The 224,373-nt window shown below is 42.7% G+C and overlaps 2 protein-coding genes and 2 long non-coding RNA genes across 8 annotated transcripts; 2 read left to right on the plus strand and 2 right to left on the minus strand.

Annotated features, from left to right (window-relative positions):
- Positions 1-24,544: 24,544 nt before the first annotated feature.
- On the minus strand, positions 24,545-27,958 carry LOC147262360 (uncharacterized). The gene is made up of 3 exons (XR_015112537.1): positions 27,908-27,958; positions 25,503-25,574; positions 24,545-24,580 (listed from the first exon to the last, which is right to left on the minus strand). It is a non-coding gene; the product is annotated as an uncharacterized LOC147262360 (long non-coding RNA).
- Positions 27,959-31,569: 3,611 nt separating this feature from the next.
- cerk (ceramide kinase) lies at positions 31,570-81,457 on the minus strand. Of its 2 annotated transcripts, XM_086201145.1 has the most exons (13): positions 81,184-81,457; positions 64,036-64,173; positions 59,156-59,278; positions 57,225-57,350; positions 56,529-56,595; positions 54,407-54,552; positions 49,419-49,493; positions 49,141-49,293; positions 46,112-46,217; positions 45,604-45,668; positions 41,284-41,486; positions 35,320-35,534; positions 31,570-34,001 (listed from the first exon to the last, which is right to left on the minus strand). In XM_086201145.1, the coding sequence occupies exons 1-13, from the start codon at positions 81,365-81,367 to the stop codon at positions 33,899-33,901; spliced, it is 1,704 nt and encodes a 567-aa protein (XP_086057271.1). In that variant the 5' UTR covers positions 81,368-81,457; the 3' UTR covers positions 31,570-33,898. The 2 variants fall into 2 exon arrangements, with proteins under 2 accessions (XP_086057271.1, XP_086057272.1); XM_086201146.1 differs by lacking the exon at positions 59,156-59,278.
- On the plus strand, positions 52,731-56,090 carry LOC147262362 (uncharacterized). Its single transcript, XR_015112361.1, has 3 exons — positions 52,731-53,194; positions 55,103-55,218; positions 55,778-56,090. It is a non-coding gene; the product is annotated as an uncharacterized LOC147262362 (long non-coding RNA).
- Positions 81,458-83,846: 2,389 nt separating the features above from the next.
- On the plus strand, positions 83,847-219,870 carry tbc1d22a (TBC1 domain family, member 22a). Of its 4 annotated transcripts, XM_086201147.1 has the most exons (15): positions 83,847-84,055; positions 84,519-84,575; positions 87,146-87,329; positions 88,852-89,110; positions 95,091-95,273; positions 112,829-112,899; positions 121,464-121,592; positions 124,122-124,184; positions 124,574-124,639; positions 129,280-129,394; positions 154,733-154,839; positions 171,383-171,458; positions 184,016-184,143; positions 194,160-194,255; positions 214,992-219,870. In XM_086201147.1, the coding sequence occupies exons 1-15, from the start codon at positions 83,994-83,996 to the stop codon at positions 215,118-215,120; spliced, it is 1,725 nt and encodes a 574-aa protein (XP_086057273.1). In that variant the 5' UTR covers positions 83,847-83,993; the 3' UTR covers positions 215,121-219,870. The 4 variants fall into 4 exon arrangements, with proteins under 4 accessions (XP_086057273.1, XP_086057276.1, XP_086057275.1 ...); XM_086201150.1 differs by lacking the exon at positions 124,574-124,639; XM_086201149.1 differs by lacking the exon at positions 124,122-124,184.
- The last annotated feature ends 4,503 nt before the right edge of the window (positions 219,871-224,373 follow it).

The following is a 224,373-nucleotide window of genomic DNA, read 5'->3' on the forward strand; positions in this document are numbered from 1 at the left end:
TTAATGTCTTTTTGAGTCACTTTCACTGAAAATGAACCCAATAATCATTAATATACACAATGATCAACCTGCAGTTGTTCACTACGACCCGGTCCCATGTCCAGCACTGTAGGGGACCCCGTGAACCTGGACGCACACGTCCCTCTTGCCTCTGATACGGTAGGAAAACAGATGTAACCGGCCGCCGCTATTTGCTCCTGCGTTGCTTTTCAAGAACTTCCAAAACTCAGGAACTTGTGGGATTTTTTTTAAAAAATATTTTATTTTTGATGGATGTATCTTATCATCATCATCTGCACAGTGTGGCGTGTTTATGTGTGTGTGATGTGCCTGTCACATCCAACAATGGGTTGAGGTGACCTCTGTCATAGTGTGTGTGTGTGTAAGAGAGAGAGAGAGAGCAGGAGAGATGAAGTGGAGAGAGCAGACATTTGGCTGCTGGGGCGTCAGTCATTAGTTAAATGTTGAAATGATGCTTCCCCTAAAGGATAGTAGGCCATTCTGGCCCTCGCTCTCCCCTCTGGCAGCTGGCAGCGTAATGACTCACACACACAGGCAAGCATGATGCATCTGCTTCCTAAAGAAGCACTCGCCATGGACATTTGGTCTTCCTGTGTGTGGGTCAGCAGTGTGTAACATAATGCAGCAACCTAAATATAGACGGTTAAATGTGATCAGGACCAGAACACCTGACCAGCCCGGCTTCGCTAACCTTCCTCTGATTAGATTCTCACCCAAAACAGCTGGAAGGAGCAGCAGCCACCTCAGCAGCTCTTTGTCTTCATGGGTGCCTTTCTGTCGGCGTTACCCTCCCGCTGACCCGCTCGTTTGTTCCGTGAAGAAGACTACAAAGCGGTGTCGAGAGCTACGCCCACGCTGCGAGTGAGCACGCAGCTATTTCTGTCTGCAGGCCCGAATTATGAGCGAATTCAAAACACAAACCACATACTGTGTTTTCAGCAGCCAGACGAGGTTTGCCAAACTGGACACAGGGGAGTCCAGAGGGACATACGCAGCGGCAGCTATGGAAAACTTGTAAAAGGCTCTGGCTGGTGACGATTGATGGAAGCCTCGTCCTCGCCAGGCCTCGGCAGGGAAATACCGAGATCATCAGTTTAAAGCTAAAGTCTACAGCATTTTCTTTAAAAACCAAGAAATTGGTTCATACAAAATTAATCTGGCTCCATCATCACTTACGAGCCTCTAGACGTGTGCTGGTGACTGTGTCACAGAGCCACTGTCACCAGCGTGTAGGGGGCACGTATAAAAAAATAAATAAATAACAGTGACTTGACAAATTTGATTTCTGGGAAAATGGCAGTCGTGCACAGAGCAGCAAAGAAAAGCAGATGCAGCAGTGTTGAGCTGAACCGACAAGTGGATAAAGCTCAGTTTGGCTTTCACCCACTTTGAAGGTGGGTGGTTTGCTTTGGCTAGAGCTCGCTCTGGTTTTTAGCTGGTTCTAGCTGGTGTTTAGCTTGAATAAACTGGCAGTTAGCTGGTTCTAGCTGGTGTTAAGATTAAGTTAGCCAGCAGTTAGCTTGCGCTTGCTGATGGTAAGCTTAAGTTAGCCAGCAGTTAGCTTGTGCTTCCTGGCATTTAGCTTGTGTTAACTGGCAGTTAGCTACTTTGAAGTGGCAGGTAGCTACTTTGAAGTGGCTGGTAGCTACTTCTACCTGGTGTTTAGCTTAAGTTAGCCAGCAGTTAGCTTGTGCTTCCTGGCGTTTAGCTTGTGTTAACTGGCAGTTAGCTACTTTGAAGTGGCAGGTAGCTACTTCTACCTGGTGTTTAGCTTAAGTCAGCCTGCAGTTAGCTTGTCTTTGCCTGCATTTCACTTGTGTCAGCCAGCATTAGTTTGAGTTTGCTAGCATTTGGCCGATGTGAGGTGACAGCTTGTCCTGTTAGTGTTTAGCTGATGCTAGCCAGCAGTTCGTTTACAGATGACTTCAGCGAAGGTGGGGTGTACTCTTCCGGTGACATTGAGAGTAGGAGGAAGTGCAAATTTGAAAGAATTTTGTATTTCCAAGTCACAACGAACTAGGCTACTGACTTTACCTGTGAAGCTCCCCTAAAATTCCTTGAATAAACAACCTCCGTACAGCTCGACTAGAAATCTCTAAAATAACTTCTCATCATTAATGACTAGAGGTTTTTTTGCATGGATAATTCATGGCATTCTACCATCATTATAACATTAAAGCAATAATATATACAATAATAATTTCCAAATTTTCCTTAAAAAGTTTGAACCTTTTTACGCAACCCTTCCTTTATCTCCCCCAACCTTCCACTGGAATAATTAGCATATGGGCCATAATAATAGAAACACTAACATTAGCCAGGGAAGATTAACCACGAATGTATAAAACATCCCAAAATAAGTAAAATAAATAAATAAGATATGACAGCAGAGCATATCATGAGGTACTGAAATATGCAATATAAATTCGATGTAATAAATGTGGGCCACTTGAGCTGCTTAATGTGCCACACATCTCTATGATATATTGAACAGAAGTAGTTATGTTAATGAGGTCATTCGTTTAGCTAATTTGCATTCATTAGCAAATAATTCCATGTCAGCTTACTCGTCTTCACATAATGGCCACCATGAATGAGTGTTATACCTCATGAAGGACTTATAAGAAAATCATTTTCTCCTCATTACTGTCTAAATTTATCCATCGAGGTGTGGAACACATAAGGATTTATGTAAAATCTCCTCAGGAAATGATTACTTTTCAAAGTTTTCAATAGCTGCAGTTATTTTTCATGTTTTGTCCCAGTTTTAATAAAGGTGGCGCATGTCCCTCCAGGCTTCCTTTGTGGTTGCCTGCAGCGCTACGAGGCTAAAAGTCACTGTGGGGTCTGCAGGCTTATTCACATTCATGTGCTGCTCCATTCACACTTCATTCCAGTGAGGGGGGGGGGGGGGGGGTGACGTAGAGGGGTGCCAGCTTGGTTCACGGGAACATTTGACATGCTGATGCCAATTAGGTCCAAAGACCTTCCCTCAGGACACACACACACACACACACATACACACACAAACACTCCCGACCTTCCCCGAGGCCTCCAGCTGTTTCCTGTATAATGAAGACAGGGAGGAGGAGGGAACCGCGTGCCGGTGCTACCTGGAGTCCCGCTGTGACGAGGAGCATTTGATCCAGCAGTGGAACGACGGTACTGCAACTTGCATTCTAAATGCGGCGAGGCGGAACCGAGTCCAGCCGATGCCAGTTACCAGAGAACTAAACCAGAGGTGGGAGTGAGTCCTGTTCTTTTCATTCAGCCATGAGCAGAGGTCTGGGAGCTTGACCGTCACCCACCAGGAGACAGCATCCTGTAGCGGGTCAGACTGGCATCGCAGGTCCGACTCTCTCAATGGTTCGCCTGTGGAGACCAAGAACTCTCCTCCAGGGTTTCTTTACTGGGTGGAAACAAAGACAGAGTTTTTAAAAAAAACAAACATCTGGAGTTAGAAAGTTTGTGAGGTATTCATCGACGAAAGGGGCGTGGCTTTATTAGTTCACGCTGTGTGACTCTTTAAAATAAGAGTAAAGTAATAACAGACAGTTAGTGAAGCATTAACTTCCTTTTTTTTTTTTTTGGTAGTTTCTGTTTTACTTGGTTGCACTTCCTCCCAGTGTCTTCATCCGCTTTACACTTCCTGTCTTTGTCTCTTTCCCGCCCTTCTTTTCTTCAGGGATTCACCTGCGCCAGGTCAGTTAATCAGCCCTCATCAGCCCCAGCCCTGCTCCCAGTGCTTCTCCTTTCATCGGCTCCTTCCTGCCCTCCTCTTGTCCCACCTCTTCCTTCTTGTTTCATTTGTATGTTTTTCTTCCAAGCTCAGTTTCTCATTACTTTCATTTGTTGTTGGTTCTCTATGTCACTCAGATCCATCTGGTAAATTAGGCAGTTCCTGGTTGATCTGGCTTATCCGGTCGGTTTCTGGTTCTGGATTCAGTTTTACGCTGTTCCCCAAAACTGTTCTGTTGGGGGAAACGAGCGTAAATACGGATTACAGCTCACACTGAATGGGATATTACCAACCAAACCAGTGAAAGAAGATCCGGCGAGGTGCAAAGGTACGTGGGGGAGGAATAACGCTGCTGCGCATGATTGCTGCGGGCCCGATCAGAACCGAGTGCACCGGACCCAAGAGAGGTTCCAACCAGAAAACGAACAGACCAAGAAAATGAACTCCAAGCTGACCCGATACCAATGTACCGAAATACTCACCGACATCTGCCAGTACTGATGACGTGCCGGCAGATGATGCAGATAAAAGTGATGATGATGGCGGCAGCATGAAGAGGAGTCAGTGAGGGCCAGAGGAGGAAGAGGAGTGCTTGCATTGAGGGGAAATGATGCGGAATCTTTGACTATTTAAAGAAGATTGTGGGTTGTTGTTTTTTTTCAGAGAAGCTGGATCTTGTTTCTCTGAATGAGCTGGAGGCCTGACAAACCCTCACGTCGCCAAGGCAGCGGTTTCACACCAGTGACCTGAAGTCACCGCGCGCCTCCAGAGCTCCTGCTCCCATTGCAGTTCACTCTGCTGCTGAAATGAGCTCGACCTGACTCAACCTGCTGCGTCCCACCCAGGAGGCCCCCCATGAATATTTGAACACAGGTTTGCTTCATGCACAATGAAGTGCTCGCGTCTGCTGCCAGCCACATGCACACAGGCGCTCATGCATTACACACACACACACACACACACACAAACGTGTGTGCAGACATGCACATGCAAAACTTTTACTGTACATCTGCAATGTAGGTACAGGTGCAAATAAGTTGTCATTTATGAGCTCTCCTACACTTATACAACAAGCACACACACACACACACACACACACTGATTTGATGAGTTTGGATGCTAATGAGTTGCTGTGGTGTTTACCCGACACGCTTGGTGGGTGTCGCATGGGGGCAACCGCTGCTTGTTTTTAATGATGTTTATCTGGCACACCATACGTCTGAGGAGTGAACTGTGTGAGGGTGTGGGTGTGTGTCGGGCAGATGTTTAAGACGAGGGAGGGAAACATCAAGAAAAACTGATAACTGAGCGCTGTCACGACCCGGTGCGTGAAGGAACGCGGCCGTCGCTTTGTCTGGGCGCTGTACCCGCGTGTCAACGGCGTGTTCTAATTGTGATCCCCGTTCTTCTCGCTGATTGTTGAAGCATGTTAGGCTTTTTGAAGAGAGACAGATTTGTTAGGTCATCGGAGGGCGAGCTTCAACTCGCATTAATGTTTTGGAAAGCAGAGCGCTGGGAAAAAAAGAAAAAAAAAACAACCCTGAAGATAATTAGCAGTGCAGCCTAGATTTTTGGACATGAATAAATCTGTTCAATGAATAAGAAGGAGGTGTGCTGGTGGGAGAATTGACTGCTCTGGCCACTAATAACCTCCCACAACTTTGGACTAAATTAATTCCTGCTGTCCTTTAGAGCAGGGCTTCCCTAAGTGGGGATTCAGACCCCTGGGGAGGTTTTGAGACACAGATGGAGGGTCACAAGATGATTCTCAGAAATGAAAAACACTTACTGAATTATTCAAAAAGGCTGTAATTGTTTTTAAAGTTAAAAATAATTCTAAAAGAAGAACTGGGTATGTTTTTTCTGAGAGAATGCGATACTATGAAGCAGTCCAGGTCCACGATTCAAATGTGCAGGAGGGAATCGTAGATCACAACAATCATGATGAAGGAAAAAATCCTGGTGGTGCCCAATAAAAGGCCCTGGAAGTGATTGTCATGAATCTGTAGTGTGTACTGAGTGTGTACAAAGCATGTACTGAGTGTGTACTGCAATTGGTGCTTCCAACTAAGGTTCCAGCCATCTGTTGGTGTCATATTTCTTCATCATTCTGATGGTAATAGATAGCTTACTGTTACGTAGCTGCCATACAAATCATGGCAAAATGCAGAACAGAAAGCGGTTGAAAGTGTGGCTTCATTCACCAGGGAGGCTGACTCCAACACAGTGACGTGCATTTAAAGCAGGGAACACGTTAAACTTGATGAAACACGTGACGAGACACGGAAGGATTTAAAATCAGGAGTGAGCACCGTGTTCAACACCTCTCGTTAGCTAGACATGTCAGCTAGCGGAGTCCTGTGAGACGGTTATACTGATAACAACAGCAGCGTCTCCTCGCGGTCGAAAGATAATGAGCTCTCATCAAAATCAACCAATAAAGAGAAGAGATGCTGCGTATCAGATTTAAATACCAGCTAATGACCTAAATTAAATTTAATTAAACTGACATATACACTCACAAACACACAATAAAATAATTTATCCAAATTCAAGTTAGCCAAGGGTTAACTGGAGTTAGCTCCTACTCTGCTGTTACTGTTTCAGCTGTTAAATGGTATATAAATCATTACGAGCACACACGCAGCCCCATAAAATAACTTGTTTCATTTTTAGAGTTTGATGACTTGGATTTGATTACACGTGGAAAGTCGAAAAGAGCCACATAGTTCAATCATTTATCCACCTTCATGATAGCAGGGAGCTAACCAGAGGTAGCCATTTCTGCTAATAAAGCATGCCCAGTACGTGTCCTCATCGCAGCTGCAGGAATGTGGCCACGAAGAACTTAACAATCCTTGTGTGAGCTCATTGAGATGACATTATAATTATATGTAATTTTTAAGATGTTTAGAAAACTTAATTCAAGGAGCTTTTTGAAATGACATTGACTGCTGGACAGTGTTTTTGTGTCAGTACCATTCAAAGTTGGTTAAACGCACCAAACAGCATCTGCCCAGCACCACCAGACAGGCAAAGCTGAGTAAACAATTAGCATGTAGCTACATCTGAGCCAGCTGTTCCCTGCAGGAGCTGGTGGAGATACTAACAGCTCATCTAAGGAAACATCTAAGTTTCCATCCAGCGTTGTCAGTCTACCTTCATCTTCTCCCACCTTTCACATCATCCGCACATTACTTCCCAAGCTTTTTGCCGTCTTGATTCTAGTTACACAAAGTGTGTGAGTGGGAGGACTCTGATGTGTGATGGAGCGGAAGGTAATCATAATGTGATTATTCACATAGCAAAGGAAGGACGATGGGAGGAATTGATAAGCTCTCTGAGGGGGTCGAAGGGGAACTGGCACAGTGTTTCAAACTGTGTAGCCTTATTTGTATCGGTATGAGGAGATGCTGGTTTGAAGCTTTTGTGAAGAAAACAGTTTTAAACCAGAACATCACCTGCAACTAGCTTGAGCTTTTTTTGTTTGTGTTTGTTTTTTTGGAAGGCTAATTAAAGTCCTTGCTGCTCGACGGCCATCTTGACACTGTGCAGTAATGAATCTTCCAGGCATCATTTCCTCGTCTCAAAGTCACGCCTAAACAATGTCAGTGCTTCACATTAGCTTAAAATATTCTTTAAGTTTGTTTTTTTTATGTTGTGGTTACTAACAAGTTGCTTAATGAGACAGAAGCACAAAGCTCAGTTGAGGCAGCACTGAAGTCATGCACAGCCACAGAGTAGTTCACTGATAGCATAACGTTAGCTACTAATAGTACGTTAGCATTGCACTCTTAGTGATAGCATTTTCACTTCAAAAATCAAACAAGTGGCGTTCATTTGTGGAGATTATCTGACTGGAATAAACCTGGAATCTGATGAATTTTTGTTATCCAAAATAATTGAAATTCCGATGTAAAAATCTCATTTGTTTTTGGTTGAGGTGACCCAGACGGAAACAAACCAGGTTACCTTACAAAAATCCATCCTAGTGACACTGCTGAGTTGGTGACCCGGTGGGCTTTGAGCTTGTCCTCTACGGGAAGGTATATCTGTCTTGCTCCTACTCCTAATAACTTTTAGTCTTTCTTCCAAGAGCCTGATGCTAATGAGGAGCGGCTAAATTCTAGGAGCTATCAACCCTCAGCACAGCATTAACTTCAACACTGAATCGTATTTGAAGAAGTGAGGTTGAAGCTGAACGTCTGATTTAACCACTCCATCCATCCTGCTACTCCTCTGCCTGAGAGCAGGAGAAAATTTTAATAACTTGTCTTCTGTTGGAATGAAACAGTCCCATCAGGGATTCCTTACTCCTCCGTTAACAAACAGACATGAAATAATATGAATTTCACAAAAAACAAAAATCCTAAATGTAGTTGAATTGAACCCCGCTGGTGTGTCAGTCACTGCGTATGAATGCCGTGCAGCCAAACCTGCAGGTTTGTAGAAATGTCAGACTAAAATGAAATGCTAGACATGTAGGGTATTACACCAGAAGATACTGTCAGACAATTCTGGTAAAGCTTTTTTTTATGGGGGATGAAATGGGAAATCAGGATGTTAACGGATTAGCGCAGCTTATTCTGGCCTTTCAGCAATGGAAATATACGCTATTGATTCTTTTAATCTTTAAACGACATGCCCTCTCTGTAATCAACTTAATCTTTTGTCCTGTGGTTTGTTTTCAACTTGCTCCTAGGCATTTGTACCATGTTGTGTCATCAATCTCACATTTGTCAGTCTTTCATCCAACTTTCATTTAAGGTGAATATGATTTATTAAAACTGCTAAACCCAGGAGCTTTTTAAGGCTTTTTTTTTTTGTCGTGTGCGTCCCTTAAAGCCTCAGTCAGGCGAGGTCTGCTCACTGCGGTCAGCTGTTTTCACGTCTCTCGGCAGCACCGTAATACATAGTGATGATGGTGATAGATGATCTCATCCAGAGTAAAACAACATTTCACGACTCCCTCTGAGATGAGACAATAAACTGCTCATATTTATAACCGTGTGATGATTTGGGGGAGAAAACAGGCGGCTCACTTGCTCGCTTCCATCATTACTGGTGTTTTTAGGAAGTCAGCATTTCAGCTGAGAACTGTTTTATCGCACATTTCCTGCTCCTCTCTGTCCAGGTTAATCCCTCCCTCCCTCGCATCACCTCTGATTGTGAACCACATGACGGAAAAGTAAAAATTAACACAAACTTTCTTCTAATCTAATCATCAGTGCAGCGTCGAGGGGGGTTGCATTACCTCAGTGTGCCTCTTGATGGCAGTGTAAGTACATGGAGGAGCAGCTCGTGCATGTGTTCACGTTGACATGAGGATGAGCTCAACTTGCTCCCATTAGTAATCTAGGACACATGATGATGGTTCCAAGTGGTTGAAAATGATTGTAGATCCAGAAATGTTTTACAGAACCGTGCAGCTCAAACTGGTCCACTGGATCAAAATCTGTTTCCAGCTTTTACTGTCCTCTTTTTTTTCTTTTTTTTTTTGTGATTGAAGAAATCAAGCTATTTTAAAACTCTGGGGAAAATACCATGGGCCTCTCTCTCGCTCTCTCTCTCTCTCTCTCTCTCTTTTTAAAGAGAAAGAAAATTGTTTATTGATTTTGAAGTGTTTTCACCAGTGTTTCAGAATTTATGTATTCATGCTCATAAAGCAAATAGTGTGTACATTTTTTTTTTTTTAATGAAGCTTTGGTTTGAACTTCACCAACTTGAGGGAACTTCTTTTTTTTTTTAACATACGCGTACAAGAACATCCATGCTCTTCTCTCCTTTGTGCATCAGGGTGCTCAGACCCACAGAGGCCAGCTGCTTGTTAGCTTAGCACAATTAATGCTGGCGAATGAGAAGCATTAGCACACCTCTGTCGAACCTCGTCTGGTAGATAATGTTCAGAAGTCATTCCGGCTGTCTGGTCCCAAAATTAGAATTTCTTGTATTTTACATAGCAAATATTACACCCAAAGCCTGATATATTAATACTGGCAAAGACTGTTTTGGAGAAAAGTGTAGTTGATTATGTTTGACAGAGCTATGCTAACACTTCCCATTACTTCACATCAGTTGTGCTAAGCTAACTAGAAGCAGGGTAATGCAGCACAAAGGAGAGAGGGGTCTCAGTCTACTTCTCTGGCTCTGGGGAGGATGGACAACATCAAAAATGGAGTGTTACTTTGAGTTTGAAATCCAAGGTAAAATCACAAAACACACACACACATGAATCCATGCAAGAGCTTAAACAAGGAGCACTAAAGAAACTAAAGTTAAAAGCACACAACGGCTTGTCTTAATTTCTTCCACAAATGAGTCGTGAAGGTGAGCAGTGGAGACTGGCGTTCCATAGCCGCACACCTCTACATTTACTTGAGCGCTGCCCTTGTTGGTACAACAGAAGGATCTGGCTTCTTGCTTTGTTTGCATTCTGCAAGTTTCTAAGTGAAGAGTAAACTCCTCAGCCGCTCTCAGGGTGTTGAATCCAAGTTTAAGTGTGTCAGGCAGCTTGTAAAGTGTCTGATTACTGCCTCGTCTTTGGGAATTGTGTGTACAGATTAGATGATTGACTTCCTGCCATCGTGATCCGACTGTAAATCAATCTAGACATCTTTCTGTCTCCGTCTTCTTTTATGTGGATCCATCCGTCTATAGAGCAACTCAGAGGCTGAACAGCAGCAGCACCAGTGCAAGTGGTGATTACTGGTAAATGATCAATGCTGAGACACATCGCAGCAGGGAAACGTAGAGAGTTGAAGTCCCTGACGTTTTAAGATTAGCTCAAATTAGCAGCCTCGGCGTGTAGATGCTGCATCGCCTGAAAGAGGACGCCGGTTCTTCTTTTCTATGTGACATCACCTGGCTTGAAGGTGGAGAGGATTTTGCATGCACCTTTTTAACATATGTCCATCTCTATAGTGACCATCAGGTCGCCGTTGCGGGCATTTGGCTTCCTCCCAGGTTACCATAGCAACACGACGTGCTGGAAGCAGAGAGTGAAGCAGGGAGTGTTGAAGATGAAGATGAAAGGAGGTATAAGGCTGTAATCAGATTGTCTCCTTCGGTCACTCTTTGGATCCATCTTCTGCCCTCCGCTGGCCCACGTCCCGCTCACCCAAACCCACCACCACATAAATCACAATCGGCCACAAGTCACCTCTCATTGCTGCACCGACCCACAGATCCAGAGACCCGGGGAGAGAGAGGTTGCCTCCAACCGTGGCTGGATTCAGGCTCGCGGGTTGGTGGATGCTTAGTGGTCCTAGCCCTCGCTCCACCCCATTCCAGCAGTCGACTCGGAGGACCTCCATGCCTTCTTTTCTTACACCGGCCTCAAATGAAGATGGATTGGGGTTAACGGTGTAATGATTTTGTTTTACAGGCGGCTCACTGGCCCCTTTCTCACTGGAAAATCCTGCTGAGAGGCCTGCAGCAGAGGGACGATTGGTTCTCTCTCACTGTCTCTGCTTAACTTTCTTTACTTTCTCAACCGATTTTTTTCTTCCCCCGAATCACTGACTACATTTAATTGGTCTGCTGTCATCACCTGGTTCTGACTAAACTCTGTATTAAACTGGGCGGCATTTTCTGACCGTGTGGAAGCAGGATTTTGTTTTGGCTGAGCAGTAGCGCCCCCTGCTGATAAAGGTGGTCGATACATATCTGCTCATTCGAGAACTGGTGGAGTACCGCACTGGTGTACTGTGATTTGAAGAACATCAAGACACCCTTGGTTCTCCTGGACGGGATCATCAGTCTGGACGTGCATCAGTTGTTAAATGCAGGTGCTAGCAGCTAGCATCGCTCTGGCTACGTCAGTCTGGAGCTTCTTTTTCTTTCTTCTCGGCGTCCGGAGTTTGAATTTCATCGACAAAAATTCTGATGAGAACGTTTTTGTCATTGGCCGTTCTTCTATAACTAAGATGTTAAAAATACATCCCTGATCATGTTATTAATAAGAAAGATTTACCATATTGTGTCTTTTTTTGTTTTCACAGCACGAAATGTTAGATGTTGGGGAATTTTTATTTTTTTTTAATACAGGGATGTAACGTGGGCCGGCATCTCGGCGTCTCCAAAGGAATATGAACGGAGTCTCGTGTAAACACCTTAATTAAGATATTTTCTCATTCAGCACAAGGTCAACAGTCAGATTACTGCGCTCCCACCCTTTCCCCTTCATCGCTACTGCTGCAGGCTATAAAAGAAAATTTAAAGAAATAAATAAAAGTTTTTGGCGGTCGAAGCAGAACCACCAAAGAGCTTCATAATTAGAAAATGGCTCATAATTACAGTGTGGTCACAGGCTGTTAGCTCGCTCAGTCAGCTGCCCTGCGTGGGATGGCAGCCTCCTGCGATGGGTGTGTGCGTGTGTGAGTGTGTTTGTGAGTGTTTTATGTGGATACTCTCCTCAGAGAGGTCAGGCCACAGTTGAGAAGGATAGCAGATGCGCTATCCCATCCTGCCGATGCACCAGCTGGGTGCTCTGTCAAAATACTAGTAGTCACGAGAACAATTCAAAGCGGGAAACAATGAGGAAAATTCAAGTTCTTGTGTTTGTGGTTCCTTTTATCTTGGCTGGAAGCATGGAGGGTCTTTCACCCAGGTACTTCATGTCCTAGATTCTCTTTAGAATAACTCACTGGCATTATTCACATTGTTTTGTATTTTCACAGCCCTCTGGGAATTACGGCGTTATCATAATTTCTTTGAATAATTCAAGGCAACAAGTAACCGACCACCTATGGAGGAGGAACCTATCCATGTTTTTGGCATGTAATAATAATGAACATAAGTTATTGAGTTTGCTGCTGTTTACCTGGGTCACCTGCCAGGGGTGAGCGGCCAGGCACCCCTCGGCCTTTTCTGTGTCAGCCTGCTGGCCTCCACCCCCCTTTCCACAAATAATACTTGAGCATGTCAGTGACCACAGGGGTGGAACGTGGACACCTGGTGGTCTCGTCCACTCCACAACACTCTACTACTGTGTGTGTGTGTGTGTGTGTGTGTGTGTGTGTGTGTGTGTGTGTGTGTGTGTGTGTGTGTGTGTGTAATGATTTCACGTGAGTGGAGAGTCGGTAACATGAAGACAACGATTACTGATCTCATCTGCCTGATTCAAGCAGGGTCACCCAGAGGAGCAGAAGAGGTTCCTGATCGGCCTTCATCTCTCTGCCTCTCCTCATCCTCTTTGTGCCCATCCTTCCTACACAGGGATGGTCGTTTGAGGAGTCCATCCATACCGACTGACATAAAAAAAAAAAAGACTCAAAAAACAACAAACTTCTAATCAGAGATGGAATCAGGTGTTTATATTATTTATGAGACATAAAAAAATCAAAGAATTGTGTGACCCTTTGTGACTTGTCTTCATGTGGTTTGTGGTTTTTTGTTTTTTTTTTGTGTAGTTTTGTCAGCTCCACAGTGCATCTGAAACATTTGTGGTGCAGTCGGCAGCTTATCAATACTTCACTACGATACTTCAATCACATGCCAGTGAAAGCCGGTCCTCCGCTCCCTCCCCAGTCCCACAGCGAACACATCGCTTGGCTCTGCACATCCAGCACCTTCTACCTTTTGACTTTTGTTTGAAGGCCCTGAGCCTTTTTTAAAGATACATTTAGGCTGTAAATAATGGAAGCACTCTCAGCATTGCCAGAACCCTCCTATATACCAGATGGCCACCCCGGCCTTGGATGGAAACTACAGCCGCTCCGTCCCCTTCGCGCTCCTTCAGCTCTCCTCTCCACCCCCTCTCACCTGCCCAAATATCCCTCCTCGCCGGAGCACTCCTGCTGACTTGCTCGTTCTTTTTAATGACTCAATGGGTTCAACTGCACCGGAGTGGAAATTCCACCCTCGTCATCCCCTGTGCGTCACGCTGGGTTTTATCTCCAGCTCTTGGTGGAGATTCAGGGGGACAGGCGGGCACATGATGCATGGAAATTATAAGATGAGATGAGATTTTAATCATCCCCCTGCCAAAATGGGGTTATTGCATGAAGAAACGGCAATAAAAGGAGTTTAAAACATTTTTGAAAACTGTCAGATACCATGAAATATTCTATATAGAGAGGCCAAGTCCTACTTTCATCTGCTCGCTAGCTGCTGTTCCGTTAGCATCTCTAACGCGACGCAGTCTGGCACCGTGGACCGCCACTCTCATTCCCAGCACTGGATATGAGACACTCAAACTACTTTTTTCTTCTGGCATTAAAAGTTATTAAAAAAAAAAAAAAAGCACTTTTGATGCTGTTGACCAAAAACCAAAAGAATATATGATCAGGACTTGACCAAACTCATCAACTGCGCTGTTGCTGTGTAAAGTAATGTTGCGTTTTAATTATAAATCTGTGTTAATGATGCGTCTGAAAAATAATGCTGATATAATTTTCTCATGCTTTAGTAACTTGGACCAATCGCAAGAAAATTTAAACATTAAATTATTTAGTCATTTTCATACATTTAAGATCCATACACTGTCGCAGCCCAGCGACTGTTTGGCTCACGTTAGCAAACAGTTAGCCCGCTTTTTTGGGCTACACGTTTCAGCAGAGAGATTAGCATTCATCTGCTTTACAGTAAAGGATAAATGTCAAATATTCAGGTTCATGTTAGGTGTTCAAAATTTTGACAGCTAATGTTCAGACTCATTAAAGCAGGAGAAACACAGTTGGTCATAATGAAGGGGATTAATGATGCCATCATTTAGTTCAGGTGAGCCAGAGCCAGGACCCTGCTTCTGAGCATGCTCAGTCATTACTGGGCCAATTAAAGAACTTACACTGATTCTTAGCTTCTCCACTCATTTATTTACTCATTGCTTATTTTCCATTATCCAGATATTGAAGCCTTTGGAGGATTTCTTTTCATTTCTTGGTTCATCCATGGTTCTATACATTTCTGTTGAGTTTTTAGACATGGCTCTATAAATGACTGTTGCTATTTCTGACGAGTGAAGATGCATATTTTGGTTCGCTCTCACCGTAGCATTGCCCCGCATCTAAACGTGTCTCAGTTCGACACTTTCTTGATGAAAGAGTTTTCTACAAATGAATCCTTCATTTTGATGCTGCTCATTGGAGAATTTATGGCTCAAAACTGTGCTGCCGTGGCTGTGATGGAATTTTCCACTGTTTTATTTTTTGCATCCTGATGATTTTACTGCCCGTTATCGTGTGGAACTCCTTAATTGTCTGAAGACACACAGCTTGTGTCACCACCCACCTGACGCCGCTCTGATTGGTCTTAGTTGTGGCTCAGCTCACTTCATCTGCGTGTGGATGCCGTTGCTCAGTTTTGCACGTTGAGGCTCCGAGGACTAAAGAAATGCTGCATTGATCCAACACAGTTTTATTAAAATTCTAAGGAAAATATGTGAGGATTTTTCCTCTTTTTGCTGGGAAAAACTGACATTTACAGGAAGTGAAAGAGAGCAGAGTCTCTGCCACTCTGAGCTGAAAAACTTGATTGTCAAGGAATTCAGTGGTATTGTTGTCTGTCGTTCTGTAGACGTTACTCTGTGCCCAAATGATGGCAATGTAAAAAAAAAAGAAGCATTCTCTTCCTTTTGTGTGGCTCCTTGCCTGCTCAGTGCGACCATAGCTTGTTGTGGTGAGTTTTTTTGTCACAAAGAGCAAACAAAAACCTGTCATCCTACTCATTTTTTTTTCCACGATGAAAACTGCAGTTATGTAGCAATTTGCAGCGCAGCAAATATCAAAATGACATCATTTTAGGCATCTCAACATGAAAAATGCAGCCTCCGACGTCGGCTTCCAGGCCCTGGTTTGGTTTCTATCCAGCAGTGAGAAACACAAACCAGCTTCACGCATAAAGAGAAGTTTCTAATTAAACCAAATGAGAACCAACTCTGCATGATATCACACATGTCTTTTCCTGCTCCTCAAATCCCTGAACATTGCACCTGTATCTCCTCAGCACCTCTCCTAATGATTTCTCTGCCCTCTTTGCGGCAAAAGTAGCAATTAGTGTGTCCTGTCGGCGAGCCGGCTTCATACTTTACTAATCACCTCGCCCCGGGCCTATTCCCTGGCAACACACCGCCGGCTTTGGCACAATACTATTACCCAGGCTGGCCCATAGGAAATAGACTGAGAGGAGAGATTATTGATTGTCTGTGTGTGCAGGCTGGTTGATTTTCTCGCTGACCTGTATCACACACACACACACACACACACACACACACACCCTCACCCTCACCCACTGTCTTCTCATTGCATTGAAGTGAAGCCAAGACAGGGAGGGGAAAAAAAAAAAATCACAAACTACTCAATAAAACAAATGCACATGACCATACTTGTGTCCATCTGTTCCTTTTTTTTTTACCGCCGCCAAAGAGGTTATGTTCTCACAGGCATCTGTTGGTTTGTTCACTCTGGTCCACCCGTCTGTCAGCAGGGTTATGTAAAAAAAAAAAAAAAACTTGATGGGGGGGGGGGGGGTAAAGAAGAGCCCATTAAATCTTAGGTCAGGTCCGGTCGTCATTGTCCTTAGCAGAGGTCTGCGTCCTCACTGCCCATCTGCAGTTACTGTCAGAGCATGAAGACCAACACACACGCGCATTTGTACAGTTATCCAACCATGAATGACCTCTCTTTCTCAAAAATATCCTCTCTGTAATGGTTTCAATTCAATTTCCTTCCAGGGAGCCTATAAACTCTCACACGCACAAATTCATGTGCAAGTCGAGTCGCACGCTTGACTCTCGCTGGAGTGTAAATGTTTGAGAGAGACGGAACTTGAGCGCATGATGAAACTAGAACAGTAAATTTCATCAAACCCTTATTAAAAGTCTTTTTTTTTATACTCTTTTTGTAAGACCAGATATGAAGGTAGAACATCCCGACAGTTTGAGTTAAAAGCTGGTTTAAATTTGAAAGTTCTCATGAAAGCAAACGAGGAGTTTCAGCGTCTCTCACTGATTGTCACCTGTTTGACGGTGTGTTTTGTAGATTCCCTTCTCAATGCTGCAGAATTTAAACATGTTGCCGTTGAGTCTACAGATGCTGCGTCACATTAAAGGAGGTGCTGAGTTTGGATGTCTCTCACCAGTGGCTATATACTCCAGCCACCAAGCTTTGACGTGCCAACTCCTCCATTGTGACCCATGTTTTCTCACAACTTTTGGCCAAAAAGATGAAAAACAGGAGTTCTTTGGTTGAACTTGTTAAAGGTAATAATTATCCCAGACTGCTTTCTACAACACTGCTCTTGTGTAAAACTGTATTTTACGCTGCACCCTGGTGCTCACACTGCCTCTGGCTGTCCATGTATATGTATGCTAGGGCAGCCAGGTCCCAGACTAGAGTCAAGTCAAGCTAAACTTACTGCGATTAAGTTTTGATTTTGGTTAAATGGGATGAATCTGCGTCGACAGAGACGAGTGCTTGCTCTCCGTTCCGTATCTCTTCTTTTCAATTCAGCTGAACTCAGGATATTCAGCCGTATTTCTCTGTCATCAAGTAACAGAGTGAGTAAAAAAAAAAAGAAAGAAAAAAGAGAGTATTATGAATTGTCTGACCGCTAGGCGTTCATTTCAAATATTGCATTGATCGTTTGATGATTCTGAAATCGCTGACTAAATGAATTCAGATGAACAACAATTACTGTTATGTGTTCCATCCAACGCTATCCCTCACTGAGCAACTTAGGGCGAGTTTTCACCAGAGTCGCGACAAACTCAGACGTGCAGCTGCTGGCAACGAGCAGATCTGGGACCTGCTACTTTACCAGATGAGGCAGTGCGCTGCTTATCACCAGCGACATCATCAGCTGAGTTGCAGGCAGCTTGAGTTCAGCCACGACGGCTCGGTTTACACCACTGCAACTTTCCCTGAGGTTGCGAGTCTCCGGTATTAGCTGGTCATTACATCATCCTTTTGAGCTACTGGCTTTTGTAAACACGGCTCACTATCTGTCGTACTTCCTGATTTTCTTTTTGTTCAGGAAGCTCATCACCGTACAGAATAAAAATGGGGCTCACCCAGCTCTTTAATGCGGACCTCAAAGCCCAGGAGGCGAGTTCACACTTGCAACTACCTGCAACTGCTTGAAACTACTGACACTCGCGCGTTCCCACTGCTGCAGCGACATACGAGCGGCTTGTTAGAGTTCGAGTTACAGGCGGCTTGAGTGGAGCTAAGACGGGTGCAGCTTTCCTTGCAGCTGTTTAGCATCATCGTGAATCTTTGGGCGCAAACTAGCCTTAAGGCTGGACCTGGGTTCAAGACTAGTTTAGGCCAGTTGAAACAATACAGTAACTCGGCAACCTGAACACCTTGACCCGGACCGTTGCAGGTTTGAACTGTTTTTGTATTGCTGGTCTAAACTGGCTTTTAGGGTGTCGTCTCTGTGTGTGTGTGTGTGTGACTGTGGGGAAGCAATGGAGACGGAGGACACATACTGTGCATTACTTTTGCTGTATCTTTACACAGCAGGGCATTTTTTGGCATCTGCCACAAAAGTCAGTTTATTATCTGCCCTTTCTCGCCTGGCTCTATTCCAGTGCTCACTAACACACTACGATGTGAGGCCATTTAATATTCATCTGAGCCTCAGAGACATCAGCCTACCTCTCTGGAGACAGCTGCAGATTTATTGGCTTTGTGCGCCTTCCTGCTTTGTGTTTGCAGTCAAACAGTGAAAAGCAGAAACTTGCTTCATCTCATTCTGAAACAGTTTTTTTTTTCCCCCAACCCAATCATCTCACTTCTTCTAATTTCCAGAATCATCCTTTTATTCTGAGTCATATTTTGCTAGAAGTGTCACGCACGTGCACACACACACACACACACACACACACACACACACACACACACACACACACACACCCCTCCTGCTGGCGTCGGGCCATACGCCCTGACTTTTAATGACCCCCCCCATGGAGTGTACAACAGAATTAGCAAGCAAATAACATTCAACATTTCTGAATGTCATTTGCACTAAATAGCTAAAAGTCACGGCTGTCAACTTCAACACAAGCTGCAGTGCGTGTGTGTGTGTGTGTGTGTGTGTGTGTGTTATGCAAGAAGATGAGAGATGATGTCTCTCCAGTCATGTGTGTTTTTTATAACCATGTTGCTCAGTGTGTTGACACATATCTATTCGTCTGCCAGACGGTGTTTGCGTATTTGGGCCGCATGTGTGTATTTCTCCTTCATATCCATAAGTCTCAAAGGTGAAGTGTAGTCTAGATTGGCTGGTGGTTTGCGCTCGGATTCTGCACCTCATGTTTTCACTGGCACCAGACGTAACCTTTTCCATGACGAATCCACACACACACACACACACACACACACCCACGAACACACACACACACAAACACGGGGGACTAAGAAGAGAGCCAACTGTCAGCAACAAGAAATCAGCAGCAGTATCATCTGCACTCTCGCCTTTATGCGTGTGTGTATATGTGAATTTATCTACATGTACGTGTTGACATTTGTCTTTCTGTGTGCGTGTGTGTGTGTGCGAGTGCTGTCTGCTGGTGCATAGGGGCCGAGGTGAGTGATTGCCTAGTTTCTGTGGGCGGCAAGCCGTGGTGGTTTGCTCACTGTAAATTTAGAGGAATTCTTAATGGAACTCTAGAGCTGTCAGAACTTTAAGTGTTGCGCCTTTTTATTTTATTTTATTTTATTTTTTGTGATAAGAGCATTGCCCTGATCCTCAGTATGCAACTTTACCTTCAGTGTCATGAGAGTTAAAAGTGTAATAAGGTGCAAACATGTCACATAAACGACACATTCATGAGACACATGAACGTTTGGCAGTGCTTTGCCTGCCACTCCCATCAACTTCCGCTGGTCTGTCATATTCTGCAGGATCCGCTCTGATGTAAACCTGTGTTGAGGGCGTCCTTGCTGCTACACCCCTGATAATTTTCGAGATTCAAGAAGCACTGCCTTTGGCATTAGTATTGTTGTTGCACTGTAGAAAAGGTGTCAGTTGTCTGTTTCTGTCAGGGGCCCCTCAAACCGTTGCTGTCAGAATATTTCTACTCTCCATGTCGTACGTTCTCTTTTCAAAACGTTGTCCACCCTGACTGTTCTGGGCAGCCTGTGGAGGTTCCCCGAGAACAACCAAGATCCAGTGCTGCCGCTTATGTTCCTGTTTGCATTCACCCATCCAGGAGTACTGACGACCCAGGGGTTAGCATAGCAACATCTCTGCATCGTGGCATAAGCAAGGGGTTTCTGCTCAGCTACTTTCTAACGTGATTCCGACTTTATTTCTGCATGGTTAACGTACCAACTCGATTCAGGCAAGGTTAGCATACCAGAGTCTTTCCCGCTCATTCAGCATCGTAACACAAGAGCTTCACAGTTAACATACTTTCAATGTGCATAATTAGCATAACAGTATAATTTCTGCTTGTATTGTAATACCACCACGAGATGAAGGACGCCGAGATCTGAGTCGTGTGTTTTTAATGTTTGGGTTCCATAACAATGGATTGGTTTCTCTACGATTGTCTGAGGCCAATGCTAATTGCATGCTGCTATTGTCTGACGTGGTGGTAAACACCGTAGTGCATCGTTTCTTGTTTTCCATTCATCATTGCACACTTACCTGATTGGGGAGTACCTTCCATGAAGCTCCTCAGTCTTCCTAAAAACTATGACCGCTCACAGTCACTTGTCCAAGTAAGAGGATATTTTGAGATCTGAGGGTTGGATTTCCCACGGTGACGGTGTGTAGCAACTCTACTCTTTGAATCCATTTCCTGGCAAAATTCTATTTTGCGTCGTCTCTGAACTGCTGTTCAGTGCAGCATGTTTACGCTCATGTATTCAGGGAGAAGAGGGGCTGTAGTGTATGCCGGGTTCGTAGTGGCTTTGCTTGGTGTGCTATGGAACGACCTCGTCCCTGATTCCCTGGCAGTCCTCACTATCAATCTCATTTCTGGGGAGCCTGCAGCGTAGCTTCAGCGGCGATTCACAGGCTCCATAGGTACTCTATAATTCCTGAACATACATCTATAAATCAGGCTTGCCTGGAATGTGTGTTACTGTAGAAGAAATTGAAGAAGTTCATGGGTTCTCCTCTCGGCGTCCATGAAGGCACCCGAGGCCCATCAAGTCCTGTGGTCTCCTTTTGGGTATGTAGGCTTCTTCATGGAATGTTCTTGAGCGAATGCATTGAATATAAATACTAGCGTCAGGAAATACTCTATAAAAAAAAAAAAGAGACTTGCAGTCAAAATGGTTGGAAATGTGTGCTGCACAAGGTATTTCTGCTCTAAATTTGAAATAAAAATTCAGGTAATTCTAGACCCAATCCCCTGTTTACTGATGTTTGGGTTTTAATCGGGACCAAAGTTTCTGGAATCTTTTCCGTCTTTAACATGAAGACTAACTGAAAACTGTCAAATGGCTACAGTGGTGCGACTGATCGCCTCAAGTTAAGAAGAGCTAGTTTTGGCGAGGGCCAGAACAAGCCTGCAGACCACCTCGAACCGGCCTGCAACTTCCTCGAAAAGAAAAACCTCAAAAACCAACAAAAGGCAGAATCATGTGAATGAATCTCCATGCGAAATTAATTAAATGAGCCTTTTCTGCGACTAAAGTGGATTCCAAAAGAGGGCGCTGTCTACATTTAGACTGCACTTGCGACCTTAATGCGCTCGCTCATTTGACAGGCTTGCAAGATTAGCTGCAGTCGTGGCAGACAGAGTTATGATGCAGACCTTTAAAAAGACAAGTTGACCTTGAACGACACATTTTTAAAGAAGAATGGACATGAAATATTTTGGCCCAAATGCTGGTTCAAAGGCAAGACGTTTGACATCCAAAGAAAGATTTGCGCATTCAAGGAATACATTTTCGACCATGCATGCTACCTACGCCACAAACTTTCAATTTAGTCGCCGGGCAGAATAATTTTTGGGAGGCAGTCTGCTTACGAAAATGAGCAACAGAAGTTACCCACATACAACTCGTCAATTAACGCTAATAAACTGTCCATCACACTGTTTGCTTTCTGTCATTTTAGGGATCTTTTCCATTGCATCCTCAGACTTTGGTGCACGAGAGTGCAACTGATAAATGGTGCCACTCTCCAGTGACTCAGACCCAAAGCAGAGAGAACAGGTTCCAGGTCTGAGGACTGAGTTGGCTCCGATTCTCCAGGTTTTTAAAACTGGAGGGACGTGAAACATTCTATCAGATTCCCTGTCTACAGTTCTAGGAATCTACAATTTCGTTTGGCAAACACTTTTTTCCGAAGCGACGTACAGCACAAGCAAGAATATAGACTGCAGGGAAAGGGTTAGTAAGTACGTGTAAGTACCAGAAACTTTCCTCTCTCCTTTGGAGTGTAATGATGGTGGAGGAGAGCCTAAAACCTCCCACTGATGTTCACTTGAAGTCTTGTTGAATGACTTCCCTCATCAAACCATTCACGCACATCCTCCCTTTAACTTACCACCAATTTAACCAACACCTGAGGGATTCATGAAACTTTTGCCCGATTTCTAAATCTCCCACAGATCTGAAAGTTGTGAGTCAACCATGATACTTTTGAGAGAGAAGCAAGACAAATGGAGGCAGGAACACAGACATGACAGGCAATAAAAGCGGGGCAGCAGATTATTTCTTGATAGTCTGCATGGAGCAGGCGGGCGACAGCCAAGATGGATATTTGATTGGCTAATGCGATGAGGCGCGTAGCAACAGAGGGCATCCCGCTCTGGCCCTCCTCCCTTTGGTCCCCCCCCCCCCTCTCTCTTTTCCTCTCTCCCTCCGGTCGTCCTCTCTCAGCCTTGACGGAACAAGACCGCCCATTGGGGACGTCTCTGATCAATGCAGTCATTATCCCAGCTGCACACAGGCAAACGTAGGGGACAAATGAGGGAGATGTGTGCTATGACGAGGTCAGACCCAATGTAAATGTGTCCGGTGGAATATGCTGGTGAACATCGCACCATTAGCCAGACTGCAGCCGTGTTCCCCAGTCTGGCCTCAGGTGCAATCACAAGAGGAGATTTGTCTTTCTGCGTCCTGTCTTTGCATTCCGCTGCTCTTCCTGAACCGTTCCTTTAATTTTTCACGGGTTCCTCTCTTACTGTCCCCTTCTGCCCTCTCTTCTGGAACCACAGCTGAGACAAAGCAATTACAATCCCCACAGACACGCGCTCACTTCATGCGTGCAAGTTTACCTGTACACCATATGGGATTTATTTGTGCGACATTGAGTGTATGACAAGTGGTTCCGTCCCAGTGGAACAGCGTTAATGATTCCTGCCCGTTGGCTCGACGCCACCTGTGCGCACACCAGTGTTTGCAGACCCGGTATGTCCGTCTGCAATTTTGTGGCGGTCCCTCCCCACGGCGATACCCAAAGATGTCCTGAGATACAAAGACTCAAAAGTTGTTAGAGGAGAGGAAGAGGTTTGGGCTACGAGTGCAGGGAGGCTCCTGATGGGGGCACTGGAGGACCTGCTATCATTGAGACTTGTTGATTTAGCCAGATCCTCCTTTGCTCCTGCCAGTTTTAGGATCATGTGGATTGATGTGTTCAAAAGCAACATTTTGGAAATGTCAGAAATAATAATACAGAATAACAAGAGACTGGATACAAGTCTATCATGCAGCTCTGTACAATGACTGCATCTTGTTGTGTGTCCATGAGTTCGTCACTGGCTCTTTTCGAGGTGCGACTCATCCCACGTGTCATTTAACTTCCTGTAAGACGATGAAACCGTCGTGAGCTTGTAGCGTTGTTTTGGCACAGTTGAGGCACAAATCTCAACTGGTGTTTTAGAGAATCATCTTTGATGGAACGGTGGCCGGAGGATTTCTCTAAACTTTCCTTCGGTTCTGCTTCATGCGGAATTTGATTTGCTGGAATAATCTAAGATGTGGGAAATGATTTGTTCAAACAGGTTGACTCAGCATTGCGTTGCATCTCCTGTGGCCATTTTTTTTAACACTTAAACTACAGATGTTTAGGTTTACTACGCCAGTAGAACATCGAGTATCTGGCTCGATACACGGCCAGAGGGCCACAACGTGGGCTAACTGGCACAGACCAGGTTTTAGTTGGGTCTACGGTGTGTGTTCCTGGATATTACACGTTCTTCGGTCGTCGTTGGTGGTTCTGTGCTATCAGTGCTACTGAAGAGTACTGAAGCAGCAAACCACGCAACACCTCAGCTAGAGATGTTTTGGATGCAGTTATAAGAGCAAAACTTAAATATTTATTTTCAGAGGTTTAATGAAATTCGGTTTAAAGAATCTAATTAGCCTTTAAAAGTCCTGGGTACTGCGGGAAGCTTAAAGATGACAAACGCACCACAGGGTACCAAAATATCAATTCATCTTTAATTAATAAATTACGGTATCAATGTAAAAGAATCTTAGGATACGGTGAGTGAGAACAGAAGTGTGGGCTTCCAAATGCCGTTAAACTGGCAGAGACCACGAAACGTAGCCTCACCGGATAAAAACAACAGAAAATATCACTGGAAAATAAACAGCAGGCGTCTTTTCTTTTAACGTGCTGGCGAACCGTCGCTCAGACGTCCGTGGTCACGTGTGGTCGCACCCCTTCACAGTATTTTCTCCCTCATGCCAATGAACAAAAACTGATTAGGTCACATGACACATCAGCAGACTTTTTTTTTTATTGTATTCCAAAAGCAACTTGTGAAGAGAGAAGACTGTGTCATTTACATAATGATGGACAGGAATTGAACACGTGTCCATGACTGTGCTGTAATTGCTGTAGAACGCCATGTTTCCTAACTCCAGCAGCTGTAACCTCTCAACACAGGTCCACGATTGGTCGCGTTGCAATCTGGACGATACGCAAATGCTTTGCTTTAGTGGGATTTATTTGAAAACAAAATGATTTCAGCCCTTAAATGGGCCATTTTATAAAACTTGTTCATCTTACAGCTTCTTTTACAAACTTAACTGCCTGACTTTTCCCTGACATTTTATCGGAAAGCTGACTTCAAATCCTGAGCCAAGGTGAAGGAAAAACACGCTGTCGTGTCATTTCTATTAAGTTACCGTCGCTTCAGTTTTGTTGCAATTTAAGGATGAAATTTGAATTTATATTGTACACAACGTGATACAATAACCAACATTGTTCTTCCAACATGACTCATAATCAAACATAAATGCATTAAACTAAGTGCTAAAGGTCGCTTGGTCCCATGATCAAAAACAGGGGCGCAGAAATCTGTGCGCGCACTTAAAAAATTAGAGTATGGATCCAAGAACACAGTCTATGAGGAATCAGCCAGATTTGTAGTTGTCCTCATTAACATAAAGCAAATTCTTTCTCCTGTCTTAACTCCCTTCACTGTGTGCGCCACTTCATCATCCACACTGTCGAAATATCAAAAAAATCCCGTGGATTTCAGGCGTAACTGTTGAGCATCAATCATGACGTTATCTTCTACCATTCATTCATCACCTCATTTCTATGTGATGGTGGGCCTCCTCCTGACAGCCCCCCCCCCCCTTTACACGATTTATAGTGGTACTTCTGGATGCCTTTACACTGTGTCATGATGTTATTTTGTACCAAAGTCAACATCTGACCCAAACTAGACTAATATTGTTGTTTTTAAACCAATTCAGAGCAGAAAAGGTGCATGGAAACAGTCTGTCCTGAGTCATTTGTTAGCTTCTGACACTTGGAAAGTGGGGAGATTCACAGGAAATCACATCTGTGCACGATAAATATCTTTAACCCCTCAGTGTTTTACCTTTTTAATGTTCCTTGACCTTCATCATATCCATGGACTGGCAGGTCCCCACGTTGTGGACAGGGGCCTGTCCTTCAAAGGATCACAATTCACAATATTATTCTCATTTTATGACACTGATACAATGATGATCAATCATAGTGCTTAGCATGAAAGGCCCAGATTACATTACTTTTGGTCATCATGTAATAACCCTGGACAAGAATCATGTTTTAATCTGTAACCGCCTCAAATTTTTCGGGTAGAATTAAACTTCTGTCATTTGTCCTGATGACCACATCTGGATTACTGAGCTCACAACTTTCCCCGTTTTCTCATCAACCCATTGCAGCCTTCACTCTGTCACGGGTAACCATACCATCTTTACCTGTAACATGCTGGACTAAAATAATCTGGATTATATTTTCCTGCAGCGATGGCTGGTTGCACAGTAAAGCAGGGTGCACCGTGGTCCTGTCACCGAGGGTAAATTAGGACATCTCAGCATCCCTTCTCACCCACGGCACCGTCTTTGCACCAACATATTGGTCTGTTTTCTCCTCAACACCACTGAGATAAGATGTCTACCCCCAGGGGGAAGCCAGTGAGCACACACCCAAACAAAAAAGAAAAAACAAAGTCCTGAGACATTCACACTCATCCTCCAATGTCAGTTGAACCCCGCTTAGAGGGTGACAGTTTTTGTTTGTCCTGCTGCGTTCTTGCCTGGAGCGGAGCTGACACCGGAGCACCACTCCTCAATCATCCACGGTCATAAACAGAAAACAAGCCTGTGACATCAAATGGATGAGGAAGAGGAAGACGAGATGAAGGGGAAGAGGCATAGACATGGGAGAAAATGACAAACAAAATATCCCTGAGGGGCTGTAGAGTCTCGGGTTGCACGGAGGATTGGAGACGGGAGAGAGGTATCAGTTAGGATTTTCTGGAGGACAAACTGCCTCACAGCGACAGTCATTTCCGTCACACTGACTGCGGTGCATTTATATTGGATTGTGGGGCGTCTCGCCTCAACACAGTCCTAGAGACCGAGGACGGAGTGGACATCAGTGCATAGTGTTAAAGGCCAATGAAGGCTTGGGACAACAAAAGTTTTCTTATTCAAGGGAAAGTGGTTTGATACCACTCATATACAGTACCTGCCAGTCAAATAAGAAAAATCCACCAGGACACCGTTAGCTTAGCTTAGCATCCACGCAAGACATTGACGAAAAAGGTTTTAGTTTTAACAAACTTAACGTTGTATCTTGTTTCTTTAATCCATCCAGAAACTGAAATATAAAACAGACCAACAGGTTACTGACTGTCTCTTCATATTCGTATGACAAATATATAAACAAGATGAATTTTCTTAATGTGCACTTTGTCAGAGAAACTGGACCCCCACAATCCTTCTCATCATCTTAAATTGACGCCAATAAACAGGAAATATTCTCACGTTGAAAAATGTCTGTAAATATATCCTTTTATTGTGGCTTAAACATGTCAGCTGATATTCCCTTGATGTGTATAAGAATTTTTTTTTCCACCACACACGAACACACAACCATCCTCCAAGGGTCATAGCCAATAATTTGTTTTAACTCCCAATGACCAACTTCCCTGTTTGCAGTCAGTTAGGTCGTTGCTGAAGCGTTCCTCATATTCTTGCACAGGAAACGATAGCAGATTCCTTCTGGCTAATGGCGTCATTTCATGGAGAATGGCGGTGTGTGTGTGTGTGTGTGTGTGTGTGTGTGAAGTACTTCTGAGCTACCATGCGGCGGCTTGCTGGAGACGACTAGACGGCGAGTAACATTACAAGGGTGTAATTACTTCAAGCACCATTAGGAACACAATAACGTCTGTGCTTTGTAGAAAACAAAGTCCAGCACGCTTGCTGAGAGTGTTTGTGTGACTCGATTTGTGTGCGCAAACAGGTCCCTCCTATTCAAACGATTAACAAATAATGAGTAGATTGCTTCAGCAACAGATTCCCTGTGTGCTAACAAAGCAGCAGCCGAGGTAATGACTTGTCACTACTAAACACTCCGTAGTCGCAGGCAGAGGCCAGAGCGGCTGTGAGGGAGTCGCTCCGGTTCACAGCAGCCCGGCGTCATAGCGAGGGAAATCAAGAGATAATTTGGTAACAATGCATTATTTTGACAGAATGATAGCAAGTGACTAAAGGAACAACAAGCACAACTTTTGGGAAATACGCTTAATATCCATCATTGATTTTTGGTGCTCCAGACCCCCACTGGGCGGCTGACTGCTAAATAGCGTGGCTAAAATGAAAGCTAGCGGTCGGGTGCTTTATTTTTTTTTCCTGCGTTGACAAAACTAGAGTTCATATTTGCTGTGAAAATAACAGTTGAAAACTCTTGCTTTTATTGAGAGTCAGATGCATGTCTGGAACTACTTACCTGACTGATAAAATTTTTCCACCTCAACTTTGTAAGAGAGGATAAAGAGGAATGGCTTCCGGACATACCAAGACCCAGACGCCTCGTTACCACATAGCGCTGCCCGCATATGTGATTGGACCTGGCATCCATTCATCCCAATGAGAATCAAAACTCTTATCAAACTTGTGTGTTTTGGATTTACAGTATTTTTGAAAATACTCCGTGGATTTTGGAGAGAATGCAGTTCCCTCAGTGAAACAGCAGAGGGCACCATCCGAATGTCATACGAATGCAGGCAAAGGCTGTTTTGCAGCACTTGACTTTTAATACAGTTCTCATCCTCGATCCAGGGCTAGCATTCATTGCTGCTAAGCTAACTAGCCTACTCCGCTGGGCTGGAGCTTAATGAAACATGTGGGGAGAAAAGAGAGGGAATCTATCTTCTTGTTTCCAGAAAATGATGGACATGTCCCAAAAAGTAAAAAAAACCCAAAAAACAAAACATACTCAGTATATTACAGGCTTAATGTTTGCAGTGTGACCTTAGGCATGTGCAAGTTCATTCCACAGTCGAGTGAGTAGAGGCGAGTGTGTGTGTGAGAGGAGGAGAGTGAGAGATAAGAAGTGACTCCTGACTGAGAAGATGGACTGTTATGGCCTCATTGATCTAAATCACTCACAGGGAGCTCGTCCCAATCAATATGGGGAGAAGTGGGTGCTTTCGCTGCCTCGCTGTGTCCCTCCATCGCTTTTATATCGCTCACCTAATTGTCTCTCACACAAGCAAATATTTCTGCTTTTGTTTGCCTCTTGTTTGACAAGCTGCTGCGGTAGATTTGGTTGCGGTAATTACTCGTGTCATACATCCTTGACTGCTGCAATGCTCGCTCACCTTACATTTCCTGCGTGCGACAACTGCAAAACAAGGCAGCAGCCCTGGGCAAAACGTATCATGAATTTTTTAACCTGTTTCAAATCTTTTTCATGTAAAATTTCCGTTAATATGTTGCATCGCCACCGTTCAACTGATAAACTGAATGGCGAAGTGTTACCAGAGGTGGCCATATGTGGGGGAGCACACCGGTTAGTGGACTCACATCTGGGCCTCATTCATGAAATGTTTTCATTCATAAATGTATTCTTACACACGTTACAAACTTTGTTACACTGAGGTTTTTGCGAGTTTGGGCGATTGCCAGTTGTGGGAATACACACAATATATACATCTATATCTATATATCTACGTGTGTGTATATATATATATATATATATATATATATATACAGTATATATCTACACGTATATATGATATCGGGGGAGGGAGATACAAATATCAGGATTTGCTTCCTGTCTGTAAGACTAAATTGAGGGCTAAAAAAGAACAGATTTGTGCAGAAGAACGTTTGATGAGCGAGGCTCATTAAGATGCGTCTTTCCTTTTTATTAACTTGTTGGTGCACACGGACTTTCTGAGTGACGCATATCAACGGGAAGCATGTCAGCGTCTCTGGTTCAACAGCAGGCGGTGGTCGCTGTCAATAAATCATGAGAAACTGCATCAAAGGGCAGAGTTGAGACCACATACCCCCAACCCTCGAAAACCGATGGTCCCACATCCAAGTTCCAGAGCCTACATGGAGCATACAGCTGCCTCACATTGAGCTAAACTCCGCTGCATTTTAAGCAGGTTATGAGAATTTTCTTAGGTTTTTTTATCAAAGCATCCACAGGGGGATTTATAACAATATCTCCCCCTAAAAAAACAACACCAAACCCAACAACTGTCATTTGAAAAATAAAACTGCACACGGTAATGAAGAAACCGCAGAGGGGGGAAAAAAATGAGAAATAAAGGCTGCTTTGGAGAAAAGTAAGGTACAAAAACTGGTCTCACTAATCCACTGAGTGGAGAAACTGCAGGCCAAAAATAGTGGAAGTCCGTAACACATCTTACAAAGAGTGTGTGAGTGTGGCGTGATAAAAATGTGTGTTTTCAGGTGTTGTTTAAACAAGAATTTTTATGTGGAACAGGAGGAATATTTTGCTGAGAGTGTCTGAGTGTGGGTTTACAGGAGGGACGAAGAGTGACTGAGCACCAGGGGGACGTGGTGGCACTGTCGTCTCCTGTTAGCAACCTTTCAGCAGGAGACACGCCAGTGAATCGAGGACAGCCGCCACTTTTTTTTTGGGGGGGGGGGGTTGCTGCTGTTGTTTCATCTCACCTGGTGTCTCAGGTGGGATGTGGGAATGAGATTGCTGCTCTCCGTGGGCTGCAAACAAGCAGATGGAGAATAAATCAATATGGAAGCAGCAACGCAAGAAAGTGAGGGGAAAGAGAGGTGGGAAAACACTCGGAACGCCGAGGCCAGCAGGAGAAGCTGGGAGATCCCTCTTTGTCGTCATATTGGCTTGGTATAAAACCAAAATGGAGGACAGTTACATGTTATTGCTCACTCACACTTTGATGGAGACAACTCGAAGAACTTTAAATCGTCATAAATGGAAGCAACACAAGTGTCATGGGTGTTTATTTGAGGGGAAACTGATGCAGAAACAGTCACAAACAGCCAGTAGCTCCTCCGCTTCCTGCTGGTTTTAGATATCAGTCTTTCACTGACCGAGAAAAGATAAATTTGCTCGAAAATGAAGAACTAGATGAGTTTATGAAAAACCCTTGGCTGGCACGGACGAACATTAGCGTCAAACTTGGGAGTCTTGGTTTCACTCTTCAGCGAGCTTTTTTTGTAGCGGTTGAAAAAAAGGGTTTTGAGAGCTGTGAGACGAATCCAGAACACCGAAGCACAGTCTGAAGAACCAAAACGAGAATTGAAAAATGCTGAAAAATCTGGACCTGCGGAGTCTGATCCTCAACTGAAGACTCATCACCACACGGTTTACGTGAAAATGAATCTATATGAAGATTAGAAGTTTAAATTTTGTCTGCTTTCTGGGACCCAAGATTATCATCCTTTTCTTCTGTTTTTAAATTCTGTATCTCTAATATCTTAGAAATGTAGCTCAGATAATAATGTTTGTGCATTCTCACTTTGTTGACGTTCCCTTTAGCGCAGCTCCATCTAGTGGATGCATAACGCAACCCCAGCCACTACAGTAGTTTCTATTCTATGCGCCTTATAATGCGATGCGCCCTGTATATGAAAACAGTGTTAAAATAGGCCATTCATTGAAGGTGCGCCTTATAATCCGATCCACCTTACAGTGCGGAAAATACGGTAATCATCTTCCTGCTTAAGTTTCCTTATCATCCAAAACCTGTCAAATCCAGATTTGTGGTCATATTTTTCATGCGTGAGGTCAGAAATTTGAAGGATTTAAAACGGCCAAATTGGGATTATCAAACACTTTGCTCTTCAACACGTCGGGGTAGCCTCAGAGTATCAAAAGGAAACAAGACCCAAACTGTGTGAAGAATGAGCACAGCTTGAAATACCACTCCATCTCAACAGAGACCTTTTGATGTCTGACGTTCTTTAATGAAACATCTCGCTCACATCAGAGAACCCTATTAAATTCCACTCAAAAAGGGAGACAGAGAACGAGGGAAAAAAGAGAGCGAATGAGGAAGCCGGAGCAAAGGAACGCTGACCTTTTGAGTGTGGTATTGAAGTCCGGATGTGCACACCGTCGAGATGAAGCAAAAGACAGAAACAGGATTGAAATTCAGAAGCACTTTATTAAGTTTTTTTTTTTAAATAAATAAAATAAATCAAATCGACTCACATGACAACTTACATTTACTCAAAAATGGCCAGAACAGCAGGACAGAATAAAAACATTAAGAACAATTGCAAAGTTCTTTTATCTTTTCAGACCAGTTAGCTCACTCCTTGAAGCAACCTTCAACTGTAGTTCACTTCAGTTTCTGTGTGTGTGTGTGTGTGTGTGTGTGTGTGTGTGTGTGTGTGTGTCTGAGTCTGTAAGTAAACAGAGATGAGTGCTGAAGGTAAAACACTGCAATCAGAGGAGGCTTTCGTCCACTCAGAGCTTTTATCCTGTTAAAAGTTGGAGAGAGACTGATTTTTGGAACATTACAGGGAGACAGGAAGTACGAGCCGTGGCGCTCATCCACGTGGCGCCGCTTGTGTCAGCGGTGCGTCGGCCGTGATGCTAACTTGTCACTCTTCACATACACATTAGCACACACGCATTGTACTGATTGCGCGTCCCTTCAGCTTTTGAAACCCACACATTTACCAAACCACTGGAAATGCGGTTTAAAGGAGCAAAGTATCACCTTGAAAAGTGTATTTTGCCGTTCAAGTAAAAAACTCTGGCCTGAACTCGCAAAGATGTTTCCCCCTCCCGCATCACACCAGAATACACTGTCAGCCAGGTATATTTAGCTCGAAGCTAACGGTGACTATTGGCTACCAGCGCATAATCTGTTATAATCCATGTCGTCTCATATGCTCGCTAATCTGAAACACTTTGATTTGAGCTAAAACAGTTGACGTACAAGTAAGCATGGCGAGCAGCTGGAACTTTCGGTTAAACCAGCTCACTTGCACCCCTCTAGTGTAATAAGGTTTTCCTATGAAAAAGAAAAAAGGTCATCGAAGTGCATTTGGCTTTTTGTGGAGACAGCACGATGTGCAAAAACTGCCTTAAATATGTTACAACCGCCACCGATACTTGCCTTAAGTGGAGGTTGCATTTTTCCAAAAAAAAAAAAGAGTAAATGAGCAAAACGGCAAATGGAACCGACTGATATGAGCTTTCACGCAGGTGGCTGACCAGCTGTTTGTGGAAACGCAGCGATGGCAATTTGGTCTTTAGCTGAAATGACAGAGTTTTGGATTCCCGATGAATACGGAGATTTTCCCTGAACATTTGCTTGAGAGCTTGAAAATGAACATTTTTGGTGGTTTTGCTTCTGACTGCCATCGGGCGCTATTAGCTTCATGCTAAATATGGGTGGCTTTCTCCTCTGCAGTCTGCCGTCACAAAGAAGTAGGACAGGAGGGGGAAAAAAAACAACAACTGGGAAAACAAATCTGAAAGTCAAAATGCTCTTTTCGGGGTGAAGTCTAGCCTCTTAGAGCAAAAACAATTTTCATTATCGATGACCCGTCTCCAGGAACATCAAGACCAGCTTGACCTCTCACAAAAAGGAGATAAATGAAGCTAATTGCAGAGCTGTACAATGGATTATCTCTAATAATGTTAACAGTGTATAATTCCAGCTAATCCCCTGTGATGCAGCCGTTGTTAGTTTTTAGCTAGCAGGGGAGCTGCCGCGCTCAGAGCCACAGGTGTGCTGCAGCTTTGCTGAGACACACCAAACCACTTTGCAATCACTTTGCCTTATTACCCAGAAGCCACTGGGGTCCTGTTAGTGTATTAGCAGGGTATTCAGCTCTTTTCATTAGTGCCCCTGACTCATATCTCCTGTCACCTGGGTCACAGATGAAATGTGTTGTCTTCTCATTTCTTCTCTAAAAGGAAATATCTGATTATGTGCGAGGTTTCTTTTCTGTGTGTGGCAGAGTATTTTTCAGTTTATCATCTTCCTTCGAACAAAACTTTCATCTACTCGCACATTCCTCTTTTTTTTGTGTGGAAGAAATCCTATTTGCATTCTTGGCCAACTGGTGAGTCCAGCTCTGTTTCATCTAGCTGTGTGAAATTCCAAGCTTGGAGTTTAAACATCTCCAACCTTCCAGATTAAAAAAAAAAAAAAAAAAAAAAAAGAAGCCCAGATAGAAAAAGAGAAGATGGGTTTGCATGCGACAGGACGAGCACCGGCAGCTCAGCTGAGGCAGCATGAGGCTATCTGGCACGTTAGCAGCCTCAAATGGCAGCCAGGCGATAACTGAACTTCGAAGTCTTCAATTATCAAAAATCACATGATAGAAAGTCGAGTTGGACCCCCTCCTTTATCCTTTTTTTTTTTTTTTTTACTGCCAGCAGCATTTAAAGTTTCAGTTCCTTTCCAGCATTTAGGTGCAATAAAGAGAGCCGGGATGCCAGTATGCCCCGTCCAGCCCCTCAGGCCACTGACTCAGGGGCCCACGTTGAACAAGGGTCTTCAAACACACACTGCTGTTCCTCGATACCACGGGCAAACAGCCTGATCAACTGGCACTGGACACTGCAGAGAGGAAGACACGCGCACACACACACACACACACACACACACACACACACACACACACACACACAGAGGAGAGGACACACACACGATGCATCATTTAGCCTGAATAACAAACCATCAACTTAATGACTAGACTCATTTCGATGAGACGTTACTGTCCATGTGGCAGATGTAAAAGTAATGGAACGGCACCCCAGAGTTAGCATGCAAACTTGATAGAGATCCCCCCCACCCCCACCCTCACCCCCAAACCCCCTTCAAAGCAAAGAAGCATGTTGGAATAATACAGATGGGGATGACACAGTTTAATGGCACACAACCCACAGGGAAATACTTATTTTATAGAATCACATGCTGGGAGAACCTAGTGTGATGGTTTATTTCTCCTACCCAAAACTTCTACAGAGCATGTTTGGATTGTAATTACACAAGACACCCCCGGCTTGTTTTATTTGTTTGCTTCGATTGTGTGTACATCTTCTTTTTCTTTTTTTTTTTTCGAAACGTCTGCGTCTCACTTCTAAAGCAAAACTCTTTCTTTCCGTTTCGCCCCAGCTATTACCATTAATTATCTGAGCGGCGCTCTGGCCGGCTCACTCCAAGAACGATTAGCCGAGAGGAAGAGGCAATAAAAGGATGGACTTCTGCTTTAATTAAAGGGGAGTAGCCTTTTAACACGGGGAGGGCCGTTAAATTAGCAACATTAGAGCACCATGCATCATTGGCAAAGTACAATGGAGCATGAAATAAATGATGCGTCAAGCGGTGCCACACAGGCTGTATAGAGATCTGATAGTGGCGAAAGCTTAAGTGTGGACATGGCCAGAATAATGAGGGGTTGGGGGGGAGGGCAAATTGCGCCAAGTTGCCAGGATTGTCCAGCAGGGAGCAGTGAAGCGGTTTCCCTCTTGGACATTTTCAGCACTGATAGCACCACCGGGGTCATTTGTGTCCAGCAAGCTGGAGTTCCTCTATTACAGCTAATGATGAGCATCAAGAACACCTATTTTATCTTGACGATGACTGTTTACACTTTCAACTTCTATTTTCTGATTCACTTCTACCATATGTAGCCGATTTCAGCTATAGGTTAAAGAACAGTCTCTCCTGTGAATACCGGGGCCTTTTTCCATTATAAGTCTTCAACAAAATCTCTGAGTCACCTTCAATTTCTGCCACAAGTGGGCAAGCAATTAAACTCCCTCTGTCTTCAGCAGCGTTCCAGTTTGACAGAATTAACATTTCAGAAACCTCTGCCCCTCTCAGAAAACACAGCTTTGCTTGAAGGAGCAATGTTCATCTGTCTCTCACGTACCTGACTTGGATGGCAGCGTGTGACAGAATCTCCCCGTCACAGTTCCAGCTGCTGCAGGCGCAATTGTAGTCACATGTTGCGGTGGCGGAGCATATAGCGCCGAAGCTCGTCTTCCTCCGAGGCTCGCTCAGATCTTCTAGTGAGAGCAGCTCCAGATGGCGCGGCTGGAAACGAAACTTCTGCACCCGGTGCACCTCCACGAAGGAGTGGTCAAACTGGAGATTGAAGAGAGGAATTCACCATTACAACCACACGTTACGGTCACCTGTGCCAACACGTATGTGTGTGTGTGTGTGTGTGTGTGGGGGGGGGGACCTCTGATCAAGCCTCCAGGAACATTAGCAGGTCTATGGGGCTGAACATTGGCACACTGGTGCTAGCATTAGGCTAACATGTTGATATTAGGCAGACCATTGGTTCTGAATGTATTTGATGCTGCTGCCAGATGAAAAGCTGAGTGATCTACAAGGTTGTTACTACTCACACTGAGAGGGACATGGACATTGGTAGTTTTATGGTCATCCACCCGATAGTGGAGGAGTTCCATTTAAAGCCGTGCGCTTATCTTAGACTTTTCACTCATATTAAAGCAGCCCCCCCCCAAAAAAAGCCTTTTGTCCCGACTCCTTCAGGGCTGTTCTCATACTGTTGTAATCCTCTTTCTTGATTCTGCATCTCCATTTTGGATCCAACTTCAACATGTCTTTCAATTTCTTTGGTGAATTGATTGAGACTTCAAGGGTGCTTTTCCACCTCACTGTGTTTTACGTTTTAATCAAACTGAGGTGGGGTTTGTTTGGATGCTCATGAAAGCACTTATCTCTCTTATGCGGAACAAAACAACCCGCCCTCTCCCAAGCGGTCTTGGTTCGTGTCCTAGGGAACCCTGGTGCAGTTTGACCTCAGTGAGGGCACAATCTGACCCATTTGCAGGAATCCAACCAAAACACCAAGAATTACGGACTGCGGTATTTGCTCGGATGTCAGAAAATGACAGGTAACACAACAGCTACTTTTCTACTGCTAAATTCATGACCCACGGAGCAACAAAGTGAATGAGTCCTTACAACCTGGAAATAAGGTCCACAGTCCCCCGAGTGTTGACTTGAGTTGATTGTCTCGTGAAACAAAATGTGTCAGTCTCATAAATGTATTGGCGGCAATAATCCAAAACCCCCCTGGCTTTTGCCAACGCGTGACTTTGCTTTTTCCCACATTGCCCTTAAAATATCACATCAAGAAGGGTACTTCTGTTTTTTTACACGCCCCTCAGCAAATACATTTCCTTTTGTCAGACCCTATTGATTTTGAGAAACCCAGTTTAGTCTGGACCAGGATGTCAGGTGTAAAGGTACCCTGGACCACAGTACCAGACCAGCAGACCAAAACAGGGCACCATCAACCTCGGTGCAGTTTATTAGCGTTGTGAAAATACTTCTTCTGTTGGTGTCAGACCGACTACAGGAAGCCGAGGCAGGTTTGTAGTCACCCTGTTAAATTTTTGTGATTCAACCAAACCTACTTTAGGGAAATGCAGCCCATGTAGTTGGTGACAGCTGGTGGGTTTATCATGAAAGGTTCTTTAACAAAATTGTGACATTGAAGCAAAACTATCTGCATCATGGAAAAACACCCCAAAACAAAACGCTTGTGTCAAACATTCTTGTGTCGAACGCCACTAGAAACAACTTTAGTTTTGGGCTTTTGGCTGTCGTGACATCAATATAAACACTATAGAGTACAAATTGTTTTTATTGTATATTACAACATGTGCTGTGTTACTGCACAAAAACTGGATTGCATATTTATCTGTTTCTTGTCTGAACACTCTGGTGGGCGGCTTCTACGATATTACTTTTTTTTTTTTTAATTTCCACTGAAGGTTCAAAAATTTTGTTTGTCTTTCGGCTTTTTATCATGATTACTATTCATATCTATTCAACCCCATTATTTGTCTCCTTGCTTGCTCTGTTGTTGATATTGTTTGCTGAGTAGACATATTGAGCACAATCTTGTTCACAGCATTATTCCTTTTTGCTGTTAAAATGTATTTTTTTAAATTGACAAGCTACTTGACTTTATATATTGAAGAAGCTAACGATACAGATTGCGCCACGTCTGTTTTTGTTTTTTAAATTCTGATCACATCGGCTTGTTCCTCTGCCTTGTGGTATCATTTTTAGTTTACAAGCTCCTGTGGGGTGTGAGGTAAAAAGTTAATTTCTCCTCCATTGTCTTTTTATGGACTCCTGTTGATTTTATAATGAAAAGGTAAACTACATGTTGGGTGTTCTTTCTCGCTGCGCACTCACAAAAACGGAACCAGCAGGGAACCCAATGCAAAATGGAGGCAAGGCGAGAAGAGGTGCATAAAAACTATGTAAACACTGGAGGAGTAAAGAGAAGAAAGAGAGAGATGAGAAGAAATTATTTTGTCACAATCCCCTTTCATCTCTCTCGGCGCTGCAGAAAGGTTCTGCTTTGTCCGGCACGCCATTTTCCTCAACTTCACGGGGTGCCACATTCTCTCTATTCTCTTCTTTTTTTCTGACGCACTCACTCCATTTCTCCTCTGTCTCTCCTTTTCTTGGCGTCTCTAAACCCAAAAGCAGAGTGACAGCCATTTATTCCACATCAGACCCACTTTATGACTGCAGCCATTTTGCATTCATGCTGGACGGTCTGCCTAAAAGGATTTCTGACAAGGCCATGAATACGCTTAGTGGCTTCTCACTCCTTGTTTCTCTCCGCTTGGCTGGACAGTGATACTGATATTAAGTGAACTCTGATGCAAAGTGCCACTCACCCTACTCATACAACTGCTTGCCTAGTGTACAAGAGCAGAGCGGAGAGAGCCTGGAGGAGATGCACCATAGAGCCTTTTGACTGCTGGAACTGGTCCTGTAGTCATTGAGTAAGACTTGATATGTGAGTGCGCATTCATGCTAGCAGCTCAGAATGACAGTAAATGCTAATACCAACATGTGAACGCACTCCAATCATCAATGATTGCATGCTAGCAGGGCTAATCAAACAAATCTTGACCCAAGTGTCTATTAGTGCTGAAGCAGGACTGCTCCACCACCCCAACCCCCCAGGTCTTTGCTCACATTGCTTCAGGGCTGAGTACATGCACCTCATCACTTAGTCATATATTTCTTTGGAAATCCGGCAGATTGCATTTTATGATTCAACACAGGAGAGGGGCGGGACAGGAGGGAACCGTGGAAATCTTGTAGGAGCTGAATGGGATGGGAGGGAAAATCCACTAGCACACACTGTTCTGCAGACATTTGTGCTGCTTGGGAGAAAAAGATAAGCAGGAAAATCAGACATGGAAGATCTGCACAGCTTTTACAAACTGCCGGACTTCACTTGCTTCCCATGTGTACGGCCGAAACACAACCCTCTGCGTCACACGCTCGTGCATGTGGTGTCATATCAGACGGATGCCCTCCTCTTCTAACTGTGCCAGGACCTCGGTGCGGTAGGGAGTAAGACTAGGCATCAGTGGGCACGGTACAGATTGGCCGGTGTATGTGGACCCTTAGTTGACCAAGTTTTGATTGGGTGGTTGGTTATAGACAAAAACTGGGGCCCTCTCCTCAAAAGCTGACTGTTACGAATTAAATTGACCAACAGACAGCCACATTTACCTCCATAAAATAGTCCAAAACCAACATTGATCAGCTATAAACTTGGCTAGAGTTTATAGCTGATCAATAGACGACCCCCTACTGGTGATTTTAATACTCTTTTTTCATCAGAGGTGAATGCACAGGGCGTTAACAAGACATTCAACCAACGTTAATCGGTGCTGCTGGAAAAAAAATTCTCCCGTCTTGACAGAGACTGGGCCTCCTGTCGAAGCATGAGCTTCCTCTTGTTTTGTCTTTTTCTTCCTCTTGCTCGCTCCTGACTCATGATGTCCTCTGGACGTGCTGACAGGCTACCGCTCTTGCCAGCAAATTCTCAACACAAAAACCAAACCTCACTGTATCCGAATCCTAAAAAAACGCCATGACATCTATAGCCTTTTGTAATGGAAGTATTTATTTTTATTTATTTTGAGTATTGTGTTTGAAAATTTACTTATGGATATTTTATTTTGCATAAGTTGTACCTCTCCTGGAGCAGTTGTTGCTTATCTGGCAGTGTGACTGTAAACCTGCTTTTCAAATAATTTGTGTGAATAAAGTTTCTTATTTAAAAAAAACAAAACAGAGGCTACCGCTCTTCATCTAGAAGCACCTACTGACGCACCCCTCTGATTGGTCAGATTGCGAGCGCTGTCAATTGTTGCAGCGACGATTGCGCGGTCAAATTACAGGTCTCTTCTCTCCCTCCTCGAGTTGATTTGGAAACATGTGCGCCTCACGGTGGCGCACTTGCACATCACACAGACGTGGCCCCCCATGGAAGAAGATGCCCTATGCACAGCGTGTGTTCTGCATTGAGGGAGGGGCGGCCCTGGTTGTAGGAACAACAGCTGACTCTTGATAAGTCGAGGACAGACACTCACTCTCCCTGGTCATGCATCCATAAGTATGGAACAGAAATGCTCCATCGTGGAGATGTCGTGGGAGTTCTGTGTGCTCGCCACAACCCAGAAGAGTCAGTAGTTCCAGGCCAATTGTGGTGGTGACAGCTTGCCAGATAATCAGTGTATGAGCCAGAACCGGCCCAGATGAGGAAGTACTGTAGAAACCATCTCATTAATTGGGCAAGATCAGCCTCATTTAAGATGAATCCAACTTCTTGGCTCTGTATATGTACCTGGTTCCACAGCCAAAAACATTGCTGTATAAAATTTGGTGAACCCACTCAGTGCATCTTCTAAAAATGTGTTGTATTTTAAATGAATGATATATTATCTGTAGTTACTTTCGTGTAAAATCTTCAAAGTAAATCGTAAGTACCACATGTCCCTCTGTCGTGGTGTGGAAGTACAGCGAAGCAGAAAATGGAAACATTAACATCGACGTAATTTAAAATATCTAAAAGGTGAATTTATTTTGTTTTACTATGAGAGGATAGGCCTAAAAAATGCCTCTTTTCACTGGGTTATACAGTATATTCACAGTATTTGTACAAGTTACTAATTAGATTTCATTATGGTTGAGAAATCCTCACGAAATCAGATTGTACCGTAAAGCTTCTGCTGAGGGAGGTCAGTGCTGTGATTTGATTTTTCTTCAGTTTGTAATTTCCTTTAGTCTTTGGTAATCTGTGAACGTGAGGGATGCCAGGCAGAAATCGGAAAACTGCTCAGTAAAGAAAAGTCAAAATGTTGATCATGCAGGGTTAAAACGCACCTCGGGGGTTCCGGTGTTGGTCAAAACACAGTTCTACACTTCTACCAATGCAGCTGCTGTTGATGAAACTACTTATAAGATCCTCCTAAATGTGGATAAACTTCCTGAGGTCCTTCCTGAGGTAATAATTACTAATCAGCAGACTTCCACTGCTAATACTTCTGCCGTCCTGAGAGGGCATTAGTCTGGTATCAGCCTGTTCTCCCGTACAGCATATCCCTGATGCAGCGATTACCACTGCCTCTCTGGACCCGGCTGGCGGTTATTTATGATACGTAGGAAGGCACAGGGGCTAGGGCATTTGAACTAAAGTGAACCATGGTTGAGAAAAAGAGCCGAGTCAGCAAACGGAGGTGCTAGCGCAGCAAGTGGGCTGCCTTCTGCTCTCAACACACTCAGTTGATCGGTGCCAAGGCAGAGCAGCTCCTGATGTCCAGCGCCAAAACCCGCAGCAAAGTGATGGACGGTTTCTGTGAAAGTTTTGCTGTTTATTACATCTCGTTGAAGAAGAGGCATTTTTATCCCTGCTGGCTCTAACTCATGTCGGTTATCCCAGCTCTGATCAATTCTGAAAAACAGCCTGATTAATTTCATTACAACTACTTCAGAGGTATTCCCATTAGGTGTGGGCTCAGAGAGGCTCTCCTACCTGGTCGTTTTTGTTGGTGTGTCGAAGTAGATGTCTGAGAAAGTCCAGACGGGAACACTTCCTGACCAGGATGAGGTCCGTGGTGCCGTCGGCGAGGTGGGCGGAAGGTGACAGGCCTTTTGGACTTCGGGGACATGCACAGCTCATACTGGCGGCATTGATGGCGATGAACTTTCCCCGCATCTCAACCCAACCGCTGCCGCCTTCAGACACACAAGAGCCAAGAATTGACGTCGAAATACAGCAAAAGTCGCACTTGTATGTTTTATTTAAACTCAACCAAATCTGACAAGTCAAACTTTAACACTGTCTTTTAACTCCTGGACCTAAAGGAGAAATTCCATTGAACGTCATCTATCCTGAGCTCTTCTTATTCGCTTGCAAAGTAGATGGATTCTCTCGAGATTTTCAAAAAGAGACCACAGTGGTTTGGACCAATCCTGTGCAACCTGATCGCATAAAAAGAAAAAAAAAATTGTAATTACCACAACATTTTACCATGACATCACATGCCAACACCACAGAGACAATCCTGATGGGAGCTCGGTTCAGGTGCTTTCATGGGGAGATGTTGTGCTGTGGTTAAGGTTTTTGTATGAGACAATGTTCTGAGTTGACCTTGTTTCAGCGGGTTTTTCTAGGTCACTTATAAATGTCACCCCCTGCAGAGTCTGGTATGATTTGGTTCCAGCACAGTTGAAGCTCAGTTTTATAGGGAAACTATTTTTGTGTCAAGAATATTAACGTAAATAATAGGATGAAAAGTTTGCTCAAACCTTGATAAAGTTAAGGGAAATATCCCTCAACGAACATCAACTTGAGATGCTGAGTTTGGCAAGCTAACGGCTAACGTAAGGCTGCGCTAGGGCGAATATGCAAAAGTGCTTGGCATGCACGCCTGTACATTTCTATTTATTTGAATAAAGGGTTCTTCCTGTGTTGATGGATTTATACATTAAAAATGGATTGTGAGATTAGAGGAGTCTTATAGAATAAAAGCGTCTATTAGTGAAATAAGCCGGTGACGGCGGCTCCTAGAGAAGTTGGTGTAGATGCTGCTGTGACATCAGAAGTGGAGAATATATTCTAGGTGAGAAAAGAACAGCACTGAATGCTTCTCTCAACAGATTAAAAAAAAAAAAAGATACTTATTCTCTTTGACCAGATTGAAAGCTTGTGACGGACAGATGGTTTCATCCAATCCCCTGCCAAGTGTACTCTGAATGTGCCTCCCCTTTTCCAGTTCCACTTACCAAGGACATTCCCACATGATTCTGTAACAAAACATCTGGTGCAGAGTCAGGTTACGATTTTTAATGCCTCAAATTATTTCATATTATATTTCAGGTGCCTGTCTTTATTGCTCACCCTCAGCTTTTGATGAGCACATAAACTCACACCAAATTATCAGGTCCACGTAGATCGAACTCATGCACTGTAGTTTACCCTGATTTTGAGGTTTTCCTGTTAATTTCCACTCAGTAATCATTTGCGTAATTGAGATGGACAAAGTGAAAGCTTTGATGCTGAGCACGCGTGTGTGTGCGTGGGTGTGTGTGGGTTACCTTTGCAGCAGGGCTGAATTTGTTTTATCGTGATTAAATATGCACATGGCCTCCAAATCTCAAATGACAGACTTGATGGTTATACTTCACAAATTACCATTCTGCTCCGCTGAGATTAGCGGCTGTTTACATGCGACGGTGAATCAAAGATCTATTTTTTTTAATTTTTTTTTTTGTTCGTTGTTGTTGCTGTTTTTTACCCGTGAGACTGCCGGTGCCTTCCACCAGGGTGACGGAAAAAGCTGCAAACATTGATCAGAGGCGTCCAAATTAGCATTTGACTGTTTCATGAGCGGCGCAGAGGGAAAATTATGTGATCTCAGAAAGCAAAACGATCCATTACATTTACCCCTCATTTCACAAGAAAGAACTTAGGGAGGTGATAATGCACACACCAGTGATGACAAGCCTGCTGAGGCTTCATAAAACAGCAATATTCTAATGAAGAAGTGGTAATTAAAGCTACATTAGAATAAAAACAAACACAAGTGTGGAGTCGAGGCTCTGCATTTAGACAATGTTTCCAAATGACTATTTGCTTTCGGAAAAGAGGCTGGATGACATGCAGAGGGAGAGAGAGAGAGAGAGAGAGAGAGAGAGAGAGAGAGTGTGGCTCTTCATTGATTTAGCAGTTGTTTGAGAATTCTCTTGCTGAGAAGGTAAAAAAAAAAAAATCACAAAACAAACTGCAGTACTGGTGTGAGGCAAACACCCTCCCTGTCAGACCTGGCAGAGCCAAATTCTCTTCCTGATTAGTGGGAGTCTGTCACCCAACACACACACACACACACACACACACACACGCACACACACACACACACACACACACACACTTTCATATTTACACTCACAAATTTAAATACGGATGCATCCAATGGACCACGCATTCCCAGATAGCTGGGCCAAGAGAGGAAATCATAAATGGAACATCACGATGCTAATTAGAGAGGAAGAATAAAATGCTCAAAGCAAACACACACACACACACACACACATACACACACACACATACACACACACACACACACACGCCACTATATCATCTGCCTCCAGAGTTTTGTACTGCTGTGCTGGTGGGCTGAGAGAACTCATTAGATAATGAATTGTGTTTGTGTGTGTGTGTGTGTGTGTGTTTGCCGTGGTGGCGACGCCTTCAGGGCTGGTCAAAGTAACAGAGGAGGGAACAGGAGGTAACAGCGCTCCACGAGAACCTGAGCAGACCAACAGCAGCAGCCCCATCAGGGAAAATCTCTAATCCTGTCAAGCAGGTGCAGCATTGGATGCTGGAGATTTGGAGATCGATCAGCAAAAAAAAAAAAAAAAAAAAAGCTCTAGTGGGGGCACACGGGAGAGTTGTGAAGCGTCACTAAAAATCGGTTTATATTTTGTCATCAATAACTCATCAAGAATCTCATCATGAATTTTGCCATGCTGCGGGAGAGACGCAGAGGTAGAGCCAAATGTGAGGAGAGGGTGATGATGTTTACGCTCCCTCACACCACAGGTCTTCAAGCAACATTTCACCCCAAAAATGTATTTTGCCTTTCACCACCTGATCTCTTGCATTCACAAACACGTTTTTTTCCCCTCCTCCATTACGTCTTTGTGAATCCACGATGCAGAAAGAGCCAGCCACGTCTGTTTAGATTGATGCTAACGGCGACTGAAGGATAACACCAGCTATGTCTTTCTTTCAGTGTGATGATTGTCCTGATCTGGGCATGTACTTGGTAATCCACAAACCCTTCAATCTGAGCAATATTCCAGCTATACCTCTCCCTGTGCAGGACAGCTACGTATATTTAGCTTGAGGCTAATGTGACAAACAACTACCGCTGCTCACAGCTTAAAAAAAAAAACCCAGCAGAACTGTCATGAAACAGCTTACAAACTCTTCAGTGCATTTGTCACACGTGAGCGACATCTTAGAAGCCACAAAATCTTTGTTTTGAGCAAAAGTCAAACTTTAGTTCTTCCCCTACACAAGCAGCTGGTGCATTCAGAGAACCACCTCGCTCATCGACTGCACGCTTGTCCGTGAACGCCCAGAACCAGAGGAGTTAACGGTTAGTTTGAGCTCAAACGACTCGTTTGTGAACCACTGAGCATACGGCCAGACAAAGACAAGGAATATTTCAGATGATGCGTTTGAGAGATCAGAAACACGTAATTTGGGGGAAATTGCTGTTCTTAGCAATAGGGGATCGGTAGCTGAAAGCTAGCTGTCCCATACAGGGAGGCTCATTGTTTAATTTAAGCTCCGATTGAAGGGTTGTGGATTACCGAGTGCATACCAGGATGCAGAAAATGTTGATTATACTGTAAATGTGCCTCAGACTTTTTAAAAAATTGAAATTTTGGGGCATTTTTACTGTTGTTTTGTTGCTGTAGCTAATGTTAGTCATCAGTTTCCATTAGCATCAAGCCAAACGTATATGGCTGGTTCTTTCTGCATTCTGGAGTCACAAAGAAGTACTGCAGGATGGAAAAAAAAATGACTTTGTGAGCTCAAGACACTCAATTTCTGAGAATCTGAAAGGTGAAAGCAGCGCAAGTATTTCATTGCAGAAACTCTGAAAAACATTCAAATGATTTGTGACTTCTAGACAAACTAAGCTCCTTCAGATCCTTTAGAAAAACACAAATCTAGAAATGGTTTCAAAATAAACAAGCTGATAACGAGGCGAAGACATGAGACACACAATTTTTGTTTTTATTAGTCTGACAGCTTCAAGTTACAAACCCAAACTTTTACCTTTGTCAGACTTTTCCTCCGACATCCTGCAGTCCTTTGAGGGCTTGTGCTGACAGACGCGGCACCTAAAATACACAAGCATAACCTTGTTTCACAATCATCAAACCGCCAGTGTTGCGGTGACACTAAGAAGCCATTCATTATTTGAGGATGAAATCAGTCCGCACGTTTGTTAGCAATGCTCAAACACTGAGAAGAGGCCTTTTGTTGGGTAGTGATAAGTAATTTATCAGGAAACATGGCAGTTCCACGGATTCTCAGCCAGTGTTCTGCATGTGCTCGGCATCTTAAAAACCAGAGTCACGAGCTTTGAGGAAAGACTCAACGGGCCACAATGAATCAGATCTGCTTCCTGACAGCATAAACTATCCCACTTACACTCTGCCAGGTGCACTGCAACTCCTGAACTACACCAGATAAGTTAGCACATTGTGAAACACAGCAGAGAAGCAGCAGAAATGGATATCTCTGATCCCTCTCCCTCCTTGTGTGGCTGCTCTCCATTTACCCGGATCGACACTGCAGCTTGTCCCTGGGGTTCCCCGTGTTGTCCTCGGCAGGGAGGAATGAGACGGTGCCTTCATAATAGTTGTGACTCAGAAAGGTTTTCACTCCTGAAACAAAAACACAGTGTGTGTCTGAGGTTTGAAGCTTGTACGGTTTCGCCTTTTTTGTGTGTTTTTTTTTGTTGTTTTCCCAACTGAATGGGGACAATTTAGGGTACAATTGTAAAATGGACAAATCTGCATAACTAAAAGTGCTGCTGTGCTTTTCCTCCCAAAATTGCAATGATATTTGTTCCACATCTTTAAAACTGTTAACCCAAAAGCCTCCTTGATCATACGATCCAAATCTTTGTCAGAACTTTGCCATTTTTTTCACGTGTAAGCTCGCGAGCTAACACTGCGATAGATGTTGGTTCCTGTGGCGAGGGGGTGTGTGTGTGTGTGTGTGTGTGTGTGTGTGTGTGTGCTTAAAAACAGCGGCACGCTCAAATAGCGTCACTGCCATAGTCATACTGAAGACCCTCAACTCTCTGTTTTCTCAACGGAGCGCTCGGATCGCAGCACCCTCTAGCACCCAAGAGGGGAACTGTGTGAAAAATGAATGGGAGTGAAAGAGGCCACGTAGGTAAAAGTTCATATTCTGCAATCTACCGTGGATTTTTTGTTTTTGTTTTTGCAGTTACTAATAGGTTCAGTGCACGTCTCTCAAAATACTTGCATCCTCTTATTTCATTTAAAAGTATGTCCTTCTGGCAGGCAAATCCCCCTCGTTATGTTGATTCTGATTCTTTCCATGCTACCTCACAAGAGAATATGATTCATTTCAAATGCAAACTTTCCATCAATGAAAGGACGTCCCTCCAAAACTGGCCACTGTAAATCAGAAATGGCTATTTTGTCAAATTCTCCAATTGAACGTAATTCATTCTCCACTCCTTTTGCTACCCTGCATGCTGGCAACAGCCGGAGGAAATTGGAACCTCAGTTCTCCTGTCATCCATTTACACTTCGTTAATAGATTCCTAAATCTGTGCATTTCCCCAGCTTGTCATTTCAGCCACACGTGCCTTTAATGTCTCTCACTGTACGTCTGGATGACACTTGTGGCGAAGAGCGCGTCTTGTCAAGTTTGGGAGCTGCGGTTCTTTAATTAACTGTCAGATAAAGCAATATTACTTGAGCCTGTCCTAATGTATCTTTAATCATTTTCTGCACACGCTACTCCAGGAAGTGTCAAATAAAACTCAGATGAATTTATTTAATGATGAGGCGGGGTCCCGAGCTGCCAAAACAATCAATAAAAGGTTTGACATTATCTCTCTGTAACAAGAGGAATCCATCTCTGCTGGTGCGTGCGTGCGTGCGTGCGTGCGTGCGTGCGTGTTTTTCATCTTTCCTGACAACCGTTCATCTGATTGCCATCAAACTTGACGGGTGTGTGTCCTACATGCCCCCTCTAAAAAAAAACAAAAAACCCTCCAAATAATCGTTAAAAAGGGGGATTTATTTTGTCCTTTTAAGATGCTGCTTTTTGTCCAGTTCCAAAGAAAGGGAAAAAAAATTAAAATAACAGAAATTTTATGGATAGAATCCAGAAAATACAATAAAGGGGGAAAAGTGGTTTTCAAAAAATTGAAAGTTATTCCAAAAAAAAGATATGATGAATCCAAAGAATTCAATAAATGTAGGTGGTATCGAGAATAACTGCTGCTTCACACCTCACCAGTCTGAATTCTAAGATATTAAACATTTTACCGGCGCACATTTTGCCTGTGATCAAGAGAATCGACATGAGATTGACAACAGGTTCAAACGTCATGGAGGTGAGAATTCAAATGAGGCGTAATGAGTGCTGACTGTCCCGGTGCTGAGGGAGCAGAGGAACACACTGGAGGAGAAATAAGAACAGGAGGACAAACGTTGATTGAAGTTTCTTTCGGCTCTGGTGGGTGTGATTGACCGGTTTCGTCTGATGAGAGGCCACGGCGAGGGTGCGTTTGCAGAAACAGATAAGGGCCATTCTCCAAACGAAGGAGTGAATGGAAATCACATTAAAATTTAAAATAAACATGAATTACGACGACAAAAATACACACGATAACATAACTGGAGTTTTATCAATTTGTGTTGTCTTATCCAGAGCGTCGTGACACGAGCAGTTTCTCATGAAGAGTATCTCAGGAGCAGCTCTGCACTCCCATCATCCAGAGGGATGTTTTGTTACAATAAAAGTAATAACACCCACAACGTCTCAGACTCTTAATGCAACAACATTCTGGCGAGTTCCTCTGCAGCAGATGACATTTTGGTGAAGCATATTACCTCCCTTTTGTCCTCCTTCATCTATTGTTGTTGCCATTTCCACTCACTTACATTTTGCTTTTGAATTAAAGCGAATGTGTTTCTGTAACTGCGGGACCACCACATCGCTTCCATTCCAATCTCATTAACTTTAAACAAGAAAACGACAAAATGTCAGGTTTTAATTTATCTAAGTCGCTTCTCATGTCAACGAGTATTAAAAGTTTTAATCAGTTTGCGTTTGACCATAAACGGCATTCTGAGGGTGTGTTTGGTTTGTTAATGAGCCTTTATGTGCACGAGCAGATGGCTATAGAATAGGTGATTCATCATTGTTTGTTGCTGGAAAGTGTGACTGTGCATATTTGCAAAATATAATTTTTGTATATGAGACCAGCTCCTACGTTTGAAAGTTCTATATGTGCTTTCATAATTATTCTAGTTTGTGTTGAGCTTCATTTTGCCCAGACTTGACTCACACTCACTACTGAGCTGCACACTGAATCCACAAGCCTTAAGCTGCGTGTTAGAATTCAATCTTTAATCCTCCGAAGTCTGGACCCAGAGCAAGACCAGCCAGCTCAGGGATAAACTCCAGGTAACGTTAAATTGAGCTGGAGTGAGGTCAGTGCACTGGATCCGGAGAGTCAAGGGTTAAAACAAAACCAAAGTGTGAAAGCAGGCTTTTTCGGAAAGGTCACTCATGTTTAAGAAATGATTCCCATCATACCTGACAAGTCATATCTAGCAGGACCAAGCCATCTTTTCCTCTCACTATCTGTCAGAACGTCTCCATAGAAACCGTAGCCAAGCAACGAGACGGAGTATCTGAGGAAGACGTTGTTGTGGTGAACTGAGCACACATCCATTGATTGGGAATCACCTGAAAAGACACACCCATCGTGTAATAAAGCTGTTTCCTCCTCCGCGCCGCAAACATCTGATGAAGGTGAAACAGAATTCTCACCATGACAGCACAGACAAAGGCCTTTAAAGGTCTTTACTCACCCACAATGATGTGTAAGGCAGAAGTGACAGGATCGTTGGTTCCCACCGTCGCAAAGCAGACGCAGTCAGTGGAGCCTGAAGGACGAGACACTCAGGTCAAACACGGTCACCTCGTTAAAGAGATTCTCGCTGCGTAGGAGACGTCTGGCACCTCAAAGTGGATTGATGTGAAATACATGCATGACAAGGAGCAAGACACCAGGAAACAGATAAACAGCCGTTTGTAGCGTGTGCCACCGTGCTGTAATCATGCTAATTATGTGAAGCATGGCTTTAACACTTCCTTGAACATATTTTGTGTTTAAACTGCAATAAGTGCAGTAATCACATACAACCTATGAGCTAAATGCTGTCAAAGAGCTCCTGTAATGTTAACATGCTAACACTAGCTTGAAAAATCTGTACTTTTAATGGGCAATGAAGGCGTTTTTAGAAGTTGTTGTTTTCTTTTCACATCAATCACGTACGTATACGCCTCTTATGGAACACACAATAATGAATTTAATGAATATATCAGACAACATGATGTTTAGTGGAAAGAAAAGGTATTGTATCTGTGGGAAATTGAATACGTTTGCGAGATTATCACATTAAAAGTGTCAGATTTGTTTTGCGTCCGTGGGGCTAGCAAAGCTGTTTAACTCTCTCCTCTAATCAAGCAAAAGCTCCCTTTGGTTCACACAGCAAGTCGAGTGCACTCCCTCCCCAGTGTCACCGCCATTTCCTCCGTCGACAGGTAGCTTTAGGAGATCAAATCTTTGTTTATTTCTGCTCAGCAGCAGCGCCTGTTGTTGAAGGATTAACTCTACTCCTGTTTTTGCGTCCTCCTCCATGGCGACCAACAGCTCTTTGATTTAATCTCACATCCTTGAAAAAAAGATCAGCAAAGAAATTAATTTGTGTGGAGACTAATTTAATCAACTTTGGGGATACCAATCACGACACGTGTCCTGATAGGATATAACGTGGATTAGTTGGGATTGTTTTTGTGATACCTGGTTACTTTTTGAATTCACGTATCCAACAGGCAGTTACTGTGTCTTTGTTCGTCTCTCTCCTCTGCCTTTCCATCATCGACTCTGGTTTGGTTCAAATAACAGCTTTTCACTGCAACCAAGGTAGAAGAATTCAAGCGGACTGATTTTATTAGGTGGAAGTAAAGAAATGTTTCAATCATAAAGTTAACTAATCGGATGGCCCTGGGCCCGGGGCTCCCATCAGCTCTCTTCAGCCAACAAAGGAAGGATAAGAGGCCTCTGCTGCCTTGAGAGAAATGTTAAGTTTGACATTAAATCTTTCAACTTGAAAGGTAATAAGGCTCTATCTCTCTTTTTGCACCACACGTTGGAATTTCAGACCCATCTTCGCCACTTTGATCATCCTCAAGTGGTGAAATGGACCTACTGCCACTGATAAAAGGCAGAGTGAGTGAGAGAGAGAGAGGGAGAGACGAGAGGCAAATATAACAAGCGATGTTAGGGGAGATCAGGCCTGTCATTCCACCACGGACACACAGATGAGTATGAGGATGAACTCCCGTCTCTCTCTTTCTCTGACTTGCTCGTGCACTTTCTATGAATATCACTTATCTGGCCTTTGCTTCTTGCTCACTGAGCTTCATTATCACAACCCAACACATTCCAGTCGCTCCCGACAGCAATGCACGGCCTCCTTTTTTGTCGGGTGTAAAAACATTGCGTGTGCCATTTGACTCTTTTAAAGCTTCCCAGTAAAAGCTAAGTGACTCTGAATGGATTTAAGTGGTACGCACAGATGCTCAGCAATGTTCCGTCCTCAGATCTTCAACACTTTATTCCCTTTTAAAGGACCAGAGTGTAGGATGTCGTGGTAGCTAGCTGTAGTTGAGGATATCGTTCCTCGTGGAATTTACGGATTTGGGGATATGCCATGAGGGAAAATACTCTATCATGACATCTACTCTGATTGGCGACCTGTCCAGGGTGTAACCCTGCTTCTCGCCAAATGTCAGCTGGGATAGGCTCCAGCCCTCATTTTTGATTGTGCAGGCAAACCTACGGTAGCCTTCAAAAACTCAGGAAACATCAGCACTGTCACGCTGTCCATTCAGGACTTTCGTTTGCTCTTGTTATCCGGCAACGTCATGTCTTCCTTCTTCATATTTTCACTTCTTGGATGACAAAGATAACTAATCGATTGATATGACCCCGGAGGCTGCACATATTTAGGATCTAACTAGTTCACTGCAGTGCCCCCTAGTGGCTGCAGAGAGTAAAAAACAAATTAGTATTCAATTCCTGTTGAAGTCAATGCAGTTTTAGTCATTTATTTCCCAAACACTAAAGATGAATTCCACTCTAAGGCTTTCTGTCCCAGTGTGTGTAGTTCGAAAGGTCTATTCCAATTTTAAAGTTTCATTCCTTCCCAGTGACTTCCTGTCATAGCACCTGCTTGCAATAAGACTTTAAAAATTGAAGTACTGTGACAGAAAGTTGTATTCTGGTTTAATATTTCCTTGTCTGAAAAGAACTCATTTTCAAAAACACCGAACAAGAAAAGTTCAAATGGTATGTTTCAGTATTCATCCAACTATCATCATCATCATCATCATCATCATCATCATCAATGCCTTGTTTGTACTGTTGGAGTGATCGGATTCTCCAGGCGACACTTGTGGAAAAAAATAAATGTAAGCCTTGGGCTGCAAGCCTGAAACTGCAGCTTCCTGGTCTGCAGAGATCCAATATTCTCCTTTTCTCAAGTAAGGGTTCTCAAATGTATCATGATTAAAACAAAAAAGGAAAAAAAAACAAAACCTGTTCACCATGTTCAGAAACTGGTGTTCTTCCTTTTCTTTCTGTCTGGGGGACATTTGTTCTACTAAACTGCAGCTACCACTTGAACATGTAGAACATATAGAACAGACCTGTGTGAACCTTTGAGCTGCTCACCAGTTTCTGCCTGTAGCCAGATTCAGAGGCGAGAGCAGAAACTTCCACAAAGAGTTATCCTCCGAAGAGAAGTTCTAGTTTTTATCTGCATTTCCTCAAAACTGTCTAGCCAGTAAGATCATCTTGGCAGAGAGATCAGGGACAGGAACAGAGACTAGATGCTGAATCCGCACCACATTAATGTATTTATAGCTGAACGATAGCGGTGAACTTCTTTAAACCACACAAGCTGACTTTTGACTCAATGCCATGTATCTTCAGTTAACTGTCATAACTATTATGATTAGCAAGGTGTGAGAAAACAACTGGATCTGTCAAAAAATTTGAAACAAATTTACATAAATTGTCTTTGCATCAAAATGATTACTATTTTTTTTTTTTTTCGAAATCCAATTTTAATGTGTCGAATCACTTTTCCTGCCCAGGTAGCTACCGTATGTATTGTAATAACTGCAGCACTGCAAAATTAATTTTTTCGACAACAAGGCTCACAGACAAGCAGCAAAGACACACTCCTTCATGACGGTAAAAGCATGAATCTCAGCACTGACGTTTATGGGAGCAAAGCAGGCCAGTTAGACCAAGTAGAGAGACATTAGTGCCATCAGTGCGACTCCGCCGCTGCGCTGAAGCAAATGTGCACGCGCCAAGATGTCAGAGAACCATCATCACTATTACTTGAAATATAAAAGACACTTTTAAAAGGGAGGTTACCAAGTGTGTCAAAATTAAGTGAGAAGAATGAGTGGAAGGTACAGATTAATTAAGCATAATACTCAATACAGCCAACCTGATGACCATTACAGGACATTCAGCTGCAGAGGAAGGAGGTGTGGGCTTTAGTGGGTACGTTCAGTCACACACATTCTGAAGTAAAAGCTCATTTGTTCTCTATATTTCTCGGTGATATTAAATATTCATGACTACATTAGTTAAAAATCTGAATTTGTGCAGCGAGATATGTGACATCACTTTCTCCAACAGATTACAGCTATAACTATTCAATGGACTGTCATTAAGCTACATTTTCCACAAAGTAGATGAGTCCATCTTATAAGGACGCATAATAACTTAATTAATTTCTCTTCTCCCTTTGTCCAGTTGAAATGTTCGTCTTTGTCCAAGATTTTACTTTGTTATAAAAAAAAAAACCTATTCTAATCAGCCTTAGCTGCACTTCCAGCCCTTAATAAGCATGCTAACTAAGAAGCTAAGGATTACCAATTAATACGTCAACCTTGTCACGCCTGGGTCCATATAACTCTTTGTTGTATTTATGTGAGTCAACCAGACATCCATTCGTCCCTAAAAGAACCTCCATAACCTGCCAAAGTTTTTTTTACGTTCCCGTATATCCATAAAGTGCATTTGAAAAAATAGATTTTTGCCACAGAGTTCAAGTAGGCTGCGGAAACATTGCTAGCTAAAACAAGCCAACAGGCTAAGGGCGAGCTAAACAGCAGGCTTTTGCGTTCTCTTCAGCTGTATGTGAGGCACACGTCTCCAAAAACAGAAAATACAATATTCATTTATAAAAAAAACACACACACAATAAGAAATATAAAATTAGACAGGAACCAGACATCTGCATGTGGAAACGAGTACGTTAGCATGCTGTGGCTAGCATGCTGTGGCTAGCATGTAATTTAAAGCACCGCCATTCCTAAATGCATCCACACAGGCGCTAAGGTAACTATAAACTTTTATTTTGGTTTTCATTCAACTCGCTGACAGTAGCCTCTTGCTCTAGATGCAATGATTTTCAACAACTACTACAAGTAATTTTAGGCTAAAAATTTCCTTTAAAGCATTTTGTATTTATTCTGTGGTTTCTTTTTGTCGACTTGTTGTGGAAATGTGAATTAGCTGACAAGAAACTCTGCTTCTATTGCTTTCAATTGTGTGCTGTCCCTGTAAATAAAATCTAAATAGATAAGTTTGTCACCATTCTCAACATCTTATTTTTATTCAACTCAAAGTCTTGGAGTTCTTGAGACATACTTGAAAGCAGCTTTAGCAGTTTCTGAATCCTTCAGTGGTTTGATACAAAAAGCTCACCTGCAGGGATGATCCCTATGCGAAGAGGACATGGCATCAACTTAGCGTCTGCCTGGTTCAGGTCTACACCGTGGTCTGTTTGGGTCTTGGTGACCAACCCATGTAGGATCTCACTGAACATCCCATCTCCACCTACACACACCACCCTGGACACACACATGATACAGCATACACGAGTTTCACTGGATGAATATGTTTTTAGGTTGCCTGGCTAATTGCTACAGAATAAATGTAAACCCATGTGATATCGCCTACGTATCGTATTAAAAAAAGAAGTCTAGCTTAAAAAAAAAAAGAGGACAGCCAGTAGAACAATGAACTCCTTCAGTATTCAATAACATCATGCTGTGCCACGCAGCATTACGTTGTTTCAAGTCTGTCTCAAAACTTACAGAAATTGACCTTTAAATTGTGAGCACTGCGGACTAAAGGGATAATGAACTCTGCTCTACCGGACTCCATATCTGATGAACAGCAGCTCGGCTGAGTGCTCAGCAGGAAAAAAAACAACAACAACCTTTCACATATTTGAAGCCCACGATGTCAAAATCATGTTACCCTCATGTGCTACTTTTACCTAGCAACGTCAGCAGCGGTAGCATGTACAGTTTGGGTAGAAAACAAGTTTCTAGAGTAGAATCAGCCATGTTCTAAAATGATGACGACAGCTTCTGACATCATTTGTTTAACTTCTAGATTTTACAGGGGCGACTGATACAGTTCACCACTAACATAACCTGATGTATGAAGCCAGAATCCCAGGTACACTCTTACTGACCAGAGAATGACCCTCTATGTGGCCACAGGTGAACGTAAGTCCCCACTACCTGTTTCACTCATGGAGCACATGAGTTATGGTCTCAAATTACAAGCTACTTCTAACTTATCAAAAACTAATTATCGCGCCTTCATAATACTCAGATAAATTAGAAGTCATTGTTCAAGGTCATTCATCTTCAGATAGCAGACTATTAATTACTCGACTATTTGAATAGTAAGCCTCGTGGTGCACCACAGGGATTCGCCCTTGGTCCTGTATTATTTTCTGTAAACGTGCTACCTTCAGGTAAAATACTTTAACATGCATCATTTCAGTGGGGACCTCCACATGCCCATGAGATATGTTTTTGGCTGGCTGTCGACAATACTTTGGATTAGTTTTCCATTTGTGGATAGTTTTTGGAGTTTGCTCGTGAAAGCCTCATCATTGTTACGTGTTATTAAATTTGACGGCTTTTGCACAATTTAGTTAGGAGGGGTTTAAAACTGTTGAGGTCCTGTAATCAGGGCCACCAAACTCTGGCAAAAAAAAAACTTATGGCAGCAGATGAAGCAGGTATTTTTTTTTATGTCTTTGTTTTTAATGCACAGGAAGAGACTCAACAGGCTGGTTGTCAGCGCCGTGATGGGATTCCTCCTCCAACCAGCGGTGATGGTGGATGATGTGAGAATGACGGTTAAGGTGTCATCCCTGGTGGTGTGCAAGTCGCACAACATGCAGGACACTCATGACAGCACTGGACAGCTCTTTCGGTTACAGGATATGTCACCCTATGTGTGTGTGTGTGTGGGGGGGGGTGTGTATACTAAACTGTACAGCAATGTGAACATAATCATTAGCCTGGTACTTATTTATTATGCCTCATATTTTAATATTCTCCTTGCGATCCGCTTTGCTGCTTTAACCTGTTAATTTCCAACCGTGATCTTATTTTGACACTTGAATTATTGATTTAGCTAATTTGTTCTTTTAATTTCATCTTTAATATTGCTCTTTATTTCAATCATATTTTCCTGCATCATATGCCTTTAATACCTGCACCAGTGATTATTCAGGCTGTCAGCAGGACTACGCAAAAACATTCACATTAACAGAAGTCTGCTCTCTGTAGAGTTTACCTCCACCAGTGAATGCACAAAAATATTTGGAGATGCCAATTCAACAAAGACGATCAAAAACCTCTTGCCGGGGTACAGAAATCCAAATTGAAGCAAGGAAATTAACAAACACAGATTCCAGCCTCTTACTAGACGAACGGCTCATGTCCTCAGCTCACTAGTATTACTGCAGTACGAACAAACCAGGTTGAACCCCTCACAGCACTCTAGCTGGAGTACTCACCCATCATACTTATCTAGATTGGCCTCCAGTATCAAGTGATCTCTGGCATGATTGGCGTGTTCTGTAACTGGAAACAAAAGGGTCAGAGTTACTGCTAATAAATGGGAATACAAACAAACTCTTTCTGCCTTGAGTAGTATAGCAGGCATGTTTTACTGGCATTTGAAATACAGGACAAGGAAAAATACTGCGCTTTTGAGGCATTCACTGTAACCTGTCATACAGATTGATGATCACGGAAAGCTCAAGCACAGAGGCACAAAACAACCTAATTCTGGTATTATATATCAAGCCCACGAAATGAACCCCGGGCCCGCCAAAACAAAAATAATATATCAAGAGTAAATCTGTTTACCAGACATATAATATGAGCACAAATACAATCCTGCACTTCACAGCAGCTGTAGGAACTCCAGAGTGAATAGCATTCACTCTGATGGACCATCAATACCGCCGACTATGTGTAGCTGTAGCAAACACTTATTGAATAATAGATGTGTTTGGATACCCAAGCTTATCAACTATCACAGCTTCCATTAAGGTAGTGGCATGATTAATGGCACTATAAGCTAGATCATATTCTAGCAAGCCTCTTCAGGCCCTGCGAGAGGCCACATGGCGTTGGAGATCTATATGGCGGCCATCAGGACTCATTTTTTATTCAAATGTTGAGGCACACCTCTGATAGGGACCTACCAATCACGTCAGCAGAGATGCAGGCACGGCAAAAGAGCGGAGCCACATTCTGCTCATAAATGCACTTCCCGCGTCGCTTCCCCCCGTAGGGATTGATGTACACCAGAAGGCTCTTGGGCCGGTTGGCTGCAAAGAGATGGAGAGGTGACACACTCATTAAATGGGGGTCTGTGTTTACCTTTTTTTTTCTTCTTTTTTTGCATAACTGACAGCAACTTAATGAAGTTTTCATTAACCAGAAACCTTTCAAAAAATACTCAGTCAAACTGACTGCTCCCCAAAATGTGCCGCTTAAGAAATAAATGGCGTGTCTACTCACTATGGGAGGAATGTGAAGCAATTCAGAGGTACTGCATCATTTGCTGATAAACCCACAAAGTGCTTCAGTGGAGAATAGTAAATGACTTGTTTATGACTGCAGTGGAAGATTGTGCTCAGGACAACAAAGTGAGATACGGCGACCGCTTAAATTGAAAATGAACCAACTGGGATCAAAAGTTAAGTGAGCTCAAAGAAATGTGATATTGTTTGACAATCAGACAGACGTTCTATTCAATTTGGCCCTGATTGTTGTTCATTGTCTTGAATTGATTCATCTCGCCGCTTCAAACTCATCATAAACTCTTATTTCCACATGCTAAATACGCACCAGATCCACTGGGGCATCATAATGTGTATGACTTTGCAATTACATTTTAACTTCATGTGAATCTAACAAGAGGCCGCAGTTTTCTAATTCATGGTCTATCGTCACGTAAGTCTGCTACAACAACATTATTGGAAAACATGATGTCAAACGCCATATAACTCCAGATTAAGCAGCATTTCCCAGTACTTTTCATTGGTACTTTCTTTTTCACCGTTGTAGAACGGTGTACAAACGTAGACAATGTTTTCTTTTTTTTCTGTGCTATTCCTCTACACCGGCTCACCAAAGGGGAAAAAAAAATAGTTTGACTGTATAAAATCTACATGATAATGACCTTCACTAAATTTATTAACTTTGTATGCATTTTCCTGATGAGTTTATGTTCTCAATCGCTAGATTCACATTTTCTACAGTGCAGTGCAGAGCATTTTCTTATTATAAACACTGCATTTGCTGATGTATTTGTACGTTTTGTGCCGTTCCATTACGGTTCCGTTAAGAGTCAGATACAGAGTGGAGTAGTGAATGCTTTCGGGCGTGTCTAGCCCGTGGTTGACAAGTTTGCCACCGCGGCAGGATGTCTGCATCTCCTTCAGATCCACCTTCATGTCCATATACGATTGCTGTTGAGGATCCCAGGATGTTGTGTCACAATAGTTTTGTCATGTTTAAAAAGTACGTTCTCACAAAAAAAACTAAAGTTGAAGAAAAACTGCTCCACACATCCAAGCTACTCCTTCAGGTACCTCTTCAATATTTGAGATACCACCATTTGTATGTCTGTGCCTGAGAGGGACTGTCTAGAAGAGAAATGCAGGAGGGGCCTCCTATATTGTGGGGTAGCCTCTAGGCTCCCCTGAGGGTAGCACACACTCCTGAAAAGAGTGTGTGTTTTCTAAAGATAATAAAAGCCTCTTCCTTTAAAAAGCCTGGGATTTTTAAAAAAAAATCCACACTGTGAATGTGACAGAGCTAAAATGGATTAACAATCCCGTGATTTCAATACAGAAGACGGCGTTTGTGTTACATTTGCTCAAGATGTGCCCATGACGAGAAGCCGCTTGACAGGGTTCCCTTCTGACTCCAGGACACATAAGTATGAGAGAATGTTGCCACTCTTTTCACTGGCACGCTACATCTGAGATACTTGCACCGTGCAACCGTATGTGCCCTGCATGTTTCATATAGAACACATCTTAAAGCCTAGATACACTCCATCAGTAGCTTCTCCAAGTACGCGGCACTTTTATAGCCTCCAGTCAATAAACGGATACTGACGTACTGAGAAATGATAGCTGCTCATTGATAACTTTGATCCACTGCTCACAAAGTCCCGGGGTGGCACAGTGGAAGGTGACGTCACTGCAGCGCCACTGGTGCTGCCTCGTCCTTCTCACGTAAGAAACTGTAAACAACACAGGGTGAGAGAGGGTTAATTAATATCATACACATTTAATCTCCTGTGAAACGAGTTAACAAAGGTCACTGGGGACCCCAAAACATATCTTTGATTTGACTTTTTGGGCTAAAAAAACCCCAAAATATTTCAAATCATGTATTCCTTAAAGCCTTGTGTGTCGTTTCAGTGCTGCGTCTGTAGCTTTAAATGCAAATGAGCTGCAGCTGGCCACGCCCCTCTCCGTGCTAGCTGCCTGGGTCATACCCAAAAGATGCTTCATATGATGATTTGTATTTGTGCAGAGGGCTAATATGTAGCTAAGGCTAATTGTTACGTAATTACAAGTTCGACCAACAACATTGTGATGGGATGAAATTAAACCTTCTTCTGCTAAAACCGCTGACGGACATTTAGTTTGATTCGATCATATTTTTAAATGTCTAACAAAACAACGTCTTTTACGTAAGTGATGAACATGCTAGCTGGTGGCCATGTTTGATTCATTGGTATTAGGGCCATGAAAAATGATAAAAATGAATTAAACGTAGATTAGAATTTCCAAGAATCCTGTGTGATTGTATACGCTGACAGATAAAGTCAGTGTGATTATGTCATGTAAGAAAAGCTGATTTTCAGTTTCATACATGGCAACGCAAACCAAAAAAGTAGTTCTGATCAAAACGCAATTTCCATGTTTGAAAAGAAAAAGAAAAATCTTTATTTCACCTGCTCCTTGCTCACAGCGACAATGATGCTCCATTACAGACGGTAACAAAAAAAGTGTGAAATAACTGTAAATATGTTTTATATTCTAGGTTCCTCAAAGCAGCCTCCCTTTGCTTTGTTGCCAGTGCTGCAAACCTTTGGCCTTCTCTCAATGAGCTTCACGACGCCGTCACCTGAAGTGGTTTTCACTTCCCAGGTTTGCCGTGTCGGGGTTTATTTGTGGAATTTCATGCCTTCTTAGTGGGGTCGGGACCATCAGCTGTGCTGAGCGGGAGTCAGGTTGGTACACAGCTGACAGCTCCATTTGACAACTGTTAGAACTGATGTGATGGCAAGAACCGATCCGCTCGGTAAAGTGAAACGACAGTCCATCATTACTTGAAGAACTGAAGGTCAGTCAGTCTGGAAAATTGCAAAAACTTTGAATGTGTCCCTGAGTGCAGTCGCAAAAACCATCAAGCACTACGACCAACACAGATCACATGAGGACCTCCCCAGGAAAGGCAGACCAAGAGTCTCCTCTGCTGCTGCATTCTATGAGTTCATCCCAGTCACCAGCCTCAGAAATCACAAGTAACAGCACCTCAGACTGGAGCCCAGATAAACGCCTCAGAGTTCTAGTCGCAGACACGTCTCTCCGTCAACTGTTCAGGGGAGACGGCGCCATTCAGGCCTTTATGGTCGCATAGCTGCTAAGAGACCACTACTTGGGAAAAGCAACAAGCAGAAGAGATTTGTTTGGGCCAAGAAACACAAGGAATGGACATCAGACCAGAGGACATCTGTGCTTTGGCCTGATGAGTCCACATTTGAGATCTTTGGTGGACGGATGGTCTCTAAATGCATGGCTCCCACCATGAAGCATGGAGGAGGAGGTGTGATGGTGTGTGTGTGTGTGTGTGTGTGTGTGTGTGTGTGTGTAAGGGGGGTGGGGGGCTTTGCTGGTGAAACTGTTGGGGATTTCTTCAAAACTGAAGGCTCACTGAACCAGCATGGCTACCACAGCGTCCTGCAGCGACACGCCATCCCATCTGGTTAGGGTTTAGTTGGACCATCATTTATTTTCAACAGGTCAACGACCCCAAGCACACCTCCAGGCTGTGTGAGGGCTATCTGACCAAGACGGAGAGTGATGGAGGGCTGCGTCAGGTGACCTGGCCACCACAGTCACCTGACCTTAACCCAGTCCAGATGGTTTGGGATGAGAGGGACCACAGAGTGAAGGCCAGAGAAGGCCAACAAGTGCTCAGCATCTCTGGGAATTCCTTCAAGACCGTTGGAAAACTGTTTCAGGTGACAACCTGAAGCATGAAGCTTATTCACAATTTTTGTTTACTACATAATTCTGTATGGGTTCAGTCATAGATTTGATGCCTTCAGTGAGAATCTACAATGGAGATAGTCACGAAAATGAAGAAGAACCATTGAATGAGAAGGTGTGTCCAAACTTTCAACTGGGAGTGTTTATATGTACTTAATGCTTCATTATCCTAAACTATTACTGTGACACTGTCATTGTTGTTTTGCTTTTATGTCTGATTGCTGATTTTACTGCTACTTATCTGTAAGTACTCTGTTTTTTCAACCAGTTTACAACTTAGAATGTCTGTAAACCAGCTGAATCTTTAGGTTTCATTAGTCTGGATTTACTTAGTAACCTGCTGTGATGCGCACTTGGTTCTGAATAATTCCTACTGCATTTTACTGTGCTAAAAACAAAGGCTTGATTGTGTTAGTCCACCTAAAACTGCACTTTTAAACACTTTTGGCTGAAATCCTACTTTCCAAAGCCAGACTGGATTAATTTGGAATCAATCAGCCCCAAACTGGCCTCGGTGCTGTGCATGTTCCATAGGTCTCACTGCAGTTTTTAGTCCGCCATTCGACAGGGACACTGCTTGCCAACTTGTTTGGTATGTGACCCGAAAGGTGAGCTGACAGAATGTAGGTCCAATTCAATTCTTCCCCGGGTTTTTCTATCCGGGCAGCAGTCCAATTAGATGTCCTGGCTGGACTGTTGTGCATGTAAACACACTCACGGTGTTGCAGGTATTGAACCACTGACCTCACTCTTACACCGTGATGTCTCTAACCGCACAACTGAGGGTGGGAAAAACACTGACGGGAAGAGAATTCCTGATGAGATTTCGGGATAACGACTGTGCTAAACAAAGCCTGTGATATATATATATATTTTTTCCATTGCCGTCATAATCAAAGCACCTCGGCAGCTATGAGTCCCAGCGAAACACCCACTACTCATTCCTGACCTATTATTGCAGGTATTTTTAGGGCAGATCCTCTCATGTGAGCAGGGTGGCGGCCATTCATTCCTCTGCAAAATTTCGTGGAAATTATGTAACATGTGTCTCTGCTGATACCGGCAGACAAAAAAGAAAGTAAGAGACGGACCGACATAATATCACGCTAGGAACTTTACTGAAATATTTACATTAAGAAGAGGAAATTCACTCGCTAAGCAATTTGACAGTGGATTCACTCACTAAGCATTCATTTCATCTGATAGAAAAGTTAACTTTTCAGGCGAGTTGTTCAGCTCCAGCCGCTTACAGTACCAGTGAGATGATCGCAGTGTGCGAGAAATCATCCCTTAACAAGTTACATACTCAGGTTCGGAAGTGAAAGGATGTGTCTTTGAAGCCGCAGGACGTGGCGGTGCACTTGTCTCAGACACTCTAATGCCAGTAGAAGCTCACATTAGTGTGGTAATTTTAAACATTTGGCTGTGATAAATAATGTAAATCTAATCTTGTTTGGATATAATCTAATGGCTAAAAATCAAGCGTTAGCCCGTAAGTAGCGGCACGCTGTCATCTCAGACCCTGTCGGCTAAGCTGTGAGGGACTCTCTTGTTAATGCATTACTTCTAAACTGTGAAGCTGCTCTTGGCACACTTAGCTAAAGTGAAAACTGAAAGTGATGAAAAGTGACTCCAGGCTACACTGCTGGAAGGAGCCAAAGATGTTGCATTGATTTCTTAAAAGGTACACTTTAGCGATGTTTTAATATTGCACTTGAGTAAAGCTGCAGGACTTGTGTGTGAGGCAGATGTGGAATAATGATGACAATTAAAGCAGCATGAGCTGATAAATCTAGACTTGAAGTCCCTGGTTTAGAGACAGATTCATGTGTCCTACACTTCCCATAATGCAACATCTGCACGATCTTACAAATCTTTCTTTCAGAGGGTGACTCGTGCTCATGATGATCCTTAAATAAACTTTATTTTCGTTAGTGCACACTCCCCATCCCAGCTATGTAATTACCTCCATCACAATTCTAAATGGCTGATCAACACTCAAAGTAGAAACATTTTTGTACTTTTACAGTACTGTGTGTCTTCATTGTGTCACTTTAAATCAGTTGTACTACTCACTTTCTATTGGTAGGCGTGTTTTTACTCTGTTTGCATGCACAAAATTTTGTGGTTTATTATCAGTTGGTACTGCAATCAACTGAGGTATCAATGATGTAACGTGTGTACTTTTCCCCGCTCCTCCTGGAACGTAGTCCTCTCAGGTGTGACCTCACTCCCGTTTCTGACCTCAAACGCAGCATTCGTCCAAATCGGTATGATGATGTTGTTGCTTGGGTGCTACCTCGAAAGCAGTTTAACCACAGCTAAATCAGAGCTGGAAGCAGCAGTCTCCTGCTGGGTCGCCCTGATGGGGTTTCTGATTTTACGATCACGGCTGCATACTTACAGGTTTGGTTGATGAAGGGAAAAAAAATGGCACGCCTGCATGGAGATTAGCTCCTTTTTTATCTCGACGAATGGGATGGATGACTGCAAGTTGATTACTTCATCCTTGGGCAATTATTCCTTCTTCACCAGCTGAGTCTGAGCAATTGTGGGCTAAAACTGCTTTACTTTTTTTGTACCTTTTGAGGTAATTCTAAATCCCATTTTGCCCCGAGGATAAGTTGAGATCTTGCAATTTCCAACTTCACCGCTAGATGTCACTAGATCCTCCATGCTGGTGCTTGATAGGCTACATATGGAGTGTGTGTATTACCTGTGAATGCACAGGGATACAGCTGTGAGTGCTCCTCAGCTCTTTGCTGTCTCCTCCTGGCTTGGGTGAGGCCTTGGTTGTTTTCTTCCACCTTCTGGACAGCCACTATTTCACACACCTGAACAGCCTGGCTATGACCTGCAGAGACATTAGCATATTCATGTTTTACTCAACCACTTTACACAAAGCAGAATGCTCTTTTGCTGACAGTTAGTCTGTATAATGAGTTTTTCCTTGCTCTTGTTCATGGACCCACACTGACAGACCAAAGCAACTGCAAATGAATATTATACATATTCTCAGATTCGGCACAAATCTCAACATCAGGAAGAATATTGAATAATATTCAAATATTCATCACAAAAATGCATAATTTTTTATTACATCTGCCAAGGTTTTCATTCCAGTTTGTTTGTAAGGCTGGCTGGTGGGATTCTGCGGCAGGCTGATTTTCATGAAACCTGATGAAGGGGTGGAGCATGATCCGAGGAGGAACTCATTACATTATGGGACATGTTCATTAATTTTTTCAGGAAATATTACACGGACCTTGGCGAAGGTCAGCGAGTGCATTTCTTGTTAAAACTGCAATGAACAATAGTTTCGCATGAAAGCCGCATGATGTAGTTTAGCTGAGCAGCAACATTCAAAACTGCCATGTTGAGAATCAGCAGAGCACCGCGCTATGGCAACGTGGGTTGAGGCAAAACAAGACGAGAACATGTGTTTTACCATGAGACCTCTGGTGCAACTGTGATATCCTCATAATTCATTAATGACAAATAAGTGCATGCTAAAATGTGGTTGCTAACAGCTAGCGTTACACTGATTGAGTCACTTGCTCTATGGGAGGGTCTTTTTTTTTTCCCTCCTCTTAACTTTGTGTATAAAAATCCCCTTCTGTCTTTTTTTCGCCTCTATCATGATCTCTGCAGAGAAGTACAAGCAAAATGTGAAGTCACTGACGGAAACACTTCAAACTGCAGTTTCGTCACTGTTCAGTTCAAATTCCTGTGCGGGAGCTCAGAGGAGGAATGAAAGATGCCTAATTGCAAGTTTCCTTGCACCCAAATTTGTTCTCATACTAGGGGACTTTTTTTTTTTTTTTGCCTGTGGTTTAATCTTACACGCAGGAAGCAGAGCCTCATTGTCTGCTGCATGCCTGGCAGTGTGGGTGTGTCCTTACGTGGCCTGGTTATGTGATGTATGTTCTGAACCCCCACCGGGGGGTAGCGGAACAATTCCATGTGATTGCATCCCGATAAACATCTTTGTATTCCCTCGGGACAGGGTAGTACAGCTCAGGAAAGGGTGTCAGTTTCTCTTTCGTGTTCTTTGTTGCTCTGGAAATAGCAGGATGATATAATCCTACCAGATAAATTGAGCTTCTCCACATGGACGTTTCCCAGTCTGAATGAATCCACGGCTAACGCGATGGGCCGGTTGTGTCTTTCCAGAAGTCAAACCAAATCAAACCCTAGCAGCTAAAAGGTTCTATCCATGCAGCGCCTGATTTGGTTCAAATTGAGCCAGTCAGGAACGAATCTGTGCATATTGACTGAGGCCAATTTTACAATCAAAATGATATTGAAACAGAAAATTTTAGCTAAAACAATGCAACCACATGTCACCCACGTTAGCGAAGCGTTTTAGCGTGTCTGGCATCACTGTTTTTGTTTGCTGGTCTTTATTATTTTCAACATTGTTCCCAGGCATAGCAGAAAGCTGTTTCAGTAAAAAGAAGAAAGAAAAAAAAAAAGACATAGAAAATTAGCTTGTGGCTGACTAGCGAGTGAAGCATTTAGCTACTCGAGAGCTGAAAATGTTCCCCAGGAAATAGTGCACTCCACGATTTTAACGCTGCTGTGACACAGCTGAATATGCACATAAACAAGTGTTTGTTAACAAGGTAATATGTCACTGAAAGTTTAAGTAGGTGTAGATATCTCCATAAAACTAAATTAGCTTCAACCATCCATTATAAAGGTATCTGGTGCTGAAGGGGACTTTACAATGGCAGCACAGTGGTGATTTCACAGACAGTAAAATGAATGGGAGGAAAACATAGCCATGTCCCGAGGGAGGCAGAGAATGTTTGGTGAGAAAACCGCATCCTCTTGTTCCTCTTGTTCCACATTCCCATGAGAACGGGATTAAGGCTGCTGCTAGTTCAGAATGACTTTGTCGTGTAAGACTCGGGCAGCATTTAAAGGGCTTGTTCATTAACAGAATTTTTCAAGTGCGGTGTGATCTGGTTCCTCTTGTCAGTCCTGAGAGGTCAGTTACATAAAGAAGGTGCTGACAGTGACATCAAAAGACTTTAATGGGAATTAATTCACTTTACTTCAAAGGCGGACACTGGGAAAAATAAGGGAGGGGTTAGGGGAGAGGGGCTTCTCTGCAGATCCTTTGTGGTTAAGCGATGACAAGTTGTTCAATAAATCATTACACTCCAAATAAAGACAAACGAACCAGATACATGAAACACCCAAGACAATGACTTAAGAAGGTGTAACTCAACGCTCGGCAGGTGCGCTTAAAGCTTTTCTTCATCCAGAATATTTAATTTGCCTTTCACCGATTCACAGAAAAGTGTCTTCTACTCACAGATACTTTTATCCACCCCTCTGCATGGATTGCTGGTGACTACAGAACACATGAAACAGAAGCCATACATGGAGACCAATTGTCCAAAATGTCCTTCATTAATGCTGAAGTACATTTTGGGGTGAGGTAAATCTTGAAATACTTGGTTGTATATAATACCGTTCGGGACTCTTTTCTCCCATTTCGATCCAGATAGTCTCGCAGATGCGTAGACCGCTCGTGAAACAAATTCAAAAGGCCATTTTTGCACAGGCAATGGCTGACATTACTAGCAATGAGTTTAAGTGACCGCTTCAACCGCATCACATACATGAATTCCAGGCTCTCCAACAAATTTATTCTGTTGATATGGTGAAGAGGAGGGGTGGGAGGATAACATATTATTTCTCTCCTGGGACTCAGAGAATGGGATTTCATTTCTTTCCCCAAATAAAGATGATGCACCATGCAGGCATGAATAACTTTATGGCCATCGATATTCACACTTTTGACAAATAGGATGAAGAGTTATGGCCACGAGGGTGATGGTTTTATTTCATGGGGGAAAAATGAGGAGTTGCACTCAAAACTATTTTAAAAACCCGCGTCTGGTGCTCTGAAAAACGGATAGTTGCTTCATTAAAATACACAATAGATCAGCATAAACTGACAGACGAAATCTGTTTTGTAAATTACAAATCCAATTTATTATATCACCAATGATTATATCTTCAATGTATTTCAGTGTGCAGTAATTTCATAATCAAATGAGCTTTTCATCTAATTTTATTTTGGGTGCTTTTTCAAAATTCAAAGATTTTTTCACATGCATGTAAAAACATTTTATTATCTACTTATGTAAATACATTGATATCTATGCAGATTTAAATCCTTGGAATTAGACCAAAAAAAAAAAAAAAATTCTGAATATCTAAACCAATTATGAAGCCTTTATTCAAATACTCTTACTTATACCTGGTGTCATTATATTTCACAATTATGTAAATAAATTAAATAGGATTTTAAGAAATACTTTCTTATACTGTATGTTTGGATGTACAGGTTAACTTCCAGATTGGTTTCCTGGCTGATGAATGAGAAGGGAGGAAAATCTTAACTGATCTACCTTCAAAAATCTTGTTTTTGTTTTTTTGTTGTTTGCGCTATGCTGGGGATATTAACAAATAAAAACCATAAGTGCATCAGTGGTCCTCACTTGTGCAGCTTTTAAATAGCAGGAATTTCAAGCTCATGTCAGTTATTATGCTAACATTACTCATGGGACACCCTGTCACGATATTCTCACAAAAAAAACAAAAAAAACAAAAAAACAGTCCACATTTGTGGGAGAAGGTCCGCCATCTTGGACAAATACTGAATTTCCCCAAAATTTCACAATGATAAAACTACATGTTGAAGATTAAAAAGCAGAATCTACAAGGTTTAATATGAACAAATGGATGTCTGAAAGACCTAATGTGCCATTTCTGATGTCAGCCGGCAGCACTGAAGAAGCAGCTGCTTCAAGGTTGCCCTGGATGTAGCATTAGCGCTGAAACACTAGAATGATTTTAAACACAAACGCACGGACCAGCACCTTGAGACCACTGGAACATAAATGGAATTCAACCTCAGTTTCAGTATGTTCTTCTCCTTCTAAAAGGCTAATTTCATCGAATGCCACATCACTTTCACAGACATGGTGGCCCAGGGATGAAGGATTATGGTTAGCCAAGTTAGCATTGCCATGAGTTCTCTCACCCAGAATGGGATATTTATACCGGATTTTGGACCATCACTGGAAAAAATGACACAGTTCATGAAACCTACATGTTTTGCTTAAGGACTTCTTTACAGAAGATATTTTTACTTTATAGATATTTAGATATAGATATTTTATTTTACAGATTTACAAGTTTTTCTGGGGGTAAATTCAAGCTAACGTATGCTACGAAGAAACCACACCACAGATACTTGACTTCAATGTCCCAACAACTTGCTTCCCACATCTTCTTTTTGATGATAGCTGACGTCCACACTAACTTTTGTACTCATTTTGATAAGAACCACTGTTTTTAAGACCCGTGAAATGCATCAGACCCCACAAGTGCAGTATTTGTGCCCATGACCCATACCTTAAAATATCTAAAGATTGTGTAAATCACAGAAAACCGACTGAGTTTGAGACCCAGGCTTTCAACGGTTACAATTCATTTCCAAGTTTTAGGAAGAGTTCTTACGGAACTCCACAGATATTCTCATACCGTACATGTGCATGAGATTATGGAAGGTAAAGCCCACAAGGAGTGCAATTTTTGGACTTGCACTGTTTTAAGAGGGCATGATCATACTTTTACTTATCACTGACACATGCTGACAAAAAAAGACTTCATGTCAAAAATCATTTCACGCAAAAACAGAGAAGCAAAAGCAGATTATCAGGAGCAAAATGTGTGCTGATGGAGGTAATCATGATGAATGAACAACAAAGAGAAACAGATCTGAGATACAATTCAGCATTTTCTTGAATTTCAGCCCCAACGTTGTACTCAAGGATATCTAATCTTTCTTTCCACACGTTATCGTGCGTGTGGTCGTCACATGGTGGCTATCTTAGGATCCCTAGGTAACAGTGGAAGCCTGCGATATGCAAAGCCACCGTTCATCGCTGAAGCAGTACAAGTGCATTTGCTTTGTAGCAACTCAAGCCACTTCCATTGAACTGTGATAGGGAAGGAGTTGGAAACAATAGCTGACATTCCTACATTCCAATGCTGCTCCAATAACCCTGCCACACACACTCAGATATGCACACACACACACACACACACACACAAGTACACAATAATCCCATCACCACACACACATCGAGAGCACATACCCACACATCAGCTCCCTACTTTTTAGCTCGGTGCAGTCCCTAAGCTACATGCTAAGCCCTCGGCCATACAAGGCTGAGATCCTCTCTGCTCTGCTCTGACATACTTTTCTTTGTGCTAGAAAAGGATCTTAGCAATGGCAGTCAGCCAGTGTGCACTGCCTATTCATACCACAGGGCTCAGTGTGTTAGTTTGAGCCGAAAGGGTCCGCTATCTGCAAAAAGTCAGCTTTTCAGGAACTGAGGCGGGTGGGGAGGAAAGGATTTATTTTTTAATGTCTGGAACTTGTTCTGCACTTAAAGCATTCAGAGGTTTTCATCGAGGAAAAGCCAAGTGATACCTGACCGTAATGTGGCTTACACCCCCACACCACCCCCAGACATTTCAGAGTGATGCTCGTAGTCTTGTGATTTTGTAGTCACTTGTTTGTTTTTTTTCCCTCTCTCTTGAATTACTGTATTTGTAATTCTAATGCTTGCAGTTAGCTCAAACATAGGTGGCACAAGTTCAATTTCTAGCCTACTAACTTTGATGCTGAGTCACTTTCTCCTTCTCTGACCGGAACTGCAAGTCACTGAAAACCCGCAGCACAACACTCACTTCAACTAGGCTGAACTTTGACTGCTGCGACTCCTCTGAGCAGCAACAGCACAAATCTGATTGCAAAGTTCAGCCGATGGCTCTGTTTTCAGATACCAGTGGGAGAGACAAGGACAAGAGGAGGGGGGGGGGGGGGGGGGGAAATGATGAAAGAAACAAAAACAAGAGTGAGAAGTAAAAGTAAAATCTCACCCAAGAAGTGTAATTTACATTTCAAGTGTTCACAAATAGATATCTTGCACTCACAGACATTTCCTTCCTCCTGCATTATTTTAATTTAGGACCCCAGAATGCAGAAAGAGCCAGCCATGTACGTATTTAGCTCAAAGTCACGGCTGATGACAGCTGACAGTATTAATCCACAAACACTTTGATTTGCGCGAAGAGCAAAACAGTAACCTTTCGCCCCGTCAGATGAGCACATTCAGTTGAACCAACTTGCTTGTGCTCATTTGCGTTCATCGTATTCGCGCCAAACATTTGTTTGGCTTGTTTTTAGCTCAAAATCAAAGGGTTGTGGATTAATGAACCCACAGCTGCGTAGAGAAGATATGGATTACGCCGGTGCTTGAGGGTTCGTCAGCTGACGTTTCTGGGCAGTTTTGAGGTCATTATTTTGCTGTAAGTCGCCGTTAGCTTCAAGTTAGATCCACGCATGGCTGGCCCTTTCTGCATTCTGGACTCACGAAGAAGAAATGCAGCAGGGAGAAATGAGTGCTCAGGACACCTATTTTAGACTGCTTGAAAGGCCACATCCATTTTTTTTGGCGAAGTGACGCTTTAAGAGAATGCTCGATGAGGAGAAGAAGTCATGGTAAAATGACAGATGTAGCACAAGAAGCCAGGATTTGACGAGTGAGAGGGAGTGAGGAAACGAAGGCAGGACAGAGAAAATGAGGAAAAGGAAGACATTTTTAAAAAAAAGCAGGTGATGAGGAACAAGAGATGACCGTGTGTTGAGAGGGAAGGAGTAACTGGCTTCATTTTGAACAGACGATAATGAGAACAATATGGCTCTTAACCAACTCCGCAAGACGGCAAATCAGGACATTTCTCAAAACATTCCCATTAAAAAGGGAGGAACAGCTGAATGGAACTCTGGGTTGAGATTGTCCCCGTGTTTAGAAATGTACAGAATGATACATAATTTGTACGTTTCGACTCAGGCTTACTTTTCTCGCATAGCTTTAAATTGCCTCCCATGCAGAGTATTGCCAAAACCTGAAGAGACAATACCAGGGGCAATATAGAAAATGATTCCCTAACCCTGGCATCTGTAAGTCTGATTCTGCAAGACAGACAGACGGACATCAGATGTGATGGGCTCTGCCTTGAGTGAATATAATACCCATCTCTTGTAATTCCCCCGCTAGTAAACTTGCTCCATCCGAGTCTCATGAGATGGATTAATACCTGCAACCCAGTGTTAGTACTTTGAGAGGGTTAGGAAGTGTCCACACTTATGCAAAGTTGTTCTTCCCTGTTTTGTTTTTTTTTTAATACTCCTAATTGGTTTGTATCCAATGAAAACGACATTTTCTGTTTGCCACCCCGTCAGTGGTTCCATATGGGTGTTTGAAGCCTTGTTTCTGAGACGGAGACCAACATATCCACTTATTTATTACCAAAATACCTGATTGGTCAGCTAGGCTTTTAAAATCCTTTTGTTCAACAAAATCACAATTCGTTTAAATACTACGACACCACTGATTGGTGGCAGGGATGTGCAAAGAAATTGTAGGGGCCTAAAAAAAGGGGTGTGTGTGTGTGTGTGTGTGGTGGGGGCATTGACCTATTTATCATTTCTACAACTTTAAAAACTTTCAGTCTTCAAAGATTTTAGATTGGACACCAACATGAACGTCAGATGTTCCTGTCGCACAGCAGAGCTCAATTAATAGAAAATAACTTTACTTCTCAATTTCATGCCGTCTTAAACATCAATCTGTGGTCGGTTACACTTTCTTCTGGCATCAATACCAGTCATTTTAGTTCTGATTCAGTATGCACAAATGTTTTAAGCTACTTCCGGCACAAATAAGCTGTCAAACCAGCTCGATAGCACCTCCTCACACATCCAACTGTGAAAGAGCAGTCCTGGTATTCACAGGGTTGATTAATGTCAATCCAACATCTCACGCCTTTGGCCTGAGTTGACTCATGTCTGGATCTTCGCCTGCTTGGTCTGGAAACAACAATAAAAGGCTGTACAATCTGCAAGAGTGACGGGGACCTTAAAGCCACGGACACACATAGATTCCTCAGTGACACTCGGCAAAGCAAGGCAAGCCAAGGCAATTTTATTTGTAGAGCCCGTTTTCACCACCAGTTTGTCTCAAAGGGCTTCACATGGCATCATAACAACATCCTCTGCCCTTAGACCCTCACATTGACTGAGGAGAAACTCCATAGAAAACCCTTTTAACAGGGAAAAATCTGAGAAACCTCAGGGTGAGCAACAGAGGAGGGAACACTAGCAACAGGACGCCGCGATGGCACTGCTTTGGTTGTCTATACAGAGCGATACAGAGTTGGTGTGACAGCCAATCAGAGGCCTGATGTGTAATCAGTTCGAGAAGCTGTTCCACCGTTCTGGCTGTTTCTGTTCAAACCATCTTTATTGACAGACATACAAAAGTGGAGGAGGTCTTTGAATTCAGACAGTACAGCGCAGAAGCCTTTAATAAGCTGCTGTATCTGTGGGTCCATCACCTCGAAACTCTTCACGTCATGTGATGTCATCTATGTACCAACAGTACACAGCAAAAGCCTCCTGCATCTGTGAATACACCTGCACGGTCTGGCTCATCCTGATTTCCAAGTGGCATCCCACCTGACGGCATTCCGGTGCTTCCTCCGCACCTTAACGTTTGAGGTCCAACCCCAGAGATGATCCAATCAGATTTGAAGTTTGATTGTCCTTCATGTGAGCCTCACAAAATATCCTATATGTGTGCGTGTGTGATTTCAGTGACAGCGCCTGGCCTCACCCTCCTCTCGTCCTCTGACAACAACAAGCTGTCATCATATTCATATTCTGCCGTTGTTCTCTGCACCCCTCCCTATACACAGTGGATCTGTGTGTAATCCCTTTATTGTTGCTGAGGTTTGGCACGAACAATGTGTTGGAGAACAAGCCAGCACGAGCTTTAAGAAATACTTAGGTGTAGCCGCATTATTTGTTTGTTTTTTTTGTCATTCCTGTTTTGCTTTTACATATTTCATTCCAAGTGACATTCCACACAGATGCAAGAGAGGAGATAAGATTTGACTGAGGGTGTAAAACTGATAAAACTCTCCACGCTGTTGCATCCCTGATGTGTGTGTGTGTGTGTGTGTGTGTGTGTGTGTGTGTGTGTGTGTGTGTTTGTGTGTGTGTGTGTGTGTGTGTGTCAGAGGGGGGATATCTTGGCCTTGTGCAGGAGATAAGTAGCAGAGAAATCTATATGTCAAAAACGGTGATTTATCATCCAGCAAGGATGATGGCCTTTCACGGAGAGAGGGTGGTTATAACTCACTAGCAAGCTCTGCAGGTTCTACTCTTTTGACCCCAGCAGCAGGTAAGTAACGCAATTAATGTAATGAAAGGGCCTGCGCTGCTGCCCATAACACAACATAGACGCGTGCAGTTTAACCAACCTGCAGCTGTCATTTCCTGGCAGCGTGTATTTCTCTCTATCTCCCTTCCTCCCTCTGCAGCCGTCTCTCAACATACAGACAGGCCTGTGAATTGAGCGCCAGCTTTAGATTACAAAACACAGATCTGCCTGAGTACACATGGCGGTGAACTGTCAAACAAGACATGTGGATTTCTCCCAGGCACAACGGGTTTGTTAAGCCAACGCTTAGGCAAACAGATGGAGGAGAAAGGACAAGCAAGGTGGAAGGTATAACAGGAGAACTGTCACTGGGAGTGCGGTGATACTGTTTGTGCACTGTGCCTTGAAGTACTGTGGTTTGGGCTGAGAGTCGAAGTCCAGTGCAGAACCAGATCCAAACAGTCGACTGCACCGCAACCGCACGTCCCAGCTTATCAGCTGGTTTTTGTTTTTTTTTTGCTCGTGTGTTTTACTGGCAATTGCACAGTGTAAAAATATAATGGTGTCAAGAGGAAACTGTGCTACAGTCGTTATCATGTCTGTAAAATGATCATTTCATTTCTGATGGAGATTACGCCTCATCCAAAGAGGTCATGTGATCACAAACTTTATTCCGTTCGTCTGTCTCATTCTTGTTAACGTCTCAAGAACGTCTTTGTGTCAAATTAAAAAAAAAAAATTTCCCCAAACACGGAAGGGTGAAGAGAAAAGAATCTGCTGGTCAAAAGTCAAAGGTCAAGTCATTGTCCAACATCTGTCCCATTCTGCTTAACATGAGACCTCAGGGGAAGCTGCATGGGAATTTTGTCAAGTTTAGCATCAACATCCACTGGGACTTGAGAATGAACTGAAAATAATGCAGTGGTGAAAATTCAAAGGTCAAAGTCACTGTCACCTCACATAAACGTGACATCCCAAGAACGTCTTTCAAATGTCTCCAAATTTGGCATAAATGTCAAGCGAGGATGGCCTGAAAAGGCTTTGGCGGTCAAAGGTCAAATTTGCTTCAACATGACATCCGAGGAACAACTGGAGTGAAATTCTTTAAATATCAAACAAAGTGAAAGTATCACGATGGTGTCAGATCAGGAGATAACCGGCCCTGCCTCAACGCTCGTGTTTCACGAGTGATTGACACATAAACTCATCCAGCTTACAGCTTTCATTCTTCACTCGTTTCATGTGGATTTTTGCAACAGGATTTGAGTCACCCTCCGAGGGAAATGCAGTGATGGCGATACGTTATTATGACCAGATTTACAACATTTCCTGTATGACTTTAAGTGATTCTGTGACTGTAATGCATGTGAGGTTGTGTATCCAGCTCTGCCATATGGGAAAGCAAATATCTAAAGTCTCCCTGGCAGAGGGAGATATCCAGGCTTAGGGGGTCTGAGGAAGTACTACTCACTAAGCATAGTGATTTGGAGGGAAAGGGAAGATGTTCTCTAAAGCATATGCCATGATTTATTCAAGATTTTTCAAGATGGGTGCTCGCTTTGTATCTGGGGAGTGACTCAGGCTTTATGTGGACATAGGATTTACCCAAGACTCAGAGGCCATGCCATCCCAGTGATTGGATTTTGTTTGTGTGTGTGTCGGAGCAAGTGTGTGTATATATACAAATACAGGACTGGCTAGGAGATCCTGTCTTGTGTACTCAGCACATCTGACTGACAGACGCTATGATTCAGCCAAATCCACTTCAATGTCAAGCAGTAACGTATCTACAGCAAAGCACCGAGGCCACAGTGATGCTTACCGCTCATAACAACTCCTCGTGGCATTAATGTCGCTTGTGTGTCAGTTCAAACTAAGGGAAAATACATCGAAGACCTGTCATATTTGTGCCATGCAGCAGGATTTTCAGCCAAAACAAACATTTTCTGTCGGAACTGTGAGAAATTGACTGATTTTCTTTCCTTATACGTATAAAATTTGTTAAAACGTAAATGTTTTCTACTGATATACAAGCTGTTTTTTTTCGTGTGTCACATTTAAAGAATTAATAATCCATTCTTCTCCACTTTCGTATTCAACTGGATTATTTCTGCTGCTACAGGCAATGGACCAATAACTATTCTGTTAAAAATATCCCAATGATATTTGACCAATCATTCTCAGACAGGTCAACATAAAGCAGAATAGTGTGTGGAATGTTTACACAGCTCATGATGCAAGAAGTCCTTTTCAGTTTGTGGACTACAGAAATGGACCGACTGGCTCGCTTGCCTCCTTAGTCGCTGGTTAACCAGAGAGTAATGTCTGCTAACGACAGTCAGCTGAAGACGACATGTGCAATCATGATCCAAAATACATGCATAGATTTTTCTTTCACGCATGTGCATGTGGTGGAACCCACTCAAGATGTTTGATTCCTACCTCCTGGGTAACCCGCACGTGCTTGTGTCACAATAATCACTCGCGGGGATTTTGATGTAGCTGCGCTGAACATTGACTCAATAAAACAAAGTCTTTATGGCAGGTTATTACAGGGCACTTGATACCACTTTGAAGAAGGTCAATGGCCAGGTTTCAACTGAAGTGTGTGCCAGCTGTAATCACTCCACTCGATATGGTACTGTAATTGCAGACCAGGGAACTCATTTGATGAACAAACATTAGCCACCAGAGGTTATATGGACATCTGGATTCAGAGAGTGTTCTCTAATTCAAGGAACAGAAGGACCACTGCTGAGCCACAGCTAACTTCAGGTGCAGCCAGTTTCCTGACATTTGGAAATGTAGTAACACAAGGAGGAAAGAAGGGAAGCTAAAGCGCCCCCTGCTGGCGGATTATTGTGGCAGAAGCCTGACCGCAAGCTAAAAAAAGAAAAAGAAAAAAAAGAAAAGTTCAACAAATCAGCAAAGAAGGGCGGTATTTTAGCATCGGCAGTCTTAGAAAAATGGCTGTTTACTAAATGGCATCAGAGACTAGTTAACATAAAAATGGCATTTCAACAACATAAAAAGTGATTGCTTTTAGACTGTGGCCCACTGTTTAGTTCGACCTTTGACCCACCAAGGTAAAAAGCTCGCCCTGGACCCTCAAACTCAGCACTACACTTCCTAGAGGCACCAGTGGTGCCAAGTTAGATGTCAATCAGATGAACTTTTGACTTTGGGGGCCCAAAAACACCACCCTACCCCTGGGAAAAACGAGCAGGGGGGTGCATAAAGGACCAGCCTGAGATGAATTAATAGCAACTGATACCAGAGAAGTGCTGCAAACGGCTCTGAGAAAGAAAAAACTGGGGGGGAAAGGAGGAGGTGTACCAGTTGCTGAAGAATGTCGTCAGTATGAATCAACATTGTGTGGATGCATTGATGGAGTAGGGGGAACGGTAGAGGAGGAAGAGGATGCTGTTCAGGCAGACAACCTCGACACCAAACCCATGGCCATTGCTCCAGGGAATGAAACGGCCATGACAAGCTGACAACGCACACTTCCCTTGGCGAAGGAGCTTGTTCGGCATTGCCTTGTCATCATCGGCAGTAAAGTGTCTGCGCTTCAGTTCATTCCTGGAGACAATGCTGCACTTCATCACATGATGAGGCAGAAACACATTGACTACATCCACCACACATTAGCCATCAAAGGCAAGACTCTCAATGAGTTGGAAATTCAGTACGGCATCGATACGAGCTTCTCTGTCTCAAACAAGAGCCTGCAACAGCAGTGCGAGCTCGTCGTAATGGCTGCAGCTACGGGCTTCCTCAGCAAACGCACAAGAGGACCCATCACTGCCAGTGACATCCGAGAGCTTCACTGCCACATCCCCAGGGACGCTGCACACCTACGGAGTGAAGGTGGGTTAATTCATTCCACCATCACCCCAGGACCCGCAAGAAGACACGCAGAAGCTGGTTCAGGGCTCAACTCCGTCAAGGCCCTGCAGCTACGTCCCGTCGTGTACGCAGCTATCGCCCACCACAAAATGGCATCCCTGCACCCACTTACAGAGGGCAGGGGACGCACAGCAATGCTGCTGCTGAAGCCTTTTTTTTTTTTTTTTTTTTACAGCAAACTGCGCAGGGACAATAGTTGAATCTTTATTGAGTTCTATTCACAAGCTCAACATGGTGCACCTACAAACAATCCAGGCAGAACCAGGTTCCCCCAGAACAAGTCTGCGTTGAGGCTTTGTTGTCTCAAAGGCGGCAAAGATCACTAAAATAACTTCAAGTGCACGAAACCCGGCGCGTTACAGCGCCTCACCTCCATCTTTGTTCCCGGCGCATCGAAACAAAATGCAGAAGATGTTTGTCACCTTCATTTCAAGGCCCGTCAACTGATGTTGATTCACCACAGGTGAGAGACCACACCAGCACAGTCACGTCCCATCACTGCAGAGTTCACTAGTTGAACTCAATGTTCATTTAAAAATAACTCTCTTTTCAATTATTGAGTGGGATCCAGGATGGATCACTGGCAAATTGAATGAAGAAGTTGTTTTTTTTTCTAAAGTTCTAAATAAACTGGGTTGCTCTTTACAAGTAGAGGGAAATAAATAAAGCCCCCATAATGTCAGAAGTCACATCCAGACTTTTCTCACAGACCATCGGGGGCTGCTGTTTTCCCGCGTACAGCATCGCCACCTTTTACATGTTTCCGAATCAGAAGAACCTATTATTATTATTATAAACCAATTATTAAAAATTCAACCTGTTTTGAGGTTTCACGTCCAAAATCTCACAGTTCTGACTCACGCACAGGTGCGCCTGCACGTCTCACACATATTTACATTATGCAATCTCTGTGTATTTTAGTGTTAGGGTCGCATTAAAAAGGTGTTGAGAGCAAGGTTGTAATGTTATGGGGGAAAAAAATAACAATTTTATAAGCCCGAAGTCTTAAATTTAATCTTTTATTTTGTAAGAGAGACATCAGAAGAGTGGTCCTGCATTGAAGTGAAGGAGCACTTTGTGGAACTGTACTTCAGTGTTAGTTTCACAAATCAGGAAATACTTCATGCTCTGGTACATCCTCACTACATTCTCCTCATTTCCTGGACTTCAATGAGCAAGAAACTGCCTCTGTTCCACAGAAAGAACCACTTGAGTGTGTGGCACCACACCGGAGAGGCTGCCTGAACTCTAACCTGTACGGTTTTATGCCATTGTAGGTACTATGATATTACCCTTTTTCAGGTTGAATAATGGCTGTATTATTGAAGTCTCAGAAAATATATTGTTGTCATTGTGGCCCAAATGCTCCGTTGTAGTCTTTTGAGCACAAAGGTGTTTTACAGCACCATTTGTTTCTCTTTAAGATGAACTATTTGCTTACATTGTTTTCGAAAAATGGAATGCGGCGGTGCACCAGGGAAAAGATGAGACTAGACTTAACTAGATCAAAATCATCTTCAACTTGACGCTTCTGTTTACTGACAAAAGTAAATAACCACAACAAATAATCTGCAGTGGTCGGCGCTGTCACCTCACAGCTAGAAGGTTCCGGGTTGGAGCCCCGGCTGGAGCACGGGGTCTTTCTGTGTGAGTCTGCATGTTCTCCCTGTTCCTGCTGGGTTCTCTCTGGTACTCCAGCTTCCTCTACAGTCCAAAGACATCAAGAGGGGACGAGGTTGATCCAGACTCTAAATTGACCGTAGGTGTGACTGGGAGAGCCAATGGTTGTCTGTCTCTCTGTGTTGGCCCTGCCATGGACTGGTGACCCGTCCAGGGTGAACCCCGCCTCTCACCTGAAGGCTGCTGGGATAGGCTCCACCCCCCAGACCCTTAACAGGATAAGTGGTTAAAAAAAAGGATGGATGAGACAAGCAGGTGTTTGTAAGATGACTCTGATCCTGTATGTCAACAGTTAATGTCACAACATTTGGAGGCACATACGCTCCATGTGCTTCAGAAGACTTACTTTTAAATCAGTTTAACTCATACATTCGTTACTTATGAAGAAGCTCTGATTAAAATATAGGAAACTAACATGGCTGCAAATGTACGTAAGTATTTTCATGCCGTACGTGCAAATGTTATGGTCAAAGCTGCCGTTGTTAGTCGCGATAATGGTCACACGTGTCCCTGATTCGCAGCAAGCTGATTCATCAGTGTCGTAATATTCACGCTGAAAGTCAACTTTTTACTTTTACCTGCTGCATTTTCGCACAAATGATTGTCATTTCTATTCCTAACGTTTTAAAATCAGGCTCGCGACTCTGGTTTTGATGCACGGCAGACAAAAATGACGTAACCAGAGAAAGCGACAAGCAGATAACTTGTTGACGGTCCCACACAAACAAAAGGAAGGAGGCATCCGCCAAATGTTCAGAAGTCTGAAAAGATAAACGTCCACTTGTTAAAAAGAGCAGTGACGAGTTTGGGACACTTAACCGGGTGTCACTCGGCGAAGACTGCGATTTCGGTGTCGATGACAGTGAACAAGTTAACGCTTCAAATGGAAAAGATTCAAGCCGCTACCCAATCTAAAAGATGTTGTTTTTGTTGTCTCAGATGCGACGCACGTTGTTTTTGAAAATCAGTCAAGTTTTCTGAAAAAGACAATAGTTTTTACTTTAGATTTCTGAATACATTAAGGAGCCTTTACTTCTCTTTTACTTTAGCAAATAGGTTTCATCACTACGTCTGTTGGAACCACAGTCTTTTCTACACTGCGACTCGATGTGTATTTGCACTTCTTTTTGAGTAATGAATTTGTCCTCTGTTTCCAACTCTGGCATCTCTGTATATTGAGATCAAAGCATTGAGATCAGAATCAGAACCTTGGGATCAGAGTCAGATATCAAAGTGTTTTAAAGTCAGATCCTTGAGATCACAGAGAAGAAACAAGAGATGAAAGCCAGACATTCAAGTAGATCACAGTCAGAGATCAAACAAAGTTCTAAATCAGAGAGCGAGGTTATAGCCCGAGATGAAAGTCAAAACTTGAGAACAAAGTCGGAGATCAAACATTAAAGTCAGACAAAAGCCAATAAACTGAAACAAACGTGCAGCAAACTTTAAGCAAAGTGCTGGTAATGTAAAATATCTTGGGGGGGGGGGGTGCAAGGCATAAATAGATATGGTATGGAGTTGCTAAGTTTGATTTTAATTTGAGTTATGCAATTTCATCCACGCGTCTTCTTAAACAGCTTTGAGACTCAGTTGGATTCAAGGCAGCAAAACCCCTGAAGGACCAAATGAATGTTTAAAGTCAGAAGTCGATAAACTGCTACTAGTTTCTGCTTGTATGAACAAGTCCCCTAGTGTGTGTGTGTGTGTGTGTGTGTGTGTGTGTGTGTGTGTGTGAGAGAGAGAGAGAGAGAGAGAGAGAGAGAGAGAGAGAGAGAGAGAGAGTTTCTCCCTCAACATGTGCACGATCCTTTTAAGAAGTAAAAAGAAAAAAGAACTCCTGAGGAGAAATGCAGGTTTAAACTCAACCGCTTCATTGACGATCCTGGCCCTGAGTTGATTAGCAGCAGCAGCAGCAGCAGCAGGGCTGTTGGGCCGTCACCACGTCATTGACCTACCTGTTTTAGATGAGCTGCTGACTCCACAGCTTCGTTTTACGCTCCTCTCAGCGTCCCTCCACGCCAAAACACCGCGATGCAGGGTAACTTCTACCTGCCTTCGCTTTAGGATCATCTGTGACGACAGTAATCTGGGTTGTTTATCCATAATGTCTCCGTGAGGTGTCATGAGTAACAATGTCATCCGGAGATCCCCATCTCAATTTACGCATAACAAACCGCGTTTGACGTGTAGTGAGCTGTCTTTGAGGCAGTGTGTGTGTGTGTGTGTGTGTGTGTGTGTCAGAAGAGCACTTATGACAAAGATCCTGTATGAGGAAGAGGTATTACTTAGCAACCAAATAAAAACTGGTCGACTTTCAACACATGACACAGGTTTGGTCCTCCAATCAGCTGTCCAGCAACTAAAAAGCACGTTGACTGGATTTGTACAACACGGCAGGTAAATCATTTTGATGCATGAGAGGCATCATAATTTTAACAAAACTAACACGAACATATACAGCCGAGACAGGGCGCACATCTATGTTCTTCATTCATTATCTCATAAAAATGGATTAAACCTCATTGTCATTTTGTTCTAATTCGTTAGAAGGAGATAATAAGTCAGCGTAATGATGTAATTATCTCTTTATCTCGAGAAAACATCCGTTATCTTGTGAGTAGTTGTGTCTTACCGGCAGACAAAGAGTTAATCATCTTGTTTTCTCATGATTATGTCTTAATACCATAATCATGAGTACAGGCCTTTCTTAGCTCTCGTACATTTCCAATGAATCTACCGCTTATAGTGGAAATAAATTGTTGTTGTTTTTTTGATCAGTGAAATACATGATGTGTTTGTGCATTTCGTTTTTGACGCATAATAGCAATAACACCAAATGTTAAATGAACTTCTATCTATAGCAGCAACCCATGAAGACGTTTGAGGAAGTGGGACCAGAGACAGAGTGGGCGCTCTGTTCTTTTGTCTTCTTTGCTTCAGTTCTGTGGAACAAACTCTGCATCAGCACATTGTGTAAACACATAATCTCCCCATGACCCACAGCACTTAGGAGCTTCCATCGTATTCAGGTTGATTAGCCGACTAACAACCTTCACACGCTGATAATCAGGAGGCGAACACACACATTAACCTCTCAAAACTCAAGCTAAGTGTGAGTGGGTTTATTAGCATGAGAGCAGTTGAAACTGAGATGATTTCATCAGACGAAAATAGCATCAAAACAGAGACAGGCCGACTGTCTTTTCCACTTGTGTTTTGTTCTTCTTTTCACATGCATGGGTGTGCGATGTGTGTGTGTGTGTGTGTGTGTGCACCTAAAAGATTACATGAAAAAAGTAGGGTTTTTTCCACTCGAAAGGATTTTGTGAAAAAAGAAGGTAAAACTTTCTCTGAAACAAATTGATTAATTTTCAAAAAAACGATTGCATTGGACTGACATACATTTTAAACTACAACGATGAAAAGGTAACTCAAGATTGCCACATCAAACTCAAATCAGACAGTCCATGAGTTACTTGCTTTTGAAAGATCCTGTTTAGTTTTCTGACTGCAACCATTCTTTAAATTGTATATGCATTCTTTCTTTGCATTGGTGTTAATGTTTTAGCTTACGTTTAAAACATGCTGTCCCAAATCGACTATCCCAGCCGCTTTCAGGTGAGAGGCGGGGTTCACCCTGGACGGGTCACCAGTCCATCACAGGTCCAACACATATAGACAGACAACCATCGGCTCTCACAGTCACGCCTACGGTCAATTTAGAGTCTGGATTAACCTGGTCCCCTCTTGATGTCTTTGGACTGTGGGAGGAAGCTGGAGTACCAGAGAGAACCCACGCAGGAACAGGGAGAACATGCAGACTCACACAGAAAGACCCCGTGCTCCAGCTGGGGCTCAAAACCAGAACCTTCTTGCAGGGGGGTGACAGTGCAGACCACTGCACCACCGTGCCGCCGTCCTCAATCATAATTCTTTTAATCAATTAATGTTTTCCCCTGCTGAAATCAATCAATCAATCAATCAATCAATCAATCAATCAATCAATCAATTAAACAGATACATGCAAAAATAGGAGTAAGTAATTATATTAATCAACTTGTACAACTTGGTAACTCACAAACAAAATATATCAACAATACCAAACATGTAGTACTCATGTTGAGACATGTTCATCTCATTTTCACTTCTTATCTTCAGTGTTTATATCAGACTGAGTTGAAACCACTATTTAATATGATATAATATCATAGTAATGCAATAGAATATAATGGATAGAAATAGTGGGTCACAAAAAGATCACCTCTTTTATGGTCTCCGCATGTCACACCCTTTACAACCTGTGCCTGAATAATATTACATGACACTTCTGTCAACAAAAGTAACCAGGTGACACTTTATTCACAATCTCTGAACTCCAGCCATTGGTCATAAACCTATGTCCTCCTCTGGAAAAGGTAAGTGTGTCTATATCGAGTCCTGCTTCTGGTCTGCCGCTGGCGGTCTCTCTTTTGATTGACACACGGTTTGTAGATTTCTGTCAACAAAGCATTGACGGCGGATCATGACGTCACCAATATGTCCCCCCGCCTAACAGCCGATCTCACTTGTGATTGGCTCACGATGAGGAATTGTCGCTCCAGCCAATTAGAGACCCGTTTGCTCGCTGATCAGGCAGTATCAACATGGCAGCTTTCTGAGTTTTGGAGGGGGGGAACTGGTGTAAATAAACACGGATTTCACATCTAATAAGTGACGACAGCGCTCGGTTGTTTGTATTTAGGACTCGTCGGACCGGAGGGCGATAATGTCGAGTGACGGAAATAAAAAGCAGTTCTGGAAACGAAACACAGCGAAGGTTCCTGGCAGGTGAGTGACGTGTTCTCTCCTGTCGGCTAGATTAGCATAGCTAGCCTTCCTCACTGACACTGCACTGTTGGGCTTCAAACGCAAGTTTCGCTCTCACTGCCTGCCCAGCGTTTTGACTCAAAGTCTGCGAGTTCCGTCCACTGTAATTCACCAGCTTGCGTGCTACATTAGCCTCACGGATACAGGTTTCATTGCTCCTGTTAGCTGGCTATTACATACGTTGCTAACAGCGGCTAACACAGCAATTGCCTCACATCGCTGTCACAGAGTTTTAATGATCCACCAACTATCTTTTATCGCTTAGCAGTTGTGTTTAAATGCTAATTTCTGTTACATCCCTGCCACTCAAGTGCGGTATTATAGTGTAAACTAATTTTGGTTTGAACACAGAGAAGCTAACATGGCTAGCTTGACAACCAGTTCTAGCTCATTCATTTACATTCTCTCTTCTTCACTTCCTCAGCATTCAGCATGTGTATGGCGCACAACACCCACCTTTCGATCCACTCCTTCATGCTAAGTAAGTTAAACCTAATATGTCATTGTTAGTTAACGACGCTGTGATTTGACAAACTTAGTTTGTAGCAGTTTAATATCCTAATTTTGGTGTTTCGTTTTCCCATTTATTCACCAGCTTAGCCTGGAGACAGTCTTAGCCCTCCATATCCATTGCTGATGATCACTTGTACCAATCCTCTAGAACTGTGTAGAACAGTTTGTGCTTTTAATAACAAATGTATTCATTGATTTGATTGCAGTTTGTGTCTCACATCAGGCTAGTAATTCAAAATGTAGTCAAAGTCGCAGTGTGTCTCAATCCACTCTTTAAATCACATGAAGGCGCGATATTTGCTAAAAGCTAATTCTGTGTCAAAGTCCCACCTTCAGTTAAATATCGTGGTGCTGCACAGATGTCTTACCTTCAGTGACTTTTGCAGACTTAAGAAAATATGTTTGATACAGGTCCCCATGAATAGACACACCAAAAACAATTTGATTTGAATTTTCAATGAAAATTAGATCAATTTTGTTGTTCGTGGAAGTCATTTACCAATGTCAGTGTCACACAGAAATAATTGCAATTAGGAGATTAATTTAAAATGCACAGCCTTATAACCACAACTGATAATGTAGGATAAAAAAAATAAAATCAAAACAACAATCCACAACCATCAAGCGAGGAACTCAGCACTTGACATCCTGAAATATCAAAACAAGAGTGCCCTGGAGGTAGTACTATATAATTACACGAGTACGTCATACTTGTCTGTTGGAAAACACTCATCAATGAACTCATCACTCAGTGCAGTTCTCTGTGACATACGTCCTGCAAAGTCTGGTGGCTTGAGAAAGATTGGAGGCTAATGTTCCCTACATCCCAACCTGCTCAGAAAAGCCCCTCATTTTGAATTTATAACTCAGCTGAACTCTCGGAAAAGTTTGTGGCTAAATCTTGCACAGCTGTGACACATTTGGGTGGCAAAATCCATCCACAGATTGACAAAATTGCTTTTAAAATTTACGCTTTTGAGCACATGTGAAGTAGGAGGCTGCTGACACCTTCTCTGATGTCGTGGATGAGGATGTGCGCTTAGTTGCAAAAGGTTTCTGTGTCAAACCGCTATGTTATATTTAGTTTTGCAGCACAACTCTCCCGAAACTAAATTATCACACCAAATGTGGTTGGATTTTTCCATGAATGTCTTGAAAGTCTGCAACACTGGCAGGTAAATGTTTATACCAAAATAATGCATCAACTGGTAAAAGACTCTGGGAAAATCTTTTTTTGGATTAGCGCACATCACGTGACAAATTCCAGAGTTTGTGGTTTGGCTACAAGGCAAAATGGGTTGTCAGGTGCACTTCCTGCATCTCGTAAATGCACCTTGTAAACGGAGAAATCTAGACTCAAGCGGCCAGGAATGTTGCTCAAATTTGTTCTATTTTCATCTTGTTTTCCTCTTTAACATTACAAACATCACTTTCTTATTCTTTTACCGCAGAATTTAATAAGAGTTTCCAGTCCTCAAAATTCCATAAAGATAATCAAATCAAATTAGGAAGCATCAGATGATTACCACCTTCATAATTATACTATTACAAAATGAATGGCAATAACCCAGTTTCATATTCAACTCTGGCCTCCTCCTATCCAACAGAGATCCTGATATGTATGTGTGATACAAGAGGGCAGTAAAAACATGCTTGGCTAGTGTTTTACAGTCATTTCTCCTCAGCCATGAGGAAGTGAACCTACCAGAAAGTCTAGTTTTTAGACTGGACAGAAACGACTTTGGGGAAATAAAGCATAGCTTTTAGTTGTTGTTGTTGTTTTTTTCATTTTAACTTGAAAATTGAGTAAGACTCCTGGACTTCACAATGAATGTAGAAGTTTAGAATCTTGCAATGTTTTTTTTAATGCACCTTTTCACTTCTGTGCTGGAAATCTGCGTGAACTCACTGTTTTTTTGCACCTGTCCTAATTCCCTTTTGCACGCACAGATTAAAAAACCAGCCTATTATTCTGAACTAATCATTTTCTTTCTTCTGACTGATATTTAATCATGTGGCTGTCTGCAGAGGGTTGAATTTAATTTGCTTGTTTTATTTTGTTGGTCTCTTTTCCTCTAAGTTATGATGGAAGTAAGTTTGTACAGACAATCCTTTTGGTTTATTACGGTAATCCCTGTCTCTGTATGAAATCCCCCCTTCCCTTCCTCTCTTCCTCTCACCTCCTCTTTTCTGCAGTGTGTGATAGAATAGTTGAATTAAATTACACTTGCATTTACTTTTTCCCGCTGACCTTGTTGCACAGAGAAAGAAATTCAGCAATATGTTATCTTTTCAACATGGCTTTATTCAAGCTTTATTAGGTTTTGGTGACCTGCTGTTGATATGTGTGTGTGTTTAAGACTGTATCAAGGAGCTGACTCACACACATTCTTATTCCAAGTAATTCTTTCATGTCAAATAAGTGAATAATTTACAGACATTTTTGTTTCTGAGAGGGCTCCAATATGTCTTTTTGTTTGCAAACTCCACACCTCCACAAAACACCTCTGTGTCTGGTTTTGTCTCTCTGTCATCCAGCTTGATAAAGGCGGGCAACAGGCCACCTCCAGCCACGCCGGGCAAGCCCAAGAAGGCTACCACCTTCCAGGAGTTTGAGAGCATCACAAGTGACGCCTGGGATGTTGGGGATGACGATGACGAGTTGCTTGCCATGGCGGCACAGAACCTTAACATCAAGGTTGTCATGGAGACTGCCAATAAGGTGACGGGGGAGATCCCAGTATCTCAAAGACATGCCAGTGAAGGGAGGATTGATATGTAGAGTCGGTGACAGTGTTGGGTGTTCGAGATCTGCTTCTAATAATAAAGTTACTGAGTTTTTTCTTGACAAATGATGGAAGCTTTGTACTTCCGTATAAAATCACGTTTTATCTTTTAGGATCTAAATTAATTTAGATTCTTTATTGATTCCTGATCAATTTTCTGTGTGTGGGGAAAAAATAGGCCCTCACTGATTTTCAGCACCAACATCAAATGGTTTATCTGAGTTCGAACGTGGTGAAGAAACAGAAGAGAAAGACAGCGAACTCGAGGAACTGTTGGCATCCAAATGAAAACATAAAGTTTTTTTTTTTGCCCTATTTGTTTTCATTTCAGTATTCTTAGTGTAAGAAAAAAATCTGTTCAGCCCACTCATGTGCTGGTGATGTTACTGCTAAGCCAGACATGTACTTACCTTGGTAAAGGATGTGATGCTTGGTTGGGAAGGAGCAGCACTTCAGGAGTTTAAGTGCATGTTGCACAGAAAGATGGATCAGCATATTGCAAGTTTCTTTCCACTTCTACTTGAAAGGATCATTTTACAGATATCACAACTAAGATGGAAGTCATGTTCCTTTGTGAAGTGAAGCTGCTCTTGGAATCTAGACTGCAGGATGGATACATCATTGTTTTTATGTGTGTCTGTCAGAGATGCATGCAGCTAAGAGGAAATGATGAGTGATTCCTCCAGATTGACCTGGTTCTCAGTTCCTATCCCTGGTGAGAAACAGCAAAACTAAATGGGGTGTTTTCCAACCTTGGTCTTCTTCCATGTGTTTGGGTTAAAACGACTGCAAAAGGATGAGAATTGTTCCACAACTGAGCCAGACCACACAAAACGGCTGCGATGTAATGATACAGGGCAGCAGTTCCTAAACATCGTAGAGTTCTATATCCCCAAAATGTTCAACCTCCTAGTGCGGATTCCCACTGCCTCAACAGATGGTATCAGTGCCACCAGTGGCTAGGCTAGCACAGCTAACATTAATGCTAGCTCTGTCAGACACGGGAGTGCAAACCCCAGAACAGATGTTTTCCACAGACGGGACTTTCTTCATTTGTTGCTCTGGTGTCCACCGACAATTTCTGCTGATCCCATGGGTGTGGGGCCATGTTGTCTTAATCATTTATCCATAACTGTGTAAGTTAAACAACACACTGGTTGCTAAAGGGCCTGATTATTTGGACCCATGAGAGAGTGGACGTAGTAGTACTGAGTGTGCATGCCAAGAGAAACCAGCCTGCCGGCCTACTCTGATTTGTTAGTACGTGGTGTCTTAGGCCGAGTCAGTGCCCCAGTCTTCACAGAACGTGGATGGGACAAAAATAAAACACTGGTTTGGTTTTGATGGAGGATTTTGTGAGGATAGTACAGATTTGTTGGTGTACCCCCCAAAGGGCAGTTTTCTGTGTCAAATCTGTCCAGTATAAGTGAAATTTCTTGTTTTCTGTCAACTGTCCAGGTGATCGAGAATCACAGCAAGCAGCAGGAAAGACAGAGACAGGACGACACAACAGAGCTGCCACAAAGAGAAGAGGACACGCAAGAAGAGGTGGTAGAGGAGGAGGAAGAGGAGGAGGAGGAGGAGGAAGATGAGGAAGACAGAGTGGAGGAGGGAGATTTGACCAGCCCAGAGGTGTCATTTGCCTCCCAGAGCAGCCCTCACACTGATGGCCGCCTCGTGAAATCCCACAGCGAAGCTCCAATTGGGTCACCGAAAGGTTAGTGAGCACCATTGCTCAGTGTCCTAAAAGTTTCTTTGCACACCTGCAAAGGAAAACATTCAACTACTTTTCCTTTTAGTCCTGCAGTCTCACACAGTCATGGCTGTAGCTGTTCTTCTAGTCATTTGAGCAGGCATTAACTATACGGTATCGCTGGCTAAAGGTTTCATACTTCAAAGCGTGTTTTGTGTTCTGTGTATTTTTCATTTTAATTGATGTACACCTGCTTCCCATCCACGCTGTGTACAGACACCTTTGCTTGTTATTCTATTTGCCCTGAGCGGGGCCTTTTCACCCACTTCAGCTGCCGTGATGCTGATTTGTCCGAGTTTTAGCAGCAGTGCTCTGATCTTTCTATCGGGAATATAATTGGTATAGGGTTGGATCAGGCTATATTCCAAAGGCTAAATAAATCAAACCAAGATTCTGTTGACATTGTAATCCTAAGTGTTTTGTCCTGAGAGTTGAGACCCCGCCTCTTCAACCCCCCAACACACATTCTGCAGCATATCTGAGTGTGTGATGAAGACAAATTATTGTGAGGGAATCTGAGTTTAGAAATTGATGTTGGCCAAATGTACAAAGTTTAGGCCCAAATTTTCACACGCAACAAGCAGCACAGGAAACCTTCAGGTAGCCTCACAGTTGTTGGAGCCTTTCAGCTACGTATAATGCAGGTGAGGCATAAATTGGTTGTGTGCAACAAGCTGACACCTCAAAGATGACGTGGGTGTTGGAATGTTGTGATAATATGGTGTTGGAAAAGGTGTGAAAACATTCATCATGTATACATCTGTAGTTGGCTTTCCATCAAGATATTTAGATGTGGATTTTCGAAGGATTGCATCAGAAAAGTTTGACAGAAATGGCAAAATGTTTTTCAGCTTGCTTTAGTTTAGTTTAGTTTGTTTGTTTGTTTGTTTTGCCATTTTGACGGAGAGCAAATGCGCAGAACAGGAGTTGGAAATCCTTTTTACGAAGAAGGTCTGATGGGAATCTTAACACGGGACTGGCCAGCTGTTGTTCTCACGGATACTTTGTCTCCAGACAGCTTGCATATCCATTTCTAGTGAAAACAATTCCACTGTGTCCTTCTGAAAGTATTTCCTTCAAGACCTAGCTCCATTTTGAAGATGGCTCCTCTGCGTCTTCTCTGAATGTTAGAGCCATTATGTCTCTACTGCCATCTGCAGGCAGCATTTTGTAGCCTATTTCAATCACTCCAGACCCGTTGATGAAAACATGCTTAATTCGCATTGTTGTTTTTTTTCAGCATTTATTTATTTATGCCTCATTTTTATCATTTATGTGATATTTTGTGACACATTTTGTATTACAATTAGTCATATCACAATTTCCACAAAATTGATTATGTCTTGCTGCTGTCGATGAATCTGTTTGTACGCGTCTATTTTTGACTATAAAAAGGTATTATACATTTTTAGAGCCTAAAGTGATGCCTTCAGCTCAAATTGCATTCTTAGTTTGACCAGCAGCCAAAAAGCATCTTGATTCTCAAAGAACATAATCAGAGAACAAGAAATTATTAGCTTTTCTGAAGCTGTCGCCAAGAAACGACTAAAATGAGCTTTGTTGAATGTGAATAGTGTAATTTCAGCCCTATTATGAAATATTAAGGGATTATGACAATCATCCCACACATTTTATAGCGATATCATTCGTATGATCTCAGAAAGAGAGGCTCCGACTGTTGCGGTGGAGACGGCAGCTTCAGCAGTGTTGGCAGCAGACCCTGCAACCTGGATGTCTGGTGAACAGTCTGCTTGTGTGGTCGGTTGTCTGCCATTCGGCTTGTTGCTGTGTTTTGATGTAGATTACGTAAACAACCCGTTGACTTCAGGCAGTTGCTCTTATCTCCTCGGAGAAGACGCCGCACAGGCCCGCATGCCCTGTCGCGTCATGCGGATACGTAAGACGGCATGTTTTTACAGCTTTGGCGAGCATGCCGCAAAAACACAGAAGATTGTAGATAAAAGAGCCGAGTAAATGCACTGTGAATGTACTTGGCAGGTGGCTAAATAAATAGACATGCACTCGGCTTTGTTGGTGTGTGCTGCAAGTGTGTGTGATGACAGCTATTTTATGCTGTCGTCTAATTCGATAATGGCACACAACATGGCTTTCACAAGCGAGGCCAGCACTGGTCTCCCCATATTTGCATGATATTCTCCTACTTGACACTCACCATGTCACCACACTGCAAGAGAACACACTCCCACAGAGAAACTGGACATTAGGTTCTCTGCTGCCTCTGGCACTCTTGACGTGATACACAATTGTCTGTAATGGGTGTTTGCTAGAGTGCTTTCTGTTTGTGTTTGTGCACTTGGAACGTCACTGACTTGATTTAAGTGGGCCTTTTCTCTTATGGCGCTGTAAAAGAAAAAAAAAAAGTTAACAAATAGACTATAAAGTCAGTCACACAAGAGGCTTCACGACCCAGTAGCTGGCTGGAAGAATCTTTTTTTAATTTTTCTAAGTGCGAATAAAGCAGTAGAGAACAGATTTGTGGGTTTTTTATATCCGCGTTTGTAAAATTCATATAGACAGCGTTGGACTTTTCTTTATTGCAGCCGAGTGTTTATGTGAGTGGATGTGCTGTTGTTTGCAGAGAGAAATGTTGGCGGCGCTGTTCACTTAACGCAGGTCAAATGCAAACATTTGTTGTAAAAAGCCTTTTGACTGAGAACCAGCATCTCGGCCTCTAATTCTTTTTCTTACTTCTGCCAAATTGGCATCCCGTGTGTGTGTGTTGTCTCCTCTACCTGATAAAGTTCGGAAAAAAACCCCCAACAATTTTGTAGGGTCCTTTTTCTAACCTCACAAATGATATCGTGTGAAAATACATTTGAGATCATTTACGAATAACCTATGAATAGGCCTGTTATCTGTTGTCTGCTAATCCATGATGATTACTGAATTTAACTACTTTCCCCATCAATTAATACAAGCAGAATTTATAAAGTGGTTCAAACTATAAGAATGTCAAGGTGTGACTGATGGAATGAATCTCGTTTATCAGCACAAGCGATACAAATCTGCCAGCCATCGCTATTATAACGTGCTGTGATCATTAGATACTAATCAGTTGTGACAGAAGTCCAGGAATCAAACTGAACAACTAGTTTTTACTTAATTCTTGCTTTGGATGGGGTTGCCTATGACCTTTATGGTTGCTGACTGAGGCCCGATGAATGCTATGACTTATAACTGGCTGATACTAACCATTAATCAGATATTATTACGGATTGATCGGCTGTTAAACTAGCTTGGTTAGTTTGGAGATAATATATATATCGTTTATCCAGTGGAGTGCGCTGTGCTCCTGTGCTGCGCTGACCTTTTGGACTGTTCTACATACTTAAGAATATCAGAATTTTGTATTCCTTAATATCACCCCCCCCCCCCCCCCCTTAGTAACCTTCCAACTTTACTTTCTAATGGTGGCTGGAAAATCAACAGTAAACTGCTATCAACGGCAATTGTTCACCGAAGTTTAACGTTCACGGTGAGCGAAGGAGCATCTCTTCCCCCTCCACACTGACGTCTCGACATCGCCACCAGCTTGTTCTTTGTGTCACGAGTTGTATTTGAGCACATCTGGGGGGACGTGGGCCTCAAGTGACAGAATGAATGTGTTGTTATTCCACCCATTGCAGGGGCTTCACAGTTGAATCACAGACTTCTCTATAACTGCAGCCATCCTGGAGCCACTGAAACTAACTGTATCCCAGCGTTTCTCAAAGTGTGTGTGTGTGTGTGTGGGGGGGGGGGGGGGCGGAGGCGTCCCAGGGGGGGCGCGAGTCACCCGACGTCCAAACATTATTTCCCCCCTCACCTTTCGCTTTATTTATGGTTTCACCGCGAAAAAAAATCCGACGTCCAAACATCAGTTTCCCCTCACCTTTTTGCTTAGGTTCCGCCGCGAAAAAAATTCCGACGTCCAAACATAAGTTTCCCCTCACCTTTTTGTTTAGGGTTCCGCCGCGAAAAAAATTCCGACGTCCAAACATAAGTTTCCCATCACCTTTCGCTTTGTTTATGGTTCCGCCGCGAAAAAATTTCCGACGTCCAAACATTAGTTCCCCCCCTCCCCTTTTCCTCCCGGTGAGGGGGGGAACTAATGTTTGGACGTCGGAATTTTTTTTCGCGGCGGAACCAAAGCGCGCTTTAAACCTCTTTCATAGCAACTGTTGTCAGGTCTGTTTTTAAAATGGAGAGATATTTGACAGGGATGAAACACATTTTATTTCATTTTTTCTAGTTCTGAAAAACTAAAGGAATGTTTGTAATTTTTAATCGGTCAATAAAGTTAAACATGGCCTATTTTGTCAAAAAAATTTGGCGTGGGGGGGATGAAAATTTTACTTCCTCCAAAGGGGGAATGACAGAAAAAGTTTGAGAACCACTGGTGTATTCATTTCAAGAGAAGAGCTAAAAGCCCCCCCCCCCCAAAAAAAAACAAAATTCGAAAATTAATGAGGCATCTTTGTCTCAAGTGTAAAACAGATCACACTTTTACTCATAAAAAGTGAACTAACTACTCAACCTGCCAGCATGACAAGCTGCAATTCATTATTGGAGCAAAATTACAAAAAATTCCTCAACATCTGCACCCGTTCATGTTGAGCAACTCCACAGTTTTGAAATGAAACAGTATTTTTTTGCAGGTAGAATGTGTCCTACAGTTCGCAGATTGAAGTTTTTAAAGTTTTTCATCTCCATGGGAGCAGCGTCTGCTCAACGACATGACCCGTACTTTGACGGATATTCATGTTTCCCTCACAATTAACTTGGAGATCCTTGGATTTGTTCTGGTGCTGGTCAAAATGTCAATTAAAAAGCTAATGATATTCCTGATCTGTTTAGCATATAATAGTGTTTGCAATCATGGACACGGTAAATGTGGCAGCACTTGCTAATGTAATCATTTTTAATGAAGCAACTGTTTTACACATTGATAAGAAGTTAATTGTGTTTTTTTTAATCAGCAATTTGAAAAAAAAAGATATCACATCAGTATTGCAGTAATTAAGTGAAGGCTTGTATGCAGCATAAGCAGATTGTCTTGACGTCTGCAGAGGGTTCAGTTGAAGCGCACTGGGGACTGATGAATTTCAGGTTGGGAGAGTTCTCTGGACTCAGCTATAGATGAACTAGCTTCCATATACATTGTTGAATTATGATGTGGATGGCAATGTGTGCAACCTTTTCTAAAAGAATCAAGTCAACACGGCAGATTGAACAAGAAAAGTCTCTTTGTTTACACACAGAATGTCTGATGATTTCAGAATGCGAGTGGCAAAATTCCTGAAATATTCAAAGGTGGAAACTTTTCTTGGGAATTTATGGGATATAAACTGGCCTAATTTATTCATCCCGTATTTACCTTGACATATAGAGACAAATATAAAAACCTTGTATTCCTATAAGAAGATATGCATGCAAGCAGTTCTAACACACAATAAACAAAATTCTTGACTCTGAGTTGAACTTGAGTGGATTCTTTTATTGTACAGCAAAACTTATAGGATTTCACTTCATTGTCATCAACGAAATGTGTTTAGTTTAGGAATATTCGCAAAATTTACCTGCAGTGGCGTGCAAAATGCTAATAATCATCACATTGTTAAATATAATTAGTGTAATTTTACCCAAAAATGTCCTGTTTAATCCCACATTTCCCCGTTGTTTCCGACTCTTTTGCAAAAAAATGTGAAAAAATTCTCAAAATTTCCAACTTTTTACTTAAACAAGAACTTCCCACCCCTTTGGAACTCTCGTCCAAACACAAAATCCAGAGTACATTTCCAGTGTTTACATGAATGGACAGGTGTTGGTCCAAAGGCTGCAGGCCTTTACAAGACCCCCATCATCTGAATACCCTCTGTATGTAGTCTACTGTATGCTTTCGTGTTACCTTTTGCACTCTCTCATCTCTTTATTCTTCCACCAGATGCAGCAGGTGAACGAGCAGCTCTCCACAGACAGCGGTCTCTGCCTCACCGGCCGCCCGTCATCCCTCTTGTGGCTCGCATGGCTGACCAAAACACATCTGGCACTCCGGCAATGACCGAGAGGGAAGCATCCCGTCTAGATAAGTTCAAGCAGTTGTTGGCAGGCCCCAACACAGATCTGGGTAAGAGATGTCTCCCCCATCACGCTGTCTCTCGCCTTTTCCTTTTCTTCTCAAGCTCTGTCACTTTTTTACATGCCTTTACACTCTTTTGCCGCTCACGCTTAGTTTGCCTGCTCTGAGTCTGCCAGCTGTGCTGCACTTTTAACGATGCTGTGAGGGGGGAAAGTCATCCAGCCATCTGGACATGCAGATTACGAGCCGAAAAATACCCTCAACAACAAAAGCAAATGACAGGCCTTTGTTCTTAGCAAACGACAGGCCTTTATTGTTTATCCAACCCCAGGGACTTTGTTTCCCACCACCGTTACCCTAGTGACCATGAAATCCTTGCAGACCTGCCGCTCAACTGTGGACTTTTTGTCCTCCAGGACTAACTTCTGCACCTACTTGTTGCATTCATTTGGTGATATCAGGTAGAAAGTTCTTATAAAGTTGGGGAATGCTAAGAAATCTGTGGTTTTATAGAAACACCATGTGATTTATTGCTTATGTTTAGTGATACAGAGCAAGAACTGACATGAGTAATTTAAGCCTGACTGAGAGGTCGCCAGCCTGTTGATCACGAGACACATTTCAAGTCGGTCTGTCACACTAGAGGTGAATTTGATCTACTGCTTCTCCAATAACCTTATCACTCTGAAAAACGTGTGTCAACGCGGGTTTGCTCAGCATTAGGGCACATTCAAGCTTCCAGAAGACCCGGGTCTGAACTCCCGCTGTGAGGGCTGCTTGCCTGTGTTTTTCTCTCTTGTACGTCATCACGCTGACATCATCATTTCGCATAAATGTGTGCCGGAACACTAAGAGGTAATCAAACGACATTGTGGATGTCGTCGAGTCGAACGTAAGTGCTGTCATGGCGTGCATTGCAATGTTGTCTCTTTTGCAAAGTATACAAACTCGCCGCAGATTGGAAAATGTCTGAGCGCCAATGCAGTGAAGGAGGATGGAGTTTTTTTGCGAGGCTGGAAGGGAGCTGAAGAAGCTACAGGCGAAGCCTGACAGGCGGCACAGTGACAAAATCAGGATACGACAGGAAGGTCGCGTGAAACCTGAGATGACGCGGGTTGCCTTTTTCACACTACAGCAGAGCCGAGCCGCTAAACACCCGGGTTGCTTGGTGAGTCGGTCGACGTGGGTCGGAATGCCGAGTCGACCCTTTCAGAGTGCCGAAAAACCCGCGTTGACCCGCGTTTTTGGTGCAGTGTGAAAGGGGCTCAAGATACAGTTTCCATGCGCCCTACTTTATTTAACTGTGATTTAATTGCAATGCTCTGATCAGCATAAGGTGTGAATGCATCATGATTCTGATTTTTACAACGCACCAAGACGATGAGCGTACACCTTTTTAAAAAGTTTTTTTTTGGGGGGAGGGGGGTGGAGTTTTGTCTACAATGATATGTGTATGTACCATGTATAGTCTCTGGAAACATAGATTCAACTTTTTCCTACAGTCGAGTGAAAACGTAAAAGGAAATTGGTACAACGCTGACTCAAGTATTGTGCTGGTATGGAATCAGGAGACGCACATGTCACTCCAGCTCTAACCTAAAGGCTAGAGGTAATTATTACATTTGATGGCTTTCAGACCTCGCAGATCTAAACGTTCCATACTAGTCGGCTCCACATCATACCTTGTTCTCGTGAAGCTGTTACCAAACTTTAAGTCCTTCATATCCTGGAACTCTCATTTGATGCAGTTGGTCCTTTAACTCAGAATCCATAAAGTGGCAGTCTGGAAACAGAATCAAATAGACCTTTAGTGTCCGCCGCGGTGGAGATTTGTCCCGACAAGTCCTGTGGTTGTCCCACCTTTGAGGGGGGGTGGGGACTTCAAACAGCCATCGAGAGCATTAGTGACCACTATGTTAACCTCCATCTACAGATCAAATGGCAGTTGCAGGTATGGTTGGTTGGATTGCAATTGGAATGCCATCGAGAGTATGAACACTTTAGCACGCTGAGGTTAGTTTGAGGGACACAATGCAGAGAATTGGCAATGTTACTCAAATATAAATGCCAGATTTCATTAAGCTGGAATGGCCTTAGGGCAGTGTGATCCCCTTGAAAACTTTAAAAACAAAACAAACTGGTTCGTCAGCATTAGTCAACAGCGGCCATGGTCTGCCGGGGCACAGTGTATCCTGTACATCAGCTCAAGTGTCTGGAGATGTCAGGCCCAATTAAGGCCTGCCAGGCATCACAAGCCAGCTGTCTAAATTTAGTTTAGTCTCTGTACCATGATTAGATAGCCCAGAATGGGCGAGCCACTCTGCTGGCTGCTGGCAGCATGAAAGATGAACTTCATTCACGGGACATAATTAAGTGAAGGATTGGGGGTGGGGGCTGATAGGGAAATGGAGAGGGATAGGGGCAGATAAGATAAGATGAAACTTTAATGATCCCCAGGGGGAAATTGGGTCATTGCAGCAGCAAAGAATGGGCCATAGATGAGAATACAAAACAGCAAAAAATGGAATCGCCTGAATGAGTTCTAGCCCAATGTAACAAAACATTTCTTGGACAAGAGTAAATAATATCATAATATAATAACATCTTTGCTTGCCAATAGGTATTAGTCATTTGAAAACCTTATGTTGTAGTGTAAAACACTGATATTGTTTATTTGTTGAGAAAAAAAGCCTTATAGCATTCAAGAGTTTCAGCGTGGGGGCGGATACTGTCCTTTAGCTGAAGGCAGGGCTGCAGGAATGATCTATCGGGTGGTGGTTCTTTTGAATTGTGTAATTAATTGCAGGGGCAGCAACGTTTTAGGGAAAAGCCCCCGACATGTCTGGGCTGCCAGTCTCTGGAGTCCAGACGTGTGTTTGTGAGTTGGACAGTGGGAATGTTTGTGATACTGTAACCCATCGTTAAATTTCATTTTTGTTTTGTGTTAATCACTGGCTGATCCACACAGGGGTTGCACCGGGTCTCGCTGAGCAGCGTAAAGTTGTATTTGCTGCCTCAAGTGGTTTTATATAACTTACAGAACCTTTAGTCTGAAGAGTCATGTTGAATTGAGAGGGACATTGGTGGTAAAAGACTACCAGATGTGCCCTCACACATCCTTTTAACTCTACCAACGCAGTTATGTTGTCAGTCTGGGTCTTTTTCTTGTATGTGTTTGTCCATCTGACTGTCACTGGGATTACACTCAAACTAAAGCACCAATTTTTTTGACTCTTGAAGGAGAAGTGGAGCGTGAGGATGAGGAAAACCTGTTTGAGACGGATCCAAGATTTTTCTTAGCATTTGGAGATCTTGTATGTCTTTGTGCCAGCAACAGCCGTGGCCCTGAGGTATTATGTTTTTGGGTTGTCCATCTGTACGCCCCGTTCTTGTTAACGCCATGACTCAGGAACACCTTGAGGGAATTTCTTCAAATAGTACAAACGTCCACTGAGACTGAAGGAAAAAACATTTAGTGGTCGAAGGCAGAGATGCTCTCAAGTCTTTGAGTTCAAGTCAAGTCTCAAGTCTCTTATGAGGGTAATGAGTGACCGCGTTCTGTCGGTCTGCTACAAACAGAGCATAGCTACTGTATACGTTAAGAATGTACAATATTATTCTCCTTCATCATCAGTTATCAACACCCATGCAGAATGAAAAAAACCCATAATAACTTAATAAGTCCAAGTCTGCGACTGTTTTTTTTTTTTTTTTTTTTTTTTTAACCATCTTGCAACAGTAGCAGCACAGTAGAGGTTGTGTCTCAAGTCAATTCTGAAGTCACTGTGTTTGAGACTAAAGTACGACTTGAGTCCAGGTTTGTCCCCATCTCTGGTCAGAGGTCAAGGTCACTGTCACCTCACGTGAAAGTGATGTCTGAGAAATGTCTTTTGGGAATCTCTACAAACTCGGCACACACATCCACTGGGACTTGAGGATGGATTTAAAAGAAACTGAGGGTCAGAGGTCACTTTGACAGGCACGCATCATTGAGGCATACAACCACAATGCATTATTTCTAGTTTTTTTTTTGACATTTCTATACATTTACTTAAAAAAAACACTTCCGAAATTGATCTAAATGTATCTGATTGTTTCATTTGTGGATGTGCATGTCAACCTTTTGCTAGCTTTTGTTGATATTGTTTTGCGCAATAAGTAACAGTGCTTAACTAAACAATGGAACTGTTGAGATCCATGACTGCTATTGATGTTTCACACACAGAGCGTCAGCTGAAGCAGTTCTACATGGTGTAATAAATGGTAAGCTACGATAAAGAAGATTCACTGAGGTACATGCATATTCTGACATGTCTGTAGCTTTGGAAATATTTCAGAGTTGGGGTAATGGCCTTGGCAGAGGTCTGCATTCTTGCAGTGTCCTTCTCCCTGTTTTTCATCATCTGTCGCTTTTTTTCCTGTCCGTTCTTGATCTTGTTAAATCTTCCCAACTTGCCTTCGTGATCTCTTCTGCTCTCTGATCCTTCTCTTTAACACTCTCTCCCCACTGAGCCTTGCGACAGGTTGTGACAGCAGTCTGATTAGCATGTAAGGTCGTGTAGCGGTTGATGACCTATGCACGTGTGAGAGGGGGCTGATTGATGTCAGGTTGGTCTTGGCTAATTATTCCTGATGTCCTGAGGCGACTCTGTCTGTTTTGTGAAGCAGAACGCTGTACTCACTGTATGCGCCGCGAGGAGGGACCCACGTCAGTCCCAACCCCCTTCATGAGTGTCGCGTCTTGCTGCAACTGAACACTAAAGTCAGATTGGAATATTCTTGATTATTTAGCCAATTAATGCATTTAACGTCACATCTTGTCCAGATCCAAAACCACTGTTATGCGTGCATTTTCGTAAGGGTTAACATAACTAAATGGGGAAAAAAAAACAACAACACATCCTCATCCTCTCTGTCAAAAAGTTAGTTTCTCAGCCGCTTGAACCGTTTTTCTTCCACCTCGGTTTAAAATCATTCAGAATTTGAGGCTTTATGTGTGCTCAAGTGTGTGTGGCTGTAAGTCACAAGGCCAGATTCAAATTCTTTTGTTTTTAATAGATTTTAAGACCAAGACCTGGCATATGACACGAAATAGCTATGCAGGATGGCAGAAATGCTGCTGTTGCTATGGCAATGGTTCTTTCTTCTCTTCTGTGTTCTGGCAATTTATCTGTACTCTACCTTTTTTTTCCTCCTCATTTCATCAATTTCTTTTGTTGATTCCGCTTCTTTTTCTGGATCTTCACATGGTCATTACATGAGGGAGGGTCCAACTTGTATTTTAACGCCCACACGTGCATCGACTACTGCTGAACATCCATACATAAACATACAAACACACAATCAATGGGAAACAACTGCCCACATGAATACAGTCTCTCTCACACACACGCACACACACACACACACGCGCACACACGCACGCACACACACTCATAGCAGCACTTCCTCTCATTGCATAGCTGCCTGTCTGTGTGTCTCTGTCCTCTGTTGGGGGTGCTGCAGCTCTTTGTTTTACTTTCTCCACTATAGCATGCAGTTTCTTCCCCAGCCAGCTTCCCCTTCACTGCAGCGACTGAGGTTTGGAGGCCGCGGTTGCTCAATCCACACTCTGTGGTGCCACAATCCTGTTACACAGCAGCCACCATGTGATAGGCTTACTGTCAGCACTCTTTCCAAAGTTAATAGTCACCATCAGAGTGCAAAGTGGTGATGTAATTCAATTTAACGTAGTCCTAATGCTTTGTTTGAGAGCAGCACTGTCTTTGTGGCAGATTCCGAGGTGTCTGAAACGGGCTCGGTAAGTGCAAAAGATAACACAGCATTCCACTCTTTCTCTTGAGAAATACGGGTTTTCCACATGAAGTTTCTTTTAAGGGTTTTTTTTTTTGAGGCATCAATAGCTCATATTTGACAAAAAGTGAAGAGACTTAACAAAGGAACTGCACTGTAGGGAGTTTGTCTGTGTTATTCTTATTGTCAGGAAGTGGAGACTGTGAGAAGTGCTAAATCTTGATGGCACAGCGGTTTGTTATTTACCTTTTTCTACTTGCTCCACCGTGTGTTCGTCCTTGTCCTCAGTTACCATGCAAGGAACACAGATTCGCACATTCCAGGCAAATGTGTGCCTTGAAAGTTTGTGTGTGTGCGCTGCCTCCAAGCGTGTCCTCAGGCAAAACACCTGATTTAATAAGGTTGGTCCAACCACCAGCTATCTCCTGGGTCAATAGTGAACCAGATTTTAGGGTGTAGTTTATTCATATGTTCCACCATGTGCTCTTCCGTGTGAATTATTCGTCCATCTTTTTTCCAAGAGAAGGTTGACTGAACATACTTCTTCCTTTACAATTCAAACCTGGCCACAGGGCAGCAGAATGCTACCTCATGTCCACACGAGACACATTTCTCCCACAACATCAGTTTCATTTTAATTCTCCAACCTTTTTTTTTTTTTTTGTGAGGGAGTAACTTTGGAATGAGATCTCCGTGAGACACTACATCACATGTTTTTACAAAATCTCTTCAATTTGTTTCAATTAAAATCAAAGTCTTCTTCCCACAGTGTGATTCATGCTACATTTTTAGGAAGCCTGTCAGTCTGTAACGACTGTGTGTGACGCAAGCACATTAAAGAGCTCCACGCCAACAGAAATCAGGAAGAAGAATAGGTACAGGAAATTGTAGGGAAAACCGTGCATTGGTGCTAGTGATGAGAAGCACTAACAAGGAGAATCATCACCAGTGTGTCAGAAAGTTACAGGTTGGGTTGTGACACTAGGTCACAGGTTATTTGTGAGGTGTGGCGTCGACTGAGGCTTGCATCAATGCATCATACAACTTTCCTCTTGGGCTTTGATTGATGGCAGGCATATGCAGATCAATGCATCTACAATGACAGGCTGTGGCCGCAAATACAAAAGGACATACCCAGGTGTCCTCATTAGGAATATTTTTGACCAATTATGCATATGTGCATACACACTCTGTTGACCTCTTCACTAGCTAGTCGCCAGAGCGATGCTGTATGACATTTATAACAAGCACATGATTGCCTTCCTGGATGGCTGTCAGCCAAAAAAAAAAAAAAAAAAAAAAAAAAAGCTGCCAGACTGATATGCTGCCCATGAGCGTGGTAGAGGGAGACTGATTGAAAGAGCCAGTTTGGTACCTGGAGCCCCTGTTTTGCCATTAAGAGATTGTGTGACTGAAAAATCCAAAGAGAATAAGGATGAGTTGAAGGTAAGCAAGCTCTGACCACTGACTGCTGGGCAGTACTTAAAAACAGAAGCTATACTTGCCCCACCTGTCACTTCCTGGTGCTGACTGAGAGATGCAGTCCGTATCTGAATGCCTTGCTGAGAACCTGGCTGCTACATCAAATATTCTCTCATTTCGTCTGTTAAACGATGACAGGCTCAGGCTACAGCTTGCTCCACATAAAAAGACATGGAGCTGCTAGGCAAATGAAGGAGCGTTGTGATTTTTTTTTTGTAAACATATGCAAATGTTATTAGGCTCCCTTTTAGGAGTAGAATCCCTCGCCTGCGATCAGTGGAGATAAAACAGACACTGAGCGTGGAAAGCTATTTAAGAGTCAGTGGGGGAATGGATAAAGTATCGGACCAATAAGCAGAATTACTAATGGTATTGATAAAATCAACTTCACTTTCACATACACCACAGAGCAGCTATGCTAGCAACTTTAATTTAATTCAATAATATTAAGCTTTGACACACATGAGTAACAACTTGACAAGTTGCAGTGAGAGTAAAGTTGCATTGTGTGAGGTGCTCCTTTAAATCAGCTACGCACCTTGAATCTTCCTCTGCTGCCTGATCAAATTATAAAAAAATAACCAAGAATCTTACAGAGAACTTTTTTTTAACCTTACAAAAAATACAACAACATGAACTTAGATTTACAATATACATTTTTTGAAAGATTTTTGAATGTTTTGACTATTAAGCCCCAGGCCTGATAAAGATTGGTCAACGGGTCCTACTTATGGCATACCTGTAGTGGTGTGTACGAGGGTCCAGTTGAGTACAGCCAATACAATACCTTGCACAGGGCTACAGTATGTTTCTGTTCACATCTCCCTTACGTACACCGACATATCAAATCCAGCAACAATCATATACATCCTTGCTTGAGAAGCAAAGGCTGGACTCCACACCCGTCGCAACTCATGAGGTTCTTTCTGTGGAAAAATGTGCAGTTGCGAGGAGAGGTCAAGTGAGAGGTCAGTAACTGTATCATGTACAGGATTAGGTCAGTGTGCTTGAAAAATCCACAATGTGGAGGTGGAGGTTTTTGACTCTCTGACTTCTGTTTGTCTGATGGTAGCTCATCATCTTTCAGGTCTCCACTAATTTGCTGAGCGTAAAAATTTGTTGTTGTTGTTTTTAATTTAGCTGCTCTTCCCATTACAGTTATTCTCACAATGGTAACAGCCGAAAATTCAATGTCTGCATAAGATATTGCCACAAGGTCAGGTATCTTGAAATTCTGAAATCGCTGAAAGACGAGGCAAGCTTCAGGGCACAGCCTGTAAAAGTCCTTGTTATAACACACAAAAGAACATGCACACAGTCTCCCTCTCTCACGCCCTCTCTCACTCATTCATACACCTGTACACTTGTGTATGCTCGGTGTCCTCTCACAGCCATCTGGGCCATCAATCAGGCCTTTTGAGCAGGTATAATCCAGAAGGGAGTATCTTTTTACAAGACATCCATTCGTTTACGAGCCGTCTGCTCCCCGGTGCCATCACTTTGTCCTTTTAGATGGGTTTGACCATTCTGGACTCTCATCACATTCAAGGTTTATATGAGGGGATTTTAACTTTTTAATACACCACCTGATAAAGGTGTGTCACCCTATTAGTATTGCTTTTCTGACCTGAATCACAAAATAGTATCAGGTGATACTGGGACAGGGTAGCAAGGGATGGCATTTACCTACTTTTCTTTTATCACTGCAATATTATTCAAACCAGGAACTTTGGGTGACACTCATATATGTGTGTATCGCATATATGAGTGGCCTGAACAATGACAATATACATTCTCTAATTCACATGTACTCTGTACTGGAAGTCATGTTCTTGACATTTTGCTCCACAAACATGCAAAACATTACTGCCACATTCTCAATTTCAGATTTACTGGAGAGTTTCTGTTCCAGAATGAAATTTTTGGCAGGTGTGTGTGGTATTCACATGAGTGTGTGTCTTGCCAAAAACCTTGTGGTGTTTTGCCCCAGTGGTCGCGCTCCATCTGAATGATGCCTGAATAGTGTATGGCTCCGGCCCGCCAACCGCCTTCCCTCCTGCTCCCATCAGCTCCCTGCTCAGCCAGCACTGACTGACAGCACTTCTCACCTTCTTGCTGTCTTCCATTCTTCTTACTGGCCTTCATACAGAACCATGCACACAGGCAGGTCGACTGACTGACAGGTAGACATGGAAGAAGTGCAGGTGCACACACTGACATGCACACACATATAATCACATGCTCCCATACTTATTTTTAGGCCTCAGCACCAGTGACAGTCTTAGGTTGGAGACATTATGTGTTCAGGTTGTCCATCTGTCTCCTTCGTTCTTGTTAAAGGAATGTCTTGGGAAATTTTCTTTGAACTTGGCACAACTTTTCACTGGGATTCAAGGATGAACCTAAAAGACTCTGGTTTTCAAAGGTCAAGACCATTCACATCACACGAATGTGGTATTGCTAAAATGCCTTCGAGGAATTTCTTATTTGCAACAGTCGAGCTCTGGGACTTGAGGAAGCACTAAAAGGTTTTGTGGTTAAAGGTTAAGTCAAGTTCACTGTCAACTCACATGAGTGTGAAATCTCTCACTCTCATTAACCAGTATCTCAGGGCCATCACCGGGGAATATCTTCATATTTGGCACAAGTTTCCACTGGGACTTAGGGATGACTTGACAAGACTGCGATGGTCAGAGGTCAACGCCAGTGTCACTTAACATGAATGTGATATCTCTGGAATGCCCCCAGGGAATTCCTTCCAATTTGGCCCCGATTCCTACTGGGACTGGAGGATGAATTGAAAAGATTTTGGTAGTTCAATCTTACCACTCCCCACTGTAGCCCCGATGTCTCTCGGTCCTCAAGGGAAACATACAAGTGCGGGGCGGTGGCACTTGACAATATACTTAGCTTTATGTGTGTGGGTTTAGGAACCTGGCAGCACGGTGGTGTAGTGGTTAGCACTTCGCCTCACAGCAAGAAGGTTCTGGGTTTGAGTCCCGGCTCGGGCACGGGATCTTTCTGCGTGGAGTCTGCATGTTCTCCCCGTGCCTGCGTGGGTTCTTTCTGGGTACTCTGGCTTTTTCCCACCATCCAAAGACATGCAATTGGGGACGAGGCTGATTGGATACTCTAAATTGACCGTAGGTATGAATGTGAGTTTGAATGGTTGTCTGTCTATATGTGTTGGCCCTGTGATGGACTGACGACCTGTCCAGGGTGAACCCCGCCTCTCATCCATAGCCGCTGGGAGAGGCTCCAGCCCCCCTGTGACCCTTAAAGGAATAAGCGGAAGAAAATGGATGGATGGTTTAGGAACCTTAAATTTGTTAATAATAGGTTCTTGGATTCAGAACCAATGTTGAAAGTGTAGGCAAAATATTCTTCTGACCCACATGTAAGTGGTTCAAATCCCCATCTAGACTTTTGCGAATCTGGGCCAGAGAGGTGAATTAGATGCCTTCTTTCCTACCTCAACAAGAACATTTGAGGCGACTTTTTCAGGCACCCAACCCCATCTGCTCCACTGTCACCAAAAGTAAACAGGCGCCTGCTTTGGTAACCTCCATCCTGTGTACATTTAATTTGACCTTCCCACCTCTTGTAACTGCTCTAAAGCTGTAATAATTTGTCTGTTAGGGCTGGTTCAATGCATTTTAATGAAATACAAACATGATATTTAGTTGTATTTTGCCCTCTGAATGTTGCAGGAGTCATTGAGCATTCATTACCTCTGAGGGTCCCATATCAGAGCAGATGTTGTGGGTGTTCAACAGAAGGTACATGGTGTCCTAATCACCCCCCTGTGGTCCCAAGCTTATCTCAAGCCAAGACAAAGTGTGCCCCTGTAAGTTCATGCATAATGGAGTACAGTAGACAAGAACACAGGGGGAAGACTAGCAGCCGTTGCCCGTTGCCCTTGAGTTGCAAGCGTTAACAGGTGTTTTTCATGCTAGTGAGGGATATAGCATTCTCTGTCTCTCACCAGACCAATCCCCTGGGATCAGTGCCTGCCAGCATGATAAACACCCACAGTACTGATCACACTAATTCCAATACATGTATACAATAATGTGATGCTTCATTGTTCCCACAAGGGAGATTCTGTTTTAACTTTCCCCTGCTTGCAGTTCTAAATGTATACTTTTAAATGATTGCCTGTGGGGTCAATTGACTGTAAATTGTGTTTTTGCCTTAGTGAGTTGTCTCTATTGTTTCTGTTGAGACCCGTTAAAGCAACAACTTAAAAATTGCAATTAGTTTTTTGTTTAGCTGCACAAATTAGGATGTGTTGGGATGTCTGACTAATTTGTCAGGTGCAAACGGCTTGTTTGCACTGTTAACTTTTATTCACTGAAGGAAAAGCTAGTCCTTCATTGCCTCAGGGACACTTGCAGAAACTTTTCCCTCCCATTTTCTCACACTCCAACAACAAGAGATTAATTTTCAAAATGTCATGAAATGCCTTTAATTTATTCCAGTGGCGATAGGGCATGACCATCTCATTCATAATGCACAAGAGATGCCCTAGAGAGTCAGACATGTTTTCAACGAGATGAGCTAGTCTCACACTAATGAAACGACATCTGCAATTTAGCCTGTATGTCAACTACGGTCATGTCGTCCTCTCTGTCTCTGCCCACTGTGGGAAATGGAATTTAACTCCCCAGAAATGATTCCTCAGAAATTGGAGTGTGGTTATATAGCAGACATTTAGGAAATGTTGGCATATTCCTAATGTGGATGTGGTTTTGCATTAGAATTAAACAGTCTATTTCGCAGATATGGATTATGGATTATGTAATTCCTAGTAGATCTCATCTCGAAGCAGTCCCTCAGGAGAGGACCAATTACATTGTGTGGAACTAAAAAAAATATTATTCCTAGTCGAATTTACTTTTGTCCTTTTGTTGTACTGTACCAGTGCAGTGCATCAATATTCTGACAGTCAAGCTGTGGGTCTATAAGTCATCTGGACTCACGTCGGGGAGCTGATTTGGATTCTGCAGTGGTCCGGCTCACCGACGGAGAGTGTTTGGAAGATTGCGATTTGCAGGTGCACTGGCTGTGTCTGCAATCTTCTGTATGTGATGCATGAGTCTAAATGGGCACATTTGTTTGTAGCGGTAGCCACATGGTGCCAAGTAAATATTTGTCCCTCACCCTTTCCACACACCTATGCATGCTCCGTGCACATACACTTGCGTCGATTTGTCTTCGATGCACATTTTCTTTCATCCTTGAGCGCTATCGTGCTATGGCTAAGTGACCAGAGGGGACAGGCTTTTGTGGAGATCACAACTTCTGTCTCACGCCCCCTTCGAACCTCCCCTCAATGCCCCTTATGGTGAGATTAATGCCAGGTGGGGAAAATATAACATAGTTTAATTAAGCCCAAGTCCAGAAGATTCATGGACTAATTTCTTTGTCTGACAGTGCAAATTAAGGTTCAAAGGGTGCAAGGCAAGAGGAGGGACACCCTTGACTAGCTGTTAGGAGAGTAATGAATGTCGAGCTGCACATAGAATTGGCTGCACGATTTCACCCTTTGAAGACTTGGACTTAGTTTAAAATGGAACATGTCTTCACTTCGGCTGTCTCCCTCCACATTTATGTTCGTGGCATTGCAGGCAGGCAGGTGCGGCAGTCTGGTATTTGAAAATAAAAATTTGACTCCCAACGGTATGATAACGGGGAGTTGTGATAATCTTTTGTAAGTGGTCCTTGACATCGTTGACATAGAACCACGCTGGCTGAAATCATGTCATGAGCAGGCAAAAGAGAACGTATCCTAAGGAAGCACGCTGATGATGCCGGCTGGATTTCTGTGCAGTGAGACGATGCTGTGGAAATCACTACTTCCTGTTCTGGCTACGATTGTATGATTAGGGCTGTTGTGCGAGGGCACTATTCACATTTTAATCAATACCACCACTAATGCCGCTATGTCAGCATACAAAATTGTACTGCTCAAATTTTTGTTTTTGTATTCATGTGTTTGAGTTCAAGTTTGTATGTTAGGGTTTCAAAATAGTAATTAGTATGCATTTCTCTAATAATCAGGCAATGCCTCTCGTGATACCGTGTATTTATTTTTATCAGAGTACTGTACATATCCTTGCATTACTCTATGACTTTTACACCAAATGTGCAGCACTTCCTCTAACATTCATATATGGTTCATTTGACTCCTCTGCTTATATTTGTTGTGTTTGACAGGCGAAAACTCAAGTTAGATGTGTTTTCTTGGCCAGCTTTACATTTTTGCATCGCCAATATTGCAGAGAGCTTTCAGCGTGCCACTACCCCGACGTTGTGAGGTGACATCACACAGCTCTCATTTTCTCTGATGTATGCTTCACTCCCTCACACCCAAACGTGCTCTCAGGTACTGAAATCTTAGCTCTGCCAGACTTGCTGTAGTACCGACTTTAAAACACAGGTTATGTGATAACCTATTAAACATTTTAAATGATAGGCTCTGAAATGTGGCTGTATATGCTTTGATATAAACCTGGGGGTAATATGCATTCGTGTTCCACTTGTCCTCCTCAGGAGTTTTTGTATCCTTGTTTTTCAATGCATCTTGCTGTTGCTCAGGTTGCACTGGAGAAATCGAAACCTTCCCAAACTCATTCCCTTCAAACCAAGAGAACCATGCTGTGTAGTAGATCACTGTATTGAATTTCTATATAATTAAAGGCAAAGAGGACAAGGTAGGGGGGAAATTTTAAGTGGGAGAACTATAGTGAATAAATAGCTACTCACATCAGCTGAACAAGCTCTAATGCGTTTCACTCAATTTAGCCGATGGACTTAGCCCATTGCTGTTTAGCTGATTGCTATTTCCCATTCTGCTATCTGTCACTGACTCCATTGCATTTGCCTTGAAGAACATGGAAGGCTCAGTGCTTTGGCAGCATTAATCAATACCATTCCAGCCACGGCCTTGAAGAGTCAAGGAAGAATTTGGCTTGTTCATTAGGTTCCTTTAGGTTCCCTTATGTTTGCATCTGCCTTTTTTTTACTCAGAAAAGTATGTTAAGTTAAAGTCGTTTCGTTTGTTCTGAAATCAATTTCCTCTCTTCCATTCACTCTTGGAATGCAGGTAAAACAGTGGCAGTGCAATTATAAGTGAAGAGATTTCCATTGCATTTTTGCTTGTTTTTCTCTGTTGGCTTTGGCAACTTGTCTCGTTGAATGCTAATTGTTGTTAGTTGACTTGTAGAGTCGTCCCCCCCCCCCCCCCTGCAAAAGGGAGCCCAATCGCTGAATAATGGATGAGTTAATGTTTGGAAGAATCCAACTGGGGAATGTCCTCCCTCTTGAAAAACACTGCTGAAAAATGCACATTATATTTGGAATGTATTAATCTGATATTACTGGACAAGATCTCACTTAGAAATCTAGAGGAAGGGTATGGTCTTGTTTAGTGGTGCTCAGGAGACTTCTCACAGAAAAATGATTTCATGAACTTCAGCAACTTTGTTTTTATCATTGTGTCATGCTTTCCTTTTTCAATGAGCACTTTTTTTTAAACACTGTGTAATGTGGATTTTCAGGCAAGGCTGCAAAGCCCCAGTCAGGGGCCAGTTGGAGACCGAGCCTCTTCCCGCCTGAGCCCTGACATCTTCTTTCTCAGCCAAAGTTTCAAAGTTCAAGACACAACTAGGTTCTATTAGTGGAGGATATAGAGTTCAGATAAGCACTGGAGTCCAGCAAAGTTGAGTCCAAAGAGCTTTATTGTCCTCATGGAATACTAAGCCCGAGCAATTCTGCAGAAGCTACTGAAAATCTACTGACAATACATCTCCTTTCATACTGTTCAGTGTTGGCGTAGGGATGTGGTTCTTGCCATGTGCCTTTTTACCAATGTTCGTCATCGCTGTCCTGTATATAATGGAGTCTATTCAGATGGCCGTCCGCTTTTTATTGGAATCATAAATCGTGTTATTTTGCCTATGGGAACGGATACATTGATTGGTCCGGTCAGGCTGTTTTCTACTGGAGTCAAAAGGTCAAAAGTTCTCGTATCCTTTAAAAAAAAAAAAAAAAATAAAAAAAAAAAAAATATATATATATATATATACACACACAAAAGGGGTTTTAACACACGCATACCATACCAGGCGGTGTGTACTTACTTGTCCGTTCTCTTTAAAAGAGGCCTCAATCTACACATAGAATGGCTGCTCTGATACAATCGGCTTGTTTGAGTTTCTGCATTCCTCAAGCAGATTCATTTTAAACGGAAGTAAAAAAAAAAAGTTAAAAAAAAAAACATTCTTGATAAAAGTGAATTAAAATCGTGACGAGAAAAGATCACCCTTCGATTTCAAAAATTCGACACCGCGGTCCAAAAGCTGAGTGTCGTCAGGACCTAAATAGACATACGATGAATGATTCAAGACACAAGTTGGACGGATTCAGTCACGACACAAAATATACAAGCAAATGGATTTTTTTTTTTTAGTGATTACCTTATTTTCTGTTTGTAAGAAAACACTAAGTGCCAATGGTAGATTGTCATGTTACTCTCATGACCTTTGTAGTTCTTCCACTAGTGCGCTGAAAGCAGATAGGACGTCTCTGCAGCACCATAATATTTAATTTGATTTCAAATGTTAAAACTAACAGCAAAATGTTTTGTTGTGATTTGGCGCTATACAAATAAATTGACTAAAATGGACGCGTTATCTTGTGCTTCGAAAAACACTGGCGTTGCCCTGTAGAGTATTTTATTATGTCTTACTGCAGAAGAAATCCCAGGGAGGGGAAAATAGTTTTTTTTTTTTTTTAATGCACTGGGGAGAGACCTCATGAATGACATAATGTTTCTGCCTTGAAACTGTCCCTGAAGCAGTGAAACAAACAATAGCTTTGCATAAAAACATGATCCGGGAAAATGATATCCTTCAGCTTTATTGTAGCCTGCTAGGGTGAAATACAAGATCCAGGCTCAGTCTTCTCTCAGGTCACCGGTGGTCCCTGCAGACACCCGTCACTTATTACTGTCAAACTGTGTCTGTCAGAGAGAGAGTGGAACGGCTGGATTTCACGTGTCGCATCCAGCATGAAGCCATAGTGTCTGGGTCCTCGTGGACCAAAGGAACCTCCTCTTTTCAAACTCCAATTTAAAAGTTCAATTTGCACCTCTCCATCAGGTTTATTTTACATGATAGGCTGCCTGGTGTCCCACCTGGCCTGGGAGAATGGACTTCATAATCCTCCTCTGATCTCATCCGATACCTTCAGTGGAGGGAAAGAGGGGTAATGCAGGGGTAAAGCAGTTTTGCTTTATTGAATTATAGATTCGGGCATTTGTCACTTCATCATATGATATGGATTTGAAAACTGCTTCTACTCAGTTTATTTTATGTTAAATGGATGAAATCGATGTCTGTTTTTGCCAGCTAAATGTTGCTGGGACAAAACCATCTACCGTTTATGGTCATCGCTATAAACAAATTATCGGGTGGTGTTGTGTCATTTGAGTCCCACAATAATGACCACACGTATTATAAGTCAAGCACGGTGAGAGGTGGGGGTTGATGTCTGGGTTTGTCAGGCTGAAATGGAGCCCGAAAAAAAGGTTCTGTTCCTGATATTATCATGTACATCATTTTGTTGTGGCTTTTGTTATTTAGCCAATACATATTTCGGTACTTCTCAATTAGGATATATGATGATATTGACAGGTTATTGGAGTCTGCAGTTATTGGTGATTTTAATACGTCGTAATCAGTCTGATACTTATATTAACCCAGGTTTGTGCTTTTGCTCATCGTCCATCGTTTATGTGAACAAAAACATAATTTTTTTATGTACACGATATGAACATGTGTTTTCAGTACACACAAAGAGTAAATGTTATATAAACCTGTTTTTATACAAATAACATTGACGTCATTGAACATCGGCTAGCGGCCTCATGTGTTGCAAAACTTTCTGTAAAAAAAAAAAAGAAGAAAAAAAGTCCAGTATCATCCATTCTTACTTGTTGAAGCTAAAAAAAATGCAAGTATCAATCAATGTGATCAAGATAATTTATGAATGTTCATCTCAGCGTGCGTCTTCCTCCGACAGGGGAAAATCAGACTTGACGTGAATCTGATTTACATGTTTGAGCTTTTAACTTGACTCTCATTTCCATTTCAATGTCTTATCATTCTCTTGCGTTCAGAAATATTTCAAAAGATGGAGCGGCCATATTTACAGACTTGTAAAATCCAAGAGTAATAAGTCCGTTCATAGTGGCCTGACTATCTTACACCGGGGGAATCTATTTATTTTATGTTTACAGGATCTGTTTTGTTTTTGTTTAACAGAGGAGCTGCGGAAACTCAGCTGGTCTGGAATCCCACGACAGGTCCGGCCGATCACGTGGAAACTGCTATCAGTAAGTTCTGTCCGCCCACACATGTTCAGCGTCCATTAATAAATACGAAAACACGCAAATGCAAATGTTTGCCCGGGTAAAATCTCCCACAAAGGCTCTTGTATACAAGCGAGCTCAAATGGCAGAAATACCTTGAGTAACCTCATCATAAACACACTCATTAAACACAGATTAATAAAGTGCACACACACAGATAAAACCGCACGATTAATAAGCACATCTCAGATAATCTCAAGCACTCTCACACAAATGCACACAAAGTTGTTGTGTTCTTTCCACGAGGACCCCCCCCCCCATCCCTTTTTTTGATTTATGAAGACTGGTAACACTTCTGCTTTTTTTTTTTTTTAACTTCAATGGGTAGAATTAATTGCGAGGCACAAATAATTTATTCATGAGACACGCGGTGTGTTTACTCATTAAGCCATTGTTGTGGTGTACAGCTCCTAGTCTGCAGAGAGACGGCTGGCTTTTTGAACGCTGTGACTCTCCCATTAATTACTGCACAATAGCTAATGTGCCGCAGAAAAGATGTCATTAAAGGTGTTTGTGTGAATGTGTGTGGCTGTCTGTGTGAAGGGGCTTTTTTGGGGCGGCGGGAGGATCCAAACCGGACGCTGTAACCATTAACAACGGCTTTGTTCAATGCGCGACTGAAATTAATGCTCATAACATCATATGATACTGCAAAGTAGGGTCTGCAGTGCAGCCAGGCTGTGGCACAGTGTGTGTGTGTGTGTGTGTGTGTGTGTGTGTGTGTGTGTGTGTGTGTGTGTGTGTGTGTGTGTGTGTGTGTGTGTGTGTGTGTGTGTGTGTGTGTGTGTGTGTGTGTGTGTGTGTGTGTGTTTTAGCCAATGTACCACGGATAACACCCGATTAATGGCTTGTTTGTATCTGTGCTGTTGTGATTCTGCACAGCATGGTTTGCATGCATGCATGTGTCAGTGGCTGTTGTGTATGCATGTTTACTCTCTGTATGTTTGACGAGAGACTGCAGAGAACTCCGGGTGTGCAGAAGCACAGCTACACTGTTGTGTGTATGAATGACTGACGCAGGGTTGAAGAGTCAGTCAAAGCTGGAGGGAACTAGAAGCACAACCTCCAGTTCTTAACCGTGAGAGAGAAACAAATAGGCAATTAATCACATTTCAAAATTTAAGGTTCAATGAATATTACCGATTCAAATTTTCCTCACCTGCTTTTTCCACAAACTCATTCCTCTCCTCTACTTCACTCTTGTGATTTTTGGCGTAATTTAGAAGGCGTTGAGGTGCTGGTAATGTCATTGGATGCAGGTGTAGATCGTAGAATGAGCAGACACAGCGTTCCCCCTTTGCACTGCGACCGTCCACCCCATGAACATCTGCCCCTCCATGTCCTCACATGACAACATTCAGAACAGTCCAGAAGGGACTTTTAACACTCTATGCATCATTTGTTCCAAACTGTTGAATTTTTCAGAGCCAAAATACTGCTGAATGCTCGGCTTCAGCGTCACACTCACTCTTCTTGAAGCTCTGAAGACCCAAAACCATTTCACGACACAATATTGGATTTGCAATTTTCTGTAGGGAACCGAGCTGGTGCTTTGCTCTCTAATGTATTTACAACAGGCCGTGGTATTTTGGCTGTTGTTTCTCTCTTTCAAGGACAAGACCAGGTTGGAAGAGAGATTTAATGGACCACATTCATCTTCATTGAGGACGTTTCGTTCCAGATGATGATAATAAATATGTAGGGCATATTTAAACTATGCAAAGTAAAGATCCATATCTGAAGTCCCCTCCAGCCCACCTGAAGAGGATTTCTAGAAACTTTTTGTGTGTGAATCATCTCAGGGCTAAATCCAAGTCTCGGATTAAAGCTGAAAGTGGGCACAGTGTCAAAAGCCCTCCTATCTTCTGAAGTCTCATAACACTTGACTGCCTTCTCTGCCCTGCCTCTGGTATGATCCAGTGGAGAAATGGATAGGAGGGATCATGCTCCAAAAATCTATTCTCCATCTGGTGCGCGCGCGCACACACACACACACACACACACACACACACACACACGGTCCATACTGTATTCCATAAACTTGGCAGGGGCACCCAATAAAACTTCACTCCAGTGATGTCCTTTGTGCCCTTCTCCTGCTCACCAGTTTGCACCAATTTATTTGATTTCTTTCTCCCCTCCAGCAGCCGTGCTTGAGCCATGCGCTTCTTACCTTCTCGACAAAGACGAGAAACAAATCTGTCCCTCCGCAGTCGGACCTCGGTAAGATTACGCCAGGGGCCTGCATTTACCACCACTTCACAGGAAGCGTGTGTAACTATTTCCGCTGTTATTAGTCAGCGTGGAAATTAAAAAGCCATAAGCAGGTGAAAGAAAATATTGACAAGGGAACGAGTATTTTTTAGCTTTTCCAACTGTGTGTGTAGGAGGCTCCACAGGTTGCCCCTGGCCTCAGAAATGCATTCGCATTCCCATAATTCCATAAATAATACCATTTTACTTAATTTGTTTAAAGAGCACTCTGTGTCCGAGCCTGAAGGAGAAGAGGAAGAAATTAAATGGCTTTTCTGCATTGTGAAAGAATGTCAGCCTGTGGCATAATATACATTTGCTAATGGAGTGTGGCTGTTAAATGTGAAGTGTAGGGAGAGAAGACAACTGGCTGTGGAAATATTGATAAGGATAAGGCTCATATGAGATGTATCATGGAGCAGAACGACTGATTTAGAGTTTATTATTTTTTACAGGTGCCAGAGAGGAAAAAAAACAGACAATTTCTCTGCTGAACCTCAGAGCAATTCCTCACCTTTGTGACACCATACACAGGGATGATGGCCATTGTAACTGGCACTAGTTAACAGTTATTAGCATGAACTGGTTTCCTGGTTTTTATTCAAAAAGCATCATTTCAGCATGCTGTCTGTTGGTTCTGTGGGAAGTCCGTTCATTTGCGGCAGAGGAAATCTGCTCCAAGATGGTTGGATGTGCCTTGGTAGCACCTTGCTAGTGCGTCTGAGTAGTTTGTCACCCATCATGATCATCAGTGTCATATTTGGGGGAATTGTCTCGTTAAGGAGACCACCCTCCTCTGGCTCAAGCCTGTTGATGGGCTCCAAGGCCCAAACTCGAAGTCCCTGAGTCCAAAACTGGGGTATGCTCACATACAGTTCCATCTGAGGGCACGCCAACAAGTAAAAAAAAAAAAAAAAAAAAAAAAATCTAAAATATGTTGTGTCCTGTCAAAATCCTCCATCAAAAGTACACCACTGTTTAACTTTTCCCACCCACAATCTGCCAAGACCTGCTCCTTCTCTTCCTCTCAGGGGCCAGCCGGAGGAAGAGTAGGGAAGTGGGCAGCTCCTCTGGAGACGTGACCTCAGGAGGCCTGTGAACATTTTCTCCTGACTCACGTGTAAAGGCCCTTTACGCCATGTTGCCTAACTCACTGAAATATGGACAAATGGTTGAAGCGAGCTTGTCCCTTGCCTATGGCTCCGACAGAGCTGGCATTAATTTTAGCCCAACCACTGGTGATGCTAATGCTGTCCTCGGAGGTATGAAGGTTGAGTGTTTCAGGGGCTGCAGGAAACTTTGGAAACCACTGCTCAAAGTGAATCTTCAGTTGCACACAATGTTAATGTGATGACTTAAGTGAAAGTCCTCCGAGATCCTCAGCTTATATTTGCTTAAAAGGAGAACTTAGAAAATGTGTTATTTATGGTTGAAACTAGTTGCTGAAGTCTCTGCAGCCAAGCCTCTGAGGTCTGAGTGGTCGCATCTCAGTGAATGCACACATGTACTTAGAGCTCTTCACTTTAGAAGTAAAGTTTTGTTGGTGAAACTTCTGCTGTGCCCATAGCGGGACAGTTTGTTTCCACTCTGCTTCCTGGATAATGCGCTCCTGCTAAGTAAAAATCTATTTAGATTGTGAGAAGACTTCGTAAAAAATAAATAAATAAATAAATAAAAATCTTTCATTTAAATTCCCCAAATGGATTCCCCAAGCATATTTCTCCTGTTTTACTGAGAGTTTACTCAAGTGGAAGATCCATTAGAGAGATGGAAGGGTTGAGGAGTAGATTGATGTGGGGAAGAGATGAGGTTTATGTAGACTGATTAACAGAGGCAGGAGAAAGCGCTCCGCGGCCACATTTTGCACCACCGGCAGGTCGCACGGAGCCGTCTTGCTTTTACGCTTCTCTTCCACTCTCCATCTCTGAGGTTTTTTTTTTTTTTTTTTTTTTTTTAAATCTCCACTCACCTTAACATTTTAACCAGGAGACCACAAATGAAATGAAATTAAATCACTCAGGCTCAACCTTAACTACACTAACAGTGTGAAATATTTAATGAGATTAATTCTCCATGAACAGATGTGATATGTGCATCACAGTGTGGTTTGGGCTGTTTATATGTGTGCGAGGCCAGCCCAACTCTGACAGAACTGTTACCAAACTTCCCCTGATACAGACAGACACTGTGGCGTTGATGTCCAACAGTTCGTGTAAGCTGAAGCACTGAGTTTGTGTTTCCCTGTCACACAATCAATAACAATTTCTTCACAGCATCTGCAGCCACACACTAATATAAAAGCAAAGGGAGCAGTTTGTACCTGATGTGGTGCACACTGCATGCACAAAATACGATGTTGCTAGGAAACAAAAACACACACTATCATCAGCAGTTAAATGCCAGTCTTGCCATTGATGATTGTTGCTAACAGTATCAAATGTTGTTGAATTCCCATCTTCTTGCTCTCACATCTCGTTGTAAACTTTCTCAGTAACAACTTTTGTTTTTTAAGTTATTTTGCCTTTTTCCTTTTTTGATGTTTTTCCTTCCCAAGTCTACATTATCAGTTCACCCCACCATTCTGTCCTGGTCTTTGCTCCGCCCCATCTTTTAATCTGGGGGCACCGCGGAGTACCATGTGATTCTTCCGTCACGTGTGGAGTCGTCAGCTGTGTCTTTTCACCTTATGGTGGGGGGGTTTCAGCAGGGGTTGCAGTGCAGGGGAGGATCAAGCTGTTCCTTCCAGTTCCTCTCCCCTACCAACAGGCACCCCAACAAGGGGCCGTACTCCTGCAGCGACCAGGACGCAAATCCTCATCTGGAGTCATGGGAATTTGTGTCTGTATGGATGCTCAACCAAGCTGGGGATTCAAACCAGCGGCTGCTGTGTTGATGAATATTTCTTGGCATATGCCATTTTTAAACTTTTTCAACTATGTGCACTTGTAGCATGAATCCTACGGATCGGTTAGTTAAAGAGACCCGTCGTGTCTCTAAAATATTCTGAATTCATGAAACTGGGCTTATGCTCACCTGCAAGCTGTCTCCCTTTTATAAATCACGGTCTACATGGAAATGTGCACATGTGAAATCCGCCTCACATCCCGCCCATATTCAAACATAAATGGTCAACACAAATCAGCTCATGGACGTAGAATGAATGACACGAGTTGGCTATTCAGCGGTTCCTCAAGGTGAATCAGGGACACGAATGACACAAACAAACAAGAGGAGTAGGGAGCCAAGTGGATCGTAAATCATGACGCACAAGCGTCATTGCAGTATTCACAGCAATCAGACTGATGGCTTCACACTTCAAGCGGCTCAACAACATGATGGTGTCAGTCAGTATTGTACTGATATGGTTTAACAGAGCTTTGATTGGCAAAGGTTATTACAGTTCGTTGTGGGTTGTGAATACTTATTGTAGGTTCATAATTCTTGTCTCATTCTTACTTTAGTTCTAAAAGAGCTGATTTGATCTGAGCCTGACCCGAACCCAATTTATACATTTTACAACCTGGCCCGACAAGATCCAAACTTACCTACATCATTTCCTGTTTTCTTTGGTTTTAAAACGTGCCCAAATATTCCTGGTTATGTCGTGGTCATCGGATCAACACGAGACAGATTACAGCAGACACGCTGACGTGTTTCAGTGTGAGCAGCAATAAATAGTAAAATTAAACCACCATGCTGTGCATGACAGACGGTTCTCTTCATCCTTCTTAAAATTGTCCAATCCCCCCTCACCCGTGTGTGTATGGTTCTTTCCTATCAAGCAGTAATACAGCTGCGGTATGATTGACCTCCACTAAGCTGTCCATTAACCTTCAACACGCACATGCTCCCCTCGCCTTCATTTGGCAGAGTGCATGTAACACCAGAGCCCACTGTTTTGTAGCTGGCCTGGTGTGTATTTGTATTTGGAGCGGTTTCAACGCGTGATGGATGCAACTGCGAGAGAATCACACACATTGCTAATCCTGATTTCTGTGGGCAGAGATGTAAGTGTGTTTGACTGACTGGCAGCACGGATGGAGAACCAGCAGTCAGGTTGATGTGACATGTGGCGTCCATGCCCTCTATTTGTTGTGGAGGCTGGCTTGGATTTGCATATTTGCTTTGCTGAACTAAAGACTGAAACCAACAGATAATGACACTTTCAGTGGGGGTACTGCAGAGAAGTGGTTCTGAAACTTTTTTAAGTGCTGTACCCCCTGAAGCATTCAGGCTCATGTTGTGCACCCCTTTTACCTCCACAGATGGTGCTAGCACCACCAGTGGCTAGGCTAGCACCGCTAACATTAAGGATAGCTTTGTCAAACACAGTACTAGAAGCCCTGGAGAAGATACTTGGGCGGTTGGATGGTTGCAGTTTCAATGGGTGCAGGGTATGGCTGTATTAACCATTCATCCCTATTGGAGCAATTGTGTGTGTGTGTGTGTGTGTGTGTGTGTGTGTGTGTGTGTGTGTGTGTGTGTGTGTGTGTGTGTGTGTGTGTGTGTGTGTGTGTGCATGATGAAACACAAAAAGAAACAATTTAACTATTTTGCTGGTCTTTTATTTTCTTTTTGACTCTATAGTCACCCAAACCAGACACTATCTGTGCTTGTGTGCGTGTGTGTGTGTGTGTGTGTGTGTGCGTGTGTGCATGATGAAACACAAAAAGAAACAATTTAAATATTTTGCTGGTCTTTTATTTTCTTTTTGACTCTATAGTCACCCAAACCAGACACTATCTGTGCTTGTGTGCGTTTGTGTGTGTGTGTGTGCGCGCGCGCGGACATATCTTTGCCTGCAAGCATGTTACAGAAAAGTTGAAAGGAACAAGCCGCGGATGTCTGGACAGCAGCCAAATGGACTGAAAAAAGTGCTGAGCATGAAGTGAAACCAACCCTAATGTCTGCTTACCAAACCTGGAATAAGGACATCAAGTTTAATTAAAAAACCAAAAAAAACCAAAAAGAGAATAAAGAAAGTATCAGGAACAGATACTTATATGCACATAAGACAAAGAAAACACTGCTAAAACTACAATTTGAATGCTATGTAATCCATCAAAGGGACAAGTTCTCAGGCCTGCAGTCATGTTTGAGCTCTGTTTTGAAGATGTCAACTTTGTGAATATTTGAGTGCCTCTGGTCCCAGCTTGTGCTTCTATTAGACTTTAGATTTGTTGTTCAGTTTTTATTTGACTTTCTCCTTATTGCATAAGCTTGACTGCCTACGGAGGTAGCTGTCAGACTCAAAGGTAGCTCCCCGAGGAGGTGGCGAAGCATTTGGTCAAGTCGCAGAAAGTTTTACTTTGCCAAGTTAAATTTATCCGTAACAGACTACGGAATCCCAGAACATGGTTTGTCATTGAAATCGGCACAAAGGAAGTCATCAAGGTTGTAAAAGAAGAGCTAAAAGCTCATTAAACAGTATACACTGACACACAAATCTATAAAAGAGAGATAACACAAGACGGCATGCGGCTCCAGAAACTCATAGGACATTGTGGTTTAAATAACTGCAAAGCTGAAGTAATGAATCCCATGTGAAACCTGCTCGAATGTCTTCAAACAGCGAAGATGCTTTCCAAGTACTGATACTCACACTCAAACACAATTTACACATTTGAAGGTGATAATAGTGGAGATATGAAATGGTTTGGTGCTGTTCTTCTTTTCTAATTCAGTTTCACTTTGAACGTTGTCCAAATACAATGAAATGTATAAGCAAGAAAACAGCAAAAATCAAGGAATTAAAAAAAAAAACCCAAAACATTTCCTTTTCAAGAGGAGTTAAAACTTATATTTTAATACTTGAACAAAAACTTCAAAACGGCAATACAGACATCTTACTTTTAAGCAAAAACTGATGCCATTCCTAATGAAAAAAGATTTTGTGATGTTGTTAAAGAGGAGATTTTGGTTCACTTTCTCACTGACACTGAGATGTGAGGATTGATGACTGCGTTCATGTAATATCAGGTTACAGCCCGGAGATGGTTTGTTAGCTTAGCTCAATAACTGGAAGCAGGCAGCCAAAGACTAGAAGTAATAAAATGTGCTTTGTTCAAAATCATAGAAGTTTGTGTTGGACTGAGTCATAATACAAACATTACATTGGTCTGATGTGTCAGCGACAAGAAAGAACAAAAAAATATTGCTCACTAGAAAATACAATGTTAAACAATGTATATCATAACACCTTATATTTGCCTTTTTCCACTTTTTTTTAAGCTTCAGTTTTTCTCTCCATGTCTCTGTCACCTCCTTCCCCTCAGGGTTACCTGCCAGCCAATGCAGAGAGGCGAGAAAGCGTCCTTCAGAGGAAGAGGCAGGAATATTTCGGCTTCATCCAGCAATACTACGACTCACGCAATGACGAGCACCATCAGGACACTTACAGACAGGTATACGTGCTCATGAACTGAAGCCCGCACACAAACACAGGAACAATTTACTGTACCTATTGTGTATGTAATGATTTCCTTTACCACATTGTCTGAATCCTTGAAGGACAGAGTGAGAGACAACAAAAGGCTTCATTTCCATTTACTAAAACTTTCACTAATGTATTCCCTCAACTGAAACCAAGGACAAAAAGATGTTTGTGTGTGTAGGATTTGTCCTTTCAGACAGGATTACTGAAACCAGTTGTATATGGCGAAAAAGAAGTACTTTTCCATGTCTCTGTCCCTTCCTGGTCCTCCCTCATGTAGTCCCTGGAGTATTGTTTGTGTGTGGACATGGAGGAAGTGTGGTCCAGCAGCTAGCGCCGAGCTTCAATGAACTTTGACTTTGAAAATCATATTTGGTCTCACTGTCCTTCTGTCTGTTTACATCCCTCTCTCTCTCTCTCTTCCCTCACATACTCTTCGTTTACACATTCAACTACTTCCCTTTCATTTCAGCTTGATAAGAAACATCAAAGTGGACTGTCGATAGCAAAACCACACTCTTCTCATATTCTGTCCAATATCCTCATTGATGTCTTCTGCACTGTGCCAGGAAGCTGCTATACTTCATCATTATTTGGATCGCATCTTGAAGCCTCACATTCTGCCAAATTTGGCTCCTTCGAACACTGTTTGTGTTTCTCTGTGTGTGTCGTTATGTGTGTGTTCATATTTGGCACATTAATTGACAGCACATGGGAGTGGGATTATATGTATTTAGTGTATATTTAAGTCATTGTGTTCACATGCATGCACCTACGTGTCTTGTGTTTGTTTGAGTTCCTATGGGATGTTTCATCCGTCAGTCTTAATCTCTCCATCTGTCTGAATAGTTTGTGTCTGTTATACATATCTATTATTAACCTCTGTGTGTGTGTGTGTGTGTGTGTGTGTGTGTGTGTGTGTGTGTGTGTGTGTGTGTGTGTGTGTGTGTGTGCGTGCGTGCGTGCAATTGCATATGGTCGTATGGACTATGATAGCGGTCCCACTTTGTACTGTAAGACTTTTGAAGTACCACTAGTTTCATTTACCCTGTGGAAGAACTTGTTAAAAACAGTCAAGCTTTGTGAGCTTTTTGTTTGACAAAAACAGGAGTTTTGTGTTTGTAGTTGGGCTTTAATCAGTGAACATCAGGGGATACTGAAACCAAACACTCTCTACAGCAGAGTCTTGGTGTACTTGGTATCAACGTTTGCCTACGCACACATGCAGCAGTAAAAGAGCAACACTGGCACTCCGTTGCCTCCCACCTGTAAACCTATTTCCATGTCTCTTTCAAGCAGTCTCTAATTTACTTTGTAACTCTTTGCCGCGTCCAGTTTTAAACGGGGCGGGTGGGACTCAATCGTACATTGCAGCAGACCAGTGCAATGAACTGAAGGCTGCATAAAAGACGGACGTTGAGTCCCAGTCGGATCAGCAGAACAAGTATTACAGAATCATTTTATACAATATTAATATCAAATACATCAAGGGCAGGACTTTTACATTCTCTCTCTAAAGGTAAATTCTTTTATTTTTCATTCTTCTCCTAATTCAGGGCATCTCAGTACTATTGTCAGGGAAATTCCACTATCTGTACTCCAACACTCTTATCTTGGTCATTATGAAGATTAGACATACAGGCTTTATCTTTTTGTGGTTCAAAACATTCTATCAAGATTTTCCATCATTTGATGTGATAATACTCACAGAATTTTTTTTTTTGTGTTAGATTTATATCAAAGGAATTAGACGCGTTTGATCAAATTGAGATATGTCGAGCATTAAATGTCAGCAGTAGAGATTTTTTACATACTTGTGTAGGGGAGCACTACTAAAAACATGGTCGTGGGATATGACTTGGCATGGCTGTATTCACTGTTGTCATTGACTCATTGGCCCACAGGAGATAACATAGAAAAGAAAATACTTTATTTTGTGTTTGTTTTACAAAGTGGGAGGTAATGTAAGAACTATGGAGATGATACACAAACTTTCAGTGCTTGTATCATCAGAAAGGTTAGATTTTGCATTTTATTGTGGAGCCATCAGGACTTAGTGACTTATGCAACAAAGAAACACACGCAGTGGCAGGACTGTATGCAAATTGTAAGTGTGATTATAATTCAATGGAAATTTCAATGATTTTTTTCTCACCAACACATCACACAGACCAACAACTAGCTTTGCTCAAAAGGTCAAGTCATGTCGTTTGGTTTGCTATCCAAACCACCTGACTGTCATGACAATATCAACCAAGACAGGACCTGAAGGTTTAATGGGTCCGTCAAGCAAGTACCAAATTTGCTGTTGAGGTTCCATGACCGTAATCTGGTCAAACACATTTAAATGTTACAAAAATAAATACTTGTGAGATCCTTGGATTTCCAAAAGGAGCTCATTGAACTGGACAATACAGTTTAAAGTGCGAATAGGGAACTAAAGCGGTCGTCCATATGAGTGTAAATGTATCTAACATTTTCTCTCCCATGTTGCTGTCAGATCCACATAGATATTCCTAGGATGAGTCCCGAGTCTTTGGTGCTGCAGCCAAAGGTGACAGAGGTAAGGTGGACAGGACTGTTAATGCAGCTCAATCCCAGGTTCTGTCAGTAACAAGCCACACAATCTCACAAACAGTCCAGTGCAATCTGGACTGTTTCAGCTGGCTCAGCTCCCGCCGCTGTCCTGCATCCGTCTGGCTCCCTTCTGATGAATCTGTCTGCCTGTCATATTGTTCATCTGCTGGGTAGACTCTCTGAAATGGTGTAAATGTGGTCCCACAGACACACACATTCAGGACCACCATTGCTATCCATTTCAGACCACCAAAACCCCCCGTCTGCCTTCAATCAAGGATACCGATCCACTAACTGTTGCTCTCTCTGTCTGATCCGTGCTAACCTGCCCGTTGCTTCAGTGTTTGTCTTTTTTCTCTCTTTTTCTCTCTCCAGATTCACATTGACATACCGAGAACTAATCCTCTTATTCCTCTCTTTCAACAAGCTTCTGTCCAAGAGGTGAGAGCCCCCCTGCTGCACGCACACCATCTCACCCAGGAGGGTTTTCCCCCTCTGCTTTAAGGCAGATCTGGGCGGTAACCACTAGCATGTATTGACATTGTGTGGGATGAAAGTCAGAGAAGTTTAAAGAATAACAATCTGATATAGAATGATAAGTAAAGAACATTCTTGGCATGACAAGTACTCATCGACACTGTGAGCAATTTTACTTCTCCATCTGTTTAAAATGAGAAGTGGGAAAACCCTCGCTGCTGAACATTGCATAGTCCTGCGTGGGTGAACAAAAACACACAAAAAAACCCTATGGAAGCACAAACTAAGAACGCACAGAGGAGAAATGAATCACATGTGCCCTCATGCATGAGATCAAACACACATAAAGGTCCACTTAGCATGGTTTGCGCTCACAAAAGCTTCTTAGCTGTACTCTGTTCGCGCTACTGAACAAAGCTGAGCTTGTTACAGTGGGGTGCAGTGTTGTAGAGGACATAGAAACTAATTATCCTAAAAACCTTTTAGGCATTATCTTTGATAAAATAATAACTATCAGTGGTAATTAGGACCCATTATAAAAACATATGGCAAGCCTCACATTAGTGGACCAAGACACTGAATCCTTTATTAAGTTGGAAAGTGTTACTTAAATACTAAAATGTAAATATGGTACAGCTCCCTTTTGTTTTCTGCTGCAGTGCAAGAATAAACATGTTTTTTAGTGGTTGGCTCAGCTCAACAGGCCTGTGGGACTATTTACACAGGTTCCCAACACAACTTAAAATTAAGTTAATCCCATTTATTTTTTCCGGGTTAAGTTGATTTTAATATTGCAGTGCCTCTGGGAGGTCCTGTCATGCAGAGAACCAGTGAAAGTGAAAACCCAGTTGGGAAAATACCATCATAACTTCCTGGCTAATGAAGTGACTGGGGCTCTGGACCCCCGTGTGTATGCTCTACAAACAGGTGTGAGCATGTGGCCTGATATATGCATGCACCCTTAAAGACAAGTAAAGACACACACTAGGAGGAATGTACATTTGTATATACCTACACATGTGTTGACCCTTCACAACCTGGAGTCACAGAATAGAACAACAAAGCAGCATGAAAACAACATGGAATTGGAGGCACTGCAGAACAAAATAGTGAACATGATAATCAACAACAATAACACTTTGAAAAAAGGGTTCAGCCGTGATCATTTCATATCCTCAAACTAATTGGATGCCAGAGTAATGACATCAGAACAGAGATGAGAATGATTAGAGGGTAGGAGGGTGTCACCATTTCCAACTGCAGATAACAGGATACATTGGTGATGCCCCTCAGTTGAAGGTTGCACTACTGAATACTTAAAGTTTTTAGAAGAGGATTGTCTATGAGCAGCTGAGGTTTTGGGGAATACTTGAAGGTACATGATCAGGTACACGGGGCAAAAAAATGTATGTTTTAAAGATATTCAGTTTTAGTTTTGAGGCACCCAGTTACTTATCTTGGGTAACTTGCGTGGGTTGGTTGAATCTGACAGGTCCCTGGGTCTAACAGAAAATAGAGCTGTGTATCATCTGTGTAACAGTTACAAAATACAACCAAATTTTGGATCGATTTCCCAAGGGGAACATACATACAGTAATGACAATACAATCGGTCCAATAATTGACCCCTGAGGCACCTCACAGGTCAGAAGGACACATTCAATACTGAGACAAAGCTTTCTGTTGGAAAGAAACAGAGGCAAACTGAATAAATGCAACTCCAGGAATCACATTTTCTTGTCTGTCATATAGATTAGCACGGTATGTAGAGTCAAAATTGCACTTAATTCACTAAAATGACAAATTTACCAAGGTGTTATCACATGTGAGTGTAATTTCTCTGAGGAGCGCATCAATACACAAATTTTTACTCATGTATGAGCACATTAATACACGTTCCCCTCGGCATCATACAGGACACAACTAAACACAATTTAAACATATAGCATATGCCTCCTGTTACCTTCTTTTCCATCTTGTCCTCCATGAGCCCGTGTCTCCTTCCCTTGCATCCCCAGTCATCACCTCTCCCCTTGTCACATGTAAAGTGAAAGTCACCCGCATGCATTGAAATATTCCACCCACATGCTCCTCATATATTTTTGTATGCAGCAGACTCCAAAGGCCCTTTTTATATGGTTATGCTTGCTGTGGTGCCACCTGAAAATCACCTCTGCTTCATTTCATTTAGTTGTTTGTTTCTGTGCCCCCCATCCATCGCCCCTCCTGAGACCCTGTGAGATTAATTCGAGATGGAAGGTAGTCAACAGTCTGTTCCATTTTAGGGAGAAAGGGATATTGAAGCAATTCAGCAGTGATTTCCTAAGTGGCATCTAACTGTTGGAGTGTTTCTTGTTTTTAGAGAACAATACAGTCTTCACAAGATGCTGATGATCAGCAATTACAAGTTCCCAGTGTGAAACACTAGTGCTCACTTTAGCTTTGCAAAATTGTGATTGCTGACTTTAGAAACAGAATGTTTTAGTAGACCTCATGTTTCTCTCTGTTTTTCAATTTCACGTGTTTCTTTTTAGATGAAAAGCCCTTAAAGAGTGAATGCATGGCCTTGAGTGTCTGGTTGTTTTACTTTTAGCCTATCATCTTTTGACAGTGGAGTTGACTTTAGACCTGCAGACCTACTTGTAGTCCTTTTGTCTGTGAGATAAGTGCAAGTTGTTTGGCTGGACATTGTGTTCTATCACTTTGCTTCCTTTCTCATGAGATTATTATTGTTACAGATTTAATGGGACAGAGTCAAAATGTTAGGACAGAGGAGTTGTGGGAAAGCCGATTACTTGTCCTGGAGATGCATTACATGATGAGAAGAATATATTAATGTGAGATTAACATATTTGATAGAAGTCTAGTCTAGTTTACTGGCTTTTGAGGACAAAAATGAACTCTGGTTAAAGCTTAAGACCGAATTAGTGAGGTAGAAAATGTGTGTTTTTTTTGTCTTTCACATGGAAATGTTGTCTCACACGCACATTTGCTCGTAGTGAAGTTGGTGTGGACAGTGATGATGCTTGAAGCTCTCCTGTGGGGAGGCGCTAATGTGAAATATGTGTGCCAGCTTTTGAGAAAACAAAGTGCCATCACCGGCTCCCCCTGCTAGCACCAGCACCTTTGATGGATGGGGCTTTGATAAAGAACGAGGAGGTGCAAGGTGTTGAGGGAAAACAAGAGAGAATTACATCTTCTCCCTGACTGTCTAAACAGTGATTGAATTAATTTAAATATAAAAATGAGGGTTTTTACATCCACAAGCTACCTCAGCCATTTTTTACCCATAAAAGAATGAGCTATGAGGTTAATTAAGAAAGTAACAGGAACATGACATGCCCCCCCCCCCCCCCCCCACACACACACACACCTAAAAAAAAAAAAAAAAGTGCTTGGTGACTTTGGTACATAAAAGTGTGTATTTTTTGTTAGAATCCCATTTGAGAACCAAAAAAATAAGCTGAACATCAAGGTTCCTCTAATTCACTCGGGCTGACAGCATTAAAGAGACACCCATAACAAAGATGGAAGTGTGTGCCTGGCACAAAAAAAAAAAAAAAAAAAAAATCAAGAAATAGGGAGAGACAGAATGGTGATGGAGGAGACAAGCTCAGAGGGGATGAGACAGAAGAGAGACCAGCACCAAAGTATGGACCAGTGTTCAAAGTCAGCTGTTTTTTTTTGATGCACAAGTGCAGCTGAGAAATTGATATGTGAGAGGGTGCTCCACGCTGACAATAAATACCAGTATAAAGGTGAGACTATTCAAATATCAGACAGCTGTGGTGGAATAGAAAATACAGGGCCCCCCCCCCCCCCCACACACACACACACACACACACACACACTAAAAAAACCTTTTGAGTAGAGATTGAAACAAGAATCTTGACTTGTAATTAATGGAACATTTATCTTGCGTAATTTAGATGAATCTTATTGGTAGTTGTCGAAAGTACATTTTTGAAGGACTCAGAATAAGCTAGCTTTTCTTTGCTCGTCTTCACTGGTGTATTGCATTGCTCGGCACGCACCGCCACCACCCACTATAGATTAGTGCAAGTGTGTCCTTGTGTTGCCCCCCCATACAAGAAAAACAGGGCTAGTTTGCAAGAACATCACTCCTCAGCACTTTTGATTTTCAAAAACTCCACAGGGTATATTAAACATTCGTCAAATACAAACAAAACTGATGAGGTTAAACAAAATCTTTGATGGGCTTATGTAGAGGGATGATTAAGAAATGTCACTTTAATAGCAGTTTAAGTTTAAAAAAATACATACATATGCAGTTTTCCAGCCAGACTCCCACAGTGAACGAGATTAATTCTACTGCTTTCCTCTTCACAAGCTTGGCATGCCTCAAATTGTTCTGATTTCGAGCACTGCTTCCCACACATCACTCTCAAAATTTACACTTTTATCATCGAAACCCAAAATTCTAACCAGATGTTTTGGCTTGTTGATTGACAGAAAAATTGAACAGATTATACAAGTTAAAATGTTTGATTCATCTTATTGTTGATTTGGCATATATATATGACGTGTTTGTAAACGTGTTCAATCAATAAGCTCATGTACTGACACGTTGTCTTTGTGTGTTAGATTTTTGAGCGGATCCTCTTTATCTGGGCGATCCGCCACCCAGCAAGCGGCTACGTGCAAGGCATCAATGACCTGGTCACGCCATTCTTTGTCGTCTACGTCTTTGAGTACATCGGTGAGTAACATTTCTCTTTTTTTACTTTTAAACAGCTTAGAAATTTTGTATTACACGCTATTGATGTGTCGTCTTTTTGCCTGTTCCTCCACTGCAAGTGCCGTTCTCCATATTTCAAAGTGACACCTTTTGGTAGCTGGCAAGACTCCGGGTTCATTTGTCAGTTCATCAGTAGGTCTCAGGAATTAATTCCAGGACTCTTAAGACAGCCTTTCTTTTTGAACTTCCTCCCAATGTGTCCCCTCTTTCCCCCTTTTTTTCTTTGCACCATTTCTCACTTCACATTCAAGTCTACTTCCTGTCTCAATTTGCATTTTAAGAAAAAATTCACCACTGGAAAGATAATCTTTTTTTTTTTTTTTTCCCCTTCTAAAACTTGTCTCAATGGTTGTGAAAGGCAGTAGTTTTTAAAATTGGTGTTACATGACATGAAGCAAAACTAGAAAAAAGTGGGCTCCAGTATTCATTTTCCCTCAAATTATAGAAAACCAGCAACAACCAGGAAGTTTGTTGCCTTAGAAATTGATGCATATCCATGACCCTGTAGCTGAAAGGATCAAAAGAAAGGGCACAAGAACACTGCTTAAAATCTCTCCTAAAAACCCCTCAGAACACACGGCTCAGATACTCAGAGGCTGTGCTGCAGGTAGAAAGAGCTCCTCTGCTTGGCAAAGATGAGCTGCATTTACACCTGATGCATTTTTAGCGACGTTGACCTTATTGTGCATTCTCGCAGATGTTGCGTAGATAAATTCCACGTTTGATTATCGGAAAACTGTCTGCATCTGTAGGATGCAAGTTATTATGTGAGAAACTCGCGACCATTCTTGTCGTCGTCATCCTCCGCTTATCTGGGTTCGGGTTTCAGGGCAGCAGCCTCAGCAAGAAAACCCAGACCGCCCTCTCAAAATCCACGTGCTCTCAAAGCAAACCCCCATGCCCCCTCCAACACCCTAGCGAGGGTAAAGAGCTGATCCATGGTTCCACGGTCAGAACAAAAACCACATTGCTCCTCCTTGATCTGCGGTTCAGCTATCGACCTGACCCTCCTCTCCAGTACCCTGGCGTAGACCTTCCTTCCTGTGATCCCCTGATAGTTGGACACACCCTCTGATCCCTTTTCTTCAAGATGGGGACCACTACCCTGGTCTGCCACTCCAAAGGCACTGCCCCGATGTCCATGCAGTGTTGCAGAAACGTGTCAACCAAGACAGCCCTACAACATCCAGAGCCTTGAGATACCCAGGCCAGATCTCATCCACCCCCAGAGCTCTGCTGACGCAGAGTTGTTTCACTGCCTTGGCGACTTCTTCCCCGGAGATTAGACAACCCCCCCCAAGTCCTCCCCTGCGTCTGTTTCCTCCATGGAATACGTGTTGGTGGGATTGAGGAAGTTCCTCAAAGTATTCCTTCCACCGTCCGACTATCCCCCCAGTTGATGTCAGCAGCCTCCCACCCCCACTGTAGACAGTGTGAGCAAAGTGCCCCCCCAGGCAATGGACAGTTGCAGAACCTTTTCGGAGCTGATCGATAGTCATTCTTCATGGCCTCACCAAACTCCTTTCACGCCTGAGTTTGTGCCTCAGCGACTGCAATGGCTGCACACGGCTTGGTCCAACCACACCCTCTAGGCCTCCCTCTTGGTCTGTGGGTCTCCAGAGGTGACTGGTACCGGCGGGCCAAGCTGTGTGCAGCTGTGGCAGTCGCTGAGCAGTCTTGTGTCACACGCAGACACACCAAGCCCTGAAGTGATCCCACCATCGACGGAGCCTCGTCAGTGATGACAATTTCCTGTGTTGGTTGTCAGTTTATCATCATATGAAAACAAAAGTGTTCCGCCGTGCCAGTTTTGAACCAACACTTTTCCTCGTGGACTTGTGATTAAGGACTCATTTCTTATCTTTGATAAGATTGCTGATAAGCTGAGTCACTGGGTTGTGCAGCACTATGGAGTAGGTTGGAAGTCAAGTTTATGGTATTTCATTTTGTGAGCAGTAGTTTTTGTGTGAGAGGTTCAAAGTTAATTTGGTGCGAAATATTCTTCAGTCAGTAGTACTTTATTGTTCCAAGGAATCGTAAACGTTGTCATTTTTCAGGCTCTTTTGGTGAGGAATCCCTCATGTCTTTTTCCCTGGTATTTCCTGTATTGCAAAACAATTTTTTTTCTATAGAATGAGGGAGGATACATTTTCAATTACATAGGTAGCATTTGCTGTCAACAGCTGGGGTCACTTTTTCACAGGAACTGAAGTGGCATTCTTCTCTTTATTTGTGTTTGATAACAGCTGTACTCACAAACAGTACATTGCAGTAAAAAGAGCTGCTGTGGATTATAACATCTAGCAGTAAGCTGTAGGAAGCAACCCTGTGCCCCCATGACACGTCTTTAAATGGCTTACAGCTCTGCTTTCCACATGCTTTTTTTTTTTTCTTCTTCCAAGCCCTCCTTTCAAAAATGTGAATGTGAGTGTCTTGCAGGCACCAACTTCTGTCGTAGAGACAGTCAGACCCACATGTTAAGTGCTGGTAAGCATGCAGAGGGTTGAAACCCCTGACTCCTAGTGAGTATGAGGATGTAACAATCTTCTCTTTCATTCAGGACAACTTTGCTTCGTTTAGCTTCTTTTAGTTTAATGCAGTTCAGCGCAGCAGCACCACAACTTCAACATAACTTAATAAGAAACAGTTTCAAAAAGAGGTGGCTGTAAACAGGTTCCTATGAACCTGGACTGGATTGGAGTGGTATTGCACTCTTGATAGAGCTGTACAATGGAATTCTTACTGGAAACCTGCTCTCACTTCACTAGCAGGCCTACCAATATAAACGATTGATCGACCTGTCATATGATGAATCCAAATGACCTTGACCATTTTTCAGACCTTGTTAACTGAAAGGTCATAGGAATATGTAACGTCATTGCCCTGACAAGCTACACAGATGGTCAGAGCCTGTTGCTTCATCACCCTGTTAGCTTGTTTTTGCTAGCATGGCATCCACAGTCATCTTGAGGAAACTGCTGGAGCGACAGGCAAGGGAAGGGGAAGCTTCGCGAACCATGTACATCAGGGAGGTTTCCATCTGAAATTAATGGAGGTACACGAGTATTCATGGACTGACAAGACACTCGACACTCCAGTCTCAGGTGAAACTGGGTGAGGATCACTTCATACCTCGTCGTCCTCCGCCCATCCGGGTTCATGTAGCAGCAGCCTCAGCAAGGAAACCCTGACCGTCCTCTCCCCAGCCACTTCCACCAGCTCTTCTGGGGGAATCCCGAGGTGTTCCCAGGCCAGCCGAGAGATATAATCCCCCCAGCGCATCCTGGGTCGACCCCAAGGCCTCCTCCTGGTTGGGCATGCCCGAAAAACCTCCCAAGGGAGGCGTCCAGGAGGCATCCTCACCAGATGCCCAAACCATCTCAACTGACTCCTCTCGACATGGAGGAGCAGCGGCTCTACTCTGAGTTCCTCCCGAATGTCCGAGCTTCTCACCCTGTCTCTCAGGGAAGGAGGAAACTCATTTTGGCCGCTTGTATTTGCGATCTCGTTCTTTCGGTCATTACGCTGAGCTCATGAACATAGATGAGGGTTGGAACGTAGGTTGACTGGTAAATCAAGAGCTTCGCCTCTTGGCTTTGCTCCCTCTTCACCACAATGGACCGGTTTAGCAGCCGCTTCATTGCGGACGCTACCCCAATCCGCCTGGATGGAGCGAGAGATTGGGCAATATATTGGCTAACAAAAAAAGTGGTTGTGACTGGCCTAACCTCCACTTAATCAAAACTTTGTCTAAACTTTTTGGACCCTCCTTGGGACTTTCAAACTGTCCTAGAATTCAGAGGCAGACCTCAAATTTAGCCAGCCACAGACTTTACACTTGGCCATAATGTGAAATCTGGAAATGGAATCAATTTTACCATAAAACAGTTGAATCCAAAACCAGTATATCTTACTGCAGGGCTCTCCTATGAGATTGCATTATTTTCTTTGGTGATTGGCAACAATGGCTTATATTAGATCCAGAATGGCTGTGAGATTTTCACTGACAGAACAAATTCAAATGACACAAAAATAGAATAAGTTAAAGAGAAAAAATAAGACTTTGACTTCAAAATAGATTTGCTCCATTTCTTAATGAAACATTTTGTTCATAGAGCTGTTGTGGCGAGGAAGCATTGATTGACTCTTTTCATGTTCCAATACGCGCCCTCCTTACTTGTTTTTTTATATTCATTCAGCCTCTCCTGTCCTTTACTTTTTCCACTCTTTTCCTTCATCATGTTCTCCTGTGTCTTGTCTCGTTTGCCTTTGCTGTAATTCTTTCATTTTCTCCTTCTTTCTGTCTTCATCCCTACCTCTCTGAGTTTGTTTCTCGTATCCCTTTGCCTTTCTCTGTGGGCGAGTCAGACTTTTGTCAGATCTTCAAAGCATCACCCTGTTCTTTGTTCTCCTGCATCTCCATGCACTGATGAGCCTTGAATAACATACAGAGCCAACAAACCTTCTATCGTGCCTGGCTGGCATCCTACATGACGGGTTGATGCTCTCTGTTGTTGTTGTTGTTAGGTGCTCTTGTTTTCTGACGCAGGGAGAGAGAGAGAGAGAGAGAGAGACGCTGCAGGATGAGCTTTGGCTCTGTCATGTGGTGGGCCCGGTTCTGGGCTTTTGTGGAAGTGTAGGTAGTGTGAGATAGACTCTCATGGTTTAGTGCCCTGTTGCACGCTCTGGCTCTCTTTTCCTCTCCCCTTATCCAATGTTATTTCTTCTGATACAATGCTCTCACCCATCACTTCTCTTTCTTCCCAGCCTGTAATTACGCTCATCAATGCATCCTGAATGTAGAAAGCCATAAAGGTTTCTTCTAGATAACATTATTACCTCAGATGAGGAGGTCAGGTTATCGCTGCCGTTGGTTTGTCTGTTAGCAGGATAAGCATCGAGGATGGATTTGGATTTAATTTGGTAGGATGATAGAACTTAGAGTTGAGGAACTATGGCTTTGATTTTGGAATTCATCTGGAACCCGATTATATGGACTTAATTGATTAATTTTGATGAATTCATTTTAGAAAAAAAAAGATGTGTTTAAAAAAAAAAAAACAATGCAATTAAATGTTTTCATGCATGGATATAGCTTGTAAGTGGAGAGCTTTGAATAACCAGCGGAGGGCAGGAGTGTGTTGGTATTAAAGAAAAAGTTACTTTTTCAAATAACCAGTGCTGACATCTGTTTTTCAGTATCTACAGATCATAAAAAATTGCTTTATTCTGATACTATCTACATCAGGACATACTGTCTGTCTGATAAAATCAGTTGTGAAATATTGGCATATTAGCAAAAGAAGAAATCATCCATTGCTGACTGCCCCTTTAACACATAAAACCCAGGACAAATTTCCAAATAAAGATTGAGACTTCCAAAACCTGTGAGCACGTTTTGGGGTTCAGACAAAATTGCCAGAAATCAGAACCCAACCGCAGTTGAAGGAAATACTACTTTTAAGTTCTGTAAAAGTGTAGACACGTAGAAGCATACGGCTTTGTGCACGCTGAAGGGTCTAAAATTAGCGCCCATCAAAGGCCAGACTTCCATGGATTCCATTTTCCAGCCTTACTTGCCAAATTGGCAAATGTCATGTAGAACAGAATTACGCTCCTCTCTATTGCTTTTTGGTGTCAGTGCTCGGACCTGCTGGTTATGTTCTGCTTCAGTAGTATTGGATGTCTGTGCTATACTGAATGTGAATTTAAAAAAAAAAAAAAAAATTTTTTTAAAGCTTTGTGCCAAAAGTGCATGTGTGCCTTTTAGTTATGTGTGACAGCCAGTGTGTGAGGATACGGGCCAGTCTGACGATTGACTGGTTGGAAACCTCGTTGTCCGGTACTTCAGTGATTGAACAAGTCTTTCCTATCTGTTCTCTCCTCCTTTTGGGGTTGTTTGCCACGTCTTCATGCAAGTCTGCAAACAGCAGTTAGTTTCTATGTCATGCACGTCAGCAGAGAGCATGGTTGCTCACAGGCGTGACAGCAGGTTAACAAGTGATGGACTTCATCTGTGTTAGCTTCTCGCTTTTTCATCACTTTGCCTTCAAGCAGCAGCAGCAGGAGGCAGTATATGTTTGTCCCATTCTTGTGAATGCAATGTCTCAGGAACACTTAAAGGGAGTTATTCTGTTTCAAATTTGTCACGCATCTTTACTTTGACTGAAGGATCAACTGATAAAATTTTGGTGAACCACGGTAAAAGTCGCTGTGACAAAACATACTTTGGGTCGTAATTTAAGAAATCCCTCAGCAAATTTGAAAAATTCATACACAGCAAATACCAAGAAATCACAGAGTGAAAACTGAAGTAAAAAAAGATTTTAAAGTCTATTATACATGCAGCATAGTTATGAATCTGCACTAACGGGGGTGGTAGCTGCCACTGATTGGTATATAAACAGGAAGTGGTAGTTCTTTGTTTTCTTTTAACTTGTTTGCTTTCATTCTCCTTGTCTCATAACAGGTGTAGTCTTGGCGCCAGAGTTTTTTTTCAGCCGCCATACTCTCCAAGAACCTTTTGATGATGCAGGTTCTGATTGTTAGATTATTGATTCCTACCTGATGCTATTGTAGGAAAACCACCACTACTACGGGTATCCATCTGGACTCTTGAGCAATCTAGCAGTCTTCACTCTTGTCAAAGTGGAAATTGATTTGGAGGGTCTTTCATTCTCACTTTACTTTTGTCCTTCTCCTAACTTCCACAGTGTAGTGCCTCTCTCATTAGTCGACAATAACAGTCATATAATTAAGGCCAAGATGGGCTGTGACAGGCCATGGAGCAAGACCAGCTCTCCTTTAATGTGGAGTGGACATTGATCCGCCACTGGATCTATAATGTAATCTGCATGCTGGTGTCAAAGTATGGATCCACACTGAAGAAAGACAGCTGGTTAGGTAGACAGGGATAGAGTTGAGGATGTGGAGTACGGGGGGGGGGGGTATAGATTGAAGGCTTGAAAGAAGGAAACAGATGATTGAAAGATGCTCACAACTGCGAAAGAGACAAAATCTCAGAAAATAACAGGCCTCTTAGTCTCTTTTTGCAGGGTTGGGAGTAAGAAAAGTGAGGGCATGGAGAATGACAGGAAGGAACAAACAACAGAGCAGGAAAACAACAACAACCAAAAAAAGAAAGAAATGAACTGACTTTGAAAATGCCCACATGCTGTCAGGAAGAGCAGAGCCAGGCAGTTCTTCCTCCTATCAGCCAAGAGATTAACAGCCTGGTGTACAATATCACCAATCCCACTTCGAAGCTGTACTTGTCATGGCAGGCAGAAAGTGGCTGCAGCAGCTCCTCTGTTGTAGGATTTTTATAGAAAAGTTGATAATTAGCTCTGTACTGAAAACAAAGTTTGTGTCCATGAGAACACAGTGTGTAGAGTTTGTTTCACCAACCCAAAAAGTGACCGTGTTCTACATTTCTGTTGGGATTAAATTTCTTAATGCCATTTTCGATGATTGAATCAGGCATGATTAAAAGTAATTACACCGGTGTTAGCTGAAAGCTCATTTACACCTGCTGTCCCTGGGCATGCAGACAAAAACACATAACATCAACTACAATTTCTCTAAAACAACAGCATATAAAAACAGTCCAGTCATGTGGACATAAGCCACACGGACAGAAAGATCCATAAATCTGAACATATAAAACAGCACCATAAAAACAGTCGGTATGAGAGTAGATATGTGTGATACACCTGTGAAAGGAAATCAATGAAGATTCCAATTTTGCACAGAATTTATGCAAAATTTGACCTTTGTTTTAAACAGCAAAACTCCTGCTCAAAGCTTTCTGAGTCTCTCATGTCTGTTGTTATTGAGTTCCACTCCTTCACCGTTGTAATCAAAATGGGCATTTTTCTGGGAGACGGGGCTGTAAGATTGCGAATAATTTAAATGTTAGACAAGCATCTGAGTAAAACTGGAATTCATCAAAGTTGGAAAAAAAAAATTCTTTGTGAATTAAAGCTACTCTTGACCTCTGTCACCATTGAAATGCAATGGTAGGAGCAACAGAGATATTTTTGGCTGTTGTAGAAGTCAGGTCAAGTTGGTTTTATTTGTATAGAGCCATCTCTCTCTCTCTCTCTCTCTCTCTCTCTCTCTCTCTCTCTCTCTCTCTCCATATATATATATACATATATATATGTATGTATATATATATATGTATGTATATATATGTATATATATATGTATATATACACAAGAATATGTATTTATATATGTATATATATATGTGTATATATGTATGTGTGTATATATATATATACACATACATACATATATATACATACACACACACACACACACACACACACACACACACACACACACACACACACACACATATATATATATATATATATATATATATACAAGAAAAGTGGTCCAAGAATATACCCTTGGAGGACCCCAGTAGTACAGCTTCTGAATATGCTGATTGAAGTCGGTCTCTTTATTTTTAGATAAAATAATAGAAATAAATCATAATGGTAATGATAATGACACATGATAACAATCGTCCTAAAACAATACCAAATAAATCCATCCTTGAAAAAAAGGGCTTAATTGACAAATATTAATTCTAATATGCAACCATAACAATATCCTGACTACTTATTGTGGTACACATGGTGGGGTCTGGCCCAAGTATACATACCGTAAATTCTGGACTATAAGCCGCGACTTTTTTCGACGCTTCATGCCCCGCGGCTTATACTCCGGTGCGTCTTATACGAGGATTTTACCTTCACCCTGGGGTGTGGCGGGCAGCGGCAGCGGGCAGTAATTCCCTATTGTTCCTGATGGTAGCTCCAAGTACCGTACTTAGGGAAATTCCTAGCCAAATGTTATGGTAATTTCTCTAAGTATTGTACTTGGAGCGTCCAGTCCATGCCGCGGTGCAGTGTAAAAAGAGCATCACATGATATTTTCAGTCATTTGTACTCACCCTCAAGATGGAGAGCAGAAGAAGGAATGCTTATGATGCAGCTTTCAAGGTAAAGGCAATCAATCTTGCGGTTAAAGATGGAAATAGAGCTGCAGCACGTAAGTTTGGCATAAACGAATCGATGGTGAGACGCTGGAGGCGGCAACATGACGAACTGACCCAATGCAAAAAGACGACAAAAGCTTTCAGAGGTCATAATAGCAGATGGCCCGGACTTGAAAACGCTCTGGAAGACTGGGTCAACACGCAGAGAACGGGCGGCCGAGGTGTTTCCGCCGTGCACCGCGGCTTATTTACCGGTGCGGCTTATACGTGTACAAAGTTGATTTTTTTCCCTAAAATAAGCATCTGTGGCTTACATAACGGTGCGCTCTATCGTCCGGAATTTACGGTACATTTACTGTAAGACCATTATATGTAAATGAAATACAAACTAAGGCCACTTATTGTAAAAAATGATCTCTTATCCTGCCAAGTTCAAGATTCTTCCCATCCACCTCCCAGCTCTGAACTGCTCATGACAAGAGGGAGCCTCGAACTTTTTCCATCCTCCCAACATACACTGTTCACACCCACCATACGATATCGAAGAGGAACAGTTAATCTGAATTTGGTCTGATGCCATCCCACCGCTGTTCCCTCAGACAGTTTCTTATTGTTCTTACTGCCATTTTAAAGTGATATAGACCCTAAAAGCTGTTCTGATATTTTCATATTAATAGCACATCAAATGGGTCATGTGATTGGTTTGCCATGCAGTGATGGATCCACAGAAAATGAAAAACCAAGGTTCTGCCGTACCCCTGAGCTTCCAAGCATCTTACCAGTTTTGTTTTTTGTTTTTTGTGCCTCTTTTTTACTGTATTGATTCACCCTCACCAGCATCATTTTCAGCAGCAGCAGGCAGCTTGTTTTCAGTGAACAAAATCCTACCACACACTACCCAGCAAACAACAACTGATAGATACATCAGCAACTACCAGGTGAACTTGGTAGTGCCGAATGTCTCCCCCAGGAATGGCAGAGAGCAAAACAGCAGCAAGAGGAGGCTGAATATTCGACCCACATTCAAAAGTAATTAGACATCTTTGCGCTTGTATTAGACAATACATGTTTGATATAAATCAATGTCCTGCAATGTAAAGTTTGCTTTCTCCTGAATTCATAGTGACACAGTGTGCGCAGGGTTAGTTTAACACCATTTTCACCTCATTAAATATAACAAATCAGTGTATCAGCTTTCTTATTATTAGCTTCTGACAGCTAATTTCACCCACTGAAATGACAAACAGCAGATCTAATCGGTTCATCAATAACATTAATTCTGTTCATTTCCCAGAAGTCAAAATGAAACATAGCATTGATTGGTAAACTTGTTACGCATGTGTATACGGGAGTGTAGATGCCAAGAGCACTCGGTTATGTCTTCTTAACAAAAATAAGAACAGAAGTTGAGTTTTTTTTTTTTTTTTTTTTATCCGAGACAAAAGTTCTTGTACTTTGTCATGCTTTTTTAAAAATCATGATCTACTTCCTCCTATTTTGTTGACTTATATGGTCGTCCTTGTAGAAATGCAATAATGTGCTTTTGAGTGGGGCCCTTGAGGTAGAAAGGATGAGGACAAGCCTAAAATGTTCTAGGTTACGTATATTTTAAAATTTATATTCATTCCAGGGTGAAAAAAAAAAAGTGGAGCCTCTTTATCAAATGGAACTGGTGAATTACTCAACAAGGGGGACTGGAATACTGTCGACATTTATGCAACCAACCCACATCACTCATCGAGGTGCAAACAGAGGTAATGGGACAAACAAGGTGCCCAGGCAACCACAGCCATCAGTAAATTTAAACAGATCTTGGAGATGTGCCCTTGTGGTTATTTGGGAAGATGTGGGGTGGGGGGGCATCATTAAGAGCAACTAGATGTCCAGATTGCAGTTGAAGGTTGCTTGAATGAATCTTTAAGCAACCACAAAAACTCTCCAGACACGCAGGTTTTTTCTCAAGAAGCTACTTCAAGCTTTGATAAATGCAGAGGAATGTGTACTTCACTTTTGTGCTTAAGTGTTTGGTTTTGCACGGCAACTGGTGTCTGCCTAGGGCACATTTGCAAATTATACACGCAGTTTTTGGTCAGACTAAAGCATAGAAGAACTTTCTGCCGTGTCTTTTTTTTCTTTGCCATTCTAAACGGTAAAGTTTTTAAAAGTCGTGGCATAAGCTGAGAAAGGAAGGCAACATGCCTTTGTTTTCCAAACCTCACTTGCATTTGTGGCACCTCATTTCTGACCACGGTGACAGGGACGAGTACTTGAATACATCTCTCATCAGTTTCATCCTTTAACATGAGAAAAATAATCTCCTGGCTTCTTCATAATGTTTCACACTGGAAAAAAAAAACTTCTGTTCTTATTTGCGCACTTACTGGAGACAAAACGCCTTCTTGATAAACATTCATTCGCCTGTTCAATAAAAGTGCATCCTTATCAGGGTCGTGCAGTTTTGAAAGGCCCGTATGGCCTCTTCTTTTTCAAACAATCTCCTCATTTACTTAACATTCTCTCATTCAGAGAGTCTCAAGGTTTATAAATTGAAAGCATGTCATCTTTAGACGAGAAAGTTCGTAATTGATGGATGGATAAATTACTGTAGTCGTAGAAGGCCGGTCTTTCTGTGCATTCCTCATCTTTTGCTGCTGCAGCTTTTACAGTATGTTAATATCATGCCACTTGATCCAGACTCGAATTCTAGGAATGACTCAAATGAATACACTTTGAATTCAAATGTTTTATTGTGTTCCAATTTATGTAACTAGAGGGCAATCAGAGAGTGTTATGCGACCTTCCTGCCCCCAAAGTTAATGGGCTCTTCCTTCGCCCATGTTACACTCCTCCGCCAAATTTGGTGACACTTGGCCTCACAATATTTGCATAATCCTGCTAACAAACGACACTGAAAATATTACCTCCTTGGTACACGTAATAAGGTTCTTGATTTGAAGCGAGCATAATTCTGTCACCGCCACTAAAAAAAGTCTGCAGACGCTCTACATTCTGCACTGCAATTCTACTCCGAGTCCTGATTCTGACTAATATAATGGCCAAGCACATGCCTGTGTACATTTAAAGCCTATTTATGTAACCACTGTCTCTACTAAATCATCTGACTTATTTTCCACAAGCTCCAATGCTTTCCTGATATATCACATCTGTGTGAGTTTGATAATTACATTGACCTTTGACCACCAGAATCTTTTCATTTTATTCTTGGGTTTAAGTGGAGTCTCAGGATGACTGGCAAATTTTAGAAATTTCCTCAAGGTGCTCCTGAGATATCTTGTTAGCGTCAGCGTGTTACCTTTGACCCTTTGGTCACCAAAATCCACTCAGTTCATCCTCATGTCCTAGTGGATGTTTTTGCTGAATTTGAAGAATTCCTCTCAAGGCGATATCTTGTTAACAAGAATGGGACAGAGAGACGCCCTGAAAGCATAGTATCTCCAGCTGTCTGCTGTTAACGCTGCAGAAGCATAAAGAAATATGGCGTGCTGATAAATAATATGAAGTTTAATTGGCGAGTGTAACTCCTGAAATGATCCGCGAGCTGGATGTGTCTCTTGGGAAGGTTCTTCCCTGCCTCGCTCTCTTTGGAGCTGTAGAGAGTATTTTAACGCAAAGTTTGATTTCATCTCATCATCAGGTTTCTTAACATTAATTAGCGACACTGGCCCTAATTGGTAAGAATGTTCCACTAGGGCACAGCTAACGCGTACATCCTCTGAAACCTCGCTGTTTCACCTAAATAACAGATTGTAACACTAATTCTCTTCCCCTAATGCAGTAAAATGCTCTGGTTGCTGTGATTGAGGGAAGCGCTGCAACTCTATTAGGTAGAGATCGACATACAGTAGCAGAGAGAACATATACCCAGATTAACCCCATCCTGACTGCATCTAGTGCCTCCGTGTGTGTTTAATTTGTGTCTACACTGTCCTTGCTTATGATTTATTCCACATAAGTCCGCCACCATGAGGTAACACTGTACATCATGTCAGTTGCAGCACATGAATCATGATTGACAGCCCTATGCTGCTAATGCACCACAAGTAGGATATTAAAGAACCCAACCCACGTTTACGGAAGCATATTTTCTACCCCGCCTCAGAAGTGTGTGAGGAAGCACTGCCGGCTGTGTCTTTGAGAAAGTCAGTGTACAGGAGGGACCACTTGTACATCATGCACACGAGCAGAGCCCCTGCATTGTCACTGTGTGTGCAGAGAAGTGTGTGCATGTGTGTGTGGTCGTGGTGCGTAGAGGATCAGCATTGCAGATAGACTTTCTCACAGCACCCAGGGACAAACCTGGGAAGGTGGAAACATATCATCAGTCAGCTGTGATGAAATGCCTGCAGGAGTATAAAACTACACACAAGCACTTGAGCTAATCCAACATATACAGAACACAGGCTTGAAGCTGAGATCCTATATATAAACAAAGGTTCAGTGTGAATGATGCTGAAATGTTAGTTTTCATTACATTTCTGTCAAACTCCGCCTGAACCACAAGGTGAGATACATCCTCTTATAAGCCACAATTCTCTTTTCTTGTGAAAATGTCTTCTTTTATTTTTCTCTTGTCCACATTTCTGTCTTGTCTCCTCTGGTCTGTTACTTACCCACTGGCTTGGAGCTTCACCCATAACATGGCGTGACCTGTCATGCTGGACTTCGTCAGGCTCGTCTGTATTTCAATTGCACCCACACATCAGGGGACTCAACCTCCAAAATATGATTTGCTGATTGACTGTACATGTGTTGTCATACATAACACGTGACCGATAGGAGCAGCAGAGCGGGAAAAAAAAAATTCCATTGAGAAAAGCCCCCTTTCGCATTCTTTGTTCTTCTACCGAATAACTCTCCAGTTTTCATAGAACTGATGCTGTGAAAGCATCTTTGCTAATCTCCATCAAAGCTTTTTTTAACAAACAATGGCTTCTCTCTGTTGCACAGCTACATCCTTCCCTTAATTCCTGAAAGGATGCTAGTTGGTCTGATTCAGACACAGACTTGCAGACTTGAAGCCTTCCAAGATGGTATCTGGTTAGCTCCCTCGTAAGGTTAACCTCTCACATATAAAAAGGAAACTGTATTTTTTTTCAACCACTCGATCTAAAACTTAAGAGAGCCAAATCCCCCGACCGCTGGAGATGATGCAACAAAGGGTTTGGGTTATCATCAACATACAAAATTGTAAATACAATCTGCAGAATTTGCCAGGTCTTTGAAATATAACTTGATACAGAGTAGCCTGAGTGGAACCACTGACTACAGTTACACCCCCCCCCCCCAACCTAATGTATGTTAGGTGGCTGAGAATCGCAGGATAAGCAGCAAAAGAAGGCAAGACTAACCTATTTGTTGCCTCCCTCCCTCCCTCCTCTTGAAGCTGAAGTATTTATGTCGTGCCAAAACCTCAATATTATTTAAAGTCTAGCTGTGGTGGTAATGCTGGAGCGCTCTCCAGTGGACACAGTTTGCAAAACCTTGTGAATACCGTCCATACCGTTGGTGGGAATTCATAATGAGCCAAAGCATTACATTTCAAATATAACTGGAGTATTAAAAGTAGTAAAAAGTCTGCCGAGCACAGGTCCACTACTGTTCGTACCCAACTGTTGTGGACCTCATTTTTTAGTATTAGGGATTGCAGTTGGACTCAAGGCTGAGTTGATAACAAATCTGAATGTACAGTGCTTTAACTTGACAGTCACTGAATTTTATGCCTTTTTCAAATGAACTGTCTGTAAAATGACCCTCCGTCCCTGCTTCCTCTCCATCATCCTATCTCACTGCTTCCCTCTCTTTTTATCCATTTGCTTGTTTATCTGTCAAGAGACTGAGCAATCTGTTGAGTGGATCTCGGCCAGCAGGCAGTTAACTAATATCGGCTCCTTTCTCCCCATGGTCTGACGACTGTTGGTCGAGCCTTCTATATTCAGAGTCGCCCTCTGATTAACGGCTGTTATTACCTCTAATGAGTTGCTTAGTGATTGCCCAAGCTCTGCTGCTGACACCCAACAGGAGCACTGTGTTTTCTACCTAGTTCTTTATCTGCTTTTGCTTTCTCTAATTTCTCCTGCTTTAATCATTCAGTGAGTTTATTGACTCAGCGTAGGCATTATTTTCTCCCGGTCTCTCACAGTTTGAGGTTTGTTCTTCAGTTTTCTCTGACATTATCTCTCTGTGTTGCTCTCCTGGCTTGAGCTGTGTCTTGGTCTCCCCACTCTGCTATTTGGTTTCAAACACAATCACCATGTTTCTGAGGTTAAGTAATAGCATTGGGACCAGCAGAAATTGAATCAGCCATATTGTCGTGACCCTCTGTCCCTGCCTGTCTCAACCTTTCATTGTATCAATGTCTCTCTTTCATTCCTCTGAAATATCTTCTTTACTGACAGACTTTTGATGGTTGTTCTTTTCCATTCAATTTCTACCTTTTTCATGAAAGGGTTTTCAGTAACTATTTCTATTTGGATTTCAGGTTGTGTAGCATCGTGTGGCTTTGTTCCACCTGGACTCTTATTTCTGAGGAAACATGGTACTAAAACCGACTTTTCATGCAGAGATTCATGACTGATTTCACCGTGTCCATCTCACATCATCCATGCTTTACATTCTGACTGTGCTTCTCTTTGCTTTTACTGAGAGGAGAATTTATACCAGGCCGCAGTTGAACCACACGCTGAACCCACTGGCGAGGCCAGGATGAATGTCAAGTTGTCAGTGGTCATGTTTTGTTTCTAAACATGTGTGACCGATAATAGGACACAGCCGTGGTTATTGTTTTTTTGTCATGTGACAAATGTGGGATTGCAAAACTGATGGAATGGAAATCTTACCATTTGTTTGAATAAGGTATATAACATTTAGTAGTTTTAGAGGTCCTGTGTGTATTACACAGTAACAGTTGCTCTGACTATGATTGACAGATTAATATTTGAATTATATCCACTTTTTGATGCAGATATTGTATGCAGGCTTGTGCGCCCTCTGTTCTCTAGAGGTTATTCCAGCATGCTGGTAAACTTTCTTCCTAAGTAATATTTAAGATCGTTCACAGCATTGACAACTTCCACCTGCGGAGGAGGCCAGGCAGCAGGTACATCCCGCCAGCTTTAACCGTGCTTCTTTGGACTCTTGATGGGCCTGCTTGCTACAATGCAGGTACTTTGATTTGAACCTGGCGTAGCAGGAGATAGCGACAGATATGACGTTTTTTTTTGTGACAGAAATCAAAGATGTTTCCTCACATCGCTTCTGAAATGACGAGCGGTCATGACTGTGTCATTACTGTGATTTCGTTGCCAAACCTTTGCAACTTGGCATGCAGGCGACTGTAGGTTCTCTCACAGGCTTGGATGAAGCTAGAAAATGTAATGTGCAACTTCACTCTTCGACATCAGCAGATTTTATTGGCCGGTCCTGTAATTGTTTTGTGAACGGTACATGTTGTGTCCTGTGTTCCGTGTAGTCTCAGAGGCCATTGTCAGTTGTTGTAAATGGGATCTATAAAGCTGAAAATCAATAGCTGGCCTTTTATCTGCAACCAGCCATTCTTATAACCCAGTATTACCAGAGATCCTCTCATCTCTCTTGATAAAAAGCAATAGAGCTCAGAAATTATCCAGAGAAATAGTTCTGTCAAAAAATGATTTATCTGCTATGAATAATCGTAGGGGTTATTGAATATTTTTAGATTAAGTTAATTACTTGACTATAAAAAGCCATACATTGAAGCTCTCCTCATGAGGAGCTTCAGATCTCTCGGAGTCTCTATTTCTCGTTCTCTCTGTCAGCCCTGTGATTGGGGGAAAAAAGAATCCGTTTTATCATTCTGTCACCAGCGAGATGCATTCTGCTTGACCTGATGCAATTGGAGGCAATTGAAACGGTCGTCTTACCGCACAGCTGTGATGGTGGCATGTGGTGTTTTGGGTTACATCATATATTTAGGCACAGGCATGCATGTACACACACACTCACACATAAAGATGTGGACGTAAACACAAACAGATTCAAAGAAACTGTACGACCCAATAAAAAGAAAAGGAAAACAAAAACAGGCTCCCTCACACACATTTACGGAGTGTCTTCTGAGATGTCTGCTGCTCTTCATAATGTCTGCTTCGTACTGTAATGTTTTATCCCGACTGAGTCTGCAGTTACACACACTAATGACTTAATGGACGGATCTTTCTCTTCCATCTCAGGAAACTTTTCTTCAGCTCCCAAATGTGTCCTGTGCATTAAGTAGGCAGATATGCTCAGACTGGGTCAAACATCTTAATATATTAAACAGTTGGTTTTTTTTTTTTTAAATGTATTTACAAAGAAGCAGACTCTTATGAATTTTTCTCTTGAACCTTTTGACTCATCAAACTAATTTTAAGACAGAAAAGCTGTATGTGATATATAATCTCACAATAACAACAAACAACAAAATATCAGGTCACTGCATGACTTGAAGTGAGCGCTGAAAAGCACTGTCGGTCAAGGAAGTGGTAATTTCTAAACAAAGAAAGTTCAGACTCATTAGAAATATTAAGAGCATTTGGAGTAACAAGCACCAGAGAAGCAACCAGCTTCATATCAACACAACCACCAAAAGATAATAATATGATATAAAATGGTTGCAATAAATTGGAACTGTGAATTTTTTTACAAGCACAACATTAAAACGATGCACAGAACATTTAATTGTGGTTAGTGAAGGACTAGAGATCACCGGAAGTTAACTGCATCCAAGCCTATTTTCACTGACGGGCTTTGCTATATTTTTTGTAACATAATAGAGATTTCCTGTATCCTGCTCGGATGAGAATACATTTTATTTCGGATCAGTCTGTACATCTTTTACTCTTTTGGCTTTCTCACTGGGTGATCTGTTCCGTGGCCAAGCACATTTGTCTCCCCAAGTTTAGTTTGCTTGACAAGTGTGATTACCTTGCACAGCGGCGTGGCAAGGTGGGAAGAGACAGGCCCAAGCTTTTTGCCTGCTATTTGCTCGCCTTGCATTAAAGCAAGTGGCAAACCTAAAGTTTGGACTGCACCTCTCACTCCAGTGTGTAGCAGAGTGTACAACAGAGCCTGATGTAGGGGTGAATTTTCAATCCCATACCATCCCACGCTCACACAAGATCACTCCCATCCCACTCCTGTGATGAAACATAATCCGGACTGGCAGGAGTCCAGACCAAATATCAGAGTTGTACAGCTCAGTGATGTTGTAAGCGTGCTCAGGCCTGGAGCCGTGTGAGCCCAGGAAGAGTAAGGAGGAGGGACAATCAGGCTTCAGCACAGTGCATGGCAACCACGCCAAGTATGAAAACATCCTTGAAAATGTTGTAAAAATTTTTTTAAAAATGCATCGAACACTGGCCAACATAGCATCACAAAGCCAAAAGTGGTGAATTTACTTTCATAAAAAACAAACAAACAAACAAAGAACCCAAGATATTCTCATATTAACTGGGAAATAACCTCCTTCAGATTAAACTTCATGAATATTAGTATTTGCAGATTGATAGATTATTTCAAAATCCAAGAGAAACTCATGTAAATGCTGAAACCTATTTTTTTTGGGCCAGATTTCACTATTATTAGTATATTTATTCTGTTGTTTTCCTATTCTGTGCATGAATTGGTGCTACACAACTAAATTAGCCTTTTGCCATCCTCCCCTATGCACACAACTCATCCCAGGCTTTGGTCAGGTTCTCTGGCATTTGCACAACGGTACAATGGAGCTGATGTTGCCAGCTGCCACGTGTTGAATCATCATGTACTGTAGATGTGCCACTGGGCCAATACAAGAGGAAGGGAGGGCTTTTAATGTGGCTGGATATATTTGCTGCAGTTAATGTGATGCGGTGGCCTTACTCAACATTAAACACTCACAGCTTTCTCATACAAGAATCCATTTTACCCCAGGGTAAGTGATCATTATGTGTCTGCGCATAGGCAGATATGATATTAATAGCTGTATTCCATTTGATGTCAAGGACTTACATTATCTTGCCAATAGCTGTAGGGCCTGCTGCTTGATGTATGGACACACAGCTTATAGAGCACATAGTGTGAGTTGGGAACATCGTTGGAGTGATTGTGTTGATTTTATGGCCTACAGCATTCCTTATCGCTGCTTTGAATGAGTAAGCTTAGTGGCACACTTGGAAGCAAAACCTTGTAACTTCTAAGAAATATGGCGTGAAGAGACTGAATAAGTTCCCGTTTAAGGAAATCAAAAGGTTTATTTCACGAGAGCATCTCAAATTACGGAGGAAATAACCTGCGCTCTCTTTCCCGCCCCTACCTCCCATCACCTCCAGCTGTCTATTTTTGAACATTCACATTGTATTTCCTACACCACCATCTATCTATTATCTTTGAACTCTCATCTCCTGTGACGCTGTATGTTCATGTGTGTCTACAGAAGTGTGTGTGTGTGTGTGTGTACAATAGTTTGTGTGTTGTGATGGCAGGTTTGCCAGGCTGAGTCGCCTCTTAATTATCCGACAGTATGAATGTCATCTCTCTGGAAAATGTTCAGCTCTCATTAACAGCTGTGTTATCACACTAATTGTGCCATGGTGGGGAAATCACTCTTTTTTTTTTTTTTCTTCTCCCCCCTCCTTTGCGTAAGCCAACGTGGGAGGTGGGGGGTTGCCAGAGGTGTAGGTCTTGCATGTCTCACACACAGCTAACGTGTGTTTCATTTGTAAGTGTGAGGCCTACGGCGGTATCACTCGGGTGTCACTCTGAAGGTGGCAAGAGGATTGTGACACGTTTGGATTCTGCACCCGAAATGTAAGTCATTAAATTTAACCTGAACTGCCACTGTAAATTAGAAGTAATGGCTGCACCACTTCGTGTGATCTTATGAGCTTTGGATGGTGAAATCTTGTTAAAACCAAGAGCTGGCGGTGATTAATTTGAGCCAACAAGAAGAGTGTCAAACGGGGCTGTTTTTTGTTTTTTTTTAAATTTCCAATTGCTGTCTGCACACACACACACACACACACACACACACACACACACACACACACACACACACACACACACACACACACTTAATGATTACATCAAGCTAAACTAGCTCGTTTATCATCTTACATCACATTACCTTGTGGCCCGTAGTTGTAGAGGGCAGATGGCAGCACCGGCGTTGCTGTGTGTGTGTGTGTGTGTGTGTGTGTGTGTGTGTGTGTGTGTGTGTGTGTGTGTGTGTGTGTGTGTGTGTGTGTTTGTGTATCGATGCTCGCACTCAGTCTCCGGAGGTGTAACCCGGCGCTGCATGCCAAGCTGTGCCAAGTGCTCACAGCTGGCAGCAACCAAGCAGTTGGTCTCTCTGGACATGTCGCCCACTGCGCCAGGACAAACAGGAAATGAGCCCTGGGGCCTTGCAGGAAACTGGCTCGGCAGCCAATGAGAAGAAAGGGGAAGAGAACGGCTCAGAGAGGCAGGATAGCTATAGCAACAGAAGAGGTGTCAAACAGATGACTACAACAAGTATGGAGGAGGGAGTGAGTAGAGAAGTATTGATGCACCAAAGGAGAGATCAAGAGACCATCAGAGGAGAGTCAAGGTCTGGAGAAAGATACTGTAGGAGTTAACCATTGATTGGGGAAAGAAGGGATGAAGTGGAGTTGAAACCAGAGTCCTTCCAGGCTAAACTGTTTCAAGGGAATATTAAGCACTTTTTCCATTACAAAGCATCAGTTGAGTTGGCTTGATTTAGCTCCTTTTGGCACCAAGACATCTGCTTCCACTCGCTGTTCGTACAGTGCTGTATGAAACTCCCGCAGTGTCACTCTCAATGTGACAATATGTTTTATGAAAGACTTTTGTGTCTGCTTCAATACCATGTGGAGAAACCAAGGAGAACAGACTTGATTGCCAGTAATTATTTTAATATCTCTTTAACATCACAGTTTTCTGCTGTTGGCATGTCAGAGCTGCAGCCTCAAGTCCAATAAACATCACTTTTCTGATTTTTCTTCTTTCAGTAGTAACGCGAAGCTCATCAGTCTTCAGAGAATCTCACCGTGAACGGATCAGCACACACTCTGCAACGGTTTCAAGCATGTTTAGTGTTGTAATCCAGATTGCATTTAGAAAATGGTGATTTTTATCTGATTTGTTAAAGCCTGTCTGATTCCGGTATTCGAATCACAAAAATTTAGATGGTCACAAAGACGTGCCGGTTCTGATATGTCAGTAAAAAATTATCCAACCTAATCAGATGGCCAATGAGTCATCAGGCTGTAGAACCAGCTACTTTTCATCTTGGAAAACCAAAAAAAGCTTGCAGAGTGAAGCTGATATGCAGTCAATAAAAGGTTTTTAACCCACTAACTTGTGGGTGTTCAAATCTGCATTACCAAGGCCAAAAATAGTTTCTATTTGTCACAGAAAAGACCAAACATTCAGGAATTAGGATTCTGACTTTCAAGCAGCTCGTACTGTGTAATCCAATTTAGCTGTCATGTACATTTATGTCTCTGTGTTTACAGATTTTTGCTTGAATGTGGCACAACTTGGCTCAGCCTCCAAGTTTGTGGTGTGCCGATCTGCCAGTTTGATCACAAAATCCCCATCTGTATAGGCCTGTGCATCCTTGTTTGTGCAGTCTTAGCGTACATTCAACAAGTCCTCTTCTTCTACTAAGTTTGTCTCAGACCTGCTTTCCCAGCAGCTGACACTCTACCGAAGAAGAACCTGGAAATGACATTTGGCAAGCGATGAGTGGAGGAGACACGTCTCACTCTCACATACCCACTGAGACTCACCCTTCTCTGATGAGAAGTGCTAGATGTTCCACAAATTCCCTTGGTTCCTATTTGTTCATCATTCCTACAGAGACACAGATCAGACGTGTATTGTCAGCCTGGTCCTCAGTGAAACAGCCAGCGCTCCAACAGTAATCACCAAGAGAATATTTTGCAGGAATTTCTACTGAGGCATGAATCTTGTGGAAGCAATTAGCACTTGTTTCTGTTGCAGACTCGACAACCAAGCAGCATAGGCTGTTAAGGCATTCAAGGTGGCCTAAGTGGTGATTTTTCTATTATTTACCCAAACACTCCTAGTTTGAAGATGGGTAGAGGTGATCATGGAAACAGCTACTGTGTAATGATCAGATATTTGGTATATTTCGCTTTCATCCTTTCCTCTTCATCAGAAGTGAGCAGAAAGAGCTGCTTGGACAACCTACCAGTGAAAATGACTAATGACCTGGCCTTCAACTGTTTTTGAGCATTCATGTGTATTAAGTCATCCCCCCTGGTTGGTGTTAGCATCAATTCCACCATCAAACACAGAGGGCACTGTTGCCTCATGGTCCAGCCACTCCAGCTATCCCTCCTGCTTTTAAGCCTTTCTTCTTGTGTGTCCTTGCTATTGTGATGAGCTATGCCCAGTTCCAGCACAACCACTGGACTCTTGGAAGCCATCCCTTCTAATCTGCACCAGAGTCAAGGTCCATGTCTGGAACTGAGCCCCCTCAGCAAGGCTTTAGCCACGACAAAGACTGATTTGAGACTTTGGGGATACTCGCAGTCTCCTGAAACAGCAGAGCAAACACACTTCAGCACTTTGTTAGTCAGCAGCGACACCAGTCAGACTGTTTACAATTAATCTTTTCAACTACAATTTTAATACCATCACCGAGGCCCAGAGCTGCTGCAACCCTTAGAGAAAGCTGCATTCATGTATTGCTATTGTCTTCTGCATCGTTATAGAGGAGCTATCAAATTAGATACTGAATCCAAATTGGGCGTATGGCCGCCTCTTTTGTCTGAGCTCTGCTGGAATGGCAGTAGAAAAACAGAAGCTTTAACACCACTGGAACAGCTCAGGAGGAAGTGATAGGGAAGTTCCTGGCCCAATCCCCCAGAGTCCAGGACAGGGGGGTCCTTTTACAACATGTGTGTCCAGTTCTGCCTGCACCCATGGATGTTCACATTAATGCCCACATAATAATAGATGGTGATTTTGTGTCTTATCTTGTCCTGCATTATTCCTTTGTGACTCCAGAAGTCAAAAAAAGGTCCAAAAATATCAGTATACAAACTGTCCAACACGCCATCCGGTATAAATCACTTCCTCTTTATCCAGCCATATTCTCAGTAATCCATAAATACTTAAATTTGAGCTTGGAGCAAACTTGAAGACTCTGACTTCACACTCGTCCACGCTCATTCACAGAATGCTATGCCCAATTTGAGCGAAACCTCTTGACTCTTGAAAACTATCCCTTCTAATTCGCACAAGAGTCAAGGTCCATGCATGGACCTGAGCCCCCTCAACAAGGCTTTAGCAAAACTGTGATTTGAGGGGAAACTAACGAGAACATTTTTGGTTCACAATTGTGCACGCACATTCGGAGAACCACCAAACTGGATGTGTCAGGGTTTGTTTTTGCTTAAATAGTTTGCGAACTAGTGTGACCTGCATAGAGTTGCTTTAGTTTTGTAAAAGCCTGCTTTCATCTGTTTGTTGTTTTTTTTTTTTTTACATATTGGTTGTGTCGGTCTCCATTTTCCATTACTGTGGCCTGCTTTTTTCCCTTCATGCATCCACAGCATAATTCAAACCACCTGCTCCTGTGAGATTTCAAACGGACGCTCCCAGTGCAGTCCTCTACACAAACCTTAGCCGTTCGTGTACGTGTGTGTATGAATAATTGAATGTGTTTTGAGTGCTCGCCAGACTAGAAAAGTGCTAAATAAGTACGACCAATTTACAGAGTTGATTGTTGTTGACTTGAATTTTGAAGAATTATTGAAACTTTCCATGCCATCATTATGTTGTTGTCCCTGCTCGTTATTTATGGTGTCTGTCCTTGGTTGTGTCCCGCTTGTGTTTGGGTTGGAACATGCTCCACCAAGTGGAGCCTTTTGCTGGTTTCTATCATCCTGATCCTCTATCATAAACACACACACACACACACACACACACACACACACACACACACACACACACACACACACACACACACACACACACTCTGTAAAGTCTAGTTGTTAGTGGCTTTGTAGATCTGGACCACTGCCAGCTCCCTGTCTGTCTTTCTGTCAGACTGAGCATGCTCATTACAATCTTGACAACATTCAACTGGGGTTGCCAAGGATACCAAGCAGAGCTGCCAGGTCCTTGGTATGTTTGTGCATGTATATGTGAGGACTAGGATTTATGGAGGGAAAATGCAAGATACCAAACTCTTTTTTTTCCCCTGCCATTTTGAGCGTGCGCTCACACACACACACACACACACACACACACACACACACACACACACACACACACACACACACACACACACACACACACTTCCCCTCTGGCCTCCCCTTTTCTTCTTCTCTCTAGATCATTGTTAATCAGTCTCGTCCCATCTCCTCTCCGCCAGCTGTCACTGGCTCGTCAGAAAGCCGTCAAAGCCCCTGCAGTCCGTCACACACTACTGCTGTTAATGACATCTGATGACACCCACTGGAGATGACTTGGGACTCAGCACTGCTTAGAAATAGTTTCCACCTCATAGTTATACTAGATTTGAGGATATGCAAGGTAGTGATGAGGGCTTGTACCACTTCATAGAACTTTATTCTGCTTTATTTACAGACTTCTTGTCCTTTTGCATGTCCCTCTTTGCCAGCCTCAGTCTTTGCAATTGCCTCTCTTTTGTGCATTGCATGGTATTATCAGTCATAGTTGTGAAATATAAACAAATCCCAAAATGAGGTAAAAAAAGAGGTAGGATTTATACATCATTATGCAGTGTATAGGAGCAGCTCTTTCAGAAGATAGTGCGATGTGTGTGGTACTGCAACTTCGGGAGGTTCACATGGTTTATATGTGAACTGTGCCTCCTATGTAGCTCTCAAGTGTGCTGTGTGCAGTACAGGCATGACATTTGTAAATGTTCATCTTTCCTTTATTTCTGCGCTCCAATTTGCTGCCTTCTTCATCCCTTTTCCGTACTTGTCTTTTGTAACAGCACCCGCTCCCCATTGACTTTGTCCTCCCTCTGCTTCTTGTTCCTTCAGAGTGGTGGGTGAATATGGGGCTCCTGCTGAGCTGCTAAACCTGAATCACTCTGTACTTCTCTCTATCGCATCTTCACCCTCTCCTTTTACCCCCCCCCCCACACACACACACACACACACAATTTGACTTCCCTCCCCCTCATCCTGTCTGGTTCTCTCTGTGAATCTCTTTCCCCCACGCCGCCTGTGTCTCACCCTCTCTGTTCTTCCTTCTCTCTTCTCTAGAGGAGGAAGTGGAAAACTTTGACGTGTCCAGTCTTCAGGAAGAGGCTCTGAGGAACATCGAGGCTGACAGCTTCTGGTGCATGAGCAAACTGCTGGACGGCATCCAGGTAAGCATGTGTGCGCGCGTGCGTGTATGTGCACAGTACCGGTGTGCTGGAAAGAGGGAGGTTGTCTAAGAAGAAATCGCTCACATAGGGCTTTATTCTTTAATACCAACATGCTGTTCATTCCCTCACTATTGCCCACAGGTGAGCTCTCCCAACCGTTAATTCAAACAACCATAGAGGGTGGAAGCTGTGCTCAACTACATTCCAGGCTGTTCTTGTATGAGCATCACTGGGAAGCATTCCACATAAACGGATCATTCAAATGTGGCTTCAACTTTTAATCAACACACATTTGAATCAGCAGAGAACTTAAAAGCACTCGCTGGGTTGATATTGATGGGATTCCCATATCAATCATCATGACAATACACTTAATAAGCCACTGCCATGTAAGCAGGGTCTTCTAATGACCTTAAGCTGAGTAAGGTCATAGTCTTTATACGGAAGTGCGTCGTATACGTGTATCAACATGTATGTGCTGTCATGACACCATGGAAGCTAACTGGAGTCTTAGCAGCAGTCCTTTTGTCATTAACAGCAGTCGAACCTCTTTACAACGCAAAGTTTTACAAACCGTTTGTCATTATTAGGACGAAAAACATGGTGCAAAATGACAGAAATGGGTCCAGAAAAGAAAGTTCTACCTGGAAATTCTGACATAGAGCATAGCATTGTAATAAGTCATCAGTAAGATTTTAAGGCTGAAGCTTGTAAACCGGAACGTGGATGGAATAGTCGCTTAGAAACTCATGTTAACGCCTTTGTCCAAATAATGTCTCGTTTAGAAGAAGGTCAATATTCAGATTATTGCCGTCCATGTAAATGCAGTCATCAGCTGGTCACTTCGATCTTACCGTCGCACTGAGATTTCACGAGCCGTCTCATTCTCCTTTAGAGTGTCCTTTCATGGACCACAGTTGGCCTTGATGTATGATGAATGAAGCACGTTTGAAATGGAGAAGGTTTGAAAATAAGACAAGCTAGATAGAGCTCAACCCCAGTGATTTACCAACATTATGGAAATGTTTTTCCAATATAGTTTTAGTAAAAATCTAGATTAAAACTGTTTAAAATCAAATTAGCGTCCAGGTTGTTTGAGTACACATTGTGAATAAACTAACTGTTCACACGCTGTGCATGCAGTTGTCTCCGTCAAAGAAGTGGAGTATTTGGCTTTCAGTGACTTGATTGTCATCTTGCCAGTGTCACCTTGGTGGAACATGCATGTGCTTGTTGGATATGTAGACACGTGCTGAGTGTGAGCAGTTTTATAGCGCTGTAGAACTCTGATGAAAGTGCTCACACGTTTGGGTTTGCTTTACTGAGGATCACTGCTTTTATTGCCATTAAACCTGTGACTTGCATATCAACACAAATCATGTAGTTGTTGTGTTACGGCTTCAATGTTTTTGCAATTAGATGCCTTCAGTAGTCATGAATATCACCTAACTGACATTTTAGGTTATTTACTAATGTAATATTGTCAGTGTATAGACAAGCTCTGGAAACCCTGAAGTGATATTTGTTATTTCATGGCATTCACTGCTTCCCATTGAACTTATTAGAATGTATTTTTATAATTACTAATTACTTCATTGGTCAGTTGTCATCCAATTGTGAAATGCCTGAATCATCAAACCCCAAATACAGATTGCGGCACCATTTATTTATTTATTTTTTCAGATTTTTTTTTTTTCCAAAAGCCTCTGCCTTCTTAATCGACCCCGCTCTCAGTGGCCATGACGACCATCTGTCAGTCCTAAATGTGCCTGCCTGAGCTGCTGGTAGATTTGCTCTGGACCGTACCACTACTGCTTCCTGCCTTTGGTTGTCAAACATCGCCACATCTCTATTTTATGGATTAAACCACACAGTTGTTTGCTATGGAGCAGGGTATGCTAACTTTTATGAAAATATGAAAAGGAAAACTATCTTAAGAAGTCCAGAGTTCTTGCTGAAATGTTACTGTGTGGTGATTGTGTCTGTCAGTGTGTTAAATATGGCCTGGGTGTAACTGGTTGTGTATCTAATCATTCTTTTCTGGCACACTCCAGGAAACTCATGCCAACCATCGCCAGCTGGGTTAATGACCCTTATTTAAAGTAACACTTAAAAGAAACAGCCACAGCAGTTAATCTTTGAATGTATGTATTGATTTTCCTACATCTACTATATAAGTAACTTATTACACTTAATTGTATTTACGGTAGTTTTACTGCATAATTACTTGATTTATAAACAAGTATGCTGTTACATTTGACTGTTCATTTCTTCAAATTTATTTAATTTGATTGAACTGCCTCCCAAATCAGGGTTTTTCTTGGCATTTAATATTGTGGTGCTGGTCCTTTAGCGGCAGGTGGCTCGTCAAAACATTTTCATGGTAACATTTTCTTGATCAACCATTTTCATAAAATGTTAAAGTTATGCCATTTAACCACTATTTCATTGACTGAAGGGAAATCAGTAGGTTTATAACAACTCAAAGTGCCCTTTTCAATAAGTCCATCCGTCCATCCATCCATCCATCCGTCCATCCATCCATCCATCCATTCATTCTTTTTGTACCCCTTATCCTGTTAAGAGTGGGGGGGGGGGTATCCCAGCTACCTTTGGGCGAGAGGCGGGGTTCACCCTGGATGGGTCACCAGTCCATGGCAGGACCAACACATATAGAGAGGCATTGGCTCTCACAGCCACACCTACAGTTATTTTTACCGACATCAACCTTTTTAAATAATGACGGTCACCTCCAAAAAGAATACACAAGAAAACCCCTGAAAGATATGCACCAACTTTACGACAGTCAGCTTGACGCCTTTGCACAAAAAGATGCCCGCGGTCTCCATATTTTTCTTTTGTTGCACTCTATCCATCCATCCATCCATCCATCCATCCATCCATCCATCCATCCATCCATTTTCTTCTGCTTATTCCTGTTCAGGGTTACGAGTGGGGGGGGGGGGGGGGGGGGGGGGTTGGAGCCTATCCCAGCGGCTCTCGGGCGAGAGGCAGGGTTGCCAGTCCATGGCAGGGCCAACACATAGAGACAGACAACCATTGGCTCTCACAGCCACGCCTACGGTCAATTTAGAGTCTGGATTAACCTGGTCCCCTCTTGATGTCTTTGGACTGTGGAGGAAGCTGGAGTACCAGAGAGAACCCAGCAGGAACAGGGAGAACATGGAGACTCACCCAGAAAGACCCTGTGCCTGAGCTGGGACCCGAACCCGGAATCTTCCTGCTGTTAGGTGACAGTGCTGACCACTGCACCACCGTGCCGCCCTGTGTTGCACTCATGGAGCTTTAGTAACATCACTATGCTCGTCAAAGGTACTCATCCTTCACCCACCAGCAGTCCCTTGATGACATTCTGTTTGATTTATATTAACTAATTTATATAATGAGGAGGGGGTGACATGGCTCAGAGGTACAGTAGAGTGGCCGTCGAACAACTGAAGTGTCGCTGGTTCGATCCTCACTTCCCCCAGTGACCATGTCCAAGTATCCTTGAGATACTGAAACCCTAACTGGCGACCCGTCCAGGGTGAACCCCGCCTCTCGCCCGATATCAGCTTGGATAGACTCCTGCCCCCCACCCCCTGTGACCCTCAATGGATAAGCAGTATAGAAAACGGATGGATGGATGGATAATCAGTACTTTTACCTCTCACTTGAGAGAGTTCACATGCTGAACCTGTTGTGGAGAGGAGGACCAAGACCACGGCTACATCAATCTAGGAGAGCTCACTGCTCTTAACACATTTTTATTTAGTGCAAGAAATCACTGATGTCATCTTCTACTTTACTTTTACCCGAGACATCAACCTTTTTGTTCTTAAAAGTACAATTTGTTATCAACCTGAACAGTCAACGCTATGTATCTCACACTTCAAATTGAACGAGGGCCCTTCATTAAGTTGGAGTATGAATGAGTCAGATAGTTTTATTGGTAATCTGGTTCCCTCCTTTGAATAGGATTTCGGTTAAATGTCTGAAGTAAGGTCTTTGTTTACAGCAAGACTCAAAAGTAGTGCTGCACCCTTGACTTCTGAAGCACGTGTTTGAACATCATGATACCAACAACGAATCAAACACAAGGCTTGTTGTGGTGGCATTGAATTTTGTGTCAGTGGCATTGTTCATTCTCAGTTTCAGGTTAGCACTGCGCTTCTAACAGTAGCATTTAAGCTTCAAAAATCATAAATGTGGGGCTCATTTATTAACATGACTGTGCAATCAACTTCATGAAGTCTCATAAACTTTTTTATTTATTTATTTTCTGCAGTCATCCAAAAACAAGTGCCACCTTGTTTAGCTGTAGCTGAGGGTAAAACTGTCTGTTTACCAATCGGTTTAATTTCAACACCCCCTGATGGTCACGAGCTTGTTGAGAGTACTTGTGGCCCCCGATAGGAGCGTGGCTGCTTGGTGCTACGGTCAGTCACCATTGTGTCTTGAGGAATAAAGAAGACAAAATGCACCGACGCTTCCTTGTAGAGGCTGAAACTCTCCCCCTCAAAACAGTGCCTTAATTTACAGTTTTTGCCTCATCGACCCACCGCCGTGCAATCGCTACATTGTCTTTTATCGTTTCAAAAATATACTTCATAGTATAAAATCTAATATAATAGCCAGGCCCTTAGTAAGGCTAATTTGAGTGTGTGCACATAAATTACAATCAATTGGTTGGATATTCATTTAAGAAATTAATAGACACGGTGCCTTGTTGTCCCTGAGAGAGGAGGCATAGCTTGAGAGCAGAGCAACTAAGAGAAGAATAGAGTGTGTGTCTATGTGTATGGAGGGTGGCGTCCCCGTGCTTGTGTTTGTTTGTGACCTTGGCTCCAAACTAATTACGTACAATGCATCAGGGAAGCCCATGTTTCCCCCCTAATGCTTTTTAAACAATCTGGCAGAGGCTGAGAGCCTCAGCGCCATAATTAGTTGGTGATCCTTACGCTGACCTCGTCTCAAACCATCTCACATCCACTATATACTATTAAACCAATCTGGGGGCATAAAGTTGGGGGTCTGGGGGTTACGGAGAAAGGGAGTCTGCCCATGCAATTACATTTGTTCAGTGCCTTTACAGCACCTCCAAATACATCCTCTGCAACTCTGTTCTGAACTGATTTGTAAAAATATTTTAAGCATTGCATCATTTTGTTTTTACAAGAAAGCCTTAAATGGACGGTTTGGAAACCATTAAATATTGGAAGAATTTGTGAGTAGAGACTCTCTCACGCATCCATGAAGTCACAGCTGGCACGCTGTTTTTCCTGCATTTTTTTGGAATTATCTGATGCACAGCAAAAATACTTTATAGAGTGAAATATTCTTATCTTTTTTACAGTAAATTGGCCATTAGCTCTGGTTTTAGTATTTCGTTGCCGTGCTTCTCTCCACCCTTGAAGTGAACTGGCTATGTTGTTGTCAATTCATTTAAGCAGCTTTGGTAATGGGCTACTGCTTTAATTAGCAGCCCCCCCCCCCCCCCCCCCCCCCCCCGGAGCATGCTTGTAAAAAAAGTAGAGTGTTCATTTGACACATGAGCAAAATTATAATAAAAGCTGTCTTCATAAAAGATTTATTTTCTTAATATTTTGTCTTTCTGTGTGTTTTGACACTTAAAAACATACTCACCTTTATTAATGTGTCCTTTAGAGGCTGGACACTGTGGGAGAGCTATATTTTTCTGTGTATTACAGATCGAATTAAAACTGTCATCTGGACTCACACAGCGGCCGGTACCACCCAGTTTCAGGGTTAAACGAGTCACGACAGCCATTCCTCTGTCCTGGTATGACATTTAAGGCGCTGTTAAATGGTGTGAGAAACGCTATTTTGTGTGTGTGTGTGTGTGTGTGTGTGTGTGTGTGTGTGTGTGTGTGTGTGTGTGTGTGTGAGAAGAATCACATCAGCTTCAACAGGATAACAGCGCAGCCCATTTACACATCAAAAAAAGGGGGAAAAAAGTGTTTGTCATTGTTATACAGGAGCCATTTAAGTTCTTCTAAGTATGACTATAATCCCAAAGAGCATCATAATTATGTAAGAATTAAGATGAATTTGAATGATTAATACATGTGCCCATGTGAAAGACACCTCTGTTAATTCGACCCCACTGTTACCCTTAGTCTCTTCGGCAGCCAATTATTCTTGCTGTGCTAAATTGGACAGCGCCTCTAGCTAATGTATCTAATTTGACGTGTGAAAACGGCTCTGTATCTGCCATTTCAATGAATTTTGATAGAGCCGTCCAATAAAATACTGTCACTGTGAACATGAGTCTTAATCCTACACATGGTGAAGCCTCGGTGATTTGAATCTTTGTTTTAGCTCACAGGCATAGTAGCAGATATACATAGCAGTCTGTGTCTTACCTGCAATGCCCAGAGAGGGACATCAAGTCAAAAAGTTTAAAAAGTCCATTATTCCGCTAGCACACCCCCGAGGGCTCTCAGTTTTAAACTCAGCAGATGAACACCTGCCTTTTATGCTAATTCTGCAGATATGCCTTTTACAGCAGGGGGCTCTTAAATGTATTTTTCCAGTCCAAGACCCAACGTAGAGAATTACATTTCACCCTGGGATCTGAACTTATTCCTTTTCACTAGCAGCCTTGACAACATGAAAATGTCTCTCTTCATAGCATAGTTTGACGTACGACTGTGCAGCACCATGCAAACTCGTTCGGAAATATTGACTTTGTTAAGAAAGTAGCAAGAATGTTTTTTAGCAGCTTTCCTGAACTAATTTATGCTATGAATCGAGCATAGAACGAATGGCGTGTTCCAGATGCTGAGAAGAGAGCACTACTTGGATTCAGGTGAACTTAAACTCATACCACGTGACCTGTACGGGCACCAACACGATACAAAATTAAAGTAAAGTGAAATCCCCAATGATTAAATGGTCAACAGCTCCTTGCATCGCTGCTCCACGTCTGTGCTGCCTCCAGCCCCTCCCTTGGACCAGCCAGTCTGTGTATCTGCTCATTGTCAAGGCGACCATCTGCTTTCACGGTACCAGCCAGAGATGGGGTCTCTGTCAAGCGGGAACAAGGGGCCGAGAACTGACATCTAGCAGACGGTAGGCAGACCAAACCAGACACCATGTCCAACTCCCTGAGGAATCTGTACCGTCACCTTGAGCTGTCACTCACTCCACCACCTACACCCACGCAAACAGCCAGCTGGCGTGTCTGTGTGTGTGAGACGGTTGACAGCATGTTTATATGTTTGTTTTATAGTCTTGCACGCTATGCGTTGCGTGTAAATGTAGCTTGTGTTTGAGAACAACTTTTCTTTTATTGTGGTATTCACTGATTTTTTCAGTTCAAATGAAGACGCATAAAACCGATGTTGAGGAGCTGTCCAATGAGGACTAACTGTTGAGTCGCCTCGCATCATGTGTCTGGACCAAAAAAGTTGCACTTACCATAAGTATTCCATCCAGCAGTCTACTAGCACATTAATTCTGTGCCTGTGTGAGAGGAAATAACTCTCCATACAAGCAGGTGGCAGTATTTGTTGTCCAAAAAGGGAAACCAGAGGACTATGGACACTATGAATTGCCCTGTGTATGAATGATGCTATACAAATAAATTTGCCTTGCTTTGCCTTTTGCCTTTGGACTTTAGATATAAACAGAGGAACACTTGCTGCCCATTTTCACACCGTGCATGGTTTTACAGTCTTCCTACTTCTAAATCTGAATTTGTCTGATTTAATATTTTCAGGAAAGATCAGAAAACATGAAGTTAAAAAAACAAACTTTGTTCGCTTTGTGAGTGCGCGTGTGATGAAACTGCTACTTTTGGTCACTTCTGTCTCTTATCGCACACTGCCAGTTTCTCTAGTGCTAATGTTCAGGACGCACCATGAGACTTGGGCCACCGATGCACATCAGTGACCTGACATGGACTTGAGAGTGTCAGCGACTGTCTACATACTTTTCCTCTCCTCATTTTTATTTTTTACACAAACAACAACAGTTTAGGTGGCATCATGTTGGTGAAGCTGCTGTCAGGGCTGGGCTGAATATCTGTTGCCGATGGCAGGCAAGTCATTGTCACTGTGGCCTCTACCATCGTAGCATCCATGTGTCCATTTTCTACCGCTTATCCTGTTACGGGTTGTGGGAGCCTATCCCAGCTGCCTTTGGGTGAGAGGCAGGGTTCTTTCTGGACGGGTTGCCAGTTCATGGCAGGGCTTAGACACATAGACAGACAACCATTGGCTTTCACAGCCAATCTAGAGTATCCAATTAACCTCGTCCCCTCTTGATGTCTCTGGACTGTGGGAGGAAGCCGTAGTACCGGAGAGAACCCACGCAGGCACAGGGAGAACATGGAGACTCACACAGAAAGACCCCGTGCTCCAGCCGGGAGTTGTACCTGGAACCTTCTTGCTGTGAGGCGACAGTGCTGACCACTGCACCACCGTGCCGCAACACATTTAGTGTCATCTTCGCAGTACAAGCTACTACAAGCTACTTAGGTTTCGGCATGCCTCTTATGTTCCATATCAGTGTAGAGTGCTTTAGGTTAGGTTTCCCCTGCTTTTTTCTTGACACCCCCCCCCAATTGCCAATTTTTCTAAACGGAAATCATCATATGTTATTTCGGTAGACATTGCCCAACTCACCAGCTATCGTACATGAGGCTAGAGAAAGATTGAAGCAATATGAGATGATGGGGGAGACATGAGGCGGAAGGCATCAAGAACAGTAAAGAGGGATGGAGACTTATATGCAATAAGAAAGAACTACAAACAGGAGAATGGCTGTTGTTCTGGATGAAAACCTTGTTAGCCGAGAGGCAAGTGGTGTAAATCATATTATGGTGTAAAGGAAAGGAAGGCTCATTCATCTAACATTTACAGAGGCACACTTGAAAAGCTTGTTGACAAAATGCAGCTTTTACACATGTGCTTTTATGTGATATAAGAGAAAAAGCTAATGCATTTGATGTATTTGTGACGAGCCAAGAGAAATACTGTGAAGGGAAATTTAAAGTAGACATTTTTTTAAATTATTGTGTTCCATTTATATGTGTAGTCCTGGGCCAATGGCCACTTCGTCATCATCAAGCAGCTCTAGCTTGGACGCTGCCACAAAAAACATAAATGAAAATAAATTCAGAAATATACCTTGATTTTTACAACCTTGTTTTTTCTACCACCCATTACTGGTCTGGCACCACAGTGATTGGCTCTTACCAGTGGTAGCCTGATCTCAGCAGTGGCACCGTATGATGAACTTCCCTGATCTGCAATGATTGGATTTGACTTCAGAATGTCCAGGATTTCATCGGCTCATATTCTTTTAGCCTTTCATGAATCTTCAAAAACATCAATCCCTCTATAACTGCTCACTTACGGCTTCCTTATTTTTGAGTAAGCCGAGCAGATGTACATCAACGAGGAGCTTCTGTCAGTAACATACCGTGTACATTAGTACATATACCAGAGTGGTGATCAACAGGCAAGCCAATAATACAGAAAATGGTGAGCCTAAAAAGGTGTATACCTCCTTTCCTCCTCATAGATGCATTAACTGACATTTTGGTTGAAATAGTGACAAAAGGAAATAACAAAAAGGACCTTTCATCAGTTCTCAACCCTACCCTAACATCATGCATATCCCTCCTGCTCCATTGATCCTGGCAACTGTGACAGCTCAAGTTCTCAGTTAGAGTGGTTGCTCTGATGTTTTTGTTTGAAACACCTTGCCGACTACTGACTGAAACATGAGCAGCCCACTAAGCCCTTGAATCGGTCATTTCCTGAGCGCAAAGAGGTGTGACAATTAGCAGGGTCTCCGCTTCCCTCTCAAACTTATTTTCTTTTGTGTGTCCATTCAGCATGGCTACTATATGAACACCTTTGCCTCCATACGTGGTCAGTCGACACTTTGTTCCACCTACATTGTTCCTAGTATATCCGGGCTTTGTGTCCTTAACCACCAGCGAAGCTACAGGTCCGAACATTCACACCCATGAGCAAGACAACAGAATGAAACCTGGCCAATACCCCCTTTACCCCTGAACAACTGTAATTGTCTCCACCATTGTCTGCACTTAATCTCAACCTGTCATCTGTTTTATATAATCACTTCCTGCCTCTCTGGCTCACGCACACATGCACCGAAGACTAACAGATAACTTCCCTGCTGTCCTTCACTCTTGTCTACAACTCTGAACGTCTATTATTGTCTAGCCTTTATCTTAACCTGTCATCTCTGTCTTTTTCTGTCCATATGTCTCTCTCCCTCAGTCTCTCACACACACACACACACACACACACACACACACACACACACACACACTAACGCGTACCCTTGCGGCAGTGCTGTGTTGGTCATGTCCAACTTGCTGATAGACATCCGTCGCCACAATAGAAGGCAATCTTGGTCCAGCACAGAACCATTGTTGTCACTAATAGAATGGAGTGAGAGGTGAAGAGCGGCTATTGATTCTGCTGACAGGGAGAGAGAGAAAGAGAGAGAGACACAGAGGGAGAGGAGGGGAGGGGAGAGCGAATAACGGGTTGAGCTACGAAGGCCACGATGAGAGGCTGTTGACACCTGATCAGGAACTTCAACTTCTTGTGTACTTGGTGTCTTTTCATTCATGTATGGGCAGTTCCACTTACTTGTTGGGTCAGATTTGGGTGGATGGACAGATGGTGGGAGAAGAGGAGAATATATGAATAATGAAGCAGTAAGAGTTGGGTTTCCTCCTGTTGCCTCATCTGATCAAAGTTCTATCATATTGGATTTTACACAGAGAAGGGAGTGAGCGTAAGAAGGAGGGCATAACAAGGAAGAAAAAATAAAATGAATAAAGGAGGTGAGAGCTAAAGGAAGAAGAAAGGATGCTAGGGTTGGAGGGTAGGCAGCTGAATCCTCCATCCTACATGTGATGGAGGAAGAAACAGGCTGAGAAAAAGAAGAATGAATGAGGAAAAAAAAGAGACATTTCTTCATGTCTCAAGGGGAAAAAAAACACATCTAACTAAACAACAGTCACAAAATAGAATGCACTGCAGTGTGGAACAAAATGAAACACCGGGGAACAAAACAAAGCAGAGGAGACATAATAGCATGTTGAAAACACTTAGTCAATTCTAGCCTCATTAGCACCACCAAAGTGATGAAAATAGACAAGGAAATGGAGAACAGAAGGTGGGCGAGGGCAAGGGATTAGAGAGAAGAATGAGAGAAGAGCATGAATTCAGAAAGGAAATAAGACAGTATGGAAAATTGAGACGGAGAAAAATAGAGAATGCTATGAAACTGAGCAAGAGACAAACAAGGGACAAAACAAAAGGAGAGAGAAGATGCCATGAAAGAAAGCACTCACCTGAAAGCACCCTTCTCTCATATGCATTACACTGTTTTCCTTTTTTAAAAAAAAATTTTGGTCACAAATACATAACCACCCTCCTTATTTTAGTACGTTTAAGTAGGCATGATTATGTCTGGGGCGATATTCATGATATTCAGAGATGTGTCTGTCGGATGGATGGAAATATCACCAACCGAAACAAACTCACTCCAGCTCACTCCAGTTTAGCATGCTGTAATCATTGTAGGGGTTGAGTGACAGGCGCATTCGTTCTCCTCCGGTCCGTCTGCAGCTGAATGTACTTCCTGCTGCTGGGCACTACAAGTATTTGACATACTTACCCTCCTCTCTTACAACTGCTGCTCGTTATTTGGTCTAATGTGTCCATATGCTGAGTTTGGATGATGATTATGAAAATGAAAGTTGAGTGCATCGCACGCTTTCATTTCCTCCATGTTATTGTTGTTGTTAATCTAGGTATGTGCTAAAAAAGATTCCAAGAACAAGTTAAGCCACTCGTCCCCACACTTAAACAATTTTAAGCTAGTTGCACTGCATCGCTGACTCAGCATCCCAGCTGACAGGGCATGACCAGCTCAGTGTCACGTTCATGGCTAGGAGAAACTCGAGGGTGAAACTGAAGAAAAACAAGATTCTAGTTTTGTAGACAACATCGTACAGAAACTAAGCACAACATCTTGAGCAATTAGATGGCTTGGCCAGAATTGTTGTTGAATAATTTCTCTTTTCTTTTGCTGTAATGACACAACATACATTCACATTTTACTGTAGGTCGACTTGAATAATGAGAATGATAGTAAGTAGGGACAGCCTTCTGCTTTGACCGGTTGGGGGGGGGGGGGGTAAAGTTAAAATAAGTAATAAATGAAGTTATCGCTGACCTTGAAATTTACATTTCACAATATCCATTCATGTCCATCACGACCTGTAAGTGTGACCTGTGCTGTGGCCTGAAAATTGCACAATGCCCAAATGTCTCTCTCGGTATATACAGAAGCCATTAAAGGAGCTGAACTATTAAAAAGTAAGAAGAAAAGACCACTTTTGTCTGCTCTGTCACAGCGCCTACAAAAATCATTTGCAGGTCCATCTTCCCTTTCTTCTGTTCAGTCCAAACATCCTGCTGTTGATTCTGCTGGAAAACAAAAGATAAAATCTATCACTTGCAATTTGGGGAACATTTTAACAGCTAGATCCGCCAGGCACACTGTATAATGTAAAAGCAGAAAAACACCAAATATGTTGAATCACAGTTGTGATTCAATAGAAAGGATGACTCATGGCTTTACCAACAACCTGCTTTGTGTTCCGTGCAAGGAGTCATTTTATACATTGATGGGTGAAGATTGTGGCAGATTGAGAAAATAATGGGGATGGGAGAATGTGATCAGGAAAGCCAGTCACATATGAAGCAGGAAAAGAATAAGGAAAAAAAAGTCACTGAAACCAGAGATAGAATAAAGTGGGAGTACCTGTGAGAATAAGACCAAGATAAAGATAATAAAACAGACTGAAAAGCATTAAGGGATGTGACAGAGGATAGACCAAGTAATAGAAGGTGAGCAATTGAGAAGAGGTATAGAGGGATTTCAAAAGCAAGACAGAACTTGAAAATACCAAACGGTGAACTGGGGGCAGACGGATAGATGCAGGGAGGAGGAGGAAGTGAGAGGAAGGTAGCTTCAATAATGCAAATGTAATTATTTGTCAACCCTTGCACTTGCTTAGCACTCCAACACATTAAGGGGTGGTTGAGAAAGACAGAAGGTAAAGAAGCTAGAGACAGAACGTGCACAATGAACAGAAATGAAGTAGATGGGAAAGAAGGGGTCAGCAGAGGAAATATGAACATGCATGCATGATAATTAGTAGTTTGCCGTCTTAAATGAACATCTGGCCAACATCAAACTTGTAATATTTGACATGAACATAGTTTACATCTTGTTGTGGTCAGCTTTGCTTTGGAGATGCCTACAAATGGTGGATAGACTTCTTCCCGTGTCTCCTCATCTGTTTACACTTTGAGGAAGATCACATTTAGTGTCCATCCATCCATTTTCTACTGCTTATCCTGTTAAGGGTCACGGGGGGGGGGGGGGTGGAGCCTATCCCAGCACCCTTCAGATGAGGACAGGGTTCCCCCTGGACAGGTCACCAGTCCATGGCAGGGCCAACACATAGAGACAGACAACCATTGGCTCTCCCAGTCACGCCTACGGTCAATTTAGAGTCTGGATTAACCTGGTCCCTCTTGATGTCTTTGGACTGTGGGAGGAAGCTGGAGTACCAGAGAGAACCCACGCAGGAACAAGGAGAACATGGAGACTCACACAGAAAGACCCCGTGCTCCAGCCGGGGCTCGAACCCAGAACCTTCTTGCTGTGAGGCGACAGTGCTGACCACTGCACCACCGTGCCGCCCCACATTTAGAGTTAGCTATTCAAGCTAGTTGGGTGTCCACATGCCGCTCTACATCCCATATCAGTGTAGAGTGCTCTCGGTATGACACGTTTTCGTTGGTCAATGTCGTGGGTTCCCTCGACCACGGGTATCCCAGTGGGCTTTTTTAGGTGGATTTTCAGTCATTTCAGAAAACAACTTCCAGGGTAGGAAGGCTTTTGAGAGTTTGACTTTTTTTTCCGACAAGATAATCACATCTGACTTTGGGCTTCTCCTGTTTTTCATTGTGATCACTAAGAATGATCCAAGTCTTGTTTAGCCACTTGTTAGGGACCACCATTTCAAAATTCATGACTGCTGTATTTATTGAAGTATTTCATGCCGTTGAGCAATACCTTAAATTACCCGAAGCTCGTGTGAACCACTGAGGATGTTTCAGGCATTTAACCAATAACCTGTCAACTTTGAGATGTTATAACCAGACTTTCTACGACGTGAACTAATTTGAAGCTTTTGGACTCCTTCCTGCGTGACTCTTAAATGAACGATGATATTCGTCGTGCTTTGAGCCGTCTCGTTCATCTTGGACAGAGATAGATGAATTCATTGGATTATTCTCATGGCATTACATACAGTAGTGATGGGTACCTCTCCCGTTTGAAAATCCAGCGGTACGTTTTTGTACTTCCTCTGTCATTTCAGTTAAAGAAAATTAAAGTCGTACTTGTCAGTTCCCAAGCGTGCGGCAAAGTGTTAGCTGCAGCAGCTGCGGACAACCTCACTTTTAGGCTATCGAATACACACCTCATGTTGAAGCTAGGTTGTGTTTGACCAGGCGTCTTCTCAGGATTGATGGGCTGTCACAGCTTGGAAAGTTTCGCCACACTTGGGACCACTTTCGGTTCGCCATTGTTTTCTGACTGGCCTCAAACACATTGCAGGGGTGATGTCACTTGGTCTCCTTCTCTTTTGCTGACAAATAATTCACTGTGTCACTGATGTGCCCTCAGAAAATCGTAAATTTGACACCAATCGATTACACAAGACGCCCCTAGTCATGCTGAATTCTGTTAGCAGCCTTTAAAATACGGAGTTCTGTACTAATCTTAAATAGCCAAGTATTGTATGTTATTATGTGTTTTTCAATTTATTTGAAAAATTCCAAAACGTGAAAGAAAGTAATGGGAATTTTTTCCAGCAACGTGCAATATTTCCCCCTGTGAGAGTCATCTGGAATCGGTAATAAACAGGATCAAACAATAACATGAACTGTTGGGGCCAAAGAAAGAAATGTCAGACGAAACAGAACGAGGAATTCATTTAGGGGCAGAGGAGAGATGAAACAATGTTGGGGGGGGGGGGGGGGGTTCTAGCCTGCCAGCCGCTGATGGACTCAGGAGGACACACACGCCTTCGTTCTGCTGAGCCTGAAGGACAACTGGAGCTGTTTATTGCTAAATGACCACTCCCCCCTCCTTTCTTTCTTTTCTCTCTCCTCTCTTTCTCCTTCTCATTTTCTCTCTCCAGTTGTTGGATAGTTTGCCACATCAGCTGTTCTCTAGCCACACCAAAATGACCCCTCAAGGAAACCTAATCCGTGTGTGTGTGTGTACGCACCCACAGAGTGCTTATGTGGTGGTCTCACATGTATTATATTCTGCAAGTTCAACCAAACAACACTGCCCACTCCTGCGATCTTGTTCAGATCCATTACATCATTTCAGTGCACCGTGATGATTAAAATGTACACATTCTTGGCAAATCTGAGCAAAAAATCATAGCTCTCTTTCTATAAATACTAATAAGCACTCTTACTTTAAAATATAGTGATAAACCATAGTGTATAAGCAGTTGGGAGTCATAAAATCAATTTTGAATTACATATCTTGGAAGCTTTTTTGCGCACGTGGTAGTTAAATGCTTAATGACCATTTACAAACACCACCCCCTCATCTAATCTCCAGGGTTTATTAGCCTGACTCCAGGTGAGGTTTAGCAAACTGCTCAAAGGGGGCAAGAGGGCACCAAACTCTTCAGCCATCCGTTGAGAAGAATATTTTATTATACCACGTCAGAGGCCGGGACCCACTCACGGCTACGCTGTTGTCTTCACAGCCCCTTGCAGCGTCTTCAGGGCCTCACATGCCGTTGCCAGTTTGGCAGCGTATTTGCTCAATTTACTATTTTTAATAGATGGCTCAGGTTTTGTGTGAGGTGTGAAACGGGCCCTGGCAAACACATCTGTAATGGCCACTGCCCCTTTCGCTCTGAAAATGAACCATCAGAGTGAAAATGTGAAATTACAAACCATTTTGATTATGTGCTATGCTACACTGACTCTGAGGGCAATTGGCTGCAAAACATCAATGCGTAACAAGGGATCAATTTCACAGGGTGTCCAAGAAATTACGGGGAAAAGTGACAAATATTCCTGTAATAAAGATCTGCTAGATTGCTTTTGCTCTAGTTTTGGCTGCTTTTCCCTGCACATATTACCTCTGCCAAGGAGGTTATGTTTTCCACTGTCTGCTTTTTGTTCGGGTTCATCACGCAAAAACTACTGTGTGGATTTTCACCCAGACTTCTCACATTTTGAATCCTTTATGCTGGTGCTACGCGGTGTTTGAAACCTTAAATTCCTGCATTTCATCACTTCTGATTAAAAAAAAAAAGTACAAATGATAAGTATTTGTCATTTGCAATTCATCATACACAGTGTAACTATGGGGCCTGGATCCATATTGACTCTGATTTTTCTTCTTTTCTCAGGACAACTATACATTTGCACAGCCAGGCATCCAGAGGAAAGTCAAGGCCCTGGAGGAGCTGGTCAGCCGGATTGATGGTAAGCCATCTTCCTTGCCCCCATCAATCCATCCCTCCGCTCATCCATAAAATACTTTCTGCTCACAGCTCTGTCATTTTTTTCATTTCCATTTACTTTCTCTTCTCTTCTCTTCTCTTCTCTTCTCTTCTCTTTCTCATACACAGATTTTCTCTTAAAAATATTGTCAAAACAAATCTTCAACCTGGTATTCTCAGTTACACTTTTGCTCTCTCAAAATTTTGTAATACCTCAGGAAGAATCTGTGCACCTTCGTCCAAAATCGATTTCCTATTCTTCAGTGGAAATGAAAAAGTAGGCATCCTTTGAATAATTTTAGTTTGCGATTGAAATAAATAAACAAATAAATATCGTAAAATCATGGCAAAGTTTGAGTCCTGATGGAAGCAATAACAAGAACTATCAGCTGGGTGCCTGTGGTGACATTTCCATGCCAAATAACTGGTGACACACAGTTAGTGACGCCTTTGATGTCAGTTTCAGTATAATATGTCATAGTTTTTTCAACAGTATTAGCGGAAACTATATTACAATTATGTTGAAGATTCTTCCGTCTTGACAGTAAACTGAGCATTCCTCATGGAAATGTGTCCTAATGAGGTAGAATTCCCTTTATTTGACTTACAGCTTTCATGACACCAACACTGACAGTTTGAATTCCTGTGCTGGAGCGACTACATGCACACAAGGACAACGCGTAACATGTGTTTTCACACCTTGGTACTTCTGAAGGGGTTTGTTTGTTTTGTTATAAACAGCAACTTTCTAATTTTCATTCCAGCTGGCTGTCAGGGAAACATGTTGATTATTATTACCAAATTGCTAATGGCTGGAGATCCATGTGTTCCTGCAGAATGAACTCGTACACGGCTCAAGTACAGCTCTCGGGCTTTGTCTGAATTCAAGGTTATTTTCTGAAATGACCCCCATCCAGATGTGTGTTTTAGGATCATTTTAGAAATAATGCTGTGTATTGGTAACGTACACTGGGCATGCAGGCTGTAACTGCTAACATACAAGACGTGGCGTGCGACACCTTAATGTAGTCATCCGTGTCGTAACCACTTGGACTTGACTTGTCATCCAGTAAAAGGTCACATGTTGGGGGAAGGACTTGTTGTGACTGATGAGACCTTGTCAGCAAGCAAACATGGGTGTGTGTGAAGTCTCATTTTCTGCATGTCCAGACCAAAGACTGCATTTCAATATGCACAGTAGTGATCAGGCCATTGAGACGCTGTGTCAAAGTCCTACCTTGGCAGTGCGAGTAACCGAGGGAGTCTAGGTAGCCGAGTGCTCTATTGCCTTTCCAACCAAATCTGGGGCTACCGGTTTGGTTCCCTGTGTTGCCTCCACCTTGGTACATACACAGTCGGCCATGTTGGTATCAGTGGGAAGCCAGATGACGGTAAGTGTCCTGGTCTCTGCAGGGTAGGTGTCCTGGTCTCTGCAGGGTAGGTGTCCTGGTCTCTGCACTAGCGTCTCCTCCTGGGACAGCAACCAGGACAGCTTGGAAGAGTGAACTGACTGAGAGTAACAGTTTACTGCATGACACACAAGTTTTACAGTCTGGAACAATTACAATTATCGAAAGTTAGCGTCGACTGTCTTACTTGGAAACAGAAGTCTGGACTTCGGTGCTTCACGTCGAAGACAATTGCTCAGTTGTAATGTTACACTTAATTTTACATGTGTCAAGTAACTTTTATGAAAAAAATGAACACTTTAACATTAATCTGTATAATTAAAAACCAAAAAATTAACCAAAAAATGTACTTGACATGATAACATATCTGCCAATATGAAGACGTCACCATTTTTGACCTATACTGCAACCAACCACCAGGGGGCTATCAAGTTATTTTGGCCTCATTTTCCAGGACATTCCTTTTTTTTTTTTTTTTTTTAATATTTACATTATCTATGGTCCACAATAAATGCAGTCCTAGATTTTTCAAACCAAACTGGGGTCAGCATCATCTCCAGAAGTCTAAAATGCTGAAGTACAGTAGGTGCTGTAGTGTAGGTGATACGGTTTTTCATCTATAGGCCCCTTTATCTGCCCTGGTTTTTCCTGAAATGGTGGAGCTCACCTGGTTTAATTGTTGCACGTGTGTGTGCGTGCGTTTTTGTGTAATTGGGTAGGTTGAAGCCTCTCTGTAGGAGTTAGCGTGCGTGATAGAGACTGATAAACTGTGTCACGTGAGTGCAGCGGTGTTAATGAGATGTGTGTGTGTGCGTGTGTGTCGTATCTTTAAAGACATAAATTAAGATAAAGAGAAGAAAGCAGCACATCGAAGCGCCACCACACCCTGGTAAAGGCATGAAAAACGACTCCAAATGTTTTACTGTATCTTATTCCATAAGTGCCCTGTCATCATAGCCGGGGCAGAGCCATTTTCTACCTCGCTAGCTTGACATTACCACCTCTAATGAGATCATAGATAGCTTTTATCTCCTGTTACAGGATTGGTTTTCGCTTTGCTGTCGACGTAGCGCCTGTTTTGGGAACAAGGCCTCTCATCTCTTCAGAATTACTCATCAGCGCTTATCTGATGCGGGGTTATCAAGGGGGGAGCCACGTCTATCATAACAAGCCGACGTGTGAGAGAAAACAAGAATATTCTATTGTTTCTCTCTGTCTCTGTGTCTCTATTAATTTTAGATCTATTGGACAAAACATATTGCGAAATATACAAATCTATTTTGTATTAGAGAGAGCAGGGAAACTTCAGAAAAAGCCAAATAAAATGCTGTAAGCTGCGGGACTTCTATGAGCTGCGTAAGAGATTTGTTCAGGGAATGTGAGGAGAGATGGGGGAGAGGGGGCGGGGGGTGATGTTGACCTCAGCCTGCTGCTTCATTGAATTAATGTTTACAGTACTGGGTCAGCGGGGGCAGGACATTGCTGATCTGTCTGTCTCTCTTTCTTGGTCACCCTCTCATCTTTCAGACTTAGAAATAAGGTACATGCATGGGACACTCAGAGAGAGTCAACGATAACGTAACGTGTTTTACGACTGTTTTCTCACTCACCACTGCCTACGTTAGGTTTTAGCACCGTGGGAGGGGAGAAAAAGGCTAAATATGAACAAGAATGACTCTGGATCAGTGCCATGGAAGCCCTTCATCCCCTCCTCCTCTTCCCTTCCCTGTAACCTACCGTTGAAAACTCTGAAAGGCACATTTGATGGGAGGAATAAAGTGACGCCAGCGTTTCTTCTACACAGGTTGTACTTGGGCGGCCCGCCCAGGTAGATTAAGACCTGATAAAAGATAAAATCCTTCCTCTTTACTGATAAGGTGATTACAGCTCAAATGTGTTGGCTGTGAAAACCACGGGGCAGAGATCATTATCATTTAAGACAAAGGTGCTTTTATGCCGACCTTGGTGACGCTTGTGTAACTCAAGTAAAAAAAAAAAAGAAGTGTTTTTTTTTTCCCATTTTGAGGCTGTATGGCATAAAACCTGAGGCCCTGACATTCTTAAAAAGAAAATAACCAGCAAAAGCACAAACAACCTTGAAACTACTACTGCGGAAGGTGACATCGCAGCAGCGTGTACTAGGTGTGGATTAATTTTGAGTAATTGATTATAGAAAATAACAAAGCCTCCTTGACCCCATGTGTGGCATTGGCTTATAAATGGAGAGCTGTGAGTAGTCAGTGGAAATTAGAAGAGCTCAGTGGTTTTGTGAAACAATGATGGAAGCAGACGTTGACGTCGACGCCTGCAGAAGAGGAGACTGGCTACTTCTCGTATTTGTTTCAGGTTTTTGATTGTCTGGGCCATAATTGGTGATGAGCAGTGGACATATTTCTGAACATGGCAAATAAGAAAGGTTGTCTATGCTTCTCATGTCTAAAAGGGATCCAACAAAACACGTAGTTAATCTCATTCCAGCTTTTAATCACCTGGCAGCTAATCGCTGATTACTTAATGATGAATAAATATGTGTTTAAAACAACCACAACCACACGAAAAAGAAGCGTGTCAATACAGTGGATGACCTGTGAAGACACAGAGAGGGTGACAGTGCGGCACAATTGTTTCAGGCAGCTATTTTGGGGGGGGGGGGGACAGGACGGGACATTTTTGTCGTTGCTATTTTCAAAATGCAGTTAAAAATGGAGTTTAAAAAAAAGAGTTTACTCTTTTTTTTGTAATTAATTTTTCAGTTTTAAACATTGTTTTCGTAAAGTGACATCATAGGAAACAGACTCCTGAAACGTATGCAATCGTTGATACAAAATGAGTGCAGGCGAGCCGCTGTAGAAGTTTGTTGAAATTGGCACTTATGTTTCAGTTTACTTGACAAAGGCAACGGGAGTGAGACTTAAAATGCTGTGATTTTTCGTGAGTGACGGCAGCGATCTGATAATACTGAATACTGAATGGAAGTGCTTTGTTTCCAAGGCTTGATCTTACATATATATTTTTTTGAACGGAAGATAGTGATGTTTTATGATCTGACATTTGCTGCAGATTTCCTTGGGACCTTTCATGTGAAACTTTTATTCTGTGAATTCTGCTTACAGTGGAAGCTACAATTGAAATTGAAAAGAGATTTTTTTTAAAAATGGCACTGTATTTAAAAAAAAAAAAAAAAATCAAAGACGTTTGTTTCATTGCTTTGATTCCTCCAGTGTAAAACAGCATGTGACAGCGTTGGATGGTTCTGACTGTGAAATTCCTTTGGTTCTTCCTCTGCTTGCCCCCCCCCCCCCCCCCCCCCCCCCAATAATTATCCTACTTGTAAAAAGTGACGCAAACTGCTAGTAGCCTTACTTGGTTGCTAGCACACGTACCTCCTCAAAAGACAAGCCACTTTGTCGGCTTGCTTGTAACGTTCCTCTGATCTCTTTATCTCTCCCTTATCTCTTTCTATATATTTGTTGCAAGCAAGTGCATTAGCACAAGTTCATCAACATGCAAATTGCCCAAAGGTGAATTTAGTTATGCAAATGAGAGCCGCACTGGCAGCGTGTGCTCTGTGCCTGAATTGTGTGAAAAGGCTGGTAACTGCATTCTGGGACTGTATTGCATAATGAAAGGCAGAAAAAGGATACAGTGTATTTGATGGGTTTGAAAAAAAAAGAAAAGAAAAGAAAAAGATGCCCAAAAAAATGGCAGCTACAGTTCAACAATTACCTGTCCGTGGTTGCTTTTTTACGGGCGTGACATGTTTTCCACGTACGTGTACGGTAATCATTTCATGTGTGGACGTTTTCTGTGTTTTGGCAGATTTTATGAAGAAGTGTACGTGTAGATGTAACATGTTTGTCTGCATTAAAATCATGCAGTTGTGGAGAGCAGCCTCTTACAGTTGAGGCTTTGCTCCTCCGTCTCAACCTGGCACGAGGTCAGTGACGCAGTTTCTCGTTTCACCGGCAGCACTTTCACGTTGAGTTATCTACCCTGTGACGTGTTGTGTATATCATGTGCATGTATGTATTTTAATAGGCTTACATGTCTCACCGCTCTCTGTGTATCATGTTTAATGCTAACAGATGGTGTGCCCACACAGTAAGATGTGCAATCATTTTGGATCGTAGGATGTCTTGTGCTTAGAACAGGGTTCCTCGTGTGCTAATTTGTCTATTCTTACCAACACACAAGTGCTCTTGTAGAGTAACACCAACGTATACGCCCTCCCAATCACTGCAGTCTCCCTCTAGCTGTACAGTAACAAGCGCGGGACCTTGTGAGAGTAACCAAGCGTCACTCAGAGGGCTGTCACTTTGGGTGTGTCGCCCCTCTATGTGAAGGAAAAAACAGATTTATTCATCGTGTGGCCCTTGATTAGTGACAATTTTCACATTTTTTCTCAACAGTATTTTACTCAGAATTAAAAAGGGAAAAAAAGTGACCGTCATCTTGTTTTAAACATTTATTTTTTTTCTCTTGTTTTTTACATTCAGCTCATATAACATTCCATCCACCAGCTGGTTGCAGGAAATCTTTTTTTTCCCGATTAGATAAAAATAGACGTCACCAAGGCCGAGCAGTGAACTGAGTGGTCAAAGCCTTAAGGTGCCTGTGACATAGTCAATAAATTAAACTATACATAAACATACTAAAAAATCACACACAAGTATTTTATACAGTATCTTTTGGATTTCTTCATTTGTACTATTTTTTTTAGGAATGCAGAACACTGTTAGTACGGCAATATAAAGCGATTCTTTTTTTTTTCACGGTATCTTGCCAAAATATATGGTAATAAAAGTGTGACTCATCTCAGGGTGTTCAGAAACCAACAACTTTGCTAGTTTTGCCCTTATAATCTTGAATGATAAAACTGTTTTTGATTCAGTTTTCCCAATGAGTGATCAATATAATGTGACGCACGTATACAGTATAGCGACCCAGTGGTACATGGCAAGTTATACTTTCAGCTCTTATTTTGAAAATTTCAGTAAATTATGCGGATCACTGCAATATTTATCGTATCACAAATTATTGCCATTAAAACCAGATTGGGATGGTGAGATTCTCGCCAATATCCAGCAGATGAACTATTTATTGACGATTTAACAATTGCATGCAATTCACATAGCAAAAAAAGACGGGGTGTGAAATGTTGCTCTCTCTCACACGATGTTGATGTTCTGTAGTCGCTGTTGCCGCAAACTCCGTTACTTTTATATTTGGATCGTTAGTTTCTTTGGTATGACAGGGTTCTAAAGCTGGCATGTATGAAGTCAAAGAGCAATGGATCAATATTGAGATGAGGTCATGTCTTTGATGCATGGCAGGGGAGCGATGGGAATGTCAGAAAAAGCGAATGACAGAAAAAAATAAAGTTGCTGTACTGGAGCAGAAGTGAGAGGGGGTGAAAGGAAAAAAAGGAGAAAGAAAGAGAAAAAAAACTAATTACGATTTGTATCAGTGGGACCATGAAGTCGAGCAGAATCTGCCTTATCAGCAGAATCATGGGAACCACTCACTGGTCTCTCTATGACCTCTGACCTTCTGCTGGCCACAAGCACTTCACCATCCATGCATGCGCCAACCACGGAGAGCAGACCGGCCAGCAACATGGCCTCCGTGCTAAATTTTAACCTGCGGTCAGACAGAAGACGAGACTCATCAGTCAATCAGCCTCTATGAGCGATGTCACCCTCAGCGCCCGTAACGACCCGACCCAGCAGGCTGAGCCCCGCACCACCTGGACACCGGCCCAGAACGTCACACCTGCCTTTAATTCTACCGTCCTGTTCTGTTCTTTAACTTCAGCTCCTCTGCTGCTGCTGCGATAAGTCCTCATGACAAATCCCTCCTACCATGCACCTCTTCCTCCTCCTCTTCCTCCTGGTGTTTGGTGAAGTCACTAATATTAGGCAGAGCAAGTTCATTAGTGTAATTTAACTTGTCTCAAGTTGTTACAGGCTCACACACACACACACACACACACACACACACACACACACACACACACACACACACACACACACACACACACCACCCCCCACCCCCTGTTTGGCAGCCAGCCAACATCTGTCACCATGATGCATTCGCCGTTAATGAGCTCGCCTTGTTTATGCTTTTACAGCAGCATGTGATAATTAAACTGCGGAGAGGAGTGTGAAATAATAGCTTTGTGTTTATTTCGCGCCCCGCTCATGTGGTGGAGTGCGCGCGTAATTGTTAAACATGCTTGCGTGAGCGCTGGCAGACAGGTGTCATTCAAGTGTTCGCTCTGGGTGTGTGTGTTTTCAAAGGGTTCCTGGCCAGGAATATCTTGCATAATGTTTCAACAATTAAAGCTGTATTTGGGAGTGTGGATGTGTGCTTGTCAGTCAGTGCTGATTAGAGTGTGAGAGGAGAGGATGCTATAGTTCCTCCCTAACTGGCTTTTCTCATAGATTCTCTGACAGCTTTATAATTACAGCTCAATTATGAGGTGTGTGTGTGTGTGTGTGTGCGTGTGTGTGTGTGTGTGTGTGTGTGTGTGCGCGCGCGCGCATTGAGGAATGGGCTCCTCAGGTCGGATGACTGTGAAATATGGAATCGCTGAATACTGAGCGACATTTTTAATCTTTTGTTCTGTAAAGACGCATAAAACAAACATTTATCAAGAGCAGGCAAAGGAACAAAGGCAGCTGTTCTCAGTGTTACAGCCCCGTAAGCAGCAAGTTTTCAAATGACATTTTACTCCTCATCTATTTCTGTCAGAGAGGGTTCACACCAGCCTGTCGAGAAATGACACTGACGGTTCGAAGCATGTCATTACACATACCACACATACAGTACACAACGTATTGAAGTAGATTCTTTATTGGAAAGATGCTTGGCTGTTTTTTTGTTGCGTTTGACATGGACAGTAGCTGCTTGCCAATCATTGGTGTAATTCTGTCAGCCACTTTCTCAGCAGTCTTTCCGTCTCTCGCCAATAAGAACGTATCACAAATGTTAGCCATAGCTAGCTCACCTCTTAACCTGCCGAGTCTGTTTTGTTGGCTAACTTAGCCATATGCTAACATTTGAGCCCATGCCAGCAGCAGAATTGTCCACCATGTAAAACTCCCTTGGAAATATATACGGTACACAGGATCCATGGGTATTTTCATAGGTGTTGGCATACATTGTAGTTACCTGTTCTGTGTTAGTCAGCAGCAGATTTCTCTCTCTCGCTCTTCTTCTTCTCTCGCTACGTACAGTGGAAGCTAGCTGCAAACGGCCGCGTTCACCCAGGTTTTGGGTTCCTCTTGATGTGGATTTGAGATGGAGCCAATGATTACATGTGTCTACTGCAGGGTAATTTGACCTGGGACTGAATGCTGATCAAACCTGTTCCCAGTGGAGAAAAAAGCTGGGTGTTCTCGGTGTTTATTCCAGTGGGATTGGAGCTGAAGCGAACGGTGACTATTAGATAGCGCCAGAGGTAGGAAAATGACAACAATGCGTTCCATTTAGCTTTCAAACAGCCAACAATTCTTGGATTTCTTGAAATCGAATGCTGTAACCAACTACAGGCAATATGCCTGTATTGTGACGCTGGCTGTTTTCCATTTGAGTGGCCATGGTTATCAGAGTATACACTTAAGAGCACATGACAGCAACATAAAAGTTGGCATTTAGATCCACCAGCCAGGAAGCATTTCAAAAATTGGTGGGAAAATATTGTTGAGATTGCAGCGCTATGAGGTGTGAGGTGGGTTGTAGATGAATTTTCCAATTGTTGGCCCTTGTACTTCCATCTGTCCCAGGTATCCACACAAGCAAATACAGTGTACTGAATCTTTTTTTGCTGTCATCTTAGCAGCTGTGTCCACAGCTGTTTATTCCCACTTGTTTTCCTCTCCCTACTCGGCATAAATTAGTTTCTCCCTCAAACAGTTTCTCCAAGAGTCTTAAAATCGCATTGAAGTGTTATTGCTTGTTATTGTTTGCTGTAGCTTTTAAAACACGTGAATTTTTAAAAGTGTCATTCGGAGGCAAAAAAAATCTAACATTTGAAAGTTCAGTAAATCCCTGGATAAACAGGGACTGCAGCGAAGTAGGAGTTTCTTTAATTGTTGCCTACGGTTTTCAACAAATTTGACAATGTAAAATATAAACTTGACTCTATTCAAATAAGAGTATTGTAATGAACCTTTTGTGTGGGAATATGTTCACAGTTGCACAACTTTAAATTGAGTTGTGCGTGCGTCCTGACAGTCACGGAGATCATGATTTGCAGAAAAGTGACAAGCAACCTAAAGGTTTGCATTTCGATTTATCAACGTCTAAGTTGCATTTACCTGTATTATTTCCAGACAAATCAAGGCTTTCACAATCCAGCGGAAATTGATGTTTTCAAATGTCAATCTTCATTGAGTCATTACATCTTAATTGACCCCCCCAAGATCCAGTCATGTCAAGCTGAAAACCTGATCATGCTTGTTTTTGTTTGCCATGTTACAGGTGTATAATGCAGAATATTTCCACACACTCCCCTGGGATACACTGATACCAAACATCCATATTTTTTGCAACAGTAGAGTGATATCAGCTGATTTATCACCATTTTACCAAGCTGTTTATTGGTTTTCAAGCATCTCCAAAATAAAATTCTGCTCGATTCCATCTTAATTATCAAAAAATAATTCAAAATGTCACCACAGGACAGGATTTAAATACATACTTCATGTTTTCTTTCAGAGGTATTTCAGTTCAACAGATATGATGTATCACAGATGAATTCACAATATCAATCAGCGCAGAGTTGCTTTATCATGATACAAATGGATAACAGTGGTGTCGTCCCTTTGATTTCTACTGCAGCTGCTGCTGCACAGGGCAACGCAAAATTTGACCACGCACCCGCTATTGTTGTCCTGTAAATTGATGCTACAGCAACAAAAGGTTAAAAAAAAAAAACCCCATCAAACATGTGTTTACTGTATATACGGTTTGTAAATCCTATCATCTCGGTGTTTACAGATGAAAGTTTCCAGTCCAAGCAAAGTGCTCGGGGCTGAGAGCCACTGACGAGCTGAGAAAGTCAATCAAGAGACTGACTCATGCATTGGCGTATTTGGCCTTTTCAAATGAATTCTTGGAAATATTGAACAGATCCAACATTTGCCAGTCCCATTTGTTATGTTAGAACTCTTTTGATTCCTCGTCTGCCAAAGTCTTTGATGTCCCATGAGGACTGGTTACTAAAACCATGTCCAATCAAAAGTAATTTGTGAGATACTGTTTATAAGTCGCGCTTCCCTTGAAACCCACGAGTGCCAGGCCAGTAAAGCAAGAGACAGACCTGATTAATTTCCATGCCAAATTTCAGAAAGTGCTTCGTAACAGACCGGGGGTTTTCACGAGCAAATCATGTAAAACCAGAGCTCAAACTGCAATCAGAGATGAACCTTAAGGGTTTTCTTGTAAACAAAGTTGCATTTAAATTCAATGTCTCTCACCAAAACGCAATGTGTGTACCCTTGAGGGCTAAAAAACTTTCAGGATGCATTTTCAAGCTGCATTATACGTTTGAAAAGCAGGGGGTTTGATGTTGTTTAAAAGAATCTTGCACTACATCCGCATTTGCACATTTCCTTCCTTACCTTTGCTCTCACATTGACACCGACGTGCGCAGGCAAAATCTGACTTGTGAAAAATGGCCTGACAACGATGCTCGTTGTCAATAACTCCGCAGGGGACATGTGACTTGAAATGATGTTTTCCACACACAGACACCCAACAGTTTTAAAAACCATGTGTCTGTTGATTTGGTGCGATTATTGTGGACAATATTGAGCTTTGCAATATGGTAAATAATGTCATGAACCCATCTCCAAACTGCCATTTTTATCCAAGATTTTAGAAAAAGAATTGCGCCCACTCAGATTAAATCTTTCAAGAATGCTAGTTACATTTTTGAAATTAGGTTTCCACTCCCTGCATAGTATTGAGTCGCTATGGTGAAGGACTGTACTCCATTTTAATTGTCCTTGACCTCAGTTCAGCTTTTGATACAGAACTTAATGTTTTAATCTGAAGAACAGTGTTGGCATATTGATGTGGCGTTGGACTGGTGTGTCTCCTACTTGTCTTAACAGGTTGTTGTCTTTAACAAGGCGGCGACTCCTCTTGTTCTCCTCTTGTTTGTGGGGTCCCCCAGGGTCTATTTTGGGCCCCCTCTTAATCACGGTCCAAATGCAACCCCCGGGGCAAACCCTTTAGAGACATGGCGTAGACTTTCATCATTACATAGATGACACCCACCTATATGCCCCGTTACAACCTGCGACTGCTATTTTGCACATTATGTCCTGTCTTATTTAAATTGGCAATTTGATGTTCTCCCGCTGATTGACTCAGTCAGAAATTATTATAATTACCCCCCCATTCTCTAGCAATGTAAGACAGTTGTTCCTCTTATCAGGGGGCCTTATCAAAAATTGTTCTCAGAGAGGCCGGCAACCTAGGAGCTATCTTGTGATGTTCAGGTGACCAAAGTGATGCAGTCCTGCTTTGCGCAACTGAGATAATTGATTAAAATCAGGCCTTTTTTTCCTCTCCATCCATACTTTGATCATTTCCAGACTTTACTATTGTAATCCGCTTGATTCCAGTATCAGCAAGCAAAACATTCGAAGACTGCACCTGACAAAAAAGGGCGTTGAGACAGATTGGTCGTGTTGCTGCATGACGTAGCAACTGCAACTTTGCAAGTTTGGCACAACACATCTTGGTCTCTCATTGGTCTTCATACCACCGTATCCTTGAGGACAGATGGTGGGCGTAACTTTTAGCAGATTCTACACACTGACGTTCACACACACACACACACACACACACACACACACACACATGCACACATTTATTCAACTTAAATCGCAGCTTTTCTTTTTAGGAATGTAATCACACAGGCTGACATCACATTTGGGATTAGATTAATTGTGCAGCACTAATTTGAATTAAGGATTAATGAGTGTGTCAAAAACAGCTGGTATTTTTGACTCTGTTTTTCACCTCACCCCCTTTTCACTTCGTACCTTTTCACTATTTTTATTTCTTGATCGTTATACGAATGTAAAAGAATTTTCTCAAACATGTTTCTCTGCAGAATCCGTACATCGCCACATGCACCATTACGAGGTAGAGTACTTGCAGTTTGCCTTTCGCTGGATGAACAACCTCCTGATGAGGGAGCTACCGCTGCGCTGTACCATCAGACTATGGGACACCTACCAGGTACAAACACACGACACAAAGCTTTTTATATTCCATTTTGTGTAATCTGTCCATTTCAATCCATCTGTCTGTCTATATGAATTCCTGAAATTGGCTTATAATTGGTGCTTTATAAGTCCTTCCATTACATCCCGGCAAACCCAGCGGGAGAAAAGCAGCATCATACACATGTATGCTCCCATTAACGTATTGAAACATGGCATCTGACAGCCTGATTCAAAGGATGGGTTGAGTTTCTCACACGTATGAAGTGAGACTCCATGACGCTGCGATGTAGGCGGCAATAATGCAAGAACTACACAAAATACACAAAAAGGATTGACAGATATAAAAGACAATGCTCACACTGATAAATAAGGCAGGCTAATCTTGAGGTCTTCAGCGGTTATTTGAGTTACTGTAGGATATCAGTGTCCCTTGTCATGAATGGAGCTAAAGTTTAAGGTGACCTCATGGTGTCATTTTGATTTGTTTTGTCTAATTTGTGTGTGTGTGTGTGTGTGTGTGTGTGTCCTTTAAAGTCAGAGTGAAGCCCATTACTGCACTGACCCAGATGTGTAAATGTTTGTGAGAGGGCAGGCTCTTAATCCCGTCCAAACACAACCAGACCTGTTTATTCTGCTGCCCTTTCACATTTGCACATCGTAACAGGTGACGCCTACAGTGAGGCTGTGATGGTAAACCTCGTCAATAACACCTCTTGTCTGTCACGGACTCATTGGGGGGTTATGTGTGTTTGTGTTAATGCTAGTATTTGTGTGGACAACACTTGAGCTGAGACGTATAGTATAATGGAATTTTGAGTTGAAGCAAAGGTTGAGAGAGTAATGTGTGCGACTGCCGTGTTTGGATAGACACGGAGGTAGGAGGTAGGAGGTAGGAGGAGGTTTCGGGGGAATTTTCCCATCGGAGGCACACTTGTGCTTCAGTGTGTCCCAGCTACTCTCACAAACATATGTAGTGAATCTTTTTGCTGTCTTCGTAGCTGCGGTGTCCACAGCTGTTGTTTTTCCTTCCTCTCCTCTCAGCACTGTCAGCATAAATCAGTTTCAACCTTTTCATGTAGGTCCTTAAGATCTCATTGAATTTGATATCTGTTGAGTTTAAGACATTTGTTGAAAAGTTCAACAAAACAGAAATCCCTGGATAAAAGGGGAATGCAGCAAGGTGAGGCGGCACTCGCTGTAACTGCTGCAACCTGAAATTCCTTCAAATGACAGCGCTGTACGGATGCATTTGCTCGGGACCATGATTGGAGTTGCAACCATTTAAAAATGAGATGTTATAGATCCGGACAGGCAGGTAGTAAAACCAACAAGATATCAAGAAGTAAGAACATGTCGGAAAGACCGAAGTTGACAGACTGAATAGCGGTAAAAACAAAAAGCAACTAGCAACAGTGAGTGAACTCAGAGCAGCGTGAGGGAGATTTGAAAGGACTGACGTAACAGCAGAGATGTTTTATTGTCTGATTTCCTTTTCTTGCCTCAGTTGAATCCATTGATTGTATATTGGATGGACAGTTATTCTTGGTCTGAAGGATGCCTTTTTTAAGCCATGTTCTTTCTCATGGCCAACAGGGGGAGATGTGTGGCTGCCAAAAATGTTGGTTGATAGAAATCTGCAACACAACTTTTCACTTGATTTATCAACACAACAAATACTTTAATAAACAGTTCATGGTCTCAAGGGAAGTATTAGATAAAGCGGGATATGCTGACTCTGTTTTTACCAGCCATGTGTGACGGAGCCTACACCGCCATCTTCTGGTGGCTCAACATAGCCTATTTATCCTCTCCAAAGCAGTTGGTGGACACAGTGAATGCACATTTCCTTTTTTCTTTTTCTTTTTTTTTTTTGCACCTTATCTACAGTTCACTTTGAATTTTGTTGACAGTTAAATGGATGGAGCCTCTGTCATGACCGTGAACTGAGTAAACCACTGGTAGCTTGCAGGAGTGAAAGACTTGTAGAGATGTAGTTCTTGCAAGAATATTTGCCTACCCAGCACTGAACATTTTTACTCTTGATAAATTAATTCCTGAAGGTTTGAATGAGCGAGGAAGGAGAAGGAGAGTAGTGGGGAAATGCGGCTGAATTCATAGGAAGAAAATGAAGATAGGAGCTGAGTGGGATGTCCTTGTAAAGCAAATGCACATGTAATCGCACACATTTTCAAAAAAAGCTTGACCGTAAAGGTCCACTGGGGAAAAGTCTCTGTTGTGTTTGATGGTTGCGTGGTGTACTCAGTAACTAGGAGCTCAATTGTGAAGCTTAACCTTGTGTTATGAGTACAAACCTCCCCCCCCCCCCCCCACAAAAAAACAACAGGTGGCTGTCCCTCTGAACAAAAGTGTGTGCAGGTGCATCTGAGACACGTGCTGGAATGTAGGGCATCATGAATGACGTCTGTTGCTCACAAATAACCTGCTCCCTGATGTAAGCAACGATTCACATCTAAACACAACTTATACCTCGAAGTCAAAAGAGTGGCTGTACCGATCGATGATGTCACACCGGCTGCCTCAGTTTCACATCTACCTGTTATTTTTTCATAAAGCTTCCCTGTCTGCCGCGATCCGGGTTTACTTGCACACTTTTTTCTTTTTCGTCTTTCTGATTGAGGATTCTGTTTCATTTGCGAGGAGCGAGACCTAATCGATGCTGGTGATTACGCACACTGACGCATTCAATGAGGAAAAATGTAGGTCGCGTGGCCGTGCACCGGGTGGTGGCGGCTCCAGATGGACATGTATTTGTCATTCATTCAGTGCAGTCACTGCTGTAATTTTCTCGCTGTAATATTGTCAGGACTAAGATAAGTTACTGATGCCAAGTGTAGGTCTCTTCACTTTCCAGTTAAACAGTAACTCCGACCGAATCGGCTCAGTCGTTGCATTGCAGTATGTATTTTGTATTTCCATCGATCATTCATTTAAAATTTCAGAAAGAAGTAAACGTGTTTTTTTTTATTATTCAATTTAGGCTTTTAAATCAGTGATAAATAGCACATGAGGGTCAGTTTAAACCTTCCTACACAAGACAACAGAGCAAGACCTTTGTATGAAAATTACTTCAAAATAGAAAAAAGTGAGTTTTCCTTTCATTTTCACTTTAAAAGACCAAAATTGGGGCTGGAACAGCTTGATTGGGACACCCCCCGTGAACAGCACAGGCTGCACCCATACGTCTGCCGTGAGTCTAAAAAAAGACCTGACGGCTGAATGCTTAAGCGGTGTTGTTGCTTTGTCGTGACTTGACAGCAAACCAAGCACACATTGTACTTGTAATCCATCCTCTAAATATTTGATGTGTTACAATGTCGTTTGGATTGCAGCCTCAACACACACATGCACACAAAGCCGTTTACACGATACACAAACACGTACACGCACTTTTTTTTCTTTTTTCTTTTTTGTTTGGCAGGCTCTGTCACAGCCCCTCACCTCCAGTCGTACCCTAGTCAGGAAATTAGGCCATTTCCACTTATGAAACTTTCAGGCGAGCTGACAGCGGGGCGTAAAGATGTTCTTGTCTGTTCTACTCTGCTCTTCAAACCCTTCGTCATCACAGCTGCCCTCAGATAATGCTCCTGAAATACAGTGCATGGCGGCGTCGACCTCGGTGCACGTTGAGGTGCTGTACCAAAGGTCTTTCTGCTCAAACATATTTGATATGCCGCACAAAAGAAGCATGGCATGTGAATTTTACCAAGCAGCAGCCTTTTGTGAGTGTGTCAGTGCTGCCCTAACCTGCGTCTCCAGGGACAATTATCTTGAAGCATGTGTGCATTCTGTTGAAGGAAGGAGAGGCTGGCCTTGGTTCCAGGGTTTTCTGTACAATGTGTTCTTAAGTGTTTTGAAACCGTTGCTGTGTTTCAGCTTACAACAGACTTTACGCATCTGATCTGTATTGTTTGGTAATTGATTCAGCTGTTGTAAGCTGCTCCTCAACAAAACCCAGCATTCATTATTTATGTGTAAAGAGTCACTGCGGCTGTTTGAGAGAAGCAGTTTAATGCAGATCACTTAATCACCACAAAAGAGAAATATACTGGCCTAGTTGGCTATAAAAGTGTTTTTGGGTTGCTCTCAAATGCCCATGATAAACAGGAAGACCTTGCCCTTTGCCCCTGAGCCTCAGTATATGTGTGTGTGTTCCAGGGGAGGTTTTAACCTGAGTGTTGTTATGTCTCCGCTGTGGTCTTCTTTCTGCGGTGTGGCCATCTGTTCATTTGCCTGATCCAGCACAAGCCAGCTCTTCCTCTTTCTCTCTGTCTCTCATCTTCTCTCTCTGTCAGCTCGCTGCTGCTGTATTTTCTTTCTTTTTTTTTGACGCCTTTTCTGAAATGTATCCATATGGTTTTTCCTGACATATATGTTTTCTGGTTGTCTTTTTTTCCCCCCAAACACCTTCTTTTTCTCTCTCCCTTTCTTGCTATTCCTGTATTTATCACTCTTGATTGCAATGAAGAAGCAAAAGGAGAAACAGAAGGAAAGCAAAACGCATACATTTGCTTCTCCTCCCCGGCAGGCAGGCAGACAGACAGACGGGGACCAAATTATCCCTGTTGCGTAGAGCATGAAATTAGCAAGTAACACAGTGTGGCAGCATTAGCATGACTGTTAAAGGGATACCGTGACAATTTCAGCCTCTGAAACATGCTCTTTAACCATGTGGATGGTTAGATTTACCAAGCGGGGAGCTGTTAAGTGATGTCACACACCATGTGAACAACGTGTGTAAGATCTTTTCTAATGCTTTTATTGCTGTTTTGCATTCATGCTGAGGGTTTTTTTTAATTTCCCCTTCATCGACTGTCTATGAATCTACCCTCCATGAATTATGAGGCATTTCTGTTTTATTTTTCTGATCTGTTTTTATTGGGTGATGGGCGGAGACATCTGTTGGTGGTAATGCTAAATTAATAAATGAATTTGAACTGAACTGTTCATTCACAGCAAAAAATAAACAACAACAGTCAAGTGTGCAAATAAGATGAGTCCTCTGAGCCCAGCAAAAAGATAGTTTTTCTTTGGAATTATTTCATTTACATTTTTCAATATGCATGCATGTGTACATACACGTATACACCACCCACACGGATAAATGAAGACAGAATTGTAATGAAAGAAAAATAAAAACTGCGCACTTTCACTCTGTATATCATATAAACAAGCTCAGTATTTTTAATCTGATCTAGTAAAATAAGAGATGTTGAATATACATGCATTTCCAGCTTCTGTCTCTTGAATACCAACACACTCATTTCTTTTGTTTTTTTTTTAATCCCTCCCCAACTGGAACTTTTTCTATATGGAATTATATCAACCTGGACAACAATCTGACGATAAAGACACAAATAGAAAAACAAAAAAACATCAGGTTAAATCACCAAACTGTACCATCTGGTTTTACTCTGAATAAAACCTGTACAACTTCAGCTAATTATGAATGTGGCTAACAGTTCTATACAAGGTAATTTGCCATATTTGCTTATAAAATAAATCAAAAATGCGAGTGTTTATGCCTTCTAGTGTATTTGTGTTTTTCCTTGAACGTGATGTATCGGGAATGCCTTGATGGAAATTCTTGATGTTTGGCACAGACATCCCCTTGAGTGAAAGATGATTCCGATCGAATTTTTGCGGTCAAAGGTCAAGGTCAATTTGACGCCCTGCTCTCCGGATGTGGTATCTCAGCGCTGCCTGAGGGGAATTCTCTTCGATCTGTTGCACACACGTTACTTGGAGTCCAGGTTCAGCTGATCAGAATTCGACGGTGAAGGAGGTGACTATGTCAAAAACATTTCATGTCAAAAAGTCATTCAGTTCCCAACGACTCCCACAGTAATCGCCCCCATGTTGTGAACACGCTCCGAGCCTTCGGGAGTGACAAAGAGGAATGGTTGCACATTTCTAGAAGTTGATAACAACTGTGACATATATTATGAGAAGAGCTTCAAAGTTCGCAATCCGGTGGGTCATCATATTCTAACCGTGCAATAATTACATCAGTTTAAATCTGCTTCTTTGTCATCTTGCATCATTTCCCTGCACCATCACCTTTTCACCTCGTCTGGCGTGTGTTTGTCAGAGCGTGGAGTTAGCCCCACGTCAGGCCCCGTTGCTGTGGAAGTAAGAGATGTTGTGACGGGTCAGACAGCAAACGCAGCAGTTTGAAGACGCTGTGACACTGCAATACTCCGTCTCACTCACTCTACTTCCTTCTCGCATCACCTTTTGCTTCCTTAGTGTCCTACCTTCTTCACCTCTCACGCACTTGCCCATACTTCACCCCCCCCCCCCCACACACACACACAACCCCTCGCTCCCTTCCACTCTACTTTGTCTCGACTTTGATCAGCAGTGCTTGTCAGTCAGAGTCTCTCCTGTCTCAGCCAATATGGCTGTCCTGACACAAGGGGGGTGGGTTGAGTGGATGGAGAACCAGGCATATCAATAGGAGAGGAGAGTGACAATAGATTCACCTTGATAAGCCTGACAAACTTCATTTTGTAAATCATAATGACAAGGAAGTCCCGATGAAGTAGCAGCAGCAGCAGATGCTGGTCAGTAGGGAAGAACGTTTCAGTTTTAATCTGACAAAAGGTGATCGTGGAAGGGGTCGTTCCCCTTTAGATTCTCCATCTTCTCCCCTCTGTGGTTCTGTCTGAAATCCGAGCAAGTAGTGCTCATATTTTTGCTGCCACTGAGATTCTGTACAGTCATTTTCTCAGCTGAGAAACACTGCACCTCCAAAGTGTTCTGAAACGCTTCCAGCTGGGCTGTTTCAGAATGCTGACTGACTGACATCAATTCAGACAGCCTGGATCAGTGAAAAGCTGGAAGTGAATCATGGAAAAATGATGCAGCACTTATTTGACACCCACATGTTTCATGTGTGGCATCCCCAAAGTGCTGGTGCAACTTTTTTGCCCCCTCCCTGCACCATTGTCTGTCTCTGAGTGACTTGATGCCTCTCTGAAACATCGGGCTGCCCCCTGAAAGTTGATGATTTGAACAATCTGTCAGTTTTCTTAACTTTTCTCACACTCAAGCTCAACATCCTCGAAGAATGAACATTTTTTTGAAAAGTAGATAGAGAACTGCAGCTTTCATATTAACGATGTGCAGATCGCAGTTCCAGCCGCGGGCCTCGCGTTTGATCTGCAGGTCATGCGGGTCGAGTCATAGGAATGTGAAAATGTTAATTAAATGTTAATTTGAAATGAACATTCTGAAATAACAAGTCATTAATGGGGAAAATATTACTCAGGCTACTCTCTTTATGGGGGTGGGAGCGGCTGCCTGTGTCAGTAAATAACAGAATTTTTCTTTCATTTTATTTCTAAGTGGCAGTTCAAAAGTGGAGAGTTGTAACCAAAAAAGAGTCACATGGTTGTTCGGAGCGCGCCAGTAGAATACAGGTCTTACTTCAGCAGATGTTAAGAGATTTTTAAAAAAAAATTTCTTTCTTTTTTTCTTTTTTTTTCCCGAAGAGAAATAAAAACCTAATAGTGAGCAGTGAGCAGCCGAATCCGAATCGGAATTCCGAGTCAGTAACCGCCCTCCCTAATCAAAACAAACCCTCTCCAACCCACTCTTGTCTTCCTTACATTCTTCAAATGTTGACAAATGTGAAAGAATGCCCTGTTGTGATCTGTATCCTGAATACAGACACAGCTGCGCCACAGAAAACGCACGTTAGATATCAACTAGCTATTCCTTTGTATGAAAACTCTTTGTGCTTTTCAGCATTTCGTGCAGTAGTTGTTCATTTTTCAGCTGCCAGAATCCGTCACTCATTCCCGCTGCAGCTAACATCGGCAATAGATTTCAAGTGAATGTGGAGTCGCCGTGGATGTGAATGGTGGCAAATCAAAATATTAAGATTACTTGTTAACAGAGGTTGTTTTTCATTAAGCTGAATCACTCTTTGATTCCAGAAATATTCCCCACAGTCATATTAATGAGAAAGAGAGAAGAGTGGCTGATAGACTTTTGCTGAATGAGACTGAGGGAGAGGATGAATTGTGAGAGTGGAGGAGAGATAGAGGGGTGATAGAGAAACCGGGAGGTGGAGAGACAGGCCGGGTTTCAGAATTTCACACTAGCTGCAAGTTCACCCGTGCCCTCAACCGTGAACTCTCTCTCTCTCACACACGCAAACTCGGAGAAGAAAGGAAATTAAAACTGCAAATCTTTGGGGACTGATAAACATTGTGCTCCCGTATGCCAGTCATATACTCACTCATCTGTGTTTGTGTGTGTTTGCCTGCTTCAGTTGTTCAGATCTGAGCTGCTATCTTAGACCAACAAGCCAATCACCTGCCAGTTAACAACTCACATCACGCTGCGCTTCGCTGTATGCAAACACTCCCTTTTATTTTTTCTCCTCTCATTTCTCTCAATTCCCCCCTCTCTCACTCACACTGACAAATGTTGGGAAATTCCAGAAGTGGCTTACCTAACTTGGAGATGAAGTAAGAGCAAAAGAGGGCAGAGGGAGAGATCTTTAGTCCCTTTATCGTTTCCTTTCTTCCAGGAAGAATACAGAAAATAAACTGTATAGGCAGTTATGGAGCTGTGCATGCACTGTATTCAAAGGAAAACTCCGACTGAAATCTTGTAAGTTAGTAATGAAAGATGGCTACAGTAGATATGTTAACTAACATTATCCGAAGGCTGTTAAAATGATGAAAGCGAGTCAGTGTGTGCAGCAGTGGAGAAGATGCGAGGCGCACGCAGCCTGGTGAGCTTCTCCAGGAACTGAGCCTGGATGACTTGAGCCTCCGCGCGAGAATGTACCGGCATTTCATTGCAATAGAAGCATCAAAAATAACGCAGGAGTAACGGCATCACGATGCCGATTTGTTCAAAGCACGATGCATTTATCACGTCTTTCTACAAGATGAGGGGAAGACAATTTTATGAAAATCCTTGATTTCTGATTGGAAATCTGAATGAAGTCGTGCTTCCTCAGTTTTGATGTGTCATTTAAGAAACGCTGCCTCTTTTACCTGCTGCACCAGCGAAGTAAGTGTTTTCTAAGGAGAATTCAAGCAGAAAAGTATGTGTTCTTCTGCATTTTCTCTTACTGACATTATCAGCTGCTCAGCCAGGACTTTATTGATCGTTATCAGGATGGCTGATACAGAATTAAAGAGCCATTTTTGGGTAAGTATATTTTCTTAGACCTAGGTGACATCAAGGTTATGAAATTTTACATTGGAATGCTACGTTGCCTCTGTGCTGCGATACGCCATCAAAAGTAGACACGCCAAAGAGCACTCTCCCAGAATAATTCATGAATTTGTGCTATTACTAAATAAGTGAGAGAGTGTGTGTGTTTCCCGCGCTCATGTGGATCTGGGGGCTGAGTAGCACGCACAGAGGCACAAATTCACGAGTGCAATTCCACACTTTAATTCCATGAATTTTAAGCTAAAATAGCACATGGGGGTAACTAAACCCCCTGACAAGCATGACAGAATTCACTCAGCAAAGCTCACATATTACACTTTTGATATTGTGTCCCAACCTTTCAGGGGGCCACATGCTTCTAAGTCACTTGCATTCAAACGCTGAGGTAATTATCCTCCCTGTGACGGAGCTCCAGAGAAAAAATGAAAAGAGCAAGGATCCCATCCTTTGTCTCTCCCCCTCTGTAATTCCCCTTGCTCAAAAAAAAGTCAGCGTAACCAAGGGTTGAAATAAAAATCCATGCAAAGAGGAGAGGATTTGTTTCTTTTTTTGTCTTAGTTGCCCTGCAAATGCAAATTTCTGGATTCTGACAAAAAAAAGGGTTTTACATTCTTCTATTTTGCAATTCTCGTCTCTCTTTGACTGTAATGGCAGAATAAATATCGAGTAAAAACTGTTCTAAATCTTACTTAATATAAACTGTGGTGAAAGGCAACGGCTCTTCAAGGTTTTCTTCACAACCGTAACATTTGTATCTGTGTTTTCTATGTGTGAACTGTTAAACTCACAGTTTTATATCCTCCTCTCCAGGCTGAACCAGAGGGTTTCTCCCACTTCCATCTCTACGTGTGTGCAGCCTTCCTGGTCAGGTGGAGGAAAGAGATTCTCGAGGAGAGGGATTTTCAGGTATTGTGCTCACAAGACACTTCAGTGCAGTTTAGACATCCAGACACACAGCCTGATTCCATCCCCAGCTGGTGACACTGATGCTGCTGACGCATAGCTTTAGATATGGCATGTATCTATGCAGATTAATCCCAGTTATCTTGATTCTACCAGACTGTTATTGGAGAGTTTTCATGGCCTACATCCCTCTCCATTACCACCCTGGTCATTAACTGTGAGGTTCAAAAGTCGCGTGTGCATCAGTAGATGACATTAGACAGCTGCCAGAAGGTGACTTTGTTTGCCAGCTCACTGGGGGACCCGGCTTCTTAACAGCAGCAACAAAGCCGAACCTTATCACATCCAAACATCGGCTCTGCTGGCTGCTCCCTCCTCTTTTCCTCTGCTTTTATAGTGCACAATATCTCAGCTATACATTCTATCTTCAGCGTCACATTTCCTCCGTCTTTCCTCTGGGTAGATCCGCTGGCATTCACTAACAAAATGATCTTAAACAGCTGTAATAGATGAAATAAAAATAGAGACAAGACAAAATCCTGCAACTGTTAACAGCGTAAGACGGATGGATGGAAAGACAGTGTATGATAATGAACAAAATTCAGCTCACATTCAGTTTGAATTAAGTGGAAAAGAGATGACTTCAACTAGCCATGACTATATGAATGTGCTAAATGCTGCTTAAGGCTGCTTTAGCGACTGAAGGAGTCTGATAAAATGCTTCAAGTGATGTCGCTGGAGTCCTGTCAGTTGGTGCTGAGTATCACAAGTCGAAAAATGAACAAATTCTGGATCATTACCAAACATCTGCATCTCATCCTTGTCTGACACTTGTAGCTCGAGGCTACGTTAGCCTTGGCTAACATAACACACCAAAAACTTGTACGTTCAATGGGATGAAGTTGAATTGCATTGTGGGCAAAGCACAGACTGGTGCTAAGGAAGAACTGGTGGAATGACATCGATGCTTTTTGTTTCCACTGCGTCAGTTTTGATCTTCCTGATTTCACTGGTAATTGAACAGAAAACTCTTTCTATTGTTAAGTGAGATGAGCTTTCCTGCCCCACCAGCTGCTGTTCCTGGTGTGGGTGTGTGGGCGTGGTTTTTTTCAGGTTTAGCGCGTATCGTCAGATTCAAGCTACTGACTAACCTCTTTGGCCTCTACAGAAACATGTAAATTACTCATGTTTCATCAATCCAGACATTTTCAGTCACCCTTGTACCCATGTAGCATACAGGACAAGACTGCCTGTGTCAGACACCCTCAAACCGCCTAAAAATATTCAGTACAGGGGACAACATGAGCCGCTGTCAGGTCGCAGGTTTCATGATGTGGTCTCTAGCAGTTGTCTGTACTGACAGAATTTTGTTTTCAAGTCTCGACTCTTCCAGTGTCGTGCCAGTCCAATAACCTGCTCTGTTCACACATGGACTCAAACATTACACCGGAGCGCTGGCATGTTTCCGTGTGTTTAATGTCCACCTGATTGGGACACTGGTGTTTCATCCAAATGCATTGACAGACGTGCAGACTCTTCCCAGTTCTGTGTGGTACATCTGCTGGCTGCTTTAACATGCAGACTACCAAGTGGTGCACCAAGGGCAAAATATCCATCCCGTGGAGATCAGACGCAAAGAGAGGCATGGCAGCGAGAGTGTAGAGGGAGGAAGAAGAGAGGCAAAAAAAGATGATGCTTAACTATTATAGGGCAGAATAGCTGTTGTCATTATCCTTTATATGTGTTGACGTTGTGGAATGACTTTGCAACCGTAACACAGTGATTTGTCAACTGGCTGTCTCGTCTTAAAGGAACAAGGAAACAGCAGTGTGGAGACGAGCTTGTTGTTACAACCCTAAAACACGATCAGTGGAGGACACACGTAACTTCCAAACCCTCACAAAACACAGGCTTTCCATGAAGGAGCAAACTAATGAATGCGCTGGTGCAAATATCATTTCCTGCACGCAGGCCACAGGAGAACACACGTATATTATGTGGTATGATGCTATGACTTGTATATGTCCTCAGGTCGGGAATGTCTTCCAACGTATGAAGTTTAAACAAATAACAGACGACTTGGATCTGCTCGACGTTGCTGCCTGTTAAAAGGAAGGTCTTGGTGGCTGCTGTTGCAGGATGTGCTAGCTGATGGAGAATTGTTGGGTGTGTTGAAGGAGTGTGGTGCTGGACCTGCGTCATGAGAGAACCTTTGTTGTAATCTGGCACAAAACAAATAAAATTGACTTGACTACTGGCAGAGGGAGGCTGGACTGGGACACTACGAGGTTGGCCAGACTGTCACGGGGCTGAATATTCTCCAGACGTACATGTTGTACGTCACTGTTCACGCGCAACTACGTGCTGCACGTCACGTCACGTCATGTTTACGCCTGCACAAGTGGCGGCTTTTTTAGAAAGAGGAACATTACGCCTCCATTTCACACAGACAAGACAGCAAATTCCTGCCTCCACCGGGCCGTAAATTTGGCGCATTCTTTATCTGAAAAGGGCCACAGTGTAAAAAAGAGGTAATGTCCTGTCCAAGCTGCAACCCTCCATCACGTTTGGTGAAAATCAACACCAGATTTTTTTCGTGATCCTGCAGACAGATATACAAACTGACAAACACCACTTATGTAATAAAATACAGTAAGTTAAATGGAGTCTATATTGATTTCATGGGGACTTAAAGCTTCTAAAAGGCTTGAAATTTAGTTGGAGGCCACTTGTTAAAAGCTGCTTCGCCCACAGAGCGAGACACTGGAGGCTGCTGGACTTTGAAGACGAGACATCTGACTCATCTCGTCCTACTCTAATGGCCTTCTCAACCTCTCTCCGCTCTCTGTCGCTCTGGTTGATTGCTTCTGCTCTTTGGATTCTATTTCTATAGAATTTACAGTGGTCACAGGTTTACAAAAATGAATTTCTGCAGCCGTTTTAATTTTTATATACTTAATATGTGGCTGCGCTTTCATTCAAAGTTTAAAAAAAAATGCATTTATAAAGTATTTTTCACCATTTAATCAGCACCAGGCAGATTTACAGACACGCAGATGTAAACATGAAACTTCCTCTTCTTTCATCGCGGCGGTAAATTTTTCACCTTTTGCTAAAATACACCATTTTGAATCCGAGGAAAGGGGGGGGGGGGGGCGACATGGCTCAGTGGTAGAGTGGTCGTCTAGCAACCAAAGGGTCGACAGTTCGATCCTCACGTCCCCCGGTGACCACGTCCAAGTGTCTTTGAGCGAGATACTGAACCCCTAAAAGTTCCTGATGGCCCTGAGGCGGACTGGCGACCCATCCAGGGTGAACGTGCCCGCCCCCCCGTGACCCTTAATGGATAAGAGGGATTGAAAATGGATGAGATGAACCCTAAAAGGTCACTTGTGTTATTCGTATCGTACGCTGTGGCATTCCGATCACCTTTATGCTGGAAGACGATGCCTCATACAGGGCCAGTATTTCGGGGTTCTTCTTTTTTCCGGTCATTGCTCGCTGTTTGCAGCCCGTAGAGCAACTTGAGACGTTTGCATGGAGTTGAATGACGACAAATATGAGTGGTTTGTTTGAAAAGTTGCCAGTTTACACTCGTTTATGCTGAAGTCAAATCATCAGACGACAGCCTTTTTTTTTTGACCTTGCATTTCAGGCAATGGTTCCGTCTCTTTTGCGCTCAACGCAGACCGTTAACGTGTTCGCCAAAGAGGCATGCTCCAACGTGATTGGTCAGAGATCCTCAAACAGAAACCAGAGTCCTCCCTGCCCTGAGATTTTCCTCCTCGTCTACAGAGCCTGTATTTATCTCTTCATAGTTTACAGATCAGACAGTTTGCTTCAGGATAGGTTTCAGAACTTCAGGCGATCAAGAAAGTAGGGGGTGTACACATTTCGCTAAACTGAACCTCCTTTCTTTATTTTTGAATGATTTGGGTTCGTTACATAGAAATCTTGTTAAAATTACAACGAATGGACGCTGAGACAAATACCAGGTTAACTGAAATTGCCGTTGTTCATTTAACTGTAGAGAAATAAATGTGTGTGTATGCACTCACCCGGACTGAACAACAATTTCTCTTTAATTGTTGCTTGTCCGCACACACACACATACACTCACACGCACACACACACTCACACGCACACACACACACACACAGGCAAGAAAAAAGTGAACTTGTATTAAAATCTTGGAAATGTTCACTTTACTTTTCAGAATATAAATTTGCCTGTGGTTCTTCATCACAAGTTCACCCAATTATGCTTTTTTTTTTTTTTGGCTGGCGTTTTGGGCGTTAATTAATCTTCCAAACAAAACAGAAGAGTGTTGTTGTTGTTTTTTTTTCTTCCACAAAGATTAGTGTCAGTGGGGAAAGAGAAAAGTAAAGATTGTGGCGCTCTTCTCTGCTTTAGTGGTTTAATTCCTCGAGATTTCTGCCCCTGATCCACTGAGTCTCAGGGTTCAAACGTGGGCCTGCCAGGTTCTTAAGGGCCTGTTGAACAGCTCTTATCTCCTCATGCTTTATCCAACAATCCTCACAGCATTCCTCCTCTGTTACGTCTGCTTTCTTTTTCCTTCTGTATTTCTCTGTGGCTCTGCTGCTCCGTCTCTTGATGCGACTGGTGCTAATTCCTTGCCGTGCTGTTTTTTTCCTTTTCTTTATCCACTGTTCAGGGTTTTTTTTTTTAATTTTTTTAATAGTACTATCATGTATTCTTTCCTTTCGGTTCATCATCTCTTCTTGTAGTTCCATTTCTTCACTGCTTCTCTGTGTCGCTGAGTGAAGCTCTTTCATTGCTCCATCGTTTACTTTGCCCTCTCGTCGTTCGTCATTTCATTATTGACATCAGAAGAACTTTTTTTTTTAATGAAAACAAGTATATATATAATGTGGTAAAAACAATACTTGGCTTCAGCTTTTATCATTCACAAGCAGGTTTTGCACAAACCGCAGCTAGGTTTTCTGTGTGCCTGGTAAATATTTATGTTCGAATAATCATGTAATGGAAAATTTAATGCAAAATCTACACTCAAATGTTCCCTATTTGAAATAACAAACGTCGTTATCGCCTACTTTTTCTTTCACTCCTTATTTACCGGTAATAATAATAAACAAAGACATTCTTTCAAATTTTCAGAATTCCACAAAAGAACTCAAATGTAATTGTTGGTTCTAGTTCTGGGTCCTGAACCACAGATCCATTTTTAATTCGTTTGCATCCGCGCTTTACACCGCAGTCGCATTCCTGCAGTTACAGCAAAATTTGACGCAAGAAAGGTTGCGTTTTCGCAAACCGGTCCACTGCACCGCTCAAGTCAGACAACGCCACAAAACAAATACTTTTTGATTTTTACGTACCAGTTGATTTGATGTTGAATACAACACACATATGTCACAGGCAGTTTGAGAAACACTGAAATGAAAACACTGACTTTTTAAATTTTAAAACACGATATGTTACTGGTCACCTCAGGGACCACTAGGGGTCGCTCACGGACCACCAGTGGGCCACACTTTGAGAAAGGCTGGTCTAGATTCCTCCGCTCCACTTCTTCAACTCGCATCCCATTTATGATGTGAAAATCATCATCCAGTTCATGTCAGGGTAATTATTTTTGCCTTTAGACTTAAGAAATCTCCTTCAAGAGCCACAAAAGGATTTTCAAAGGCTTCATGACAAGTTAATTACACATGCAAAGAAAACAGAATTGTCCATTGTGTATTATGTGTTCTGTGACGTACAATAAATGCAACAAGACGTGCGCAACAAAATGGCTCTTTCATTCTAACCTAGAACTTTCAAGCACTTATTCAAACATGAACTTCAGGTTATAAAACACAACCAAAAAGTTTTTAACAATCACAGATTAAAACACAAAGCTCAGTAACAAGTTGTGGTCAAGTTTGAATCCAGAGTACTTTGCCACACAGTCACTTCTGGAAGTCAACTGACGATTTCAGGTTCAAGTCCACATCTGGTTATGTGGGAAACAGCCAGATGTTCTGTTCAAAGTGTAATTCTGAAGACAACTCCTGTGAATTTGCTCACTCCCTGCACGGTTATGCAGAACACATGGAGGTGGAGTGTACGATCAATTTGTGGCGAGTTACATGCTTGGATCCCTAAGACGGGGAAACCAGTGATGGATTCACTTTAATACTTTTAATCAAAATGCATGAAGAAAGTAATTTAAAAGGATAATTCATGAATTGTTATAAACAAAGTGTGGAGAGTAACTGTGATTCTCCTCTCCTGTTTGCGGGATTGGACTGGTTAAGCTGCTCAATGAAAAGCAGGAGGAGTATGGCCCTCCCTTAGCAATCTGCCTGCCACCGTTCCACCTCGGCTAGCACACTGCTGCTGAGTGCAGACCTGGACTGCATGGATAAGTGGAAGACATGCACACATATACATGTCATGCATTTTCTTTGTCACACAATGCCACGTGCTCCCAGACATTACCATCTAAACAAGCACAGAAACAACTCTGTCTGCTCTGATGTGCGCACATCATACTTTTGTATTCACACGTTGACAATTCACCTGTCATCCACTTGCAAGCACATGCGCTGCACACAGAAATGCCTGAGTGGCGGGATTCTTCACATGTGTTTGCGTTGCTTCTCATTGGGCTGTAGTACCATCAAACACCAACAGAGGCACTACAAAACCCCAAATCTGTTTGGCCATATCAAGGCCCAGAAGTTTGAGAATGAATATAAAAAGATAGGAACAAGATTTAGCTGCAGCAAAGAACCAAGTGACATTTGGATCTGCAGCAGTCGCCACTGACCAGCAGCCAGGTAAGGGTTCTCATCAGGGTTGAGCACAAACTTATTTGTGTCTGAAAGAAGTGAGTCTTTGCGTCTGTGCATTTCCATTTCACTTCTGCTTTTACATTCACAGTTCATCCCAAAAGATGACAACCTCTTAAAAACCCATTTTGCTTTACTGGCTTTATTACAGGTGGATGGGGGGGGGAAAAATGTAATTTCACCCCTTTAATACTTTGCTCTTGTAACTTTACTGAAATGCAGGCAACAAGCTAAATGAGCTGGCATCTACAGGCAGACAATGATATACATTTATTAACTCATTACCTACATCTAATATTGCTAAAGAAAAGTAACATACATGGACCCATTAAATATATCAATATCGCCCTTTCAAATCCGTCTCCTGTCCCTGTGACAACTGGGGCTTCTGCTTAGGCAATAACTGTTAACAAGCTGTCACTCACATTGCAATTTTTTTCAAACAAATGATTTGGGGAAAAAATGACCTTGATTGCTGTACCTCTCACCTCAAAGCCGTTTTGTTTGATTGCGTATTAAAGACGCAAAAATACCTCTCAACATATGGGGGAGAAAAATCTTTTTAAACGTCATACAAAACCTGTTGAACCACAAGCAGCATGTTCTTAATTTACTCACCAAACTTTATCTGCCAGCAAAAGTTTGGGATGATCACACATTCATTTGGAGGGGGAAACAAAAAAATTGCAGAGTGGAAAGTTTTGCTCTCAAACCCGATTTGTTTTTGTTTTTTTAAAGACACGAATTTAACTTCCTTATCAGAACAGCAAGGCCGTCTCATGCCACGACTGCAAAGATGCAGAGGCCTTGAAAATGGAGACGGAAGTACAGGGCGGTGTTGACGGGAGTACAGGGCGGTGTTGACGGGAGTACAGGGCGGTGTTGACGGGAGTACAGGGCGGTGTTGACGGGAGCGGGTCACACGATGACTGTTTGGTCTCTGTTTGGCGATACCAGCTCCTGCTTGTTCTGTACCACGAATAAACCTTGACTCTCACAGTGTGACTATTAAGATGCGCATTGTGTAGAAACTTTAAACCTCGCATATAATAAAAAGTGATTATAGGAACAGATGGTTGCTAAATTATGTTTGAAGTCTACCCTATTACTGCAGCAAACCATACATTTCCCTGTAATAGTCATTTGTTCCTTGTACTTAACATATTCACTGCTGCTCTCTTTATTATTTTTTCAATTAATCAAAGTCATTTACTGAAAAATGTAAGGAGAAAATGTTGTGGTTCGTGTTTTCTGTGCAAAATATTGAAAAGAAAGGAAACGCTAACGTCTGTTAAGATGTGATTAGCACATTTTTTTCACTCATTGTGTCAGACACATAAATTATGTGTTTAGGAATCATGTTTAGAATTATTAAAAAAAAAAAAAAGAGCTGAGAGATTAACTCATTTCATGCGTATGAATTATTTGGCTTTGTCACGTTCCAGGATTTTAGACTGTTTTATGTAAGGAGTGTTTAATGTCAGAGGTCAAGCAGCATTAAATCAGATCTTTGCCCTCTTTTTTTGTTCATCCACCAAAAGCTCTATTTTCATGTATTTCTTGGCCACCATCATCAACACAGTTTCCTCGATACTTCATTAGTATGCGCTGCTGTAGAGGCCCATTTCGTGAAAATCCGAATTGTGACTGTTAATGTGCGGCCAGGCATTTATATGAATGCAAAGCTATTAGATCTTTATAAATGGAATCTCAGTGTCACCACACTTTTTCCTCAAGACATAGGGGATCTTCAGTGAGGGAAGAAAATTAGAAGTGGAATAGTAAAAGACGGAGGCGTAGATTTGTTTTCACTTTAATTAATGGCGGGTGAAACTGTGGACCCTTCATAAATGTCAGCCTCTGTCCTCAGATCAGTTGTGTGTGGAGAACCCCTTGGGTTCAGCTGCCTTTACAATAGAGAAAAAGAGGGCACACCAAAGGAACCAGGAAATGTCAGCACTATTTCAATCACAGGTACCAGGAGCAGTGCTTTGTTTGTGGGAACACTTTCCATTTTAGAGAAACTGAAAACTTGAAATACTGGCAAGGAAAGTTTTTTGTGATAGTTTTGGGAGAGTGTTTGATTTAAGGATGCCATTCTTTTTTAGATTTAAGGCCCTATTTAAGTGATCTGTGGCACGTGGGCAGCTGGTGGATGGCACTAAGTTTGCGCCGCGTTTTGGGCGCGAAGAAGCGGGCATTAGACACCTCATTGTCCATTGGTGTGTTTTGAGTGTGACATCACTCAAGTCAATGAGAGTGCCTCGTGCCATTCCTTTTACAGCCCAGGGTGCGCCAGGACTTGGCGTGCTGCTCTTTCTGTGGCACAAGCCTTCCACCTGAAGAGAAGTGAGCGCTCCTCATCTGAAGAAACGAACCTCCCTGTGTGTGAGTTGGAGGCACGCTAGCAGGTCTTATGTTTATCTACAGGAGCAGCAGGACTCCACCGAAGCCATCGGATATGGAGAAGGTGGCGGCCAATGTTTCCACGTTGTCAGGCATGAAAAGAATCGCGTTGCTATGCCATGCATCTGCTAGCCTGATTGATGCACACTTTAGATAGCACTTAACACACACTGCCATTGACCGAAGACCAGCCTCTTGATCTGTGGTGCAAACGTCTCCTGGTGTCCCAGCAGTGTGTCATGGTCCGCTAGACCACGCCTAATCCACATACTTGCCAGTGCAGACGGCACACAAGTTTGTTTGCTAGTTAAAGGGCGAGGGCGCTTGGCGTGAAAACGTCAAAGGCGGCAGCTTGAAACAAGCAATGATGCTTGTCCTTGACGCCATGCTTAAAATAGGGTCCTCAGTGTTTTTCTGTAGTTTTTTTTTTTGTTTGTTTTTTTGGGACAATCGTTATGTTCAAGTTATTTGAGACTTCAGGCATCGCATGGATGAAAAACCCAACTTGAAAATATCTGCCATGTATTTAAGGATCCCAACCGGAACTGACTGGCAGAGTTGATAGCATTGCCGTGACACTGAAGTGGACCAGATTAAGCTTGTTGTAGAGATCTGCCCAGAAAGACCACCAAACATGGTGTGTTGAGAGTTCTAGCTAAAGAACTGAGCAGGCCTTACCGTACTCGGCAAATCTGAGGAACCTCGATAATAAACGGGGAGATCTGACAAAGACAATGACACAAAGAAACGAGGAACCTGAATTACAACCGAACGAATCATGCAACAACAACCGGAGCTGAAACATAGGGGATAGCGCGAGACAAAGAAAAACTGATGTACCAAAGAAGGGACGATGGTGAACAAGAAGGAAGTATAAATTGACATGACATGCAAATGAGTACTTTTCAGAATAAATAAATCAAATAAAAACGAGCCTGTAACGATAGGGAGGAACTAAAATTCCTACTCAAAATTAATTCACACATTAATGTACACATATTAATATATATAACTCAGCCTTAAAAGATACAAATATTTGAGGCCAGAGGGAGGTCGAGATAAGTGTGTACTTCTTCCTACTCCCTTTCGAACATGAGAAACATTATTTCCTTTTGTGTTGTTTTGTTGTTTGCTTGTAATAGGCTGTTTGCTTGTAAAGACAATCAATCGATCGATCAGTTCAGAATGAGAAATACTACGTGCCCTCAAGAGTGTGACGAGTATTTCAAATACCAGCAGAGACGAACGATTCAGGTGCATCAGAAAGCCTGCATAGCACTGCAGTTGACCAACAACTGTTGTACGGCATGTTTTGTGTGATACATGAGCCTTTTCTTCTATTGTTCTCCAGATTGACAGAAGAGAAGGGAACACAGTGCTCAGCCACTGATTTATGTGTTATTTCACGCCATCATTTGTCTCAATATAGCAACAATTGGCCTTGTGACATGTTTCAAAAAGATTTCTTTGGAATGTTTATGGGTTTTTTTTTTGGGGGGGGGGTTTATTCCATCTAATTATCTGGATAAAGCATGCTTGTGACAGGATGCCAGCACAGATGCTTGATTAGAACTCTTGTGATTGAATTGGAACAGCTGGTCACTTGTGACGTGCCAGTCTGCCAGCTGAGAGGCTGTTCAAAAGTGTAAACGCGATGTATAGTTCGTAGTACTGCAAATACTTCTCAAAATCACTTTTTATCCGAATGTACTCCCATGTATTTTACTTTCACGGACTTGGCCGTGCCCTTGGCCTTGACACTGGCCAGCCACTACGAGCAATGACAACGCAAACATACAGACGTATTTGTGTTCTATCAAAAAGAAAAACCCTGACACGTTGTCGCTGATACGTGATTGCGTGCAGCTCCTTATCCTGTGGCAGTTTGTCCACTGGAGGACCAACTTGCGACACATTGTGGATAGTAAAGAAGTAGCAAGAAATATGGGTTTGTGTGATCATCCTGTTTTCCTCTCCTGTTCTAAACACTCCAGAGAAATACCCCCAAAAAATCACTTCCAGTGCAAAGTTCTTACCTTCAGAATAAAAGCCTCAGATCTTTATCACCATGGTTTTGTCAGAGCATTGAGAGTCTTACTGTGAAAGATCAAACAGTTCCCCACTGTTTGCACGTAGTACTGAACTAAGTTTTTTCTGTTTTCTTTTCCCCTCTATATTTTTGGATTTTTTTGTTTTTGTTTTTTTCTGTCCTCCCCCTTTTCTCTCCTCCTTCTAGTTTTTAAAATTTTTTTTTTTTTTTTTTTTTACCTTTATTCAATTCAATAATTGATTTCTCCATATATTTTCCCTTCTTTTTAGATATGTCACGATGTCACTTCTTGGAACTTTTAATTTGGAAGCCACGTCATTATTTTAAACTCTTTAGAAGGTTGCATTCTTGACCGAAACATTGACAACAGAATAAACAAAGTGGAGTAATAAAAAAAAAAAAAAGCCTCCCAGCTTCACAAATTGAGAGTGTGCATGTTGTCTCCTCCTGAAACGCTAAGCTAACATCACCCCATCTCTCATTGGCGTAGGTTTACTCAAGTTATCCGCCCCTCTCCTATATTTTTTTTACATATTTATCGGTCCATATTTTCTAAAGGTGAACGACTCTGCAGTTAATGCCTCCGACAGGTCGACGAGCCAAACCCTCGGCTGTTTACATCACTAGTATATTTGTGTGTTCCTGAGCTATAGCTGTTCTCACCTTGCTACTCCTCGCTCGGTCTCTCCTCTGATTAATTTCATACTTTTCTTTCATTTATCTTGACAAGACCTCCTCATTTTCTCCCATAGAACCTGCTTCCCAAACTTGTATTGAGCTGATCATTGGTTTGCAGCTCCCCTGATGGATGGCACTTTAGTCAATAGCGTTGAAAGTGAGACGAGGCCGCCCCCAGTAAAAAACTTTTTATAATCACCCCCTTTGATGGAGTGCCGCACCCGATGTGGCATGTGAATCTATTTGTGCCAAAACAAGAGGAGAAAAAATGAGCTGAAAACAGAGGATTTAATATGGTGGACGTAATTATGTAGCCCTCCACCCCATCCTGCTTTTATTCTGTGACATCCTTCTTTCATCCCTCTCCTTCCACCCACACGCTCTCCATCACTGACAGCTGAAGTTCGCTGTGAGGCGAACTTGTGTGGGCCCGCGCGTTGACTGATTGGGGTGTATTGTGGTGTGTTTTGATGACCAAAGCTGCTTGGAAAGTCATTAGTGATCAGTCATGGTTAGGCCCTGGGTAGACATAAAGTGTGTCTGTGTTGTGTTACACTTGTGTTGTCACACGGTTGATGAATGCATCCAAGCACAAGTTAAGCAGAACCAGGAGATGATTAGTGCGCCGTTTGAGATCGTTACCAACGTCATCATTGGCTTTGAATCCAGAGGAGAGAAAGATGAGGATAGGAAGAGGTACTTTATGGCTCTTCTGCCCTGACAAATCAGAGTAAGAGGGGTTACTCTGCCAGCCCTTGCTGGATGCCCCACACTCAACTCAGTTAAGATACAAAAAAACGCCAAATAAACACTGATATCGATTCACTTGTAAGGGATAAACAGGCTGCTGCAGCAGGAGGGAAAGAAGAAATAGATTTTTTTTTGGAAAAGAAGAAAGGAGATTTGAGGAATTGGCCGGGTCCTGAACTAAGACATAAATATTGATTTTTGCATTTTGTTTAAAATGCTCTCATATGTGGTTAAAGGGAAAACTGAAGCCTCTCTGCGCCTGGGATTTTTTTTTCTCTTTTTTTTTCTTTTTTCAGGGATCATGGACTCTTTATTAGGGCAGCATTAACCTTTTTTGAACTTGGCAGTGGGTGACAGCCGGAGTTAAACTGTTAAGGGCTCTTTTTTCTTTTTTTCCCCCCTTTCTAGGATTTAGCATACTAGAGTTTACAAGGCTGATATGGGAAAGGGTTCATTAAACTGGTCATATTTTTTGGAGCAGTTGTCAGCGGAGAGTCAACACAGGATGCGTTCATAGATTGACTCATGCATCTCTGAAATAATTTGGAATGTTTGAAAGCGTACAAAAACAAATGTTTGCCGGGGTGGCAATCGTAGTTTTGGCTCTTGAACTCTGAAGTAGGTGCTGAAGAGAAGCTACTCCAGCAGAGTGACATATCAGTTGCTTCAACACAGAGAGGCAGCGTAGAGAAGTGTTTGGGATCGCCTCTGGCTGTGTTTTTCCAAAGGTTATGAATTTGTCACTGGGCCGGAGTTGACTGGTACAGAACGGCGGCACAGCGGAAGCAGGCTGATTTGTACGGGTGAGGTGTGGAGAGCAAAACATCCGAGGTGTCATTCCTGTTGTAGAATACCCTTTCACTCCAGTTCCACCCACAGGCCACGCTAAGTTTTTAATCTGGTTTTATAACTTCTGTAGCCATTTTATGTATTTATCAGAAATACGACAGCCTTGCCCTCAATATTGATGCTGTCATGATACAGCAATAATTAATGTATTCATTTAAAACCCTTTTTTATGAAGCAAGAATTAAATGTTCACTGCATTGCCGTGTCGTAATTCGTCATGAGGTGAAACAAAGTGCCCAATCTTTGCTGAGTGCCTCTTTTCTCAGCTTGACGCAGTGTCTGCAGAGCTAAATATTGTTGCGCCGTTGTTGAACTGCAATGATTAATCAATTGCGTTTTTATTGTTTTGTAATCAGCATGTAAAGCATTTTAAAGACCCTCCACACACTCCTGGTACTGAAGCAGCTCGTAACTTATTCTATAATGCGTGTCTGACATCAATCTTCAAAACAATCCTTGAAACAACATCATCAGAAATACCATATTTTATCTCTTGAACATTTGGGATGTTACAAATCCTGCTCATAGTTCTGCCTCTTAAAATCAGATTTTCACTTGTCATCAAGAAAGTGTTTCTGCGTTGAATAAGATGGCAGCCTTCTGCTGTCAAATCCTGCATGTTTCTGTTAAAATCTAAACTTTTAGCCATAGGAACTCGAAGAAAAGCACATTTTTGACAGGAGGAGGACTTTAATCATTTCTGTAGCGTGCTAATTAGCTGCTATAAAGACTCGATAAACAACTAGTAATTAACTCCTAATTATCTCCTTAACATGTTTATCCAACCAAAGAATAACACCATTATACACAGGAGCAACTTCAGCTGCAGCCCTGCTATATATTCATCGGCTGGGCTTTTACTGGCCTAACTTTTCACAAGACAACTTGGCTGTGCCGCCCGTCATCAGCTCTTCTGCCACATGCTGCGCTGCCCCACTCCCACTCTAGCACCCACTGTTTGCCAGAGTGCCCATTTCATGTAATTATATGAACTACAGCAAGCTAATGGCTCTGACAAAGCAGTGACTATGCCCATTACACCTCAGGGTTCTGCAAAACACCATTACCACGAGCAGCAGCAGCTACCTGGAGTGCTTGTGCTCGCAGGTGACAGCCAGTGTTATTGCAGTTGTGTGTGTGTGTGTGTGTGTGTGTGTGTGTGTGTGTGTCTGTGTGTGTGTGTGTGTTTGCGCATTCATGTAGATGTGTTAGAAGAAGGAGGTCAGAGGTGGAATGATACACGTCGAAGAAAGGCAACAGTTGTGTGTCAGTTATGGTTTTTTGCACGTCACGCTTGTCACCTCCCCTACATTAATTTCTCCTGAGCTTTTGCTGCCTCGCTGTAGCCGACAGCCACGCACCTCGCAAGACGCCCGTGTTCTCCCTTCACTCAGCACCCTCTCATCCTACCAACAATGGGACTGTCTGGTCTAAGCGGGGGCTTTGATTGTGTGTTCTCTGTAATCAGCAAAGCCGTCATTTCTGCCAATAGCTTGAGCCACTATATTAGCAGCTGTTAAGGTGAATATTTCTTCTCCTCAAATGACTGTTCAGCTCTTCAACTTGTATAATGAGCATGAAGAAACACATAATTTTACCTAATTCGGTGCTCACAAGGTGACTGACAAGTCTATCTCAAAGCGTCCTCGTCCTCGCCTTTGGTCTCCCAAGGTGAAGGATTTCACAGCGCACAAGACGATGTATTCAAGGGGCCCATGCCAGCGAGATCCAGGTTAAAACAATAACCATACACACACAGAGTAAATCTCTCTTGACAGCAGCCTTAACTCTCTCTACAACCATTATCTTTTCCATTCTGTGCTTGAAGAAAGAGCCTTAGCTCCAACCCTATCGACAATCTGCTTTCCTCTCCGTATCAATAGCCATTAAGCACTTTAAGTCCTGCCAGGTGCTAGAGATGGAGAGCTAATTGCCTTTTTTGTAGCATACTGTATACCGTAGAGGTGGATCAATGTGTGTGTTATGGGATAAATGGATGGCCATGCTTGAATAACCGCAAGCACCCAAACACACATAACACGGTTACATAAACAATATACACACTACTTTCTCCGTCTTGCCTGTAACCTCGTTTTACTGTCATCTTTTCAACGGATCCCGCTACCCCCTCCGTCTCTCTCTCTCTGTCTCAGCGCTTCCACCAAACCATTCTTTGAATTCAGCGCAGCCTCCCCCTTTTTTTTTCCCTCCCGGCCTCTCAGCGTGGAGTGTTGCCACCTGTGTGGAGTAGATTGAGCTCGGCATTCCCCCCCTGACAGTGAGACGTATGCAATTAAACCATATTAAAGTCATTAGCCCAACAGAAGTGATAGCCAGCAGATGGTTACCACACTGAAATATGCCCTTAATGAAGCTCTTCAGTCACTACGGGTGTGAGCTTGTGTTGCTGAGCATTCACAAGTGCACTTCTTGTTTGGGTGTGTTGCCTTACTGTTGTAACACTCCAAACATCACTTGATTAGACGGTGGTTGGTCCTTCGACTGTAGCTTAGCAATTAGGGCTTGTTGTTGATGAATACTGATACAGAAGCACACGGGATCTCCCTCCTACTACTTATCCATCTCCCTGCTGGAAAACAGGCTACAGGAAGAGGGGTTTTTTACATGAAATCTGAGTGTATTAATATCAGCTGGTCATGCGATATGCATTCTGTGCCTCGAAATGTGGGAGCCTTAGGCGGTGGTATACTGTAGGGTGGTACATGCTGTCTTGCCCCAGGCACCCAGGCCCTGGGGGGGTGTGTGACGATGCACAGAGTACTTAAGTATACAGTCACTTAGATATATCTTTTAATGACGTACCCACCCATAAGCAATACACGTCAATTATGACCTCTTTAAGCTGCGTTTTGAACGGTTACTGAGGAAGGGTTTGTCCTTGTGCGTGAAGGATTTTCCGCAGGACATTACACGCGTTCCTGCTTAATGTAACATTGCATCTGATTGTTTTCACGTGAGGAGGCGCAGCATTAGCATAAATACACATGAAGCGGCTCACATGCTAGCTGTGAGCCAAATGGTTGGATTCCTCGCTCGCTCGTGAGTGCGTGTGTGTGTGTGTGTGTGTGAATGTGAGGTTGGGTGAGTGATGAAAGGGGCGAGCTGATAGTGATGCTCTATTGAATACAGATGAGAGAGAGTGAGGCCAGCTGAATTCTGATCAGGCTCCTTTCTCTCTGTCTTCCGCTCGGCCTATCCCTCAGAGCGAAAATACTTCAGAAAAGTGTGTAGTTTCTTAACCAAGGGGAAAGTCATTAGGTCAGCCTCTCAAAGTCGAGGTCCAAGTTTTCTTTGCTCAAAGGAGCATCTATTATAGTGGAGGTTTTTCAGCGGTAGCATTAATAAGCTGCTGGATTTAAACGATGGTGATACGGTTCAGTGTTTTTCAGAGAATCTGAACTGAGAGTCTTGTTTTATGTTCGGCGACACTGGAGGGCAAATTTGTTAGCATTTTTAGCAGAGCTTGCTTGCTGCCTGTAGTTTTAAAAAAATATATACACATACGTTTCAAAGCCCCCAAGACTCTTGAACGTTAGTTAAGTTTCACAAAGTATAAGAGAAAAATTAAAAAACTGACTGCATATCAAAACTGATACTGAGCCCCTTTCCCCTTTCGGTCCTTCTGAAGGTAGTGGTTCAATCTGCATGGTGCTTTTGAGCTTAATGAGTTGATGGAAACTTGTACATTTGCACCCTCCCTCAGAATACAAAGTCTTTTAGCGGGAAAAAGTCAGCGGGGTCGTCTCAGCAGCTCATTAATTAAAACCAAATAAGGAAGGAGGGAATTAATGGAGCCAAACACCTTCCATTAAATACATAGGAGGGTTAAATCATACACAGAGCCTCGCTGTTGAATGTATCAACTCAAAGGTCATGTGTGTTTTCATGAGGGTAGAAAAATTCGACACAGTGATAAAATGGAGGCTAAATTCAAGGTTAAATCACAGACTTATTACAGTTATGAGAGCAGTGACTTTTAAAAGCGCGCTGGTACTGGGCCAGTAATCACCGCCGTCAAACCAGCAGCCCCTGAATGTAAGAGTGCACCCGTATTCTGGCCTTTATGGTAATGCTGGCTGTAGGGTTTAAACTGTTGCAGAAAAAATTATGAGAACCACTCATCCAAGAAACTTCAGTTTCTGTGCCGCGCTTTCTTGGTATCCCAGTAACACACCAGCCACCACTGAACATGTCACCTCAGAATATCCCACCAGAGAAGGTTTTAAAGCTCTGAGAAGTCGTTTGACATCACGTGACACAATAGCATACGTGGTGAAAGGTGAATTATGTTCTTGCTCCTCGCTTAAGTAGGTCTCTTTATCTCGTTAGCACTCATTTCATGCAGGTGACGTCAAATGATACTATTTAGTTTTGTAAATTTGTCATGTTGCTAGTTTTTATGTACCCAAGTCAAGTCAATTTTATTTGTATTCGCCAAATCACAACAGAAGTTCTCTCATGAAACTTTCCAAGTAGAGCAGGTCCAGCACCACCTCTTCAATGAATCTACACCCAACAATTCTCCATCAGCAAGCACATCAGGCAACAGCAGCCACCAGAACCTTCCTTTTTAACAGGCAGGAACGTCGAGCAGATCCAGGATCAGTGGGAACGGATGTCTGCTTTGACTGGTTGGGGGGGAAAGAGAGCAGGAGGGCGGGGCAGAGACAAAGACAGATAATGGAGGAAGACAGATATGCAGAAGGAAAGAGAGGGACAGAGATAAAGAGGGAGAGAAAGGAGGAGAGTGATGGATGGACGGGGACGTGAGCAGGTGGAGCTACGGGTGGCAGCTTGAGCCTCTTCAGGTCTGTAGCCTCCTCCAGCAGCACCAGGATCTGGGATGAGGGGAGCCCGAAGGCTCCGGAGAAATGAATGTCGCTAATGTTCTGTTAGCCTTTTGGCTAGCTAGGCTAAATGTCAGAATCCGACATATTGTTGTTTCTATAAGACACTGAGAATGAAGGGGTTTGGAATAGTGGTTCCCACAGATCACATCTGAGATTTAAAACACACAGACAGAGGTAATATCATGTAGGGGGAGCAGAGTAGAGGAGTTTGTCTGCACAGCTGTTATAGTAATTATGGTGTATGGCTGAATAACGCTGCCCCACTTGACTCGTCGGTGACAAGGTAAACTTCATGAATTATTAGGCCTACATGCCACGCCCCTTTCTCTGCATCCTGGTTGAAAGCAGAACACACACACAAAAAAAAAAAAGCCTTTGCCAGGATGATACTGCATCACATATCCAGCAAATACCTTCTAACAATGCCCTGCGCTTTCCTTCGACCCCAGCAACACCCGCCATGTTGGACACCCGCTGGATTACCAGTCGATGAGGAGCATGAAGAGCAAACCCACACATGCAGATCTCTCTGTTCGTAGATGGAGTTATTTAAGAACAGGAAACCCTCGCTGCACCATTTCACATCGCCGCTGCCCGCAGTCATGAGGAAAGACACCGTGACCCAACATCCCTTGATGTGATTATTAACAGTGTGATTGGATGTAAACCCTGTTGTCATGGCGATGATTTCAGGCTTGATAATGAAAGCTCTTGGGACACTTGCACACATACACACATACGCAGAATCAGTGTGTTGCACTGCTAACTGCTCTCATTCCCCTTTGAGAGGGAGGCATTAGTCTAGGAGATTGAACTTGTGTAGGGGTGTGTGTGTGTTGTGTGTGTGTGCGTGCGTCTGTTGCTCTTGTCTGCTTTCTTACACAGTAATGTGCAGAAAGCTTGAGATCAACAGAATTGTACTTGACAACCCCCCCCCCAACATCACCCCCCCACCCCACCCCCCCATGATAGCAGCACCCACCCCTTTATCTTTTTCTCTGATTCTCTCCCACTGCTGTTATTAAAGCGCGTCGACTGAGTTAATAACATCTGTGTCACACTCACACTCAGCAAGAGTACCTGCGCCTGTCCGCTACACTTGAATTACTCTTTCACGTACTACGTCCCAAAGGGTATACTTACAAATACTAGCACAGTCTGAGGGAAAACTCTGGCCTGCACTCACATTGGCACAGTTTGGCAAAACATGGGGTTTATTTTATTTAATATTTGTTACATTTCACCCGTTGCATTTGCACCTGCTATAACACACAGTACAAGAAAGACTCTCCCGTCTCATGGAACGAAGTGGAGAAGCAGAAAATTCTCTTGCACACCAGACCGAGGTGGCGTCCCTGTCGCTGCACCACTCCAGTGGCATTTATCAAATATTAGACTGTGTATTTTCAGGTACTTCATAAAATCAGTGCTGCTCAAGTCCCTGATTCACAGGGTTAGGGTCTGTCAGACTGTAGAATTACAAACAAAAGAAACTACAGTTATAATTTCCAACAGTCCCTTTACAAATGTTGCAAAAACAACCTTTTTGTAAATTCTATTTTTTTTTATTTTTTAATTTGTATTTAAACATTGCTATTTGGAAAATAATAATTTATCAAGTTTTGTTTATGCTAGTTTGGTTTGTTTGTCTGAGTTGTGAAGTACAGGTGTCCAAATAATTTCTATGCATTTTTTTCTTCATAATAAGAGCCGCTGAGTCAGCATGCAATGCCAAACATGTGACCCAAGCAGGGTCAAAGGTCAAAGTGTCCAGCAGGTAGAGAAGAAACATTTAACTATCCTGGAACCATCACCATCTGCTCCTGACAAGGAGTCATCATTATTTTAGGATCTGTTCATTTGATGGCTGTTTTCATGATTCATCTTATGGTTTATTGAATGTGGGGGAAAAAGACAACAGAGATCGTCATTATTTAGCAAAACCGCTTTCATTTTGATTTGGGATGAAATGTAAGACAGCAAATCCTGGCAGTCGATGATCTGGGATCAGCCAAGTTTTGGAGCCTCTGCGTGAAAGATGACTTCAAACAACGAGGGTTTGACTGATCAGTGGATCAGCTGATCGCGTCAGTTCTGATTCGTACGTCGTCCTCGTAATGACTGATGATTTGGAATGCGGATCACATAGAAACGGTTTTTATGACGTTGAGGGCCAAAGTGACTTTTCATCCCACACGGAGGACCAGAACCAGAGAAGTCGGACTCCTCCGCTCAGCACCCTTCGCTGATTTATTATCTCTTCAGCTTAGCTTTCTTTTTCTCTAAATATTTGTTCTTTCTTCACTTCTCCCAATAGGGTCTGATGATTCTTCTGCAGAACCTTCCCACGATGCACTGGGGTAACGAGGAAGTAAGCGTGCTGCTGGCTGAAGCCTACAGGTTGAAGTTTGCCTTCGCTGATGCTCCCAACCACTACAAGAGATGATGAGCGTGGCTCTCTGCAGCCGCCTCCCCTCCCCCTTCCTCCTCCTCCTCCTCCTCTCGCACCTACTGAACTCCGAGGCCGGTGCTCCTCTGCGGAGCGACCGCCTCCTCCTCCTCCTGACAGACTTTCCTGTGTTGCCTGATGGTCCTTTCTGCTACGAAGAGATTTGAATCAACCAATGACAGAGAGGACGAGCGGCGGCGCCCTCTGAGCACGACGATGTGGAGCCTTCTTAAATTATTATTTTTCTCTCTGATCAACCGGTGCAGACCTGCGAACGCCGGAGATGCTTTGTCTGCTGCAGTCCAACCTTGGGCCTGATGCAGACCGTGAGCTGTTGCTCAGTACCGCCTGGGGTTTTCTAGCTCTGAAAAATGTTCTTTCCCTCTTATTGTTATTTCCAGCACCGGGGCAATACTTCTTTTTTTCTTTTTCTTTTTTGTTCCCTGAGGCAAAAATTTGACCTTTTTTTGTCAGTTTTGCAAAGACAAAGAAAGATGGAAAAGGGCAGCGTGTTAGATGGTTTACATATCTGAGCCTTCTCTCCTGGTCACAACACAACCTGAAGGAACGCGACCTCTCCTGTTTGTCTTCTCTCTCCTCTCTCTCCTGTGTGTTGCCAGGAGGGACTCTGATTGTTCTCCTTCATGAAAAACTAATACACTCGGATTCTACAGAGAGAGAGATTGTCAGTCAGTGAGTGGAGGAGTCCCTCCCTCCTCTCAGAAACCACACACACACACACACACACACACACACACACACAAAACTCATCTTCTCACCCTGCACCAACATCACAAAGAGCTTTAGACAAGAGGCTGCAGGTCGGCAAAGCTGCACAGATGGACGGTGGAAAGTAATAAGCCATTAGGAGTAGAAAGCTACTTAGCACCACTTGTTAGCTTTTGTTTTTGAAGGGCAAAATCTTATTTATCTGAGGACTACCTCAAAGCACAAGCAGGAGATCCAGAGATCCACTTAGTAGGACCAAAAAACACAATTTTGCAAATGTCACACACACAAATGAACAAAAATGACCTTGCACATCACTGGAGGGGGTCACATTTAATTAAGTTACAGTTCAAATCCTCTCCTGGTGGAAGATGGATTTATTGCTCACAGAAAAGAGCTGTACATCCATTATGAAGCTCTGAGGCTAGTGGCTCCCCGCTCCTGAGCAGTGGGCCATATTTCCATACCAGTGAAGGAAAAGGGAAAAAAAGAACGCGTGTTGATTTCCTCCCTTCTAGTTGGATGGAGTGACAGCATCCTCCCCAGGGTGCGCTGCCCGCTAGTTAGCTTAGCATAATGAATGGTGGCGAATGGAAAGGTTAGCGTACAAGTCCTCATCTGCTTTATTTATCTCGGCGTGTGGGTTTGCTCTGAGATGATCAATTGAATCACAAGACGTTGTCATTTTAGAACCAGACGCATCGCCGGAACGACTTTCCTAAATGCACGCAGGGATTTGACTGAAAATTCCAGCCCACAAAACGAAATGTCTGTGACGACGAGAAGTTTGGCTGACGCTACCGTTCGTGGGATACTTTCTCGGAGAAGACGAGGAGGATTACTGATGGACAAAGATTTGAAACGCTGACTGGGCAAGGCGAAGGTATGCTAACGCTTCCCACCCATTACCATTCATTGTGCTAAGCTAATTTGCAATTAGACAGTTCCTGCGGGTCCACACTGCAGAGGAGAGATCCATCTTCTTGTCCGGAGATGGGGAGGATGGCAATGCATAATTCTCCATGAGTCAGCATGCTCCTTTTATAGAGCTAAAGTATTTGATTCCATGCTCTCCATCCTGCGGTTCTACCTGCAGGATTCAAAACTGGTTCATATTCTGATGAGAAGGTCCTCCGCCGAGTCATCTGAGTGCATCTGCAGCCTCCATCTTTACGTCCTCCACCTTGCTTTTACTGCCTTTTACGATCTCTGAGATAACGTCCTCTCCGCTGTGACGGACTCACGTCAAATGTCCCTCTACGCAGTTTAAAGGCCGCTTGTCACGACCCGCTTCTGCCTCTCTTATGTCGCTCTGTTCATTTAGAGCACATCGGACGTCGAACCCAAACTCAGTAGCACCATATTGGTGTAATGTTGGGAGAAGGAGAGCTGTGATCAGACATTCATGACGTAACACAAAGTTGTTCACGTTTGGCGCCTCCTCCATGACTCCGCCAGGATCCATTATTGTCATCCAAAACGACGAGCGTGTGTGTGTGTGTGTGTGTGTGAAGGAGAGAGGGAGCGTATGGCGTTTCTCTGTAACTTTCAGCACTTTTCTCTGAGAGCTGTCAGTCTTTGATCATGCGTCGGGATTTTTTTTCTCCCCTCACTAGCATCTCATCTCTGATGCTCTCTGACAAGGAAACACTGCACGTAATTTAAAAGCCTATCGCCCTGTTTTCCCCCTCTGTCTTTTTGTATGAGATATATTCTTTCAATCAGCATTTTAAAGATTTGTCTTTCTTTTTTGGGTTTTATTTTTTTACGCTGTTTACATAATAAGCCTGTTAAGTTGTGCCTGATGCTGGAGACACGAGATAAAATCCTAGTTTTTGACCTCAAATGAACTTGAAAGATTTTAAATTTCTGTAAGTTATAGGACATTTAAGAGAACACGGAACTTTAATCCGGGTGTCTGTCACAATCTCTCTGAGCATATTCTTGGCGCTGATGCCATGTGAATAAATATGAAAAATGACCTTTTCTATGGACACCTCCCCCAAATAAGAATTGTCCAGTTATACGTTGGCAACCATAACTTGTGAGGTAAGACGAATATTCAGCATTTAAAGGTTTTTAAAGAGTTTTCTAAAACTGGAAACAGCAAAGTGTAAAGTATTTATGACGTAGAATCTTTATCTCCTCTAACATGCGTTCATTATCAAGTTAACACTTTAGCAAGCCAGCAATATTGTGACTGTTGAGGAACACAAGATCAACTCCGAGGGCTGGTGAGGTTCTGGGTGATGTAACGTCCACTCTGTCGTATTTCTCCACTATGTGGGGTACAAGGATGAGTATGTGGTTAGCAGCCATGACCCGAGAAATCACCGCGTTTGCCGAATCCACCGGTCCTCATCACAAATGCTCCTCCAGTTTTAAGGTCAAAAAGGAGTGCAGAAGGACATGAATGAGCTGGGTAACAAACATCCCTTCCTCAACGGTTGACCAATGGGAAGGGTTTTGTTGGGTTTCATATGTCGGCCCATGGGTTTTATCCCACACACACACACACACACACACACACACACACACACTGACAAAGGCTTTGCAAACAAGCAGACAGAAAACAATGAAAAAATACTGGGGGGAAAAAATCAGTCTGGGACAATTTCATCCTGAAAGTTAAAAACATGAACCACGTAAATGTGTCATGTTACTTGGAACACAAGGCCGTAACACATTCTGGCGCACTTTGCATCGCTGTTAAAGTGATGTGCTGTCAATCAGTGGGTGACGCCGCGTTTAAGACAACTCTAAAGTCCAGAGAAAAAAAATACGCTCCGAGTTGAGAAGAATGAGTCGAGGTGTGTTGCTCTGAGCCGACAGACGAGCTCTGACCACCGACTCCTGGACAGCGCTGACAAACAAAAGCTCCATATCAACGACTGTCACATTGCTGATGATGACGATGATGAGCGAGTGAACGCTGAAACGCTTGGTTGGGCTTTTGAAAGCAGAATAAACCAAAATCTATAAAATTCTATCATCCGCTAACTAGCTCTTGTTGGGGAGGATGCTACATTTCTGCCTCGGACACAGAAGGTTAGCCTCTATGAGTCCAGTGTCATATATGGAAGTAGCAAACCGCGTCATGACCCCTTTTACAGTTTTGATGAGCCCAATTCATTATTAAGTCAGCAGGGGGCGACAAAGTCGGGCTGCTAGTATTAGCTCAGTTAGCCAGCTAGCTGCTCGCGATCATGCAGTGTCATTTGTGCCTTGCAAGAATGGAAGGCTTGACAGGGGTAGGGACAACAACTGAGGGGCGGGATTTCGTGAACGGCCAGTTCTTTCCCCTTTCGCATCCAAAGCATCACTCTTAAAGAAGCCTTATCATGGAGTATTGAACGTTGAGCACCATTCAGTGTGCTGACGGGGAAAAGTAGTACATTTTTATAAACACAAATGGCAAACAGCCACAAAATAACCCCCCCCCCCCAAAAATATCTAAAACGTCTTGAGACACAGACTATAAGAATGAGCTGCCTGCTCAAGTTAACCAACACAAATACAAAAAAATGTGTACTATTAATGTGAGTTACCCTGCCTGTAACCCTCAGTCTCACAGCACACACACACACACACACACACACACACACACACACATCACCATGGTGATGAAGGCCTAGGTGGTGACTGTCTTGAGTCCTCTCTCTATTAGCCCACACTCACACTCACACAGAGAAAAACTTCAAACATTCTTTGAAGCATGTTCAGGAGGTTAAGACTCTCAGCTGCTTTCATTTCTTTCAGCCTATTTTTCTCTCTCTCTCTCTTTTTTGTTGTTTTTTTTTTTTTTTTTACTCCTCAGACATGAAAATCTGTTTATGAAAACCAAACAAAAAATGAAATCCCTCCCACGTCTTCTCACTCAAAAGTACTCGAAAAATCTAATAATACCAGAGTGTTTGGGTGACATGAGTAGTGGCTCCTGACTTTAAAAAAAAAATGTGTACAGAGATTTTGAAACAACAAATCTGTAAATAGAAAGTGTAAATAAATCCTATATATGACAAAATTACTCTGCTGTGTAAGTGTGTTTTTCTTTTGTGTGTGTGTGTGTGTGTGTGTGCGTTCTCGACTGTTTTTATGGGAGACAAAGACAAATTCCCTTCATCCCCAAATATTTGATGTCAAACTTGGTTGCTTAAATATGATTGGTAGCATCATTTCCTCTGTCTCGCTTTTTAAGAGCGTCAAAACTGTAGTTCTGTACCCCAGCAAGCCCGACATAAACTTCTCTCCAATAAAGACCCAGATGTTTGAACTCAAACTCACTGCTGTTGCTGTTTTACATTTGTGTAATGAACACAGTTGCCGTGGCAGCGTGTCTGTGCATTCATTATCCAGAGTAGTGAGCAAACCGCGGCTAACAGCTGTGCTAATGTGCGGCGTGTCGCTAATTGTATCGCCTGTATTCATACACTATTCCCATTTGCACAGTCTAACAGGTAAACACTTTTTGTCTGATCCCTGTGGAGGGAATGGCGACACCAGCCTAGTTAGTGAGACTTGCTTTGTGTGTATGTGTATATTTCATATTCCTTACCTTGTGGGGACATTACTCTGTTGACACATTGTGAGGACGCTTGTCCCCTCTGGGAGTCCCCATCACGGAAATCATTAAATGATTTGGAGGAAAATTCGGTGTAAGGTGAGGGCGCTGTAAGGTTATTCTAATTTATGAATGACTCAGTGTGATGTCCCCTGAAGTCATGGAAACACAACTCAGTGTGTGTGGTTTCTTCTAGAAGAAAATACAACAAAAAAAAAAGACCCTGACTGCATCCACTTGCAAATGTGAGTGCATACCTGAGTGTATGTGTGTGTGTGTGTGTGTGTGTGTGTGTGTGTGTGTGTGTGTGTGTGTGTGTGTGTGTGTGGGCCCACAGAAGACGCTCCCTTGCTCTCGTTAGGCTGACTGATGTTCACACCGGCAGCCAATTATGGAATGCTGGTCACTGAGGACTCCAGTCACTTCATGGGAAATTAAAAATACATTAAAACCAACAATGACTGCGCCTGCCTGTTCCCATGAACATGCACACACACAAACACTCACTCACACACACACACACACACACACACACACTCACACACACACACACAAACACACACACACAAACACATTGTGAAATAATGAGTTGAGAAAAAGGGGCAGTTGTCTTCTCCTCACTAAATATTGCAGTATTCCTTTGCACAGCAGGTCATTATTACAGTATCCGTTTATGTGTTTACCCCCTGATCCCCTCTTACCTCCCCCGTCTTGTAGCATAAACCTCCACTTGCCAGTTTTTCATCAAAGGTTCACTCTGGTAAGACGTTCTAGGATCACCAAGGAAGAAATGTCCACACACACACACACACACACACACACACACACACACACACACTCCACAGCGTTTTCATGGAATTTTAAAACTGTGCCTAAAATCAATTTCCTGATTGAATTTTTGAGGCAGCAGCATTGTATTCTGAACGTGGGATAGATTGAGACCGTCTCTGGAGAGGATTTTAGATGAACTGGCAACTATCGGTTTCAGTTTAAAATTCTGGCTGAGGCAACTGAGCAGAACAAATACGAAGGAGTGTCCGGGAGTGTCAATTATTATATTATACAGCAGATCAAATCTAGATTATCATGATTCAATCCTCCTTTGTATTTTCTCTCTAACCGCCTGCTCAGCTTCTGATAATTCGCAGTTTTATTCTGGTTTTTATTTCTTTTCCTCTGTGATAATCCTCTGATTTCTCATCCAACTGGGAAAGTACGTCACCACACCTGCACACTGACCGTGATAATCTGTCAGCTAAGAAAAGCAGCAGCCCCCCCCCCCCCCCAGCTAATCTCATCTGGAGCGTTTTCATGGTCGCCGTGCAGGTGCTTGTTGTCTGCTCAACGTGCTGTTAAACGCTGTCAGACTGGTGAGATTGACGCCTTATTTACAAGTTACTTTGGCAGGAAAAGTGTAGAATTCATGCAGGTAATTCAGAAAAGACTGAGAGAACATTGGACGTGTCATTGAGAAACCTGAAAATCATAAAATAGGCGGATCAAAACTGCTCTCCTGCGTGGTGAGAGGTCGCAGCTACAAATCGCTGCCATCCAGCAATTTCAATACTTTAAGATTCATGTTTTCTTTTCGTCAGCGGCTGAAAACATTTCACTCTAGGATTCGAAGCCGCTGAGATTTCCCTGCTCCTGATGATGTGCAGACTGTTCTTCTGAGATTAAACTCCGAGGCTATTTAAAGAATGCACTCCATGTGAACTTCAGCAACAAAGGAGTGGACTGTCCTTTAATTTCTTCAGTCATATTTTCAAATCTTGCTCTCTGATGACTTGAATAGAGAGCAGACAGTTGGGAACTTTACCGCGGCATCTGTTTTACCCCTGAAAGGTGAGAACTTCCACGGGACCCAAACACAACGTGAATATTTCGACTTTACAGAGGAGCGGCTTGAAACTCAGGAGGCTTTGATTGATGGGTTTGCACTCAACTCTCCAAATTAAGTGTGACTGCTTACTCATCACAACTCGGCAGAACTTCAACGGGATGAACTTCTGTCGGATCGACTCCTTTTCTCTTCCTCACTGCTGACAGCGTCGCGGTGACCAAGACTTTCCTCGTGTGTCACGCTCAATCATTCTTTAACACTGAGGGGCAAAACAAAAATGCTGCCTGCCTCAGCCGGCGCCGTGGTTTAGTGATGGGCCAGTTACTTTAAGAGGTCTCTTGTGAAACTGGACCATTTCAGGTCTGTAGATGCGAGCCATGCGATGTGTCTGTAACTTTTCCTGCGTAGAGAATGATGACTAGACGTACCGGGTTCTAAATGTCCATGAAAAAAAAAATTCAAAACAGAAAAAACAACTGACACGTTATGAGTTGAAACAGTTGATTTTAACAGCTTTTAAATTCGATCTACTACAGCATCCTGCTGGCAGGCCTCACACCTGCAGAACAGTTAGAAACGCTCTGGAACCTCCCTCATACTTTTACAAAATGCCAGTGCATCAATCGTTTTTGGGATGTTTTTAGCAAGTGGCTACAGTATCTGTGGCTGGGATGCAGTCACATCGAATTATAGCAGTTGTTACCTGCTCCTGAGAAACTAGCAACCGCTAAGTAGCTTGGTTTTTATTTTCTCCTCTTAGCGTTGACCGTAAACATCGCGTACAGTTTTCTACCGAGAATTCCGAGCCAGCTTCTAGTACCTCAGGGTAGCTCAGCTCGATAGCAGTTGCTAACAGCTAATGAGTAACTCGCAATCAGTAAGGATGTTTGTTTTTGCGCTCAGTACAGTTTTGCATCAAGAATTTCAAGCTAGCTTCAAGTACCTGAAGCTATGATCTGGGAGGGTGAGTGTCCTCCATGCCGCTTTCGGAAAAAAAAACAAAAGAGCTCTTTAAGTCAGAGTTGACCTGGGTTTAAATCCTCTGCCTACACGTGGATCTATGCAGCGACAAGAGGGTGTACTGTACATTTAAATTTCGAACATTTCCAATCTCTAACATTTCCAGGTGCCCCTTCATTTCTAATAGCAGCTAAATTGCAGCTCAAGGAGGAGCTGCAGCTTAAGTGTTTCTCTCAAGCGCCGTTCAAGCGATGACTCAGCCTCGCCGACTGTTGCCTTTTCACACCTGAACAGGTGATCACTCTCCATCTCGACACATACCTTCATCCTCTCAAACAAGCAGCAGCACAGATTATTCTGCAGCGATGACACAGCTGGAGCTGCTGCTCTCTCAGAAATGATGAGAGGTGAGTCACGGGGTGGATTCTGCTCGTGCGCATCTCACACAACCTTTGACTTTCTAGAGGTATTGAAGAACTTCTAAAACTGGTGAGACGTGAACACCGGTTAGCCATCGCTATGCCTCTTCTATGAACTGGATTCCTGCAGTAGATTCTTCCAGTCAGAGTTGCTCTTCATCCTTCCAGTGCTGCAGCAGCATTTCTTTTTTTTGTTTTTTTCTTGAGATGATTGGCTAAGAAGAGGTTCCAGAAGGAAAAAACAGTGATTCAAGCCTACATCAGTTTAGAAACTGCAATTTGAATGTCTTAACCCTTGTGTGTGTGTGTGTGTGTGTGTGTGTGTGTGTGTGTGTGTGTGTGTGTGTGTGTGTGTGTGTGTGTGTGTGTGTGTGTGTTCTCTCTCAGAGTTAGTCCACCAAGCTGCAGTGTAAGCTAAAATAGCTACTGACCCCGCTGGCCTAAGTGAGTGTAGCGATAAAGGCAGAATGGTTAGCACTGACACACACAGGATATGTAATTAACTGCTGTGTGAGTGTGAGTGTGTGTGCGCGTGTGTGCGCGTGTGTGTGTGTGTGTGTGTGTGTGTGCGCGCGCTCTCTCGCATTTCATTTGGCAGCTTAACCCATTCAGTACTGCCAACGGACAGTCGATTCTTTTACACACTCTCAAAGGCAAATGCTCATAAAAACCCATTTAAAACAGTCAGTTTTGACCTTGTTACTCCAGTATAACAGGTTTTGCTCAGTCTGTATTTGT

The sequence above is a fragment of the Aulostomus chinensis genome, chromosome 4, assembly GCF_037954235.1.
Source record: "Aulostomus chinensis isolate RoL2024-O1b breed Wild chromosome 4, RoL_Achi_v1.0, whole genome shotgun sequence".
Lineage (NCBI taxonomy): Eukaryota > Metazoa > Chordata > Actinopteri > Syngnathiformes > Aulostomidae > Aulostomus > Aulostomus chinensis.

Coding starts and splice junctions, on each gene's coding strand:
- cerk (XM_086201145.1), bottom strand. CDS start 81,367: ATGACATTGTTACTCATGACACCTCACGGAGACATTATGGATAAACAA. Junction 46,218..49,140: donor TGCTAGATATGACTTGTCAG/GTATGATGGGAA, acceptor TTTTTGTTTCAG/GAGTGAAAACCTTTCTGAGT. Junction 41,487..45,603: donor GGAGGAAAAGTCTGACAAAG/GTAAAAGTTTGG, acceptor GTGTGTCTGAAG/GCGGCAGCGGTTGGGTTGAG.
- tbc1d22a (XM_086201147.1), top strand. CDS start 83,994: ATGTCGAGTGACGGAAATAAAAAGCAGTTCTGGAAACGAAACACAGCG. Junction 84,576..87,145: donor GATCCACTCCTTCATGCTAA/GTAAGTTAAACC, acceptor TCTGTCATCCAG/CTTGATAAAGGCGGGCAACA. Junction 154,840..171,382: donor AACTGCTGGACGGCATCCAG/GTAAGCATGTGT, acceptor TTCTTTTCTCAG/GACAACTATACATTTGCACA.